At 41.5% G+C, this 228,446-nt stretch overlaps 9 protein-coding genes and 1 long non-coding RNA gene across 21 annotated transcripts in view; 5 read left to right on the top strand and 5 right to left on the bottom strand.

The window, feature by feature from the left end:
- Positions 1–1,091, bottom strand: part of LOC125745480 (inositol hexakisphosphate kinase 1-like) — a 21,846-nt gene extending 20,755 nt beyond the window's left edge. For 2 of the 4 annotated variants that reach the window (XM_049018388.1, XM_049018390.1), the window contains exons 1-2: positions 887–1,091; positions 625–799 (exon numbers count right to left, since the gene is read on the bottom strand). The gene's annotated coding sequence lies outside the window, so the exon portion shown is untranslated. Of the gene's footprint in view, positions 1–139; positions 800–886 lie in introns of all 4 variants that reach the window. The other 2 variants (XM_049018387.1, XM_049018389.1) reach the window with 2 other exon arrangements.
- A 4,246-nt stretch (positions 1,092–5,337) lies between these two features.
- On the bottom strand, positions 5,338–22,875 carry LOC125744887 (protein TASOR-like). 2 transcript variants are annotated; one of them, XM_049017172.1, is made up of 23 exons: positions 22,426–22,875; positions 19,291–19,436; positions 19,000–19,092; positions 18,643–18,715; positions 18,368–18,459; positions 17,358–17,486; positions 15,819–15,949; positions 15,692–15,723; positions 15,242–15,347; positions 13,894–13,997; positions 13,705–13,808; positions 13,344–13,416; positions 13,177–13,251; positions 12,259–12,876; positions 11,803–12,152; positions 11,362–11,485; positions 10,169–11,157; positions 9,789–9,911; positions 9,529–9,688; positions 9,059–9,167; positions 7,316–7,494; positions 6,851–6,985; positions 5,338–6,327 (listed from the first exon to the last, which is right to left on the bottom strand). In XM_049017172.1, exons 1-23 carry the CDS (start codon positions 22,706–22,708, stop codon positions 5,633–5,635), a joined length of 4,923 nt encoding a protein of 1,640 aa, XP_048873129.1. In that variant the 5' UTR covers positions 22,709–22,875; the 3' UTR covers positions 5,338–5,632. The 2 variants fall into 2 exon arrangements, with proteins under 2 accessions (XP_048873129.1, XP_048873128.1); XM_049017171.1 differs by having other exon boundaries at positions 15,242–15,350.
- A 1,376-nt stretch (positions 22,876–24,251) lies between these two features.
- Positions 24,252–67,759, bottom strand: dnah12 (dynein, axonemal, heavy chain 12). Of its 2 annotated transcripts, none has more exons than XM_049018238.1 (74): positions 67,657–67,759; positions 67,041–67,255; positions 65,541–65,628; positions 65,399–65,425; positions 65,004–65,193; positions 64,511–64,580; positions 64,211–64,369; positions 63,597–63,792; positions 63,044–63,232; positions 62,802–62,955; positions 62,511–62,602; positions 62,227–62,405; positions 62,013–62,148; positions 61,789–61,914; positions 61,067–61,201; positions 60,591–60,784; positions 60,224–60,464; positions 59,877–60,062; positions 59,047–59,247; positions 57,874–58,068; positions 56,588–56,709; positions 55,990–56,272; positions 55,385–55,504; positions 54,812–54,968; positions 53,747–53,919; positions 53,487–53,639; positions 52,558–52,797; positions 52,220–52,465; positions 52,008–52,127; positions 51,473–51,582; positions 51,189–51,372; positions 50,923–51,063; positions 50,624–50,707; positions 50,124–50,312; positions 49,920–50,039; positions 49,237–49,425; positions 48,985–49,136; positions 48,531–48,669; positions 48,287–48,453; positions 47,564–47,819; positions 47,151–47,447; positions 46,025–46,203; positions 44,401–44,593; positions 44,163–44,324; positions 43,881–44,075; positions 43,545–43,678; positions 42,985–43,147; positions 42,642–42,722; positions 42,010–42,186; positions 41,334–41,465; positions 41,042–41,131; positions 40,676–40,816; positions 39,577–39,818; positions 39,028–39,175; positions 38,593–38,738; positions 38,231–38,445; positions 37,421–37,613; positions 37,064–37,256; positions 36,799–36,971; positions 36,064–36,204; positions 35,442–35,600; positions 35,178–35,322; positions 34,107–34,257; positions 32,820–33,073; positions 32,604–32,744; positions 31,769–31,906; positions 28,885–29,118; positions 28,590–28,778; positions 27,867–27,970; positions 27,554–27,758; positions 26,740–26,877; positions 26,561–26,652; positions 26,320–26,387; positions 24,252–25,031 (listed from the first exon to the last, which is right to left on the bottom strand). In XM_049018238.1, the coding sequence occupies exons 2-74, from the start codon at positions 67,253–67,255 to the stop codon at positions 24,838–24,840; spliced, it is 11,925 nt and encodes a 3,974-aa protein (XP_048874195.1). In that variant the 5' UTR covers positions 67,657–67,759; the 3' UTR covers positions 24,252–24,837. The 2 variants fall into 2 exon arrangements, with proteins under 2 accessions (XP_048874195.1, XP_048874194.1); XM_049018237.1 differs by having other exon boundaries at positions 47,148–47,447.
- Positions 67,760–72,607: 4,848 nt separating this feature from the next.
- Positions 72,608–81,603, top strand: LOC125745518 (V-type proton ATPase subunit S1-like). Its single transcript, XM_049018468.1, has 7 exons — positions 72,608–72,823; positions 76,855–76,895; positions 77,168–77,253; positions 78,106–78,347; positions 78,947–78,997; positions 79,512–79,755; positions 80,268–81,603. Exons 1-7 carry the CDS (start codon positions 72,723–72,725, stop codon positions 80,502–80,504), a joined length of 1,002 nt encoding a protein of 333 aa, XP_048874425.1. The 5' UTR covers positions 72,608–72,722; the 3' UTR covers positions 80,505–81,603.
- Positions 81,604–92,276: 10,673 nt separating this feature from the next.
- On the top strand, positions 92,277–121,859 carry LOC125744649 (sarcolemmal membrane-associated protein-like). Of its 3 annotated transcripts, XM_049016690.1 has the most exons (23): positions 92,277–93,647; positions 97,853–98,000; positions 99,556–99,628; positions 103,294–103,330; positions 104,688–104,750; positions 104,975–105,070; positions 105,455–105,526; positions 106,618–106,758; positions 106,889–107,026; positions 107,183–107,351; positions 108,914–108,961; positions 110,465–110,527; positions 111,529–111,588; positions 113,516–113,584; positions 113,901–113,960; positions 116,568–116,681; positions 116,799–116,873; positions 117,474–117,779; positions 118,381–118,498; positions 118,843–119,014; positions 119,094–119,228; positions 120,804–120,891; positions 121,327–121,464. In XM_049016690.1, the coding sequence occupies exons 1-22, from the start codon at positions 93,450–93,452 to the stop codon at positions 120,885–120,887; spliced, it is 2,439 nt and encodes an 812-aa protein (XP_048872647.1). In that variant the 5' UTR covers positions 92,277–93,449; the 3' UTR covers positions 120,888–120,891; positions 121,327–121,464. The 3 variants fall into 3 exon arrangements, with proteins under 3 accessions (XP_048872647.1, XP_048872646.1, XP_048872648.1); XM_049016689.1 differs by lacking the exon at positions 120,804–120,891 and having other exon boundaries at positions 121,327–121,859; XM_049016691.1 differs by lacking the exons at positions 92,277–93,647; positions 97,853–98,000; positions 99,556–99,628; positions 120,804–120,891 and adding an exon at positions 100,438–100,750 and having other exon boundaries at positions 121,327–121,859.
- Positions 121,860–123,787: 1,928 nt separating this feature from the next.
- Positions 123,788–130,706, top strand: LOC125744652 (pyruvate dehydrogenase E1 component subunit beta, mitochondrial). The gene is made up of 10 exons (XM_049016692.1): positions 123,788–123,943; positions 124,033–124,092; positions 124,581–124,688; positions 124,962–125,024; positions 125,118–125,153; positions 125,354–125,639; positions 126,248–126,358; positions 126,871–126,962; positions 128,864–129,005; positions 129,842–130,706. The coding sequence occupies exons 1-10, from the start codon at positions 123,908–123,910 to the stop codon at positions 129,985–129,987; spliced, it is 1,080 nt and encodes a 359-aa protein (XP_048872649.1). The 5' UTR covers positions 123,788–123,907; the 3' UTR covers positions 129,988–130,706.
- A 121-nt stretch (positions 130,707–130,827) lies between these two features.
- Positions 130,828–134,959, top strand: LOC125744653 (BTB/POZ domain-containing protein KCTD6). 3 transcript variants are annotated; one of them, XM_049016694.1, is made up of 3 exons: positions 130,828–131,176; positions 132,093–132,187; positions 133,114–134,959. In XM_049016694.1, exons 2-3 carry the CDS (start codon positions 132,155–132,157, stop codon positions 133,798–133,800), a joined length of 720 nt encoding a protein of 239 aa, XP_048872651.1. In that variant the 5' UTR covers positions 130,828–131,176; positions 132,093–132,154; the 3' UTR covers positions 133,801–134,959. The 3 variants fall into 3 exon arrangements, with proteins under 3 accessions (XP_048872651.1, XP_048872652.1, XP_048872650.1); XM_049016695.1 differs by having other exon boundaries at positions 132,105–132,187; XM_049016693.1 differs by having other exon boundaries at positions 130,828–132,187.
- Positions 134,960–136,242: 1,283 nt separating this feature from the next.
- Positions 136,243–151,374, bottom strand: LOC125744800 (uncharacterized). The gene is made up of 2 exons (XR_007398500.1): positions 151,248–151,374; positions 136,243–136,630 (listed from the first exon to the last, which is right to left on the bottom strand). It is a non-coding gene; the product is annotated as an uncharacterized LOC125744800 (long non-coding RNA).
- LOC125744799 (coiled-coil domain-containing protein 71-like) lies at positions 141,396–158,604 on the top strand. 3 transcript variants are annotated; one of them, XM_049017028.1, is made up of 3 exons: positions 141,396–141,672; positions 142,419–142,461; positions 155,579–158,603. In XM_049017028.1, the coding sequence occupies exon 3, from the start codon at positions 155,640–155,642 to the stop codon at positions 156,729–156,731; it is 1,092 nt and encodes a 363-aa protein (XP_048872985.1). In that variant the 5' UTR covers positions 141,396–141,672; positions 142,419–142,461; positions 155,579–155,639; the 3' UTR covers positions 156,732–158,603. The 3 variants fall into 3 exon arrangements, with proteins under 3 accessions (XP_048872985.1, XP_048872984.1, XP_048872987.1); XM_049017027.1 differs by lacking the exon at positions 142,419–142,461 and having other exon boundaries at positions 155,579–158,602; XM_049017030.1 differs by lacking the exons at positions 141,396–141,672; positions 142,419–142,461 and adding an exon at positions 151,358–153,200 and having other exon boundaries at positions 155,579–158,604.
- Positions 158,605–170,664: 12,060 nt separating this feature from the next.
- Positions 170,665–223,131, bottom strand: LOC125744827 (stabilin-1-like). Its single transcript, XM_049017093.1, has 68 exons — positions 222,795–223,131; positions 221,823–221,959; positions 221,233–221,348; positions 221,051–221,136; positions 220,438–220,507; positions 220,150–220,248; positions 219,165–219,275; positions 217,414–217,607; positions 216,199–216,329; positions 215,878–216,005; positions 215,542–215,621; positions 213,222–213,344; positions 212,992–213,126; positions 212,845–212,916; positions 211,284–211,397; positions 210,987–211,040; positions 204,409–204,489; positions 204,086–204,244; positions 203,921–203,983; positions 203,629–203,724; positions 203,371–203,457; positions 203,089–203,200; positions 202,824–202,998; positions 202,012–202,105; positions 201,748–201,906; positions 199,761–199,856; positions 198,160–198,255; positions 197,509–197,556; positions 197,269–197,396; positions 197,056–197,167; positions 196,673–196,750; positions 196,487–196,588; positions 196,102–196,206; positions 195,836–195,970; positions 195,533–195,661; positions 195,394–195,450; positions 194,394–194,507; positions 193,840–194,035; positions 191,970–192,065; positions 189,882–189,927; positions 189,582–189,661; positions 188,937–189,062; positions 187,293–187,366; positions 187,136–187,207; positions 186,944–187,063; positions 186,812–186,859; positions 186,617–186,697; positions 186,243–186,386; positions 185,810–185,944; positions 185,418–185,477; positions 184,628–184,804; positions 183,856–183,942; positions 183,461–183,607; positions 182,219–182,275; positions 181,941–182,133; positions 181,323–181,472; positions 179,276–179,380; positions 178,950–179,057; positions 178,672–178,865; positions 177,386–177,530; positions 177,107–177,240; positions 176,254–176,416; positions 176,049–176,155; positions 175,774–175,887; positions 175,541–175,675; positions 175,323–175,436; positions 173,875–174,027; positions 170,665–173,113 (listed from the first exon to the last, which is right to left on the bottom strand). Exons 1-68 carry the CDS (start codon positions 222,846–222,848, stop codon positions 172,979–172,981), a joined length of 7,626 nt encoding a protein of 2,541 aa, XP_048873050.1. The 5' UTR covers positions 222,849–223,131; the 3' UTR covers positions 170,665–172,978.
- Positions 223,132–228,446: the final 5,315 nt, after the last annotated feature.

The following is a 228,446-nucleotide window of genomic DNA, read 5'->3' on the forward strand; positions in this document are numbered from 1 at the left end:
AAAGAAAGTATCGCTAGAGATTACTTTTAGTACTACACGTATGATTTAAAATGCTGTCACATCTGCAGATTAACATCGTCTTTTGGCTATCCAACTATTTGATTTCGACATGTAAGGTTGATGTAACAAATCCACTTACCCGTTACGGTAGGAGCCTCGTCATGTTCTCATAGTACCAGCCGGAGGGTGAGATCGCTTTCAAACGCCACTAAGACTCTACACTAATCAGCATATACTTTACCTGCCAACCGGAGCCTGTTGGTACTCTTAGCTGCATTGCTAAATATCTAGCTAGCCTTCTAATTCACACACACACACCAAACCCCTAACATCAGCATGGTAGCCATACTAATACTAATATTTCCAGGGCGAACTAACGAGTTCTCTGAAAAACGTGTCCGAGTAGTCTGATGTGCATTCGCCTGTAAAGGCACCATGCTAACGTCACCAATGAGGTTCGGTGTGCATCGCAAGTTCACTGACTACTGACAGGTCGAGCAGCAAAACAACAGCATAAATGCATGATCGGGGGCAGCCCGAGGTATCACTTGCGTATCCCTGCGTGCTATAATGCTGCCTAGAATGGTCGGCAATTAATGTATCAGACAGTGTCTTGTTACCTACTTTCGTGGTATACAGCTACAGCACAGTTTTTCCAGTCGCCCTTCACACTCGTTTCGTCCTACCCGGGTGCCGCCAGCGCTGCGATTGTAAGTATGAGGGTGGAGGGTTTGGCTGCTATTTTTCTCTCCCCTCTCTGTGCATCATCACATTCCCGTCTCCAGCCACCGTTTCCCCACTACAAAAAAATGCCCACCAGTCAAACGGAACAGCAATATTGTTTTTTTAAATTGTATTTTTAACTGTTTTTTAAACCGTATGTTACCTTTTTTTCTTTCTGTGTCTTGTGGCCATGTCTCAATATGTCGCGTTGAAATGTCTTAGTGTTGTTTCTTGCAATACGACCAACGAGATCGAAATTTCATGTCAGCGTATCATCATTGAATGATGCTGACGAAGGTGACAATAGCAAAACTTTAACTTGACTTTGACTAGCAGAGCAGGGACAGAAAAATCGCCTTGAATGATAGTTGACGTTTCGGTGAAAAACATGTTTTTATATATTTTTTTTTCTTCACCACTGCCAATAGCCTAAAGGTGGCGTACAGTCCCCATGTCACTGACAGAAATGAACAGCTTGTGTCATGTTTTCTTGGATTATTCTGGCAATGAAAATGTATATCTTCACAGTATATGTTCAGGTGCACGAAGTTAAGATAAAACCAAAATAGTTGCGGCTGTTCTAAAAATTTTAATGACTTCGTCTGTAACTACCGTCGACCTTTCCTGACGCTCTCACATGGTCTCTGCACTTTTTAGTATTAAGAATTCTGTACAGCATATATCTAGCTGTCAAAAAATATTGATTTATTTGGGAACAAAGTGCTAAATAAATTATCTTAAGTGAAGAGTGCCTACCTTTTTAACCAACTTAGGTTGAAGTCCAGTCCAAGAGAGTAATCCTCACATTTTAAAATCCCTTAAAAAGCACTTAGGATCTTCAAATCAACTAACAAATGAATAAATATTCAGAGAAGCGGTATATTGCCAATAAATCAATTTCCATCCCTGGCCCAAAAATATGGTCAACTCCAAGACTAACTGCTAAGTCAGGTTGCACTAAGTGAGCTAGGCATTATGGGTTCGAGTCACATCTGTGTCAGGTATAACATTGTTGGGCGGCAGTGTGTGGTGCTTCTGATCAGAAGGTCAGTGGTTTGAATCCCACAGTTTTCAGAATGATGGCACCATTGGGCCTTTGACTAGAGCCTCACTTCCAATTGTTTGTTTTCACAAAAATAAATAAATAAATAAATTTAAAAAAATATATATATAATGTGTCTGTATAAATGCAATCTGCTCAATAAATGTTTACATTTTTGTATGTAATATCTAAATACTGCTGTTTTTACCATAGATTTAAAAAACAAAATCCCATAAAGTATTAGGTAAGTGTTCACAATCTGACCAACAGACTTTCTAATCATTTCCATAGGTTTTTCAAAAACATTTTTAATATCTGCACCTTACGTACAAAATGGATGCTTTACAGCATGTACAGACTTTATCTGCACGTATCATCAGGAGGAAGACTGCATGATATGACAGTTCTAATGTTGCTGGAATCTGCCTAAGTAACAGCAGCAGTTCAGTTTTAACTCTAAGCATTAAGGTTTGCAGCCTGCATTTAACAAAATTAGCTTTATATATCACCCCTAACGGGAGATTCAGCAGAATTATATATGGTCTAATCAGAGAGCAATGGAGACGCTCTTGGCTATAAAACTGCAGCCATGAATAGTGCCTGCTACTATTTCTCTTAAATCACACCTTCTTGAATTATTCTGTTTAATTCAGTTCAATTCAAGTTGACAAGTTGTATAGTGCCTTTCACAACACAGTCACCCTATAAGGCACATGACACGAGTGTGTGGCAATCCATTACTACATCCATCCATCCATTTTCCAAACCGCTTATCCTATTTGGGTCGCGGGGGGTCTGGAGCCTATCCCGGATGCAATGGGCACGAGGCAGGGAACAACCCAGGATGGGGGGCCAGCCCATCGCAGGGCACACTCACACACCATTCACTCTCACATGCACACCTACGGGCAATTTAGTAACTCCAATTAGCCTCAGCATGTTTTTGGACTGTGGGGGGAAACCGGAGTACCCGGAGGAAACCCCACGACGACATGGGGAGAACATGCAAACTCCGCACACATGTGACCCAGGCGGAGACTCGAACCCGGGTCCCAGAGGTGTGAGGCAACAGTGCTAACCACTGCACCACCATGCCGCCCCCCATTACTACATCATTTACTGAAAATGGTGAATGAAACAGGGAACGAAGGAAAGTCAGAAGACAGGACAGGAACCAAAAACTCCCAAGTAAGTAGAAGATTGGTTGCCCACTTCCCCAACTCCCCCCCCCCACCAGGGATGCTCTGACATTATTGAATACAAGGAAAATTAGCTTGCTTTAATATTTTATTAACAAGATCTAAACTATTATTATTTTATTTAACCAGAGGTAAACCATGGCCATAGTTACAGCAGTGAACCATTCACACTATTCACATTTACTTAAAAAAACCTACATGTGGATTTTCAATGATCGAATGTTGGTGGGATAATGTAAAGCAAATACAGGGTCCATATCATCTCAGAACATCATTTCAGAACAAAGCCAGTATCCCAAATATTAACCGATTCAACAAAGGGTTAATTGCTCTCCCCTGTTTGAAACATTGGCCATCATATCATCCCTTGCATTCCATGAATTGCAGCTCAAAATACATTCATGACTCATAAGCCTTTTACCAGTGGCCCATAATAGCCTATCATAATGATTACATGCATGGTTACAGCAATGGCTGTCAAGATGTTTCTCCTGGTCTCTTTGCATAAATATCCAGGCCCTAATCAAGGTAGAGCGTGAGACCGACGTCTCTGGTGCAGCTCACGCTGCTTTCCTCCGATGCATAGTGTAGCAGCGGAAATGACTTCCTGCAAATAGTAATGATTGTAAGAAGTTTAGAGAATCATTATATTAGTATTGCTTAATGTCTCATAGATAATTGCAGGCAAATCCAGTGTGAATACACTGTCCATACGGTGTAGCCTGTGCATTGTGAGTTATGAAAAATAATCCAGTTTTCTGACCAATATCTTGTCAGATGTGCATATTATTGAAAGGTTTTTCTACATGTCCATCCTGTAAGTCTTAGCTGTTTTTCCGTCTGTCTGTCCATCTACTTCCCAACATTTTATCCAATACAGGGTTGCAGGTTACCGTTTTGTTGTGTCCTTCATATGACTGTAATTGAGTTTCCTTCACAAGAGTACTGCTGACATTATAAACACTTGTTAAAAATGAATAATTGTTTTGCAAGTAAGTTGTACTAAGGTTTTTCACCTAGGTGATCCTTAGGTTACTTAAAGATTGTGCAGCGGTGATTGTGGAAGAAAGTCATTGATGAATTATTAGTGGCCGAGGTTGATTGTGGTCTGACTAAAGAGCGGGTGTGAAACAAGCAACAACTACCTGCTTGGATGATACGCTATTATGAGGAACTCACCATAAACGTGGGATCCAGCCATAAAAGAAGTAGCGACTGTGAGGGTAGAGAAACAGCCCTAATGGACTAAATCTTCATCATTATATGTGGGTATTTTAGTACTTATACACTATATATTGTATATTTTTATTCTGTACTGTTGGTACAGTGTTTATTCTATTGTTTTTAATTTTTGCTGCTCTTATCTAGTACTGTACACTTTCTGCCATGACGGTGCAAATTTCCCACTGATGGGACTATCCATCCATCCATCCAGCCATTTTGCCAACCGCTTATCCTACTGGGTTGCGGGGGGTCCGGAGCCTATCCCGGAAGCAATGGGCACGAGGCAGGGAACAACCCAGGATGGGGGGCCAGCCCATCGCAGGGCACACTCACACACCATTCACTCACACATGCACACCTACGGGCAATTTAGTAACTCCAATTAGCCTCAGCATGTTTTTGGACTGTGGGGGGAAACCGGAGTACCCGGAGGAAACCCCACGACGACATGGGGAGAACATGCAAACTCCACACACATGTGACCCAGGCAGAGACTCGAACCTGGGTCCCAGAGGTGTGAGGCAACAGTGCTAACCACTGCACCACTGATGGGACCCAGCTAAGCCAAGCCTGAAATGGTCACACGACACCATCTTGTGGTGAAAGGTGGTGGTGGTGGTGGGGGTCAGGGGCAAGGCCGCAGAGGCATCAAGCTTGGGCAGTTGGGGACCAGGTGAATCAGGCCTTGATAAAGGACCCAAGCTTTGGGAGAACATTTTCCAACTCCTAACTACCAGAATTAGACTTGATTGAATTATTGACTGAATGAATCATGCAATATAAATGACATTAAACCAATATTATAATGATGATGTAAGACTATATATTTTAAAATAACCTTAGAACAGGTCATGACGTGACAGAATATCTGTAGTGATCAGGTGTGTTGGTAAGTTTATCCTTATGATACTTGATAAAAAATAAATATGATGAACAGATTAAACTGAATTGCATTGTTAGAAGGATACTTGAAATTGTTCAATCAAGTCTAATTAAAAATTCAAGCTAATGTAAAGCAGCAATTACAGCTGCCTATGAGGATTCCGCAGAAAATTACACTCCAAAAGAACAGCAAGCGTTCCACTTGTTCCTAGGAACTCCTAGGAATGAAAAGTATTTATGCCTGTTTTTACGGACTTCACCAAACCGTTTGTTGACAGATTTATTAAAATTGTATTTTTTTTTTTTTTACAAAAACACTCCAACAAAAGAAGCTTCAATGAAAACACTGACAAATGCAAAAACAAAAAATGTACAAAAAAAACAAAGCACTGATACTGTAGCCTGTACAAACAGTGGCGGTAGCAAGATACAAATATAGTGGTTTGAAGAAATTCAACATCTCTGTATGAACAATATAACAAGCGGCCATATTAAAAAGCAGGCTCTTCCTAAAAGCCCCCATATGGCCATGAAAGACCATTATGACCACCCCCTCGTACCCTTAGGTCGAGGAAAATCCGTTGCGATTGATCTCCAAGTATCTCTGCAGTCTAGTTCGGTCGACTGGCCGGAGGCTCCAATCATAGACAGTGACGCTTTTGCTTCTGCAATGCATGTCGTCCATTTCGGACGCAGCAGGAGGCAACCTGGCCCCCTGGATCCCGGCTCCGCCCAGCAATGCAGTTACGGTCACACTGTGGTTGGCAGGCCTGGGAAACAGGCTACCACAACCAGACCTTTCCTTTTGGTCCTGAATGTTGAGACGCCACGTGTTGGGACTTGCAGCGGTGCCACAGATCAAGCCAGAAAAGCCGTGCTGTGAAACACTACGAGGAGATATCGAGGTAGGAGTGGCCCTATCGGACCATGGCGATGCTGAGTGGACAAAGTTTTGGTAGAGCTCGGTGTCGGTGCCTAGAGGTGCGGCCATGTTGCCGTCCACTTCCTGCCGTAAACGGCTGGGTAATGCCAAGTCTCTGCGCTGACAGATGGCCTCCTTCAGAACCAGAAACCGATTAGGTGGGTCAGTTTCCGGAGCCTCCAGGTCAGGGTAGGGCAGTTGAAAATGGTCCATTTGGGATGGTGCATGTATGAGCTCGGTCTTTTCGTCAGGAATTGGGCCAGCGAGTCGTCCAGTACCCAAGGAGACCTCTTCTGATTCTAAGGGCATGCCCTCCATGACATTTCTCCCACCATCTGCAACATGTGAAGACAATGAAAATGAAATGATACTTCATTTGCCATTTGCACAAGTAGGAATATGGGAACATTAATGCTTCTTTTCACATATTCCATCTTCTCTCCTTCAAAACAAACACACATATACAGTGTGGAGTTAAGTTTCGGGTCCGAGCGCAGGGTCAGCAATCTGGCACCCCTAGAATATTTCAGGAGGTTAAGGGTCCTTGCTCAGGGGCTTAACAGCAATCTGATTATTCTGCTCAGGATGGGATTTGAACCACCGACCTTCCGATCATAGGCACAGAGGCCTAACCACACACCGCCCCCAACAGCAGATTTTGAGAAATGGCAAAAAAAAATAACCCAGAAAACATCAAATAGCCCAAAGCTGCAAATAGCTGAAATCCGACGTGAGATAATAGTTACGTTGCAGGGTAGGATGACATAAAATAATGATGATCAATGTAAACAAAAGAAAAAGCACAACACATAATTTTATTTAAAATTTATGCAAGATGGAAATCCTCCTATTACGAACCTGCGCACGGAGTTAGAGGATTGCAGTCTACACTGGAATCTATTAGCCAAGGTAAGCAGTCCATGAAGTCAGTCATGCTGGCGATCATGATGCCGTGGTCAGAATAGTGGGGAGACAGATCCAGCCGTCTTTCTGCTGAGGGAAAACACCAGAATAACTTTTAATACACATTTAAAATTAGTAGTAATGATACATCTATTTTATACTACATAGCTATATATTCACATGCAGGGAGGCCCCAACACTTTTCAGGGCCCTAAGCAAAATTTGATTAATCTAGCTGTCATCTGTCATGTTCATTCCTATTCAGTCACATGGAAGGGGCCCCCTGGTGGTGGTCACCACTTAAAAAAAAAAAAAAAAAAATACAATCTACATTAATAGGTGTCCTTAACACAGGTGAGTTCGTACTCAGTTGGTGTGCATGCTTCAGCTTAACACAGATGTACAAGGTGTGCTCGGTACCCGTGAGGAAGATGGCGTGTCGGTACTGCGTGTACTGGGCCTGCAGTCTGATCAGGCACTCGAGGTCAGGGGCATGTCGGCCCGCGGAGTCGCACTCGTGGTATGGGAGGAACTCCACCACGTGCCTCTTCTGGTAGGTGGACAGCAGGTTCAGCAGCTCCAAAGCGTTACGGTTCACCCTGATGAAAGAGCAGAGAAGAGGCCCAGAAAGCAAAACCTGTCATATCCGGTATTTCTGAAATATCAGTAAAGAAATTAAAAGTCCATAACGATGAGTTATAACACTATCAAAAATTTACAGTAAACTAAGAACAACATAAAGAAGAGCATTGTGCAATGTTAGTTCCTTCTTACGAAGCAACAGACTTAACTCACTATTTAACTCGCAATATCTTGTGTTCTGTTGAATATCAACCGTTGCAGCATTTAAAAATAACAGAAGAGTCCTCGCTTAACAACATACCCGTTTACCAGCCATGTGCACTCATGACCCGCTCTCCAACCAGTCAGTATCGTACACTGTACGAGAACTTTGGCCATGGAAACGGCAGCGCAGTGTCTCAGCATCAGGCATCTCATCTCATCTCATCTCGCATCACATCGCCCTCTTTCAGTCTGAGTCTCATTGCCGCAGTCGGTCGGTATTCACTACTCTAGCGCTTGCAATCTCCAAGACTACATAAAAGCCATGGATGGTTTCAGCGGTTTTGCAAGAGATTCAACTTGCATAACTGGTGTGTCAGCGGTGAGGCCGCAAGCGCAGACATAGACGCAGTGGAAAATGTTGTTGACTGATTTGATGAAATCAAAAAAGGTGGCTACTGTCCAAATATCTGTATTTACAGCATGCAAACCTAATGTAATTATTGGATCTTTTCTGTTTTTAATAAACATTTATAAATATACTAAAAATGTTATAAATGGTGCAAAGGTGACGTTAAACCAATAACTAAAGATGGTCGACTAATAATAGTAGACTAGTAATAATAATTCACTATTAGTATAGCATGCTTGAAATATCGATAAGGGGCGGCCTGCTTATGCAACCTGACCCACAGAGGGTTGGTGGAGGTTTCTGGGATGACCTCTCAATCAGCCAATAATAAAGCAGCGGGTCTCAACTAGATTCCTGGGGACCCACTTATTGGCTGACTGAGAGGTCATCCCAAAAACCTGCACCCACAGCGGCTCTCCATTGATCAGGTTCACCCCCCGACCTAGTAGGAATGGAACTTGGTCATTAAGTGAGGAGTGTCTGTATTATAATCATTAGCGGATAAAAGGATTAAAGTGTAAGCAATGCACTGTATTACACTGTATAATATGTCACGCTGGGGGCGGCATCATGGTGCAGTGGTTAGCACTGTTGCCTCACACCTCAGGGACACGGGTTCGAGTCTTCGCCTGGGTCACATGTGTGTGGAGTTTGCATGTTCTCCCCATGTCATCATGAGGTTTCCTCCGGGTACTCCGGTTTCCCCCCCACAGTCCAAAAACATGCTGAGGCTAATTGGAGTTGCTAAGTTGCCCGTAGGTGTGCATGTGTGAGTGAATGGTGTGTGAGTGTGCCCTGCAATGGGCTGGCCCCCCATCCTGGGTTGTTCCCTGCCTCGTGCCCATTGCTTCGGGGATAGGCTCCGGACCCCCTGCGACCCAGTAGGATAAGCGGTTTGGAAAATGGATGGATATGTCACGCCAGGCATTGCTCTGTATGTGTGCATGTACCATGTGATTCACACTGACCTGGCCAGCTCCTTCAGCTTTTTCTGGGTTTTACAGTGGATCTTCCAGCACCACTTAATGTCTGTAGAACAGTTCCCCTCCAAAAACTTCATGAAACACTCCAGCCTATCTGTACCAAGTAAAAATAGGTAAGCATATTGACTGGAGGAATGTAAGAAAAATGGCCCAGAACTCTTTGGATTCAACATATTTCTCCCTTCAGAAATATCACATTTACACAATTTTTCAGAAAAGAAAGGATTTTTCTTACTCTTTTTGACAACTTATGTCTTATTTCTTTCAAAAAACAAGTATCCACTGAAATGTAATGACTTTTCCACATGTCAACTAAATATACTGGCCAACCATTCCTCCCTCTCTCTCTCTCTCATTGAAAAATACATAAATTACATGCATATAGGCCACAGCTGAACCGCTGACCTTCAGGTAGATGTTCTTTGCATCTGCCATGTTAGTTGCATTAAACTCACTGTGGCCAATGAAGTCTGGATTGAGGACGAACTCATCCGACACGATAAAACCCCCAGAGACAAACAGCTCGTTGTAGGTACGGTTTTTCACATCTTCCAGACTGTCCACTCCACCAAAGCTCACAGAAGGAAGTTCCTTCAGAGACAACAACGCAGGGATCTAGAAAAACAGGAAGCATAAATAAATGCAGTAAGATGGAAATACAATCACTGCACATTTAACTGTTAGGGCACGACTGGGGTAATGGTGAGGATGCTACCGTGTGTATATGAGCTGCAATGTCTTTGTTCTGGATGATGATAAGCAGCTTTTCCTGCACATCCTTCCTCTCCAGAAAGTATTGAGGTTTACACTCTGCATTCCCAAGTTGGATCAAATAACTCTGCGGTGCCCAGAAACAAACCACATCATTACATCTGACTGCTCAAAGTAAAGGCCACCTTACATTTCAGCTGCTTGGCATCACTAGAGCTAACTAACTCAACATCCAACACCACAAATCAAGGCAAGCATCCAGCTTACGCCAATTCAATCAATACCCAGAAATTGCCAATGGTTTCCTCTACAATTATTCTACCCTTAAACATCCTTACCTCAGTAATCATTGACCCAGTAAAGATGGAAGTGAGGGACTGTTACCTTGATTTCACTGCACATGCTGTTCTCCTCTAAGGAATGCACGTAGAACTTCACTGTGTTCTTCTGAACGTCTCTTATGATCTCCATCAGGCTGCTGAAGAACTCAGGCCTCATCTGGCTAATCACACTATTGATGGACCTGGAACAGGGCGTGACTCCTAGGCCAGAGGCGGCAGTGGCCATTGAGGTGTGGCTTACACCACCCGTGACAGAGGGAGAACCACAAATGTTCTGCGTTACCCGGGGTTGTGGATACACTCGTTTGTCAATGGCTTGTTGAGGTAAGGCGTTATGAAGTTGGCTCTCCTGAAGAGGGCACTCTTGCCTAGATGTAAGAGTAGTATCGTGGGAGAAGACAGGCAAAGGAGTGGGGCTGCGTCTAGAAAGGATCAGGTCATGGACTGAAGATCGGGGTGGGGTAGAAATTGATGCCTTGCCTTCGAAAGCAGACAGACATATAAGATGTCGCATTCTCTCCCGTAATGTACTGACGTAGCCGTCTATGGGAACAGACTGTGTATGGTGTGTTACGTATTCAGAAAAAACAGTTGCCGATTGCCAGTGATGGTTCTGTGGATCCCAAGCTTGCATCTTAAAGCTGCAGTGTGCATGCTCTCCCCTCAAAATGTCCTGCATCTCTCCATAAAAGCTGCTAATCTCTTTACTGAGAATACAGTCTACCCCACTGGAGCTTTGGTTGAAGGCACCACCCAAATCTTCTGGCATCTCGTCCTCTATTCTCTCAAGGTTCCCACTGTCTACATCTTTCAGCTGCTCAGCAGGAATGCGGTCTTTTAGCTTGCGGTCCTCATTTCTGCTCGTGTCATCGCTCATGACCGGATGATCCGTCTCCATGTTAGAAGGGCCCTCCAGCTCAGTATCACGACTGGCCTCCAGAGGAGGTTCATGGGACATACTGAAGAAATCTGTAAAGCGCGGATCAAAGGGATCATCCTCCTCTCTGGCAGAGTATTTGCACGGCTTAATACCTACATTAGAGGGAAGAAATAGTTTTTCTGTATTAGTATCCGTTCCCAAATTGTCATAAAATTTACAACTTGCAGTGGTCTTGCATTTTGATTAAGAAAAATCTAATCTCTGTCGTCACAGACAGTCTATCTACAGACTATAAACCATGAGCTTAGCTTTCACTAGAACCCATGTATCCCCATTGTTTGTTGATCCTACAGTACCTGTGAAAGGAATGAGCCTCCAGGGCCTCACAAACTCCTCATGCTGGTCAGGGCAAGGCTGCACCTCACTGCTAGAGCAGGGGCTGAAAGCGTCGATGCTGCTCACGCTATCACAAGCTTCTTCCTGAACAGGAAACCAACAGTCCCATCACAGATGGATAAAAACAAAACACCTACAGTAAAATCTCTTTCAAAAGCACCATTTTGTCATTATGCACATGCACCGCAAAGTTCACAAAAAGTAGCGTGAGAGTTTTGAAAAAGTAATCTCATGCTCAAGTTAAACATTTAGGTGATGAACTTTAGTTAAGAAAACCATCAATGGCCAACAGACACTGGTAGCATTTTCTACATTATGGTCACATGCGCTACTAGGTTAAACAGAAGGACATTACACCCAACATGGACCTCTACACTGATCTAATCCAAGCACTGACTCACCTCTAGGCTGTTAATTCTTCCTGTATCTTCCTGGTCAGGTGCTGCAGTTCGCATTTGTGGGTCAATGTCGTAGCAATCAGGCAAGCTAATCTGTTGGACGGTACTGCATACGTCCACCTCGGCTGGCGACAGAACCTCTGTGCTGCCCTCCAGACTGGCACGGGATTCATGTTTGTGACCCTCCTGGCCTGGAACCAAAGCTTTCTGCAGGGTGCCCAGCAGCATCTCTAACAGCGTCTGGGTGCTGGTGGCAGAGCTGCTCTGGTCCTGCCGCTGCCTCAGATCTGTATCACAAATCCCCGTGAGGTTCAAGGCCGCCAGGAGAGATTCAGGATTCTCGCTCTCTGCATCTTTGATTCAAACGAGAACATGTGTCAGACACACCGAGACCTTCTTATAACCCCTCGCTCCATCTCTGCTCGTATCTGTGTCCCCGCATGTTCGGAGATCCCTCACCTCCTCTGCCTTTTCTGGATTCACCCAAGCGTAGATACTTCTTCACTAGTCCAGCAACCTCACTGTCTGCTTTCCTTTTCCGGTTGCCCATGTCCTCTCCCTGGTTTCTCCTCTGTAGCCGAATCAGCTCCAACAATTCCGCTACCTTGCCTGGGTCACTTTCCCCCAAAGAGACCTGAGCCTCTTGGCATTTCCCATCAATGGATTTGCCGTCCGCACCCTTCAGGTCTGACACAGGATTACAAGCCGCAGGGCACCACAGGGACTCAACCATTTCTTTGGCGACTGCCACGGCCAGTTGATAGACCTTGGGGCAGTAGAGGTAGGAACGCAGGTAGCCCTGAAAGTTGTGTTTCTGTTTGCGACTGGAGTTAACTTCATTCAGCTCGTCGTAGCTGTGCTTGTACTTGGGCAGCCCGTAGCGCCGATGTGTACGGTTGAAACACCCGAGCAAGTAGGCCTGAGCCTGTCGTTCTACTTCTGACCCAAGGTCCGCCTGTGGCCTGGACCGCAGACTTAGCAGGGCAAAGTGCAATGCAGGAAGGAAATTCTTCAACATAGGCATGAGGTTGTGGGATTCACACCTCACGGATTCACTGGGTGCAGGCCGCTTGGATACTGTGAGTGGTAAAAGGAGACGCACTGTTCAGAAAGAGCATAATATGCACCAGCTTCAAGTGGGCAGCCGACGTTTGCTACTCTGATTCATGCACTCGGCAGCAGCGCAGCACTGATGTGCAAGAATCCAGCTTCTTAAATGGATAAAAACAGATATCTATGCTAATTATAGCAACAAGCAATGCAACCACTAAAATCATATTGCAAGCTCGACCATTCCAGGCTGTGACAAACCTCCACTTTAGCAGGGGCTTTTTCAGGGAAAGCATTTCTTTGATGATAAATGACTGCAGCACTCACAGAGGTTCTTCACTCCTCTTGGCTCCCGGAACACGAAGAGCGCATGAAGGGACCACACCCACCCATTTCCTACATCTGGAAAACATAAGTCGACATAGGGGGGTCTCAAAAGAAGCAATGAGGAAAGGCCGGGAAATCATTAGCCAGTCACCCGTTGACCAACCTACCGAAGGAGCCGACCATCTGAGCCGACGACAGTAGGAAGAGGAAACCTTTATCGACCAACGGTTGAACCAGCACCTGTGCAGTAAGCAGTCAAGCTTCACCATGTTTCACTACAGAATTTCATGCAATACTGCCTTTGCATTATTACCGTTTATTGTTGTCTGTTATTTATTATTACAATCTATCATTATCAAAATGTCTTTTTACTTTATAAATTTAGAAAGTAAAAAGTATAAACTACTGTACACCTGCAATTTCCTTTGGGATTAATAAATATCTATCTATGTAAACAGAGAACAGACACCGAAGAGGTAAATCTAATGCTTTCCGTGAATTTCTATCAGCAAGATGCATCAGACCCACCATTCTCCCTTTTTCCAACATTGTTAGTAGGCTGGAAAATCCATTCTCCTGTTTGCTGCTGTCCTCCAACACAAACAGATTACAGTGCAGCCCATCCTGTGTATCTGCAATAAAATCACCACCCAGGTCAGGTCAAGGTTGGTCCCATTCTCATCAAAATCTGCAATATGTATTTTATAAACGACTCACATTCGCCAGTCTGCCTGTAGGCCTCCCAGGAAAACGCAGCAGCTGGGATAGTCTTCTTTACATCCTCTAGTCTCATCGATGTCCCTATTTCAAGTTTTTCTGGGCTGCAAAAAAATCCCATAACCAGCTCAGTTAATCCCAAATTAGAAAATACTAAAATTAAAATTTCCATATAACTTGCAACAGTAAGCAGGGACGATTCTATGATTTTTTTTAAGGTAGGTCATAAGAGCCACAACTCATACAAAGGGGCCAACCTTATCATTAGCCAATTAGATTTTGAATCGGTAAGTGACAGAAGAGCAGGCACACCGATGGCCAATCAGCTTTCAACTCGAGCCAGTCCCCCTGTGGGCCCACCCCGGAATAAACCCCCAAGTGCCACCCTCATCAACCCAGACAATGAGACCCTTGTTAAAGTCATTCCTTATCTCATTTCTTCTCTACTCAACCTGTCAGCTCAAATACCAAATGTTACCATACTGCGCAATATATCCTAGACCTTGACACACACCATTTTTACGAACATCAACATTATTCATTCAGAAAATATTGGTCATGTGTGGGCATTTTATATTATGCCATATATATATATATATATATGTATATATGTGTGTGTGTGTGTGTGTGTGTGTGTGTGTGTGTGTGTGTGCTGGATCACATTGAGATGTGGGGAATTTGGAGGCCATGTCAACACCTTGAACTCCTTTTCATGCTCCTCAAACCATTCCTGAACAGTTTTTGCAGTGTGACAGGGTGCATTGTCCTGCTGAAAGAGGCCACTGTCATCGGGGAATACTGTTGCCATGACTTGGTTTGCAACAATGTTTAAGTAAGTGATACACGTCAAAGTAACATCTATATAAATGCCAGGGCCCAAGGCTTCCCAGCAGAACGTTGCCTAGAGCATCACACTGCCTCCACCAACTTGTCTTCTTCCCATAGTGCATCCTGGTGCCATTTCTCTCCCAAGTAAAGCACACTCACTCACCCAACTGTCTACATGATGCAACAGAAAACGTGACTCATCAAGCCAGGAAAACTTGGGCGCCCATGACCCCCATAGCTGGTTCATCGTTTAGCATTCCTTGGACCACATTTGGTAGGCACAGACCCCACAGGACCTGTCATTTCAGAGATGCTCTGACCCAGCCATCTAGCCAACACAATCTGGCCCTTGTCAAAGTCATTCAGATCACTATGCTTGGTCATTTTTTTTTCTCTGCTTCTAACACATCTACTTCAAGAACTGACTGTTCACTTGCCTAATATATAACCCTTGACAGATGCCGTTGTAATGAGACAATCAATAAGATTCATTTCACCAGTTTATGTTGTGCCTACTCACAGCTTGAGTGGGAGGAAGAAGTGGGTGGAGGAGCGGATGGAGGCATGGTACACCACCCTTCCCTGGTTCAGTAGCTGCCCACTCCACACAGTGTAGCCTCGAATTCCTGCTATTTGCAAAAACAGACAGCATCACTGACGTATTCCAGTAAGATTCAGCAATAATATGCACAGCATATATTGGGAGTACTGCACTGAACTGGCAACTCACTCTCTATTAATGTCTAAATGTCTTTATATCATCTTAATTTAAATCCCCGTCTCACATAACTTGACCCCCGATAAGTGCAAGCGAGTGAAAAACCTGCATGTAAAAAATTTCTATCAGGATTAATGAAGTGTTGGTCTGTCTGTCTTCACATACAACTGACATTAAATTGCCTCAATATTATTATAAATAACGAATGAAAGTGTGACACACTCGTTTTATTTATATAAAATCAGGACACACCTTTACTTCCTTCAGAGCTTCCACTGTTTAACCTGAAATGAAATTCAAAATAAAAACATGAGGTCAATGGAAAGACCCTGGCGTACAGGAGGACGACGTGAAGAGCAGCCAGGAATCTGTACAATACCTGAGGGGGGGCGTAGGCTTTGGGGCTGGCAGGGCCGCGTTACCCTGGTAAATGAAGGATACTATGGCAAACGGGCACACCTGCCTGGGTCTCGTCCGGATCTCATCAAACTGGTACTCATAGAAGTATTGCTGTGGATACCAGCAAACAGAGTCACACCCAGGGAGCACAACGGAATGCCGAGTCTCCCTGCATTGCACATATTTATTATTTATTTGGTTACCTTTTCTTACACTGACTGCGGTTTGCACTGAATCACCGTTTGTCAAATCTTAAAAACACCCAACCTTGCGAGCGAAGCATAAGAATTTCAGTGTTCCTTGGAAAAACATGAGACTATAAACCTTCAAAGACAGAAGCATATTACGGCATCATTAGTGCCCCCAAGTGTTGTTATAATAAAAATTTAAAGCTGCCTTGATTATTCCATTAAACTCGATTACTAAAAAAGCATCAATTAAAATTTTCCTTCTTGATTACTGGGAAATATTGCAGAAGGGAGACTATGCATAGCGAATGAGGGTCTAAATAAAGAGCAAAACTATCACCACAGAAAGACTGCAATGCAAATACCTTTTAAAGTAAGACATGTGGGTTTGATGGATTCACTCAGTACCACCATAGATGAGAGGTTAGCCATAGATATGGGGCATTAACCTCTCGGAGAAGCCTGGTGTCTTAGTCATCATGTTCGCTTAAATTATCTAGCTTAATTTACTTTCTACAATTCCTGTCAAAATAACCACTGCTAAAACAAAAGTTAGCCCCATCACTTAGCCATAGCATCTTACATAAATATGGTACATAATAACAATATAACTATTTTTTGTATTATGTGTTTTAGGGCCGAACGATATTGTGAAAAGTGCAATATTTGAAGTTTTTGCAATATTTAAGAATTGAACTATATAGCCAAACAAAAAACAGTCTGAAACCGCTGTAACCTTTAGAGGTGCTTATATTATCTGTTTGCTTTTTTTTTTTTACAGTGGAGAGTAATGTGGTACCAGGTTGGAGGTCATCATTTTGGTGTGACAACACTACTGTAAACCAAAGTGATCCTTTGCCGTCGTGTATATGACATGTTTGTCGCTACCCGATCTATACGCTTCACTTTTTTTTCGCATTGCAGTTTTAGAGAAAAAAAGACCATCTGCACAGCACAGCCCATCCATTCCTTCCAGGTTCAGTTCATGTACAGTGTACATGTGCGCATGCACGTGCCAGTCGCGTCACCGATGTCATGTCTGTGCTCCATACTCTGACACGGTTAGCAATCACACTACATGCGTATCGTGCCCGAGTCCGACTAATGGTGCTCTGGCCTACCTCATCAAGCAGGACAGGGGACCCAGTTAAGCGTACCGCACTTAGGTACCATACAGAGCGATCACACTAGTCAAACAAACTGGACTTTAGGGGTCAAACGTGCTCGGTCACGGTATGGATTAGCTGAGTACGCTCTTTATTTCCAAGACTGCACACCATGTCTGTGCGGACCTTGAAGTCCCCAGAAAAGTTGCACATATCAGTCCGTACCTGAGTGAGCTCAAATGCTCTATAGGACAAGTAGGATGTCACTTTGCAGGAATTCTTTGACACGTGGCAGTCAAAATTGGGCGTGGGATCGCAGATATTTTTGGACACGGTGACAGTCTTCACTTTTCCCTGAGGGGGCAACAACCAGAATGTTACTGCAAGCAAGTACCGATAGTGTTCACATCTGGCATTTATTAACCATTTACATACTGATCAAAGGTAAAACAGTTGTAGTGTTTTTTTAAAAGATCTACATGAAAACACCAGTATTCTCAGACTGTATTGATCATAATGGTTAAAATGTCTGTCAACTTGGACCAAATAGTGTTGAAGTGATAAAAAAATGGCCTACTTAAAATAATAAGCATTGTAGTAGTGTTTATTTAGCAGATGCTTTTGTCCAAAGCAATACACAAGTGAGGATCAACGTGTAGAGTCAGGCAGAGTCCTTGGAGCCATTTGGGTTAAGGGCTTTACTCAAGGACAGAATGGTGACATCACACTACCAACCATAGGATTTGACCCAACAACCTTCCTATCCCACAAATGCCTGTTATATTTGAAAGTACTGCTAAATTAAAAGTAGTCCAACTAACCTCTTTTCTAGGCTTACCTCAATGGAAACACCCAAGTATAAAACACTGAACACTGGAATATTACTTCACCTACATAGCAAAGCTAGTGTAAACCACTAACACAAAATGTCGGGCAGTAACAGAGGATCCTACTCAATTCTTCTTGAAGTTGAAACAGAGAACAAGAGGAAGACAATTCATAAACTGTGCAATGCGGAACATTTTTCTCAAATGTTGTCATTGGCTATGAATGTACCAATCACAAAATACGGCTGAACATCCAGGCTGATTACAGTCTCTGGCCTGGATTGTTGTTCTTATCAAGAAGGAACAAAACCTTCACTGAGGTTTAGCAATGGACATTATACAGTAACTAAACATCTGAAACGTAAATCCTCACCCCACATTCAAGTTTCACTGTTGAAGACGGTTTACCTTGAGTACTTTAAAAATAATAATCTCCCCAGTTGCACCAACATCAAAAGGATTGATTTGCAGCAGATCTGAATATCTGGACAGGTAAACACCTGCAAAGTAAATATTGTCACTTATTTTAGGTACAACACATAAGCAACTGAGATAGAGAGATACATGTACAACAGACATTAAATACCAAACGTTAACCAACTTTGCAGCAAACCCAGTTTTCTGGATTTTAAACTACACTCACAGTGTTATATACCCTAAAACAAGCAGACAGGCGCACACACCTTTAGCTGGGTCTCCCAAGGTGATGTTCCGCGTGTGCCCCACTGACAGGCCTTTCTCACACACCTCCTGAAGCTAAACATATCAAAACACCACAGAACGGTTAGAGCTACACAAAGAACCAAGACAGCTGTGAACTGTACAGTGGTGATTTACAACCCAGTACTTCGGGACCCCTAGGCAATCCACATATTTGCTCCCTCCCAGCACTCAACACACCTGGCACCTGATTGGCTGGGAGTTGGAAGGGAGCACTGAAAAACACTAACATTAATTGCTACCTAAAAGCATCACTCCCATTTGTTAGTTAGTATTAATAACACAACTAGCACCATTCTCCCTCTCTCCAGTGGTCCCACCTTATAGCAGTCCGACAGCAGGAAGCTGTAGGATTCCAAAAGCTGACTGTCTGTCCGGCCATTCTGCTTCAACTCCTTCCTCTTTTCCACAAACTGCCATTTTGGAAAGGTCCATGATGTACCAATAAACGACAGAACAATCAGTACGAGTCATGCTAATTTGCTCTGAAAATAGCTCAGATCAAAAGCAAAGCCATGCCATTTCTCATCGTCTTAACATGCAAACATGTGCCGATTCAAGTAATAGCACAGCTTCTGCCGAATGCCGGGGGGGGGGGGGGGGCTCCTTACATTGTTTACCAGCAGATCACTGTGGACAAGCTGAGCCTTAGCATAGACAAAGGTACCAGCTGAAGAGGACTGCAGGTAAGAGCTGGAAAGAATCTTTAAGATATCCTCAAACTCCCTCGAGTCCGGGGACAGGTACTGGAACAACGCTGCAGGAAGAGGTGGAAAGGCCGTGTTAGTTATGCAGATATATTAGTGTTAGCTGAATATTATGGTTACCATTTCCTGGTTACACTGCATCTATAGTTCTGTAAACAACTAATCCTGGCTGGGAGTTATGATCACCCATGTAAAATATTAATTATTGCTCACAGTTATGTAAAACAATTGCAGTGTTTGGTGCTTTTTGACTGATTTTGTGTAGGAACCAAATTATTGAGTAACAACGACAGGCATAGTGTTTGCAACTTCTTTAAGCTATACCTTGCTTTTCAAATGTCTGCTGTATAGATGTGTGAACCACAAGGACAAAAAAAAAAAAAAAAAAAAAAAAAAAACTTATCAGAGCAGGTTGCTCCAAACCACATCCTGTGGACTAGGCCTACATTGAACACAGCACTATAGTCAACACTATAGAACACATAAAGCTATAAGAAAACATAAGGTTGTTTCTAGTGATCTTGCTAAACCACAGGCAGGAAACCAATCTGATAAAGGGGGATCACAGCTGTTAAGCTTATATGCAAACTGCACCACGAAAGTCAACCTTCTCAGCACTCCATGGGCCTGTACCACCGAGTGAAATTTGCTGGTTAGCTTGAGAACTTATCGAATGAAAGGTACCCCGATTTAAACGGACTTGCTCTTTATTCACTTACATTCGGCCCAGACTACCTTAAATCCATCAAGTTATCGTTCTAACCCAAAACTCCAGCTTTGTGATACAGGCTCCATGTCTGAACTGGGTAGTGTTCACATTGCTCAATTTGTCACCCAACAGGTATTAATTATCAAAATGAAAATGGCGATTTAATGGCCACAATCTGAAGCACGTGAAATGTTCTGTTCGCAAGCAACTGGCTACAAAGCTAAAGCAGATCCTTTGGTATGATAACAGGACCTTCTTAACTAAGACATACTTGATAAAAAAATCAGTGTTTTCGTCTTTTTTTTGAAGTCCACAATAAACTAGATAAGCAAAATGGTCATTTATATTGCCAAACATTTAAATACTTGATCCAAAAAATCCAGAATACACTCATTATTGGGCGTCATTCTAAGATAAAGTTCCGAACTGCCATCAAAACAGAGGTTAGCCAGTGACTAAATAAATTTATGCAATTTGCAACCCAAGCCAGGTCTGCTGCTTTAATGACCTTCTTTAAGAAGGTATTTTCCAAAGAGATGGGGTCCTTGTACTGTGGTGAATTTGAACACCAATCAACAATCCAGTGTCAAGTTTATTAGTGTTTTGGGGTGGTCTGAAATCAACAGCATTGGCTGGATTATGTAGTGAAACTTCTAAAAGAAAACTGATGATTGATACTTGGCTTGTACATTTTACAGATGCAAACATTTTTCAAAGCATCTCTCCCATTGCGTAAAAATCTATGGAGGTAGACCTATTGGTAGGGTTGCTAGACCCCCCGCAAAATGTATTTCTATCTACTGGTTTGGAAAAATATGTATACATGTTGATTATAGTACAAATCAACATTACACACTTCCTTCTGAAGCAGCAAAGATTCCCGTTACTCTTGTAATGCTTGTGGAATGTGCATGCAGTAGGAATGTTTGAGGCAAAATATTTGTAGGCATGACTGGCAATTTTCTGTGCTCAGCATTTAGATTAACAGAAATTTCAGCCGTGTAAATGAGTAAACTTTTAAAGTTCGTTGAGATTTTCAGACCCAAGTTTCACTGACTTTTACAACTTAACACAAGTTCATTGTGGCAAGTTAGTAGAGACATTTTCGTCTCAACTGACATGTAGTAAGTAATTCATTTTATATACATTATGACTGAGCTAAAAGGTCCTTACGTTTCAAATTGTATGCCTGTCTAAAACATCAGAAACAGCTCTTCATTCTATTGGTTCAAGTCTTTTTGTAATCATTCTGATTGTCAAATCAGACCATCTGATATCAGGCTGAATCAATACTGTGATTCACAGCATGCCATTAATAGGCTTATGACTCAATTCCAGCATCATTTTTGTATCTCTGAGTATGTTTTCATTATGTAACAGCCGTAGAAACACAGTTTCCACTTGCGTCAAGTAAAACCCCTATAGACTAACGCACAGCAGTACCACATGTGCGCGTGTGACCTGCAGTACCCCAAAAGTGGTTTCCGTCTCCACAGTTATAAGTCAGCAGCACTCCATGCAGATGACCATCACCGTGAAGACATCCTTAGCCAAGGAAAGTCCACCTTGAAAATATGATGGGGGATGTTTCATCCTCCGTGAAGGTACAGAAGTATGTACCATCAAGTTCTTATGTGGCGATCCACATAATGAAATAATTATAGACTATAACCAGCAACCCAGAAGTAGTTACTGGTTTAAGTACCCATGTGGGACCTTTCTCCCACTAGAGGTTCAAAGTCTTATTAATCTGGCATTTTTATGAATCCTGCATTCAATGCCATGTCTTTTTAAACAAGGTCCTTTGCAGTTAACATTATGTTTAACTGCATGATTTTAAATCAAAACAGAGAGCAAGCATGATCTGTGCTCCCACCATTTTCAGGCACTGTGCCTTTTTGCCTTGGAAAAATGGCAAATGTAAAATAAAGGGGGGAGGCATTGTTTCAATCATCAGTAACCTCTTTAAAAAATCTTGAGGTTTCTTTATGAAATTCATAGTTTTCATTGCATTCGAAGTCTTCATGTAGTTCAGTGAAATAAAGACGCCCAAATTGCGATCCCCATCACGTGGCTTTCTCTCTCCTTGGGTTGCCCGCCGAATCTCAGCTTATTAAAAAAACTTACCTAAAACACTCAGTTTCACTTGCACGGTGAATCATAGAATAAGACATCGGCGCTCACGTTCATAAATTACCCTCTGCTGTTGGCTCAGCCAGTTAAGAAAATGAAATGTTTAGCCAGGCAAAAAAATTTTAATCTGCCACTTGCATGCAGGAAATTATACGGGGGAAATAACAGCCCGTTTAGCAGCAGTGTGCGGTCACCACCTTTTTTTTCTTTGTTCTTCCTCGGAATGTGGAAATTTTCTTCTGCGGGATTCACAAACATCTTCTGGTGACCTCTGCTGGGATCCTGCTCCAGCTCCCCGAGTGCACGCCCTTCTGCGACAGCTGCACGGGACAACGGCGCCTCGTACGCGGTCTCCTCGCCATCTTTGTTGCGCGTAACGGCAGCGCTGGCTGCCAGCGACAGGTCTGAAATGCCGGGACTCTCCACTGAGCCGCCCACGGCAGTGGTCCTGCAGTTTCCTTCGCCGTCTATTCCGTCCATTCCAAGGTTACTGGTCGATATGTGCGCAGCCGAATAGACATCTCAGACTCGGGAGGACGACGTGAGCGTGGCCTCGCTATTCTCAAGACAGCAGTCCCCCTTCACCCTACCTCCGGCATTCAAACTCTGACGCGTTCGTCCTTCGCGCTACCACATTAGGAACAAGCGCCCCCTATATGCTATGGGATGTTAATGCAAGGTGCTTTAATACGTTTCTTTTTCCAGTGCTGGACGCAGCTTTTGGAACGTCATTAAGAGTGCAGTGGTGATCAATCATAAAAAATTACCTACAAATCATGTAATTCAAACCAATAAAACTTAATAAAATTCTAAACTATATCCGCGTTTCTTTAAACAAGTGTGTGAGTTTTTAGCGAGGCAAATGGGATATTGGGTATTGGTTACTGATATCTATCAATCAACTAGGCTATTTTTTAGACGATAACGTATATAATGTTACGCCATTGGCAGCATTAGCTACATCTCAGCATGCATCGTGAGGCAGAGGTATATCATGAGGTAAGCAGGCTTTGACAATTTAGGAAAAAACGAAGAGGCCCTATCTTTTATTCCACTGCACTGTATCAACAACGTTTTGGTCAGACCTTGCTAATCATCCATCCATTTTCCAAGCCGCTTATCCTACTGGGTCGCGGGGGGTCCGGAGCCTATCCCGGATGCAATGGGCACGAGGCAGGAAACAAACCAGGATGGGGGGCCAGCCCATCGCAGGGCACACTCACGCACCATTCACTCTCGCATGCATTCCTACGGGCAATTTAGCAAGTCCAATTAGCCTCAGCATGTTTTTGGACTGTGGGGGGAAACCGGAGTCTTGCTAATCATATTTTCTTTTTAAATAATCACTCATATACCCATAAGTTATATAAAGCATACATATTTATATTGATAATGTTACCATGTGTTTGAAGTACGTTAACTTTCGTTGTGTTTGTCTGAAGTACGTTGTTTGTTTGGTAAACATTACATCCAAAGAAAGTAATTCTATGGGCTTACTTTTTAACCTTTTGTTTTGGAAATCAGGAGATTTTGAAATCTTTAAGCTGTTTAAAAAGCCGTAAAAGTGATCTGTTGTTTCGTTTCTCTGAGATTACAGGGGAAGTTTCTTGATGTTATTCTATCACCTACATTTACTATCTGTTCTTTGCTGTAAGTTGCCCTGTATGTGTCACCCTTAGTTTAAGCAATTTGATATATCATGAGTTTTAATACCCCTTTAGCGGCTTTTCCTCTAAGTTTGAGTCGCTATCAAAAGCTTATTTAGAAAGATTCCTGCGCGATTTGACGTCTGCGCATGCGCGGGAAAGGGGAAACGGACAACAACAAAGATGTACTCTTAACATTACCACGAAAGTAATGTTAGGTGTTCTCTTAACATTATCCTTGTGATAAAACAAGGTCTAAATGACATTGCCTACTCTCTCAAACAACACACACTCTAAAAGTTATGCTGCTAAAACAACTGAATTCAAAGGTGGAAAGCGCGAGGATGAAAAAAGTTTTTTTCTGCAGCACTAACTGATTATTCGAGGTGGAATTTCGTTTTATTCAAAACACAAAACCTTAAGGCTGTTTAATAATATGCCTTTGCAGTCTGAATTTTCGTTCTAATATTCGTGCAGCCACTAGATGGCACTGTTTTCTTTGTAATGAATTTCCGGTGCTTCTCCGCTGGTCCAGGGTAGGGTCACAGTCAGCTTGGATCCCGTCCCAGAAAGCACAGCGCGCAAGGTGGGGGAAACACAGGGCATGCATGCCATGAAAACATAAATATCTGAACCTGAGCAAAAACTATAAATACCCCCTGACTTCCTATCTAATATTACATACAGCTATTCGAGCAGAAATGTTGGGGGGGCATAGGAAGGAGACATGACAGTACATGGAAACAGGGAGGATGGACACTTAGATAAATTAGCAAACAAAAACATCCAGGATCTTCTTCCTCTTTAAATAAGATAAGGAATGTTGTGCTTGCTGAAGTCAAAATAAGCAACATGATGATTGAAATTTAACAGAATTTAAAAAACGGATTAATCAGACGAGGATAGTGATTTAGTATTCATTCATGTCATAATGGGACATTTACAAGCAGTCATGGATGCCAGTTAATCGTCCAACTGGCACAGCATGGCCACCCCCCTCTTGATCCAGTGCTGTGGACTCTTGCTGGTGGGTAGCGTCATGGAGATGACAAAGTTGGTGGAATGTCCTGTGGTGGACAAGGTGCCCTTGCGCTCACTGGTTTTATATAGAGGACACACATAGAGGCTTTGCGCCTGCACACTGGACGTCTTCTCCGCTGGATAAAGAGACATGCATGATAAAGATACGTTAGACATATAAATGGAAATCAAGCCTAACTATTTATTAAATACACAGACACCACTAACAAAATGCCATTCAACCGTGACTGAGTGGAGCCTGGTATTCAAAACCTTGAGGGGAAGCCTGAAGTTAACTGCTGATTAAAAATACCGTCACATTATGATACTTTGCTAGTTTTTGACACTCATGGCCAAAATCTAACTGGATCAGTTTAGATCAGAACAGCTAATATATTTTTTGAACTCCAAAGGGTTTTGGCCTTAGCTAGGGGTGGGAAATCTTATCCACAAAAGACAGGTATGTACGCAGGTTCAAACCCAGGTGTGAGGACTCGTCAGTCAATCAGTCCTCTAATTAGTAATCTAATTCGAGCGTTGCAGTGAAAACCCACATACACAGTGACCCCTTTTGGATAAGATTGATCACCCCTGGCCTAAGCTTTCAAGTAGTGTAATTGAAGTACAGTCATTTACATGTATTTCTTTAGCAGATGCTTATTTCCAAAGTGACAGACAAGTGAGGAAAGCTTGGGGTCAGACTGCGTCCCTCAAGTGGCTGGGGTTAAAAATCTTCCTCAAGGGCCCAATGGTGATATGATTACTTTGCTGACCAAGGAATTGACCCCATGAACTTCCACATGCAGCCACTGATCCCAAACCCACAGAGCTATACACCGCACAATCCTTGTATTTTACACTGTAAAATTATACTGTGATTTATCTATCATAAGGCCATGGGTTTGCAAAACATCTCCTGGAATCAAAGTTTAGTTGATCCAGAGAGACTGCCAAGAATCAAAAGGCACAAGACGGAATACATCCCTAATATGACACTGCAAAATCCACACATACTGACATTCAATCATATGGTTAGCTACTATGCCCAGTTTAATCTGACCAGTCACCCTAACCTGTTTATTTTTACTGTGGGAGGAAACCAGAACGATTTAAACCACATAAATTCAACGAATGCAAACTCTAAACACAGACCAACATTATATACCAAACATACACCATAAAACAGTGCTTCTCAACCCAGTCCTCGAGGGACCTGTATTTTTGCTTCCTCCCAGTTGTCCGTATTTTTGCTTCCTCCTGTATCAGGTATTTGTTATTCTTAATTGCTTGATTGTTTGTTTGGTTTAGATCTAAAACCTGGCTCCAGCTTCTTAATATTTTCCCACAGCAAATAAAACATAAGCATATTTATTAATTATTCTTGGTCTCTTTCATCTAAACAGATTGATAACACATTATACTTACTTGGCTTTATCCAGATGATGGGGACTAAGTCAAAGAGTATTTTGGGGTGCTGTTCTGCCAGAACTCCACTGTGAGGAATTATGAAAACATGCTCATTGATAAACAGTTGACAGAATAATGCTTATGTTATACTGTGATAGCTTCATAAATGAAGCAATATAAATGATTGTATGTTGTACGGATAAAAGGAACCACATCATATAAAAAGTCTTATTAAAGAAAAATGTGTATTGAGACGTACCTTTCCTTGTCCCAACGTGCACCATCCAGAAAGACGCCATGGATGTATACTCCATCATCTGGGGAGATGTCTGACTTGTTAGTGGGAAGCACCTGTCATTTTGGGGACAGGTATGAGAAGGTAAGATTCTTTATATGAAAAGTTAAACACTACTGATGCTAAAATGTGATTGACAGCACCTGGAATTCATAGCCAAGGAGATCAATCGGGATGGAGTATTTTCTGGCGTAGTTCTGCATTGCTCCTGTCAGGAAAGCCTGGGTGAAGAAGAAGCCTGACAACCAGAAGACGGTGGGCTTGTCCTTATCGTACCACTCCTACAAGGACATACAAGAGGCGGCTTATTTCACTGTCAATTCATCTAGTCGATTCATCAACCTCGATTCATCTAGCCAAACATGTATCCAACAACCAATTTTCCTAGTCGGAGTCATGGGGGAGGCGTCTTGGTGGTGCAGTGGTTAGCACTGTTACCTCACATCTCTGGGGCCTCAATTTGAGTCTCCACCAGGGTTCCATGTGTGTGGAGTTTGCATGTTCAAGTTGCCACATTGCCCGAAGGTGCGCATGTGTGAGTGACTGGTGTGTGAGTGTGCCCTGTGATAGGTTGGCACCCCATCCTGGATTGTTCCCTGCCTTGTGCCCATAGACTCCAGGATATTCTCTGGACCCCCTACAACCCTGAAACGGACGAGCAGTTTCAGAAGATGGATGGATGGATGGATGGATGGATGGATGGATGGATGGATGGATGGATGTATGGGTCATAGGGTGACCTGGAGCATATTCTGGCTGGACAGGATGCCAACAAAACTGAATTATGCAGTACTAGAAAATATATTAAGTAGGACTACATATGCATCAGAACTAAAGAATCATTGTCCAAATAGGTTTAATCATTTTTGTACTGTTTCTTGTTGAATGATATTCATATATAATATTCTATAATTATTAATATAATACAATAATATAAATTTGTATTTCTTGATGAACCTGGAAGAACGTCAGCCTGGCCAGGAATTCTGTGATGTAGCTTCCTAGCGGCTTGAGGCTGGGGTAGGAGTGCTTGGCCCATTTCTCCGGAACCTTCCCCACTAGGAGGCTGCTGGCCAGAGCCTCCAGCTCCACATCCATCACAACCAAGCCCTTGATGGCCTTCTGGAGGTTTTGCAGGCTGTTGTAGATTGTGGTTCTCAGCCTGAATGGCAGAAAAATTTTTTTAATATATTTTTGTAACCCTGCACATCTAAAAGTAAGAAGAGAAACAAAGCTGTGAGAGTGAGCACCTTCATGTTTCAGCACTTACGTGTTGTATCTCTCCATCTCTTGCACCAGGACAGTGTTCATACTTTCTTCATATCGCACAGGGAATTTGACTAGGGCAGACTCAATGTCAAAGTTTCTTGGAAGCTGAATAAATAAAGAGCCATAATTAAGATCTGATGCAGTATCACAGATTGTCAGTGACAAACATATTCTAAAGTAGAAATATGACTGTTTTTTTAAGGAAAACAAATTTGGGGTGTGAAAAGAGTTATGGGGTTTCCCAACTTGAAGGAGAATTAGATGAGCATAATGAATAGCTCTAATTCTGTTCACTTGGTGTTGTTGCTAGTGTAGTTACAACTTTATACCTGCTGTTTTGTTATGCAAAACTCAGACTCGTATGCCAAAACACCCATTAGTTTTTATATTTTCTGTGTTACATTGATCTTTTCTTTGACCAATCGTCCCTTCCTGAGAAAAGAAAGACTCCTCCAGTGGCAATTGTTGTATTTTTTTTTAAGGTGGGGGGCATAAGAAGAGCCATAATTCATACGGAGTGGCCGACCTTATCATTATTATTATTATTATATGTTTTGAATTAGTGAGTGACAGGGGATGGGGCACTCTTGGGGCCAATCAGATTTCAGTGAATACACCCCTGGACCCCTCCCTTAATAAAACACTTGACTGATGTTGATCACCATTCCACCCAAAGACTAGTCTAGAACTGTGTCTCAATGTCAAAAGAAAGAGATTGCCGTACCTTGGTGAGGATGTCATTAGCAATGTCAAAAAGGGCATTATCTCCGCCCATGCTAGCAGCACCCTTTGTCCCACCTCCCTGGGTCAATAGCAAAGAATCAAACAGTAACTTAGTTTCCTGTAGGTCTTTAGAAATATCCACATTTTCATGCATTCCAAAAACCTCTGGGTGCTGGGTGAATGGCAAATTCTGTGGAATGCGAGAGCATGAAAAAGAAAAATTTCATTAGTCAGTCAATCAATCAAAATACTGATAACTCCAACAGTCCAATGACTGGCTAGACACCTAAGCTCACCCGAATGAATTCAACATATTCCTCATAGATGGATTTCGGTGGTGCATAATATTTGCCACTGGGAGAGAAGCTGAAGTGGGGATTTTCAATGATGTCTCTGTTGTAGAAGTCAGCCAGGATGGTCATAAGCAGGCGTCGGTCCCAGTCATCGGTCACCCGACCACCATAGTTGCACTCTCCTGTGAGGTAGGTAATGGCCTCAAAGGGAACTTGATCATACTCATTCACAAAAAGCTGGGGATCAAAAACAGGGCATTAGGGCTGAAAAATAAACAGTACATTACTTATTAGGTGTGTAACGGTACATTTGTAGTTAAAATTTTCAGTTCAGTACACATATGTACCGAACAAATGCCGAACCTCTGTGTCTTTGTATGTTTCCTCCAAGCAAAATTGGAACAGGCGAGATGAAGTTGCACAATGATGCATGCACATACAGTGGTGGCCAAAATTAATATAACACCTGGCAGATCTGATAATATTGTCCTTTTGATAATGTTCATGAAATATGCAGATGGTTGTGCTGAGTACAACAACTATCAGATGAAGTGAGTCCTACTGTTTTCATCCACTTTTAACTTTAATATTTGGCGTGTCCACCTTTTGCAGCAATTATAGCAGCACATCTCTCTGGTATGGTGTCAATATATTTCCTGAGAACTTCAACAATAATGTTACCCCATGCCTTCTGCAACTCAAGCCAAAGGCTTTCCCTTGAATGTACAATAGATCTGTCCAGTTTATTTTCCAACTCGCCCTAAATTTGCTCGATGGGCTTGAGGTCCAGACTCAGTCCATCGTTTTCAATGTTCCAGCAGACTCCTTGAATCACAGGTAGTTCTGGCAATAGTTAAAAGAATGTTTAGGGTCATTGTCCTCTTGGAAAATGAATCCAGGCCCAATAAGACGACTCCCAGATGGTACTCCATGCCTCACCAGAATGTTGTGGTACTTTCTTATCTATGATGCCATCAATTTTCACTAAGTCACCTGTTCCTGAGGCTGAAATGGCACCACACACCATGATACTATCCCCTCCATGTTTAACTGTTGGCAAGAGACACTCCTTTTTATATCTCTCCCCCTTCCTCCGTTGAACATACACTCTTCGCTTGTCGCTGAACTGTTCAAACTTGGACTCATCAGTCCTCAACACTTTATACCAATCTTCCTTTGTCCATTTCTTGTGTTCTTTTGCAAATTTCACTATATTGTTCTCTTAAAAATGGTTTCTTTGCTGCTATTCTGCCAACAAGTCCTCCTTCTCCCAGTCTCCGACGCACAGCTCTTGAGGACACTGATGCACCATTAGTCACTGTGGTGTTGATCTCATCACGCAGTTCTCATGAGGTCTTTCTTCTGTCGTTAAGACTGAGAATTTTCAGATGCTTCACTTGTCTGTCTGAAAGTTTCTTTTTCCTACCTCTTCCCTTTCGGTTCTGGTGTGAATCGGTGGCACCATGGCGGTCTAAGTGTACTTTACAGTGCTTGGACTGCATCTCAAGTCCTTGGCTATGCGGCGGTAACTCCACCCAGCATCAAAAAGGGCCTTTATTTAAACCCGTTGCTCACTCGTTAGCTCCTTCTTCACCTTGGCCATGTTCAAAGAAGAGCAACATGTGCTTCAAGACTCCTTCTCGAGGATTTGAATTTATACCAATTGGTGGTGCGGCCTCAGTGGCAAACCCTGATGTTACCAATCACTTAATGGGCAGGGTAGACCTTGTACATTCAAAAGAATCACTCAGCTGTGCCCTAAGACTCTTGATTCACCATCAGTGTAACCATGATCACACCTGACAGTGATTACACAAGTAATTTGGCTTCTGTGAAGGAACATGATTGTGTGACATTGACAGTCAAATAAGCCTGGCTTGTTTTTTGTAAGGAACGTGACCTAAATTTCCTTATGGTGGCTCAGTTCTATGGTTTATAGAGCATAATGATGACTTTGTAGATATTTCATTCATTCTATGGGTATTTTAATGGCAACTTCGACAAAAACAACTGAAACCTCTTGAAAATGCCATGTGTTCTAATAATTTTGACCACCACTGTATAGCTGGCAACCGTGGATAAACCAGTACTTGAAGACCCTCCCTCATCATTAGTACAGTACAGGTGTTTTTTTAAAGCTGCACCATAATGGATATTTATTTTGTTATGCTTTGTATTTTTTGAGACAATATTTCAGTTGCATAGTTTTAATATGAAGTTGAAAGTTGCTAATGTGAATACAGTACAGATCATGTACATTTCATTTTCTGAGTGTGCATCTTAGTGGATATTTATTTACTTGAGAGAATATTTATTGATGAACTTTTACGTAAATTTAGCTTTCTTATTAGTAGGTTTCAGCAGTATTGACAGAGACATTTATTTAAGAAAGACAATCTTTTTTCAGTAAACTTTGTTCAGTAAACCACTGTTTAATAAAGAAAGAAAATAAGTAATTTATCTTTTGTTTCTTTTACCCCCGCTGTACTGAAAACATACCAAACCGTGACTTCAAAACCAAGGTACATACTGAATTGTGGCATTTCTATACCGTTATACCCCAAATTAATATGTTGAAAATATCTCACGTCATATTAGCAGTGGTGTGTGGTTCAGTAGGATAGGATTCTGAGCCTCAAAATCTGCATCTGAGTCTCATGCAAAGTGAGATTATCTTGGCAAAAAGATCATTTTCCCCTGTGGATTCTACTCCATATGTGCCCTGAAACTGCCACGAATGCTTGACTTTAATGTATGTACATCTGCCCATTTTGGATGTTCCCCATAATGGGTTATATGTTTGTATATTTATCTTCTTACTCATGTCCTCACAATAACGCCATAATATGTCCTACTTGCTGTACCATAACTCTCCGCTGCCACCTACCTGCAGCTGCCGGATACTGATGCGCAAGTCAGAATCATTAAAGCCATAGGGAATGTTCCACCCCAGGGGCCCAAACTTCTTCCTTTCCTGGACCAGAGCATGGAAGAAACAGGCTCCATAAACCAGCTTTTCCCATACCTTGGGAAGAGAGCGAAACAGAAAGGATGTTACGCTGGAGGATACGCTGCTCAAAGTCCATCCCTCTCCCTGTAATACTGCATCACAAACACAAGTTTCAGTTTTACGTTTTACATGCACAAGCAAACGCTGCACATGTGAGCGAGGGAATGACTTCCCATCTGCTTCAGGAATTGTGTTTAAAAGGAAATCCGTAATCAGGGGTGGAGTAGGGGGCATGCATGCTCTGGCAGATTCGGGGGGGGGGGGGGGGGGGCAAACACTTTATAGGGGCCCTTTAATATGTAAAATCATACATGAAATTGGGTGGGGGCAAGGAAGAATTTCTAGATCTTCCCCGGTGCCTAATACAAAGAGAAACAATACTGTGAAAAGATATGAATAAAAGGCAACAAAAAAGATAAAAAATAGCAATAAAATGAGACAGCAAAATATGACAAAAATAGAGGGCAAGGGTATCTGTAGTTGTAAATGGACAATGAAAGGTGTACTGTATAAAGTGTGTGAAATTGCCGTGGTCCTCATTCAGTATAAGGATGGTCTGAGGGTAAAAATTTGTTCCCGGACTATGAATTCTGGCAGGAAAGGTTGTGGTACGTCTCTCTGGCCACAGCAGTGAGAAAGGGCCTGTGAATTTATGAATAATTCCAGAAACGTCAGATTTTAAAAGGGTCAAATAAACAGGATGCGCACTGACCAACTCTTTGCCCGGACAGCCAGCGAAGAACTGGGAATCAGAGAGTGGGTCAGACATGTAGGACTGTAGCAGGTTCAGTCTCAGGCCAGTGGGTGGCTCATTAGTCATCTTCACGCCGTTCTGGAGGATGGTCACTGGGAACTGATGACAGAGTTTTGCGTTTATGTCACATGGCTTTTGGCGTCACTTGAACACAGACGTAAGTAGGCCGAGTACCTTAGGAGAAGGGTAACTGGTGAGCCAGAGGCGGAAGTCAGGGTGGCATGTTTCTGGACTGAGCTCCTCACAGATCTTTTCCAGGGTTGGCATCCAGGAGATGGCAAGGTGGCAGTTCTGCAGACAGACCCAGGTGCCCTCCTTTGAGGCAGCGTGGATCATCTTGGCAGCGATAGGACCTTGGCCCTGACCCAGTGAGATGGACTGGAACTTCGAACCACCCATATTCTGGTTGTTAGCAAACTTCAGCAAACCTGAGAAAACCATGCAATTTGCCTCCTTTTACTTTGCAGATGCTTTTATTCAACATACTATCAAGAAAGCAGGGTTAGACAATTCATCTAGCAATTGGAGGTTAGGGGCCTTGCTCAGGGATCCAATGGTGAAATCACTCTGCTGACCTTGGGATTTGAACCAATGACCTTCTGATCACAGCCACAGCATCCTAACCTGCTGAGCCACATACTGCCCCCCCACCTGCAATTTTGGTCAGCACATCAGGAATGATTCTGTTAAAATACTCAGTTGTCGACATGTGACATTGCCATAAAAAAATAGATTTTATTGGTAGATTTTTTTGTCTAAATTTTTTGATATTATATAATTGTTATACTGAGTTTTACTTTTGCATTTATAGGGATGTATATACAGTGTGTGTGTGTGTGTGTGCGTGTGTGTGTGTGTGTATAATCACTATTATAGCCATACAGTTTTTACTTTTAAAATATCTATTATTTTTTTCTCACTTCAGTTCAGTCATCTTATAAGCGACCACTGAGCACTTAACCTTAAAGCAGAAAACGTTTTCTATCTTCTTTGTTTTTACTTTTTAGAATATTACTCTATATAAGGGCTTGTTTCACTGGCTATATGCCAATGCATACAACTTGCATACTCTATCAGTCATCTACTGTATTTACAGAACAGGACTTATTGAAAACATTATTCCAGACTGACATACACACACCATTCAGATCTAACCGGAAAGTCAGACAAGCTTTCAATGACTATTATACAGCCGTAAGCATCTGCAATATTTGAACTTCCGGCTTTGTTTACATCCGCTGCAAAGTGCTGATGACGCAAAGCAAACAAGAGTCTCAATGTAAACCGCATCTCTGGAACAGCTAGAGGAAAATATTACCACGATAATTAGTAGAGATCGAGATTTCAGCCAAGCTCTAATTGAAATGGCACTGCAGTCATGCATGAGAATAACACAGATGAACACTTTTACAAGGCTCTTAGGATTAAGCTGTAACTGGTGAATGGTGAACCAATACTCACTTGCCATGGGGTCTGCCCCAGGGGACAGCACAAAGAGTAAGGGTAGGGTGCAGTTTGAGTCAAAGTAGCTTTTACTCAGGTCAAACGGCGGAGGCTCCACAAACTTCTTGCCCAGTTTGCCAGTCACATAATTAGCAATAGCTGGTACAATCTTTCAAATGACAAAAAAAAAAATCATTAAATGAATATCAATTTATTATGACCAGAATACCGTTTCTGTTTCCAGATCTGTATGCTTTGCGCTGGAGCTGTAAGTGAGGAAAGAAAATTTGATTTGGTAGCCCGGGAGGGGAGCATATTGGAACTGTTATGTCTTGTGCCTTAGGCAAGAAGAGATTGTTTTGCATACTGTGTGTCCTCGCCTCATGATAGCTACATGCGGTTAGTTCTGCAGACGCTGAAGCGAGATCAGACCTTGGAGAGGTGGACAGTGGAGAAGGGGGGAGGGGGGAACCACCTGCAGGAAGGGATTTGAAGCTGCCCCAACTGGTGCACAAAGAGCGATATGTTATACGGTAGTACAAATGCATAAGTCCACATATTAATCATTTGTTAACCATGTATTTACAGTGAATCAATGACAGTACATCAATATGGTACGTCAATCATATTAAACCAAGGTTAACCAATTATTTACAGTCTTTCAATGTCAATTTAATCAATTTCTATATTCCTATCTCAAATAGGAGCCTAGTAGTCGAGGCATGTTTTGGTAAATTGAGCAAAATGGGTGGATTTTACCTTGCTACTAAGACGAACTAATAGAGCAGGATAATTTAGTTTGTTATACATTTGAGCTTGGTTTGTTGGTGTTTTGTGACCAATCAGGGCTTAGAAATCCTTATCCGGAATTGAGAGTTAAGGTTTATCAACTGGTTGCTCTCGGTGCTGAGGTACTTGTTACCTGGTGCCAGAGCGTGATGGGAGCGCTTTGCTGGATGGGTTGAATAAAAGAGAGAACTTTGCTCACTAACTGAGAGGTCCAGAGTTTTATTCTAAGTGGCTTAACTTAGTTATTAGAGAGGTGATTTATGATTTTTTTTACCACATAAGGTTTAGTCAAACCCTCACCTTATCAGGCCTGAGACATCGGTAGATAATCATCTTCTGAAAGTCATTGAGTTTGTTACACCATGGTTCAGGCAGGCTTGTGTTGTATGGTGTCTTGCTGTCATAAATCGGCAGGAAGTTCTCCGGATTTCCGCTGAAACTCTCCCTAAGTACAAGTACAAACAATGATCGCTATCATTATATATATGTCCCGGAGTAATAGTAGGACAATTAAGTTAATAAGTTAAAGGGTGAGACACAAATACATAGACTGTAGTCTCCTACCGCAGGCCATGGAGAGCAGGCAAGTCACTAGCCCGACAGATCTCATCCCAGCTTCGATCTTGGAGCCAACTGGGGTCTGGATTGGGAAGTTTGTTCTGGAGACCAACGCCCCCCGTCAGAAGAAACATAAACTCTGAGTAATCTATTTCTTTCTTGTCCCTGAGCAGTGGAAGGAGAGATTCAAATGAAAAAAAAAATCAGATTGACTCAAATCATCATTTTCATTCATTCATGTGATGGATTGCAGTAATGGTCCTTAGTAGCTATGATCAGTTATTGTACAAGTGACAGAGAATATACGTAGTGCTGGCCCAAGGCAGACATGAACTAACGGGCTGCTTCGGGCCCAGTAGCCACCAGGCCCCCCTCCGTCTGATCAGCCTGTCAGAATTGGAAGAAAGATGATGAATGACAACTAAGTTAATCGAATTTGGTTCTGCTGTCAGGAAAAGGGTTGAGCTGTCCCTGAATAAAAGCCATATGTAAACATGTAATATTTTAATAATTATCATTTTATTCAGTACCTCAGCAGATGCTTAAACCCAACGAAACAGACGTAGCTTACAAACACAACAACAACAAAAGCTACAGCGATCTGCAGCCATTTGTCAGCCAAACTCACAGCAGGAGGTCGCAGCACAGAAGAAAGGAGAAGAGCAGCTTGTCCTTCTCAAACAGCGAGCGGCACACATTGCAGTACAGATTGTATGTAAAGTGGTCCATCAGGTACCGTAGCCTCTTCTCCAAGATCTTCGACTTATTACTAGAAGAAGAGCAGATGTCAGAGGACATGGGAGTCTCCCTATGGGTGGGGCATTATTATTGAAAAGCTGTCCCTGTTTGTGCTTTCGATATGAAACAGGAAAAACAGCCACCTGCTAGACATTCACCTGGGGAAATTATACAGGAATATCTCCAGTCTGCTTAATCTTATGAAAAGGTGGGTGTGTGTGTGTATATATATATATATATATATATATATATATATATATATATATATATATATATATATATATATATATATAGCAAATTTTTGACTAAATGAGATTATTTTCTATTTGCACCTTCTTGTATATCTCATATCGCTCTCCTTTGAGACATGCAGGGGAAAATGAAGCTTGGGGTGTGAGCACGGAGGCAGCCATTTATCTGGTACCCCTAGAGTGTTTTTTTGGGGGGGGGAGGTGTTAAGGGTTTTGCTCAAGGGCTAAACAGTGATGTGAGCTATCTGCCGAGGATTCAAACGAGTGACCTTAAGATCAAAGGCACAGAAGTCTAGCAAATGGAGCCACAGACCACCCCCTGATTTCAACCCTTGGCTCTGTTGCATCTTATTACGCCTGTGTTCCTCTCTCACCTGTCCTGGATGGAGCTGATGTAGAGGTTAATGAACCAGCTAAGAGAGTACTGGTACATGGGGTCTATATTAGCTAGGCCAGCAATGCTGAAGAACAGGATAGAGGAGTGCTTGGCCACCGCCCTGTAGCCCTCCCTCGATTCTGCAATCTTGATCTCCGTCTTTTCAGCTACCTGACGGAAAGAGCAGAAAACTTGATCAGAGCCCCACATACTATCCCGTGTTTGGCCATCAAAATAAAACAGCTTCCTCACGAGGATCTGACCTGTTGCTTCTTATTTATCTCGTTTGACATGATTTTGGCGGAGTCCAGGATCTGAATAGCACTCTCATCCTCAAGGATATTGCCTTCTGAGGACTGCAGTGTCTCAAGGATCTTGTCCTCGATTTCCTTCAGCTGTTTCATGTTGGCTGCAGATTGCAGGATCAGAGCATTTCTGTCTTCCTCAAGCTCTGGCCTGCCAAGATGAACAGCCATGAGATAGATGTCCTTACTCTAATGGGTCATGAAGGTTTTGAAGCTGCTGTGGCCATTTTATTATGATATCCTACACTGACGTTGGTCTGGAGGGCAGGCAACTGAAAGATCGAATGCTTTGCTGGTCGTTCACGTCATCCTTACCTCTCCTTGGCTACCACGATACCCAGCAGCTGGTCCTCCAGCCCCTCGGGTGTGATCATAAAGTTGAGCAGTGACACCTTTGTTGCCAGCTCAGGCAGGTAGTGAGGGTTTCTCAGCTTGGTGGTGATGTACAGACGAAAGTCACTGGAATACTCTATCACAGCCTCCCCCAGCCGGATACAATCCATGCCTCCTACAGGGGGTACAAAGACCCTTTACATTTCTACCAGAACTACTTAACCAGTCTCTATAGTATAATCCTATACAACGCATAAATCCCTTTCATTCACTTTTGTAATTCTGATGATTAAAGGATTAAAACAGGATTCGGTGTCTGTGTGTTCATATCATTGAATTCAGGCACAGTGTTGTTGTCTGTTATACATGCACTCATCTTACAGCTGCTTATCGAGGGGGGCGGCACATCTGAAACTAAATAAAGTACATGGAAAATCCTAGATGGGATGCCAGTCTCACACAAACACATATGGGTAATTTAGAGATGCCAATTCGTCTAGCTAGAGAAAATGATATTTTTTACTGGGCTAGTCCTTGTCAATATTGTAGGTATGATAAATGGATAGGCAAATCACTGATGAATGACATGAGAGAGCACTGCTTGCAATGAGAAGATACTGAGACTGTAAGATGTCGCATGCTGACAAGTTGCAAGAAAACAGAAGCGTAGCTCTGGATTATAAATGTTTTCGTGCACAATGTCCTTTGGGGCCAGCTATACTGGGGTGGAATCTTCGGAGCTACTATACTGCTATGTCATCAACTAATTAGGAGCTTTGGACAACACTGCACCTTGCTTGAAGATCTGCTTCAGCAGTAGGGGTTCTAATGAGGGGTCCAGCTCTTCACCGACATTCTCCAGTAGGAGAGGAGTACCAAACTGCAGGCAGTTCTCCAGAGTCCGCATATAATCCGCATCAGTCAGTTTAATTATACTGAGGTTGTTGTCCTTCTCTGAGTTCTTCACCCACTTGTTAGCCTGCCCTTGAGGGTCAATCATCAATGGCCTATAAAGGGATCCAAGAGAATTTTTAGATCCTGCAGAAGCTGCTGGGTAAAACAGTTCACTTTGCAGGTCAAACGATTGCAAATCAATATCATAAAAACGTTTGACATGCGTATGAGTCTTGGCTGTGCAGGCATTAATAACTCACCATCTCCTAGAGTTGTCCACAATGACTCCATTGTCAATGGAGAAGTTGTCTGTAGGCAGGCCTGCAATGTTCCAGGCCCTAATTTTGATAGGATCTCCCAAGGACTTACTTAAAGAAAAATCATCTGAGCAGGGGATGTTCTTTGCCTGAGCAATATTTGAAAATTGCAAACAGTTACTACCAAACTCAAAAGAACAAATACTGAGGCAAAATAAAGGAAACATATCACAATATTCAAATATCAAGTATTTAATAAACAGCGGAGAACAAGAACAAGTCTTGGAACAGTGTCATACAGTAATAGCTGGGTTTAGTAAATTTTCCACTAGCACAGATTCTCTTCAGGTTTTTGGCATAATTTATTTCACCCTTTTCCTTAAAGCTTCTGAATACTTAACAGAAAGCTGTTAAGTATCGATGAATATATATATATACCTTGCAGAGCTTAGTCCACGATTTGGTGCAGTCCAGCCGGAATGCAGCTGTGAAGGCCCCCAGGTAGGCTATGACCCCAGCAGAGATCAACACGTCCCCTGTCAGGTTGTTGTAAGCATTCTGCAGATCATCCGCTGCTTTTGACCATCTATAAGCAACATCAAATAATGAACTATGGAGGGTAGATCTGGAAGGCTTTTTCTTATCACATTCCAATACTGTAGATGCTTAATTAAATTACTTATTTAGTAAGCACTTTTGTCCAAACATACTTCTGACAAAGTAGGGTCAGCCAGTCTTGGGTGAAATTGTGGGTGAGGAGGGGTGTTAATGGCCTTGGTCACGAGCCCAATAGTTAAATTACTCTGCTGAGCCTGGGATTTGAACCAGCAACCTTCCAGTCAGAGGCACAGCATCCTGAACCGCAGCCCAATCCCAATTAGCTATTGGTTTCCAGGACTGTCCTCTCACAAAACATATCTTCGTGCATCATTGACACCCTCCATCACATGAAATGACACTAAAGTTTGCAAAGAATAAATGTCAAACCTAGTTTTTTCTCCTCCAAGACCTCCAATCAGCTTCTCAGCTCTTTCCAGTTTGCGAGCACAGAGATCCACCTGAAACTCCAGTTGGGCTTTTTCTTGGCATTTCTCTTCGAAGGTGCGCTGAAGGGACCCCAGTCGGTCCTCCACCTCCTTCAGCTCGGCCCGCTTCTCTTCTAGCAGGGCCATGGTGGTAGCCAAGGATTGCTGGGCTTCAGCTAGCTTAGCCTTCTTGGGTGCAACCACCTGAGAAGACCATGCAAGAAATACATACAGTGGATTTAAAAAGTGCACACACCCCTGTTAAAAAGTCAGGTTAAAAGTCACATAAAAAAAATGAGACCACAATAAATTATTTCAAAATTTTCCCACCTTTAATGTGACCTATAACCTGTACAATCCAATTGAAAAACAAACAAATCTGTTAAGGGTGAAAACATAAAAAATAAAAACGTACAATAAGCTGGTTGCATAAGTATTCACCCCCGTAAACTAATACTTTGTTGAAGGACCTTTTGATTTAATAACAGCACTCAGTCTTTTTGGGTAGGAGTCTATCAGAATGCCACATCTCGACTTGGCAATATTTGCCCACTCTTCCTTGAAAAAGCGTTCCAAATCTGTCTGATTGTGAGGGCATCTCTTGTTCACTGCCCTCTTCAGGTCACCTCACAGACTTTCATTTGTATTTAGATCTGGGCTCTGGCTGGGCCATTTTTCCATGTCTCCTTCAACATAACAGCAATAAATAATTTTATCCAAGTAACTTGTTAACTTATCAAATAAACTTGTTAAATGTGTTTCCCTACAAAAGAACTAATTATGAATTACCATTCGACCAATTATTTAAGCTGGTTTGTAATGCATCATTTGACCTAGGGAGCCTGGAGCCTATCCTAGGTGGGGAAACACCCTTAACGGCAGGCCAGTCCATCCCAGGGCACGCAAATGCATGAACTTATACGGAATGATGGAAAAAAGAACATTCATTGTAATTCTTGTGTTACTTATCCAGGACAGGGTTACAGGGATTTTAGAACAATACAAAAACAATTAAACTTTGTCTAAAATCAAAGAAAACTGCCGACTATGAGATGTGTAACCTTGGCCACTCTGTCGTACACCTCCATGGCTGCGATCCACTTGCACAGGCCTTCTGCTGCAGAGGAGGCTTTGGCTACTTTTGCAGGGTCAAATTCGGGGTTGGTCATGTACTCGCTGCGGATTTTGTGCATGACAGGTGCCTGTTGAATACAGATCAGGAAGGATCATATTAAGAGGGAAACAATCTCACTGCAGAAATCGCAGTACACCAGGGATAACAGTGGGATTTTGTATTTCACAGAGGTAAAGCAGATCTCTGACTCATGTATGTGCCTTATACAAATCCCTTTCTTTGACGTTCACTCTGTCAGGACCTTTTTGTAGACCTACCGCTGACAACTAAACAAAAACACACGCTGACTTACAGGAATGTTGTCCTTGTCATATTCTTTCAAGTCCCGCAAGAAATTCAGGTCCCCGAGTAGTTTCTTGCTTGGACCCCAGTAGTCCAGAATCTGTAGGAAGATGGCATTTAAACAGACCATGAGTACATTTTAAAGAGCTCCATCCCTGTCTTGGCATTATGACAGTTTGCACAGTAGTTTTAAGAATTTTGACGCCATCTTCTTGAGCTGAATGTGAGGCTGACCTGCAGACAAATCGCGATCAGCCCTCCACCCTCAGCCCTGCATCCTGCACCACCTAACCCAGCCTCACCTTCGCACCAGATCCTGTGGGGTCATTGATTTTCTCTGGCTTGATGTCTTTCATGACGCAAACAGCCGCCATCACCAGCTTCACTGCAGAAGGGGGGTTCTTCATGGACCTTACTATGGTCACATCAGATGGCTGGACACGTAAAAGACAGGTTACCAAATAGTGTCAATGAAAAAAGTACAATTCCATCTCAGAATTTATATATACATAAATACATAGGCAGAGACTGCCCTAGATGGGATGTCAATAAATTATTTAAATAATGAAGATCGGGTCCGAACCTTAATGGCTTGGGTTCTTTTTATAAGAACTCCAGAGAGAGGTCACCAAAACAATACAAACTTATGACACCCAATGACGAAGGTTTAATGCCAGAACGATCACTAATTCAATGAATGCAAGCCAGTAGAGTTTGGACCCGATCTTCATTATTTTGATTGCACTGCATTGCTCTGAACCAAAGATGTCAATCTCCTGAGTAAGTAGAGTGTGGTGTTTTTTGTCTTTTTCCTGTAAAATTTTTAAACAAATCCTATTTTTTTCCTAAATTTGCTGGGGTAATACAACACCGTGTAAATTTAGGTCTGTTGCACATGTTACTAAAGAGCAGGGCATTGAGCCCATCTATGCATTGCATCCTTGAGCTGTACCCGGGTACGGGCAGCTTAGCCTGCACCTTGAGTGTGTCGAGTGCAGAGAGGGCAGCCTCCAGGGCAGGGATGGCTTCAGCCAGGTCACTCTCGCACTCGTTCTTCAGGGCCTGGGCCTCGTTCGCCTTGAGCGTGGCAGCCTCCTCATCGACACGCACGACCTTGCTCTTGGCCTCCACCTGCACGGACTCCACCTTGATCACCTGCAGGGCACCACGGTCGGGATAGCCATGTTTACTTCATCAATGTCAAACGACCCAGAAAGAATCCAACACCAGGAATGTTTGGTGTCTGCAGCATCACATGCCGTGTGCTTTTTAGTGCCTGGGTTTCTGCGCCTCCTCTTGTTATTCATATCATATAAAAATCACAAGTGCAAATGCAATCATGTGTACCCTGTGTAAATACTGTAGACCTTCAGCTGAGTATGTCCCAAAAATATTAGCTTATAAAATTATATAAATATCTTATATAAAGCTTATTATTGAAATATTTTTCATTTAATTTAAGCATAAATGATTTCTCTGTGGTTGATATAGCAAACTATCCCATTGAAAGCATCGCATTAACTGTAACTTCTCTAACTGCAACCTGTCAACGAACGGCAAAAACAAGGCAGGTGTGTCACATTCTGAAATTTCAGTTTGCCCTCCCTTACCTCCATCATGTGTGTATTCTCTACCTTGGCCGTCTCCAGTTTAGGCTGCAGGTCCACGAGCTCCTTTTTCATTTCCCCTACCTGTAAATTCCAATAAATTACCCAATCAGACAGCAGCTCAGCACCATGGTGTGACGGACAGATGGCACAGGATCTTTTACGTGAGTCTATCACAGACGTCACACAGATCTCTTCGTATTTCCACAAGGTCTTCATTTTGACAGAGAGTACCATGCACATATAATAGTTAGAATTGAATATAGTATAAGAAAAGAATTAAGCCTTTATTTAAAAAAAAAAAAAAAGATATTATCCTCTTGGTGTTATTGCGTATTGCACATACCTGAGTCTCAGCAAAAGCTAGTTGATCAAGCCCATTGGTGTATCTCTGCTTAGCTTTCAATACAGTATCTCGCTTTTGAGTGAGGAGCTGGCGGAAAGCTACAATGAGCTCCAGGTAGGATGTGGGAGTCACGTAATTGTGCCGGCCCAGCTCAGACATAAACCTGGGCGGCAGAGTAAAACAACACCAGTCAAACACTGAATGAGAAAGCCGTAATAAAATGTATGTTGACGTTGCTTCAATTCCATGTGATTCTTGCAATGGATTTCATTCAATAGAATTTTACTGCAATGGTAAAATTGCAAAACCAGAGACACCTAAATAGGCCCCTAGGCTATTTGAGTAAATGTAGAGACCCCCGACTCTTTTCTACAGTGCTGTGGTTGTCAATAGGGGGGTGGAAGGTAAAAGTAGTCAACTGGGGGAGGAGGTTTGAAAATTTTATAAAACAAGGTTAATTGAGGCTCTTTTCTAGCAGAGACCTGAGAGCCTCAGTGTGGGTCAGCCTTTGCATTATGACGCCCCTGTATACAAGCCTGCAGAAGATCTGTGTTACGTACCTGTGAGAGAGCTCAGTCGTGGATGTGTGGAAAGTCTTGCAGATTGTCATGACCTCTTTACGCTCATGGTCACTCATTTCCAGTGTCTCAAGAAACTTGTTGGCAACCTTCTCTAGTGCCTCCTCTGGCCAGGGCTGGAAATTGCAGGAAAACAACACATTGTATATAACCAATAAAATTAAATGAGATGAAAATTCAAATCTTCTCCAATAAAGAACTAAAATGCTAATGTGGTGTCTGTTTTATTAGCCACCGAAGCAGCGGAGTAGTGATACAAATTACACTTTAATTAGGGATTATTATATAGTGAAAACCTTGTCCTTATCCTTCACTCACCTGGAACCAATTAATGGTGCAGCAGTTGATGAGTGAGGGGAACTGGCGCAGGCGGTTGCGGAAGGCATCTCCGATGGGACTGAAGGCCACTACGATATGGAGGTTCTCTCGGCAGCGTGTTACAAAGTAGGCGAAGAGCGCGAGAGGGCTGAACTCGGCGTTCTTGTTCCCTGCCTGGGCGATGGGTAGCACTGCCTGAAACGGGAAAAGGCTGGGAGTCTCAAGAGACATGGATACGAGTGAAAGGGACTATTACATACAACGCAGATGAAGAAGGTTCACCTCCATGATCTCCTGTTTCTCATCCACAGCAAAAAGGTTGGGCACCTCGCCCGTGTTCAGTAAACTATCAACATCTTCCAGGAAGGCTTCCTCCTTGATCTGAGCATCGGTGAGCAGGAACACAGTCTTTTGTCCCTTCACCCCAGCACTCTTCAACAGACGCTTGACAGAAAACACCAGCAGTCAGTCATGATCAGTAATTCAGCATTTGTGATGTATTTCTGTTAGTCTCGTGTACCTTGAGGTCTTCTCTCCACTCGTTCATGCCATAGCTCTTGGAGATTTCAGGTTGAAAGAGTACCATCTTAGCCATGGAGGTGGCCAGGCGTGTGAGGGACTGCCGACCGCTACCACCTACTCCCACCAGGAGGGCATTGCCCCCAGCCTGCTTCAGAACACGACTGATCCGAGAAAGGTGCTCTAGGACGTACCTGAAAGGCAAACACAGCATAGGGCTGTCTACCTGCTGATCCTTTGTTCTAATGGTACATGTCATTTTTTGTTTCTAGATGGGCTTCGCATGTTCAGCCTCTTCAGACGTCTTTCGATCATTTCATAGTCAAAGTCGTTGTGACAGAGAGACACAATGACAGAGCCATCAAATAAAAAAAAGATAAAACGCACATCTCACACTACAGGAGTCCAGAAAGGCCATGAGCTATTATTATTTTTTCACCAAATGTCACTCTAGCTTCACACCCCCTCGTGGAATTGGAGTGCTGATGTTTCAGGGACTCCCCATGCCTCCGTTCCCGCCTGCCTCTCCCTCCTATTTATACTGCCATAGCCTTATCTTACACACTGTACTCACCTAATTGTTTTCATTACCTGTAGTTTCCTTTACTTTGGCTAATGCATCCCCCCCCCAAACCCCTCCTGGAGTGTGCTGCCTGGAGACCCAAAAATGCAAGATATCCTGCTGCCTGCAACGCTGCTACTACCTGTGACATCCTTCCGGCCTGCCTGTCCTCCAGCCTGCCCTCCTGACAGTGATTCTGCATTTATACCTGGACTTAACAAATTCGAAGGTATAACTCAGGAGGCTCAAGGACGTTGGGCGCCCCCTATGAGTCTGGTTCCTTCCAAGGTTTTTACTATGAGTTTTTCCCTGCATCTATTGCCTCTGGCATGCTCCCTGGGGGCTTCAGGCAGGCATAATGTCAAATGCTTTGAAACAATGCAATGTTGTGAAAATGCGCTATACAAATCAAATGGAAACTTTCTTCAAAAGTTGTTCCATTACTATTTTTTCTTCATTTTATAACAATAACAGATGACATCACACTGTGTGTAGCCCTGTCAGGCAGCAGATCGTCAGCTGTATGTATCATTACGCTGAATAATTAAACTTCAGCTGGAGCCACTTCCAGAATCCTAAGCTAAGTTACTGACGCGAAATTGCACTGATGAAATGGCCTTTGTTGTTTAGTCTGCATTTGTTTGCTGATCCATGCAGCACAGATGTCCAGTCAAGTCAACGAAATAGTAGGCAAAAAACTTTTAGAAGAAAAAAAATAGTAGTGAAATACTTTTGGTGGAAAAAAAACAAAATACATAATTTGTTAAAAACAAATAACAATAATGACAATGTATGACCTGGAGTTCCAAACCAGACCACACAAAGTTTAGCTTGTCTCACTGCACCATTTACAATAATGATTTTTCCATTGCAAACAGTAGTTTACATTAATTGCAAAAGGGAGCTAAGTTTAGCACTAGCATTGATAGCTATCATTATTTGTTAGGAAAACTGGCAAACAATTATTTCCGTAAACTGTACTAAAGCAGATGCAAAAATTTGGGACGTCTGGCATTACCCCTGTTCCACCTCTATGGTGGAGAATAAAGATAAATTACTTTACCCGAAGATGACCAGGTTCATGCGGTTCTTATGCGTCTGGTTGTACTCGTCCAGGCAGAGTTCCACCACCTGGCTAAAGCGCTCCATGGAGGGAACCTCGGCATAAAGCCGCTCATCACCTTCCAGCTCTGCGTTCATGTAATCTCCAAACATCAGGCTTTTCATGTCCTCCTCACATAGCTGGGCCCGAAAACACAGACAGAAAAGAGTAAGAAGGCTGTGGAATTTCAAACCATAGTACAGAAACAGCTGCAAATCCAGTGAATCTGAGATGCATAGTACTGCAGCAGAGACATGATTGCCAGTCTTTTACATTACCTCCTATTGTGTGAATAGTTAACGCAAATCACCACCACTAAGAAATACACAACACTGTGAAAATCTTAGGCAGTCAAATTAAATTATTTTTAAATGATCTTCATGTGGGTGTGAAACTGTGATACTATGTCTGTGAAAGTGTGACAGCTTAGTCATTTCAAAACCTCCAGTAACCATCCAACATACCAATTTATGTGTTGGCCTGAGCACTGTAGTGCCATGTTTGGCTAATCAATACTTAATCACGTTATTTAACTAATTAAATTAATTATTTGAGCTGGTGGTGAAATTTAAGGAATGCATGGAATGGCCTAAGGAGAGGTTTGGGAACTGATCTGGTTTTCATCTAGCCATCTAACAAAATGTCAGTAACTATTTGGAAGAAACTGTTTATTTTTATTGTTACTCCGCATTTTCAAATGCTCTAATGTTAAATTGATTTTGTTTTTGTTCTGAGCAAATATATAATTACTACCTAGATAAACAGTTTCAAACATTTTCTTTGCCTGCCTAAGACTTTTACACAGTACTGCACATAGCACAATCTTGCCAATAAGTAATATCTAAATTGACAAACATATTAAATGCGTCACGAATTACATCAGTCCAGCCCAGTAAAATGCAATCAAAGGTGGAAAGTTTAGGGTCAAAAAGTACCAATAAAGTCCAAGAATTTGTTTCAACCGACTGGTTGAGTACTCAGTGAATGTGATTCTTTATACTCAACTGGTTGGTTCAAACAATATCTTGGTCTGGACCTAAACTTTCCACAAACAAATAGGAAAATACATTATTTCAACATTTACCACCCTATTGTCATGTCTGAGGTCTTCAAACACAGAGTCAAAATTCTCCTGGAAGTGTTCCTTCACTATATTGATAATGAGCTGGTACAGCCATTCTCTATCCTTATCGTCCACCAGCCGATCATAGAAGACACGGAAAACCTCGTGCACAAAGAGGCGGATCATGGTGCGCTTGCTGTTCAGGGACTCCTTCCCGAGGAGCAGGCAGCCCTGCACCACGCGGGCAAAATCCCGTAGGTTGAAGGTGTAGTGGGACTTGGCTGGGGTGGGCAGCAGGTTTTCCGTTGCTCTCTTATACACCTGGGATATGAGAAGATTATTGCAAAACATCAAATTGCAGAATGTGTAATGACTCCAGTTATTTGAGTGATGTGTGAATGACCAACATGGTACCATGTACGCTAAATAAGACTGACCTCCATGGTAGCAGTCACAATTTGCTTGCCCACAGTGAAGTATTCGGGTGGAAAGTTATTATTGCGCATGTAAAAAGCCACAATGTTGGAGAAAATGCGGACCATGGTGTCATCACTGAAGGCATTGATGGCGCATATGTTGAAATGGCGCAAAAACCGTGGTGTGACTGCATTCCTCCCACCACCAGGGGGTCCCATTGCAGAGATTAGATACAACTCTACCAGAGCAATCTTGGTTGTATCCTTCAAGTCATACCTGCAACATTTATTTATGAATTTAACAATCTTTCAAGAGAGTAACTTACTAAGAGCAGTTTCTAAAATATCAAATAATGACTTGTGTGTGATACAGTGCTACAGTGTCACACAGTTAATCACTGTTAAAAAAAAAGTTGAGTTTCTGTACCATGAAGAGGCTGAGTTACTGTTTGGCAAAGCTTTAGAAAGTCCTGTTGCTGAAAGCACCTTGTTAAGGTGAGTAGTCAGAGGGAAATAGCAAGAGAAAGTCAACAAGAAAGAAACAAATGCAAAAATGTCGTGTCATAGACTAAACTCCACAAGGAAAGTTTCTGCCACCCTGTTGAATCCATATCTCAAACGATTCAGGCTGTTCTGTAGGATACCATCCAGTACACGATGTACCTAATAGTGGCCACTGAAAATGAATATATATTCGCAGTGACGGCATGTTATTTTTATAAGTGAAAGATGTTCAGAGTTTACCAGTTTCCATGGTCCAAGAACTGGCGCAGTAGTTCCAGAGGAGGCTGTGCCCCAAATTGTTCCAACGCCGGCATGTTCATATCATCCACAAATATAATACATTTCTTCCCCATGGGTGGTCCATATACCCCCTTCCTTCGCTTATCCAGTCTGCACATTATGATGCTCTAAGAAAGTACAAATTAATCAGATCAAAATGGGGGTCTCTGTTAGGACTCCAGTAATAATGACCTTCCTTCTTTACCTGACACTGGTTGGCACTTGTCCGGGCTGAGAAATTGATGAAGAAAGGCAAATAGGTGTCCTTGTCCAGATTGTTCATGAGTTTCTCCTTCACATATACTGACTTTCCAGTGCCAGTGGGACCCACAAACAGAAGTGGCCTTCAAAACATTAAAAAAAAAAAGATTCTGCATGTCCAGAATGCAGTGAAACTGAAAACTCTTGCAGGGCAAAGGAACTGGCTAGAGATAACTGACTGGAACACTTTAACAGGAATATAAATAGTGAGGTTGCCAGTTTGCCAAAACATTACATTTTCACAAAATAAAACTAGGCTGACTGCACTGTCGGAAACACATACAATAAACTGAATGCTATGATATGTATCACAAAAACAAACCTTCAGGATAAGATTTCAGCTCATTATCCTTGCTGCAAGCAAACCTGCCACAGTCCTTATTGTGCTACATACTTACATGCCATGCTGAATGCAGAGGTCAATCAGGTAGGTATACCGGACCGTGTCGATGGTGGGAACAATGATATCCTGCACCTTGTTGTTTGTGTCTCCAAGATTCATGTTCTTTATTTCCTCATTCCAATGAACCCAACGACCTTTACCTTTAAACTAATGGGCAGAAAGGATTTCAGGAAAGTAAAACTGGCACCCTTAGACTTGAAGCGATGTCACCACGGTTATTTCTCATGGGATTGTCTCACAGGAGTACCTCATAGGAGTAGTCGTACACCAGACCCTTGTCATCAAAGGCGCAGTCCCATCGGCCAACAGCAGCGGGGACCGGGTGCTCCTTCAGTCGCCCAGAAATGATGTCCCTCAGGAAACTATCGAACTTGAGACGACTGTCTGTATCACAGCTGCCACCCACAGACCACACCAGGGAGAAGCCAAAGGCTGCCTGTGGAAGCAGCATGGTGGGTTTATCTCTGTCCCGAAACTCAACTTCTAGATGAAGCAGGACCTATCTAATATCTTTCCCTCCAGGGGTGAAATATTTACACACAAATAACAATGACAATAGGCAGGGGCAGATCAATGCATACAGTATCCTAGGGTATAACCACGGACCCCGGCAAACATCAGGGGCCCCCGTCCAACAGAATGAATCCTGGCTGATCGATCCGCCAGCAGCCCCACCGCTCTGCAGATTTTAGGGCTAGTAGCCTAGCACCTTCCCCGATTAACCGTTGAATTATGTTACATTATTTTTAAATCACTCTCATTCTTCTTTTAGCTGAAGTGTCCATGTCAACCTAGGGCCCCTAGAGAAGTTGATTTGCCTTATAATAGGATTACAGCTTTTTTTACATTTAAGATCTGTTTTGCAGACTGTTGTAATATGTATTCTGGTGTGACACCTTTCTGTATTTGCACTGGTATTGACATTTTTACCATAATCCATGTGCTTAGGTTCTTGTTCTCAGGCTGTTCCTTCACCGGTTCCGTTAGGAGCATCATGATGTACCGGGTTAAGGAGACCACCACATTACTGTTGCTTGTGGGGGCCACCTCCTAGAGGGAACCAAAGCTGTGAGAAAGCTAGACATCTGCCGAGCTTTGTTTGTGTCGGGTTTGATTACGGAAGACGGCGCCCACCCTGCAATGTTTACGAAGCACCCTGAGGGAAGGAGGGACAAGCCAGTGGAAGAGCTCCATCAACAGGGTAGTGCTCTCAGGAGCTCGAAGACGTTCCGGCAGGGTGTTCAGCCAAGATCGCACTAACGGCACCCAGCCCAACTGAGAGGGCTCCATATAGATCATTCCGCAGCGACTCACAGTCGCTGGCTGGAAGGAGAAAATGTATTTCTGGTTATTAACAGTTTAGAGAGGTTTTTTTCTTTAATTTAAATGATTCTTGAAATAATTCTTGAAAACAAATTAGAAAAGATAAAGCAACAAAAGTAGTTCATTTTGTTAAATATTTAAATGCTTAAATATTGTCCAGAAGGTTAGTGTAGGCGTGAGTAAACTACAGCAGTAGTTTAATATGATCGGATAATTTAATCTAGTAATGCTGAAAATGTGTATTAAAAAATGTTATTTGTAGGATTATACAGTAGCTGCTGAAGGACAGTGTGAGCAATGTGGACACATACTGAGGCCTGGGATAAGTCCATGGCTTCAAAAATGAGGCTCATCTGATTGGACATCTGGATGATCTCTCCACTCATGAGACACAGCTGGCAAAGAAGGAAATATTTAGTAGAAGGGTTCAAAATTATGTGTTGGCCTGTTTCTCATACAATTTTATGAAACATTCCTGACGATTACCAATGCCAATGCAGACAGCAGGAAAAAACAAACAGGAATCTGACAGGCAATGTGCAGAACTCTTCCACCTTTTCATTCGAATTTAAATGTCTTCTGTCAATTCAGACGAGTTGCGATTCCTTGCCTTTTTGTTGTCGTCAAGCACTGTGTTCATGCTCTCGATCCACAGGGTGTCAATGGGACCGTCGAACACCACCCACTTGCGCTCTGTGTTGTCTGCGGAGGCAAATTCCCTGAAGGTGTTGGCTACAACCCCATCCATCCACTGTGAAACAGACAAAAATGACAAACTTACTTTAAACAGAAGGGAACAATGGATTTAAAAGAATGGGGGAGAGGGACAAAGAGAGGAGCACTGTAGAAGGAGAGAAAAAATATGCTGATATTCACCTCATGGGACACTGGATCAAACTGACCAAAGAGCTGGCCCATTGTGATGGATTTTGGGTTGACTGTGCGGTACTGAACCTTCACTTCTTCATTATATCCTCTCTCGTTCATCAGGGTCAGGGTGTCGGCCAGGACATGTAACACCCTGGTTTTACCCGCAAAGGGCTCTCCTACAAGCATGAACCTAAAAGCATGTTTCTCTCAGTACTGAGCATGTAAATATGTATTAAACCCCAGCTGATATTTGTCAACATGTTCCAGTGCATGACATTTATAAGACCCACCCATGTCGAACAATCATCATTTCATAAGATTGGATCATCTTGGCTAGGAAGACCTGTTCTGGCTGAAGATTACGAGTCTTGCAGCAATCGTGTGCACACTCCAGAAAGAGCTGCAAATAAACCACAAAAATATGGGAAGCGATTAAGGAGAATAGTAGGACATGTGGTATGATCAGGGGCACTTTCATGTATGGGTTTACCCAGGCTGAAGCCCAGGGGCCTCCACTAAAAAGGGACCTCAACTAAGCAATTGCAATAAAATTGAACTGAAATATACTGTAATAAATTTCTTTCCTATGGGAGGCCCCTTCTTTCTCTTATCCAATCTGTGCATTATGATATTCAGCAACTTTTACCTTCGCTGGCATGTCAACAATTACACCATAGAAGAATATAGAATAGGGGCCTTTGACAACTGAAATAGCCCTGGGGCCTCTGACTATGTTAATCTGTCCCTGGGTATGCTGTCCATTTCACAGTCTAGTACAACAGATATATCAAAATGGCAGTGCAAATTCAGTTCAATCCTAAGGACCTTATAGTCAGCGGCAGGCAAGGACGTTCCCGGGAACAGATCACTTGTGATCCCGTTAAAGAGAGGAATGTCGTGAGACAGGAACTTGGGCTCATTTACATCTTTGATGGAGCGAAGAATCTGAAAAAACAAATACAATCAGGAATCTTGGGCACCGACTGCTTATGGCAAGAAAGAAAAATCCCATCTGCCAAAAATCTTTTAATGTTCACCAGAATATCCTCGTTTTCATCTGGAAACTTCAGTTTGAGATTGCCGGCAGCCACCAGCACTGCCTTGACCGCTCGCATGCCGTAGTCGTAGTGAAATTGGGAGGACAGCTGCTCCGAGCACAAGCGGTAGGTCATCACAATCTTTACTGACAGTGGCTTCGCATTGAGGAAACCGTAGGAGTAGAGGGAGATCTCCGCTATCAGGGCATAGTTGGGAACCATCATCGCCACCGTTCTGAACAATACCTGGTGACCGGAAATGTATATATACATTTTCACAAGCAAAAAAACATAAAAGATGATGAAGGAACAGAAACGATAACCAAAGCAAAAGGCACCTTGAGGTTATCGGGGAGCTCAGATCGGCCCGCGTAGCCTGGGTTCATGGTGATGACCACAAAGCAGTTGGGGTTAAGACGCAGCTCGGTGCCTTCAAAGTCAAAGTACTCGAGCTTCATCTGGATGGCCCTCTGGATGCAGAGGATTTGCTGGGCCACCACAGACAGGACCTCCAGCTCGATGCGGTTGAATTCGTCAAAACAGGCCCAAGCACCAGAGGAGGCCAGTCCTTTGAAAAACTTGGAGAGAAAAAAAAACACGTATTATTAGAATCTGATTCTGACACTCAAGCTGAGGTTCTTCACTAAGACAGGGGGTATCGCATCACCTTTCTGCATGTCTTAATTTAACCGTACTTTGCCGTGAGATTTTTTCTGTCTGTGACTGTGGTTTATTTTATTTCCTGAAAGACTGTCACACTCGCAATGTGTTCGTACAAGTGCTTTGGGCATTTCACAATCAGAATCAGAATCTCTACGGCCACACGAATGCTGAAAGAGTGTGCTGCCGCAGCTTGCTATCGCTGGAGACACTAGACAGCTAACAATAAGGGCATAACGCAGAGAAAAGCCACAAGACGCAAGATACAAAGAGGAGTAAATGCAAGGTATGTAATACATACAGCATTCAAGTAGCATTCAAGCTATTCAGGAAGTTGACACAGGCAGATACATCTATACATAAAGTACGTAATATACAACGCAATGTGCAATTATAATGTGCAAACAGATTGTCAGGGGTCTGTGCTGATGGAAATATAAACATTTAAATGGTGCAAATGTTAAGATTAAGATTAAGACCAACGTCATTGATCCCAGGAGGAAATTGTGGAATGTTGTATGATTCCAGCAACCAGACCGCAGAAGATGAAATGTCCAGAACTGGAATTAGTACTGTTCTTTCCCATATAAATCACTTCATTAATTACCTTTCCCATGGCCAGGTAGTCCAGCCCATCTGAGCAGTTGAACACGACGCACTGTACCGCCAGCGCCTTGGCCAGGTCCTTCGACGTTTCCGTCTTACCTGTCCCAGCGGGGCCCTCAGGAGCCCCACCCAGGCTCAGATAAAGGGCCCCAATCTGCCAAGGATAGGCAGCGTGGTGTTACAGCTCTGCATCTTGCCAAACAAGCTCAGGCGGTTCTTCTCGCAGCCCGTTCCCCATTTAGCCACGCTCCCGTAGCTTACCAGCGTGCGGTAGCACCGATCCGTCAGAGGGGTGATGACGAGCCTCGGAGAATTGCCGAGGTACTCATATGCATACTTGACGTCGCAGTTGATGATGCGCACGCGCACGTTGTCCTGATCCCAGTAGTATCTGAGCTGAGCCAGCCACTGGAAGTCTGTTTCCTGGGAGACACCTTGAAGGTGTGGACAAGTCACAGGACAACACACGAATACCCATACCTGTTAGTGTGAGTTCATCCATTCACAATTGCCTAAGAATAAGCTAGTGACTTTTTTTTTACAGAGGGTACATCAGAGCAATAAAACTAATTAGAATGCATTCTGAATTGCATTTATTCTGATCTTTAAATTAGATTAGATAAATATTTATCTATCCAGGGGGAAATTCTGTTGTATAGGACAGTGAGGTACATAAAGTATAGATGACATATACATGCAGTGCAAAACAGACAAAGTGCAAGGATGGTACATGTAGTGCAGTAGACATACTGCAAACAAATTTTAACATGACCGACAGTCAAAAGTTTGGACACGCCTACCCTTAGAAAGGTCTATTTGTACTTTCAGACATCAAAACTATGGCAGCCCTTTGCAGACAACTTACTCGATGAAAAAGAGCAAGTTGAGGGAGGCGTATAGACAATTTCCCAATGGGGATCAATAAAGTATCGACTATTATTATTATTATATATATATGGAACAGTACACTGACTAAAAAAATATTAACCGAAAAAAATGATTTGTTAAGGGAGCTTCTGTGTGGGGTTGGCAGAGTGATGCCACCATTGGACCCTTAACCTCAATTGCTCCAGGTACTGGCTGTCCCTACTGTCTCCTCTATGCCAGTTTCATGAGGTGGCCTCCTGGGATGCTTTTCTAGCTGATGAAGGAGGTCCCACATATAGGCCGAGCACTCATTGGCTGCTTTTCCATCACTCTCTGGTCCAAAACCATCTCTACTGTCTTTAGGCCAGGTGTTCAGGCTTGGCGTAGGCAGCTTGGCGTGTCCAAACTTTTGACTGGTACTGTTTGTGCTCAGTAAGTAATTTTGGAAATTTTGGATACCCTTGTCGATCATCTCGGTGACCACATCCCGGGCATGCACGTCGATGGTGACCAAGGCCCCCAGCGTGATGCGAGTCTGCTTTGGCAGTGTTCCCCTGACCAGCTCCACGATGTCATTTAGTTGGTTCTGCAGCTGCTGGCAGTAGAGCTTCAGGCCCTACGGTGGAGAGCAGTTAATGATAAACTCCAGGCTCTGGGTTCTTCATGTACGGCTTTTACGTGCAGTTTAAATACCCGTCCGAGATGATCAGAAATAAGTCCAGTACAAATGTTATTAACAATCACCATTGCCACATGTGTTCTGAGGAAAACAGTCAAATTTTTTATGCTTCAGTCGCAAGGTAGGGTACAGGTGCATCGGGGGAGGGGACAGACATTGCAGTGCAGGACAAGACAGTGCAGGACAAACAGTAGTGCACTGCAAGACAGGATGAAACAGAGCAAAATAAGAATGAGTAACCAACCACTCAGTATTACTATAATCCTGATCTACTTCAAGAGTGCAGTGGCTAGACAAGGTAGGGTCCATCAGAGAATTTTCTATTACTAATAAAATTTAATTGTGAAAGCTACCTCAGGCCCATTCCTGATGGCTTCATGAACCTCAGCAGTCCAAAATATCTGTGAAGTGCAGAGGACCACCTGTCCGGGCCACTCCCTGACCCAGTTGCTGCGTTTGCTCTGAGGGTAAACCTACAGGTATAGATCAGTAATGCATTACCAGTGGTAACAACTAGGGGAGCAATAAAGGAGCAAGCATAATATCTAATATGGATAGTATGAAGGGCTATCATTTTAATGAAAGCAATTATTGTCAGAAATTTAGATATGAATGAACATAAGAGAAGTTGCAACATGTAACTTACATTGTTCTAGAGCCCACAACAATATTAGGTTAGAATTGCGTCAGTGGGATACACGCACCTAGAAACTGTAGCATTTAGCTAAACGAAAAACAGAAAACAGGGGCGATTCGAGGATTTTTCAAGGTGGAGAGCCTACCAGGGTCCATAATTCATATGGAAGAGCCAACTTTATCATTAGCCAATGACATTTCTTGCTTTGGTGAGTGACAGGGGAAGGGTCACTCGCAGAGCCAATTGGCTTTCTGCTGGGGACAGTGCCCCTGTGTCCCCACCCTTGTGGCCCCATCCTTCAGAGAAGATGATGGACCTCACCTCTCTGGAGCGGGACACCACATCTCGAACGCTACGCAGCATGACATCTTCCACCTGCACCAGCCATCTCTCCACCGCCCCCCGTGCTTCTGAGGTGGAGACGAGCTGAATGAGCCCCACGCGCTCCCCTTCGCTGCTATACATGCCCTGGATGTCCAGGTTCGGCAGGAAGTCCAGCTTGGCGATGCCCTCGAAGCACTTCTTCAAGTGTGGCTGCACACGCGTGGGGTCCTTGGTCTCTGACAAGATCTCCAGCATCTCATCATTGGATAGAAAGAAAAACCTAGAACAAAGACAAATAAGAGATAAAGAGAGCAGCCAAGACATCCGTGGCATTGAAAAGGATAGTTGGGTATTATTTGCATGTAGGGTAAATGTCTATTATACGAAAAGGTTTGTGGTGATTCCTGCTGAAACCAGTATATAAATTACTTGGCTGCTGATTGGGTAATGTATCAGGTTTTCTCGATGAGTTAGATGAATGCTTGAGTGTTAATGAAGTAATAACTGAATTATTAACTAGCAGCGTAAGTTACATAGCAATATAGAATGATAATGGTAATGAAACCATCATTAAATTTTATTATTTTGTCCCTACCTAGGAAAGAAGAGTCTTTTCTTCTCAAGGTATGCATTAAGGCCCTTCATTATCTTATCCAGAAGACTGTTAGAATCTTGCAGTTTCTCCAGCAGACCCGGGAATGCGGTGGCTGATAGGATCTACATCCAATGTGAAAATACAGATATGAAAAAATACCATGATACAACAAGTTATGAAGAACACAGCAGAATGAACATGTAGCATTTACACTGATTGGTAGGGGTGTAATGAGTAAGATCTCGCGATATTACAACATGACGACATTTCTCGTCGGAGTGGAAAGCGGTCTCGCGAAGGCCCTGCAAATCAGGTGCTGTAAGCATGTTGGTGCCATTTTCAGCACCATCATAGCTATTTACTTAAATTCACTGCACCGGTGAAGAAAACATTTAAAAAAGTTTTATGTTTGTTATTTATATTGTTTTATTAATATTCTATTTTATGTTCAATTGAGAAGTCAAATAGGAGAGAAGCCTGTCATTTGAGTTCAAAAATCGTCTTGTCTCATTCTCGTGAACCCATTATCGTGCCTTATCTTGTCTCCTGGGCTGAGTATATCGTTACATCCCTACTGATTGGTCTTCCAAACAATAAAAAGATATAATGAACGCATTAACCTGATAACATGTCAGAAGCATACAACATCCTTCCGTAATTTGAAGACAAAGAATAACATTCAGATTTAAGATATAAGATTAAGATATAAAAAATAGAAAATTCCTCAGATACATGTCATCTGTAGTGTTTTTGCAATAAGACAGAAGACAGGCAGCTTTTAACGAACATTAAAGTCATAGTTCTGATGTCCACAATACACTCCTGCAACCCAATACTTTCCTATAAGCATAATTTCCTATTCATGATATCTTTTTACCAAGCCTCCGTAGATTTGAGTGTTCAAGGATATTTAATAGCATTTTTCATACTTCCCTACAAACACAGTCCTCAAATTAGGGTAAGCTAACTGAAGATAGGGTTAGGATTAGAAAATGTATGGCTTTTTGGACATCCAAACCTGTTTTTATTTCCAACAACCTTTTGTGTCACCCTAAGTCCCTAATTCAGGGTTAGCCATCTGAAGCTAGGGTTAAGGTTAGAAAGGTTATGCTTTTTTTCCAGCATCTAAAGGTGTTTTTATGATAATTCAGGGTCCCTGTATGATGGGAAACCACAATTTAGCTTGATTTAAGATCACAGTCAGTACCCTGTGACCAGGCATTCAATGCAGGACTATTAGAAAGTAAGATGGGATTCCCCAAAGACCCTGCCGTTCATCACAGTACCTTAGGATCCTTCACACAGTGCCTCATGACATCCCTCCAGTGCTTATCCACAGTCTGAAACAAACGTCCTTCCTCAGGCATCTGCTGCATGATGTCTTCGGAGGAGAAGATTGGTTCCAGGTAGAGCCATTGTACTTGCACCTTCAGCCACTCGTCGATGGTCTCCTGGATATGAACCAGTCGCTCCTCCCATGCCTGAACCAGAACAGCCACACTTGTAGCAGAATACATTTGCCAACAAGCAAACAATTTTTTACTTGACGGGGCAAAAATACTTAGTAATAACTCAGTTACTGCTGAAGCACAAATTATCAATAAATATAGTTGCTACTTGAGATAAAAGATGCATCACAATTCAATAATGATGAACAAACATAAGATCAGTGTTTCACTTGTGTTGTTCATTACTTGTTCCTTCAGTAGTTCCTTCAGCAGTTTGCAAAGGTTTACAGAATTAACAGATATAAAACGTGTTACAATTCCATCCATCCATCCATTTTCCAAACCGCTTATCCTACTGGGTTGTGGGGAGTCCGGAGCCTATCCCGGAAGCAATGGGCACACTCACACACCATTCACTCACACATGCACTCCTATGGGCAAGTCCAATTAGCCTCAGCATATCTTTGGACTGTGGGGGGAAACCGGAGTACCCGGAGGAAACCCCCCGACGACATGGGGAGAACATGCAAACTCCACACGCATGTGACCCAGGCGGAGACTCAAACCTGGGTCCCAGAGGTGTGAGGCAACAGTGCTAACCACTGCACCACCATGCCGCCCCCGTGTTACAATTCATTAATGATTAATTAACATGAGATCAGTATGTAACTAAGACTTAGTTTGTGACTAATTAATACGTAAGTAATAGTATAATGCTATATTATTTGTGCCCCGTAAAATAAAGTGTTACTGTGTCATCTATAAATGCAGATTTTAGACCCCCAGATCTCCTTTTATCAAACACCGGTTCTAAATAACAGCTGTTTTAGGTACCTGCTGACTACTGAATTACTGTGAAAAGCTGCCTTTGTTCAGAATAATCTACACTACTTTGTCGCTGCTGTTGTGAACCAGCACTCAAGTCTTTCACTCATCTGTACTAATGACTAACTGTCCAGTGATGTGTCAAATAAAGTGGTTTGATTTGAATTATAACACAAGTCATCTTGCCTTAATCTCCTTCTCAAAGGGCTTAATGAACGGTGAGCCCCGCATAGTCTGAGTCTTGACAATCTGGTCATCGAGTGTGGTCTGTATCTCATCCACTGCTGTGAGGATGGACACACCAGACTCCCTGTATGGGTGGTGGTTGAATGAGACGGTGTCCCATGCCTCCACCATGGTATGCATAGCTTTCTCCAGGGAATACTCCTATACAACATGGGGATGGAGGAGAACAATCAGGACTTGAGGATGCTTGAGCCAACAATGGTGTTAAGCTTGACTATATGCAACTAAGCCTCTCAATTACACACTAAATTTGGCATGGATTTAAATCAGTGTTAATAGTCATGTCTGTGACCAGACAAAATACTGAATGTTGTATTAGAGAAAAGGGTTATTGGGAAAAAAACATGAAACTCATTAATATATCAATGAAAGCTACTTCAGACATCATTCAAAACATACACATGTATCCGTGGTTGTACTTTTCTACTAATCCTAAGGTCCTACAGGTATTAGCTTATGTTTGCTTTATTCTGAAACGCCTGCCAGAGACTGCAAGGCTGCAACCTGTGATGCTATGCTATGACTCACCAATTTTTAATCTACTGTAATCTGACTAAACTATTGTAGAAAACAGGGCAACAGTAAGAGGGTTGCTATGAAGGCATCATGATTTATGGTTTTTACAATGGCTTAATTCGACTGACAATTTTCAGCTTTGACCCTGCTAATTATTGACTGTGGCTATATCTGTGGCTCACTGATTGACGCCTGCAACAGTTTCCCATAATGCATGTGCATGATTGATGTGTGATCATCGTCCATATTTTTACCTTACTGGCAGCAGCGCTGATGGACTCAAATTTGTCCAAGACGGATGTGAGGCTCAGCCTCAGCACCTTTCTTAGAGTGGTTCCAGAATCAGGCTTCAGATCAAAACCAGCAATTTCTGACATCTGCTCCCAATGCCGAGCCCTGATTCCTGGGTTGCAGAGGATGGCTACTGTGGGAATATTCTCCTGTCAATAAAAAAAAGAACCAACGATGTCAGCACTTTGTTTTAGTGTAAACATAATATTAACAAATATTGAAAAACCTTATTGAAGAGATATTGATATAATTGTTATACATATCTCACAAGCTTAGGGGGAAAAAAATCTGAAATATATTCCAAGTGTACCTTGAACTCCTTGATCTGCTCTATGACAGAAGAACACAGGAGGGTGATGGGCTGATCCCGCTCGCTCTCATTAGCCTCTCCAGTCTGCTTTTTACCTCCAGTCACCTTCTCCCTTTCCTGCTCGGCTTTTTTGTACTTCTGCTGAAAGAACTTGAACATCTTGTAGATCTCCCGGAAGAAATCGTCCACTTCTGTCTCCATCGTCTCTCCATTCAAGTCTAAAAAGGACCCATCCATCCACCTGAACACACAGGAAGTACAATGCACGTGAATGATTCAGTGTGAGTCTAATATTACAGATCTATAAAAGTATTTGTGTTTAAGGTCCACAAAAGAATGACCAGGCAAAACTTCTGCACCAACACACCTTTTCTCTGTCTTCTGCCACTTCAACACTAGACTAAAGAGCTTTTGGTAAGACTCAAGGCTTTCTTTAATGTGCTCCACCTCTGGATACACTGTCTGGTCCCACTTGTAGAGTGCTTCCTCTTTATTGATAAAGACGATGAATTCCTCTGCGTCTTGGAGCCGTTTCTGCATGGTTCTCACATCATTCACGTACTGTGACAGTAGTGAAAAATTCAGGCCACTTGATTTCACACAGGAGCAAGATCCCACAAATGTGCAACTTATGCAAATGATACATGAAGGGTTAACAAATTGTCCTTACAAATGTGAAAGGAACAAGCATGACGTGACAAGGAAAACATTTGCTACCAAATTAGCTGGATTAAATGTAATCATATACTTACTTATGTATGTACACACACATACACACACATATTTCACTTATATTACATTGTTAACTAACATAGAATGGAGAGAAGGCACCCTGGGATATACCTGTTGCATCATGTCCAGCTCAGACCACTCGCTAATCTCCTCCATCCTGCGGCCGAGCTTCTCCAGGTCCAGCATGAGCTTTTCCCTCCGACCCACCAACTCCTGCTCACCCTTTCTCTTAGCCTTTTCCATGACCTGCAAAATTCATTCGTTCACTGTGCATTTGCCACTGTGCATGTAATCCAGTAACGCTTTTGAATAAGGGCACAAATCATATACTCAAGTAATGCTTAACAAATGATGACTTAATGCATGAAATAATGCAAGGTGTATCATGAATTACTGCTACGCACCATGGACTAAGGATGAGGTCACTGTGGCTTTATGTCATTACTTAACACTTACTAGGCCATCAGTTAAATAATGTTCATTCTTAGGTACTTCATGCATTAATTGATATGCCACCAAATTAGTTGAATACCATGTAATCATATACTTACTTACTTGAGTATATGACTTGTACCCTTATTATACCGGTGTGACCTGTAATTATTAGCTGATACTATGGAATTCCTTGCGATCATTTCCATGATATTCTTTGCACTGTTACTGTTTATTGTTATTGATTATTTATTGTTAATGTGTATTAATGTCTAAATGTTTTTACTGTCTAAATCTGTGTATTAAGCCATATCCATCCATCCATACATCCATCCATTTTCCAGGCCCCTATATTCAACAAATAACTATTTTTTGTGCATACAGTCATCATTATACAATACCTCATCATTGAGATCAAAAACTGGAATTATATTCTTTTGCCACATCAGTACTGTGGAGTTTAACGTGAGATCCTCAGTGTCAAATATGTAAATATCCAGTAGTGAGTTCAGTCGACGTTGTGTCTCCTGCAATAAGAAAAGAATTGATTTTTAACCTTCACTGGTCAAAACTGAGGAAAATGTTTATTACTAGTCCATCATTCTTTGCAAGTTGGTTTGCTCACACGTATTTTGCTGTTAAGCTCTCCTATCCCTTTGGTCTTGGTGTGCTCAATATAGGCAATCAACTCAATCATGTCCTCAGTTGTCTCTGGAACCTTGAGAGCTTTTTCTTTGATCGTTTCAAATTCCTTGCAAATTCTGCAGATGTGAAAAAAATTCTTTATGGAAAAATCCCTGTAAGCTGAGACCAGCGTCTGCCTGGTCAAATCTACTTACTGCTGGCTCTCCTGACGATGAATCGTAACAAGTTTCTCCAGCAAGGCCTGTGCAAAGCCTCTTGCTTTCCTAGCCAGGCCCTGCTTCAGCTCTTCACAGTCCAGGTGGACCATGGCGAAATGGGCCACCACAGGTAAGCTGACAATCTCTCGGGACAGTAGTCGGAACTCTTCCGCCAACTGAAACATACAAATACAGTATATTCTATTCTAATTTTACCCTTTTTATAATACTTGAAACCACATGTTTTAATGGGTTAATTTAAAATGGGTGCACTTTCTAACCTCAAGGTACTCCTCAAACGTATGGTTTACTTCCATGAATTTTTCCACTTTCATCTGAGCCGCCCCACTGACCAGCCAGTCATAGCTTTCTTCTATATATATATATATATATATAAAAAAAAGAAAACCAGCTTTAACTTGAATAGATTTTCAAATCTTATAGCTAAACAAAGTGTAACATCAACAGGCTTAGATACCACTATGGTAATATAGGAATGGCTTAAGCAAAGTTGCATTCAGTCATGAATGGTTTATCATAGTACATAATGAAAGGATGAAAGGGAGATTCACCATAGTTCTGGAAGTGTTTATATGGTTCTTCTAAGTTCTTCCGCACAGCACTCCTCAGAGTTGTCTCAGCCCATGTCAGAACATGATCTGCTAACCTACCATCAACAACTGAAGTATGGTTGTCCGCTAGCCAAGACTGCACAGTTTGGACTTTCTACACACAGAGAAAATTGAGATAATTTTGAAGCAAGTTGTTTAAAGTGGTATACTGCCCATCGTTAAGTTCACCAGCATTTCCTCACTTGCATGCTGCCAGTAATTCGGTTCATGATCTCCAACACGGTATCCTCAAGGTCCTGAAAACTAGGGTAGAACTCCATTTTCTCATCATCAAATGTTAGATCCATGTGGAACAGTAGCAGTTGGTGAGACCTGGATGGATGGAAGAGGCTGACATATTCCTCTACGTTCCTTTGCAACAGGATCTTCAACTGTAGAAACCAAGTAACATCTTTTACCACAGGATCAAATTATACTATATACTATACTATACTATACTACTGCCATTCACTGATCAACAAAAGCCCTTATAGCTGATTAACACTCCACAGACATGGATAACATTAAGACTCACATTAATAACAACAATTTGAACAGCAGATGAAAATTTTGAATCAACTGTTCATTGCAGACCAATATAACGTGCGACCTGAATATTTTTGCTGAATAACATCTTGCCAATGTTTTAATTACATATAGCTACAGTAATAAAGCTAAAAAATGTGTATAATGATTTGAGCAGTGAAAGACCATCACGCGAATGACAAAGCGATATTAAGGAATGAATCATCTCACCTGATTGGAGATTAATGTAGTGGCAGCATTGTAGAAAGAGTCCAGCTTTTTCATTTTGATGCCCTGCAGCTTGTCCGTACTTGTCAGTAAATGGATGACTTTTTGAAACCAGGTGTTCATGATCTTCTCCTCAGTCCGCTCACACTCCAAAATGACCTTGTTCTTCAGGCTCTTGCAGTCTACTGGTCCCGTGGACCTGCACACAACGCACAAACAACACAAGCAACTCAAAACTCTCTTTATGTTTATTTAATCTTATTTAGTCTTCTGCCTTTACAAACCATCAATTACAAAGGTACCGTCTTCTGTGGAAAGAAAAAATAATTATATTACCAGAATTTTAATATCTCTGATTATGGACTTTATAAAAATTCTTATTGTCAATAAATCTTTCATACAAAAAAATGGCAAAATTTGGTTGACTATCTTCCAGTAAGTCATATCCTTGGCATGTCCTTGAATCCAAACTACTTGGATCTCCGTACTATACTGCTACCTGTGACAAATTAGTGATCTAAACACAGATTTATCTCACGATTACTATATTCTAGTTTTATCTTGTGCCTATTTGCTCAGTAGCAGCAATAGTCCTAAAATCAAAATTCTTACTTTACCTGCAGTCAGAAAGGTCCACCAAGAGCACCTGAGAAAATGTCTTGTAGCAAGTATCTAAGATTGTCCTCATAACTGGGTGGAGGATGTGCAAATTCGCTTTAATCTCCTTGCGATGCTTCAAAAAGCTATCATGCCAAGGTGTGGAAAAATCCAGAAATCTGTAAAACATAATAAGCAAAAATATGAGGATACAAAACAAATTGCATTTTGTCTGTGTTGCACCACATGTACAGCACAGATTGCATAGGATGGTTTGTGCAGTTTGATGTTCAGCTTTTTGGTTATTGGCGAATACTGACTGCGTCGAGTTTTCCTTCTCAGAAGGTACGTCTGTCTCCTTGCTCTCTTGTTTCTGGAGGACTGTGTTCACTGGAAGGGGCATGCAGAATGAAAGCCCTGTCAGAAGCAATCTGACTACAAAGTCCCATGCAAATTAGCACGTTACTAAAAAGAGATAGATTTCATTCAAATTAATAAATGCAAGTTTTCATGCTCCAACTTGCCCCGTGTTAGAATTGAGGGGGATCTGTTTAAAAATATGCAGCTGAGGGTGGGAATCCCCTTAAAAAGACCTCCTTAAAAGACTCCGTGTCAACACCAGTGGACTACTTTTAACGTCGCTAAGACCACGCCCCCACCTCCCAAGACACAATTCAAACACTGGTTGTGCCCATACATTAACATCATACTATACAAACAATGGATGCTCCTGAACACTATAACTGACCATCTTCACAGCAAAAAGAAAGTGTAATGCGAGACAGAGTGGCTCATGGACTACTGGAGGCAGACCTGTGTGCTTGACCATGCACGTCAGATAGTCTTCGCTGACTTCCTTGCACAGCTCGTCGAGAAGCTGCACGCTTGGAGGACTCTGCCGCAGTTGTGGCGGCACGCGAGTCAGCATGGCGTCCAGCCACTGCTGCTGAATGGGCAAGTTGGGCCTGCTCTCCACACAACGCTTCAGAAACAGGAAGTTCATCTGCGGAGCAAATCAGAACCGCATAAGGGTTTGAGGAAAAATAATATCAACTTACCCAAATCAACCAGGCCTTAATTTACTAATCCATACAGTATAATGAATCTTGCTATGTAAAAGCAATGCACATTTCTTTTCATTTTTATTGTAACATCTCAAAAATGTTAATAAGCTAAAAATAGAAAACAGTGATTGGCTGCATACTCACTCTTCGTTTCCTGTTTTCACTGCACATCTAAAACATAATTAAAAAAACACATCTGTGATGTTTTTATTGGCATACCATGCTAAAGCATTTAGAAATGATCATGGCCCAGTCCAGACCATTACCAGTTAATTAATTGACTTACAGTACTAGGTAGTTCTGGCTCTGGTGTTGACTGAAGAGGGAGCGTTGAGCCTTGTGATTGCTGATAAGCTTGAATTGCATTGGACACCCTACAGGAGAAACAAACCACACTTGTGAAAAGTGTAACAACTAAAGTATATAAACCAGGGGTGGGCAATCCTATCAGCAAAGGGCCGGTGTGTATGCAGATTTTCGCTGCAACTCCATAATTAGGTTACTAATTAAAGGACCGATTGGCTGAAGAGTCCTCACACGTGGGTTTGAACAGCTGACCTAAAGGTTATCCCAAAAACCTGCATACACATTGGCCCAATGCAGATAAAACTGACCACCCCTGAGAAAAATCTATATATAAATCTTTGTATATTTGGATAGGATTACAGTACAATACAGCTGCAAGCATAATTATCTACGATTTAATAGTTGCCTATTAACATGAGTGGAAGTTAGTCCTGTAGACTAATGAGGTAAAATTTTAAAATTCTAATATTTATAATGTAATTATTCGTAAAATACAGGCAGGGCCAGTGTCAAATCCCAAAGCAGTACAAGATGCCATTTCAACAAAATAACCCAAAACGTACTTCAGAACTGTGGAAGAACTGCAGTATCAGTCAGGAGAGGAAAGTGAATATTTCAAACTAATGACCCGTCCTGGCACAAGCCCACAGATGGACCGGACAGACAAGTCGGAGCTAAGCAACCCAGAAGCTCCCTACATTTCTGGGAATTGCTGCAGACAAGCTGATAAGGCGTGTTGGGTGATTTCCTGCTAAAATCTGTTAAGGCAAATACCTCATGTATGCGATGATATTTTCAAGGCACATGGTGGCTATTTTGAGGACTCCAAAATTTAAAGTTTTCAATATTTTTATATATTATATGCCTTTCCCATTTACATAATACCTAGTTTCTAGGTTGTAGACTGGTGCTGTATATAGTATATACAATGCTCACAAAAAGTCTTGGGACGCTTGCTTAATTCATTAAAGAATATAGCATATTTATTGGTTGTATAAAAAAAATCATCACTAAATTTTTTTACAAAAATATATATCACATTATTAAAAAAACAGTAGTTATTATTATTATTATTATTATTATTATTATTATAGTTCTAAAAGAGTTATTTTGGGATTAAAAAGTTCATTGACAAGTTCACCGTTGGGTGCTTTTCATTTAGTAACGCCTTTGCAGTAACGTGAAACATTTATGTTTAGCATTCATTTGGGAGCCAATGACTACAACTGCAATTAATAGCAAAATGGAAAGAAAACTGAACGACGAGACTTGGAAATGTGTGTGCAGGTGATTTGTGCAGATGTATTAAACATTATTTGTCAATGAACTTCCGTTATGAAACCAATAAATTTGCAACATTTTTACAGAATTAAACAGGCGTTCCAACACTTTCTGTTAGCATTGTATAGTTGATATTGCAGTTGTATGGATGTTATGCTGAGATATCGTTTAATGTCGTGAAAATTGCACCGTTTCCCACATTATTCTGCGCGTCTGTTGCTGCTGCTGTCTGCTACGCCTGTGCTTCATTAGGGTTCTTTGGACATCGCTCATATAGTCCATCCCGGCATCGCCGCCAAGGGAATCCGGATGCGCTGCGGCCGCAGCTGTGACGCTTTGGATGGGGGGCAGGACGTTGTATCTCCGCTGTCCCTCCCTGATAAGAGGCTTCTGGTCCACTGTATAGGTAGGCATCTTGAATTCCAATGAAAATAAAAAGTTTTATCATATTTGGGTATTTAAACAACGTTTGAGTGGTGAGGTGAAACACCTATATATAATTCAAACTTTTCTTTCACGTTCTTTTTATGTTTAATGTCCTATCAACTATCGGCGTCTGCTATACTGGAATGAATGTAGATTCCACGAAACGCCTGTCATACTTCTTGTATCCTACAGAGAATAAAATGCCTCAATTAAATATTACATTAGCTAGCTTAGGGTTAGGCAGCTAGGAAGTAGAAGTGACAAAATGTAATAAACTAGCAAGTTCGAGACGACGCATGTTCTGTTAAGATGAAGCGGTTTCAAAGAAACGCAATAAGCTTAAGGTTTTAAATATACAGTTTCTAAGTACATCATTTCTAGGCACTTACTTCGAGTCTGCTGTCTGATTTTATTTACTACTGCCTTTCCCGTGCATTGCCAAGGCTGGTTGGCTTCACCCGGTGAAAATCAACAGTGGTGTTGCTATAACAACGACAAACAATGTTAAACCGGGGCATAGTTACAAACGCCGGCTTTTGCGCCCCCCCCCCCCCCATCTCCCCACCCGTCGTGCCTACTTATGTAAATGCGCTTGTTAACGTAGCTGTCAGTATTAACATATTAGAAATTATATTGCTGCAAAATCTACACAATAGCTTCATTAGCTTGTTTTGTGAACAGCGCGAATCTATAACTACGTGAGCATGTTAATGCGTGATAAGGTACAATCGATCCCAAATCCAAAAATATAATCCACAGCTTACTTGCTGTACGGAACCACTAGACTGTAAAAATTGTTGGAAAAGAGGGGAAAAAAATCTTCGAAATTGGAAGACGAGTTAATTGCAATTTTTATTTAGTTCTATTTACTTTTTTATACGGCACTGTCACATGTCTCTCTCCGCAAAAGGGACATATTTGGCCACATTCACATTGAGCAGCATTCCAGGAGTAACCCCAACAGAATGCTTTGACAGCGAAATTATGTAATCAAAAATAAAGATGAATGACCTAAGTGAAGCAGCAGTTTCAATAAAGAAGAAAAAAATCATGCTTTGTGTAGTAAGTGTTCGCTTGAATTTGCACAAACCATTCCACTGTATTTATCATACACCTTAAATTTACTCCTCTCTTTTGCGTGTGTATTTTATTCTCTCTGTTTGCATTATGTCCCAACTGTTAGTTGTCTGTTGTCATGGTGTCTCCAACAGTAGCAAGCTGCGCCAACTGAAATTTCGTCTGATCTTGGTTATGTGCCAATGAAAATTCTGAAATACTGATTTCGATTTAACATATGGACAAAAACTCACTGAAAAGTGAATAAATTGACAAATTACATAAATGCTAATACTGCCACCACAATCTCTCAAAATGTATCCAAAATGTTACATGATACATAAACCAACTTTGAGAGGGTTTGCTCTTTATGTTTGTCATTCAGGTACTGATCTCGAACTGTTACTTTATTACTAAAAAGGTCACCTAAAATGATTCATTTTACATATATTAAATATTAAATATACAGTCAAGATGGATGAATCTAAAATGTTAAATACTGATTTAAGAAAAACAGTTAACTGATATTCTGAAAGGAGAGCAGCATTAGCATTTTTCTATAGAAATGAATGAGCGGTCCCCACAGAGATATGATTACAGGTCTGTGTGTGCGTGTGTGTGAGTGAACATATCGTTCATGTGTTTGAATGGGTTTCTCCAAGCAGTTTGCCTATTAACATGAGTGGAAGTTAGTCCTGTAGACTAATGAGGTAAAAAAATTTAAATTGTATTATTTATAATATAAGTATTTGTAAAATACAGGCGGGGCCAGTGTCAAATCCCAGTGTAAAATAAGACCTCCCTGTCTTAGCTAAAAATTACCCATTGTGGCCCTTTCAAATCTGGCCTCCAAATCATACCCTGAATCTACTAAGTGAATTCTCTGCTGCCCCTTCACCACCTTAGCTACTGTGTTGTGAGTGTACTGGTGCAGAATGGCTGCTTTTGCATCATCCAGGTGGGGGCTACACAGTGGTGGTGGGTGAAGTGACTCCCCATTGGTTCTGTAAAGCACTTTGGCTGTCTTGAAAAGCTCTGTACCAACGTCACATTTATTCATTCATACCTCCTTTAATAAAATAAGGTAAAATTAAGTTTTAGGGTTACGTGAAACCTAGCATACAACACAGAGCATACTCAATCTACTTAGTAATGTGAGAGTAAATCAAAATGGAAAACTGGAAATAAATATGAAAATTATTATTGAAATTCTCAGATTAGATTCTGCAAGACCATGTTCCCCGTGGCCAGAAACACCCAATATTTATGCCCTGACAAAACATGGACAAGTGCTTGGATGCTGCAATCTTTGCTCTGTTTAGGTTTTTTTCTGAAACAAAATCATACTGACTGTTTGACATATTGTGTTTGCCTTTCCCTCCTGTCTCACCTACCAAGCATTAGATCTAAGCATATGACTCAATAAACTGATTCTTCTTCTCAGTATGCTTGCTGGATGTTTAAGAGCAGATCAAAAACTAAAGCAATTAAATTTAAAACTGGTCCAGGTAAGAAAATGCAGCTGAGGAAGAGAGGTGAGTGGGAAAAAAAAATCTCTTGGTCTCTTGGTTTATTCTTATAAAAATATATATCGACACCTGACTAGGGACTAATTAGGGGAAAGATGAGAAGGAACAAAGACAAGAACAAGCAAGATTGTCTCAGGGTAAGTAACTGTATCCTGCCACAGATCAAAGAAAATCTCAATGTCTTTTATTGATATTAGTCACTTCCTTGACATCTCGAGAACTAATGCCTTATGAATAGTTAAAAATATGTAATTGAAATGTTCTGGCTACCATTTTAATCTTCACATATTAAAAAAAAAGAAAATCAAACCTGTTGTGCTAGTGTTATCAAAAATGTTAAGAATTGCACCTGTTTGTGTGAACAATTGGTTTGAAACACCTTGACAACTCTACGCTCAATGACTTCAGAAGGACCGTACAGAAGTCGTAATTCTTTTATAAGTTTAAGACATGGGCTGGTGGTTAGCGTGGTCGTAATGTATAGAAGATGAATGAATGAGAATGATGACATTACAGGATGCTTAAAGTGAATGTAACTTACATACGAAAAGCAAGGCAACATTCATAGAAAAAGTTCTTGTATAAGCATGGAGCTGGTTTCAAAACACAAGCCGCCTCCACACAGTTTGAATGCCAAAGGCTGTTATTTTGTCAAACCGTTTGCCTTCGTGTGCATACAAATTTCCATCATTGTCTGTCATGTAAAATTTGCATGGGAAATTCCTAATTAATCCGCAACTCTCAAAGTTGCTCTCATGGTTGATTTATTTCAGCATTACCCAGATATCTGAGAGATCTTTGTTTACAGCAATCGTAAATTCCCTTAGCAGTTAAAATATCAAGCTAAAATACCTTTACTGTGTTTAGGTTTTTTTTGTTTAGATTTTTTTTTCTGAAACTAAATCATTCATGTCTGTTGACTTATACTGTGTGTTCATATTTTCCTCTCATCTCTCCACCCAAGCACTTCATTTCATTTTAGTTAAAATCTCTGCAGCAAGTGGCATTGGCTTTAAGGATGGATTTGTGTTAAATAAAAAAGTAGCCTCTTTGTTAAGCCAATGGGTTAGGTATTCATCCATCTGTTATAGTGCCAAATCAATGTTCTGTTTCAGAGATATAGTTAATTAGGAGGAGATAATTGGCAATGCAGAGAGTATGATATGGGGGAGAACCAAGTTATTTTTAAAGCCTAGAATGTTGTTAGGTCAGCGTATGCAAAGGTGCCGCTCTTGCTATCACGGAATCTGAATTTATTTTAAATGTATTTTCAGTCTGAATCAAGGCAAATGGCAAATTATTATTTTGAAATTATTTATTTGTTTGTGAGCCATCTGAATTGCGAAGGAAGGCTGAATAATACTGGCCAACTCTCTTTTTTATAGCCTATCACATTTGCCAATGCATATATTACCTATTCATCCCATCTCATGTATAATCGGTTAGCAATGTGTCTACCATCCTTGGAGCCACAAATATTTGTCTGCATATGAATAAATAAGCGGCACCATTGCCCCTCTTAAATTTCATTAGCCTCTTCTAGACTTTTCCTCAAGAAAAAAGCCAGTATACAAAATGACACAAGCATATATCTTGCTGACCTCATACATACGTGTCTTTTAACAAGGCAGCCACAGATCAAACGCGGGCCGCCCATGAATTGCGTCCATTCAAATTTGCCACCAGATGAACCAAACGGCAATATTTCATGCATGACTGTTCAGTCCGCTTCACCACCAGCGTAATCTGCTTGCTGCTGGTGTTATTACTGCTGTGGGAATCATTCACACTCTTTGTGTTTATGCTTAACCCATATGCCTCTGCTCGATGTACAGATAGACCCTCAAACCATTGTGAATAAAATGTCAGAAGGCACACTTTTGATTATCTTGTTCATAACATATTTATGTAAACTTGGAGCCCTCCAGGGGAAAGAAAAACATTTCACACTAATATAAATATTTGGTGAAAAGCACATCTGAGGCATCACTTATATAGGCAGCATTTACACCTTTTTTCAATAATTAAACTGACAAAGCATAATAATATGTAATTTAAATATTGTGAGGGCTGATGTTCTGAACAATGTTCAGACATGCAGTTGTATGTTGTATGAGTCATCACTACATTTATGCAGCTACATATGTTTTTATGTCTATATACTACCTTATATACCTAAAATATGTGGGTGTCTGAAACATCCACCCCTGAAATATGTGAATATATATGTGAAATTTTCGATGTAATCTCGGGAATTGCTCAGGTCAGCGTTAAAGGCCAAAAACAAATAATTCCTTTGCCATGTCTTTTTCTACATAGGTATTTAGCTCCATTAAACATTAGCTGAGGGGCTTTTCTCAAGATAACAGGCATTTCTCTTGTGAATGGATTTCAATTATTGAGGCAACAGAGTATGGAACTGGGTCATGTTATCGGGGTTTGTGTTCTCTGACTTTGAATGGCGAACGTCTTCATTGTGCTGACCTTGAATATTGCTGATGTTTATCTGCATGTTTAGTGGGTTGCTTCTGATAAAAGTAGGCTCCTGGGAGAGAGGATAAAACCGGGCGAGCGTCTGTAAGCTGTGCCAGCAGCTGTGGTTCCATGTGTGTGTATGTGCGCGTGTGTTTGTGCGTGTGCGAGAGCAAGGAGAGGAGAGAGAGCGGGGAGGGGGCGGGGGGGGGGGGGGGGAGAGCGGGAGACAGAGATAGAGAGAGAGAGAGTGGGTGTGACCATGACACACGATTATCTTCCTTCTTTGTGTCTATTGGCTGCAGTTTCTGCCAGTCATTAAGCTCAGGTTTAGGCTGTTTTATCAAACCACATTACAAAGCAGACTTCTTCCCCGGCGAGCTGCTCTGACTGCTCCCATGGCCAAGCACAAGTCGTTTCTGCTTTTCACACTGTTCTCCATCTTCCTGCTGCAGCTGTCACTGCCTGATGATCAAGTGCCCGGCGTCTTGGGGATGAGGTAAGCCTGGCCATCGCAACTCCGAGTGTGGGACTCTGGGGCAGGGGATGCCGCGCAGACAATGTGCGGTGTGACTCCATCGCTGTGGCTCAGACATCGGGAGGCAAGCAGGATGCAAGAAAAAAGAGAAAACAAAGTCTTGCTGAAAAGGCATTTTTTTTAGTTGGGAAGCGCTCACATGTGGCCGCGTTAGGAATCTCGCGTCGCGGTCGCGCCTTTCACGCTGCCGACGGCTGCGAGCTCTTGCCTCCTCTGAGTTTTCGCGTAACTGTGATGAATTGGAATGAGGCTTCATCAGAGACTCTCTCGGGGGGCGGGGGGGGGGGGGGGGGGGGGGAGAAGGTCCACCCACTGTGGTGAGTGGGAATCAGTTTACAGGGCACATTAATGTATGAGGAGGCAAGGCTGGGGAAAAATAGGCAGGTGCTGAACAATATCAGAGGTTTTCCTGGTCGTCCCCACAGTGATTGTGCTGCCAGGTAGCCTGGAAGCACAGCATGGAAGTGGAAAAGCTGCGTGTTTTTCATTCCAAAGGGTAAAGTCAAGCTAAAACCTGGCACCAAAGAAGTGTTACTTTTCACTTGCCTGAAGAGGATGCAATATTATTGTTTAATAGCACTTAGATTTTGGGTCCCGTCGATTACCTGCAGGATATGCTTTTATTTTTTATTCTATGATAATTGTATGACGATTTGCGTCTCCCTATTCTAACTGTAAGAATATGTTTCTGGAATTTTTAAAAAATGTAAATGTAAACATCGTAGATGAATAGTGTTAATGATCCACCATGCTAGCAATATTTTGAATGCAATACAATGAATAAAATGTTCAGCATTGGTTACACAGCTGAAATGACCTAAAGTATTTGGTTGGCACTACGCTGATTACCGTCTCATTACCAAAATGATGGAAAGTTCAATTTTCTTGGCAGGGTATTTTCCTGGTGTGAACATTATTATACAGAAGGTTACAGGGCTCCAGAGGAAGGGTTAAATTTTGTCACGTTGAAGATTTTACAGGTTAGTGAACCTGAGAAGTCAGCTTGTTATATCAGCCCTGAAATAGGCTTTCCCACCCACAATGTCGATTGCTGTCCCTGGCACGGCGAGCTGTGCGTATCCAGACACGAGGAAGCACTTCTCCATTTATGTAATTCAGTATCAAACCATGAGGTATAATGCGCTATTTATTGTTCACTTTAAAATGTTAATTTCTGTACTGTATTTATTTTGTTGCTTTTTGCCGCTGTATTCAGTTGAATACAACCATAGCATACTTGACAGTAGCTTTGTGCGTTCTCTTAATGCAGAGATCAAAGCAATTCGAAAATATATGTTTTCTATTCATCTTTGCAGCTCACCTAAAAAATACAGTTGCAACATTTGATTTTCTTCAGAAACAATTCAGAAGGCAGCACAAGATGGCAGGTTGCTATTCCACTAGCAGCCAATAGTTGGGGATATAAAGCTGAAAAAATATTGTACATAGGATATTCTGAGCGGAAAAATTAATCTACCAAAAATGCTTTTAATTGTATGCCTTTGAATGGCCTTTGTTGTAAAATATGTGAATACTGATTCTTTCTGACTTGCTTGAGATCTTGGTCAGGGTCAGATATTATTGAGAAAAAATGTGCTGCTGTTAAGAAAATCAGCTGCATGAAAAATGGTTTCCTGAAAAGTGTGTTACATTTGACATTGATACATGTATGCTTTTCAACAATGACATGATAGACAGTCATATTAACTAGTGCATTTGGCTGTGGACATCAAAGCACATGGCTTTCTTTGCAAGATAGTGAATTCTGAGACCCAGAAGTAGCCACATCCCCAACTTACCCAGAGAACCACACTGGATTAGGACAGTGTGATTTTTATATCCACTGTACCACCATCCATTAATAATGGACTATTGTCTACAACACCATAAGTCACAACAACTTGCCAGCAATCACACTTATACCCCAACTTGGTAACTTTTCTTACATTACCATTTTTGGAACAAACCACACACCAGCAGTCCGTCTGTTAGTTCCCAGTCAGTATTGGCAAGATGTTCAGCTATAGGGGGCCCAGATTTCATCAGCACAAAACAGTTTGGCAAATTCAGTGTAGGGTATTGTAAGGAGGACTATGTGGAACAGTGATGTGTGGAGCGGTAGGTTGAGACATTTTCATCACATTGTGCCTAATATCATTTTATACTGTTTAAATCTGTAGGATAGCTGTTCCACTGTCTGAGAACATGCATTTTTTCATAGCATTCATAGCTTGGGTTATTACCTGCATTGACCATTTATTAACCAAAATATTGTTAGAACCAACTCTGTCGACTATTTATAAATGTTGTTGCTATTAATATTATTATTATTATTGTTCTTCTTCTTCTTGTGGTTGTTTGTTGTTGTTATCTTGAATACAATGAAAAGGGAATCAGAAAAACAGGAAGCTAAATCAGTTCGTCCGATGGCCTGGTGACAATGTTTTTTATATGCAATGCAGATTTAATTGTACTTCTAATAATTGTAATAGTATGCAGACCCAAAGAATCAGATCAGCTAAATTACACTTGTCTTCATATTTAAAAATAGTCATCTTCGCATATTAAAGCATTTTAGTGAGGCACATTGTTTTCATTCAGTTTAAATGATGATAAGAGCAATATACAGTGTGTGCTTTACATAATATAAGTGTTATACACTGTCATTTTGTGTTAGCAGTATTGCAATGGTGATATATAGACAGTAACAAGGTACTCCAAAATCTGCAGGTAGATTTTCAGATTCTGTGTAGCACCTAATGGGAGGTGAGTCACAGTGGTGGTCTGCAGATGGCTGTAGTTACAAAGCTGCTGCCAAAACCAGTGGAGCTTCCACATCCAGCACTAACCAATAACAGCGCCACAGTGTGGAGGCTGACCTCTGGCCGGTGACCTTAACGAGCCAGCTGAATGACAGATATGCCGGCTATCGTTCATGGAGTTCTACCTACTACGCTGGGGATTCATTGACAGTGAAGTCACACTCATTCCCGTTGTAGTAGGCAATAGACCTCTCAAGGGTGTCGTCAGGCCGCCTTCCTGTGTGACGACATCATACGTGTTCAGAAATTAGCAGGGCTGGGCATGTGGCAGTAGCGCAGGGTAATGGTTCGGCAGCCCGAGCTGGAAAATGGAGCTATTCATTACAGGCGTGACAGCGCTACTCAAAACAGTAGCTATGGATTCCCTAAAGGAACCAGGTATAGATCATAAACAGATGGTATAAAATCTGTTAGACCTGTTATCAGTTTATCAATTCTTTGGATACGATGTATCATTTCTGAGTAAAACTTAGAAAAGGGACGTGGCGGCCTTTGGTTTCTCTTGTTGTCAGTCCTGTTTGATGAGGCCTTGCCTGGACATAGATCGCCCACGGGCAGCATCTAACCTCTGTCTTCTCAGAGCAGCAGTGCAAATTTTCAGGTACCTTTGGCCTTGGTTCCGTGCCCCAGGGGGATGCCTGGAATCGTGCAGCAAGCCCTTCCTCCGACTCTTAAAATTCCTGGGCTTAGCTCTTACATATTTTCACGCCACTGCTGGTTCGCTATTTTAAATGCCGCCTCTGTTTGATGACTTGCTTGTTGTCATAAAACATTCAACGCAAACTGCTGTGTGAAGCAGTTTAATAGCCACATTAATGAAAATGTCATCTATGTGTGACCCTGTCCTGTCAATAAACTCATAGTATTGCATTTAATGTTAGCAGATCTGAGTCACAATGTATCATTTTTATTCTGTGCGAAAATAATAGTATGTTGGAAAACTCTTAGTGACCTTGTTATTTTAGCCAGACTGGTATCGCAGATGTCATAATGTCATGACCAATTGTAATACGTCCTGAATTTTTCTGGTCCGGTTTTTTGTTACTGGTGCTGCGTTATTTTATCACTCATTGTATTCTTAATTTATGCAAAATCTAGCTTGTGGCTTTTTCAGCCTCTGACTCATTTTGTAATCATTACTAGCTTATTATTTCTTATTCAATTTTGCAGCTCTGAAGTCACTCCGTATCAGGGAGTCAGGATTGGGGCAGGTAATTACTCTTCATACTTGTAAGCAGCATCATAGTTGATAAAGATATTATGATAGCTACGTCCTAGTAAACCACAAAACCAAATGTACAAATGTGTATTCACAAATTACATTGGCTGTTTATTGTGATTTGTTGTGTTGTCTGATCTTATATTATGTATGAGCTGAATCTAAGATGAGTTTCTGTCACTTTATAACGGACAATAAAGTTTTATTGAATCTTCATATATTTGACCATAATAGTTAGTATGATGATCCATTGTGTCTCAACAGATGCAGTGAGCTTTCACAGTCACAGCGGCTCTCCCGAGGAGAGTTACTTACCCACGCCAGAAACACCAATAAGAGGGGTCCTGCGGGTATGGGGTTTGCGAATTACTTAATGCACACACGTTTGAGATATGTGATGTATTTATCAAAATCTGACATGTCAATCAATGCGTGGTTCTCATACTAAAACCTTGCTGTGTGGTACTTTTATAGAAGGATGATTTCCAAACTCATTTGCACATCTAAAATCATCCTTGTATATCCATTCTGTCTATCTTTCTTGTGGGCTCGATATTTTTTGCATCCCGCCTCTGCTCTGCCTGTGTGGGAACACGAGTTTCCTCCCACAGCCCAAAGACACGAGGTTAGGCATCTCTGAATTGCAGCATCATATTTGAAGGCCGTTTTCCTATATGTGCCCTGGCATGGACCGGCATCCTGTTGAAGGTGCACCCAGTGTTGCATGGGACAGGGTCAAGGCCCCCCCTGACCTTGACCAGGATAAGTGGTCGGAAGATGGATGGATTTATGCACGTTGTATAAATGCTTTAGGAATATTTTTGCTATTAATTATCGCGTTTATGTGTCGACGCACCAGCTGCAATGAAGCAAATATTATGCTGCGTGATCAGGTTATGAAAGAACTTGACAACTCTGTCCCCCCCTCGCCCCAGTATGATTTATTCTAAGATTGCCCTTAGGCACACCAAAATCTCCCCTTACTTCAATTCCCCATCAGTCAAAATATATAATCCTTTAATAATCTGTTGTTGCTAAAAGCTTATCAGTGAGGAGGAGTAATTTGCGAATTCAGGGTCATTCCCCATAATGTGTTGTCTTTGTGGATGGATACCTATCCTGACCCGATAAGGGGAATGGGAAGTGGCAGCGCATTAGTGGCTGTGCTAATGCTGTTATCTCCCTCTCTCCCTGGGCTCCAGCCTTATGGATGGCATCAAGCTGCCCCACATCGATACAAAAGAAGGCTGCTCCAGTCCGCTAACTCCACCCCCTACTCCCCTCTTAATGTGGCGCACAACGGCAAGATATGCATTCTGTTCAGAGCTAAGAAACTGGCAATCAGGTACAAGAACCACACCATCGTTGACCTCACGGAGAGAGCATTCGGTCCCGGTGCCCTGGTGGACACCAGGGGCTCCGTATGCAGCAAGGACAAAGCCACGTATGTCTACCCGCCATCCTCCTGCATTTCTTTAAAGTTTCCCCATCCTTCCCGGTTTAGATGCTGCCGATCTGATGACAACACTTCTCTGATTGCCTCGATGACCATTTCCACACGCAGGGCTGACCCATCCTTTTTCGGGGCCTTACACAAAATATGACTGTCCTAGTTGTCATTTGTCGTCTTCCTCCCAATTCTGACAGGCTGATCAGATGGAGGGCGCCCCCTGGTGGCTGCTGGGCCCTAAGCCGTATGCCGTAGGCCAGCCCTGCATACATCCCAGAAAACACCGAGCAAGGCTGGCACACAAGCTGTCACTCTTCTTATTTTATCACACATTTAGCATCACATCATAGTGTGAGAACCTGCAGGCTTCTGCTAGACCCTAGTTCAAAGTCAGTTATCTGAAATACCTTTGCTAACTTAATCTCCCAACACCTACATAATTACAGTGAGGTGTCAGTAAGGTCTTCCATCTCAAGGTCATGTGTCCTTATATATTTCTAGTGCTTGTGTACAGAGCATGAAGTGGTACATTGACCCATATATGCTGATACTGCTATATTGTTAAAATCTCTCATTTATATATTTTCTAACAGGCTGTCTCTACGGTTTGGCGATGTAGAGGATCTCAGAGGACTAGTCATTAGGTAGGGGCCTGTCACATGTTATTTTAGTTGGATTTCATTTGGAGAGCTACATTGTGGTCATATTTGCATCATTCATTGTTTTAAATGGAAAAGCCTTTTCAGAGGATGGCAGTAGTATAATTTTAATTACAATTTTATTAAAATTGCCTTCAGGAAACCCATGAACTGTCCTCCTACTTAGGCGTTACAGATTTCTACCTGGCTACGCATCTTACTTGTCTTGTAGTTTGTTGTCTGTGTTTCTCTTGCATTGTACCGCATGCCCACAAGGTTGCATACATGCTCTGTGTGAAGCCATAACTGTCAGAAGTACCACGGTTTTATTTTGAGCAGCACCAAATGTACAAAGGCTGCTACTAGGTAAATAAAGTCAACTTTAGTACCAAACTTTGACCAGAAACTTGCTAGGCAGGTCCAGACAGGGCAGCTAACAGTCCATCTCCTCCTTTTGCCGTTCTTTTTGAGAACTTCTTTAAAAAAACACCTCTCTGTCCCCCCCCCCCCCACTGGACAGACTCCAGATGTCCAACACGTTCTATGAGTCAGCTGGTCAGAACTGGTTTACACTGGACAGCGTTCACATCCACTATAATTGGACCCACGAAGCCATCTTCAACGCCACCGAGGTGTACGCCCCTGCCACCTACTCCTACCACTGCCAGCACGTCAGCAGTCTGCAGAAGTACGACACCCTGCTGGTTCCCAGCTCGCACAGCGACAGCGCAGCCCACTGGCACATCACTTTCACGGATTTCCAGGTAGGAGGCCGGCGATCGCTGCAGCCTTCCCATACGCTGCACACACATCGCCATATCTTACTGGCTCTCCTGTTGTTTGTGTCGCATCTGATCATTTTCTGGAGCTGTTTATGAATTCTGACATATATCAGGATCCGTATCCGTATTTGTTGTTTACCTGTTTACAATTCGGTCTTAAATATGCATAGTTCATTCATTCAGGAGGGGTTCCAGTGATCTGTGATATCAAGGAGTAACTGACATTTATTTGGCTATTTCCTCAGGCTCTTAAATCATATATCCTGTTAAGTTTCACAGAAAGACATTCAAAGCTACCTAAAACCTAAAAAATCCTCTTAGCTAAACCATGACTAAGCCTGGTCTAACTTCTACAAACCTAGCTCAATCTCTGGCTCTTAATCCTTACGCAGACCATCAAATCATCAGCAATCTTTTTGAAACAAGCCCCATGAAACCCGTATCTGCTGCTGATATTTCTTCTCCCTTTTTAACGTCCCCCTACCTACTTGCAGATCCAGGCATTTAACGTGCAGTCGGGTCGTTTCGCCTCAGCCAGCGACTGCGCTAGCTTCTTCACGCCGGCCATCCTTATGGGTCTGGTGACTTCCATGATCTTGTTGCTAGTGCTGGCCTACGCCGTGCACATGGTGGTGCACCTCAAGCACATCGACCGTTGCGAGGAGAACAAGGCCACCGTCTACTTCCCCCGTAGCACCGAGGCAGAATGCACAGATAAGAACAACCTGTGAGAGGCAGCGGAGAAGCCATTTGCCCCTCCCCCCCCCAGCACAGGGGCATATCGGACAGTCTTGTGGACCAAAGAGACTCAATCTGTTGGGCTGTTTTGCCCTTTCCCACCTCCCCAAACCAAACTCCTGGAAATAATTCTGGTACCACCCACTCTGGCTGTTGCACCTTCAAGTATGAAGAAAGACGAAAGGAACTAAGCTCCATGGGTCAGACTATCCAGCTGCTCTGGGATCATGATTGGCCAAACGGAGTTATTTCTTTTTCGGTGCAACAGCCAGTAGATCTGGAGAGGAGCTGGGCCGCGGGACGCCGGCGTGCCGGTGACACAGCGGCACGCCGGAAACCCTGGCGGAGCGGTGCAGTCAGGCACAACACATCGCTGCTGGGAAGGGTGAAGGAGAGAGTCGCAAATTAAATTTATCACACAAACATGTACCTGCAGTACTGGGGCTATCTGCCGAGGGGAGACTTTGTACAGCGATCCAATGAATGCGGATAGTGACCACCGTAAGAATTTCATTTTGACCTTCGCAGTCTAAAAATGTCCATCTGTCTTCGATTTTCATCTGGACGTGTGATATCCTCAATCTGCTGGAGTGTTATGACGTTTTGTGGAAATAATGCTGTAGTCAGACTGTTTTTCTCTGAACTTTTGTTATGTTTGGCTGGTCCATCAATGGATTCTGACTAAGGTACTCATTAGATCAAAATGTTTCATCTGGCCTGATCATTATCAAATAACAATGGTATTACAATAAGTCCAAATGACTGTCAACTCTACCCTGATCTGTACGTTTTGTTTTGGAGTCGGCTGAAAACTATTTTTTGTATGAATAATTAGATCCGTATTGAAATCTGTCTTTTCATTTCCTGGTTCAAGATACCATGGTAACGGCAGTGTTAACATCACATAGCATTCAAACATGAAGCATGCAAGTGGCTAGAAACCACCGTCTTCAAACGGCAGAAGCTCGTTTGGCTAACGTTGTGTGAGTTGTGTGCAATGTGTACAATAGTCATAAAAGTACCAAACAAACAGACATTTTTTAAACGATCAACTGGTGTAACTGAAACAATAAATAATGGCCAATAATGAAATTAATGTTTGTCTGTGGAATATTTTGTTGGGATTTCAGAAACAATATTGTAATGAATAATAAGTAAAAATGTGCATCGTTTGGTGTTGTTTAGACTTGTTACAGTGATTTTTCCAGAATTCCTTTGTTCGTGGCTCCAGTAGTGGAACAGAAGTGAATAGGATGAGTGATGAATTGGCTGTAGTACTTTGACTACGCTCCTCAGGGACCTGTCAGGTTGCAGGTTGCAAGATTTTCGGGATGAGAGATGTCCTGCTCCTTCAAAGGTGTGTAGATTGAATGCTCTGCTCCAGTCAAATTAGATCAATGTGTGAATTTGACTGTTGCTCCAGTTCATCGGTAATATTTAAGCAATTGGGATACAGAGAAAAAGCTTTCATCGTTATTTGTCAAACTCTACGGTATGTGTACATGGTATATTGTTGTGAAGTAGCAAGCTGAGAGTAGTGGATAAACCTCCTATCCAAAGCATCCAAATGGCACCAATATTTGCTCCATGATATGTTCTGGTCTGGAGTATATATCAGCGTTACTGATATCCACTCCAGATTGCGTCCAAATGTTTACATTGTTTTCAAAAATATATCCCAGAAATACTATGTGAATTATATCTATGTTTTAATTTAGTGGCTGTGTGCAATTTGCATATATGAAAACATTGAAATATATGCTAATGTGACATTTTGAAACAACAATGCTTGTCTGTTCCTAGGACTTTGTTATCCATATATCTGTTTTCTATAACCACTTATCCAGTAGCGGGCTGCTCTGAGCCTCTAGCCTATCCCAGTAAGCACAGGACACTATTCTGGGTGGGATGCCAGTCCATATAGGACTTTATTATTTACAGTGAAGTGCAGTTCTTTTATTCTGTCATGTATAATAGCAAACTGCTCTGAATAAAAATATGCCTATTGCCTATCGCAAACCTCATAAAAAGGTTTGGCCTGCTTTTCACTGGAAATATCACAGTACCTTTGATTAAAGTAAACTATCGAAAGTTTCTTCTTTCCTAACAGTGAAGAACTGTCTTTACGATGAATGCGTAGGAGGGCTCTTAACCCAAGATTGGAAGGTTACTGGTCTGAATCCCATGGCTGGGATGACAAGTTAGTCATCGCTTTTGGACCATTGAGCCAAGGGCCTGAAAACGTTGAACTGTTCCAGGGGCTCTGGATAAATGGCTGTTCCATAGGAGAGCAAGAAGGAATATGCAAAAAGTAAAGAATTCCTGTGTATCTGTACTTGTTGAAATGGCAAATAAAAGGTATCATCATCAAAAATATATAAATAGAGCAATATTTTGACATTGTTTAAGGCATTTTCTACTGCCTTTGTGTCACTTTGATGAAGAACTAGTTTCTTATTACTTTTTGTTATTGAAGAAATCATTAGATATCTTAAGTAGAAAAATGCAACTAAAGAAATTTTTCTGTTTAAAAACTGTATGCAGTTCCATTTCAGAAGGTCCTGAAACAAGGAGGGGCATGTTGTTTCAAGCTAAATCACTGACACTGCTGTTGGTATTTGACACCCACTGTTACAGAAGTACAGTAGTAAGCCACGTGCATTACGTGTGATCTTGCTGCTGAGGACTATGAGATCACCAGTAAAAAGTTTGCCGTTGAGGCTATGGATAGTGCATCCAGTTTTGGAGAACACATTTAGTCTCAGGATCCAGCAACTGGCCTTTCTAGATGGCAGTCTTCTGCCTTAGCATCAGCAACACTGCTGCAGCCAGTGAGAGTTTGTTTATCACACCAGCCAAATGAATGCACGCTATTTTGGGGTGGCATGTGCGTCACTGGACCCCCTGTGGGAGCTCCCGGCTAGAAATGGTACAGTCCATTGTCTTCTTGTCATCCAGTAGAGTAATGCTCTGACAAACACTGGTGTGTTTAATTACATCCCACTGAGTCACCACACAGGGCAGGATGTCGGGGCAAGAGACCCTAAATTTACTGAGCCTCCCATTTCAAAGAGGCATTTTGTCATGCCTGCCCATGTGACCATGTTAACAGCCTATAGTTATGCATAATTTTCTAACCAAGGAATTTGTCTTCAGGGAAACGTCCAAAACTGGCAACTCACTGTGATGCGGTTGATTTCATAGGTAGTTCCTGAAGAAAAAAAAAAACCAAATAGATCGGGCTCAGATGCAGAGTGTGTCATGCACTCTTCTAAAAAGATTTCAGGCTTTCGACAGGCGACCAGACCTAACCCGATTTGTCACAAGATATCATTATTAACCTGAACTGATACACCCAAAATAACATCTTTCTCCTACAAAAGAGAAAGTGACATTAAAATCGATTGAGGCCATTACTGTGTCCTGTCTTCCATGATTAAAGTTAATTAATGCATTCAGTGGTAAGTGAAATAATATTTTTCTATTATGAGTGTGAAACATGGAGAGAGTGTGAATGTTTTGGGGGAGATGCAAGGTCAGGTTAAGACTCTACACCTGTGAGTCACTGAATTTCTTATAAATTAATTTCTTCCTCTGTTTGTTAGGGAGAAGAGGGTCCCTGTAAGTAATAGCCTACCATTTATTTGTTGATTGTTAAAAAAGCAAAGTGATTATTCAAATGTGACTTGAATCGCCTGTCCTCCTCATCCTCAGTCTGCTAATAAACTCAGTCTGTCCCTTCCTCCCATCCTCATATGTTGTGGTTATGATCACCATTGAGTAGAGCCAGGTTTTTAACAAAGGACACTGCTAATAGAAGCAAATCACATAACATGCAGGTTAACAACAGGTAAACACTAGGGCCATTCCTGGCTGGGTAATATCCATTCATGACATCCCATTGACTTTGTTTTGGCACACTATGAGAATACTTCTTTGCAGGGTTTTTTTCTTCATTCAGAATCGATCAGTTTGAGTTCGTTTTGTAGCCAGAAGCCCCACAAGCACATCTAGAAGTTTCAGCTCATTGAGGAAACCACTAACCACAACATTTAGCCTACACCGTCACAGAAGTTCTGTTATCTGCTAATTAACATTAAAAGTACTGTAATGACCTGCACACTGAGGCATTGTGGGAGAAGATGGCAAATGACGAGAGGCTTGTTTAGAGATTTTATTACAGTCCTTAACAAGACTAACTTGGATATTCAAACAAGCACCAAACTGAATATGACAGGGAAAAACAGGGAGGTTAGACACCGGACTGTAAAGCACACATACGGCGAGTAATTTACACAATGCTAAAGGATCGGGCAGGGTTCACATAAAATACGGAAAACATACACGCCACCATTAGGCAATACAACTATTAACAGCAACAGTACAACAAGGGGCTATTTACAGTTGCTAGTTCCTGCCAGCATTAAAGTACTAATTTCATTTAATTCACCATATCAATATTCAATACAAATCTGTAACTGTAACTATAACGACAAGCAAAATGCATACTTCAATCATGTTTAAAGTGGCCTGTATGACACTATAAAGTAAATCAAGAGAATCAGGTCCTGACCTATATTACCTTTGGATGGGTGTTCTATACAACAAGCAAATGTAAACAAGTGCGTTCCACATGGCTTGGCAACATCCAGCGATCGGCGGAGGAACATGTCCCCCGTTGGAGATGTCTTGTCTGATTTACAGTGGCACTCAGGAAAACAGAACCTGCACACCAATCACGTAGTCGGTAGCTGGAGGAGAACCTCCTGCTGTCCCAACCTCTCCCTGACCCGCAGCTCCTTACAGAGACAGCAGAATCCATTTGAAGTCATGAGGTTAAATCTGTAACTCAACACCTTGCCAATAATAACAAATAGCTTAGTCTGGAGAGTGGGCCCCAAATGCAAGTCTCCCTTAACCTTCACAACCTATTTAGATCCAGCCACCGTTTAATGAATTATTTCTGGAAGCTCCGTAAAAAAACCATCATTCTGCAGAATTCAAATTGATCATCGAATTGATCACAAGGAATATACACAACTGTGAGAGTTGTTTAAATATAATTTAAAACCATACTTTATTCTCCTTCAATTAACAATGTAATTTGTATTAGAATTCTGAAAGGTAAATTAATAATGTAATTTCATGCATACATATAAATGAACAGAATTAAATTCTTCCTGTTCCTTTTAGGTAAGGAAAGCATTCATGCCTCAAAAAAATATTAACTTACTTCCTATAGTAAAATCCCTTCTGATCAACATAATTTCTTAATCAAGATATGTAAGAAACTCCTAATCCTATTTTATCACATCGTTTGTCTAAAATCAATCATTATATGATTATAAGAAACATTACTATCATATAATCCTATAATGTTTTTAATTTGCATAAAAAAAAAATTCGCATGGTGGCGCAGTGGTTAGCACTGTTGCCTCACACCTCTGGGTCCCGGGTTCGAGTCTCCGCCTGGGTCACATGTGTGTGGAGTTTGCATGTTCTCCCCATGTCATCGTGGGGTTTCCTCTGGGTACTCCGGTTTCCCCCCACAGTCCAAAGACATGCTGAGGCTAATTGGACTTGCTAAATTGCCCATAGGAATGCATGTGAGAGTGAATGGCAAGTGAGTGTACCCTGCGATGGGCTGGCCCCCCATCCTGGGTTGTTCCCTGCCTCGTGCCCATTGCTTCTGGGATAGGCTCCAGACCCCCCGCGACCCAGTAGGATAAGCGGTTTGGAAAATGGATGGATGGATGGATGGATACAAAAAATATAATACATGCCTTCGTCTACAGAAAAAATCTGAAGCTATTGCAGGGCTTTACCTTCACCAAGCATGCAAACACACACTTTCTGCCCTACAACGCGTTCAGAATGCTGTACCAATGAATGTAAGCAGAACTCAGTCAGCCAGCCCATTGCAGGCCTGGAACATTGACCCATCACATAGATGTACAGTAGCTTTTGCACATTCTGCCCATCTGAGCATAACTGCCTGCACTAAAGGGCCAACATTTCACCATAGTTCCAAGTGAAGTCATCCATTTATTTCTAACATTTTAAGATTATCGGGTACAAGGCGTTTGAGCAACCAGATAGTCTGAATCCCGCAATATTTGTTTCTCCTTTAATTAATCCTACCAGATTTTGTCCTCTTCTCTCTTCTTTTCCCAAATTTCTGACTTTTAACGCTACCGAAGATTTATTGCTATTATATCCATTCAGTTTGCTGCTCTTGATGCTAAATCTTTCTTTAATGCTTCAGGGCAAAACTGGGAAAATGGAAAAAAAATTCAGCTGAATTAAACTGAAATGCCACTTTTCTGCTCCAAGTGTAGAATTATTCACACATTCTAATGTAAGACAAGCTCCACAATTTAGACAATTTGTGAAATGTATGCGTGATCTGTAAAATTATTTTATTTAAGAAGCACCTAAATTGGGTAGAAACAAGCTTATAAAGTTAAATAACTTGTCTTTACATTTCCTGAAGTAGATGTAAGTCATGCTACTTCTGGAACAGGGGCCTGTCAGTGATATTTGATACCATCTTTTTTCTTGCCTGGCTGACCGCTGGTTCTGTCCATCATGTAGTTACATTCTGGGAAGCTCCCCTGGCTAGATGACAGCTTAACTAGGGTCATTACTGCTGTCTGCCACGCTGCTCAAACCCAATGTCCATTAAGGCTTCTCTTTGGATGATGCATGTTTGTACAGTAGAGGTTAAGATTCCCTAAGGATTTTCTCTTATTTAAATAGCCACGAGACATACATTATCCATATGTATAAACATGTACATTATACAAATAATGGCTAATCAGGCCTATTGAAATGCATTTTTTGCACAATTTGGTGGATCACTCCTATTGCGTATACTGTACAGTATATTTATCATTACCTGGCAATACTGAATAATAGTCAGGATATGAACTAATCAGACCTGCCCTATTAATGAACACGTAGCTGCTGTTTGTTTAAAGAGTGCATTAATCCGATAGTTTGTTAATAGGATGTGTGTGATGTATTGAAATACTGTGCAGATTTTCCTAGTGTTTGGGGAAGGTCTACAAAACTATTGATTAAGGAGGGTTTTTTTCATTAAACTTTTATTTTTCATTAAAAATAATAATAATGTCCTGAATGCTTTAGTACTGTGCTTTAGAAAGGAGGGAAGAAAGGAGTTGCTATGGTCAGTTACATGAGGAAAAAAAAAACACCAAGCAGGGCAAAGTCATATGGTCAGATGAGTCATTTTTGTCACCTTGCAGATGAGTACATGCATGCTGTATGCCAAAGGTGCCTGAGTCCTATGGGGAAGGATTCTGGCTGCTTAGTTATAGCGATAGGGCTCATTATCTCTATATCCATATGGATTAGGACCACTCAGCCCCTTAGAGGGGAAGGTAAAGTCACATGGATACGGAGTCATTTTGAGTGATCACATCGATCAGAGCCAGAATCACTTTTTCTCCTGTCAACTGAAGATGGTGGGAAGGCATTCGAACCCCAGTATTGGACATCGAAACTTGACGAACATGTTATTCAGGATGTCTTGGGGTATATAAATAAACAAATAAATAATCAGAAGGTGAACTTGAGGGAGCATCTGGCAAAGTATACATTTATTTGACAGAAGTTTTTGTCCAAAGTGACTTACTAGTGAGGCACATAATTATGTAATTATGTAGATAGGAGTTTGTAAAACTAATAATTTTTTTTTCAATAAACAAGGATGGTGCAGAAATACAACAAACAAAAATAAAACTCCACACATTGATCGTTTCTCTGGGCACCATTGTTCACCAAACAGTGAAACATTCCCACCAGCGTGTGAGTCGAACGTTCCAGGACGACAATGTCCCACATCCACTGAACACAAGGGGTCACTGAATGCTTTTATGACATAAACCAAACACTATAAACCAGTGTTTCTCAGCACAATCCTCACACACCCCCCAGACAGTCCACATTTTTGCTCCCTCCTCCCAAATGTCATGGTTGCCAACTAAGCTGAAGGTGACTTTCCACTACTATCAACAGAACACCAAATGGTGTAATTTCTTGTAGAATAGTATTAAATCCCTGCAGTACATTTCAGGATGCTAGATTACAATGACCCAATTTTTTCTGTATTTTCTACGCTACCATTGTGTATATACTATACACCTATATATATATATATATATATATATATATATATATATATATAAAGCAGGGCTTTATGCAATCTAATATCAAGAACCCGTCACATACTTATCATAAGCTCTTTGCTTCACTGCCATCTGGTAAGAGGTGCTGCAGTCTCAAAGCCAGAAGAGTAAGACTTAAAAACAGCTTTTTCCCTCAGACTATCCAACTGCTGAACAGTCTGGCCCCTCCCAGCCTCAGACTGGATCTGTAAGAGGTCTGATAACTCCTGGCTCACAACGCTGAATCTAAATCTATTAACTTTTTTGTACGTTCTGCTTCAGTGCCAAAGTCCCTTGCTAAATATCTACAATCCACCAATCAGGTGGTTAAGTTTTCCAGTGTTTCTTTCTTTCCCTGTGTCATTGTGGGGTTTCCTCTGGGTTACTGTGGTTTCCCCCCACAGTCCAAAAACAGGCTGAAGTTAATTGGACTCCCCAAATTGCCCGTAGGTGTGACTGTGTGGTTGATTGGTTGGTGTGTGAGTGTGCCCTGTGATGGGTTGGCGCCCCATCCTGGGTTGTTTCCTGCCTTGTGCCTATAGCCTCCAGGATAGGCTCCAGTCCTCCTGGCAAACCTGAATAGGATAAGTGGTTACAGAAATTGGATGGATGTTACTCATCTGCACCTACAAGAACAATATTTCCTCTGCGTTTTGACGTCACATATTCTTATATCTGAAGTTGACGATATACTTTGAAGAATGATTATCATGTTCAAAACTAGTTTCTTGTGGGGTGTCTGTGCTCCAAAAGGGGGCCTGTCATCCACCTCTGGGTGCTGCACGCTAGGATGACGGCAGATAGCAGGATCTCTGCAGAAGCAGTATCTGCCTGGCCCCCGGGAATGCAAAGCAGGTGTAGTGGCTGACAACTCACTTTTGCCAGCAAAAACACCAAGTGTGAGTAATCCAAGGTAATGGCTCCGCATTCTGCCTCATACAAACGTCATCTCTTAGGTATGAATCTTATGGCTGAAATAACATTCATGACACAGCATGACTACCTCGGAGCAGTCTATTAAATTAAACAACACATAAATAAAAACCACAGGTGATATTCGGAAATGTCATACTGCCCCTAGAGCCGGCGTATATTTGAAAAACAAAAACACAAAAATATATCCCAGGAGGTTTCATGCTGTTTTACCCTTCAGGACAATATTTAATTTTAACTGTTCCAGTAAAATATCCAGCTGTTCAAATGGGTAAAATCTGCAAGTCATTTCATCTCAAAGCATCTGCTAAACAAATATATAGAGTAATCAGTAAATGATGGTAATTTAATAATGATGCAAGTAGTCCGGCTTCCGAGTGAAGAAAAGTTCAGATCTGTTAGAAGGATCAAATGGGATACTTAAATGGCCAGTCCATCACTGGGCAGGCAGGCACAATCACACATGAGGTACAATTTAGACATGCCAATTTGCTTTTAAAGGATGCTGTAGGGTCAGGGGAGGAGATCAAAGTACCTGGAGAAAATCCACATGCCTGTGGACAGAACAAGAAAATTCCACACAAATAAAATTGTCCCTCTCTTCATATGAAGTGGCTCCTGCTCACGGGAATCATCCCTAAGTCTTCGCCTGTCCTCTATGCTCACAACATCTGTCATCTCCTCTCATGGTTTCTCTTACCACCGCTGCGCCGATGACACACGGCTCCTCCTCTCCTCCCGCCTCCGAGCAGACGGTCACGTCGCCGCCTGTACTGACGTGTGCCTTCCTGGCGTTTCTGGTGGAGGGCAGGTGACCTCCGCTACCCCAGGCACACAAAGCTGCTAGGGGCACAGGGTAATATTCATGGAACAGGATTTAGCATTTACGTGACTCTTAAATCACCATGGACAAAGTGGAGAGATTCAAGCCATGTGACAGTGTAGGCGGCAGATCAGTTTACTGGGAGTGAGAGAGCAAAAAAAACAAACAAGGAATAATAGAATAGTAATGTTTTATATATACACAAGACCAAGTTTGAGAGACAGCCTGCATCGAACATGGGGTTAAGGGCCTTGCTTAACAGACTCGTGGTGATGTGATTACTTTGCTGACTACAGGATTTGAACCCACAGCCTTCTGGAAATGGGCACAGATCCCTAACCCACTGAGTTCCACACCATCCAATGAACTGATAAAATTCTTCCAGTCGCTTGATGCTGTCCCTCTTTAAATGGCTACTGGATAATAGACAATATTGGGACAGGCCACATCAACAAGGCTAAAATCCAACGTGGACACTCAGCGATGCTGCCTGTCAGCACCTTCACCTCAGTGGCACCATTGCCAAGTTACTGAAGGAGAGACAGCTTAAGAATGCGGACAGTGAATGGGTGGCAGATTATTCCTGGCTGACGCTTATGTGTCCAGTTTGATCAGTATGATATCATGTTTAGCATGTTGCCAACCAGAGAACACAGGTCTGTCTTAACCCTTACATGTAAATCATTTGGGTCAACATACAATATAAAACAGTTATGCATAGAATACAATGAAATTCTGTGTGGCAGAACTGATGCAGAAAAGCAGCGATCTGAGCAGGAACACTGCACAGCAGAGGTAATGCGCAAAGAGGCACCTTGGGTGGGAATATAAATAAAATGAATGAAACGTTAACAAATAATGCTGAGCAGAATTATTAAAATAATGAGAATTATGGCTGAAATGGGTAGCAGCAATGGGTAGAATAATTTGGAATCTGTCAGTGCTGTTTCTAAGGTGCTCAGTAAATCTTGGCAACAGGGGCAGCTCCGCGGGGGTCAGGGGGTTGGTGGGGGGGAGAAAAATCATTTATAAAAAGCACATAAATCCTTTAAATAAATCCATCTGTCAGGTGAAAACAGCCCTTTGCAAGAATTAGGAATCTTACCATGACACAGCATTTTATTTGGAAACTATGATTGTACCTATAGAATGAAGGGCATAACATTGGCTTGGGGGGGGGGGGGGGGGGGGGGGGGCTTGAGGTCTCCAACCATTTAAGGGGGTCCAGTGGGTTGTTTTGACTGGTTTGGGGTTTACAATAAAATAATTTACTCCCATGTATAGACTAAAGAAGGTGATTTATGTACAATGAATCATATCTTTTTGTGAACATTTAAAAAGTACCAGTGAAATTATGAATAAAATACTATTCTGCTCATCATAAGTGCCACAGGGAATGATCGGCTTGAAAGCTGCCTACTTTCTGACTTTTGTCATTGATTTGTTCACACCAGAACGGCTTATTATTTGATTTCACTTTCCCTACAACCCAGAATTGTATAATTAGCCCCTTTTTGAAAAATCCACTTTTAAATAACATGCAATTTGCATATGCACTATTGAATTTTTAAAGATCATGTTTTCATACATAAGTATTCTGTACTATATAATTGCTATAAAAAAATTAAATATTTAAAGGGTGACGAGGCAACGTTATCATTTAAAAAAGCCTTACGCATTTAAATAAGAAGACTTCTTTATTTCTCTTTTGACCATGAAGAAATAATTGCCGAGATGTCAGATGATCCCTGTCTCTAATCACCTTATTCGTGTCCGAATATACATCCAGAGCTGTAGGTGGCAGCAACGCGCCGATCCGACGTCAAACTATCAAGTGTGGACCGTTAGCAGAGGAAGAAGGATCGCTCTGTATCTGTTGCAGTGCAGTCATTTCAGCATAGTTATTTAACAATATTAGTTACGGCCGAACCTTATGCATCTAATCATGTGTTAGCTGTTTGGCAAGGTTAAAGCTACGATTGGGAAAGTTAAGTCTGACCACTGGCTTACCCGGGAAATATACTTTGAAGATGGAGATTTAAGGAAGCAGCTTAGATGGCTGGTAATTTTTATTTTGATATGCAGGAGTTAACAGGACTTCCAGTCAGAACAGCTCGCGGTCAGTTCGTATTGCTAGTGACTAGGTAGCCGGGTGATTAAACTGTTGGACGACTGGTTAGTAACCGGGATAGAGTGCGGATTTTGTTTAATACGGGTGTGCTGATAGTGGTGAAGTACTTGGGCGGTTAACCCGAGAGCAAACGGAATCGTAGCCTGGGATGGAGATGCGGCAGGCTAGCTACCCGAAATAGCCGGAGGCGGTGTTCTAGCCGTCACAGAATCTCCGGAGAAGCGGGCGTGTGTTTCTGGTTATCCGGCGTGCGAATGAACGTTGTCAGTGGGAATATTTGAACAGTGAGTGCGGTTTAAGTGGTAAAAGATAACTGTCCGAGCTCAGCTAAAATCGGTGTCCGAAACCCCACAGTCACACCCCGTAGTTGGCTAAGGAAGGCTAGGTAAATGGAGTACTTAACCTAGGCGGAAGAATAATGTCCGGTAGTTTAGGAAAAAAAAAAATATGTTTAATTCATTCATTAGCCTGTTTTAAAAGAAAATTCGGTAGTTATTCTCATTTCACGCTTAAGTGGTCGGACCGTGACAGTCCTAGCTAACCAGTGAGATTTTTAGACAGGTAAATGGTACCTTGTTGTTGCCGAGTTTCGGTTTACTTGAGGGGGATGCGTTTTTATGGAAGAAGTTTTTGGTAAATGTGTTTGTGCTTCGGAAACATGGGATGGACAGAATTGTGAGGTGGAACGCATGTGGTGTTAGGAGGAGGTCGTGGACCGTGATGTAGGTCTGTTTCATTGCTGTACATCCAGATATAACTATTTCGACTGACTCTGAAGGGAACTTAATTGCATGTCGGATCAAGAGCTGCTGCTTTCCGTCAGTTCTGGAGTGAGAGCCCTTCCAAGCCATCACCTTCATCAATGCCGTCGGCACTGGCGGTGTTCACCTGCCGCCCAAATTCGCACGCCTTCCAGGAGCGCCATGTGTACCTGGACGAACCGGTCAAGATCGGCCGCTCGGTGGCCCGGTGTCGGCCGGGGCCCAACAACGCCACCTTCGACTGCAAGGTCCTGTCGCGGAATCATGCGCTGGTGTGGTTCGACCACAAGCTGGGCAAGGTCGGTGCGATATCAGCCAGCTTTCATGCGATAAGCCTCCGGTCAAGTTCCTGACACTGTTTTTAGGTCTAGTTCCTGGAAAATGCGGGATCATGCTCTTAAGTCATCTCTCTGGGAATTGTATTATTAATAATAATAATGATGATAATAATAATAATATTATCATTATTATTATCAAGAAGCTCTGAAACCTTGCAAAAGTTTCGTGCGCTTTTACTATCTGAACATTCTTCAATTATTTAATGTGTCCAAGTCGTTACATTTAATTGATACTTTTATTGATCCCAGTGGGGAAAATTCTATTGTTTTTAAATGTATAACACCTTAAGTACTGCAGTACACGTTTTGCCAAGAGATTAAATAAATTGTGGCTTTTTAGAGGGAAAATATATGTTGCTTCGTCTATTTAAAACTGCTAAGGTGTTTGTGTTCTGAATATAGTCTTATTAGAGATTATTATCTCAAAGATTTTTTTTTTAATGAAAGAAGCTTGGATGCTTCAGCATTATTCAAGATTGATAGAAAATCAACATTCTGTTGATTTCATTTAATTATGCACTGCAGTGTAAAAAATCTGTTATATTGACAATAGTAGCTCTGGTGGTGCCTACTCTGCCGTGATGTCTGTAAAATTTCTATGGTGACCTCCTGACTCTTTAACGATCCCCGTAAGAAAAAGGTTCTGTGTTTTCTTCATCCAGTTTGTTTTCAGAGAGTGTATGAATGTGCATTCAGGTATTGGTGAGAGAGTGCGATTTTTTTCACTGTTGCAGTGTGGGCTGTTGCCAGGCCGCCAACAGGTGCAGGCTAATTTTGAGCCAAGGAGCTGGCCTTCAGTAGCCATTGGCTAGCTAGTCCCTTAAAAAAAGATACAAGTTGCTTCAGGGGGTGTCGTGATCTGAGTAAGATCTGGAATTTTTGTTACGTTCATATTTGATTACCTGCTTTATTTTTTTTCAAAGCATCAGTTAGCTGTGGAGCTTATTAAAGTGTCTGCTGGATTGGGATAGAGCCAGCTAACCCTGTTACAAATGCTTATTTCTTGTATTTCATATGGGCAATTAAATGGTATTTATGAATATGAATACACAGCGAGTAACATTCATAAAATGTCACATTTTGCTTCTTAAGGTATTTAAAGATTTGTCCCACAGACCTTGTCCCAGTAATTTTGTGCTGGCATAAATGAAGCCACTTATCTCAAGAAGGTAGAATGGCTACGTGCTTAGAAACAAAAAAATAAATCTGCTTTGCAGTTCATTCATAGTATTAAAATGGTTTGTATAAAAATAAATCCAGCTGCTGGAGGGGGATGGGATCACATAATGATTAATGAACATTTTCAAATGTGTGTTTCTGAGGTTCTCAACAAGAGTGTTTCATTTATGTCCACCCTGCATTAACTGCCAAACACAAGTAGACAAACCCTTTATCTCCTCATCGTTTTCTCAATATGTCATTATTTCATTCAAAATTCTGAATGGTCAGCATCATTGGATGTAAAATTTTGCAGCTCTGAACAGGATTAAAATGAGAACACTGAGCACCCCTATAAGAGCTGACTGGGCTAGATTGTCTACTGTGTAAAATACTTGTTTTTAAGCCTTTTTCTGTCATAAGTTTGTCTTTGGGTGTGTCAGGATGGTGAGATAAGCTTGTCTCTTCTTATACAGCTGTATTAAGACTTGACAGTGAATTGTTTACTAGGCTTGGGTGGTATCTCATCTTTCATATCATCTTACCATTCAAACGTTATACCATGGTAGTCCTTCATGGAGGTCAACCGTAAAAGAATTTACCATGATAAAATACCACAGTATACCTAAAATACCGCGGTATACCATGATTTACCGTATTACCACCCATTTCTGTTGTTTAGCTTCATAAACAAAATGACTGTGAGTGGCCTAGAAGACCATAGGTGCTAGTTAATGACTTTGAAGAGGCAGTGGAGGTCAAAGGTCATAGACCCCCCCAGATGGGTTTGGTGAGGACTGTGGATTTTTACATGCTTAGTGTAAATATAAGCTCTGGCCACCAACAAAAGAAAAATAGTTACCAATCACCATATGTTACCTTCTGTGGGTATATTAGCTCATCGCTAAGATTTCACAGTTTAGCTTTTCAACTCTGTCCTGTCCCCATCTGTATTAAGAAATACAGAAAAATTACTGCTGAGTACATCAGCTCTATTTGGCTGTTTATAACTGCTGTACCTCTTAACTCAGCATTTTTAACTGCCTGTAACTGTGTAAACAGATGCTTAATAAAAGTGGAATAGGGATAACTGATCTTTCGCCCCGGCAGATATACTGAGATATATACAGGGATTTCATGCGATCTGATTTGTTGTTGCAGAATAGCTAAATGGTCTGTGTCTACAGGGCCATAGACGTTCACTGGGGACAGTGATTCGGGGAATTTCTGTGGGCAGTATTGTAATTAAGGAATGCCTCTGCTGTGATGTCCTCAAACATGGAATCTGACCTCAAGTGCATTAGTAAACATCTAGCTGCAAAAGTGTCAGTTGCTTAATTCATTCTTAATATGGCCTGTTAAAATACTAGATGTTACTGTAAAAGCTGTATAGATGCAGTCTTTTTAGAAGAGTTCTGTAAATTTTAAATAACGGGCAGCTCTGTGTAATTCTTATCTTAGAAAAAATCTTGAAGAATCTCATTTCTCTGTTTTCAGGAAAATTTCAAAAGCAAAATTAATAAGTTAGTGAAGCTGGTAAAATCTCCAAATAATTGGCTGTAGGTTCTTTAGAGATATATGTATCCATGCTCTGTGTAGTACATCATTTTTGGCTTTTGCTATTTTAGCTGTCAGTTTTTCATCATATTTTGAAAACGCGAAGTCTGGATGCATAACCATAAGTGTTCCATTGTCATGCAATTTTTTGTTATGTTCTTCCAATGTTTTGATAGGGAGTGTACTGCATCAGCTCCAATGGTAACTCACACTTGTTACTGGTAGAAGCTTTGCCTCACAGCATTTGTGTCTTAGTTGTCAAGGAGACAGCTGTGTACTTATTTGCCTCCCTTGTACCACACTTTGGGCAAAAGCATCTGCCTCACATATATTTGTCACGTAATGGGGACATTCTGTTGCATTCATATTTTATTAAAAATGTATTTTACTCAGATCAGGCCGAAGCAGTTAGAGAAGTTGTGTGAATGATTTTTCTGTCATTCCGCATGTTTTCTCTTCCTGTGTGGTCCCTGGTTTTTCTCAGGCTTAGTTGTGCCTGGAACCCAGCCAGTTTTATTTGGCTGGTGGGGAGTTTCTCTTCACGTTTGGCAGATGACACAAGTTCGGGTGAAACCGCAGACGGCCTGCAGCAACTCTGTTCGTGCTCTGTCTTTGCTGCCTGCCCCGGGGGTAGGGGCTTCCTTGCTGCGTTTGACACAAGGTGTTCAGTACAGCTAGGGGAGGCTCGGTATCTCCCAATAGTCGATGCTTGCTGATGGATTTTGGTGCTGCTGAGAAGAAAAGGCTTTGCATACATGCATCTTCATTAGGTTTCTGTTTAGAGTCATAGTCCTGTAGAATCTATGGCAGGGGTATCCAATCTTAACCGCAAAGGGCCGGTGTGTATGCAGGTTTTTGGGGTAATCTGTAGGTTAGGTGTTCAAATCCAGGTGTGAGGACTCTTCAGCCAATCTGACCTCTAATTATTAATCTAATTAGGGAGTTGTAGCGAAAACCCGCATACACACCGGCCCTTTGCGAATACGATTTGACACCCTTATCTATGGGATGGTTCTTGGTCCTGTCCTTTATTTATATAAGAATAAAGGTCTTTGGATGGAACTGTGGTTCAGCAGGTAGCACTGTGGCTGGAGATTCAAATCCCACCTACTCCCTACTCACATGGACTTCTTCCGGAGACTGCTTTCCTCCTGCAGCCCAGAGACATGCAGTTAGGTGAACTAGTGTCTGGCATCCCATCCAGGGTCTTCCCCTGCCTTGTGGCCTGTGGTTCCTGGGATAGGCTCCAAGCCTCCCTGTTGGATAAGCAGTTGGAAGACTGGTGCGTGGGTTAAGGTCATGGGGATGAGCGCTAGGTGCAGGCCTTATTCTTCTCCACCTGCCCCATCCTCTTACTGGGTTAGCATCTTGTCACCTATGGAATACGGGCAGAGCTTTGCATTGCACTCCCTTAGTTCATAGTTCACTGATGCCGTGTCCTCTGCCTGCAGTTCTACCTCCAGGACACTAAGAGCAGCAATGGTACCTTTGTGAACAGCCAGCGCCTAAGTCGGGGCTCAGAAGAGAGCCCCCCCTGTGAGGTCCTCTCCGGTGATGTCGTCCAGTTTGGGGTGGATGTAACTGAGAACACCCGAAAAGGTACCAGAGTGTTTTCATATCTATCTCTCTATCTCTCTCTCTCTCTCTCTCTCTCTGTGTGTGTGTGTGCTTTTTCACTGCCACCAAGATTATCTGAAGGAAAAAAACAGTCTATATATTACTCGATATTATTGCACATCGTGTAGTATTGATGTATACCCGATAACTCGGAACTTGACAATTTCCAAACTCCTACTTTAAAAAAAAGTACTATTGAACAGCTGAACAAATGTTAATTCCTCTAGTGTTTAATACTTGCATAACATGGCTTGTGAACAGTAAATAAGCATCTCTTGCTTGCCTCTTCGGTTTTAAGTCTCTGCCTCTCTCCAAACCCGGCAACGCCTATATTGAGCCAACCCTTCTACAGTAGAAATTGCAGGCTGGCTGGAACCGTCCTGTAACTAGTTTCTCCAGTGGAAAAGCTCCATCTCCATCTCCATTACACAAAAAGTACATCTGAAAGCTAAAAATTGATGCAAACCTTTCCTCCTTGCATTGGATTTTATGTAATTTCATTAATTAAAATCTTACAGCACATCTACTTTGTTATATATTTTCCTGCTAGTAATTCCCAATGTCAAGTCTCTTAATGGTATTTATAATGGTAGGTAGTCACTTTGTTAAATAGCTTTACTGAGAAACCAATTTGTGGAGCATATTGTGTGTAAATATTATTGGATTAAGTTCTGGATGCTGCTACGGCTCATTGGGGGAGATCAGGGTTAGCGGTTTGGTTCCCACAGTGGGCTCTGTGTGTATGAATTTTACATGTTTTTACTGTGTGTTTGTGTGGGTTCCATTCAGGTACTCCACATTCCTCCCGCAGTTTTGTAAATTGCCCTTAGTGTGTGCCCTGTGACGGATTGGCATCGCTTCCGGGATGTTCCCTGTGTTTTCTGGGATAGGCTCCAGGCTCACTGCAACACTAGATGAGGTGTATAGAAGTTGGATGTACTCATTTGTGCCATCTACTGGCTGGCTTGTTTTATGCATTTCTAGACTGCTGATGTGAACAGGACTGAGTACCTAAATAGGGAAACTTCATTAACCTCTAGCCAGATCTAAAATCGCATACCAAGAATTTTATGTTTTGAAGGTAAATGCATTCTTAATTATTGTGGTAGGTATTGCATCATGTGTTATATTGGAACTTGTTTGTTAAATTAAAAACGATGAAATGCCTTGGGCCTTGTTACCATGGTGACAAAAATGCCTCTCGCAGCTGAAAGTCACGGTGAAAGCTGCTCTTCAGTTGCGATTTTGATTAGATTCAACTTGGTCATTGTATTGTCATTGTACAAAGTAGAAAGACAACAAAAGTTTGGCATCTAATTCAGTAAGTGCAAGTTAATGCAAAATTGAACAAACAAGCCTTCCATAGTACTTTTTGCGCATCATTAATAAAGGTCTTGAATCTTGAAAATTCCTAGAAATAACTGTACAGCATATATAGGACTTACTGTGAGTGCTGGATGTTTGGCTGTTTGTCGCACTGTCTCTCTCACTGCTATGGGGGCGAGGTCATCTTCTTTCCTTTCTTCTTATGCTTCAGTCACCCACGGATGCATCGTGTCCCTCATCAAGCTGTTCCTTCCTGACGGCCTGGAAGCCCACAGACGATCCGAGTGAGTTTTTGGGTTACGGGAGGGTCTTGGTTCCCCAGTTGACCTTCACGCAGCATGCAGTTTCTACAGTCATTGTGAACTGTCATTCTTTCTGTGTATTTTATTGCTGGGCTTAGTCAAATTTTCCAGATCATTGTGTAATGAAGGCTTTGTGTATAAATGGTGGCAACAGACCTGCCGTTTCCTCGGAACAGTGTCTGCATGTGAGAAAACGGTGGAACATGCAGGTACTTGCCACAAACTATCGGCGCTGTTCTGTCTGTGGAGCCGGCCTGCATTCATCGGGCATCCCTGCCAGCAGGCTTGGGCTGGCAAGCAGACCTCTTCAGCCATTTCTGGCGCCGACTTGTTCTAGCCCATTTACTGCGATAAACCGTGCAACCGCTTAAATGTTTTGTCCCGTGAGGGAGTGTCTGAATGAAGGAGAACTTAGTGAGCAACAAATGTTTTTAGCATTGTGGCTGAAATATGGAAACGTAATTCTTCCTTGAGCCCTATGAAGTATTCCGGCCTGCTTAGATAAGTGAACGATGTTCAGAAGTTGTGGGGTTTTTTTTTTTTCTTTCTTTTTTTTTTTCAAGCAGGTCTGTGATGGGGGTGTGTGCTTCAGTTGTCATCGGATGGAGCGAATGAATGGGGCAGGTGACTCTAGCTTATGAAACCTCGGTATGAGGAAGTAGGTCAGTGAGAGGCAAGCGCCCAATTTCTGGTTCGTAACCGTGTTGGGGCAGAAGTGGAGGCGGGCAGGCCGAGCAGAGACAAAGGCGGCGCTTCCGGGGGGGGCGTAGCGTAGGCAGGATCCCAGCCAGGGGGCCCTGAGTTGTGCTGAAGGCGGGAGGTTTACAGTAGGGATTATTTCTGCACATCCTCTTTAGGCATCCAAATCTGCAAGGTTAGTTGGAGGGTAGGGCCGCAGCACCTGCTCAGAGGCAGGCAAAGGCGCAGCAGCCGGTCGCCATGGTGGTGAGAGACTCGCAAAGCCATCTCGATAGTGTCTCATCTGCTCAATTTGAAAGACCTCCTCTTTGGGGAAGCTGGGCACTGATTCGCAGAGCCCTGAACCTGGAATATCTCACATGTGATTCTGCTGGAGCTGCTGGAAGAGCCTCCTAGAAGTGCCTGGTAAGGAAAGCTGTGCTTGTTTATAGGTTTGGTGCTCCTGTCCTGTCTCTTTGGGGCATGGCGACCCGGTTGAACGGATGTCAGATGTCATTCACAGATTATTTCTGCTCTAAATGAGACGGTTTCAGTGGAAGTAATGAATGGAATTAATCTGAAATAAAGAATGTATTTCAATACTGATTCACTTGCAGATGTGCGAGCACAGTCAGTGCGATCACCTCTCGCGATGTTACGAAAGCGGTCACAGCAGCATAAGCAGGTGATGGGCGCAACACGGTTTGACAGAAAGCAGATAAAGGGCAGCCATGAAGCGGGTGGTTTGTTAATCTGGATATTTGTGGGGGGTGGAGTTCTGGTTAGCCTCAGCATAGTTGCTGGAACCAGGGAATGAAGCATAAATGGCATTTTCAACTCCAATCAAGTCTAGCAGGTTTTAATTTTGGCTTGCAGGTGAGTAAAAGTGTGATTAATGGAGAGTAGCACTTTTATCGCTGATGTTAGTTAAGCAGCATTTTGATTTTATAGGTGTTACCACCAAAGAAAGGACACAAGGCACGTTGCAAAGTATAGAGCATATTAAATGAAAGGACAGCGCATAATGATAAACCAAGGAAATTCTGCAGGTGGCAGCCATCTTTTTTGCTGAACAGTTGGAAAGAACAGAATGAGAGAGGAGCACAGACCCAAACAAGGCGAACAAGGACGTAATGGTTTTACCTGCTGGTGGAACAAAAACAGCAGATGGCAAGGTTTAGGCTCTGACAGGAAAAAAAACAGCCAAGAATATAAACGTAAATAGAGTGGATCTTCCCCTGTGAAGTGTTGAGGTGCTAATCGTTATGTTAGCCCATGCCCTTTTGCCAAATGGAAGATCATCTGGTCTGTGTGAAGCACTGGATTGTCAGATGTTTGAGGAATGATCACCCTTCACTGTTAAGCAGACGTGTAGCCCTTCACCCTCCCTTGAAAATCTAAGGCAGATGTACAGGGAGCAGAATAAGAAGACAAAACTAACATTTGTTCTTGAAATCCAAGACCAGCCCCTCCTTATTTTCAGTACAGACTGGATACTTCATGTTTTATGTGACTTTTTTCTTATACATTTAATTTGAATTTTTAATCTGTTTTAGATAGCAGTGTGTGTGAAAGATATGACACCCGTGGTTTTCATTAGAGAGTCTGTAGGTCCGGTTAGCCCAATAGATGCCTTCATTTAGCAAACCATTAATTTAAAGGCTATTCTGTGAATCATCTGTAGGACACTTTTTATTATGAAATCTGGTCCACGTTTTTAAATGCAAAATTCCCCCTTGGGTAGCTCGCCAGATTAATTTTTTTTTTTTTAAAAAAAAAACCTTGTTCTTTTGCCTCGCAGTATCATTTAAATCGTGAAAAATGGACCGCGTAGAAAATTGGGAATCGCTCTGCTGTATAAGTACAACGCAGCTGTATTTGATCATTCATCAAACAAATGCTTCTCCTGTAGTGAGAGAGAGCACAGAAATACAAGACAAGGGCTAAAAACGATAGTTGAGTAGTGATAAAGTGTAAATGAATTAAATGTATATGGGTAACAATTAAATAAGCCAAATGTATGTATAACAATCAGTGTGAATGTGCCAGATTTAAAACCCGTTTAAACCCGTTGCATTTATAAAAGTTTAGGTAAAGGGTTTCTTAGAGTCTAAGTGCGAAGTCTTTAAGGGTTTATGGCTGGACTGATAAATGCATTATCTCACATGACTTTAATGATCAGTAGCTCTTTGGCGAATGGAGTTCAATGGCAAGAAGGCTTTTTTAAAAATTAACAGAACTAGTGCTATTTCCAAGCTCCAGAACTGGAAGTGACCGGCTTGTCATCAATTTTGTGTCATTCTGGCGATTTAGGCAGCAATATGAGTAGAAGGGTGTTTTATTATTTGTTTGTTTTTTTTGTTTTTTTTGTGACTTAGCAATAGTGACGCTTTTGATTAGCTGACTCTAATTAAAGCATTTAATGGATCCTATATCACAATACTCTTCTACTTAGGGAAATAAAAGTGCATCGTTATTCAGAATTTTAAAAATGTAGTCTGTGGGGAAGTATTGAATCTCACTTCAAGGCTGGAGAGAAGAAACTTTATCTGCGATAATAGGACATTTCAGCGAAGTAGACGCCTTGATAAAGAATACCCGGAAGCACGTCTCTCTTTCGCTCTTTCAACTGTAAAATGCTTTCTTAATTATACTTCCCTGTGAGTTGAGTTTCTTTTAAGTGGACCAGACTTTGAAAATGTTTGTTTGAGATCTTCTGCAGAATGACAGCTGTGTTACAGTTTTTTCCAAACTGCCTTCTTTTCTGACTGCCAGGTTCAATGTGGCTGCCTGAGGGCAGCTTGTGTAAATGTTTAACCCAGACATGACGATGGTGCGTCAAAAATGCAATTACACGTGACTGCAGTGCGTTCCAGTTTACTCGTTACGTTTCCTCTTCAATTAAAGCACAACTGTATCACTTTCAGACTGTAGATGACTTGTGCGTTTCTTGGTCCTCTGTGTTGCAGTGTGACTCCAGTACCCTCACCCCTTCCTGTGGACAAGGTGAGTGTGTGGTCGGCTCTCTCTCTCTCTCTCTCTCTCTCTCTCCCTCACACGCACAGACCTTGTATTGGTGTGGCTGTTCCCTCTTTGTCCTTGCGGTACACAATTTTGAGAAAAGGTTTGTGAATCTGTTGCAATTACCAGGATTTCTGAATGAATGGCTCCCAAAATTTGATTAGATCTTTGTCATAATAATAAATATAGACCTCAAATTCCAAATCGTATTAGGAAATACTAGAACAGATTATCAGAGTGCCTCTGACTTAAAACTAGAAGTTATGTTTTCTGACCTCTGTCTGGATGAAATGCCCTGCTGTAATCTGAAGCAACAGATAAATGGACATTTTTTACAAGCTATTAATGCAGAAGTCTGGATAATTCCAAAGGATTCAAACTTTTTCTCACAACAGGAATTTTCCCAGTTTGGCTTGGGCTTCGCTCATGTAAAACATTGGACGTTTACATACTATTTGTGATGAGCACCACCCCGCATTGTTTATAGTGTCTGTCTTGCTCTATCCACATGCTTCCTTCAGGGCTGGAATCAGTAATGCTTAATAATTCACCCCGCTCTCCTACCTTTCGGCCAATCAAGAGCATGTGTAACTCGCTGCCAGTCATTCCATGAGTTTTATCTTCTTGCGTACTATTGGTAGTTGGTGACATCTTTTCATTTTCTCCAGGTACTTTAGCGTTAATATGTCGTGTGCGTAAAGCTCGTTAAATCAATGGCTGCACTGCAGCAGTCGCCTCCGCCAAAATGTACCGAAAGCACAAGTGCCATTGACTTTATTAGCTGGGGAATTTAGTCTCCAGGTCTGTGAGCTAAGCATACCTGTCTGGGGAATGGAGGGTGAGATCTCTGGGTAGGGCATATAGTTGAAATGTATATGTGACTTGCATAATATTGACAGCTGTTTGCATATTCATGTTTTTCTCGGGTGCATTGACGTGTACGTATGCGTAAACACTAGCGTGACTGCAGGAAAGCCTTGTCTCATCTTAATATCTGCCATCTCAACCCAGAATGCCTCACGACTGTCTGTCAGTCATGCACACAGCTGTTTGACATGCATATGCAGCTAGGGAATTAAGGGAATGCTAATTGTTTTTTTTACCCCAAAACTATGACTTGAAGCTACCCTTGTATTACACACAGCTTGTATAAATGACTGACACAGGAACACTGACGTCCTGCTCTAGCTCCCTAATTAATTCCGTAACAAAGCGATGCCCGGTGAAATGATTCGGCACTGATAAGAGAAGCATGGCTAGCTGTGTTTTTCTTTTTGGTGGTAGATGTGATTTGCTGGGAAAAAAAACTGTCTATAACTCTGGCATTTCTTCCTACCACCAGGTCACTGCCAATACCCCCAGCATGTGCTCTCAGGAGCTGTTCCAGCTTTCGCAGTACCTTCAGGTATGGCTCAACAGTGCCCTCTGCAGATTTTTTTTTACTGACAGCTTTAGTGGGGACCGTGGCAGTAGCATCTGGTTACTTGACTTCTCTAGTTGCTGTGTTCGCCTTTAGGTTTGGCGAAACATCAAAGCTCTAACTTGGGCAAATGTACTGAATCCTGAGGTGAATGTGTAGGTTAAGAGTACAGCGTAACATTGGTCCTCATGGTCACTCGCCCTACCCAGGAGGCCTTACACAGGGAGCAGATGCTGGAGCAGAAGCTGTCTACGCTGCAGCGACTCCTCTCCAGAACTCAGGAGGCTTCCAAGGGCAGTTGGCAGGTAACGTTCATCCAGATCCTACTGATTCTGCTTGTCTTGTTTTTTGAGGCTCATCAGAACCTATTGGCCACTTTAATCATCCTGTCATTACTGTTCACACAATCGTTCTATTATCCACGATATGTTTTACGAAACGGAATCCATCTGTACGCATTCTGTGCTTGCCTACTTGCAATCCTCTAAGGTCTTCTGGTGCAAATAGTTGGTTGACCAGGAATCAAATGAGGAGAAATCGAGCTTAATACAGACCAATCAAAGCTCAGATTTTATGTCCCTTCGCCTCCTGAATTGAACTGTTCGATTTGGCTGTGTTGATCAATGGAAAGTCTTTTTGCTGTGGCCTTGCTGTGCTGAGAAGGATGACCCATCTGCCCTGTCACCCAGGCACTGATCAGTGAAGACAGGCTGCTGTCTCGGCTGGAGATGATGAGCAGCCAGCTGCAGGTGTACTCCAAGGTACGCGCCACCCCCACTCCCCAGGAACGTAAAACTGAAGCGCCAAAGCAGGCTTCAGTCTCGCCCAGTCGTGACTATGGTTGGGTATCATTGGGCTTTTTTCCGATACTGGTGCTAATACTGGTGCTTTGAAAAAGGTGCCTAAACGGTGCCTGAGGCAGTACAACAAATTAAGCACAAAACGGAGGTCAACGACACAAAAAACAGCTTTAACTTTTACTTCTAAGGCAAATTTGAACTTCTTATTGAACAAGATATTAACACTATGTATATAAATACGGGGTGGCCTCATACCTCTGGGACCAGGGTTCGAGTCTCCCCCAGGGTAGTGTGTGTGTGAGACAGTGTGGAGTTTGCATGTTCTCCCTGTGTTTCCCTAAAGTTAATTGCCAAATTGTGTGTGTGTGTGTGTGTGTGTGTGTGTGTGTGTGTGTGTGTGTGTGTGTGTGTGTCTGTGCGTGCGTGTGTGTGTGTGTGTGTGCGCGCGCGCGCGCGCACCCTGCGATGGGTTGGCACCCTACCCTGGGTTGTTCCCTGCCTTGTGCCAGTAGCCTCCGGAATAGCCCCCCCCCCCCCCCCACAACAATGAATAAGACAGTTGAGAAAATGGATGGAGAAATAAATACAAAATACTTAACAAATTTACAGAACATGAGGTCACGCGTCCCTCTGCCTTCAGGTGTATCCCCTGTGATGCCAGATGCTTCATTAAATTTGATGTCCACAGTTGTTTAAAAACATTTGTTGCATGTCCTGGTGTCAAAATCCTTTTAAAGGAAATAAAGCCACATTTTGGACTCTTTAGCTTTAGGCCTTTTCACCATGTTTAATGTATCTGCCAACTAAGGATAGGAGTCTGCTGACAGCAAGGCGAGTGTAATGTTACCAGGCGATGACGTGAGCTGCAGTGATGCTTCTGTTGCCTGAGCACCAGAGGGCAAATATTTCAATTGGCAGTTGAGGCATTTAAGTGTCCCCAAAACAAGGCGCCGTAATACGCTGTCTGGTACGTACCGATTATATAGGAGCATGGTTCCCGATTTCGGTACCCAGCCCTAGTCGTAGCACAAAGCTGTCTGCTTGTCTTGCAGAATCAAACCGAGGATAGCCTCCGGAGGGAGCTAGAGGCCTTACAGGAGGACAAACACAAGTATGAGACCACGGCGAAGGAGTCCCTAATGCGGGTTCTTCAGGAGAAAATGGAAGTGGTCCGTAAACTCTCAGAAGTGGAGGTGAGAGGCCCTGGCTGCCGGGGAGATCTGCAGCTTGAGCTCGCCTCGTGGGATGAAGACCTGCAGTCTCTTATTTACAGCTCTGCGGGGTATTTTTTTTTTGCCTGTTAACACCACGTGCGTCTTTTAGAGAAGCCTCAGCAATACGGAAGATGAGTGCACGCACCTGAGGGAGATGAGCAAAGCTGCACGCAAGGACCTGGGAGAGCTGGCCAGCAAGTACAACGGCGCCCTGAAGGAGGCCAAGGACCTGGCGGAGAAGCTGAAGGCACGTTGTGTGATGAGCAGACCCGGGCAGTGTAGCCGATTTGGCCCTCACTGCTTCTGGACTAAAAGCGTGTGTGTATAGCCAAGGCAGCTGTTTGGTCTGTCCTGGGTCTGTGGGGGTAACAGGTCAGGTATGTGTGTGTGTGCGTGTGCGCAGCTCGCGGAGGAGTGTCAGGAGGAGCTGACTCTGAAGGCCCAGCGTGAGAAGGCAGCGTTGCAGCTCCGCATCGCCGCTCTGGAGGAGCGAGAGCAGAGCCTGCAGGCCCGCATTGAAGCCCTGCAGGCTGACAACGACTTTACCAACGAGCGCCTGGCCGCCCTGCAGGGTAAGCTTACATCCTCACAGCTCCGTGGGGAGTTCGGGAGCTGGGATCTTTGGGAGAGGAACCACATCCAGCTGAACTGTAGGGAACAGAAATATCAGGTTGATAAACTTTATTGATCCCCGGGGGAAATTCTGGTGCATGCAGCAGAAAATACAGACAAACATACATATATATGTACATGTACATATAATGCAAAATAGTAGGCATGTGACAATGAATCGCGAATCGGTTAGCTACATAACCTAGTAGAAGTACTTCACGGTACTACACTTAACAGAAAAACGGGTGTAATATTACATTCGATTTGACGACGTCTGATGTCACTGCGTATTCACGTCAGTCGCACGTTAGTTTTTGGTTTTGACCAAACGCAAGATGGCGAGGGAATTTGAACCTGAGGACACACCCCCCCGATCTTAAATTGGCGGTGTGGCAGCATTTCAGCTCTCCGGTAACCACAAACGAAAATGGCGAGAAAAAGGACAGACAAGACAAACACTGCATGCAAACATTGTAAAAGACTGATAACATACAGAAATAGCACAACGAACATGCCTCAGCATGTCCACCGGCACCACAGTTGGCTCAACTCGCCACCGCCAGAGCGAAGGTTACTAAAAGGGCAAATCACGCTGAAAAGCTGCACATGCAAGCCTTAGTTTATTTGGTTATATTAAAGTGCAGCTGCATAATGCATTCATTATGCATTCATAGAACATTCAGTGCACTTTTATAATGCATTCATAGAACATTCATAGGCAGCATGCAAGTACATTTTAACATCCTAACATCCCTTAACAGCTTTAATATACATTAATAACAAACATTACATGATTATACAATTGTAATATTTGTTATTTTGATATAATGTCTGTTATTAATGTATATTACAGCTGTTAAGTGATGTTGGATACATGTTTATGAATGTTTATGAATACGTAATGAATACATTATGAAGGTGCACTGAACGTTTTATGAATGCAGTATAAAAGCATTATGAAGGTGCAGTTAATGTAAAGTTTTATTTGAAGATTTTTTTTCATTTATTTTGATTTGGGTTTTTTTTTTATCTTATTAAATTTCAGTTGCACTATTAAGAAGTGGACACGTTTTGCACAGTTTAGGAAGATTAATAAAGGCATGTTTTTTAATAAATTTGTCTGCAGCTCATTCTGTTAAAAAATCGTGAGAAAATTGTATCGTGAACCCAGAATTGTATCGATTTGTATCGAATCGTGAGTTGAATGTTACATCCCTACAAAATAAAGTGCAAAGAGAGTACCCTTACAGAAAACAAGTAAACGTGGTGCAAACGATTGTAAAAGTACTCCATACACCAGTACAATTTTCTAAAAAACATATTGGTATATTAATATTAATTAAAATTTATTTAAATTATTTTTTAATACTTCTACTACTATTAATAATAATAATATTGTTGGATATTCCCATTGGTAAGCATTTTTCATACCCATTACCTTATATGGTCATTTGTTTTCCTACTTGGAAGGGCTGTAAAGACTGTTGCTGGTTACTCACCCTCATATTTTGCATTCTTCCAGTGAGGTTAGAGCAGCTTCAGGAAAAGAGCATCCAGGAGAACATCCTAGGTGAGTGGGCAGCCTCTTGTGTCATCCGGATGATCACTGTAGCTTGGTGTTTCTCAGTCCGGTTCTTGAGGACCCTCAGACAGCCCATGTTTTTGCTGTCGGGAACTGGGAGGGGAAGAAACGCGGATCATCTGTAGGTCCACAAGGATCGGGTTGGGAAGCACTACAGTAGCTTGATAGCTTGTTCCCTTCATGCAGGGAGCATTGGAAAACGCCCAGTCTCTTTCGGGGCATCGTGCCTCACTGCTTGGAAATAATAATGATCACTGACCCCAGCTGGCACCTCACCTATATCCAGGCTTATTTTGCAATAAAATGCAGCCCGGTGACCTTGCAGGACGTTCTGCTGGGTCTCACTTTCCACAGTCATCACACTGGGTAAAAATGTGCCCGGATGATTGGTGCATCTTTCTACCCCCAAAACACATTTTGCAGCGTAGCAGTTGTCTGAAGTTTTTTTTTTTCTATAAATGGGGAAACCTGACAGAGTCTTTGTTGAAGTCTCCTTCCACTGGTGTCCTGTGTCTCAGAGGGACAGAGAGGGAAAGTATTCGCAGTGTACTAGCACAATTGGTGACAGGTTTTGAAAGATACCGTTTGCTGCTCTCAGCACTGTGCTATTTGCGTATATGAGCTTTAAAGTGTCCTTGTTTGGCAAGTGCATAGCAGAGAAGTACCGCACTGTACGGTACACCTGCGCATAACCTCCCCATAGCATTTTAACTGCTGTCTACATGCTGACCTACACAGTAGCTTTCATTGTCCAGGCTACCTGTTCATGGACAGCATCACCAGCATGTTTCTTTCTTTGCTTTTAAAGCATCTCGATGGGACAGACAGTCGAGTGCCGCAACAAATATTTCAGATGTTCAAATGTAGGAAAGAATCGGGAAGTAAAATCCACTTTCGAATGCAGTGCTAATAACAGATTCATGTGTAGTTCATATTCTAACCACAGTGTGGTGCTAGTACAACTGTTCTTACTAGTCACACAGGCATAACACATGAGTTAGCAAGCAGAAAAGATAGCTGGTCAAGATAGTCTTCCTAGCACTGCTCATGAAGGTCCAAGAAGATCCGATGTAAAAGGGTATTAAAAAAATGTTGGTAGTGGTAATATGCAAAGACCAAATATTTGCGGGAAAAATGCAGCCAAATATTTGATAGTTGCAGCTCTACTTCAGTCTTGCAAAGTTTTCAGATGGAAGACTGATGTCAGTATTGGGTTGTAGAGGGGTTGCGCTCTCCTCCACACAGCGCAGGGCAGCATAGATAATCACTGTGTTGGGGTGCAGTTTTGTTGATTATTTTGGGTCTACGTTATCATGCCTTGTATGTGTCCATCCATCCACCATCTATTGATATTTAACCACCAGTCACATACTTAAGGTTGCAATCCATAGACGTGTACAAATACGAACATGGACATGTATAAGCAGCTTAGACATCAATGCTTCATGACTTCCCGGATGATCTTTTTTTTTCTCCATTCTTGTTTGTTAGATCACTTGCTTAATAAGAGCGGGGGCGACTGTGCATTCATCCAGCAGCTCATTGAGTACCAGCGTGAGTACAGTGCCTCTCTACCTCACATAGCCAGGCTGATTGATGGGGGAGCTGGGCCAGGCTATTCCCCGGGGGGGGCCACAGTTTGATTTTAATGATACAGGTCTGCACCAAATTGAATATTGTAATTAATCTTTAAATAGAGTTCCATGGCGACTGTAAGTGTCATTTGTATTTTCTTCCCTGTTGCGCCTACTGTGAATGACGTGTGTTTTTGCTTTTTTTCCCTTCTCTCAGCTCTTGGGTTTCACAGCAGGCTTTTGGGTTTCACAGCAGGCATTGTCTGTCCATCCCGCAGTATCACTTCAATTGCGCTTCCTTAAATTGTCTGAAAACTCAGCAAAAAGCTGGCTCATTGTACAGCTGGGTTGTTTTAAGTAATACCCAAGGCCAATTCTAGGATTTTTCTAAAATGAGGGGTGGTAATTTATACAGAGGGGGCAGCCTTATTAGCCAATGACATGTTTTAAATTAGTGAGTGACAGGGGAGTGGTTAGTATGGAGACCAATCAGCATTTAGCTGGAAGCAGTGTCCCTTTAACTCCGCCCTTGATTATGATGGACCCAGGCAAGACCAGTGGTGCATAGAGCTTTCGTAGAACACAGGTTGTTGCCTACTGGGCAAGGCAGCTGGTGTTTTTCCTTACATGAAATCCCTCTGCCGACATACATACATATAATTGACACTTCATGATACTGAGGTACGCACTGCCCCTGTCCAGTTTTATCCATGGAATTTTTCTTAGGTTTGGAGCCCAGGCGAAGCATCATAGCTGTAGTTTATTTAAAAACTCAATGGTTATAGATAATTGTCTTGTAGTTGTATTACCCAGTGTTACTGTATCAGGTTCCGACTGTATATGGCCTGCTTCTGCATCCACATATTCTGTTGGAACAGAACCAATACACTGCTGGTTGAGTACCAGGGGTGGTTGCAGGTCACATTCTGAGGAGTAGAGATGTGCAGTTATTTCAATCTTTTTTTTTTTTTTTTTTAACAGCTGTGAAGCAGTTTAAAGAGGCGGTGGATTCGCCGTTGAGTAAGATCTCCAACAATAATGGTAAGATGAGCTTCTCTTCCTTGGGCAAGGGTAGGTTGTGTGGGGGGGGGGGGAGGGGGTGGCTCAGGGCGAACGCAGGGTTACCACTGTGAGGACCAGGCGTGATCTTCAGCCTGATTTGTGTATGGGAAGTGTCCCCAGTCTTCCAGTGGGTGGTAACATCCCCAGGCTGGGTGTAACATAATGCAGTTGACATGCTAGAAGAAAACGGAAAGTTACCATATGATCACTTATGTTCGTGTTTATGGTATGAGGCACTCTGGGGAGGAGCGTCGACCTGCCATCAGCATGACTGAAATGAACCGTAGACGCAGTGAAATAAAGCAAAGGCACGACGACGAACTGCTTTGCGACACTGCACGGATCCAAACTTTTTGCTCCCCTCCGACATAGGATCTGTTTTATGTCTAATTTATTTTTAGCCTCATTGCTTCTATGCTCTGAGCTGGATTCTCTCTTGATATAATTTTTCCAAAAAAACCCGTCCCCACTGCTTTCCCGGCTAATTGAATTGACCTTATTGAAGCTACCAAGGGGAAGTACAATTATAACACTTCTTTTTTTCCTAAGGTGTCAATCTGAACCTGGGGTTCATGTTGGCACATTCACTCAAGATTGAATAAATAAACCTTAAATCAGGTGTGCTTAGACTTCAGGGCCCTCCCCCACCTTACTTGGGAGAACGTTTTGAAACCGGAGTCTGCCTGTTATGAATAAAACAGGACTATAGACACCAGACACCATCTGCAGAATCTTAGTTGTGAATTTCATTAGTGAAAGACACATACCTGTGTTTTCATCTCCTGCAACACTGAGATTGCATGGGGAGTCTGTTTAATTGGTTGCTTGACTCCCCTATTAGTTGCCGTTGTTCAAACGGCTGGGTGGCTCTGGTTGTTCTGGATGGGCCTGAGAGATCACTGCGCGCCCTGAAATGGGTCCCTTATTTTATTATGGAACTAGACTTGCTGTCATGGGCCTGGATTCCTCAAGGGTCGCGCTTGTGCTAGTTTTAATTTGAGCTCATCCCTGTGGCTTCCTTGGTCCCATTAATAGCAAAAATCTTTTGCTCATTCATTTCATTGGCTGAATGTACTGGTGCAGGAATATTAGAGCTTTTCAAGCACGATTTATCAGATTTTTTTTTCCTCCCAAATTCCAAATTAATATCAGTAATTATTGGTTGTAGAAATACCTGCATACGCACAGCTCTCACAGAAATGAGTCCAAGCCATTTAGCCTAATGGTGGAGTCATTGGCATCTCACGCTCTGGTTCCAGGGTCAGATCTGATATTGGGCCGTACCAACCAGAAGTGTAGGGGAAACACTGTGTCCTGTAACCTTAATCACTCACAGCAGTTCACTGACACTCCTCAGCTGGACAGGTGTTACATGGGAGCAGCTCTGGGCTCTTTATCTTTCCTTCTCCTTTGGAGGTGTCACTGATGAGGGGCTGGGGGGGGGGGTCAAGCAATTGTGTTATCGATTCATCACGTGATGCTGGGAGAAAAAGGTGTCTTGAGATTTTATCCCCCTACCCTCCACTTCTGCCCCTGTTCTGCCATGTGATTGGCCAACGGCTTTAAAAGGCTCACGGACCGACAAAAACAAATCTAGCTTTTAAAAAAAAAAAAAAAAAATATTGCACGTATCTGCTAGTCAAAAATAAGCCCATTTAAAGCAAAGGGTAGTCAGAAATCTGAAGAAAACTTTTCAGCTTAAGCAGATGGCCGCCCGGTCTCAGTTGGGTAATCTAGGGTTAAAAATACCTTCTTCGAATGTTGCAGCTGCAGTTACCACTCCCCCCCCCCCTTATGTGGAAGAGTTAGTGGGTTAGCTGGCCAATGTTCAGATTGTTTTACGTTTTTTTTGGTCCCCACCATCCTAAAAATGGTATCTCCCATCTCTTCTTCGACAACCGGGTAGATGCTAAACCGTCGGCTATGTCAGACACACTCAGTCGGAGCAAGGATAAAAGCAGCGAAGACACTACAGGTAAAAAAGGAAAAGAGAACTTAACTCTTCACTCCTGCATTCTTTACTGCTTTGTGTGTCTTGCTGTTTCGTTTCTTGCTATAAGAGAACAGAGTGAATTTAGCAAACTGATTTCCTTTTTGTGAGTCTGATCTTCCGCGGTAGTGTACTACATACACTCACATTACGAATCTTTTTCAATACTTCTTTCCTAAAAGTAGTAAGATGAGATATGAGATGCGTGTATAGTGATTATTTATTATTATTATTATTATCATCATCATTATTACTAGGTTCGTAGTTTCTTGTATATCTTCCTTCCCTTTTCTTCTTACAGACGACCAAATGGAAAACCAAGAGCTGAATGAATCTCTGAGTCAGGTCACTCTTGTTAAAGGTAACACCCATTTTCCTTGGTTTAAATAATATACAAAAGACGTGAGGGCATGTGAGGGCATCTGGCCAGCGCTAATGGGGACAGCTGGACCTTCACCCAGCATGCTGCGAGCCGGGCTTCAGTGCTGGGTCTGAAGAGGCTATATATGGCTGGGGCAGCCTCTTGGTGGAACTCGGGTCAAAAATAAATAAATCGAGAACCGAGCCGGAAAGTGCCGGCACACTTTTATATGCTTAATTTGATAGGCACTGGCCAGCATCACGCAGGGATTACATTCTGGCGTGAATAGCAGCATGTTGACTGTGATGCTGCATTATTTTTTTCATAGTGATTAGTTGTTGGTGCATTTGCACATTAGTTGGATGTACACACCTGACCGGTTGGCTCCAGTATTATTTCTGAGTGTGGTAGAATCAAAGGCTGAAATCGTGCAGGGAGAATGGGCCTTATTGGGAGAACTTTGTGAAACTCAACCTAAGGGAACTGAACTGAGCCCCTGTGTGTGTGTGGGACGCCGCAGCTGGTATAAGCGTATGGGGTTCCTATCAGCGTGTGCTTAAAGTAAACTGTCATTCTGGTATGTGATCGGTGGCATGTGCTGTAAGCCTGCTGGCTTCCTCAGCTTTTACTTGTAAATGCCTGGAAGGAATCACTGGGCTACTCATCAGAAGATTACAGGCAGCCCATTTTGATGGCGTGCTTTGCACAGTTTCAGAATATATACATCGTCTCATTTTAAAGGACCACTTTGTCAGCCTGCCCTCAATTCATCTCTTCCTTTGTCCTCATGGAAAGACAGAAGTTAGAAATGAAGGACAAAATTCCTGACTTTACTGTTGAAAGTTGACCTGATGATTAACTGCGTCCATTCTGTATTTATCCATCTGTTAAATAAAGGTGATGAGGTCATTTTTCGAACAACTTTAATAGCTAAAACTACTAGCTAGAACAACCCAAAATAATGAAATTTTAGAGTTCCCTCCTCAGGAAATGTCTTGTAAGTTTTGTATTGGCTGCTGTTTGCTAGTCTGATTTCCATAACATTTAATGGACTTAAGTTTGCTGTTTTAGCAATGTTTCCAGGACTTGGTGACATCACAATGGAGAGATTTTTGTCTGGTAATGCTAGCGCCAGTTCCCTCCTGTGCCGCCGCATTTTCTCGACTGGCTCCAGCTGTCTGGTGGTCATTGCCAGAGGCCAGTGCTGACTGTTGAGGTCATTTTCTTTTTCTATCGATAGATAACGTTTGAACTGAGAACTTAGGGGAAAAGGTGGGGCAACAACCTCTGCTGTCAGTCATCAGACAGGCCCACAGAGGGTGAGGTCATGGGTCCTCCTGTGTTTTTCCACACGTGGTTTTTCCTCTGGCTAGATCGCTTCTCTCGGCAAAGGCTCCACCTCTAAGATGAAAGCTCCGACCCAGATTTTGAAAATAGCAATTTTCCCATGGTTTCAGATTCTTATGTGACATTCCAGAATTTTAAAGTGAAAAGGACTAAGATTTAATATATTAAAAAAAAACACCGTCTGTCTTTAAAACACTGGTCTGAATGAAAATAAATTCACTAAATGCTCAAATGTGGTGTTGTATTCGTGACAGGGGTTCATTTGCTGTAGAAACTTGGATCTGCTGACTGAGCACAGTAACGCCCATAGCTGATGGCGTTTGGATATTCCTCACATTGGGTTCTTTGAAAGAGTCTGTGTCACGTTAGCTAGCTGGCCCTTCTGCGTAGCAGTTTTTTGCAGAGTAACTTGGCAACGTGAGCCAGCTGGGTTTCAGTTTTTCCAGCAGTGTCACCTGGAGCCACATCTCCAAAGCCAGGGCTGCCCATAGAGGGGAGGAAAGGGCACAATTTTCAGGGGCCCAGACACTAGAGGGAGCCCATGAGAAATGCTGCGGTCAACGATTTTTAGTTTCTAAATGAATTGATATCATTGCAATAAACCAGTAAAATGTTTTTAAACAAGCGGGGGGGCTTTCATTCGGTAGAATTATCCAGGGGCCCAGCCATGTCGTTGTGTGGCCCCCTGTGTGGCAGCAGAGCAGGACCGGCCCGGTGTGGTGTCAGGGTCACTTTCAGCTCTCCTATTAGCTGCCGTTTGGTCACGGATCAGTGTTGTCAGTTAAAGGGGAAATGCAGGATCATGGCAAGAAGCTGAATTTACGTCTGGGGGGAAAAAACAAGGAATGTGTCTTCAAAAAGTTTTTTTTTTTTTTTTTTTTTTTTTTTTTTTTTGAACTTTGAGAAAAATTTCTAGATTGTTTCTACTTTGAGATCTTAATTGAATAGGTTTCATCTCCGGGGAAATTACCTTTTCCCATTTTAATTAAATTTGGTTTATTGGGAGAATCTGGGACAAAGAGACTACATAAATCAGTTTCAAGATGTCTAGCATTATTTAGTTAGAAATGGTAAGTGGACATATAGCACCCAGCTGACTTGGTCCCTATCTGCCTGTGTGCTTCCTATATGGGCTTTGTATAATTAAATTAAGGAGCACTCGTCTGAGGGTTACTGGTACTTTTGTAGTTTTATTAGTCGGTATCTACCCCTTGGACTACAACAAGGTCCGCCAGTTACAGATTTGTCATGCGTTTGCAGACACTGAACAGGAGCCCACCAACGCAGCGGAGGTCATCCATAATCTGCAGGGGGAGCTGTTGGTGGCCCAGGAGCTCGCTAACACCAGCCAGCAGAAATGCATGGAACTGCAAGGTAGAATCCTGTCACGGCTGTTACCCTATTTCAGACGTGGGAGCCTATGGAGTGTGTGGCTTCTGACCGGGCTGGTTATTCGCAGAAGCCGCCTTGACAGAGTATGTTGTGTTACAGCCGCGCTGGAGCAGGAGAGAAAGACCAGCCGACAGCAGATGGACGATTCTGCTAAGCAGATACAGTATCTGCAGGGTGAGTGATACAGACAGAAGCACTTCAAACATGAGCATCTGCTAATCAAACAAAACACTGAAGATCCTAGTAGCACGACTGCATGTGCAGTGCGGTCCTTCACCGCAATCTGCAGCCTACAGCCAACCTTTGAGTCCTTGCTAGCTTTCCTGCTAACATTTTAAGCCTGGGGTGCAGACACAGAGTGACAATTTTGGGGGTTGTGGGTATGCCATAGGATGTACTGTGAACTTTTTTAGTTGGACATTTTCTTTGGGTTGGATAAAGTGGTGCGATTTGAATATCACTTTACATTATAATGAAAAACTATATTTGTGAGGTAATTGGTGTTACCAAAAACCATTCAGAATAAGATGTTCCATTGTCATTTATGCCATGCAAATGAAGAGATGCTTTGAGAGGACAGCATACTGTCGATTACTTAACTATTGTCATTGTATTGGACTACATGCAAAATTAAAGGTGCACGACTGAGCACAACTGAATGATTGTTAGGCTATAGGTTAATAATAATAATAATAATAATAATAATAATAATATATTCAGGACCAGGCAAATTGCAGGCCACAAAATGAAGCCTCTCTGCTGTGTGCGCAACAGCTCAGCTGCAGAAGCTGCAGACAGCGATGGAGGATCTGCAGGAGCAGAAGGAGAGTGCCATCTCGGATGCCCGGGAGGAGCTGTGCGCTGCCCAGGAGGAGGCGCTGACGCTGCGGCGGGCTGTGCAGACTGCCGCCGCCGAGCGTGACCGCGAGATTGGCGCCATACAGGGTAACCTGGGCGCTGTCACCGCTGAGCTGGACAAGTGGCGGCAGGCGGCGGCCACATACGAAATGGAGATCGGCTCCCTGCAGACCAGCCTGCAGCGGCAGAGCCGGCAGTGTGAGAGGGCCGTCGAGCTGCAAGGTAACACCCCCCCCAGCACACTGCGGGGCGTTTGCCGGAGGTCCTACCCATCGTACATGTGTCTTTCTATATAGGCCAATCAAACTAGATTTTACAGCACGAGACGGATATTATTGGGGAGTGGTGTGTGACTCAGTGGGTTAGAGTCCTGTGGCTGTGCTGGGGAGGTTGCTGGTTTAAATCCTGGGGTCAGCAGAATAATCACATTACTGGGCCCTTGATCAAGGCCCTTAACCTCCCATAATGCTCTAGGGCCATTGGATGAATAGCTGACCCAACACTACTGTACAAATGCAAAAACCAGCATAAACCAGCAAGAAATTAATTTAAGGCTGAAAATGGGGTCTTGTATATGGTATATCTCAAAGGAGACCAACGTAGAATACTCAAAAGCCTACAGAATTGCTGTATGCATGCAAATGTAAAATAGGGCATCAGTAAATTGAATATATTTCATTAAACAAATTAATGTCATTAAACTATGACTTGCTAACTGTGCTGTGTTAATCTGTGGGGTGGACTGTTACACATCTCTTGAAGCATGAAACAGGATTTGACAGTGGCTGTGAGTGTTAACTTCTTTCTGCGGTGCCCCCTGCAGGTGAGCTGGAGAAATTGCAGGCAGAATGCAGAAACCTGAAGCGGGAGTGCATGGAACTGCGCTCTGAGAAGGAGATTCTCCTGAAGAGGCTGCAGGACCTGGAGAAGGAGCTGGCCAGGTGAGTCTTCAAATTCTGGACGAATGAGCAGCCCCCCCCCCAGCTCTGTGCAGTACAAACTGAGAAATGGGGGGGCCAACCTTATTAGCTGATTATACTTTGAATCGGTGAGTGACAGGGGAGGGAGCATTTGGGGGCCAATCAGCTATCAGCTGGGACCAGTGCCCCAGTTGCTCCACCCCTGTATACGCCCTTGCCGAGGAAGCCAGTTTATAATGCAGTACAGTTTAACACCTCTTGCAATTATGTGAAGTAAATGTATGGGCTTTTCATAGACGTATGTAATGCCTCTTCACTACTTTGCTTGAAACACATTTATTGCTTCTGACATCGCTGACCCCCAGATCTCAGGAGAAGACCGCCACCCTGAGCAGCAGCCTGGAGGACCTAGAGAAGAGCCGAGGGGAGCTGGAGAGCTCCCTGGGCTCGCTGGAGGAGCAGCATCAAAACAGCACAGCCAAACTGCAGGCACAGCTGGCCCAGGCGCAGAGCAGAACTAAGGACCTGCAGAAGGAGGTGCGTCTCTGTGCCACATGCCTGTGCTGCATTCCTGCATGACGTGCAGCCTGACCTCGCTCCGTTCTGTCTCCCGCAGTACGAGGAGATCCAGGCGCAGCTTTCAGGCCTGCAAGAGCGCTTCGACCAGACGGAGCTGGAAAAGCAGTCAATCAGTGACGAGCTGCAGCAGTGCAAGGTCGACCTGAAGCTGCAGCAGGAGAAGGGCAGCAGTGTAAGTGGCCTGTAGAGACCCACAACAGCACCTGCTCCTATTGTGTCATACTGTGCGGCTCTGCAGAGATCGAATTCACTATCAAGACCCGCGACTGCATTCAGTCCTGTCCCCCATGTAGTGTCTCACTCCTTGGAGTCTGTTCTCAAACAGTCCAGTTTCAGTAATTTCTTTTAAAGCTTTATTAGAATGTTACCATTGCAATTGAACATCGTAAATTCCTGAGCTTTAATGAGAGCAACAGCAGAACTTTATCAAGTACTAATAAGACAAGTGTGGTTTCTCTGTTAGTAAATTGTATATTGGAGCTTTCAGTGACAGGTAAGGGCTAGCAAATAGTTTTGTTCCTTTTAATAAATATATGCCCTTATGTACATCTTGGTTACAAATGTAATGGTGGCTGAGCAATGCTTTGCAATATTTTTTGTCATCTATAGGATTTTCTTTACAGCCAGTGCTCTTAAGATATTTATATGACCTTAATTTTACATCGTTCTTAAAAAAAAAAAAAAAAAAAAAACATTCGGGGGAAAAAATATTCTTGAGTTTTTGACACATCATGACCAATTTCCCTTGAATGCTCTAAAACAACCCATTCCTTGACACTCACAGTCCACATTCTTGCCTCGTCCCAGCACCCAGCCAATCAAGGACCCCAAATACCTGTACAGGTGTGTTGGGAGCCGGGAGGGAGCAAAAATGTAGATTGTCTGGAGGCCCCCTGAGGACTGGGTGGAGAAACGCTGCCCATTAAACCCCAAAAGACAATAACAACCAAGAAGCACATCTACACTAAAAGTGGAGAATGATTGTTGATGTATGAGTGTGCTAGGAGGACTACATTCAATTGTACTCAATGTGTTGGCCAAGCTTCTGTAAGCGCTGTGTAACTCTCTGATCTCTGTGCAAATTTCTCTGGTCACCCTGTCCTGGCTTCCATGCCACCATGTCTGCAGTCTTCCCACTAACCATTCCTCCCACTAGCATGTCAAGAAGGCAGCCCCATCTCCCTTTTGATGATGGTACCACAGCTAAAATGAAGACCTTATTATAAATATCGTACAGAACTCATGCGTAGTGCAAGGTAACAAGCTGTAAAAAATCCTCCACTCATCATGTCTCCTTTATATGTAGCTTCTCTGTGTTGCGTGTTGCTGCAGTGTCCAGTGATTTTTATTTTGTACATGTTGTGAATATCTGATGAACTGATCACATGCCCCCATGGCTCGTAGGAGTTTTACTTGCGCAAAAATGTTCTGAGGGGAGAATAAAAAAATAATTGGTTCAGAGAGAAAATCAGATTGTAGAGGAAGTGGGTCCAAGCAACTAGAGGCAGTCAACCAATCATAAGTCTTGGCCCCGCCTCCTCTGGTTACCTAGACCCGCCTCCTCTGTACTCTGGTTATCTCTCTGAACCAATCATTTTTCATTCTGCCCTTAGAACATTTTTGTGTAAGTAAAACTCCCATGAGCTCCCCCATGCCGATCCCCCATGGTTCTCTCCTCTTGTTTAAATCTAGGCCACATTGACGAGCTCATTAGAATGATTCTTGTGATGTCCCTTCCCTCCTGTAGCCTCCCCTATTGCAGCCTGCCCAAGCCATAGTCACCGGCCTTATCCTGGCTTTGCTGTATTGGTGCTTCGGCCCATTGTGGTAGAAAGGTACATGCCCTCCTCTCCACTCCATGTCCTCCTGCCACCTCGTCCTCCTCTCTTAAGACCAGTGCACGGCAGACATAAAAATCCTTTGCTATGCCTAAAATGCATTTTTTTTTGTAGCTGATCACAACTGGTATGACTATTTTTTTTTTCTTCTACTGACCATCTTACATTTGTCTGTCTTGCTTGAATCATGAATGTCTAATTCCTGATTCTGGGGTGGGAAGGGTTTTTATTCTTTCTTTTATTACACCCGTTTCTTCCCTTCCCAGAAGTGATTGTGGTCTTCTGCTCATTTGATGGTTGGTCTGTAGGTCCTCAGTTTTCTTTATCCCGAATGGGTCCCTTTCCTTGGTTAAAGTCCATACTTTCCCATATTGTGCTACTTTGCCCTTGTGTTGTTGTGACCTTCTGTCTGGGTCCTTTTTGTCTTTTCAGAGAAGCTGGGTGCCCTGGATGTCAGTGGTGGTTCTGATGGTCGCCGTGACTGTGGGAGTGCTCTACCCCAGCCTGGCCAAAAGTTCTGCCTGAGATTGCTACTGTTGCCTCATGTGCTGCCACATCACACTTTCCATCTGATCATGGCCCTTATTCCTGGGTCCCCTGGGTCCAACCCTACCCCCCCACCCCACCCCACCCCCATTGCCTCTTGTTCTGAACTTGCCATTGTTTGAGAATAGAATTGCAAGCTAATTTCTTTATTTATTGCAGGGAAGAGAAAGAAATTAAGAAATTAAAAATTGTGACTAGTATAGTGAAAATACTTTATCAGCAGTTGATTCGATTTATTTTTATATTGACATGGTAGCCTAAACTAGGCTTTCTTTGAGAAGTACCAAACATATCCTTTGTTTGGAAGGTTTTAGATGGAGTCTGGATAAAGTGATTGTAAAGAATTTGATTTTAGGATTCTTTTTTCCCTGGCAGAGTTCCTGTAAATAAATAAACTATGAAGTAAAGATGCAAAACAAGCCTGATCTTTTTTTAAGTATGTTAACAATTGTCTTTTTAAATGGGAAAATCCTATCCAATTTAGGTCATTACAGATGAGCTATTGTTTTATCAGTATTTGAGAAAATGCTAAATCCATGAGGTTAGTGTTAATTTGAGGTGAACATTTTTTAATGCTTGAAGCTCCACTTCTTATTTGTGAATGTGTATGTCTTGTTAAAACTACATGCCAAGGCCAAACAAATTTAACCTTTAATAATCAAATAAATGAAGTATTTATTTGGTACATGTACCATTCATTTAGGAAGAGGATGTCATGCACTTGGTCACACACACTGGATTAGTCTTGAATCAGTTTTTCTGATTGTCAGAAGGTTCATGGAGTGAAATGACAAGTGACCCAGGATGGTTTTTCAAAAGGCTAGGAGACCATTTTAAGGAAACCGCAATCTAATATAACTTTATCGGTGTATTAAAGCTTTGGTTAGATATTTGGCTTCGTTTTCAGAGGTTTGACCTTAACTGTGTTTTATGATATACCCTGTTACTTAATGTTTTTTATGTTTTGCGGGATTATAATGAACACAGCATATTTAGCCTTTCAGCCTTAACCATGTTAAATGATTCATAATTTTATTGCATTTGCATTTCCTATTACACTGAACATGACAAATGGGACATTTATAATACCGAAGTTGGTTTTTCTATTTATTTTAAAGGGAATAGAGTTGGGGTGATAGCTTGTCACGTTAGGACTTGTAACCAGTGCCTCTGCGTTGTTGTCTTAATAAATGATGGCCTGATGGAGCCGCAGAACGGTACAACATTATTCTGTCAAAATTAAAATGATAAACGGACCCTCCTGGACTCTCAGGAGTGAGAGGTACTTAAATGGTATACAATTAACTTTAACCAAAAATTAAATTAAATTAATTCTAAATCTTGGTATTTGCTGAATGGTTAACATTAGCAGGCTATTCCTATGCAACAGTCCACAGAGAACGAAATTTCAGTAAAACTAAAAGCTTGGCAAATCGAAACCTTAAATCTGACATGCCCGACATCACTAGCTTGATAGACTGTGTCCATTGGCCAAGCAGCCGTGGACAAGCCTAATATTGCCTAATAATGCAAACCGTCAACTTGACTTTTGTAAAGCACGTTGACATTGCACAGTAGAGCAGTGGAAAAACATTTCGGGGTGATGAACTAACGTTCATATACATACTTAATTTGATGTCTCTGTAGATATAAACTTGTATGTCGTGAATGTATTTCAACCCAGAAATGAGCTCCCTCATATAATAATGAACTTTGGGTTTGGTAAGAGTCCCTTGAGCTATTAAAATGTCCTCAACTGTCTGGGCAGGGAAAATAACAGGACAGCCTGAGTCAACACAGAGTCTTAGCCTTAGATTGCCTGCAAAGACCAGATACAACTGGACTCGCCTGCCTATGAACATTATGTACAGTACTGTGCAAAAGCCTTAGGCAGCCAAAAAAAAATTATGCTTAAATAACTGTCATGTTGGTGTGATCCTATGCTGTTACGCCTGGCAAAGTGTGTCAGCTTAGCCATTTCAAAACCTCTGCTAAAATCACCCTATTATTTCCAGCAACCATACAATACACCTGTGTATTTTTTGACCTGACCACTAGCCCACCTCATATCATCTATTCAATATCTCGTTCACTTTTTTTTAACTAACTAATTAATTAATTAAGAAAGCTGGCAGTGTGTAGTTGGCCAAAGTTGGCCACGCTGCACAGGACACCCAGAGCTAAAACGAAACAGCGAAACACATTAGCAATATGTAAATGTTTGTTGTTGGTGTTTCTTTATTTTGTTTATTAATTATTACACTTAGGAAGTTATTTATTCATGTTCGTTCTTGCACAGCCTTCAAATACGATTTAATTCCCATTTGCAATTCCCACTTATTCTTCCGTCACGCAAAAACGAAATCATTAAAGTACCGGTTTGTTCTGCCCTTAAAACAGTTCCTGGTACGTCCCACATGCAGCGACTGTGATAGGGAACAGCCCCCTGACGTGGTTAAAGGCCAAAATGGCGTTGCTTAGATGTGCTCTGCGATCAGGAAAGGTATGTCGAGATGTAAAAGTACACTAAATGTATGGTGTGTTATTTTTAAAGTATTTGGTCTCTGCATAAACTAAAAGACATTCTTTCAGAATGCAGTTGGTGCTATCTTACGGAGAGAGTTCCACAAGACATCGGCTGCCTCACTACAAGTAAGATAAGATAAGATGATTGTATTGTGATGATCATGTTTTAATTTCTGAAGCAATGAGACAAGCAGTGAGACTCAAACTTTTGCAGCACGCTTTGGATCGAAGTTATATTGTCTGTCCGTCACTGCAGATACTTCGTCAACCAATTTCTCCTTAAAAAAAACAAAACAACCAAATAACATCTTGTCTAGTTCACACCCTAACAACTCGAGTGTCCGGTCCAACCTGACTTTTAAAATGATAAAGATTCTAGTGTGTTGCAACAGGCTTCTTCAACAGTCTTACTGTCGTTGGCGATAAGTCATAAAAACTGCTCATGCAAACTGAATAAGGCGTTCAGTATTTTCTATGTAAGTTAATGCAGTATAACCAGCTTTTAAGACTGTAACTAATGCAACTGCAAGTTATCTGAGCCACTGTGTACACTTCAGTTTGGATGGTATTGCATTTTCCATTAAGAAGCCTTACATTTCTTCCCTTTGGTGTAGATGACAGTGCGAGATGCCCTAAACCAAGCCATGGACGAGGAGCTGGAACGAGATGAGCGAGTATTCCTCCTTGGTGAGGAGGTTGCTCAGTATGATGGGGCGTACAAAGTAAGTCTGGTTAACTCACTGTGCATTAAATACAAGGGTTGTCAACTCTTTCCATGCTCACACAAGAAATCTTATGGCAAATATATATTATTCCATTATAAACCTAAAATTAGCTACATCAAAAGCATTGGGGTAGTTTGCAAACCCTGCAGACTATTTACAAGGTAATAAAACTGCTACATACATTAAATGTGTGTGCAAACTTCATTCCAGTCGGCTGATTAAAGTTGGCACCGCTGCATTGGTGCTTGATGGGCGTTTAATTTTCATCAGGTTAGCAGGGGTCTGTGGAAGAAATATGGAGACAAGCGCATCATTGACACTCCTATCACTGAGGTGAGGGAAGCATTTTAAAAGAGATTTAATATGTTTATGAACTTCATATTCATCAAATCTGCAACTACGTATTTAATTGAATTTCTTCTACAGATGGGATTTGCAGGGATTGCTGTGGGTGCAGCTATGGTAAGGAAAATCACTGTTGCATAAATCAAATTTCAAAAGATGTTTTATCTTGGGAACAGCGTGTAATAATTTGTGAACTCCACCATAATAGTGGCCAGGTCTTTCCATAGATTTTTAAAACGCAAGAGTAGCTCGAGCAGAATCCTTCTCTGTCAGAAATGTCTGGTTATCATTTTCTGTACACTATTCTTGTATTTTAGGCTGGTCTGAGGCCCATCTGTGAATTCATGACCTTTAACTTCTCTATGCAAGCCATCGACCAAGTCATCAACTCTGCGGCCAAGACGTACTACATGTCCGCAGGACTGCAGCCCGTGCCAGTCGTGTTCCGGGGGCCCAATGGGGCCTCGGCGGGGGTGGCGGCCCAGCACTCGCAGTGCTTTGCGGCCTGGTATGGACACTGCCCTGGCCTCAAAGTCATCAGTCCGTGGAACTCGGAGGACGCTAAAGGGCTTCTGAAGTCGGCTATCCGTGATGACAATCCCGGTGAGGTCATACCTATATTACTCAGAAAATATGTCTAATGCATGAATATACGCTTACGCACACCCCTCCAAGCACACACAGGAATTTGTTTGTATATCTGTTTTCATTATTCTTTATTTTTGTTTCTGTTTATGTATTTATCCATTTTTGCATATTTTCAGGTGCTGTTGACTTTCCTTTCTCCTTTACAGGTGCAACAATTGGCACCTTATTATGCGCTACCTACTTTACTCCTGTCTTTCTTAGCTTATCTCTCTCACTTTCTCCTCCTTTTTTTCCCTCTTTTTTTTCCCTTCATCTGTCACTCCTCTTCGTTCAGCTCAGCCACTGCTTCCAATGTGCTAAAAATAAAATAAATAAATAGAATTTATTATGAAATTGATCAACATGAGGGGCCTCTGCAGAGTTTATAGATCTCCTCGTGGTTAAGCAAACCTGCTGTCTGGCACAGCAGTGCATTCAGACCATGATTCTGCTGGCTAAAGCTGCCGGACAAGACAAAAAAAAGAGAAAATATGTTTACCCTAAATTATTAGATGATGTTCACAATTTTAAGTATTGTATTTTGTGTTATGTGACCAGGTATGTGTATCTTGTCTGTCATCTAGTGGTATTCCTGGAGAATGAGTTGATGTATGGTGTCCCGTTTGAGATGCCAGAAGAGGCACAATCGAAGGATTTCATCATTCCCATTGGAAAAGCAAAAGTGGAGAGAGCAGGTTAGAGTAAAACTTGGATCCCAATCTGTTCCTTTAGCACAATATTTTAAAACGAATAGATATTCATTGCTCTCAAAGGGAGCTAGATAAGCCAGCATGATAGTTCCCCACCCCCCAAAGAAATGAATGAAGAACAAGATTACGTATAGTTAAGGTTGGGAAGTATAAGTGCGGTAGAAACATAAACATGGAGGGTGCATAATTTAGTGCGGGTGGAAGAATAAAGTGTTCTCCAGCCTGGTTGAAGTCAGACGAACGAATTGCAGTAGGTACGAAGAAGGCCTTCAAGCACTGAGTTCTTCTCAGGTAGATGCTGTTCGACTATACTACCTCTTGCTTGAGAGGACAGGCCTCATAATTCATACCAGAGTACAATTTTGACACCATTCTACCATCTACCACTGCTTCTAATGTTTACAGACCAGAGCTAGCTTTTCTCAAAAACCTTTCTTCACCTTCTTCAACCTCAAAAAGATTTCTTCACCTTGATTCTCATGCTTGCATTCCCCCAGGTGATCACATTACACTGGTATCACATTCCCGATATGTGGGGCACTGTCTGGAGGCGGCAGCCATCTTGGCAAAAGAAGGTATTGAATGTGAGGTGAGAGGTGCTTTCTAATGGTGCATCGAGGCCTTTGTGAGAGATGCATAAAACAACAACAACAACAAAAAGAATCCCAAAAGCCAAGCCTTTCAGAAAATGCCACATTTTATTAGGCTACATACAGATGTATCCAAAAGTTTGGGCCCTCCTGGCCAAATTACATATTTAGTTCATTATGTAAGTGAAAAGTAGCAAACACTTTAAAAAAAACTACATATTTGCAAATGTTAATGCAGAGTTACTTTTTATTTCTTGAATGTCAAAATATAGGCACAAAGAAAATAGTAATTGTCGCATGTGCAAAAGTTTGGACACCAACTTGTCCAGTGATGCTGATTTATCTATTTATTTATTTATTTTAGGTAGGTCCCTGACCCATTAGGCCTTAATTGCCATTAGGAGTTGTCATGTGTTGACAAGTGCAGAGCTTAATAACACAATATGCATTATTATATAGATCACAAATTGATTCTTTTCCCCAGTAGAAGGGGTACAATGATTTCGTTCCATCACCTTTTGAAATTATTTTGAGCATTAATGTAAATTAAAATTGCTAACCATTTAATCTCAGTTCCAGCTATTTAAAACTATGAAAAAAATCAAGGGACCTGCATTATCTTTTCCTTTTTATGCAAAATTTTCTAATTGTTTTATTTTGGGAGGCTGCATGGTGGTTAGCACTGTTGCCTCACACCTCTGGGACCCGGGTTCAAGTCTCCGCCTGGGTTACATGTGTGCGGAGTTTGCATGTTCTCCCCATGTCAAACCCAGTAGGATAAGCGGTTTGGAAAATGGATGGATGGATGGATGGATGTTTTATTTTGGAAATTCCACTAATAAAAGATCTTTGGGAAAAGTTCTGCATTAAAACTGACAGCTTTTTCAAACTGGTTTCTCGGGATTATAGTAGTGATTTTCCAGTAAGGAAGATTCCTGCCCGATAACGATGGCTGATTATTTCGAAAGCTGACACCGATACCTTTGAATTTGCCAAAATTCAAAAATAAATAAATTACATTCCAAAAATTTGAAGAAGTATTTATTTTTGGTAAGAAAACACCAACTGTCATACAACAGTTCCAGAGCACTATATTTTATAACTGTATACATCTTATATATTTCTAAGATTTACAACATAGAAGGGCTGATCATCGAGTATGATAAACTCCATAATTTCTTCTGATTTTGCACTTTCTGTAATGAATTTTCTTTTGCTATCAAATGCTTGCATTACTGATGGCAGTACCGTATGATTTATTTTTTAGAAACTCTTCATACTCTTCACTGTCTCACCTGAAGTTGAGCAATTAAATTTGAAATGTTTTAGATCCTCCTCCTGAATTTGTAGCAGAGCAATGTTTGCAAAATGCATTTCTAACATTGTTTTCGCTGACATTACAATAATCCCACTCTGCAAACAGTTTTCTAACTGGTTAGTCACGGGTGTGCAAAGCAGTACGGCTCACTATTTTAAAGGCAGTTATTGGGGGTAAATACCAGCTAATGTTTAAGCATCGTGAATGGCTGTTTGTTGCTATATCAGCCAATACCGATCATTGGCTTATACAATATGCATGTCTTGTTCATAGGCTAGACCACTGTATAGACTAACAGAGAGGTCCATAAGCTCAATTAGAAATGATTTTCTTTAGCTAGATTAGGAAAAACATGCATGGAATTCTCCACCAATGTATTCATTAAGGATGGTTTCCATTTATATTGCACCATGAAAACTCATGAGCCTTTATTGGGAGATAATACTGGGGGGGTCAGTTCATATTCCAGGCCTATGGATCTGCTGGTTTTTCATGTCCAACTCAAAAATTTGTTTAGGATTATGCTGCCAGATTAGCTACTTCCATATTCAATTGGTGTTGTCCTCTCTCCCCCCATCTCAGGTAATTAACCTTCGTACCATTCGGCCTATGGATGTGGAAACTATAGAGACAAGTGTATTGAAAACAAACCACCTGGTGACAGTGGAGGGCGGATGGCCACAGTTTGGTGTTGGAGCAGAGATCTGTGCCTTGATCATGGAGGGTAAAACTGCATATTTTTCCTAAAAGAAATATTCTGTCACATGAATTAGCTTGGGTAGATATCTTCAATAAAAATGAAATTTTAAATTTGAACAGAAAGAAATGGTACTGCATCCATATGTCTGGTTTTAGCAGCACAAGATCCTTTTATGAAGCCAGAGTTTGAAAGTTTCAAAGATTTAATTCTATTAATTACTTTACTGTATTGAGTGATCAGTTTCATCCAGCCGTGTACCTTACCTGACAACACTTCTGCCTACAAAGCAGATGTTGGCTGTTGTGAAAGCCCTTTGAAACTTTTAATGTCAACTAGACATCCAGCCCTTGCGAGAGACATGCTGAGCTGGTTTTTCCCTCAGCTTTGGCTATTAATTGTTATTTAAATAATTATTTGGATAGAAAGTCACTTCATCAAGGGTAACCAACTGTAATTAATTTTCAATACGGTAAGACCGCAGCTCTTATGTGCTTCTCAGTCCATACTGTAGATGCACAAGAGGCTGTTTAGAGAATGTTGACTGGTTAGTGGCAAAATTCACGGAGTAGTACTTCAGGTTCTCAAGCAGTGGCTCCTTAGGATGGTGTCAAAAATTTAGTTTCAACAGTTGTGTATAGAGTTTTAATAGTGTTAAGATGATGATACACAAGGCAACTTGACAGATCTTCAACATCTGATGTAATCTTTGTTGAAAAATGTCTAAATCTAATTCAGAGAACTCTTTTGCTAGATCTAAGTAAAACTTTTTCAGCCTTAGTCTGTTTTTTTTTAAGAATAGAGAGGCTGCATTTATGACTTGTAATAATCTTTATTTATATCTTGTGCCTCTTTACTTTCAGGGCCGGCTTTCAATTATTTGGATGCACCGGCTGTGCGTGTGACTGGTGTGGACATCCCCATGCCTTACGCAAAGATTTTGGAGGACAACAGTGTACCTCAGATCAAAGACATCATTTTTTCTGTGAAAAAGACACTGAATGTCTAGTTGGTTATCAAGTTCCTCGCCCTGCCTCCCCTCCCTCTGGTATAATCATAGGCTCTTTATCATCATGACAATGAAACTACATTAATGCTCCATTTGCTAAATGCATGAAACATTTTTTTTTTCCATCTCAGTATAAGACCAGTGTACAGAAAGCTCTGATCTTGCATGCTTCCTCTTCCTCAGCGCTTATTTATAATGCAGAGTTAAACGCACAATTTCCATTTGCTAAGTGCTTTTGTCCAAAGTGACTTGTTGTTTAAGAGCACAGAGTGTATCAGAATAAAATAAGAGGTTATAAATCCACAAACGGGGACAATGTAAATACAACCTATTAGATGTTGACTTGCTTCCTACACTTTATGGAGAGGTAATCGTAAAATAAGGTATGTAGGTGCATATTTAGACATTTGTATTGCTAAATAATATACAGTTATACAAATTAGTCAGTATGAATGACCACAGATTGCAAACAGGTAGTTTAACTGTTAAGTAAATGGGTAGCCATTGGGAAAATGCTGCACTCGAAAAAGTAGTATTTATTGCGTAGGGGCCTTGTGCTTTTATTGTGCAGTATCAGCAGGCTTTACACATTCACTGATGAATGTAACATGCTAATGGATGGGAATATTTTCACCGTTTTTGTCCTGTTACCTTCAATATCTCTTGCTGAAACTTTGTCTGTGTATTTTTGGAAAAAATAAGGTTCATTTTTTAGCATATATGTGCTCATTTGTGTGTTTAAAATCTTTGGCAAGTGACATATGTCAAAATGAGGAAATTACTAGACAGATGTGTACTGGCCTTGCTTTAATTGCCAACTGTTTTTAATTAATATGGATGCTTGGGCCTCAACAAAAGGCTTTCGATATATTACAGCCGCAGGAAAACTACAACCGGAAGTACCTTTCTGGTGCAACACCGAAGAACTCGGTCAGTCTGCATCCCGCCACATAGTCGTTCCACTTGCCCCGTAAATAGTGTAACTCCGGGTTAGTAGTTTGTTGTCCTCATACTGCTATGACCCGAGAGGCGGGCGGAGTTCTTTATTCAGCCTTTCGGCCGACTTGCTGATCGCTGAATGTATCCAAACCCCATAGACTTGAATGGTCCGACTGCCATGCCATATGGACCAAAGTGCAGTATTGTTTCCAAAGGGTGACTAATGCAGCTGCATAATCCGGCTGAGAAGGTAAGTGTGTAAACTATGATTAAGCTCTTTTTCGTCATTGCTCGGGTACTTATATATGCACTCGGTTGCCGAGAGCTATAGCTTGCTTTGTATCCTCGGTAGGTAGGTTAGCTACTAAGTTAATTCTGGTAAATATACACACTATGGCTGCATCATCCGGCTGGCCAGTTACACTGATGCATTGCATTGTCTCTAAAGTCTGAAAGCCGCTGCTGCGCGTTTGCGGTTTTAAAATCGAGGCATGCAAACGTGGTTAATCCTGTTTTATGTAACGTATTACCAATAGAGTGTAACTGCAATCAGTTGACTGGGAAAGCCAATATTTGTCGCAGTAATAGCAAAGCCAACTAGAGGTCAGAGTACCCAGAAATGTCACATAATTTTTGCAGTTCATCATTCTCCTTAAACTGACCAGCAGTTTATAACCAGATTGTCAGAAATGTATCTCAAATATCTGAAACATTAAAAAGCCACATCATTTGGATTGAGTTTATTTGAAGTGAAGTTTTCGATTTCAGATCGCTGCTCCTGAAATATTACTGTTTCACTGTTTCGTCAATTGCAGCTCCCGTTTGTCGAATTAGGTGATCAGTCTCTTAGCAGTTAATATTTTTGTATTGAAAGAAAGGTCTTTAACCTCGCTGAGTTGGCAGTACACATCTGTCGGCATTACGAGTGCGGGTGACCTCTGTTGTGTCTTTGATAATATTATTATAGAACTACGAAAAATTTATATGTTCTTCATATTATTTATTTTATTTATATTATAAATTATATTTATATTCTTAAAGTAATTATGCAATTAATACGTAATTTTTATGTGTCAAAATATGCTTGTTTAACTACAAAGTATGTAAGGAAGGCTTATATATGTGATACTTTTTAGTGGCTGAATTTATTCTTCTGTTTATGCAAGTGATATTCTCAGCTGTGAACAGGCCTTCCCCAACCTGTGACGGCCCAGTGAAGCCAGCAGTGATGCATATGGATAATGGAGACTGGGGATGCATGGTTAGTGCAAGAGGGGAGGCTCGCACGTACTGGAAAGCATTATCGTAATCTCTTTTGATTGTCTGTGAACTCGTTTTACTTCTTTAATGTATATGTGATATACATTATTTGATTTTACTGTGTATATTCTGAGCATTTTCAATATTTAAACCATGGAAAGGTCCTTATGCTTTCAGTCCACAAAAATACTGGTTCTGTTTTCAGTTTCATCATAACTTTTCAGTGATAATGGTAGTTATCCTGTGATGAATAATATTACCCTAGCATGAATAGGCACCAAACTTAGTTGTCTGGTGGTCATAAAACATAAAGTACCTTCTCAGGAAAGTATGTATTGGGTCTTTATGCTTGCATTCTTATTGCTTGTTTAGTTCATAGCTTATAAACCACCCCCAGCCCATTTGTGTATATAGTGTTTACATCTTGTACTAATTTTGGTAACATTTGGAACCACAAATATTTCATTCCTGTCCTTTTTGATATTCTGGCACTTCTGAGATCCAGAATGAAAATAATTAGTTGATCCATTTGTGTTTCTTACTTCTACTTACTCTGGTCGGGGTTGTAGAAGGCCTGGAGCCTTTCCCAGGCAGCACAGGGCAGAGATGCACCCTGGGCAGGGTGCCAGTCCATCACAGGGTGCACATTTACTCACACAATGGGGAAAATTGGAAGTGCCAGTTAACTTAACTGCATGTATTTGGATTGTGGGAGTAAACAGACAAAACCCGCACAGCACAAGGAAAATGGCCGGCCTCTACATAGAACAGAGGCTGGATTCACTCCCCCCCATCCGTAGAGGTGTGAGCCAAGCCACTGAGTCTCCCCATGGAGTTTTTCCGTATTCCAGTTCCAGAGTTTACTGACAGCTGGAGTTCAGCTCTGTAATGGTTAAGGTGTTTATATGGCCTTCTTTCCTTTTACAGATGACTGATCCAGTTACTCTGAACGTTGGTGGTCACCTGTACACCACCTCACTGTCCACTCTGCAGCGGTACCCCGACTCAATGCTGGGGGCCATGTTCCGCGGAGATTTCCCTTCTGCCCGAGATGCCCACGGCAACTACTTCATTGACCGTGACGGACCTCTCTTTCGCTACGTCCTGAACTTTCTGCGTACGTCTGAGCTCACTCTCCCAGTGGACTTCAAAGAGACGGACCTCCTTCGCAAAGAGGCTGATTTCTACCAGATTGAGCCTCTCATCCAGTGTCTAAATGATCCCAAACCCCTTCACCCACTGGACACATTTGAGCAGGTAGTGGAGCTGTCCAGTACACGTAAACTGTCAAAGTACTCCAACCCAGTAGCAGTCATCATTACCCAGCTGACCATTACCACCAAAGTACATTCCCTTCTGGAGGGTATTGCCAACAACTTCACCAAGTGGAATAAGCATATGATGGACACCAGGGACTGCCAAGTGTCTTTCACTTTCGGACCATGTGACTACCACCAGGAAATATCTCTTAGAGTCCATCTCATGGACTTCATTACTAAGCAAGGTTTTGTCATACGGAATACTAGGGTGCATCACATGAGTGAGCGGGCCAATGAGAATACAGTGGAACATCACTGGACATTCTGCAGACTTGCCCGCAAGGTTGAGGATTAAAGGACTAGGCTGACAATAAAATAGTACAAATGTCTGTTCTACTCTATTTACTGACTTTGTTAAAAATGCAATACGGTTTTACATTCGGTACGACGACACACATGGAAACCATTTTAGAAATCATCATACAAGTTCTTGTTTTTTTTTTTTTTTTTTTTTAAGACCCCACGAACACTTCAGTAGAACTTAAATGTTACAGTAAATGTTAAGTACTGAAATGGAATTAACAGCAATAACTTTTGTATGGTTATCGAAAAACTTTTTAAAATAAAGCGGTTTTCCGTTCAGTATGGCTTTTATAGGCTTTTTTTTAAGTCTAAATTTTGATTGTGGTAATGTTTTGTATTAAATGTATTAGTACTTGTGGCCTTGCCATATACTGTGTTATTGTGATAAGTCAATTTAAAAAATGACCGTGGTAAGGAATATAACAGATATATTCCGGTACGAAGTCAGAAGTGTTTTCCTCGGAATCACCTTTTGTGCTATATTTGTTAGAATATGAGTTATGATATGCAGAATTACCTTGAAGTATGTAGGAATTGCAATTTAGTTCTAGTCAGGATTGTAAAAGTGACTTTTCATCGATGGCAGTGGCTGTAACTTTCTGTCCCCTGTATAGTGCAACAAGAAACTGTCACATTCTTATGAACTGATTGCTCCCATATGTTCATAATTTCTTATTTAGAAAGGTACCAATAAAGGAACATTTTATATATAAATATAGTTGAATTTGCAATTGGATTGTGCAAAATCACATGGCTGGATCTAAAAATAAACGTGTAGATCAATGCAGACTTATTGGTTCTCGTATTATGAACAGTATCAAAAGTAACACCTGGAATATAAAGGCTATTTTGCCTATGAAACAGTATTTTATAGGTATCTTAAGCTATAGTAAGTGGCACGTGTCTCGTGAAATCTGCGATTTGTCTGTGTTAAGTATGTCAATAAAAAACATTTTATGGGTATATAATCGAAGATACTGATGTAATATTTCATATTTGCAAAAATAGATAAATTGTGTGATGTGACTATGTTTAACAGAACTCAGAATTATCAAAGTATATTTTAATATTCACAGTTTTTTTTCACTGAATATGAACATACTAGTTTGCATATTTAATGCAGTATCAATAAAAAAAATTGATGGGCAAAATCTACTTTTTATACTGTGAATTATTGCAGCAAATAACTAGTTACATGACAAAGTTGTAGTTACTATGAATGCTAATAGACATTCAGTTTGGAACGTCACACAATATATTGACAATGAGCATACACTATATGGAACAATATATTAGGACACCTTGGCATTACAGCCACAGGAACTTCTATGACATTGCATTCAAAATCTATAAGCATCCATATGGAGCTGGTCCCCCCTTTTCAGCTATAACAGCTGCCACTCTTCTGGGGAGGCTTCCCGCGAGATTGTGGCGTGTGTCTGTGGGAATTTTTGCCCATTCATCCAGAAGAGCATTTGTGAGGTCATGCACTTATGCTGGACGTGAAGGCCTGACTCACCATCTCTGTTCTATTTCATTCTAAAGGTATTTGATGGGGTTGAGGTCAGTGTGGAATTTTTCAAAATGTCTTGGTGTACTGAAGCATGACGAGTTCTGTTCAATGAAACTAAAGGGCCTGTCTCTCCTCCACCAAACTGCACAGGTGGCACAATGCAGCCATGCAGGTTCCATTCTCCTGACATTTGCCAAACCCAGACTCATCCATCATCAAACTGCCACACAAAGAATCATGATTTGTCACTCAACGGACCACATTTCCACCGCTCCGGAGTCCAGTGGCAGCATGCTTTACACCACTCCATCTGATGCTTGGCATTGATTTTCGTGATGTGAGGCTTACATGCGGCTACTCGGGCATGGAAGCCCATTCCATGACGCTCCCCACTAACAGTTTCTGTGCTGTGGTAAATGCTACAGGAATTTTGGAATTCTGCAGTTATTGAGTCAAGAGAGCATTAACAACTTTTACTCACTATGTGCCACAGAGCAACCCTACTCTGTTACTTTACCTGGTTTCTGTTGTTCCTAAACACTTCCACTTTGCAGTAATACCACATACAGTTGACAATGGAATATCTAGCAGGGAAGAAATTTCATGAACTGACTTATTGCAGTGGTGGCATCCATTGACAGTACTATGCTTGAATTCACAGTTGTGCTCTGGCAAAGGGTTTGAACGAAAGACCTAAGAGGTTAAGAGATTCAGATACTAAGAGGACAGACAATACACAATGTGCAAGCCATATGGAGATTAAACACAAGACTAGTGATATACATAAAGTGCCAATAGTAACAATGATCATTACGTATGGAAATGAGATACAATATTTGTAGATGTGAGGTAGGGTGTAAAGACAAGAGTAGCTGCAGCCCAGCACATAATACTGGTCAGCAATTTATGAGGCTGATGGCATGAGGAAAGAAGAACCTTTTATTTTTGTACACAGGGTTCTGTTACATCTGCTGAAGGGGACAAGCTGAAAAAGACTGAGGAAACTACAACGATTTTCCCTGCTTGTATCCTGGTTCTTAAAGAGTACAAGTCCTGGAAGGTGGGCGGATGAACACCAATGATTTTTTTCTCTGCTGTCCTTACTGTTCGCTGCAGTCTGTTCATGTCCCGTTCAGTGGCTCCTCCAAACCAGACTGTGATGGATGTACACAGGACAATTGTCCTTTTCTGCAGATAGCACATCCTCTGCTGGGCCTTTTTGAGGACGGAGTTGATGCTGGTCTCCCACTTCAGGTCTTTGGAAATGGTGATTCGTAGAAGCCTGAAGGTCTCCACAGGTGACTCGGGGCTGTGGGATATTGTGAGGAGGGACAGTGCTGAGGAGTATTTCCTAAAATCCACTACATGAATATCTCTCTTCGAAGATAAAGTTCACTGCCTGGTCAAAAAAAAAGTAACCATTTGAATTTGAATCAGCAAGTACTTAAGAGCCAATGACTGGATCATTATTACAGCTCAGCAACGTTATGCAGCAATAAAGTGAAATCAGCTGCGTACTGGAAACTACTGAAAGACCAGGTTATCCCATCAATTGAACGGCACGGGCATATTCCAGGATGAGAATGCCAAGATTCATTGGGCTCAACTTGTGAAAGAGTGGTTCAAGGAGCATGAAGAATCATTTTCACACATGAATTGGCCACCACAGAGTGTTGAACTTATCCCGGTTGAAAGTCATTGAGATGTGATGAAGAAGATTTTGCATGGTTCAACGCACCTATCATCAACACAAGATCTCGATGAGAAATTAATGCAAATCTAGATGAAAAAAAAAATGTGGAGATGTTGCATAAGCCCATGGAAACAATGCCATGAGGAATGTGCGTCATAATCAAAGCTAAAAGCAGTCCAACGAAATATTAAAATGTGCAACATTTTTTTTTTGGTCAGGCAGAGTATTAAAAGCAGCACAAAGTAACACCTGAACTGAAATACAATTTAATTCAAGGAATTCTGAAATCAAAAACTATTATTTTCTGTTTAAATTGTTTTCCTAACCCAGAGTTAACTTTGCTTAACCATGGATAACACAACCTACAAAAAACATCATGAATAAATGCTTCTAATCATGTCTGTCATTAAAGGGCTGCTTCATAATTCCTGAAAACAATCTGCTATCAAAGTCACCCTGAATAAATAAAAAGCAATAATTCTATCCATCTTCCTTCTAGAGCTTATCCAAGGCACCAAAGACCATGGTGTATCCTGGATGGAGAGAGGGGGGTAAGGAACATGCACTGATACAGTGCATTGCCACTCCCATCACATGATATACCACCTCAGGGGTGAGACCCTGAGCACAGCCAATACCTCGGCACCACACCAGTCCAAATAGACTAGTCCCCCCGCCCCGCCCCAGTGGCAGGAGTGCCAATTCTGCTACCAACCCCTAAGTTCTTCCCTGTAAGTTGGAGGACCTCCTTATAGAACTGGTTGTAGATTAACATCAGACCCAGGGCAAAGCAATTGCAAGTTAAAGGCCTTGCTTAAGGGCCCAATGGAGTAAAATTACTCTGGGCATTCATGGGATTTGAACCAATAACCTTCCAAATGCTAGCATAGATCCCTATTCTTAGAGCCACCACTCCAGCCTCGATCTGTCCAGCCTAGATCTGTCCATCCTGGATAGGATGGTAAACAAAAAATGAAATGCTGAAGCAGTGCCCAATCTCTTCCCATTGCTTCAAAAATCTGTGAAATTGATTTTGAGTTATTGTTCTAATGAGATGTGTCTGCAACGTGATTTTAAAGAGGTCTTGAGATTCAGCATACGACATTAGATTTTGTTTTTGAATTGCTAAAACAATTACCACAGAATTTTAGATCATGGCATGTATTTGTTTATTTTTAGTTTACAATAAAGAATTTGAAAATTACATGCAGCAAAAACATTTTTAATGATTTTGTCTCAACCGGAAGGACAGGAGAGAGGGACCATCTGCAAACAGATTGATGCTTTTGGAAGTTAGAGCTCAATTAGACTCAAAACAGTTAATAAAAGAAAAACCAAAGGGACTAAGAGTCGTCAATCCAAAAGAGGGGTGTGATCCAGAAAGGCGTGGAACACAGAGATAACCTAGGACTGGGTACTGAGAAGGCTGAAGTCAACAGCTGGCTACATGGACAACAGGTGCAATGAGAGAAGACAAGACAAGAAGGAGACAAGGACAGGAACCTATGTACATATATCACAATTGACAAACCAAAGACAGTAAATAAGAGTTGACACATTAGGTGTGGAAAAATCACAGGATTATGGGATGGCCAGAACCCCCTGCTGGTCGAATTGGAACATGATGGAGGTCATGACGGTTTCTGATATTCTTCCCAGTTTGACTTTTTTTTGTCACTATTATTTGAATATTGGGAAATAAAATTTCTGATCTTTGCATCAACCTTCAGGTATGGTTTAATATCAGTATCCACAAAACAGAGGACATCACAGATATTTATAGCATTCTGTGTAAAATGCACATTTTTTGTACACTCCAACCTGGCTCTTCTCTGTTTCTCATTGATAAAGGGCTTCTTTCTTGCTTTATGGGACTTCAGTCCTGCCTCTAGGCGCCTGTTACGCGATTGTCCTAGCTGTGCACTTCACCCCACTTAATGTTTCCCATTCTTTTTGAAGGTCACTTGATGTCACCCTCTGATTCATGAGGGAGTGTTGAATAAGTTGATGGTCTGGCATTAGAGCATCATTGCTGCCCTTCTACCTGGCTAGTTTATGGTCATTCCCAGTATCTCCTGCTTCACATCGTTCTTCACATTGGAGGGCAGCATGTAGCTCAGTGGGCTAAGCCTGTGTGCCTATAGTCAGACAGTCACCGGTTCAAAGCCAGCTTCCCTGTATGTTTGCACTTTCTTCTAGAGCTGTATATAGTGTAGGGGGTTGTGTGGCTTTGTGTGTTGTGAATCTGTACCTGTGTCTGAAAGGTTCCCAGTCTGAATCCCATTGCCAGCAGTGTAATAATATCACTGTTAGAGGCTTAACCTGGAAAACTGATCCCGGGGTGCTAGAAAAATCTAACCCTAAACTCTGACCCCAAGCTTTGCTCTCATAGGACAACAAGACAGGATATGCAAAAGCTAAAGGATTCATATGTAATTGTTCTTGTGCAGTGTTGAAGTATCATCATACAGTATACACTCACTGAGCACTTGATTAGGAGCATTATTCTAATACTGGGTAGGAGCTTTCTTTGCTCTCAGATCTTCATGGCATGGATTCCAGAAGATGATGGAAGAATTTGTTTGAGATTCTGGTTCGTGCTGATAGGATTGCATCATGCAATTTCTGCGGATTTGTCTACCACCGCCCAAGGGCACTCTATTAGATTCAGATCTAGTGACTGGGAAGACTACTGAAGAACAGCATTTGTTTTGTGACATGGTGAATTCTCATGCTGGAAGCAGGCCTTAGAAGATGGGCAAATTGTAGCCATGAAGCATACGGCTAGCAACAATACTACAAAAGCCCGTTGTATTCAATCGATGATCAATTGGTGTTAACGCACCTAAAGTGTGCCAAGATCCATGGATTCCTGCTGTTGATGCTAAATACTGGCCATACCTTCTGTGTGCCTCAAAAAAAAAATCAAAATTCATCAAACCGGACTATGTTTCTCCAGTCTTCACCTGTCCAGTTCTGGTGAGCCTGTGCTCACTGCAGTTTCAGCTTTCTGTTTTTGTCTGACAGGAGTGAACCCCAACATGGTCTTCTGTGTTGTAGCCCATCCAGCTCAAGATTCGACATGTCATACATTCTGAGATGCTTTTCTGATCACCACAGTAGTGCAGAGTGGTTATCTGAGTTACTGTAGCCATTCTGTCAGCTCGAACCAGCCTGGCCATTTTTCTCTGACCTCTTTCATCAACAAGCCGTTTCTGTGTGTAGAACTGCTGCTCACTGGATGTCTTTTATTTTTCACACTCGAGAGGCCGTTGTGTGTGCAAATCCTAGGTGATCAACAGTTACATAAATACTCAAACCAGCCCGTCAGGTGAAGATCACATTTCTTCCCCATTGTGGTGTTTAATGTGAACATTAACCGAAGCTTCTGACCTGTATTAGTACGATTTTTCACTATGCGTTGGTCCACAGGTATTCCTAATGAAATACTGCTGTGGGTATTCCGAATGAAGTGCTCAGTAAGTGCATGATCGGGGTCGCACAAAAACATGGCTGGGCTTCCCATCTCCAAACCAAAACTACCATTTGTTTTCCATGAACAGGCACTCATGGGCCCACCTGGTGTCTGGGTCCCTGAAAGTCTTGATCAGTTTACGGGAAATTAAATTAAACGTAATATCATTTTAATTACATTTTATTAACAGAAACATTTTTAAAGGAGATTACATTAACAAATCAAAGACCGAACATTAATAATTTTTTTAAGTTAAAGAACTAAATCGATCAAACTAAATAAGAATAAAACTGAACAAAAAAAGGAATAAATGGTTACTGAAAAGAATCACGATTTATATCGCTAGTACAACTGCCATATGCCCTACGGCATCTACGGACCCTGTCTAAACTGAATATATTGTGCCAGAAATATTATAACCATTTTTAAAATGATGAATACACGATTTTTTAAATTAACAAGAGAAGTAAAAGTTACCTAGAATTTATAGCTGTTTATAACCTTATAACCTAACGATTGTTTTATTGTTGTCTTAACGTATGCATTTTTTTATTTTGTAGTTTTTCGCAATATTTCTAGGAGATTTCTTATCTTCGATCACAGATGCAAGGACCCACCCAGTTAAACTCCGACCACAACCCCCCTCCCCGACCGCATCCAGCTGTTGTCATACCTGCCAATCTCGCTTATAGACTATCCCACTTATTATCATTACCCTATCGAAATCAAAAAGGCTCTCCACGAGTCACGTTTAACAATTGCCGAACCTTGCACTTCCGGCTTCTGATGGGAAAAAAAAGAAATAAACAGTCCAATGAGCGTCAACTCCGCTGGTGTAAGTCACGCCCCTTTCATTTTATAGTTATAAAATATCGTTTCGTGCCTGTTTCGAACGAGCTATTCTCTTCTTGCGATTTTTCAGCCTACGAATCCCCGCCTTCTTTCTCTGTCTGTTTCCTGTCTGTATCTGCAGCTCCCCCCACTGTACGAAGTGGTAGCCATCTTAATTTGTTCTGTCTTTCTGCTCAGTCCGTAATAAAACACCTAACCTGGGCAGATAGAGGCGAGGAGGTCGTATCTTTTTTCCGCGTTTGTACTTTGTCGCCGGAGAACTTCTTTAAAATTATGCATGCTTATGCATCAAAGAATTGGCATTGAGGTCTTCTGCACGGGCGACTACAAGGTAAAGCGACGGCATACGCCGGCAATCCAATAGCTGACGTCTAGCAACCTTAATAGAAGAAAAATTTAATAATTTCAACGTGTAGAGTGTTTTATTCAAGCGATTTGTTTTGGCAGTACCGCTGACGTGATTTTTTTTGTGGCAGTAGCAAAAAATGTCTTGGCTCTTTTTGAACACTTCTGTTGATCGGTGTGTGTAGCACACTGTACTCAGCGAGTTAATTGGGTTGGTGTTAAGGTTGAGGTGCATCTTGCTATTTTGTGAATTGCGGTTGAGTTTTGCTTCACATTTGCGAGGCAGACTGTAGCGATGCAAGTACAAAGTTTATCTAAGAGGCTGCTGGTACTGGTTACCAGTTAAGCGGTTCATTGTGTATCCAGTTGAAATACTTATTTAACTGTTCAAACCATGATCCGTAGTACAGCAGTTGTATTCGTGGTCTGTCTTAATAGCTGGTGTGAGTCGAGTGTCAATTACGAAGACGTCTTACAAAATCTAAGTTTTTGCAGTATTAACGGGAGACTGATTATTCCTGGCTGTATCTGTACAGCTAGTTATATGTATCTAGCAAGCCACGTTGGTGTATGCATGGTTTACTTTTTACTGCAGTTGTTGTGTATGAATACGTCATTTCTCGGTTCTCTTCTCATCTGAGTAGTTAATTCGTTTATCGACTTTTCTTATGGTTTAATGGATTAGAAATGCATATATCTGTGTTTGTTTACGAGGGGCTCTATCCGCTGCAGGAGGCTTGGTGATGTTTGCTCTCCCCATCGTATCGAAGTGCAGGTAATGCTCTAATTGTACTAATTAACTTTACATGGACTTCTCAATTGAGATTAATTGGAAGTCATGTCAGGAATTTGAAATGTATGATTCCATAGAAACAATGTGTAACAGATGCTGGTTAGCATCCCTCACTCTCAGAAAAACGAATAAAAATTTGTACCTTTGCTTGTTATTAGCACTGTACCCTCAAGGATCGGCTAATTGTACCGTTAGCTGTAGGTAATTGTACCTTTTAGGGGACAGAAATGCAACCTTTCTGTACCACTTATGGTACATGAATGCCGTTCATACCTTTGAGATGTTCCTCAGAGTCAATTTCTTTCCCTTAAAAGGTACAATTACAAGGGTCCAGCCCTAGTGACAAGCGAAAGTACCAATTTTTACCATTTTTTCTGATACTGCAGTCTTAACCACAAAAACCAGTTTAATCCATCAAGTTACCAAAACATTGTGTGTTTGCAATTCTGTTTGGCTGTATTTTTCTGCTAATGTTCTGATTTCAAGGAGCCTCTTGCATTTATTTTAGAAATTCAGAAAAGCCGTAATATGATCGCAACCTTGTCTTGAGTCAGTGATTATTGGTGATGAGTAGGGTTTCTGCAAGAGACAAGAAAATCTGAATTATTGATTGGTCAGAGATTTTGGTTTCAGTGTTTTTTTTATTGCAAAAAATTAAAAGGCACGTGGTAATGACTCCCTTGTTTTTTGAACTGAGGGTTTTATTTAGTAGAAGAAATCCAACTAGACTGAGAAATAAGGAGAGGGATGTACTAAGAAGTAAAGTGGAGCCTATTTGGATTATTACTCTTTGTACAAGCAATATAAAGTTTATAATGCTGAAAGGACCAGATGTCTTAATATATTTTCATAAAAAATAACTTTATTAAAAAATAACAAAGTTATTGTGGATTTTATTATGAGTTGATTTAAGTAGTTCCTGAAATTGTTTGGGCAGTCAGGCATTTGGACGCCCGGTTTATGAAAACAGGATAGAGCTTCATGTGCAAGTATATCACTTTAAAAAGAGAAATCTGCACCTCTTAGTAGGTACTGGCAGATAAGTGCATTGACTGGGGGAAAGTGGGGATAAATTGGCCTGAGATTCGACTTGTGACACTTTGGGACAGAGAAAATATATTTTCTCAATAATAGGATATTATTACCATTTTTTCATTCTATACCTTATTTCTGAAAATCCGCACTGGAACTAAAATCAAGATTTCATCAGTTCAACCAGAAATATTGGTCAGTTTCCCCCTCAGTTTTTTCCATAGAAGCCCATGAAAACCTACACTATACTAAGTAACACAAAAAGCTTAAAGTGAAGTTTTTCAGCTGATTCTTGACAAAATCCCACAACCAATGGTGGAAACCCACCATGGAAATGAAAGTGATATCCCCACTCTAGTGAGAGATGACCTCAATAGTCATATCCCACTGATTTTTTAAAAATATATATTATTTATTTTTTTGCTTTATTTGGTAATCAAAATAACAGTCTGATCTGACAATCTGGCCTGGGCCAATTTTCAATTTTTACCTGCCAGTACCTACTCTTCATGGCTAAGGATATTGTGTTGTAAGCTGAATGCTGCTTTTTCATGTCCCTAAACACAAGCTTGAACTGAATTGCTCCATTAAATGTACCATGTTGAAATGGATGAAACAGTAAACATCCTGTCATGACATGAAGGACAAAGGACTCGAGGGCAGACGTTGGTCAAAACAAAAGGGATTTTTGTTGAACTAAACTTAACAAAAGGAACAGGAAGTAAATAGAACAGTGAGGGATCAAAACGAGAATGATAGAATGGCTACGGCCTAACAGAAGGCATGCCTTCAGTGGCTGGACTGGGGAGTACAGGACTGGGAAGCACATATACCAGACTAATGAGGGAGCTAATGAGAAGCAGCTGGGAGTGTTTAACACAAGGGTCGGAATGAGAGGTAAGACAAACGAGTAAACAGGTGTGGCTTATTTGACCCACGCTAGGGAGGGGATTGGAGGGTCAGGTGGATATGGCAGGCAGGACGTGACACCCCCCTATAGGTAAAAAAATTATGGAATGACCCAAATCAAATCACCCAGGTCCCAGATCACCCTTCCAGATTCCCCTGGAAAAAAAAATTACAGGTGCTCTTACACCGAACTTATGGAGAAATCCTAAATATTATATCTATATATCTAATCGTTTTGAAACTACGAATACTTATAATTTTTAATTAATTTTATGCAGTTTGCTGAATGACCCCTTTGGTCCAAGATTCCCACATTCATATCTCCTTTGATGTGGCATGTTCCGCATTGAAATTTCGCATTTTGAGTTAACTCTTTCTTTACAATTCAAAAGTGCAATCAGATCTTAAGTACATTTCCTCTTACAAGGCTCTGAAAATGGCTGAAAATTCAAAATGTGACAAAACAGTGCTCCCTTTCAGAGCTTCTCACTCAAACAATATGCTAGGTAAAGCACTCGGGTAACCCTAACCCTCATTTGACCATGTGGGCAATGAACCATCATTTTCATATTTTTACCATGTATTCCCATATATCTAAAGATAAGCCGACAAAAATTTGGTGTTTTTGCTCAGCTTTTTTCTGACGATATATTATTTTATTTTTTTTTAAAGAATGAGCTGTCATACTTTTGTACAAATTCAACTAAAACACAAATATTACATACAAGTCAGTGCTGCTACAATGCGACTAATGTGATTCTGAAGAACCTTGCACTCACTAAAATTTTGTACTAAAATACACATCCATTGGGGAAAAATAAGGTTAGGGCAGGGGTCTTAAACTGAAATTACCTGGGGGCCAATGGCTATGTGGTGATACCCCAAGCAGGACATGTGATAAATCACACACAAAGGAAAAGAGAAGTGTTTTTCAACTGAAAGTTTAAATATATACAGTCATTCTGGTGATCGGATCAGTATTGGTTTATAACTTAATACCAGAAACACGGCAATGCTCCTGGACAAGCCCTTAAGACTTTAGACAGCCTGGGTCTGCATTTTGATTTGTTGAAGTTCATAGTGGGGAAAAGTTTCTCGCAAATAACCGTGCTTCTAAAGAGACATTACCTAGTTGAACTGTTTGGACAACGCTAGCAAAAAATCAGTGTAACTTGTTCAATCGTGTAATTGTGCAATCATTTCTGTGTTTCTGTTTGTATCTCTAAAATTTGCTTTGAGGTCTGTGCTGCACTGTAAGTCTGTAAAACTCGTCTGAAGGTTTATCAGTATTATTGTGGTACGATAAAAATTTCACAGACTTTTATATTAAAAACCACAAATTTTAGCAGCACTCTGCATGTTTTGTTTCCATGAAAAATACTATTAGCAACTTACCTGGCATTCGCTATGAAGTAGTGGGTGGTGGTCATGAAGATCAAAAATGAAAATCCAACCACACCAGACTTAATCCTTTTTAAATGGCTGAAAAATCTCCAGAGTGCTGTAACTGCTTCTACTATGTTTTTACCTACTTAAAACAAACCCACGCTGCTTCCTGCACCTGCGGAATGGTTGAGCCTGGAGATTTTTTTTTCAAAGCACCAGTTTTAATAATAATTAAAATTTAAAACGGTAATACAAAGTGTCACGAAGTGTAGCCTTGGCCATCATTGGTCAGGAGTAGTAAGCCACAGCCACCATGCGGTCGGACATGCACATAGCACAAAAACAATGGATTACGGTATGCGGACACTGAAAAGAACCGCTTCCAAAGAATTATTTGTTCACGATTTGGACATCACTGTTATTCACTTGGATAGCTGTTTTTGTGAACAAATAGTGTTTCTTGCTAGGACCATATCACATTGTGCTTTTCTCTCCACCTGAAAATCATGCAAATACAAATGTGATTCCGTGTTGTATTAGACTTGGGTACTAATATCAATTTTGTTAGAACAGACTCTTGGTGTGATATACATTGTAGCAGGACTAACTGTAGTTCTATTTCAGAATTGCCACATAGACTTATTTCAATAAGTAATAATAATTTCATGCTACCCCTTCATGAATTAATTCAAAATGGTGAAAATAAACAACAGTTTTTGGTAACACTTTACTTGAAACTCTCATCTAAAATGCATTATTGATGCCTTCAAAAAGCATCCCGTCACATCCTTATTATTACGGTCGGTATAAGAGTGAGGGATGCTTTGTAATGTATTATGAAGGTATTTGTAATGTATTATAGATGAGAACTTTTCTGGAGCTTATGAAGTATTATCAACCCTGTAATGCCTTATGACCATCAATAAAAAAATCTGTAATGTTTTATTCATTCTTATACTGACCATTGTAATGCATTATGGAAGCCCTCATCTTTAATGCTTTATACATACCTTCGTAGTGCATTAAGAAGCATCCTTAATTGATTTTTGCTGTTTAAAATTGAACCCCCTAAGTGATACACACCTAGTTATGCTACACACATTGATAGTCCTCCTTTCTTTTTAGACAGCTGTTAAAAATTGTTGCTTTTGATTTTTCTGTAGTTGTATTTGTGACCATTTTAACCTTAATAGTGCAAAACTGCATTATGACTCATGAATGCTGTGGTCTTTTTTTCCCCTATCTTCTTATACTATCAGTAGACTTGTGATTCTGCAAAATTATTGAAAATCTTCATTCTCACTGTCATTCAGATTTCATCCAGTCTTTTTAGATTTTTGGTGGAGTATCGACAACTAACCAAAATAGGTTTATGTAGTTTGGCATTGTAAATAAGACAACCTTCTGAATTGACAGCTACAGAAATGCATTAACTTTTAATCTGAAAAACATTATAATTTACCTATCCACTTATGGCTGCACAATTAGTCAAATTTTAATCCCGATTACGATTTTGGCTGCTACAATTAAATTAAGATGATCATTGGCAATATTAACATTTGAATAGCGGGCTCTGGTGCATATCAAATCAGGCATTTTCTCAACCAAAAGTCAGCCAACCACCAGGGAGCTGTATGAGCGGCAACCTCAAATCGTGACAGAGTGAGAAGTAATGTCGGGAGCAGAATGTCATATGTTTTTGTGCTTATTAATTTAAGTATTTCCAAAGATTAATATTAATCGCATAACAGTGATGAAATACAAGCCTTGCTTTAACATAAATACTAAAAGAATAGATCGCTTTAATTGCTATGGCAGTTGGGTGTGGGTTTTACTTAGAAGAGATACAAAAAGAGACGCATATAATGTTTATTCATTCGTTTTGGATTTGTCCAAGTAACAAAGCAAAGGAATAAGCCGCTTCAGTCGAAAGCTGCATTTGATTCTCATTTCAAATAAAATGCAGGTTTGGCAACTTTGGTCAGCTGCATGGAGTGAGATTTTCTGTTCTCTGTTCTGCACTTACATTTACATGTATGTAAGTTTTATTACCTTGTAAGTAGTCTGTAGGGTTTGCAAACTGCCGTAACGTTTTTATGCAGCTAATTTTAAGTTCATAATGGAATATAGATTCATTATAGATTCATGCATTGTCATTAAACGGATTCATCGCTCACACCGCTACACCCTTATTCGGGTGGTGCTTTTCTACAAAATTTTGAATATACGAGTGAGGCATGCCGACTGGGACCAAGCATGGGAGACGTTTGCCCACGATCCCACAGCGAGAGAGAGACAGAGAAGAACCATCAGCTTAGTTGTGATTACTTGACACTAGGCAGACAAAGTGTATACGTTATACTCGTATCGCAAGACCTCATTCGTTTATCAAGTTTAAATTTATAAAATTTTGCTCGTCTTGCAAAACACTCCAAGTTACTCTCAATCCAAGGATTTACTGTATTTGTTTGTGAATTTCACCTACTGTCAACTTTACTTTGACGGATCCAATGAAACTGGGTCTACTAAGTAAAGTTTCCTTGGGTAATTAGTTCTGACTCTGAGTCACTCCTGTTAATAGTGGATTTAGAATCCAGCCGAGTACCTGAGGTTTGGAAAAAAAGAATTAAACTTTAAAAAAAACCTCCAACTAATGTCTTGTCCTTTAATTCATTCAGTGGTAGTCCACCATTACATTAATGATACTGTTGCCACCAGAACAAAAAATTAAAAGAAAATTTTATATTTTGTCATGCAGGCAACCTTTGACGAGTGGTGGGAAGTGGTGAGGATTGATCACATGAATAAATCGTGCCCCGTATTGGTTCAAAACAGGACAAAGCATTTATTTTCACAATACAGAACAATCCTGTACAATACCAACTCTACTCTGAAGAGGTCTCAAAGTTCCAGCCTTTGATACGGTTTTATACGGCTTGCGGCATGTTTAAAATTTGTTAAATCTACCCCACAGATAAATCTTTACTTTTCCACAGAATAAAAAAAATGAATTTTATTCCACTAATCTGCCCTGGGAAGTTCATTGGTATTGATGATATTAGACAAAAATATATCGGTTATCGGTACTGGTCAAAATTTCCATATCGTCGCACCACTAATACTACCATTTATTTTGGTGCCACAAAGAAGGCCTCGTGCATTGCATTTCCTCACACACACTATCCATTGTGTCAATAGCCACACAGCTACCATGGAAACGCGAAAATAACCTGAAAGCCGTTAAGGAAATAATGGATCTGCATGATGATTAATTCAGTAACGATCTCTTCACCCTCTTCACGTGACTTGCACACACAGCAATATAAAAGCTGTACTGTATATTGGGTGTATAGAAAACTATTGATGCATCATGATGAACTGACTTTATTAAGAGGATGATTCTACTGTTTCAAAAAAGAAGCACTACCTTAATTATCTCGCTACAAAGCTATTGGAAAACTCATCTCTGTTTTGTAGAGCAGAACACACTCTCTAATGTATAAGATATCTATTGGTTGATATTCATTAAAAATCAGTATTGTTTGTCAGTCTTTGCTGCTGTTGCCAGCTGATATTTAAACTTTCAGTGTTCTAAGTTAGCAGCACCAGAGCCACAGACACTAAAATCTACTAAATTAATGGAGGTTAGTCTGGATGATCAGTCATGTAGTGGAGGATGAGGGATTTTGTCACCTCATTCACCACTCACTAGATGTTTCTAAGTACCTGCAGCATGTTTATAATTCATTTTTTAATCTGACCCACAAATTTTTGTTTCGCTTTCCACAGAATAAAAATGATGTAATTCTCATAATCTGTGATTTTTTTTTCTGTATAGTAGTTGATGTTTTGACAATATCTTTGTATTACATTAATAGTGTGTAATTAAATTCCTGAGGTAATGTTTGTGATTTTTTTTTTGTGAATTAAAAAAATATTTGAATTTAGGTTGTCAAAATAATCCAATAATTGATTAATCTATGATATAAATGAAAAATTTCCAGTTAGGACTGGGCTGAAAAACATCTTGATATTTTAGGTTACTGTATCGATGATCAATTTATATCGATATTATTAAATTTTTTCAAAAATTATTTTAAAACTGTCAAGACTTACTTACTCATCTTTAAAAAAAGTCATAATGAATTACGGTTTTAGTCACATCCATGTTTCCCAACTGGAAAACATGAAAAGTGCATTTCTGCTGAACAATGCAATATCATATAAGATGTTAAAATGTGCAAAAATTATGTAAATAAATATTTCAAGTATGTAACACCTAGATTCTTCAGGTAAATGCTTATATTCAAATAAGATATTGTATAACACTTTTTTTCAGTGCTGTTGTGTTCCTCTACTGAACTCTTCCACATGAACCAAAGAAAAAGACACAACAAATAAAGAATTACAAATTAAGTAAATATGTACAAAGCCCCAGAAGGGACCCGGAGAGGAGACAAATTGATTATTGGAAAAACTGAAATTAAAAAATTTTTTTGAAATTTGAAATTCTCAACAACTAGGTTGTTCAAAAGTTAACTGTATGGAGTCAAGTTGCAGGTACATAATGCTGCAAACAAATGTGTGTACCGTAAACAAAAACACATATACTGCAAACATAATCAATGTATTAAGATTTCTTTCTTTGCCAGATTTTTTGAATATATATTTTTTTGTAGTAGTTCTTTTTTCTTTACGTCACACTTTTTTTTGGCAGACATTTCTTTTTTTTATTGTATGTGTGCTGACCTTTGCAATATTTTTTCCCTTTGTGCTACAGTTTTCTTTGCATTTCACTATTTTGCCGCTTTTTGACAAGGTGTGGGTGGGCGGGGCTTTGTGGGAGGTGTCTGTTACTATCTGATCAACAATCCACAGCACATGCCAGATTTGTACCTCACATGTATGCATTATTGAGCATGCGTATATCACGTTTCTTTTTCTGCCCCTGACTGATCTATTCGTTGTGCCATTTTATAATAAACCATATTGTCTACAATAAAATCAATATAACGATACATCATGAAGCCATTTTGTATGTAAAAATGTATTGAGTATAATAGACAAATTTGATACCTCGTTCAGCTCTATTTCCAATGCAAAGAATTGCTTCTATCGTAATTAACTTACTACAGCTAGATGATGAAATACATTAATTTGTTTTGACAGTAGCGTGTCTTCTGCATAACACAGTTGACCTAATTAGTGAATAAAGATTAAAGCAGTAATTCATGGTGCATTTTTTGTAGCAAATTAACAACATCCTGAAAAATATTACCAGTTTGGTTAATCATTCTGCACTGTTTTGAACCTTCCCTATGCTGCCATATAATCAGAGCAAAGTTATGAGTAGAGATCACCAGAGTCCTGTGTTGTCAATTCATTAATTACAGATAGAGGAACTGGTAACAAGATGATCACCTGGCAGTTCAGGTACTCACCTTGTCAATTATTGAGATGGGAAAGCCCCGGATATTTTCATTTGAAAACAAAAGTGTTTTCAAGCAGGACACAAACTGTGCTGTTCGCTACTGCTACCGAACGCACCATGTCCCTTCTGTGTTTACCCATCCATTCCCATAATCATTAGCTAAGTCTGAGGAATACCAAGGGAAACAACTGAACATACTGGTCCAGTTGTTGTTTTTTTAAAAAAAAAAAAAGTCTGGTGTTTACTGATGTCTTGAGCATAGTGCAACACTATATAAATGAACCCCGATTTAAGCCTGTGTTTCTCTGTACATATTGTGCATGAGTATTAAAGATAGTAATTACTGCAACAGATACCAAAACAGTTTTTTTTTCGTATCATTATTAATCCTCTTGCTAAGATATTTCATGCCTGCGCTTACCCGTGCTCCATTTTGTATTGGGGGTAAAATGGCTGCCAGACAGAACAAACCATGTGACTGCAGCTGTGCTTTGTGCTGGAGAGGCCGAATAACCTGTAATTGTGAAAAGCCTTCATTAGTACATGAATGTTTATGTAATGGTTATACAGACTGTTCGGGAATAAGTGGCAAGGATTATAATTGTCTACAGAAGATGATTAAATGGTCTGGTCCTCTAAGATTGCCGGTCCAAGGCTATAAAAGGAAAATGGGCTTGAATCATTTGAATTGATGGCTCTTCTGTTATCATTGCAATAAGTGCAAGAATGTTGGCCTTGATCAAGTGGTCTTCAAGTTAGACATCATGTTTGCTGTGTTTTTGTTACCTCTATTTCTGCTCCTAAATTGTACTGGTCTCTCATCAACTGCTGTCTACTAAGATGGTACTATTGTGTGCATGTCTGTGCGTGGGTGGAAATGAGAGCATCACATCTTTTATGGAAAGTAACCCTAGTGCTTTAATACTCCTTCCTGACATATCTTCATATAGAGTAAGCTAAAGCCTTTATGTGCTTTAACATATGGATCATTTTCAAAAATTAATGGACATAAAGGAATCTTCATTTTCTGGTTTAACTCTTGGTTGAATAACAAATAAGGCTTTACCAACTGAAAAACGTTAGGTGGTGCAACCAAATATTTATACTTTACTATTATTTTATTCCAAATGAAAGCCTTCATAAATGAACCATTTAAGTTTCTGTAATGCATCAGACATTGTTAATTGCTATTTGTTATTTGAATTTATGATTAGTAGTAATATTAATTGTGGTTGTACCATCTGCATTTTAAGTCATTTCAAATGAAACAGACGTATGTTTGAACACCTGCACAAACGTTTGTTCTTGATATCTAGTGTATACATACAACTTTAAAAACCGATAGTTTTGTCATATTGCAGAATTTTAATGTTTTTTTTTTCCATTGGTTGTACCACCTGACATAAACCGTGCAAGAATAACAGTTGAAAATGGACTTTTTTCTTAGTATTTGAGTTAGATCTAGCTTTCACTGTCCACGGGTTATTTGCATAACCAATTGACAAAGAAAGTGTTTCAAGTCCCACACCAAAGTACTGAAGTACCCCAACTGGTTTGGTACTTTTGGTACAGGAACTTTTAGTACTGGTACTCAACTGGAAGTCAATGGAAAAAGGGAAAGTGCCAAAAGTACGGTACTTGGTGTTGTGGAAATGCGCCCTTTGAGAGTGAAGGAAACTAATTAAGGAATTAATTCAGTTTTAAGTATTAACTGTAATTCATGTCTTTGTACGTTACTCCCATTTTGAAATATTGCTTAGAAGCTTTTTAGAATAAAAGAAAAATTAATTGTGTGGTTATCATGCTGCAGACACACTGGATATACTAGGGGGGCATTTTGCATATTTATTCCCAAATTGCCATTTTTTTATTTTTGCAAACTCTTTCAGATGTAGAGTTGAGAGTCTGTGGGATTTTCTGGATTTCTCTGTGAATGCCTCCTAAAATGTGATCTGATGTTCAGGTAAGTAAGCTAATAAATAGATGAACTAATCATACCACAACAGTGCCATATCTTCATTGAACAGTCAAGGTCATTGATGAGCATCTATGAACTTCTAGGATAATGATCTCTTGAAAAGTAATTGGAACCCGATGTTGCAGTCAGCTGAGATATGGTTTCCACCTGCCCCGCCGCACAGCCACCTGAATTTGGTTACTTGCTCTTCACAACAGACTTGTGTTCAAGTATAATATGGGCCAGTCCAAAGGAATTCCAGAGGAGTGCAGAAGAAAAGCTGTTGAAGCTCATGAAACTAGAAAAGTTTTCACATACATTTCTAATAATCCTCTGTCCTGCAGTTTATGAATGGATTTAATTCTGCAGCATTGCTCGGTATCCTGCCAAGCTTAGTGCAAAGGCTTGCTGTTGAATGCTCGAAGTGACAAAGAACCTTAAGTTGACAGCTAAGCATTTGCAGGCATATCTTACATGAGTCTTCTATAATAAAAAAAAACACTGGGGAAAAATGTGATATTCATGCCAAGTTGCTTTGTAAGTAATGCTGCCATGATTAGTCGATTTAGTCAATGATGACAGTATTGACTTTTTTTTTTTTCTTTTTGATTTGTAGAATGCTGCAATTCATTATAAGCAGGGTTTGTACAAGTGTTTTTTTTTGTTTTTTTTGTAGTATTGCACGGGATACCGGTACTGAAAAGGTACCATATTTTTTAAAGCTGTTCAGTATTACATTTCTTTAGTACCAATACTATTTATGCTATTACCGACATATCTAATGCTGAACCAATGGATCCGAACCATGGACTCAATACATCCAAACCTCTGGTGGAACTCAATTATTCCTTATTTCAAAATTACTTGCATCATGTTATATATATATATATATATGCATCATGTTCCATCCCAAAAAATAACGTATCAGCGGAATCTAATACAGAGGAATTGGCTGAAATATTGAACTGCCATTTGGGTGCCGTTTATCGCCAGTGTCCACTAATTAGTTAATATAAGGGTCCACATACTATATTTGTTCTATAAAGATATAAAGATATGGTAACAAAATGTTGTGTGTTTTTTAATGTTTATTATAATATTGTAATGGCTTTGACTGGAAGAAAATTGGATCACGTTAATGGAGCCATTCATGCAGACACCCTCATAATATCAAAGGGTTCACAAACTTTTTCTCACAACTGTATCAAACTCTACTGGTTTAGATTGATAGAGCTGATGTATTATTGCCCTGGGCAAACATCTGACATAATTAAAGGGCTGGCAAAAATATGGATTATTTCCTTTGTTTACTTGCTGGTCAGGTCAGTACCCCAGAAGGATGGGATGTACAGTTAAGGAAACTGTCCTTGATTAATTTTGGAATAATTAAATATGTCAGTTCACCCACAGTCTCTCACTCTCCATCTGCCCAGTTTTTGTGCATTTGATCTGATAACAGCGGGCAAAGCATCCACAGAAAACAAGCAAATTAATAAGCAAGACAAAAACTGGCAGGGAAGTAGAGGTTTTACAGGCACAAGAAAAAACTGATAACAGTGCATGCAATCTGTGTTAGCAACATAGGGTACAGGAGAGCTAATTCACTTCTAGAATCTTATGCAGCAAAACAGTTATTCTATTCAATCCCTTGATGCAACAAATGAATAAATAACAAGCGTCACATAACCACCCGTGTTTGATTGTGGATTGAGTTGTTTGTTATGCAGCCCATATAATGGCAGCCAGTTCTTCAGCATGGCCTAGCTAAGCAGTCTGACAAGCTGCCATTTTCTGTAACGAATTGGATGAGCATACACTTGCCTTCTGCTTGTAAAAACCAAATTAGATCGTATAAAATGAATAACATTGAGATGGTGTTTTGCCTTCACCCTAGCATTAACCGAGTGGGGAGTTATCTCTGGAGCACAGTTAAGATCTGGACTGCTCTGTTTCTGACCGTAAATACGGTTTGTCTGATAGAGGAAGGGTTGATGGTAAATCTGCAGGGATTCTGCTGTCTTCTTTGTCAAGTCTATCAGGCAAATTAGACCTTTTTCCTTTTGCAGTAGTTTGAGGTGCATAATACAAGAAGTCTATCCTCTAACATGGAGCCAGCTTGTAGGAAGAAAAGAGGCCGGAGCAGGCAGGGATGAGGATCTGTGGATTAGCTGCCTGCTGGCCACCCAAGCTCACTAGAATGTGAGAACAGTACATTTGAATGATGGGACAAAAAGAACCTTGAAGTCTCTTCTGTATCGGTAGAAAAGTAAACCTAGAGGTTACTTGTTATGTTTTTGAGATTAACCTTTTGTGCTCTGTTGCTGATGCCCAAGCATATACTTGAGTATCATACAAACTAATTTCCATGCTTCTTCCATTTTCAGGGAACGTCTTCTCCATTAATTTGAGTGATTCATGCAGTTTCACTGTTGACATACAGTTGGCATGAATTGTGAAGTCGAGGTTACAGAGAAGGCAGTGCACTCCTGGTCCAGGTTCACCTCGGCTGGAAAGACTGCACTTTTGGAAGCCTTGAGGGTTTTTAGTCCCATGTCAAAGGATCTTCTGGACACTGAGATACAGCTGGTATCCTTTCTTCAGGGCCTCAAAGAAGAAGGTCACAAGCCCACTGTGCTGAAGAGCAAGGATGTCTACGGCTACAATTCCTGCACAGCAGAACCTCTTCCGCAAGCAAAGTTATCAAAAATACAGGAACCTTTTAACAAGGTTCCTAAGTTACAGAAATCTGGTAAGCGACGCAGAAGGAAACCTGGTACCAAGAAGAAAGAAATTAATTATACGCTCTTGAGTGCAGCAGCTAAACTCATTTTGAAGAATCAACCTAAAATTCTATTGACAAACCTCTCAAGAGAGACTTTAAAACGGACAGTCCATTCCAAGCCACCAGTTATAAACATCAGGCCTGTCCAGATGCCATGTCTTAAACTGACTAATATCAAAGGGCCCTCTAGGGGCCATACAGCAAAGCTGCAGATTCATACAGGATTAGGGTCTCGATCAGTTGCTTTGTCCAACTCCCACAGGTTACCTGGACTGTCAGAGATACCTGTGCAACCACTGGAACATTCAGCAAAAACTGCTAAAGTAGTAGCTTTGGAGAAAAGAATGGTTTCCTGCCCAATAAAGTTGGGGGTGATGCTGAAACGAGAGACTGTTCCAGCGGTACATGAGAACGGTAGGGTCTTGAAGGAAAGCAACAACTACAAACCAGTGCCCATAAAACGTCGCAGATCCATTGTGGCTAACAAAAAGCTGGGCTTGAGGGATAAGGGTGCAGCTCGGGTGCGGAAGCGAAAAAGGCATGAGGAAGCCGAGGACAAGATGCTGAGGAAGACGGGCAAAAACGGAGTCTGGGTTGTGAAAGGTCAAGAGGATTCCGGGCTTCTTAGGTTTAAGGTGATCAAGGTGGATGATTCCATCACAGATGAAGAGGTACGAAGAAAAGCCCAGAAGATTTTGCAAGTTAATTTGTCGCCCGTTATTGAAATTCAACCGCTCATCACTTACCCTGTGTAAATCATAGTCATGCTACAAAAGCTCTGCATGATCCCTGCAACTAGCTTTTATTTTTACTTTTCTACCAATGCCTTGTTGAGCCTGAACTCAACGTCGAAGCATTTTTATAATGGGAAAAAAGACATTTAGGGTAGGATTTACCCTTCATCCAGCAAGGACGATGTGTGTGATGTCTGTGTTTCACCTTTCCTGCATTGAAGGGACAGTGCACAGTGTAGGAGCGCAGTTGCTACATAGTGGAACAATAATTACCATCGTTCATGTGTCTTTTTCTTTCGAAAAGGGTGCAGGTTTAAATTGTGACGGTTTTATATGATACGGTGCACTGTGAAATGACATTTCATCTGTTTTGTTAAGATAAAGGAAGCCATGTTGTCATATTACTATGCAGTATCTATAAAGCTGTTTTTTCAAATGGCGACACAGATTAGCGTGCTCTATTGTAGGCTTTTATTTTGGTATTCGGCCATACCCTAGTATTCCATAATTTTTGGGAAGATTTCTTTGTTCACCTGAACATGTTTTATTTTCATTTAAAATCATTCACTTTAAGGGCATCTAGTGGCTTTTTCCAACTCCTCTGGGGAAGTTGGGATTCTGTTTTTGGTTTTGGTTGAGACTTAAATAATGCATCAGAATGCGCTCTTCAGACTGTTTGGAAATGTGTGCGCTGAATTTCATCACTTTGTATTGCAATCATTTTAATTCAGGGCACGATTAAATGGCCGTGTTTTGTATAAAACATCGCATCCATGAGTAGATGTTTATATTGCGGCCCGGTTAGATAGAGCACATTTCATTTCAACTTTCCTCATGCAAGGTAAAACAAATTTCCATTTGGAAATCCCTGACATGGTAACTGATCAGTGGGCTGCTCCTGGACTGAATATTTTCTCACCTTACAAAATACTCTAGCTTCCGTAATTGCTCCATTTTATTTAAAAAACATTCAGTCTAATTATTTACAAATGTATTTCATACTTGGTATTACTTTTACATCTCTAGAGTACAGCTATTTAAACAAATGTTGGGTTTTCATAATTGCCATTGACGTTCAGTATGTGCTGCTTTGCCTTTAATGTAACTTAGGTTTGAAAATAAAGGTCTCCATTACCCTGTACTGGGTAGGCATCCGGAAGATGAATGGATGTGTGAAATAAAAGCAAAACAAACCCTTCTAATGAACAGTTGGTATTGACAGTTGTTCTTGTGCCAAACAGGTCCATTTGGTGCCTTTCTGTTGCTTAGATTTTCTCCAGTATTTCAAAATGATCTGTAGAATAACTTGGATTGAGTTCTACCTTAAATTGCTTCCAGTGTTTTACTTTTTTTTTATCTAGTTCCTCAAAGGCTTCTTTGCATATTGACTTAGCTTTTCGGTTCCTGAAATACTTCCTTCTTATACAGAGTATGGTCTTTTCCCATGCTTGCTTCAGGGTTTTGACTTGACACTGGACAAAGGCAACAATACCAAAACAAATGATAGATGTGGGTTTGAATGGAGGTTGTGTTCTGTAGAACCGGAAGATGCACTTTCTGTATAGACACGGTAACTTCCCCCTGTGACATTTTCCAATTTCTGTATGTGTAACTTGAATTTAAATGTTTGAGACTGGCAATTTTCATACATGATTGTTTTTTGTAAAAAATTACATCATTTTCCCCAGCCAGAGTGGTCTTGTGAACAATGCTAATTAAATAATTAAATTCTGTGCAGTCAACATTGTATATTTGGTATAACTGTTCAGAAATTGTGAAATAAAAATTGCTTTAAAAAAACCGCTCATTCTCATGCCCTAATGCAAAGACCATGATACTGGTTTTGGAAGCTCCTGAGCTTGTTACCCGAATCCCACACCACTTACAACTTGTTTTAATTAAACATATATACAATTAGCATGCCAACAATAGTTATGCAAGCCAAAGACACAAATATGCTCAGAGGCCCCTGGACTTCAGCCGAGGTCAGGCTGTGCATTAAAGCGTCCTTCAGTCACAGAACATGCAGTGCATGTTTGCTGTTACATCCTTTTTAAATGATATTTCTTCCATAAAGCTAACTGGAATAGCAAATGTGGGGAAAATCTGAAAGCTAGGAGTACCATTACCATCAGGTGCAATCATGTCTAAAAAAAACTGCCATCAACTATTGTAAGTCAGTCGGGGCTTTCTTGTGAAATAATGTTTAAAAAATGTGCTGACAGAATATGAGTACTTCTCGTATGTCAGCATTTCCCAAACCCAGACAGGCCGTAGATGTCTGCCATCGGTGCTGAGTTTCGATTTAGTTGAAGTAACTAATTAATTTTATTTGATTAATTTAATGAACCTTTCAAGTCTGAAATGTGTTGGATCCAGATTAAAATGACATTAAGGTATATTAAGTATGAAGTATTCAGATACTGCTGTTAAAATGCTGGTACCTTTCCTTGGGTGTGTGCTCCCTTCAACGGACTGGCATCATGTCCAGGTTGTATTCCGCCCTTGTGCCCTATGCTTTCTGGGATTGGTTCCAGGTCTCCCGTGACCTTGATAAGGATAAGCGGTTGGAAGATGGATGGAAGACTTGGTTGTGCTACACCAACCTGATGTTCACAGTAAAGGTGAAAAATATATCATATACAGTGTAATAAATTATGTATTTGCTTTTTTTTATCATGAATTAATCACTTAATATCTCAAAACAAGCCCAGCTAATTTGAAGTAGATCTGGACTGTAACACAATGATCACATTTAGTAAATATTGTGCATTTTGTTTTAGGTAGAGAAGAAAATCTTGATTCTGTCAGGTCATTACCAGACAAAATCAAATGATATGTAACGGTTGCTGGTAAGTGTCATTTCAACCTTGATGACGCATAAACGTTAGGAACGAAACGAGATAGAATTTCCCCCACAGAACTGTGAGTTGATGTTTTTTTTTAAACCCTAACCCTAGTTGGCTTAACCATAATTTGAGAACCAAGGGTGACACAGCAGGCTGTTGGAAAGTATGACATGTGCTATTAAATTGAGCTAATGTGTGTTTTGCCATTATACGAGAACCCTAAAGTATCATAAAAGCACCTTATAATGCCTGAAAAAGCCATACATTCTTTAACCCCAATTATAGCTTCAGTTGGCTCCCCTAATTTGGGGAAATATGGTTACATGACAGGTCATTGAAAAATATGAAACATTTACATTTATGGTATTTGGCAGACTCCCTTGGTGCTTAGAAGCGCTTCATCAGGTAATACATTCTGATACTTGTTCAATAATACCCGGCTAAGAATACTATCACTGTAAGAAACTCTGTTGGCAAGTTTTTTGTTTTTTGTTTTTTTCAAAGAAGAGTATAATCCTGGAAGTGCTAATTCAAGTACTTCTGAAAGAGGTAGGTTTTTAGTCATTTGAATGACTCACCTGTTCGGAAATCTAGGGGAAGTTCATTCCACCCCATAAATGCTAACACAGAGACGAGTCTAGATGCATGTCTTCATTATGCTTTGAGAGATGGTGGGACCAGTTGAGCAGTTAAGGAGGATCAGAGAGTGGGAGGTGCAGTGCAGGGTGAGATAAGTTCTTTTAGGTAGGAGGGTGTTGGTCCATTTTTGGCTTTGAAATGTCTTGAATATGATGCGTACAGCTACAGGAAACCAGTAGAGGAAGCATAGCAATGGTGTTATTTGGGAGAACTTGCGAAGGTTGAAAATGAGTCAGGCAGCTGCATTCTGGATCAGTTGAAGAGGACGCAAGGTGCTCAGAGGCAGACCTACTAGGATTGACCTGCAGTAGTCTAGTCTCGAGATAACAAGGGATTGAAAACCTGTGTGGCCTGTGTGGAATGAAATGAACAAGCCCTTCTGATGTTGAACAGGAGGAATCGACATGAGCGGGAAAGATTAACAATGTGAGAAGAAAAGGACAGGTGATTGTCCATGGTTACCCCGAGGCTGTAGAGTAAGTTGATTGCCATCTGCATAGCAGTGATATGAGAACCCATGTCAGGGTATGAGTATGACTTCATCAAGAGATTGAGTATAGAGGGAGAACAGAAGAGGACCAAGAATTGAGCCCTGAGGGACACCAGTGGAGACTTTGTGTGGAGTAGATGTGGATCTCTTCCATGTCACTTTATATGACCAACCTTCTAGGAAGGAAGCAAACCATTGGCATGCTGAGCTACAAATTCTAAGACTCATAAGGATGGACTAGAGAGTGGTTGACTGTGTCAAATGCTTAAGAAAGGTGAAGATGATAGATGACCGTTTGGCCACTCTGACAGCGTGTAGCTTCTCAGTGATAGCAAAAAGGGTAGTCTCTGTGGAATGTACCGCTTCGAAACAGATTGGTTAGGCTCATGGAGGTTATTCTATGAGAGATAGACAGTTGATTGTAAACTGAGCATTCAAGGATTTTTCAAAGAAAAGATTACCAGTTGGTAATCAAGTCAAGTCAAGTAGGTTTAATTGTCATTTCAGCCATCTACACAGTATACAGTGAAACAAAACATTATTTCCTCAGGACCAAGGTGCACAAAAAACTAAAAGACAGAAATAACACAGGACTACACAGTCCAATTTACAGGATGCGACAACACACAGTGCAGTCGACAGTAGTAACAGTAGTTATCGTGCTGGTTTGAGTGGATATTGAACAAATAGTATTATTGCCGATACAGTATTATAACCTATACTGTATTTTAGCAGCAAGACAGCAATAAATAGTAATAAAAGTGTGGAAGTGCAAGCAGTATTAGTAGTACATGAGTGTGCAGTATATAATAAATGGCATATGAAATACAATTTATTATTTATTTCTGGTTCAGAAGTCTGATGGCCTGAGGGAAAAAACTTTCTCATCCTGGCAGTGAAGGCCTGTATGCTATGGAACCCTTTGCCAGATGGAAGGAGGGAGAAGAGGATGTGGGAGGGGTGTGTGGGATCATCCACAATGCTGGTGGATTTGCGAATGTGTAAATTCGACAGAGGGGAGGGAGACCCTGATGGTCTTTTCCACTGTCCTACCTATCTCTTGTAGGGTCTTGAAGTCCGAAGTAGAGTGATTCCCATACCAAGCTGTGATGCAGCTACATAGGGTACTCTCTATAGTCCCTCTGTAGAATGTAGCGAGAACTGGGGGGGGGATGATTCTGCTCAGTCTCTGCAGGAAATAGAGATGGTGCTGGGCTTTCTTGCTGATGGAGCTGGTGTTGAAAGTCCACGTGAGGTTCTCTGTGATGTGACAGTCTCCACTGGGGATCCAATGATGTTCAGCAGAGAGTGGTCACAGCACGCCTACCACAGTTATATCAGCAGTGAACCTGATGATGTGGTTTTAGCTGTGCATTGCTGCACAGTCATGGGTCAGCAGCATGAACAGCAGAAGGTTGAGCTCACAGCCCTGGGGGGCCCTTTGCTCAGCGTGGTTGTACTCTAGACATTCCTGCTCATCCTGACTGACTGAGGGTAACTTGAGACAAGCACAGCATTCCTACACCATTCCTGTGTTGATGTAGACACTTAAGCCACCTCCTCGGGTCTTACTGGACAGAGCTTCGATTATATCCAAACAGAACGCTAGCAAGCTGGATAGCTGTATTCCATTATCCGGGATGCAATCACTGAACCATGTTTTCATATAAACAAAAACACCGCAGACTCTCAACTCATGCTAGGTAGGCCACTGGATCGGATATAGTCCAGTTTATTATCCAGAGAGTTAACACTAGTGCATAAAATGAACAGGATAGCTGGCCGGGTAGCGTTGGCCTTTAGCTTAGCATGGACCCTTGCCCACTTCCTCGCGCACTGCTTGCGATGTCCCCTCCTCCAATCAACGCCATCAGGAGATGCTGCTGTCTGAGGGCCTAGTCCCCGTAGTAAGTCGAGGTTACGTAGCTTGTCCAACAGTCCATCCTCAAGGTTATTATTTTGTCCGTTTTTTAGTTTTAGCAGGGTCTGGCAGTGATAGACATGTGCACCTGTTGTTCCGGTACCCATGTCTGTGTATGTTCGGTGTGAAAGTCGACTAGAACCACACTTTAGCATCAAAGTTTTGGTCCTAGAGAGGCCTCTGCAACTTAACAAACCACTATCTTCGAAAGATAATGTCTGAGGGATTCAGAGTGGGTTTTTTCAGGGTGGGAATAACCCTGGCTTTTTTGAAGGCCTTTGGTACATGACCAATAATAGTGATAAAGAAGGGGAGAAGGTCTGGAGAATCACGGAATGGATTGGATCCAGTGGACAGGTGGTAGGCTTACACGACAAGATGACTTGGAGGATCTCTTCTGATGCTAGATTGGAAAATTGGGCCAGTGAAGGGGAAGAAGAATCCTTAATGTGTAGTGTAATAGTTTGGGTGGGAGACAATGTCTGATAGACTTGATCAATCCTCTTATCAAAGAAGTTGGCAAAGTCTTTGGCAGTGTCCTACTCAATATCCTACTCAATTGAACTTAACTGTGGTGTCCAGTTATGTGGGGGCCTAGAACTGTCTTGATAAATTCTGAAAAAGCCATGTATTTTCTAACTATAACCATAGCTCTAGTTGGCTAACTCTAATTTGGGAACTTAGGGTGACACAATAGGCTCTTTAAAAATATGAAGTATCCTACTATATTTAACTAAACTGTAGTTTCCCATTATAAGGGGGCCCAGAACTATCATAAAAACACCTTTTGATTCATGTAAATTCCAAAACCTTTCTATAACAGGGACCTATCCATTCAAATATAAACTCAATTTCCACATTTCCTTCACAGAATAAAGCCAAGGTCAAGAAATGCTGTCTGCGAAAGCCCAAAAAACTGGTTCATCACTTTTAATACCTTCTGGCTGTAATATTGTAGCATCTGGCTGCATCCAAAAAGTGTCTTCAGCCAATTTAGAATGAACCTTCAAGAGTTACTGGGACTAACACATGTTAACATCAAACTTCTGTACAAACCACCATCACCTCTATTTTACAGTAGATTATAAAACGGTACTTCTCACTTTTTTAAACCTTCAATCTATGGGTTTGCTTCTTCCATGTAAGCCAGGGTATTTTTTCTCATACAGAGCTCACGTTTTATGGAATAATTGCCCTCTTTGAGATTTAAACACGCTCTACTGTTAGGTCTACCCTGCTTTTTTAATCCTTCCTTTGGTTCAATCTCCTGAATGCCTGGAGTCATCCTACTCCATTGGGCCCTTGAGCAAGGCCCTCAACCTGCAATTGCTTTGCTCTGGGTATGACATTAATCTACATCCAGCTCTCTAAGGAGGTCATCCAACTTACAGGAACTTCAGCTACTGGAAAAAACTTACACGGGTCCATTTGGACTGGTGCAGTGCTGAGATGTCACCCACTGCATGGATGCACTCAGGTTCTCATCCCTGAGGTGGTTTGTCGTGTGTTGGGTACGCCAACACGCTGTAATCAAAGTGTGATCTTTGCCTCCTTCTCCTTTAGTTCAAGTGGAGGAATGGCTCCGGCCAACTTATCTGTTGTTGTCATTACTCTAACATTGCGCACGTTCAACCCAATAAATTCCTCCAGTCAAGTCTCTATTGTCAATACTTCCGTATATACAGGACACACCGATCATCGCAACTATGTTACTCTCAGATCCCACAGTGAGCGCATTCACAACAACAAGCAAGATAGACACGCAAGACAGACAAGCAAGACACATACAAGTATTCAAGCATATACATGTATGCAAAAATAAAACTAAATTAAATACTTTGTGCAATAGACATAGAGCAGAGCAAATATGGTGGATTCATAGTGCAAATGTAGACAGCAGCCATTTTTTATTTTCCAGACTTTGTTGTAGGTAAGTATGCAAAGTAAAGTGGATAGTGCTGGATGTGGGTGGGTGAGGGTTATGCCTTCATTTGAAGTTGACTGTCTCCATTTCTTCTGCTTCCCCTTCTGTCTCACACTTGGGGCCATCTGGCTCTGAGCTTAAAAATTATCAACTGGACTCACACAGCTAAGTGTGTAGCACTATCTGGAGAATATTGGCATGATCCGGGGTACAGCTGTCCACTTCGGCCTCCTCTTGGTCCCCTGCCTTCATCCGCTAGATCACTGGAGCATAGTTACTTTGGCATAGTTCACATTTCCCATTGTCAACACATTTTTCTTTATGTATAGAATTATATGTATACGATCAAATGTGTTTTGCACAAAGCATAAATAGCACTTGCTTGTAAAAATTATAAAAATACACAAAAAGGCAATTTTAAAATACAAATACAATGGCTGTTGAAAGGCAGTTTTCTAATACAATTTAATTGGCGCATTGATAATGTTGTTTTCCAAACATAAAGTATGACTGCTAACATTTTGTTTGTATATATATAATATTCAATCATATTTTCATATTATAATTCTGCTCTAAATATTAAAGATCAGAACCAATTTTTTTTTCATTGTGGGCTTTTTAGTGCTAAGTACTGTAATCAATCAATTTATCCATCCATCCATTCATCCTATAATATATCCTTACGCCATCATACACTCACTGGCTACGTTATTAGGCACACCTTGCCAGTACTGTCTTAGTCCCCCTTTTGCCTTCAGAACTATCTTAGTTCTTCATGGCATAGATACAACAGGGTGCTCAGAGATCATTGATCGACGTTGACATGATAGCATCAGGCAGTTGATGTAGATCTGTCAGCTGCACGTTCATGAGGTGAATCTCCCGTTCCACCACATCCCATAAGTGCTTTATTGGATTGAGATCTGGTGACTGGGGAGGCTATTTGAGTATAGTGAGCTCATTGTCAAGATCGAAAACAACAAAACAAACACTCTTTATTTGCCATTTGCACAAGTTCATTGGAATTATACTCTTTCCAATGATTCTTGCTCTCCATAGCTTGGGGGTTACAGTCCAGGGTCAGCTAGGGGTCAGCACCCCTAGAGCTGGCCAGGCAACCCGTTTCCAATCTTCCTGTGAGCCTGTGCCCATTGTACCCTCAATTTTCTGCTATTAGCTGGCAGGACTGGAACCTGGTGTGGTCTTCTGCTGCTGTAGCCCAGCTGCTTCAAGATTTGACGCGTTGTGCATTCAGAGATGCTCTTCTGCATACCTTGGTTATAATAAGTGGTTATTTGAGTTACTGTTGCCTTTCTATCAACTTGAACCATTCTGGCCATTCTTCTCTGACCTCTGCCTTTAACAAGGCATTGTCACCCCGAAAATCGGTGCTCATTGGATGCTTTTCCCTTTTTGGCCTGTTCTCTGTAAACCCTAGAGATGGTTGTGCGTGAAAATCCCAGTAGATCAGCAGATTCTGAAATACTCATACCAGGCCATCTGGCTCTAAGAACCGTGCCACATTCAAAGTCACTTAAATCACCTTTCTGCCCCATGCTGGTGTTTGATGTAAAAACCAACTGAAGCTCCTGGCCTGTATCTGCATGATTTTATACACGGTGCTGCTGACACAATTGGCTGATTAGATATTTGCTTGAACGAGCAAATTAGGTTGTACCTAATAAAGTGGCCAGTGAGTGTATATTTTAACTTTAGCTATTAAAAGGATGCTTTTAATATTAACCCAAAAGCAGGGCCACACCTGGCTCCCCCTGCCGTTTCCTTTTTAATTGGCCTTAAGGGACTGGGTCTAGATGGCTTTAATCATGTGACCATGTCATTGATATTTTCTGTTTGGCATATTGCTTGGGATATTTTGGCAAAACTCTGTAATAATGAACACGACATAAAAAGACTAATTTCTGACATTACTTGTTTATATAGTTTATATACATTATATACAGCTTGCAAAGGCTCCTAAAAGAAATAAAGGCATCTCACAGCTTTCAATAATTCATTTTATTGTGTATTTAGCTCATAAACAATTCAGTCTTTCTCCTGTTTTCCAGCTCACGGTGACGGACACTGAAATAACTTACCATCAGTTGCTTTGTGGTTTAACGGTCTGCTAAGATTCATGAATTATTTATTTAAAGAATCAGTCTGAGAACAGTGCAGGATTTTCACAATCGACTGCCGCATATGTCCAGTGCCGATTGTTCCAAATTAATAATGTCCAACTGGCTTTTGTTGAACTAATGGACCAATCTTGCAGATAAAAAGCCAGCTGGCCAGAGATTAAAATGCTGAAATGCTGAAGAGGTGAGAGAGCTGTTGTGATGTGGTGCTTTCATAGGTGCTAGTGCTTTGCAAATACATTGTCTTATTTCCATAAGTGATAAATGGCTGGTGTTGATAACCATACTGGCCACCATCCTTAATAAATCACAATGCTCATTTGTATGCCTATAATTGAAGAGCAGATTTCCAAAACTCACTCCATTTTTTGTTGTGTTTTGACATGAGACTGCCTAACCTCAGGCTTCCTCATCATATATTACTGTATTGGGAACCAAAACCCAATCAGTCCTCATGTAATCTAGCTAAGACCTTTTTCTAAGTTTGTAAAGCTCATTAAGGTGACAGAAATTTTCTAGAAAATGTATGTCATGGACCGAGTAAAGTTTGGAAATTTGTTGTTCAGTTAAATTCATTACCATGTATGGTGCACTCACAGAAGGTGTAATGCCAGGGGCGGAATTTGGGGGTACCGGAGGGGAGAACAACCCCAGGCCCCGCACTCTAGGGGGCGCCCTGCTGATCTTGAGTTTTTTTATTATTATTATTATTATTATTATTATTATTATTATTATTATTTTAGTAACAAAACACATAGGTGAAATGTCCACTCCAAACCATTTATATAACAATTTTGGCTAAAATATTATAATATATAGTAAATCTAAAATTTGGTCGATTGATCCTCCGACATGATACCCCTCTCCCCCCGATAAGTGGATTTTACCATCAGCACTCCTGCCCCCACCCTGATCGGTAAGTGTTACCACTGTCATCCCACACTTTGATTAGCATATTATTGATGTTCCATCATTTCTAATTCCATCTCATTTCTCTTTCGAATCCAAAAAAATGCATCAAATGGTGCACTTAGGGGGCCCCCTACCCATGTACGACTAGGGCCCCCAGAGAAGTTAGTCCACCTCGCTATGAAAACTAATGACAGAAATTAATGTTCATTTTCTCTCATGATAGTATAAGGCTGCTTGCTCAGATCCTGAATTCCCCTGGTTCTGTATTGCTTTTCACCCTCACGTTGGCTCCAACAAGACTGGGCTCACACATTTCACTCCTTCATACCTGTTGGGTTGTCACGACCCCCACAGAGTGAGGAGTGGGTGACAAGAACATTCCTGCATACATTCTGCTCATAAACCCATCCTTTCTTTCTTACTCTCTTCTCTTGCCCATTTGTGTCATGACCCAGATCTTATAATTTCACACAGGCTACTTTTATGCAATAAACATTGTTTAATGTCAACGCAAGTGCTCTCCATGTTCATGTTTGGTCTCATTCGATTGATCTCAATGCCATTGTCATTACAATGTTATAGAAGGACAGGAAAACTCTAGATTTGTGGGAGTGCTTGGTCCTCTTGATGTAAAAAGGAACTCTCTAATGTTAAAATTCCAGTTGACCAGCAGTCTTTTCTTTTGGCTGTTTGTTGATCCTTGTGTTTATTGCTTATTGATTACCCCGCATTGTGGAAATAACAGCTTGTATATCTGAACATTGATTGTTTTATTTCTACCCAGTTCAATGGCAACATCTTTCACTTTGTCTGATATCTACGGAAGGGTCACTCTGCAGTAAAAGCACCTGCACGGTTACTGACATCTGGCTCTTTGTATCATTTCACATACATCTGCATTATGTAGCTAAGTGGCCATTTTAGATTGATCACTGTACTATAATTTGTTTTGTAATGGATGTGTAATATTCTCACTGAGTGAATTGTTTTGATTAATTCTTGTGTGTCTGAAATTGCTATTTCTGGTAAATTATTAGGTAGTGATCTTCCTTACAATCCCTGGCTCCCTGAACCAAAATCAAACCGTATCAGCTCATTGAATATTGCTTAGGTTTACTAGAAGTGAATCCTGTGCAATGCCTGATTCCAGAATGAGTCAAATAAGTGTAGTCTAGGAATAATCTGAATACGTTAGAACAGTTCATAAATTAAAACAAGGTGGAGTCATATTTAATGTGGTACAGATTGGATTGTGGAAAATTCTAGAAATTCAATGTGAGTACCGTTCTTCAGAAGCACGAGGAAAGACCCATATGCAGGCTGTGTGTTCAGCTACACACTCAGATTCCATCATTGAGCATTGAAATGATGTTTCTACTATACTACACATATTAAACAGCCCCCCCCCCCAAAAAAAAAAAAAAAAACAGAAAACTGGTAAACTGCCTTCATAGTTCACCATTGCTGCATCAGGGTTTAATGATGTATGTCGGGCAGGCTGCAGACAGATTGGAGTCTTGCAGTCAGATATCCAAGGGCCAGAGGGAGAGGTAGACACCAGCTGTCTCTATGTAGCTCCCTCGAGTCCATGATTGTCCTCATGGTCTGTTCTTCCTTTACCCTCCTAGTGATCATGTCTTACGTTAAAGCCGCATCACATTAAACAAATAAACACATGCGGCAAACGAGTGACAGGCGCCTGCCTTTGGCTGCAATGGACATATGTTTTATTTTCCATCGTGGTATAAAGCTGAAGCACAACAGGCCCAGTGTGCTTACACAGAGAATAGGGTCATCTGCATCTGTGTAAGTGCAATTTTAGCCTCTGTATCCTGCTCAGAACACTTTTTTTGGGAGCAGCACACAGTCATACCACTATCCTAATCCACTACCATAGTCTCCAAACTAGTCTTTTTCCCCCACTAATCATAGGGCTTTATCACATGGCGCCGTTTAATTATACATTTTGATTTTCAGCGTTCATTGTTTCCCCTCGATATGGCGACTGTTCAGTAGTTTATGGCAATCACGGGTGTAAGATTATAACACCAGTGAGCTTCATGGAAGAAGTCAAATTCAAAACATGCTGCCAGGACATCAATGGCTGTATGTTTATGAACGATGTAGTATTCCCATGTTTGCCTGGACTTTTATATTCAAGTTCCCAAAGTATCCTCATTGGTGTTAATCAAGGTTTATCTCCACGGGGTTACCCAGCCTGGAGTGGTCTGATTACCATTGTGGCTAATTAGCAGTGTCCCTAGCCTCATTAGGTGGTCTTTTTTATATATATCCTTGTTTTTGGGGCTGATTCAACTAATGTGATCAAACAGGAGGCAGAGGTCAGAATATGCAATGTCATGTTTCCATGGTGATTTGATCACCAGACATATGCCAGTAGGAACTTTAAGTAATCAAGCTGAGCTAGCTCTGAAAGGACCAATTACCTTGCAAGGGTTAAGTAGGGCCAGCTGGGTGGGTAACAGGGTAATAATTTCCAGTCATCTATGGGTGAGTTGGGGCTCGTATCATGAAGCTGGGGCCTGTATCATGACGCCGGTTCAACAAAGTCAGGCTTCGAAGTACGTTCGAACTTGACTAAGCCAAACAAATGCGATCTGAGATAATCGGTATCACTATGCTGACTATCAAAAATCAATGTCAAGCCAGGTTTTCTTAGTGAAACCAAGATTTCTTCCTGAGCGCATACACATAAAACCATAAATTCACATAAATGATCACTGAATCGCAACAGGGCTACGCATGTCAATGCAGCAGAACAAAGAATTAGTGTGGTAAAATATGAAGAATTCAAAGGTACAGTAATGGTGAAGAGCAACACTGCGGCTACTACCAAAGGTAGAAAGGCATTCTGGTAGTGGACACTGACAGCATAAATGCATACATATAGTTTGACTGTCATTAGAAAAATGTCAGTAATTATCTTAATTTCCAGACGTGCTTTGTGGTTTTTATAATATTCTTAGTCTTTTTATTCACATTCATAATCCCTTTTTTATTATCTAGCATTAAATTAACTTGTTACACTTCAAAACCCATTCAATATTCATTTATCCATCACACACACACACATACAAAGCATGGGTATGTGGCCAGTGAAGACAACAAAAGTTTTTAGAGACAACCATGTACACAATGTACACAAGTGAAAAGGTATAAAATAAATGGACTAATAACCATACAACTAACTGACACAAACATATTCATGTTCAATAAAGTATGGTTTAAGCAATGGACTATGGGGGATAATGCACGCCACATGATTTTCAGATTATGTATTTCTATACATCTTTATTAATAATTGCACTACACCCATTCACCACCAGCTATGTGAACATTAAAATATTTATTTAAATTTGCCCATAAATTAATCAGGAGCACCAAGGGATGTGTAAGAATTGCTATCAATTCAAAATGCTGAATCAATTTTTCATTATAGCAGAGATCACCACTCGTAAATATTGATAAGATTAAGCACGCATAGTGAAAGGGTTCGAGATGCAAACACTTGCATCAAACACTTTTGAGATGAACTTGAATGGAGATTATGATCCAGGCCTTCACATGCAGCATTAGTGCCTGACCTCACAAATGCTATTCTGGATGAACGGGCAAAAATTCCCAGAGACACACTCCACAATCTTGTGGAAAGCCTTCCCAGACAAGTGGCAGCTGTTATAGCTGCAAAGGGAGACCAACTGCATATTGATGCCTATGGATTTAGAATGGGATGTCATTAAAATTCCTGTAGATGTAATAGCCAATACATTTGTCCATATAGCATATTTGTTAGTAGTTATGGATCACATAAAAGCCTGTCATTTTTATCTTCTTAATTTTCCTTGACATAGTGTTTGAAAACCATTTAACTTTCCTTCCATATAACACAAAAAATGGTTTGGTCTGTCATGCGCGTAAACTCAAAAGCATAACATTTAGCCCCCTCACTTCAGTCAACTGTCAAAATTGCAAGTTGTCAAAAGTCAGCTGCTCATAAAAGGAGAGAAAAATGAAAAAGAGAAAATGATAGGAGATTTAATAGCCAGGTCTTTGATAGAAAACAAATGCAGGGTATGTATGTTTGACAAATAATTCCAGCAGATTATTTAAAGGTTAGAGGGCCCCCCTTGACCCAGAGCCGGGGACAACTGACCCTGGGAAATATGGAGACACACACACATTGTCCAATAAGAGTTCAGGTAAGGAGCATTCCAATTGGACAATCACGACGTCTAACTTAAATTAACAGAGCTAAATGAGGAATCCGACTTCGTGGAAAGCCCCCTGCTCCGAACAGACTTGAGCTTGTGGACTGATCGCTGTGACAATCAAGCCAACAAGAGTTTCGAAGAATTGAGAAATCTGGGATTTTGTCAAATCGTCAACAGTTAAATCCAAAGAACTCGTTAATCCATGTACAAAGAACAATGCAGGCCCCAGGATTCCTTGCTTAGCCACATATCTTGTTGAGTTTAAGGGAGTTTAAATGTAAATGAATGAAGATGAAGTCAATTTAAAATGGGTAACCTTAAATCTGCAAAGTTACCCGTTGTAATCAAGAAATCCTGCTTTGTGTTACAGGTCCTTGGAATGATGTTTGGAATCGGATGTCTTCTGCAATACTCATGGGGGTTTGGGCCCGTGGGTTGGGTTGAGCCGTGGTAGTGAAGTGTGTGTCTGTGTTTTACTGAATCATGGTGATCATGGGGGAGTGTGTACCATATGGTGTTTCTTTTCCCATTTATATTTTAAGAAGCCCTGGCTGCATTTAGACTACATAGTATCCAGGCTCTGTATGTATTGGGCTTTGCAGGACTATCTGTATCAAGCACCACTTCACTTGGCATTATCTTTGCAACACAGTTTCCTTGTTTCTTTTTACAAATTTGCAGGGTGGTTTAATTGTGTCACATCTGTGCACATGCCAGCTTGACAAAATGCATAATTATCAGAAAAAAATGTAACTCTTGTATGGTTCTACAACTGACCTTTCAGTTCTGTTATTCCACACTATCCATTTCATCACTGCCTGTCATGTAGCTTATAATCATACAAAGAACACCATTTTGATGTTATGTTCACTGGCCAGTGCCACCACACCGCTCTGCTTGTTTTAATGCCATTTTCATTCATTTATGTGCAATTTTGTTTGTTTTATAGCAGAACATTTTGTTCCTCATACAATCAATCATCAGTTATGTAATTATGAAAAATGAAATTTCAGCATTTCATTATTTGAATAGTTACATGTCAACCAATTGTAAACAATACTAAGAATAATAAATGTTATTACAGGATGTGTAAAAGCTCTTTTCACATTTTACAAGTATTTATTCAGAGCAGAAGCTAACTGAGGTATTGGGAATAAAATGCTTTAATGAAACTCTGTATCCTCGCTGACATCAAAGGGTTCGATGAACGCATTTTGGCCACTGTACAGCGGGTTAGGAATCGACATCAGGGTTGGGCTGCATTCACATCCGGCTGCTGTATCCTCCTCTGCATAGTCCTGGTCAAAAAAAGAACAACATTCTTGGTGTTAAAGGAAAGGTACAGCATACCTTACAGAACTTTTCTCAACTTGTGGGTCATGGCCCCAATTTTTTGTAAGGTCAGAGTTTTTGGGGTTTTTTCTTATAGTGCATGAAGGCATTGTGCACTATTTTCTATTTACTATGACAGCAATATTTTTTTTGCAAAAGTAAATTATGTAAAAATAAATAAATAAATTTGGGTTGTGACCAAGAAAAAATGTGAATCCTGAGGCTAAACAAGTTGAGAACCACTGCCCTACTGGATGCAGGTTTCAGGAGACAATAAATGACCCAGAACCGTCTTAACAAGACGCAGCTGTTGCCCATTAGCACGTTTTCCACAGCCCTTAAAATTCTACTGAACAGAACAGCAGGCAGTCGTCGCTGCGGATGGAGATAGAACCATTCACACTCCCTGCTGCCATAGCTACAGTCTGTGAAGCTGGTGTGATTTCGGGTGGAGGGTGGCCGTGTTGAGTTGAGCCTGCGGCAGCACTTTGTGTTTTGATCCCCCGTTCTTTTTTTAATATTTCGTTACGCAATCCTCCAGATAACCCGCTTGCGTTACTTGATCTTAACCCAGAGAAAGATTTTTTTTTTTCTGCTGATCTATTGTCTTTTCCCAGTATTTCTTGATTTGTGTTTCTGCAGCCTGGTTAGCTGTGTATTTTTGCACCACTGAACAGCCAGTTATAAATGCTAAGGCCAGTACAGAGGAGGGGGGGGTTTCTCTTACCTTAAAGTACTGAAAGCGGAATGGGTCATTCTTCTGTCTGAAGATGTAGTAACCCAATCCGGCAGCCAGGACCACAAGGCATATCGCGAAGACAGACGCTAATATTGCCTTCTTTGACGTGTAGTGGGAGGCAAGAGGAAGGTGGGGCAACACCTGTATCACAGATTAGTAAGTCTGTTTATTTTTTATTTTCACCATTCAATCTATACATGAAATCCACCCATGTTTTCAGAGTTTCAATATTTTGTTTGCTTTACTTTGTGTCTGTTCCTAAAATGTCGGGAAGGTACAGTACTGTGCAAAAAGTCATAGGCAGTTGAAAATGTTTTAAGCTATCTAGGTAGTTACAGTATATTTACTCTGAAAAAACAACAACAATAAAACAAGCGAATAAACAAAAAAAATTAAATTCACAAGAATTTATTGACTACAGAAGCCAAGAATGGCTTTCAAAAAATTTTTTAATACTGTTATCTCACGATAATGAGAGAATTATCTCATCTCAAAATAAAGTGTGTGTATATATATATATATATATACTTATATAAGTATACAAATATACTTTAGTATCTTGGATTTGAACTGATAGTGAAATAACTAGGTTAAACTAGTGTTTAATTGCCCTGGTAAACACTAAACACTTGTATACCAAAGGAGAAAAGATAATGATATTGCATTTGTGTATATTGCATACAATAGTTTTAATTAGAGCTTCATTATACATGTTTTCATTTTAACACATGAGAATATGGTATTTTGATAATTAGACCCAATTTATACTCACTTTTAATGCCGTACAGTAATTACCAATTAATAAAATGTTTTATATGTCTTGCCAAAAAAATCAATGAGGCAAAATAAAGCTATTTCCCATGCTTTGCAAGAAAATGTGCTTTGTTATCTCAAGATAACAAGATGCATTAACTCATTATCACAAACCTCACCACAGCAGCAACCCAGCCTTTCTGTGTAGTAGTTAAATTCCACCACCAGCTCACTTATTTAATAAATTTAATTGGTTGGAAGCATATAATTGTCCAAACGAGTATCGATTAGCCAAATAATGTATGATAGTGGTTGAGTCAAAAAGAACATGGGTATTCTAGATGAAGGATGCAAATACTCCGGTGACTTTAGGAAAGTTGTTGAAATGGGTAAAATAACACACTCTAACAGACATATCATCATAGTTTAGTATCAACGTGAAGATCATTTAAACATCATTTTCTTTGTCTAAGACTTTTGCATGATATGATACAATGTCTTGCTCCAGCACACACTCCAATCCAAGCCAATAAAAATTCATGAAGTAATTTAAACTAGAGTGATACAAACATAATTGTGGAATAAATAGCCTGTTGCTGACTTTCTTGGGATAATATTATCTTATTAAAGCTACTGACCTATGACATGAAGATATGAGGCAAGCTGGATCTACTGATACTTACTGGGGGAGGTGGAGCTTTTAAGGGTCCATCGAGGACATGGATGATTCCATTGATCGCTAGGATATCCCAGTCCACTATCAGCCTCTCGTTTACCAGTTTGGTGTCTTGGGATGCCTGGGCGAAAAGAAGAGCATTATTAATATATACAATTCATTCCTCATTCCACTGAGTATGATGGTCGCTGAGTATGAACTCAGCACACAGATGGGGTAATTTACCGTGAAAGAAGACACCACTACTGTGAGATTGTAGCCCAGTCGAGAAGCGATAATGTCATTGTGCTTCAGCTCATTGTACAAGTGAATGCTGTCGTTTGCAGAGATATGATACTCCAAATCTCTCAATGACAAAGTCTGAAATGAGGTTAGATTATTACGTCAAACATTCCACCAACAGCATTTATCATGGAACGCCTTGATGTTCTACTAACGCACTGCACAAAGTCCATCACCTCATTATAAAATCCTGAATTGTGTGGCACAAACAGTGTTACAAGCGTTCCGTTGCCTGACAGCAGAGTCAAGAGGTCCTGTCCCTCCGCAGAATTTGAGTAGTTCAGCAATATCTAACATCAAGAGACATCAATAACCACAATGTTAATTCAATAAATAACTACAAATATCTTCTACAAATCTCACAGATATTAATAACATCCATGAGTATATGCAGTATGAAATACAGATTGTAATATACATTATATATACTTTATCTGCATAGTGTACTCACAGAATAGAACGTAGAGAAATTCGCATTTGTGGCCACAACGCTTGCCAGGTCTCCATTACAACTGTACCCATCTCCTATGTATTGTGAGCCACACTCGCAGGACACATCTAAAAAGAGAGTTTGCCATGTCAAGCCCAACCTTCATTATGGAAACACAGGGGTCCTATTAATGGAATGTGGCTAGGCCTCTAGAACTCCACTTTACCTTTCATCCGGTAGCAGTATGCATCATATTTGCTGGTCGCAGTCGGATTGCTGTACAGGACAATGCCCACGTGATTGTCACCACATTTAGGGGAAGGGGACGTGATGGGGTAGCCGAGCTGAGTGCCATTCATCCATCCGGCCACACACAAGTGCATCCCGAGCTGGAAATAACCAGTCCCACCATTCACTCGCATTGCAGTGCATCTCATATGCGCAGACACTAAGTATATAGATCTGTGTTTCTCAACCCAGTCCACAGGGACCCCGAGACAGTCCACATTTTTGCTCCCTCCCAGAGAGTCCACATTTTTGCTCCCTCCCAGCACACCTGAACCAAACAATCAATAACAATAATTAATATGTTATCGATCCCCATTGGGAAATTCTCTTTTTGCCTCCCCCAACTTGCTCTCTATAGGGGAGAACAAGCTGGCTGCAAAGCTGGCATCACAGGCCCCCCATGGGAACTAGGGGATAAGGGTCTTGCTCAAGGACCCGCAGATGTGCCGAGGCCAGGCTCCAACCGGCGATCTTTTGATCAAAGAGGCTTAGCCCACTGAGCCACATGCTGTGCCTTTATCAAGAATCAAGAATATCTAATACCTGATACCGGTGTGCTGGGAGCTGGGAGGGAGCAAAAATGTGGACTCTCTGGGAGGGAGCAAAAATGTGGACTGTCTGGGAGGGAGCAAAAATGTGGACTGTCTCAGGGTCCCTGAGGATCGGGTTGAGAAACACTGCACTAAGTACACAGATTAATGAGAGGTTTTATTTGCTTGTATTTTAGGTAGTTTGCAAATGGGTTTTGGACACGCGAGGCAAACTTAATATACATCACAAAGGGGAGGTACCTGTTGAGCAGCCGACAGCTGGGAGAGGGTGGCCAAGGCGGCTCCCTCATCTTCACACGCCGCTTTGGCGTCTGTGTAGTTCATCTTGTACTTTCCCGCAGGTGATCTCAGATGAAACACCCCCGCAGTGTTTTCTGGGTCACATACATCGGTACAGAGAGAGAGGGAGAGATCGCACAGAGTAAGCCGGAGCATCCGCCAAACAGCCCGGCACGTGTGCACTCCAGCTGCTCTTCACTGACGTGAAGCGGCGCGTCGGCGCATTCGAGGTCATCTTACCGTGGAAGTGCAAGTCCGTGCAGTCTGCTTTTGGGTCACAGCCCCCATTGTCTTCCAGGCAGCGGTCAATAGGGGGCACCATCTGCTCCAAGCACTGGATGCCATTTCCGACGAAGCCAGGAAGACACTCACAATTCCTTTCATTCTGAATAAAAAAAAATATATATATATATATGATTATATGTATAGGAATACATATACCATGACGCTCTTATTGCATCGGTGTTTCCTGGCGGTCAGTGAAGCCATGATCTCAAAGTGTAACAAGTGTGCATAAATGTAAGACAGGAGTCTCCAACTTTATTTAAAGTGAGAGCTACTTATACAAAGAAAACAACGTATAAAGCAAGATATTTTTTATGGGGGGGGGGGGGGTGTCAAAGATGTTTGGGAGGGACATTGAATCATATTTTTTTTCTTATATGGGGTCCCAGGACCCCCCGTATCCCACTCACCACAAACACTGGCTACAGTTACACATACTAGGTCATTCAGTGCTTTTGGCCCGCAAACTGCAGAATTTTCTACCACCGCGTTTCTCAACCCAGTCCTCAGGAACCTCTAGACAGTCCTCGCTTTTGCTCCCCCCCCCTGCTCACAGCACACCTGTCTGGGAGATCCCCAAGGGCTGGGTTAAGAAACACTGCACTACCACAATCTCTCCATGAACGTTCTTGCATCTCATCTTCCATTTTTCCATTTTCTGCACCCGCTTGTCCTACTTGGGGCCGCAAGGGGTCCAGAGCCCATTCCGGAAGCTACAGGCACGAGGCAGGGAATGACCCGGGATGGGGTGCTATTAGCAGCACACACACACCGTTCATAAAATTTAAAATTCTAAACATGAAATGGGGGTGGGTAGCACCTACAGGATACTCCAATTAACCTCAGCATGTTGCTGGTCTGTGGAGGGAAACCAGAGTACCTAAGGGAAACCCCACAACAACACAGGGGTTTCACACAGGAAGAATATGCAAACTCCACACACAGGGAGCCATGGAGGATTGAATCCTGGTCCCAAAGGAATGAGGCAACAGTGCAAACCACTGCACCACCATGCAAACTACCAGTTCAGCTTTTAAACCTTTATTCAAAATGTTTCTTTTCACTCAACCCTTCTCTTTCTATCCATTGTTTGTCTCAGTTTTAAAGCAACCATGGATTTGTGACACAATGTTGGAGTCCTTTGGGATATAAGCAATAAAACAATGCTATATTAATCATGCCAGAAATACTAATTTTCTTATTATTTCCAAGATGAAGGACTTTTAAAATGACTGACTCACTGGACCAGTAAATATGCACGTGGCGAATTCACTGCAGCCACCGTTTTCCTCCACGAGACATCTGTTGATGGCGGAGCAGAAGACCCCATCACCGGTGTAGCCAGACCGGCATGAGCAGCTGACATTGACGCCGGTCTGGGTGCAGTTTGCATACATGTGACAGCCGCCGTTATGGTCACTGCACAGATCAAGGGCTGTCCACATAAAGGAACACCAAAAACAGGGTCAGCGAGACTGCTCGTCATCCATCCCTGCTAGGCATGAGAAATGACACATACCAGTGCAGTTCCAGCCATCCCCTTCGTACAATAAGTCACACTGGCATGTATTTTGGGGTCGACACACTGCATTGGGGTGACATTCTGGCGTGCAAACAGGTTTCATTTCTATAAAACAAAAAAAAAGGCAAATTAAATATTCCTTCTGTAGCCCAAAGCCCATTCCATAATATTCAATAGGCTATGCTATGGTACAGAAAGGGGAAATGAATTCTTTTACCCCCGGATGTATAAAGGGGCTGTTCCATATCATTGGCTAATTGAGTTATAGCCCCTCTTATTACCCCCCCCTTAAAAAAAAATCAGAGAATCGCCCCTGTTTTTACCCATCTCAACCTCACAGTGCGCCCCAGTCCAGCCTTGGTGGCAGAAGCAGCTCCCACTTCCCTGCATGCCATCCCGACATTCGCCGTGAACCGTACAGGCGCACTCTGCAAGATAAACACCAAATCACCGCCACATTCTGCGCCTCATTAGGGGTAGAGCACTCAGACCTGAGCACACATGCATGTGCAAATTAACTGAAACAAGTTGTTGCATCTACATGCAGACAGACTGACCACAGTTAAGACTGACATCACCGTCACAATGATTCATACTTATCACCTCGGGTCCAGATTTTGGATCTGGTGGTTTGATTTAAATTGTATGGGAATAACCCAAGATGGGCAGTCAATCTATCGCAGGGCTCACACACCATTCACACCTATAGGGAATTTGGCAACTCCAATTAACCTTAGCATGTCTTTTGGACTGTGAGGGGAAACCAGAGAACCTGGAGGAAACACCATGACAACACTGGGAGGTGTCCGACCCCCCAGAGCATTCAATGGAAACATACATGGATGACTGCAGCACAGTCATACCCAGCTCTAACCCCACCCGAGCAGGCCTGCCAGACTATGGGTATAGTGCCTCCTCTGTCCGTCCACTCAGCTCTAAGCCCAGCCAAGCAGGCCTGCCAGTCTGTGGGCACAGTGCCTCCTCTCTCCATCCACTCAGCTCTAACCCCACCCAAGCAGGCCTGCCAGACTATGGGTATAGTGCCTCCTCTGTCCATCCACTTAGCTCTAACCCCACCCAAGCAGGTCTGCCAGTCTGTGGGCACAGTGCCTCCTCTCTCCATCCACTCAGCTCTAACCCCGCCCAAGCAGGCCTGCCGGTCTGTGGGCACAGTGCCTCCTCTCTCCATCCACTCAGCTCTAACCCCACCCAAGCAGGCCTGCCAGTCTGTGGGCACAGTGCCACCTCTGTCCATCCACTCAGCTCTAACCCCACCCAAACAGGCCTGCCAGTCTGTGGGCACAGCGCCACCTCTGTCCATCCACTGAGCTCTAACCCCACCCAAGCAGGCTTGCCAGTCTGTGGGCACAGTGCCTCCTCTGTCCATCCACTTAGCTCTAACCCCACCCGAGCAGGCCTGCCAGTCTGTAGGCACAGTGTCTCCTCTGTCCATCCACTCAGCTCTAACCCCACCCAAGCAGGCCTGCCAGTCTGTAGGCACAGTGTCTCCTCTCTCCATCCACTCAGCTCTAACCCCACCCAAGCAGGCCTGCCAGTCTGTGGGCACAGTGTCACCTCTGTCCATCCACTCAGCTCTAACCCCACCCAAGCAGGCCTGCCAGTCTGTGGGCACAGTGCATCCTCTCTCCATCCACTCAGCTCTAAGCCCACCCAAGCAAGCCTGTCAGTCTGTGGGCACAGTGTCTCCTCTCTCCATCCACTCAGCTCTAACACCACCCGAGCAGGCCTGCCAGTCTGTGGGCACAGTGCCTCTATCCACTCAGCAAACTCTCTGCCCTGTTGGCTGTGCAAACTGGCAGGTCCCAGGCCACTGAATGCATGTCTGTGTGACAACTTGTTTCAGTTAATTTGCACAATGGTGTATAACTCTGGAACTACACTTGTTTGTTTACTGCACATTCTGCTACCATGCTCATTTGCACAATCCCTCTCAACCAATTAGGCAGTTACCTGTATTTTTTGTCCATGTCTTAAAATTACTGTTTAAAATGTCTCAATATTTATATCACATTTATAATATTCTCTTCTGCACTCTGACCTATGAGAATGATACCTCATTTTATGGCTTCATGCATCATAAATGTGAAGCTGACCATAAAAGATACTTTGATTTTGACTTTGATCAGTTTCTATTTCAGAGCCGAAATGGATGCCGCTCAGTCTAAGATGGCGGGTTCAAAGAATTTAATATTTCATATTGCAGGTGAAATAAAAGATTGGTCAGGTTGATTAACTCCTGAAGATGACGGGGCTTGGGGGAAAATATGTAATCACACTCTTGGAGCAGAGAAAGCACCATGTGTGATAAGCTGAGGCATAAGGAGGCTGGAGAGGTGAGAGGTCACGCACCTCTGCAGTCGGGACCATAGTGGTTTGGTACACACAGCTCACAGGCAGTGCCACTAAAGCCAGCATCGCAGGTGCAGTTCCCAGTGCCCTGCCAGCCATCATCACAGGCTCCATGGTTCCCACAGGGAGCCTCCAACCCCCCAGGACACACTGAAATGTGAAGGTAAAGTGAGCTCCTCCCTAACAGTCACACCTTAGGGCACTGTTTCCCAATCCGGTCCTCGGGGACCCACAGTCAGTCCATGTTTTTGCTCCCTCTGAAAGCTGGGAGGGAACAAAAACGATGACTGCCAATGGGTCACCAAGGACCAGATTGGGAACCAGTGCCATCACATGGCACACTCACACACCATTCATTCACTCACACACTCCCAGCTATGGAGAATCTAGTAACTACAATTCACCTTAGCATGTTTTTGGACCGTGGGAGAAACTGGAGAACTAACGGAGGAATCCCCACAAGGACATGAGGATGCACAGATGTACAAAAGGCAAATAGGGAATCTTGTTCTAGAGTATATTCTTTATATAATCACACAACATAACAACAACAGACTTTTCCACTGCAGTTCTTTATTTACAACTAAAGTAAGTGGTGAATCGACGTCTCTTTCTTACCTTGACAGTTTCTTCCATAGTGGTTTTTGCAACACTGGGGAGCCCAGTCTGACTTCCCACATTCCCTGTTGCAGCCCAGCTGCTTTCTAATATTAAGCCCATGGTATAGATCATAGCTGGGCCTGCCGTAACGATATCTGGAATACATCGGCAGCCTCGAGAACCTGTCATACAGGCACATCTTCGTGTTGCTCTGGAAAATCAGGCACATTAGGTTGAGTGTTTAGGGCGGAAATTCCGCGTGGCGTATGTAGATGTGCCGCCAAGTAAATACTTACAAGGAATGTGAATCCGTATGGACAGGAAGGTATTAACGAACAGCTCCCGCACCTACCCTGGGAGGGAACCAATCAAAAGTCTTATAATACACAGAAAATTGATAATTTCATTTAATACCTATATAGTAACACTGTCCCTGCGATGGGCTGGCCCCCCATCCTGGGTTGTTCCCTGCCTCGTGCCCATTGCTTCCGGGATAGGCTCCGGACCCCCCGCGACCCAGTAAGATAAGCGGTTTGGAAAATGGATGGATGGATGGATAGTAACACTGTCCTGTGTTTTGCACTGTAAATATTGGGAACCCTGCCCCCACCATGCCCCCACCAACATTTGGTGTTCTATCTAACTTTCAGGCTGATGTATAATCTGATGCATATCTATATACAGTGGTGCCTGCAGTTGACGAGCGCTGTGGTCTACGAATAATTTGGTTCGCGACCAAAAGTTTCGTGAAAAAAATGCATTGGTTCACGTATAAAATTCGGACGAACAGATTCCTTGACCAGATTCCTTTTTTTATACTAGTGTAGCACTGGCGGGGCGCATGTCCCAGCATGCCCCAGCATGTCCCAGCATGTCCTGCATGTCCCAGCATGCCTTGCATGTCCCAGCATGCCCCAGCATGTCCTGCATGTCCCAGCATGCCCTGCATGTCCCAGCATGCTCCGCGTGCAATTGTAAATAGAAGGACCACAACAGGCAACCAACAAGCACTGAACTCAAACACACAGATGGGAAACACAAGGTTGTCAGACATCGAACAGCAAGATGCACACACACTGGAAGATTTACATACGCTAAATACATGCGAGGATCGGACCGGGTACACACAAGACAAGGGCAAACACAACCATTAACAATAACAGCAACAACAATACAAGGGTTAAGGACTGTTAATAAAGAGCATGATTTTCCCGGCAAGCAAATCTCCATGTCTCTCTCTGCTCCCGCGATGCCTCGGTCCGCCCGTCGTCACACTATATTGTGTTTTTCTTTACAGTTTTTATGATAAAAACCAGAAAATTAATTAACAAAAATCATTATTTGGTAGGCTTGTGAAGGAATTAATTGAATTTCAATGCTTTCTTATAGGAAAAATTGCTTTGGTTGGCGTACAAATTAGTTCACGACCACTTTCCTGGAATGGATTGTGTTCATAAACTGCAGGCACGACTGTAGATGTATATCTTCGTTATTTAATAGTGTTAAATGTTTCATGAGAAGGTGAGGGCTCCACTCACCATGACCTTTGTCTCTTTGAAGGTGTCACAGCGTGCTCCCACATCGGGAGGCTCAAGGAGCTCGTCGATGCCATGGGCGATTCCCACATCAAATTCCAGGTTCCGACTGATTATTTTGGCATTTCCATTGTCAACCACAATGCCTCCCTAGAAGAAGAAAAGAAAAAACTCCACTACATGACTTCACAAAATGACCATTCATTTTGAAATAGGCCAGGGATGTTTAGAAAGAATTGCATGTTTTTAATAATACAATAACAATAATTCATCCATCCATCCATCCATCCATCCATTCATCCATCCATCCATCCACCCATCCATTCATCCATCCATCCATCCAGCTCATCCTTCTGGGTCACGGGACAATAATTCATATTAATATATTTATTACTTACAATTAACTGTCTGTCACAGCTGAAAGTAATAGTTGAACCATACATGGTCCTGACACTGTCATCACTGGGGAGATTCACTGCTTTGAGCTGAAATGAAATAACAAAGGAGTTCATCTTTCAATAGCTAATCTCACATTTTTCAGCCGGGAGGGAAATAACTTCAATATCTTGGTATCTCGTTACTGCGAAGACAAACCACAATGAAAGTAAAGGAGTGGCCACAATATCCACCGGGCATCCTCATGCAGATGCATAAACAGATGCTTCTGTTTAGTGAGATCTTCTTGTGCATTTGCGGTTGGCCTGGTGGGTCGGGCTGCCAAGATGGTGGGCTCAAATCCAGCCTCCAAGAAAATGCAAACAGGCTAACTGATGTATCTAAATTGGCCGTAGATTATGTTTACGTGTGTATGTGCCCAGTGGTGGACTGGCACCCTGTCCAGGATGAACCCCAACTTGTACCCTACTGTATGTTGCTGGCATGGGCCCCAGACCTTCTCACAACTCTGTCAGGATAAATGGTGAGAAGATGGATTCTCGTTTGGGCAATATACTCAATAAGTCACTTACCTACCACTTACATTACCGGCCATGCAGGTTCACTGAAAGGCTTGTAGCAATGTATTATGTATTATGTAACATTGTGTGATAACTCAATTATTATTACTATCAACCAACTCAACAAATATTATTATCATCATTCAATGTGTTACATTCTGTCAAGTTATTACATAATGCTTTGTTGCAAGTATTTGCAGTAAGAACGACTCACTTTGGTGCCACGGATGATATGAGCTTTCAGGTAAGCGGTTAGTTTGTCCTTATGGTCGGCACTGTACAGCCATAATTTCCGTTCTTCAGGAAAGGAATTGAAGACTTCGTCAGATGGCCAGAGCATCGTGAATGGGTGGTGTATTCGATTCTCGATCATGCTCATCAAACCAGCATCCTGTTGATATGCACAGGGATATATATTTGATTTTCTTAGTTATCTCAAAATAACTGCTGTATAATGTAAACTTGATTTCTATTTTATTATAAAACATACAAATACAGACAGATGAAGACACATTTGCAAATTTACAATTATTTATGGAGAACAGCTACTAATCCAGGTAAAACTCATTTATTCACATAGATTAAATAATTAAACCATATGTTGTTTTAAATACTGAGTATCAACTGACCCCCCCTTTTCCCCCAGTTTTTTTTTATTATTTTCTACCTGTTTTCTTATTCACATTGCAAATTACATCGAACATGAGATCTAAGTGCTGTTTGGACCAACAACACAGTCCCCACTGCCGACAACAAGAACCTTAAAGTCGTCGTGCACATCAGTGAAGGATGACTGAGCAGTACACAGTTTGGACACCATGCCGGTAATACGTGAATATTATTTATTATTCCACAGTATAAATTCCAGTGACAATCTCCAAATGAAGAAAGGAGCAAGCTGCAGTTGTGTGACATATTTAAGACGCCCACTGGTGACATTTCAGCCATGTGACCTTGTATTGGCTGCTGGGAACTGCACAGTTCTTGGATAGAGGTTGTTGTACCTGGAGCAGTTTACTGAAGATGTGATACCCATAGGCCTCTGCTGCAGCTGTGAAGTTCAACTGCGGTTGGAGAGACACAGAATTACAGCATTTAGACAGTTTTATGTAATTAGCATTATTATTGGAGCACTGTAACAGTTATTGGGTTTTATATACTTGCCAATAATCGCAGAATGGTTTTGCCAACACGCATGCTCACATTTTGGTTACTGTTTCTCCACCGTCAAAATTTGCAATGTTCAGAATAAACCACCACAAATTTTATTATATTTCAGTATTACATTGCACTGGTATTATGAAGTTGCATTAAAGATATTTTCTGCCTAGCAATCCTTAATCCACCAAATTTCTCATTAACGTACTAATTAAAGTTATGCACGAGGATGACTTACAGACGAAGATGGCAAAGCGCTTTTGTTCTGAAGGTCATAAGGGATCAGGACATTGTCAATGAAATGTATGACGCCGTTAGCGGTGACGTAGTCGCTGGTGATGATTTTTGTTTTGTTGTTGATGTAAACAGCATCCTGCCAGGAAAAAGAAAGTAATCAAAACTTTTTTTTTTTGTATTTTGAGTATTGGTACCTTGGAATTACAGACAAGTAGTACAGAGAGTAGGTGTGCATGTGAGAATGAATGGTGTGTGAGTGTGCCCTGCGATGGGCTGGCCCCCCATCCTGGGTTGTTCCCTGCCTCGTGCCCATTGTTTCCGGAATAGGCTCCGGAACCTCAGTGACCCAGTAGGATAAGCGGTTTGGAAAATGGATGGATGGATGGATGGATAGTACAGAGAGCACATAAACCATTCCAGTTATTAAGAAGTACCTCTCGGACATTGAAAGTCAGCTCGTGTCCAGAAACAGCGACCACCTTGTCGATCGACTTGAGACTGGACACATCCAGTTGCTCACAGCTCACGATGTGGTACCTCAGCAGGTCTGCAATTCGACTGGCATTGTCCCAAGCTGCCTGCTGACACAAAGAGGCATCAGAGGTCCCACTGGTATATCGAGAGACAAGGCCCGGAACACAATGCTCTCAAGGTTGTTCGGTTCATACATGAAAAATAAAGATTAACTTCACTCTTTGAAATGTCATCAGTTATTCCATGGAATATGTTTTGCTAACAACTCTGGTCTAGAGGTTCACATGCGTAACCAATTTAACAAATGATGAATGAGGAGAACAGGAAGCCGTACCGTAAAATTGTCACTGAAATATCCAGATGGGACAAACACTGTGAAAGGTCCACTTCCTGATAATTCATTGATCTTAGAAAACTACAAAAACAGACAATGGTATGCAAAATTAAAACAATGTCTTAATGACATAACATTTTAGCATATTTTAAACAAACAATACAGTTCTCATGGCATTCCTGATCTTCCACTTACCATCAGTTTCCTGTTGAACCAGGATGCAGCTGGGTGATGCATGATTTCCTACAATATTAAACGAAAAGACGTCACTAACAACCAGTCATAGTATCTTTAATGAGAGCAAACTCGCGAAATGACCAAACTCACGTAAAAGACGCTCCCTTTGCAGGTTAAACCATCTCCTATAAAGTTGATTCGACACTTGCAGTTCCTCTCCCCAGGGCCTGAGTACTCGCACCAGGCATTCCTATCACAGCCCCCATTTCCCTGGAAGCAGGAGCCAGATCAGGCGGTGTGCAGCGCAGAGAAATGGTCACGTGTGCGGCGACACCAGCTTACCAGTCTGCAGGGATTCACTGGGAAGCAGTAACGCCCATTTCCACTGTAGCCCGCTTTGCAAATGCATGCTGCCTGAGAATAAGAATCACTGTCACTCCTGTCAAACTTCTCACTTTAGTCAAAGTGTGAGCAAGGCATCGGTGAAAAGATGTCTTACTTGGCCAGGGCCAGTTTTAACGCAGTCAGCTTTTTCGGTGCACCCTCCATTGTTTTCTGAGCATGGGTCAACTTCTATAACCGAGAAACAGCAGAAGGGCACATCAGATAGTCAATAACCCAATAACCACTTTGCAGAAGCTGTTGAGCTCAATACATATGACACATTCTGCTACAGTTACCGAATACGTATTACTTCTATGTTCAATCATTGTTAAGATAATATACCAGTATGATTTGCATTTGTAGAACATAATTGAGTAGGGTCCAACGTCAAGGTAATAAGGTCATTTGTTTCTGAATCATCACTATGGAATAAGAACATAAGAAATTTACAAACGAGACGTGACCATTCGGCCCATGAAGCTCGTTTGCGGAGAACTTAACTAATAGCTCAGACGTGTTAAAATCTTATCTAGCTCTGATTTAAAGGAACTCAGGGTTTTAGTTTGCGCTACACTAGCAGGACGACTATTCAATACCCTAACTACACACTGTGTAAAGAAGTGATATCTCAAATTTATTTTTAAATGTTCTCCCACTAATTTCCACTTATGGCCACAAGTTCCAGTATTTAAACTAATATTGAAGTAGCCATTTGGTTGAACAGCATCCAGACCTGTTAGAATCTTATATATCTGGATCATGTCCCCTTTTATTCTCTTTTGCTCGAGGCTAAACAGATTCAGCTCAGCTAACCTCTCCTCAAGACATTCCTCTAAGACCAGGAATCATTCTCGTAGCCCTATGTTGCACCTTTCCCAAGGCAGCAATGTCCTTCTTAAGGTATGGTGACCAAACCTGCATACAATATTCTAGGTGGGGTCTTATCAAGGAATTATATAATCGTAGCATCACCTCCCTTGACATAAATTCCACACACCTAGAGATGTAACCCAACATTCTATTGGCTTTTTTAATTTGAATTGCTTCCCCATACTGGCAAGCGTGGGACATAGAAGCATCAAACATAAACACCGAGGTGTTTCTCATAATCAGCTACCTTTACTTCCATGAAACCCATAAAATATCTGTACTTTATATTTCTACACCCTGCATGGATTAATTTACATTTATCTATGTTACATTTCATCTGCCAGGTATCAGCCCAGTCGTTAACTAAATCAAGATCCCGTTGTAGCCTCTGTGCTGCTAGATCAGTATCTGCTACACCACCCACCTTGGTGTCGTCTGCAAATTTAACCTTTTTAATGTATGTATTGGTGTCAATATTATTCATATAAATTAGGAACAACAGTGGTCTTAAAATTGAACCCTGCGGTACCCCACTGTGACATTGTGCCTCTAATAGCTACTCACTGCTTCCTGTCTGTTAACAAGTTTTCGATCCAAACTGCTACCAAACTGTTCCTAAAATCCCTGCAGCAGGGACTGATCTATCTATCTATCTATCTATCTATCTATCTATCTATCTATCTATCTATCTATCTATCTATCTATCTATCACCAGTATGCAATGTTTTATGGTATACGATGAGTATGGTTTTATATGACAAAATTACATTCTTCTCTGCAGGATAGTATACTTTATCCTTGCTCCAATACACATGTGAAGCTAATCTCGACTTTAAATATACAACATCAGGCATTGATTTTTGGTTGTGGTGTAGAAACGACCACATACCCAGGCACACAAGGCCATCTCCTGTGTAGCCTGCCTGGCACATGCAGACCCTTTCCCCTGGAGATGTCTTGGTGCAGTTCGCAAATTCTGAGCAGCCGCCATTGTTGCTGTCGCACGGATTGATCTCTGTCCAGAAAAACACAACCACATTGCAGAGTTTTCCCAACACATTCTGGGGTGTGTTAGCTTTTCTGATTCTGCTCAGCATCAGATACACTAATTTAAACCATGCTGGTAGCCTACTGGAGAAACTCTGTCATTTTAAGAAGGTTGTCCTACATATACCAACCCACATTAACCATATCACCCTAAAACCAACACTACACTAACCATGTTATACTTTTTCTCGATTGCTTTGGTACATTTCATGAAACATGCTTAACATTCGGAAGACTATAAGAGCAATTCTCAAAACAGTTTACGCATATAGCATAACACTATGGTTTGGCCACAAAAGCTTTAAACTTACCATAGACAATTAACTCATGTGTCAAAAGCAAATAATTCCCCCAATGAATTAGTCAGTGCCACCACAATTAAATATCATCATGATGCATTACCATTGAGTTTGTTTCAATCGATAACAATGACCAATTTAGCTGTGCAGATCTCGAACATGCAAAATCAAGCGAAAAAGCTTCTCACCTTTGCAAGATGTTCCGTTACCTTGGTAACCAGCGATACAGGAGCAAGTAGGAGCTGTTCCTGGTACTCCCGTGATACAGCTTAAAATCACATTGATAAAGAAAAATGCTGGCTTGAGGCAACGTACTTCATCCTAAATGAAAACATTCTCAAGAAGCGCAAAGTGATGTGTGTCCTGGTTCACTTAATTGTTACAAGCCTGTTGACAGTCAAGCCAGGCCTGAGTTTAGCAGCAACAATTAGTCCAATTGTTGATCCTGATTACCTACGACGATGCTGAAGCACAACCTTCCAACTTACTTTGCAAACTGATCACAGGTGCCACCACATTCATCATTCTTGATTTCTGTGAAAAATGGATCTGGTTATGATGATCATATAAACAGTAATTACAGATTTAAAAATGGGTAAAGTGTTTTATTATGTCAATAACTGCAAAATAAAAAAACACTCATGATTTCTCTATTGTTGGGTGCTAACAGTGGGGAGAACTGTTCCATAGTCCAAAGACATGCAATTAGAGTACCAGTTGAAGAAAGAGTTTCCAGAACTCAGTCACTTCACAGGATACATTTTCAAAAATACATTCTGTGGACTTTTAGTTCCCAATACAGTAACATATGATGAGGAAGCCTGACTTTAGCTCATTGGCAGTCTCATCTCAAAAACAACAAAAAATGCACTGAGTAAGTTTTGGACATTTGCTCTTCATACGGAATCTCTAAATTTCCTGCATGTTATAGACTGGCATCCCAACCAGGATGCATCTCAGTCTTGTGTCCTATGTTGACTGGAATAGGCTCCAGAAGCCAAAGTGAACATGACCAGGATAAGCTGGATAGATGGATGGCTTAGAAGGTGGATAGATGAATAGATCACAGTTAAATTCAAGCTGCAAGATCTGTCTAAAAATATAAATATTTGATATAACTGCTGTACATTTTTTTCTGTTTGTAAAAGTGCAGATGCAACTGAATGAAAAATAGGGGCAGTCGAGGGGTTTCAATGTATCAGACAGAGGTAACTGAAAACACTCATTCATATTCATACTCCGAGAAGAGACAGAACCTCTTATACATTGACAATGAAATTGAACATGACATCATTTGATTACGATTCGAATGTGAAATCACTGATGTTAGTACAGAAATACATTATATTGCCAAAAGTATTGGGACTCCTGCCTTTACACACAATATATAGGCTTTAATATGGAGTTGGCCCACCCTTTGCAGCTATAACAGCTTCAATTCTTACAGGAAGGCTGTCCACAAGGTTTATGAGTGTGTTTATGGGAATTTTTGGCCATTCTTCCAGGAGAGCATTTGTGAGGTCAGGCATTGATGTTGGTTAAGAAGGCCTGGCTCATAGTCTCCGGTCTACTTCATCCCAAAGGTGTTCTGTCGGGTTGAGGTCAGGCTAGTCAAGTTCCTCTACACCAGACTTGCTCATCCATGTCCTTATGACCCATTCTTGCACAAATGTTTGTAGAAGCAGTCTGCATGCCTAGGTGCTTGATTTTATACACCCGTGGTGAAGCGATTGGAACACCTGAATTCAATGATTTGGAGGGCTGTCCCAATACCTTTGGAAATATAGTGTACATTTCCAATCAGTTGCTCTTGGGAGATTTCGTTGATCGAGGTGAGGGTCCCCTCGATAGATTTCACCGATCAGGTTGAGGATCCCCTCAATAGATTTCACCGATCAGGGTGAGGCTTTCCTCGATAGATTTCATCGATCAGGGTGACGGTTCTCCTAGATAGGTTTCGCTAATCGAGGTGAGGGTCCCCTCGATAGATTTCACCGATCGAGGTGACGGTTCTCCTCGATAGGTTTCGCTAATCGGGGTGAGGGTCCCCCCGATAGATTTCACCGATCGGGGTGAGGGTCCCCTCAATATATTTAATCGATCAGGGTGACGGTCCCTTCGATAGATTTAATCGATCAGGGTGACAGTCCCCTCAATAGATTTCACCGATCGGGGTGAGGGTCCCCTCGATAGATTTCATCAATCAGGGTGACGGTCCCCTCGATATATTTCGCTAATCGGGGTGACGGTGCCCTTGATAGATTTTGCTAATCGAGATGAGGGTCCTCTCGATAGATTTCGCCGATTGGACTGAGGGTCCCCTCGATAGATTTCGTTAATCGGGGTGACGGTCCCCTCGATAGATTTTGCTAATCGAGATGAGGGTCCCCCTCATTTGATTTATCACAATAGACCAGTTGCAGTTATAGTTACAATGGAAGTTCTTCAACATTTATTAACATATTCATCTCATGACCCCCTCCCTGCCAGTGCCTGCCCCACTTTGGGATCCCCTAGTTTAGTGGACAGAAGAGATTAAATACGAATAGCATTGGAGAACATTAAACCCCACTTACCTACAGAACATGAGGGCCCTTTCCAACCTTTATGGCACAAACAACGCCCATCCCCACTGATGCCGTCCTGACACCGGCCATGATCACACTGACATACTAGAGAGGATACAACAGTTAGAGCACCTCTAAACTGGAATACACCATAAGGGCCATATAATGACCTATAACATTTCTTCTCGAACCTGTATGGAAAAAATTTCAAGAAGTAGTTAAATCACTGTTCAAAATCATCATCATTTTTGGTAGGAAATACTGTGAGATAGGGCCTCCTTTAGGGGGCGCTATAACATATGCATCTGATGTGGTTGTGGGAAACATGCTTTGGAGGTTTTGAAATCAAGCTTCAGGCACATTTCACTCAACAAGCCCGGTCTTTTACCTATTACAAGTTCGACAAGGTTTCCACAAAATTGGGTAACCTGGACAAAAGGGCTTTTTGTGTTTTTTTTTTATTTCATTATTCACTTGAACAGGGGTTACATAGCTCCCTGTTGTTTTCATGTAACTCTCATATGGAAGCTAATGTCATCCTTGCCACTGTACTACGGTTTTTCCATCACAACCCTTGTTTTGTGCACTTCTGATTTCTCTTTTTTGTTAAAACAAACATATATATATATATACACTGAACAAAAATATAAACGCAACACTTTTGTTTTTGCTCCCATTTTTCATGAGATGGACTTAAAGATCTACAATTCATTCCAGATACACAATATTACCATTTCTCTCAAACATTTCTCACAAATCAGTCTAAATGTGTGATAGTGAGCACTTCTGCTTTGCTGAGATAATCCATCCCACCTCACAGGTGTGCCACATCAAGATGCTGATCTGACATCATGGGTAGTGCACAGGTGTACCTTATACTGCCCACAATAAAAGGCCACCCTGGAATGTGCAGTTTTGTCTCACAGCAAAATGCCACAGATGCCACAAGCATTGAGGGAGCGTGCAATTGGCATGCGGACAGCAGGAATGTCAACCAGATCTGTTGCTCGTGCATTGAATGTTCATTTCTCAACCATAAGCCGTCTCCAAAGGCGTTTCAGAGAATATGGCAGTACATCCAACCGGCCTCACAACCGCAGACCACGTGTAACCACACCAGCCCAGGACCTCCACATCCAGCAGGTTCACCTCCAAGATCGTCTGAGACCAGCCACTCAGACAGATAATGCACGGCCCCATGTTGCAAGGATCTGTACACAGTTCTTGGAAGCTGAAAATGTCCCAGTTCTTGCATGGCCAGCATACTCACCGGACATGTCACCCGTTGAGCATGTTTGGGATGTGCTTGACCGGCGTATACGACAGCGTGTACCAGTTCCCACTAATATCCAACAACTTCGCACAGCCATTGAAGAGGAGTGGACCAACATTCCACAGGCCACAATTGACAATCTGATAAACTCTATGCGAAGAAGATGTGTTGCATTGCATGAGGCAAATGGTGGTCACACCAGATACTGACCGGTTCTGAGTCCCCAGACCCCCAATAAAGCAAAAAACTGCACATTCCAGGGTGGCCTTTTATTGTGGGCAGTATAAGGTACACCTGTGCACTACCCATGATGTCAGATCAGCATCTTGATGTGGCACACCTGTGAGGTGGGATGGATTATCTCAGCAAAGCAGAAGTGCTCACTATCACACATTTAGACTGATTTGTGAGAAATGTTTGAGAGAAATGGTAATATTGTGTATCTGGAATGAATTGTAGATCTTTAAGTCCATCTCATGAAAAATGGGAGCAGAAACAAGAGTGTTGCGTTTATATTTTTGTTCAGTGTATATATATATATATATATATATATATATATATATATATATATATATATATATATATATATAAGGTAGCAACATTTACCTGATCTGCAGTCTGAGCCATATCTCTCTGGCTTGCATGTCTCGCAGGCGGTGCCGTTAAACCCCTCATCACACTCGCACTTGCCACTGCCATAGAGCCCATCTAGGCATTTGCCCTGGTTAGAACACCACTTCTCCACCTTTCCTGGGCATTTCAGGCACGTGGGACCAAAGTACCCAGAACAGCAAGAATGATCCTGAAGATAAAGGATACAGCAAAGATGGAATGAATATATGTATTATTATTCGTGTTGTGCATCAGGAAACACAACCATTTTCGCCTGTGCCATACAGCATTTAATATTTGTTCATAAGTCCACCAGTCCCTTGATTGATTGGGGCAGTGTGTGACTCTGTGGGTTAAAGCTCTGTACCCATGAGCAGTAGGTTGCTGGTTCAAATCTCATGGTCAATACCGCCCATAACCCCAATTGCTCCAGGGCCTGACTGATTCTGCTTTCTCAGTTGTACGCTGCTTTGGATAAAGGCGTCCGCTAAATGAATAAACACAGATTACAAGGGAACACTCAAAGGAAGACAAAACTGAAAACTCACCACAGTTGTCTTCAGGCAGTCCATGATACAGCCTGCAACGGATATTCTCTTGAATGGGCCTCGGGGCGTGTATTTGCAGTTGGGTTTCATGTTGGAAGGAAACTTTGTATTCAGCTAGAGACAATGGACAGCAGTTACTAAATTTAAACACCATGCAGCATTTTTTACAGCAATTCAATGTGAGTTATGTTCAGATAAACAAACAGAAATATGGAACAAACAAAACAAATATAGTCCCCGACCCTGTACAGGATGGGCAGGTGGGAAATCAAACTGACAACACTTTTATTATCCTGGAGGAAATTACTATAGTTATACTATAGTCTATACTATAGTTTATTACTATAGTCTATAGTTACAGACTGCACAGTACCCAGAAACAGACAAAAATAGACAATAAACAATGCTACATACAAATTCTATATAAAAATTAATAAGTAAACATATGAAGATGGTAATAAATTAAGTGGGTGAGTATAAAAACACATACAGTACTGGGGGTAGCAAATACAACGTTGCCTGTAATTATGAGATTTTGTAATTAAAAGATAAACAGATAGTAATGTATAGAATTGGGTAATATTGCACATGTGCCCAGTGTGATTCTGATGGCTGTTGGAAGCAATGACTTCCTGAGGTGCTCAGTGGAGCAATTTATGTTGAGGAGCCTATGGGTAAACGTAGTCTTCTGTCCAACCACAACACTATACTGCTAAGAGGGTCGTCCTTGATTGACCCAAGTCTGGACAACATCCTCATCTCTGCAACAGTGCGAATTGTTTCCGATTCTTCCCCCAGAACCGACCCAGCCCTCCTGATCAGCTTGTGTAGTCTGTTGGCATCCATCACCTTCACACTGTTAACCCAGCACACAACAGTGTAGAAGGTGGCACTGGCTACCACAGAGGTGGATGGATAGATGGATGGATGGATGGATGGATGGATGAATGAATGGTAAAACTGCAAGCTTTAAATCTAAAAGTAAAATTAAAAATCTCACCGGTTTGTCTTTGAAGAATGCACACTTGGGTTTCTCATCACAAGCGCCACACTTTCCCTGATGAACATAAGCAGGGAAAATATTTCATTTTAATCAAATTATATTTAAATACATCAAGACGAAGATATGAAATGCTCACCTTGGTTTTTATGGAAACCTCCTTGTTACAGTAGTTTTTGTGAATTTCTAAAACGTGAGGAATGCCCGTGACAATTCCATCTTTGGTTGCATTGAAGCTTCCATTGAGAAGAACGTCATTTGCGAAAATCTGCAAAGAAAATGAATCAAAATGTGAACATAGCCCCCCCCCCTTTTGATTTGCATAGCCAATAGGGAGGCACGTTTTATCAGTCAGTAGCAATTAATGCATGAATGTACTGAGAAAAATTAGGGATTCATAAGTGAGATGTGGAAAGTGTCCCATTAGTTTGTTGTTCTGTACCTCGCCTTGATCATTAGCGTGAAACATCATTTGATAGGTGGAGCCCAGCAGCGTAGATTTCATGAGGCCATTTTTCAGATCCTTCGGTGTAAGTACAGCATCGACAATAACATGGTATTTAACCAAGTCTAAATCCTGAATGAAGATGAAACATTGTTTTAAAAACACCACCACCTTCCTTTGCTTTGTATTTTTTCCCATCAGTTACAGATCATGTTTGGATCATTTTCACAAGACAACTGATTTTCTTAACCATGAAAACATACCATTTGCGTGACATTTGTACTGTTGAAATACTGTTTGATGGCTTCATTTGTTGGTATGAGGATGGTGTATTTTTTCTCATGAATTACATTTATCAGGTTGTGAAACTGGGGAGAAAAAAAGGTAACATCATTACAGATTGGCAATTAATTCTATTAGTAAATTATCATAATTATATAAAGTCATAACAATCACCCTGAGAGACTGATAATTCTGCAGCATACTGCATAATATCTTTATATTAGTTTTAATAAATGGAATGCTCAAACTGAACTGCAGACAAGCGGGGCTGCTTATCAAATTAAAATCAAATCTAGTATGAATCTAGCATATTGCAGCTTCCCTGCCTCAAGAATCAGTGTGTTAATGATAATCTTGATATCATACCACAATTGCTTGTTGGAAGAGGCTAAATTCTGGGGTACTGTTAAAAAACTCCATCAAGCCGGGGGGGTTCGGTGGGATGTCTGACAGGGGGGGTCTTAATACCTGGAACCATACACAACATGCCCCTTAGGAATCATCTGTTCAAGAACAAGTGAGCTTTAGTATAGTGTGGAAGACTTTCGTTACCATATCAATGATGTGAATAAATCCATTCGTGGCTTTTATGTCTGGTGCGACAATAGTGGCATTCTCCACCATGATCTCCTAAAAAGTTCACAATTACAAAATATTAATAACAAAAACTGATGAAGAAAAAATGCAACCTATATGTTACATTGCCAAAGCACTGACATTTCAACCAGTATGTGGTATTTAGTATACTGTCGGTTTTTGTGCATGTATTTTGTATATATAGCTCTTCTTGTTTATGATAAATTTTAATCTTACAGTTTATTATAAGACGCCAAGATTCGCTTGTTTGTGTTTGTTTTATTTCGTTTTATTTTTTTATTCCTAAATGAAATGTTGACGACCTTGATATGTAAACAAGAAGCAAATTTTTTTTTTACCCCGCTTTTATTCTTTATTTCCCATTTAGTTTTTTCGTTAAGTGTTGATAATTTCGTGTTGACTCTCTGCTCCATGTCCTCAAGGGTAAATACACCGTCTAAAAAGTGCACCCTGGAACCACAAAAAAAATTCAAGTCAGCCAAGTAGGACCCACTGTGCAAATGCCACCTAGGTGAAAGCAATCTTAGACCTCTGAACTGCCTTTTACTCACTTAAGAAAGAATGGAAGTCTGAATGGGTCAAGCCAAAAGTCTGCCTCTGCTTTGCTTAAACTCCGAAAAGCCCTGTATGAAGGCACCAGTGCCGTTACGTTTTCCAGGGTATCAAAAGCAGTGGATTTCTGGATGAGGGCACAGACATTGGGTATGAGAACGAGTTTATACTGTTGATATTTATTAACATTCTCCCTTTAGTACCGCAAATTCATTTAAAAAATAAACTTGGGAATGTACCTGTATCAAGTTGTAAAAATGAACAAATTCTGTCCTCCAAACGAATTCCTGAACAATACACATAAACAAACTTCATTAGATTGTTAAATAGTAATAAAAAGGAACTTGTGACATGTTTACACAATGGTTAATCTTCCCTTAAAGTGTGTCGTTTCATCACTTGCAACCGGATTTATACAGGGATAGGTACACAATAACACTAGCCCCAGCTGAAAGCTGACTGGCTCCTGGAATTGCACCATCCCCTGTCATTCACTGATTCAAAAGATATCATTGGCTAATGATAAGGTTGGTTTGCCCCCTCTGTATGCTGCCTGTCACTACAGTATCCGAGTCAACTGTGGATTTGAGTCATGCACGTGCTGCCAATCTAAGTCATCCGTATTAAAGTATCAAACTATTCAAGTACTGGGCTTTAAACCATCTGCCAAACTTGCATCCTTATCAGTTATAGAAACTTAAGGTCCATCTCATGTATTTGCATAAATTTTCATAAAAATGGCCGATCACCTTGAATTCTCTGGACTGACACTTGAGTTCAGTTGCTTTTGTATTTGGCTCTCAATGCTGCAGCATGCACGACACATCCAGGGTTTACATAGATCCGCATTCCCGACATTAACACGTTCTGGAGTCACCTCAGTCACTCACCATAAATAAGTCACCATAGCACACTTTTCCATTCCCAGAGAAGCCAGGAGGACAGGAACACACGGCTGTCCCATTCGACTGCAGTTTGCAGGTGGCCTAGGCAGGGACAAGACGGCAGGTCTGACCCGAAGTGAACATCTGCTGATGCAAGATATTACTAAAGACGGCACCGATCCGATGCCATCTATCGGTATTGGGCTATTGATGACAAAAAATGCTGGGTCAGATATCGAGGAGACATGGATTAACGGGTTATCCGGATGTAATTGTTGATGATTTGACAACATCCTGGATGTTTTGGTTCTTATTTGACAATGATGGTTTATTTGCCAGCCATAAACAATTTAATGGTAATATTCTTGGACCTTGCCGATGGATGGCAGAAACCTACAGACGAGTACGCCGAAAACAATGCCGAAAATGATTTGGATGACATAAATCATATATTATATGAATATTAGTGATACATAATATTTGCTAGTGTAAGTGCACACTATATCTTTATTAAAAGTATGGCTACTGCATGCATCTTGGTCTCTTTTACCAGCCTCGCTCACGTGTTTGCTGTCTTCGTAACTATGCAATCTTGCAGTTTTTGCAGCATATAAAATTTCTTCAGTGCCATTAAGTTTGCAATTTTAACAATGAGTCCAAAACGCAGTGCTCCCAGTGCTTACATTAGTAACTTTGTATGTACAAGAGTATAATTTATATGTTTGCATATTATATAAAAACGGTCTTAATTAAGAATTAATGTAACTTGACATGCAAAGTATACAGCACAATGCTGTTTGTTTAGAAATTGGTAATAACTAGACTTTTATGTTATCATTCAGGCTAGCAGACTTTTTGGTTAAGGTTGGAGGGGCAAGCATTAGTATTTTCACATTGGGGGCATCTCCCACCCCTAACCCTTGCAAATGCGAAGGGGGTGTACTTTATGCTGAAGGAAGAAAAAAAGCTAAGCTGTGAAAGTGCATGTCTTGTCAGAAGTGCATGTCTTGTTAAATGTTGCTATTTATACTACGGGGCTGTTGAATTCTCGAATCTGATTGGTCAGAAGGGTGCTGATTCATTTTCTATAGCCAGCCACGTAGTGCTAGTAAGGCAAATCAAAGTAGTAAATCAATGCGATATTATAATGCTTAATTTTAACTAGCGTGACTGAAAATCGTAGAAATAGAACACAATTTAAAATGAATGAAAATTAAACCAAAATGAGTACAAACGTATGAGCCAAATGTGTAGTGGCCGTGGTATAAGCAGGTTAACACAATGTAGGTTGTGAATTATATATTTAATTGCACAGCTGCAGAGGCAAGCAACCACTTCAGTCTTAACTCTGTATATATTGCCTGCATTTTCCACCCTTTTGCTAATTTTTATCTAGAATTGCATCTCACTGCACAAAAGGTATTTATTTCTATTGGCTTTCCTATGTATCACACGTGTGTATGTGGGCCTCACTGTCAGCAATATTGGGTTTATGTTGAATAGAACTAAATGCTAAAGTCCTTCAATAGACAGAGCTGATTCTCAAGTTTAATCTGTTCAGCAGTATTTATTCTGGTGAGGTAAAATGGTGGACATCTTATACGAACCAGGTTATGGCAGCCTCCATTGTTCGTGCGGCAGGGGTTGATCAAGTCACATTTGCGCCCATCTCCCATATAGCCAGACTTACATGTGCACTTGTTCTGAAAAATTCAAAGAATGTGGAGGGGAATGTCACATACACTTATTGTACAACATATCCTACATGATACATAATAGTCAGAATGTCAGAATATTCAATACACAATAACATTACATTTGAAGGACTGTAATTGATATTATAAATTGTAATTTATTTTTTTTTGTTCATACAACCATACATCGTCCACCCACTGTAGGGGGTCTGGAGCCGATCTCTAGCAGAGATACAGCATTAATGGGATGCCAGTTCGTCACAAGACACAAACACACACAAGCAATCTTGCCCTATAGGCAATTTAGAGACACCAGTTAGTCTAGCGCCATGCCAAAGGACTGTGGGAGGGAGCCAGCGGACCTGAAGAAACCTGCATGACACAAAAAGAAAACCCATACCCCCTAGCATGTGGGGTGGGAGGTACCTCAGCACCTGAATAATTCGAATGTAATGGAACAGTGGAAAGTTCCAGCACCCAAATTTTCCCTGGAAGTTGGAGGACCTGCTTGCAGGGCTGGATGTAGATGAACGTTACATCCAGGACAAAACGTGCATGAGCAGGGTTAGAAAGTCTGGCCCTCCCTGACAAAATATCATCTTGAGCCTGTCAACTAGCTGACATTGTGTGGTCAGATAGGCCTACTGTGACCTCCTCTAACAATTCTATTACAGGGTCTGCAAAGTTCCAACAATGCAGAAGAACTGGACCCTCGTTTTCGCCATTTTAGATAGCGAATCACAAATTGGTGGATCATGGTTTCAAGTGGTGATAAATATAGTCAGTGTCCATGGGAGCAAGCAATTATCTTGGATCATTTAATCCAGCATGGCTAATCCAATTCTCCCGTGGCTTTGAAGAACCAAAATAACCATATCTACATTTAGACAGTCCTCTGATCTTGGATGTTTTAAACCAAGAATTAAGAGTACCTCACCGGGGATTCCTAAAATGGGGGAGAGAATTTTCAGATAATGTTTGTAAAATGTACAAAAATTTTAACTATGACTGCAAGCATTCGATTGCGATAAATTGGTGAAATCTACATAGGGGAACCCCCTCCAATCAGTGAACTCTACTGAGGGGAACCCCCTCCCATCAGTGAACTCTATCGAGGGGGACCCCCTCCCATCAGTGAACTCTACTGAGGGGAACCCCCTCCCATCAGTGAACTCTAACGAGGGGGACCCCCTCCAATCAGTGAACTCTACTGAGGGGGACCCCCTCCCATCAGTGAACTCTACCGAGGGGGACCCCCTCCAATCAGTGAACTCTACTGAGGGGGACCCCCTCCCATCAGTGAACTCTACCGAGGGGGACCCCCTCCCATCAGTGAACACTACCGAGGGGGACCCCCTCCAATCAGTGAACTCCACCGAGGGGGACCCCCTCCAATCAGTGAACACTACCGAGGGGGACCCCCTCCCATCAGTGAACTCTACCGAGGGGGACCCCCTCCCATCAGTGAACTCCACCGAGGGGGACCCCCTCCCGTCAGTGAACTCTACCGAGGTGGACCCCCTCCAATCAGTGAACTCTACCGAGGGGGACCCCCTCCCATCAGTGAACTCTACCGAAGGGCACCACCTTTGATCAGTGATATCTACTGAGGGGAACCCCCCCCCCTTCCAATCAGTGAAAACTACTACTAACCCTTAAATTTAAAAAAATCCACTGAGGGGTACCACTTCCGATCTGAGAAATCTATCGAGTGGGATGACCCCATCCGGTCAGCAAAACTGGGGGCTGACTATGGCTGGCGCTGTTATTTTGGGGGTCGTGGGAACAGTAATGTAAATGTACTGCATAACAGATTTTTTGGAAGTGGAGGGGTGAAGGTTTTGCGATGGGTGGTGACACGAAAAGGAGCAAAATGAACCTGGTCCCTGAAGATGCGTACCTGACCGGGGCCGGTGGGCTTGCAGTCCGCCTGGGGAGAGCAGCCCCCTCTGCCGTCCAGGAGGCAATTGTTTATTTCAGCGCAGACCAGCCCGTCGCCCGTCCAGCCTTTATTGCAAATACAGGAGGTGTTCCCTGGGCCAACATGTACACACTGGGCCTGGTGGGGGGGAGGTACACAGATGCAGCCTGATTGGTGCAAATAAAAAGGAACAACAGCAGCAGGTGCTATTTTGTAATATCATGTCCGGCTATATGGATTTACATTTAGATTACAGCCGCCCCTCTCAGGTTTGAGGCAAGGGTTGCTAGGGAGGCAGGAGTATCCATCGCCGTCAAACCCTGGTTCACAGACGCAACTGCATTTCACAAAATGTGGAAATGGCATTAGAGAATCATAATACAGAGGGACTTAAGAATAGTAAACCACAGCCATTCCGATTCGGGACGAATGTTGTCTAGTCACTGTGTAAATGTGAAGTACAGTACTGCGCAAAAGTCTTAGGCAGTCAAAGAAATTGTCTAAAACCTACAGTATTTATCTGGATAGTATGTGTACATTTGCTCAGACAAAAGCACAATTTAACATTAGAGCACATGCAAATGAACAGAAATGCAATAAAAGCCAACAAGAATTTCTTCTGGTGTTGGATGGGTAGATAAACACCGCTTCAGTTTCCAACCTCTCCCGCGGGCACCTCAGCCGTTCCATATTTGTTAAATTTCACCACCAGCTCTCTTATTTTATTACCTTAATTAGTTAAATAACTCAGCATACTTATTAGCTAAACAATGTGTCAGGTCAAAAACTACGTGGATATACTGGATGGTTCCTGCAAATACTACAGTGCTTTTAGGAGAGGTTTTGAAATGGCTAAGCTGCCGCACTTTGATAGACAAAATATCATAGTTGCACAACAACTCAACATTATTTTCTTTGCTTAAGACTTTTGCACAGTACAGTAAATTGTAAAATGTAGTAGCATTGGGCTCAGGTAGGTGATATGCCATCCCGGATGTACACATTTATTTTGATGACCTGACAATAAAGATCTCTTGGTCTTGACGTGAACTTGCCTTGATGTCCCATTCTTGAAACGATTGCAATAACCATTGGGGTGACATGTGGCAGAGCATTGCGTGAGCTCCTTCTCACAGAAGTCACCGTGGTAACCCTCCTGGCAGGACCCTGCCCGACACACCCCATTGCTGCTCGGCCTGTTGTCACAATCTCCATGCGCGCATCGGCAGTCTGTGAACAGATGACACACGTACTCAGCGGCAGTCAAACCATGCGGTATTCTTGGTGGTGACCTAATGCAGCAACATCTATCTCACACACCTTCATTACAGTTCTCTCCATGTTTTCCCGGGTCAGAGCAGAGGTGGCAAGCAATTCCTGTGAAGCCGGGGATGCATTTGCAGGAGCCATCGCCATTAATGCCATCGTCGCACTTTGGGAAAACAAGCCGGAGTTTCCAGACGGACAAACCAGACAAAGTTACCACCACAACACAGACTAGTGAGCCTAGATACAGCTATACTTGCTCTTGCCACAGAATTCAAATAGGCAGAAACTCTCTGCTCAGTAGCTTTTCCCAAATAGGGTCGTAGTATTACTTACCTTGCCTTTGTCGTAACAAGGGGTTTCAAAACCACCGATGCAAGGTTTACAGTCAGGTCCGTAGAACCCCGGGCAGCACTCTGGTTGCTATGAAAACACAAGATGGGCCAAACCTGTCACTAGAAATCAGTGCTGCAAAAAACCCCAATGTTGGTCAGAATCTACCACACAGAAGTGTCATGCGGTATTTATCCTGATCAATAAGGTCACGCAAATGCAAGTCAGGCAATGAGGTTAAAGCACAAACAGAGGACCTACCACTCGAGTCATATTGCAGTATTTAGCACAACCGCCACTGCTGAGGACGGTGAAGTCAGAAGAGGTTGAGTATTCACAGTCCCTTCGATAAGTCGTCTGCAGAGGCAACAGTAGGATGATGGTCCATGGTATAAGTATTATTGACATATCACACACATGAAATGAGAATCAGACATTTACAACAAATAACCACTGACAATAAATACTGGAGGGGTAAATTAAATAATAAAGACAACAGTAAACAACAACAACAATGAATCACTGCACAAAGTCCAACTGTATTTGTTATTACCAGTTCAGTGCTTCCAGATGGGCAGTGAGTCTCATGCAGGTGACTGCATCTTGTACAGATTCCCTAAAAAACAAAGTATGGGAAAGTACTTCTATGAAGGCAAAAGCTATTTAACACTCTGAACGTTCACATGTGGCATCACAGACCACAGCCAACACAACCTACCTCAAGTATTTGACTCTCATTCTTATCACACCTGTGTGGTAAAATAGGGACGATGGACGGAGGGATGAAGACTCCGTCAATGACATGGATGATTCCATTTGATGCTACAATTTCCCTGTAATCTAAATTGATCTCCTTTTCAGTCAGCAAGATTCTTGCCTGTTGGAAAATAAATGCAAGAGATGATATAAACCTCATGCACTGCATTTCAGCTTCAGTTGGGCACCTATAAAAATGCCTCCTCTGACCACTGGGAAATGAAGAGTGAGGATCTCTGTAATGTCCGTGATTGGTGTGATCAGATTTATGGGTCATTAACTTACATCCCTGGCAATGTTAACTGTGATGGTCTCATGGGCCATGGTCTGGAATTCTGTCATGGAAGCCAGCTGTTCCACTGTAACCTGAAAAGAGAGGAAATTGGCTCGATATTAATAGTGATTTTGCATTCTTTTATTATATAAAACGCCAATCATTTTCATCGACATTTTATAGCATCAAAAGTTAGAATAGCATTTTCCATGCCTTTCCATTCAATGTATGAAATATATCCAATATAATTAAGTGTTATGTAGTTTTGCCTGAAACGCAAAAATAAAACAAAGCAATTAGAGCCAACCAGTTGCTGAAATGCTGCTGTAATGATTGAAGAAATTTCGTCGGAAGTGGGATTCGCACCCACGCCTTACTTCGGAGAACAGAATACCCTTTACTTTGGATGGCCGTTTATGTTGAGTCGGGCGAATGAGACCACTCGGCCATGGGACGGTTTACAGTTACACCCTAAGGAGTAGGTTAAGTCCAGCCTTGGCTTCCAAGCTGACGTTTTTCTACATAGTAGCATATGATGCTCTGCTGCCTTCAGTGAAAGTCCTGACATAATGTCTTTTAACATTTGCTTTCATGGCGCTGTTCTACATTAAACATTTTGAAACGAAGCAGCCGAACTCGTGCCAGCGGTACGAAACGCGTCGGACCGACTGTAGGGGGCGTGGCCAGAGACAGCCTGGCCACTGTTCCAAATCATGGGTGCATGTTACAAGTCCGGAACATATTTTAACTTAGTACTAACTTAGCATCATATTTGATCTGATTCGAGTGAATATTCCAGGTTTCCATCTCTCATGCATCTGGTGTGACGTGTTTTCAGACTCTCAGGCTGGCGCAAAGAAATCTTACGACAAGTCTATTTTACACTAGTATAAACGTAAAATCAGCGACACCAAAGGCGTTGGAGTAGTTTGCAAAACCTACAGACTATTTAAAAGGTAACACAACTGTTACATACGTTTTATATCCGTGTGTCTGGGTGTGCAGACTTGTGGCGAATTGAACGTCTCACTCCGGTCAGCTGACCAAAGTTGGTAACCTTGGTATTGTGTGTAAGAGATTCGGTATAACTATAATTTCGTTCTCCATTTACATGCCCGAAGTGTCTTTAAGTGTTATGTAGTTTTGCCTGAAACGCAAAAATAAAACAAAGCAATTAGAGCCAACCAGTTGCTGAAATGCTGCTGTAGTGATTGAAGAACTTTCGTCGGAAGTGGGATTTGAACCCACGCCTTACTTCGGAGAACAGAATACCCTTTACTTTGGATGGCCGTTTACGTTGAGTCGGGCGAATAAGACCACTCGGCCATGGGACGGTTTACAGTTACACCCTAAGGAGTAGGTTAAGTCCAGCCTTGGCTTCCAAGCTGACGTTTTTCTACATAGTAGCATATGATGCTCTGCTGCCTTCAGTGAAAGTCCTGACATAATGTCTTTTAACATTTGCTTTCATGGCGCTGTTCTACATTAAACATTTTGAAGCGAAGCAGCCGAACTCGTGCCAGCGGTACGAAACGCGTCGAAGTTTCCCGACTCGACGCTGGAAAAGCCAGGGGCCGGACCGACTGTAGGGGGCGTGGCCAGAGACAGCCTGGCCACTGTTCCAAATCATGGGTGCATGTTACAAGTCCGGAACATATTTTAACTTAGTACTAACTTAGCATCATATTTGATCTGATTCGAGTGAATATTCCAGGTTTCCATCTCTCATGCATCTGGTGTGACGTGTTTTCAGACTCTCAGGCTGGCGCAAAGAAATCTTACGGCAAGTCTATTTTACACTAGTATAAACGTAAAATCAGCGACACCAAAGGCGTTGGAGTAGTTTGCAAAACCTACAGACTATTTAAAAGGTAACACAACTGTTACATACGTTTTATATCCGTGTGTCTGGGTGTGCAGACTTGTGGCGAATTGAACGTCTCACTCCGGTCAGCTGACCAAAGTTGGTAACCTTGGTATTGTGTGTAAGAGATTCGGTATAACTATAATTTCGTTCTCCATTTACATGCCCGAAGTGTCTTTAAGTGTTATGTAGTTTTGCCTGAAACGCAAAAATAAAACAAAGCAATTAGAGCCAACCAGTTGCTGAAATGCTGCTGTAGTGATTGAAGAACTTTCGTCGGAAGTGGGATTCGAACCCACGCCTTACTTCGGAGAACAGAATACCCTTTACTTTGGATGGCCGTTTACGTTGAGTCGGGCGAATAAGACCACTCGGCCATGGGACGGTTTACAATTACACCCTAAGGAGTAGGTTAAGTCCAGCCTTGGCTTCCAAGCTGACGTTTTTCTACATAGTAGCATATGATGCTCTGCTGCCTTCAGTGAAAGTCCTGACATAATGTCTTTTAACATTTGCTTTCATGGCGCTGTTCTACATTAAACATTTTGAAGCGAAGCAGCCGAACTCGTGCCAGCGGTACGAAACGCGTCGAAGTTTCCCGACTCGACGCTGGAAAAGCCAGGGGCCGGACCGACTGTAGGGGGCGTGGCCAGAGACAGCCTGGCCACTGTTCCAAATCATGGGTGCATGTTACAAGTCCGGAACATATTTTAACTTAGTACTAACTTAGCATCATATTTGATCTGATTCGAGTGAATATTCCAGGTTTCCATCTCTCATGCATCTGGTGTGACGTGTTTTCAGACTCTCAGGCTGGCGCAAAGAAATCTTACGGCAAGTCTATTTTACACTAGTATAAACGTAAAATCAGCGACACCAAAGGCGTTGGAGTAGTTTGCAAAACCTACAGACTATTTAAAAGGTAACACAACTGTTACATACGTTTTATATCCGTGTGTCTGGGTGTGCAGACTTGTGGCGAATTGAACGTCTCACTCCGGTCAGCTGACCAAAGTTGGTAACCTTGGTATTGTGTGTAAGAGATTCGGTATAACTATAATTTCGTTCTCCATTTACATGCCCGAAGCGTCTTTAAGTGTTATGTAGTTTTGCCTGAAACGCAAAAATAAAACAAAGCAATTAGAGCCAACCAGTTGCTGAAATGCTGCTGTAGTGATTGAAGAACTTTCGTCGGAAGTGGGATTCGAACCCACGCCTTACTTCGGAGAACAGAATACCCTTTACTTTGGATGGCCGTTTACGTTGAGTCGGGCGAATAAGACCACTCGGCCATGGGACGGTTTACAGTTACACCCTAAGGAGTAGGTTAAGTCCAGCCTTGGCTTCCAAGCTGACGTTTTTCTACATAGTAGCATATGATGCTCTGCTGCCTTCAGTGAAAGTCCTGACATAATGTCTTTTAACATTTGCTTTCATGGCGCTGTTCTACATTAAACATTTTGAAGCGAAGCAGCCGAACTCGTGCCAGCGGTACGAAACGCGTCGAAGTTTCCCGACTCGACGCTGGAAAAGCCAGGGGCCGGACCGACTGTAGGGGGCGTGGCCAGAGACAGCCTGGCCACTGTTCCAAATCATGGGTGCATGTTACAAGTCCGGAACATATTTTAACTTAGTACTAACTTAGCATCATATTTGATCTGATTCGAGTGAATATTCCAGGTTTCCATCTCTCATGCATCTGGTGTGACGTGTTTTCAGACTCTCAGGCTGGCGCAAAGAAATCTTACGGCAAGTCTATTTTACACTAGTATAAACGTAAAATCAGCGACACCAAAGGCGTTGGAGTAGTTTGCAAAACCTACAGACTATTTAAAAGGTAACACAACTGTTACATACGTTTTATATCCGTGTGTCTGGGTGTGCAGACTTGTGGCGAATTGAACGTCTCACTCCGGTCAGCTGACCAAAGTTGGTAACCTTGGTATTGTGTGTAGGAGATTCGGTATAACTATAATTTCGTTCTCCATTTACATGCCCGAAGTGTCTTTAAGTGTTATGTAGTTTTGCCTGAAACGCAAAAATAAAACAAAGCAATTAGAGCCAACCAGTTGCTGAAATGCTGCTGTAGTGATTGAAGAACTTTCGTCGGAAGTGGGATTCGAACCCACGCCTTACTTCGGAGAACAGAATACCCTTTACTTTGGATGGCCGTTTACGTTGAGTCGGGCGAATAAGACCACTCGGCCATGGGACGGTTTACAGTTACACCCTTAGGAGTAGGTTAAGTCCAGCCTTGGCTTCCAAGCTGACGTTTTTCTACATAGTAGCATATGATGCTCTGCTGCCTTCAGTGAAAGTCCTGACATAATGTCTTTTAACATTTGCTTTCATGGCGCTGTTCTACATTAAACATTTTGAAGCGAAGCAGCCGAACTCGTGCCAGCGGTACGAAACGCGTCGAAATTTCCCGACTCGACGCTGGAAAAGCCAGGGGCCGGACCGACTGTAGGGGGCGTGGCCAGAGACAGCCTGGCCACTGTTCCAAATCATGGGTGCATGTTACAAGTCCGGAACATATTTTAACTTAGTACTAACTTAGCATCATATTTGATCTGATTCGAGTGAATATTCCAGGTTTCCATCTCTCATGCATCTGGTGTGACGTGTTTTCAGACTCTCAGGCTGGCGCAAAGAAATCTTACGGCAAGTCTATTTTACACTAGTATAAACGTAAAATCAGCGACACCAAAGGCGTTGGAGTAGTTTGCAAAACCTACAGACTATTTAAAAGGTAACACAACTGTTACATACGTTTTATATCCGTGTGTCTGGGTGTGCAGACTTGTGGCGAATTGAACGTCTCACTTCGGTCAGCTGACCAAAGTTGGTAACCTTGGTATTGTGTGTAAGAGATTCGGTATAACTATAATTTCGTTCTCCATTTACATGCCCGAAGTGTCTTTAAGTGTTATGTAGTTTTGCCTGAAACGCAAAAATAAAACAAAGCAATTAGAGCCAACCAGTTGCTGAAATGCTGCTGTAGTGATTGAAGAACTTTCGTCGGAAGTGGGATTCGAACCCACGCCTTACTTCGGAGAACAGAATACCCTTTACTTTGGATGGCCGTTTACGTTGAGTCGGGCGAATAAGACCACTCGGCCATGGGACGGTTTACAGTTACACCCTAAGGAGTAGGTTAAGTCCAGCCTTGGCTTCCAAGCTGACGTTTTTCTACATAGTAGCATATGATGCTCTGCTGCCTTCAGTGAAAGTCCTGACATAATGTCTTTTAACATTTGCTTTCATGGCGCTGTTCTACATTAAACATTTTGAAACGAAGCAGCCGAACTCGTGCCAGCGGTACGAAACGCGTCGAAGTTTCCCGACTCGACGCTGGAAAAGCCAGGGGCCGGACCGACTGTAGGGGGCGTGGCCAGAGACAGCCTGGCCACTGTTCCAAATCATGGGTGCATGTTACAAGTCCGGAACATATTTTAACTTAGTACTAACTTAGCATCATATTTGATCTGATTCGAGTGAATACTCCAGGTTTCCATCTCTCATGCATCTGGTGTGACGTGTTTTCAGACTCTCAGGCTGGCGCAAAGAAATCTTACGGCAAGTCTATTTTACACTAGTATAAACGTAAAATCAGCGACACCAAAGGCGTTGGAGTAGTTTGCAAAACCTACAGACTATTTAAAAGGTAACACAACTGTTACATACGTTTTATATCCGTGTGTCTGGGTGTGCAGACTTGTGGCGAATTGAACGTCTCACTCCGGTCAGCTGACCAAAGTTGGTAACCTTGGTTTTGTGTGTAGGAGATTCGGTATAACTATAATTTCGTTCTCCATTTACATGCCCGAAGTGTCTTTAATGACCATTATATATCACACAGCAGTTGATTTTCTTTTAATGCATTATCATGCATTATGTGTCATGCATTCTTTTTGCTGAATATGCTCATTTCCTAATTGGTTTGTCACCGCTGATAGGAATGAATAAATTAATACTGATCTCCAAGATAACTTACACTAGCTGCATTCAAAGCCGTTGTTCAAGAAGCCTAATATGGATTTAGCAGCCTGTCTTGCTATAGGCTGATTACAATTTTTCCATTTTTATGACGACTCTGAAAGAAATTTTTCTAGTCTTGAGCTCTGTGCTTTGCTGTCGTCCAGTAATGTGTCTCATCTTGTCAAAGATCTGACCGCAGAGCTGCTTCTCAGCACCATCACACTATCATTCACAGCCGGGCTAAGATTAGCTATTCAGTATGTCATTCAGTATTATCTATATAGTCTTACTCAAACCTACTGAAATAGCTTCTTTATTTTTTATGCCTACCTTTCATGCTAATACACCTACCCAATTCCTGTCAAAGAAAACCCCCCTGTGCCCAATAAACGGAGGTGTATACAGGAGCAGGCCACAGGGGCAATAGCCCCAGCTGAAAGCTGATTGGCCGCAGGAGTGCCCACTTCCCTGTAACTAACCATTCGAAAACGTACCATTGGTTATTGATAAGGTTGGCTCCCCTGTTGGCTCCCCCCCCCCCCCACCTTAAAAAAAATCCTAGCATCACACCTGCCAACACACCCTTCTATCATGGTCAAATCCTGTATCATAGTTCTTCGTCTTGTTGCTGCCCTTTTCTAAACTTGGTATATGGTATTTCAGTTGGAACACAGTTTTTTAAATGTTTATCGCACTTAGTCAGCGGGTGGCCAATTAAAATGTGGTCAAAGCTGGAATATTTACCGCTGCCATGGAGAAGATGTGATGCTTCAAAAGCTTCTGAAGCTTGTCTTTGGCCTGCAGCAAGAGAACCAACATTATTGGAGGCAAGTCCAGGTCACAAGTATCATTTGAAATCAGATAAGTACTGATTTTTGATTCCTTAATCAAGATTAGGCGCATATCTGGTTTGCAGAAGCACCCAAGGCAGGCAGAAGGTCAGAAGGAACGTGTATTACAGATTACCATCCATCATACCTGATTGTGGCAAGTACCGGTTTGTGAAGGTCAAATAGCTCCGATGACCCCTGACCTTCTCACCTGTGACAGCATGTATGTGAAACTCCCATCCCTGGCACGGTCCACAGCCTCATTTGTGGGGACAAACACGGTGAGCGGCCCAGGACCCTTTAATGACATATCTGTGCCACAGTTCTGCAGCACCAGTGACACATGAGTTTCAATTAATTGGCTTTAAATCATATGAACACATATGACCATTGTATGAACACAGCCACTACTAAACAAGGAACAGTGCAGTCTATAAGTAGACTTTAAGTTCATAAGTATATTCTTTTGGTAACACTTTACTTAAAGCAGTCATCATAATGCATTATAGATACCATCATAATGCATTATAATGCATTCAAAAAGTATTATAAACACAGCTATAACGATTTATAAAAAGGCATAACACATTATAGCCCTGTGTATTATGCATTATGACTATTTTGCCATCTGAATCATTCACGTATAATGTACTATAGATACCTACATAATGCATTATAATGTTCAGCATAAGAATTAATAATGTTGTGTACTGCATTATGAAGGTTCTTGAATGAATAAGGAACATCAAATAGCTGTAATTCCTGCACACATCCTATCCATAGTATTAAATTATAACTGACACACTGCACATTACAGTGAATATAAAAATTGTACACACCCCTGTTAAAATGCTTTTTGTGATGTAAAAAATGAGACCACAATAAATCATTTCAAAACTTTTCCCACCTTTAGTGTGACATATAACCTGTACAATTCAATTGAAAAACAAACAAATCTGTTAGGGGGGAAATATAAAAAATAAAAAAACTATAATAAGCTGGTTGCATAAGTGTGCACACCCATAAATATATACTTCGTTGAAGCATCTTTCGATTTAATTACAGAATTCAGTCTTGTTGAGTATACACCTACCATTAAGTAAAGTGACTCTGATTAACACCAAATAAAGTTCAGCTGTCCTAGTAGGATATACTCAGCTGCATCCTACAGCAAAAGCAATGGTTTGCAGAGAGCTTACAAAGCATCAAAGGGATCTTATTGTTGAAAGGTATTAGTCAGGAGAAGGGTACACATTTTTTTTCACTGCATTTGATAAACCATGGATCACAGTAATGACAGTCATCAAGAAATATATTCCCCCCGCCCCCCCCCCCCCCCAACAGATTTTTTGTTCTGCAATTGAATTGTACAGTTTATAGATCACATTAAAGATGGGAAAAGTTCCAAAATTATTTATCATGGTCTCATTTTTTTTACATCACAAAAAGCATTTTGACAGGGGTGTGTACACTTTTTATATCCACTGTATATAATATTGTTTCACTTCAAATCCATTTTGAAGTGCCATTATTTTTGCCAAAATAATAAGTGTCACTGTCCAAAAACTCAAGGACTGCACTGGATATTATTAAACTTATTATGCGCTGTGTTTGAAAACATCATTTATGCAAAACAAAAGAGAAAATGTGTGAAATAATTTCTACACGTATTTAATACACAGCTCAGCATCTTTAGTAATGCGGTGTAAGACTGTGCAGTCTGGAAACGATGCCATGCCCCTCTACTTAATTTCCAGATAAGAGATACTTACATCTACTAATGACTGAAAACGATTGAAATCATTTTCTGAAGCAAGAATACTCCCGATGTTCATCTTAGCATACTGAAAAAGAAGGCATTCATAGAATTAACACTAGGCATGAAAACAGAGTCAATGAATTCAGATTAAAAACCATACCTTCTCATCAATATTCCTGTTTGGGTATGATTTGATGATTGGCTTGTCAATGATATGGATAATCCCATTGGCTGCCGGTATGTCACTTTGCACAACACTGAAATCTTGGAATGAAGCCTGCGCGATGGTGAATTTCTGTTAAACAGAAGGACAAAATAATTATCTCGGAGTATTCTGCACACATATTTCGTATCTTCAAAATTGCCAGCTTGTTTACTGTCTCGGAGTACCTTGTTGTCCTGGAAATGAATAGATTTTCCGGAAAGCAGCCAGTAGTCCTTGCTTTGCAATTCACTCATGAGATACTGCCCAAGAATTACGTGGTTCTTGCAGAAGACAGCATCTGGGACATCCTTGAGGCACGAAAGAGAAGAGCAGGATTCACAAAAGTAAGTCATGAACAGGGGAAGTGAAGTTAAACACTGATGGAGAAATAGTATTAAATAGAAGCTGATGGTGATTGTTTCATTATACGAGTTGATGCTAAATTGCTACATGTGCAATGTAAAGCAAATTAGAAATGTTACCCTATAACAACCATAATACTATATGATACAGTGTCACTCAAAGGTGAGTGAACTCCTATGTCCACTGTAGAGGAAGCAGTTTAAAAATGTGGGTGGAATTGAAACCATGGTAAGTCTACCTAAATGTGGATGTCTTTCAAAATTATCCCTCAGAATATAAGAAATGCAGATTTCTGCAGGCCTCCCTGGCTGCCGCTGACATGCAAGTTTATATCTCACCAATACAACACATCACCACGGCAATGCACCAGAAAATCAGCATGGGAGATGAATATGGGGCCATGCAACGTAAACTGAATAATAATGGCATAAAAGAACTGACTAGGTAGCATCTTCACTTTCGGAAAATAACATTGTAGAAAATAAGCATCTAAATGATCTTGTAGAGATCTTGTAGATTTCAGAAAAAAATCTCTGGACAGTTGAGTTAATCCTCTTGACCACAGCTGATAATGTTAGTTTTGATCAAAACATAACTCCAAAAATAACTCTAAAGTTATCATAATTATCATAGGAGGTGTTAGGACTTGACAATGAGTTATATACTGGTACTCTGAAGTATTACGTCAAGCTCTAAGTTGATGTTTGGCTAAAATGGTTCTGCCAGAGAGACAAATATCCTAAATATTCTACTACATCTAAAAAATAATGAAGGACAAAGAAAAGACTATAATAAAGTCTTTAAGTAGCCCTCAACCCAACAGGAACGCTAAAGTAGGGTATTAAGAAGGTTTTTCATTGGTCATTCATGCAAGTCAACCTACATATTTGAAGCAGGTGAAGCAGATCTTCAAACAAGAAACTGCTTATATAATTTACTATATATAATTTACTTATATAATATTTTACTATAGTAATAACCACTAAAGGATGTGAAACCATATAGTTTCCAGATACCTTCATCAAACACTGGAAATCAGAAATACGATTATTTGTCCTAGTCAAATAGAACATGAAGGATTCACATTCTTTCAAACATCTGAGTCTTTTTTAAGTCGAGAAATAGTTCTATGAAGAACACAAAAATTGTCATCTAAGTAGTGAACCTTCCACATAATATTTGATAACTGGTACATAAACTGCACCTTCAAAATGCCTTTATAATGCATTCCAAGAACATTCAGTGCCCCTTCATAATGCATTCATAAAGCATTCACAGAACATTCATAAGCAGCATGTACATATACCTTAATATCCTATTATGCCTAACAGCTTGAATATACATTAATAACAAATGCTATATAATTATACGATTATAATGTTTGTTATTATCATATAATATCTGTTATTAAGGTATACATATGAATGTTCTATGAATGATTTATGAATATTTTATGAAGGTTACCTAGTATTTCCAACCAGTTTTGTATACAATTATTGTAAAGCTTTTTGTTCATCCTGGTTTTTGGTGTCATTGTTTTTTTTTTATATTATTTTTGAACTATACTAAAAACTTCTTAAAAATGCGTTTTTGATTAGCAATTGAAAAACTAAGCGTGATAATGAAGGGATGATTCCTGGAGACCTACAGCCTTCCAAAAAAAAAAACAACACAATGATACACAAAGGCTGGGGAGTCGGAGAGCCCCCACCTATCCCAAAAAATAAAATCATTTAAAACATATTGCTTATCTTTTATGAATTCATACTGAGGTAAATATACTGCGCCTGCAGACCGCGAGAACGAAACATATACCAAAGATTGTAGTACTGTATCAGACAACACAAATTGTATCATATTATTCAGTTTTTTTTTTTGTTATGGCTAATTGTGAAACTGTCCCCTAAAAAAAGCGTTAGCCTTATTTTGTTCATTTGTTATTGTATGATGGAATCTTTATTATTCTAAAATGATTTTTTAATTATTCTTACAAGGCATCCTTTCACAATGTAACTATTGCATGTGTGGCCATTGTGATGTCGCAATAAACATCACATCCCCCACCACGCCGGTCCTTCCATATCCACTCCACAAAGGCACTTGACGGCAATGAATGGCACCAGCTGGAATATCGATCCTTACCTGTGTAGGTGATGAGCTGAGAAGTGGAATGAAGGCAGTGAATGGTCCATGTTTCGTCAGTATGAGCTGGCATCCATTCTCTACGACCACCAAACACTGCGTTAGTGATATCAGACTCATCTCAGAACACATATAAAGGCTACGACCCTTAAACTGGATGCAGATTGAGAATGGACATTGACCCCATGCAAAATGTGATTGTGTTTTCACTGCAGGTTGCAAACAAACACAGAAGGACAAAGGCACACTGATGTCCTCGACAAGACAGTCAAGGTACCAAGAAAATGTGGAATCAACATGAGGGGATTAGTATTGCTTCAAGGGCTTAGTTGCTACCGAATGTGGCGACGGAGGCAGAGAGTTTTCCTTTCAGGGTTTCGCCTCTGTCCAGCTCCAAGATCCTCTCCATGACGTTGCCATAGCAACGACTGCCATCGCCAATTTGCTCCTTAGCACAAGAGCATCTGAAAGAGAACTTACGTGAGATCTCCAGTGAGCACAGGCTAAAAGCTATACTGGGCAGATTATCAGCAACAAAGAGGCGAATACACAAAGAGTGCAGGCTAATGGCAGAAAACTGTAACCTTGCAGTTGAAGACAGTAGAAAGAGAGACAAGACATTGAGAGTCTGCTTGATGGGAGAAAATGTCTACGCACATGGGGATAGCATCTGGACCGATCTGGCACTTGGCAGTACTGTGACATGTGCTGCCTTCGCAGACTTTCTTTGGCCTGCAGCCCTGCGAGGGAGAGGAGCCCTCCATTCCGCTTTTACATTCACATCGAGACTTCAGAGGACATGCAAGAAGAGGAAGTGATAACATATCAGGAAAGACTGCCACAGTCATGTGTCATACACTGCTGATCAAACTGTCACCTCCCTACAGAGCGGATGTCAAACTACGGCTACAGAATTCTCAGCCGGGAGAGTGATGCAGTTACATGGACTATTCTTTTGTCAAGGCAAAACTGAGCTTTCAGAGGATAAGTCAAATGCACTTGTCAGTCTCCAAAATCTCATTCAAATGAAGGCAAGGTGTATGCCAGTGTAAAAAGCAGGTATGTATTTGTCAGTTAAGTATGGGTGATATATGGTACATATGAAAATTACAGGGGAGGGTGGGGTAGCTGTAATAATCAAATAATCAATAATCAACAATCACCCTAATAATCAAAGCCAACCAATATAATCCCCCAATAATCATGTCTCCTCCTAAATGGGTGGAGACCTGAAATTCCCCCAATGATCAAACCAAAATTACGCCTGTCAAACTCTGGACAAGGGGGCGGCATGGTGGTGCAGTAGTTAGCACTGTTGCCTCACACCTCTGGGACCCGGGTTCGAGTCTCCGCCTGGGTCACATGTGTGTGGAATTTGCATGTTCTCCCCATGCCGTCGTGGGGTACTCCGGTTTCCCCCCACAGTCCAAAAACATGCTGAGGCTAATTGGATTTGCTAAATTGCCCGTAGGTGTGCATCTGTGAGTGAATGGTGTGTGAGTGTGCCCATCCAGGGTTGTTCCCTGCCACGTGGCCATTACTTCCGGGATAGGCTCCGGACCCCCGTGACCCAGTAGGATAAGCGGTTTGGAAAATGGATGGATGGATGGAAACTCTGGACAATGTCCTTTGTAAAGCTGTTATTACTCATCACTGCATAGGCAGAGTCTGAAGTTTGCATTTGGGGGGAAGGGGCAAAAAACCCACATCCCACTATCTTTATGTGTAGTTTATGTGTTACGGGGAGGTGCCCCCCCAAATACTGCCCATGTAACAGTGATATACATCAGTCTTTACTGGCTCAGCCTTCAAAGTCAATGCCTATTGTTATTAGAGGGTGAATTGTATGCATTTGTTCTGAGTGTGTCTTACCTTTGCAGGGCTGACATAGACACAGTTGGTGGAATTGGTAGGGCAGCCTCCATTGTTCATGTCACATGGATTGATAGGGGTACAAAGCTTTCCATCTCCTTGGTAACCATCTTTACATGTACACTGGTAATTCTTCCCTTCCAGGTTTGTACACTCAGCATTAGGGTGACACACATCAGTAGAGCACACATCCCCTGGTAAAAACAATTATACGAGTTATTTAGAAATGCACGTTTGATATATACTCTCGGTGGCCAATTTCTTAGGTACACCTAGCTAAAGCAGGCCGTATACATCTCACGAAATCAATGTCATTTTGTCAACGCAGCATCGTATGACGCAAAAACACTGCGGTGATCACTGTTTCAGTGCATCGTCCATGGCAAAAACACTGCGGTGATCACTGCTTTAGTGCATCATCCATGGCAAAAACACTGCGGTGATCACTGCTTCAGTGCATCGTCCGTGCAGTTTCCCTAAGGCAAACATTTGCTATTGTTCTGATGTGACGTTGTGGGGTTGGTCAACAGGACTAATTATGTTTGTGTTTTTCATTGCACCGCATGTATCTTTAAATTGTGTAAATTAATATGTGTTTTCGTGTATTTATGTTGATAATACATGTTGTAACTGTTTAATACTTGCCATAGAATGAGCGTTTCGTCAGTGTTTAACCATGGATGTTGTTTAAATTGTCTTCCGTGTCTGTCCTGCTGCTAGTATTAAATTAATACTGGCTGTTAATAAAGACAGCATTTTCAATTTCAAAATGCTGTCATTTCCTTTATTAAAATAACTCATGCATGGGCTACAATGCATTTATTTGCGCTTCCTATGTGAATTTGCTGCATCGGAAACATTCTGTCGTCTAGGATTTTTTGGTGACATAGAATGAAGAAGGTAGCAGCATATTTTCAAGTATATATTACTGCAACCAGGAGCCGAGTGTCAAGTGAGGGGGGCCAATGTCGAGTAGGAGGGGTTTATCATGAGGGGTAGAAGGGGTGTATGGTTAGGGTTAGGGTATCAGTTAATAACAGTTATAAACCACTCCCACATTGCCCCTCCTACTTGACATTGCCCCTCCTACTTGACATTGCCCCTCCTACTCGACATTGCCCCTCCTACTTCACACTCGGCTCCTGGCTGCAATGATATGCCTCTCCATATTATAAAGTACGCCAAAGATGGTTCTCACTGAGCTGATCGATTTGTCAGTACATCGTGTGAAATATACAGCCACATTAACACTGGATATGACCCATTTTTACCACCAGAACTAATTCAAGAGTAGAAAAGTTGTATATTCAGAGAATATTTCCTGCACACCACTTCTGTACTGAGCTGTTATTTTATCACTTGTGATCTTTCTGTTAGCTTTAACGGGTCTGGCCATTCTCCTCTCATTAACAAGTTTTTTTTCCCCCCAACAGAATTGCCTCTGACTGGAATTTTGTTCTTCATCACACCATGTAAACTCTAGACACTGTAGTGTGTGAAAATGCCAGGAACGTGGCTATTCCTGAGGTACTGGATCCATCGCACCTTGCACCAGCAATCACAGCACATTCTAAATTCCTTAGATCATACATGATGGCAATTGTAATGCGAATCCAACCAGCAGCGTCGAGGAAGTTACTCAAAAAAGTCATCCATTACAAACAGAGGTGGAAAGCTCAGGTCCAGAAAGTACAAATCCAGACCAGGGTTTTGTTTCAACCAATCAGTTGAGCATAAAGAGTCACTGTTACCTGAACAGGTGGTGCCAGTCCTCTTAAACCCAGGGAGGCATTCGCACGTTGCACTTGCACCATTGCCTTTGCAGTAAGAGTAAGCTGTACAGTTTGTGCAGGATTGGCTCACTAGATAGTAGACAAAAAGGGGGGGGGGAGGGAATCCTCTGACAAAATTGATAGGAATCCAACAGCAATTCCTATACGAGGAATCTCAGTGAGTTGTAATGTGTCATGTGACACTGAGCATAAACATGGGCAGAAGGAAGTTAGCAGGAATTGCCATTCTACTGTCATTATAACTACCACAATGCATGCTTGCAGGAGTCTAAAGTGCAGCCAGGAAGTGTGTCTGGCCTGGCAGCCAGAAAGCTCTGTGTCTGGGCGCCTTTCTGAACAAATGTGATATATTCTTATCGCTGAGTCTTTGTGTTGCCGTAAATGATCCATTAAATTTTGATGCACGCATAAATTTTTATATAAAAATTGTATAAGTTTAATCTCTATTTAATGGTGTTCTTTTAACGTTCATTTAAACATTGCTAGATCTGTTAAATCATTTGGATATACACAAATCACAGGTAGCTGAATACTTATATGCTAATAAAGCAGGGCTGCTCATTCCTGCTCCGGGGGACCTACCACCCTGCCGAGCTCAGGTGCAGCCTTACTTGTAAACATAGCTGGTTCTAATACTGAGATGCCGCTGAAGTACCTGATTATCTGTATCCTGTGTGTTAAATTAGGGCTGCACCTAAGCTCTGTGGGGGGGGGTTAACCTCCAGGAACAGGAATGAGGAGCCCTAATGTAGAGCCTATATCTGGATGCTCTTCATATGTGTGCTGTGTTTCTTTATTGCACTCCTTGTTTGTTATCACAGCTGACTGCTATATATCTCCCATAAAAAAAACAGCTTATTTCAACCAGGACATGTTATCCTGTTCATTCTCATTGGCATGTACACCATCAAAACACACAGTGGCTAATGGGGGAAGCATTCACCTTCCTGACATTTAGGTCCAGTGTATGGAGGCTGGCAGTAACACTGTCCATCTCCATTGGGACCGGAGTTGCATTGCCCTTTATTGGAACAGGTGCACTCTACAGTGGAAGTAGATGGAAACAAAACAACACAATCACAAAAAATATTACTAGTAATTAATAACAGCCCTGGGTTATTGTATGACAGTATGCATGCAATTCAAAGTTGATGTACTATCTGCCTTGCTTGTATGTCGCTTTGCAGAAGAGTGTCTGCCACACAAATGTGAAATGCAAATGCAAATTTACCAGAGGCACACTGGGAACCATAGACATCTTTCTTCTTACAGTGTTCGCATGCGAAGCCAGTTACTCCTTCCTGAAAGGTCATAACCATTAAAGTAAATGAAAACTAAGACAACTTTGCTTTACACAGCACTCTGGATTATGGTGAACAATATTTCAATCACCTCATTTCCCATCACCTAAATTATCCGGGCTCTTTTGTTGTGATCCACCAAAATTTACCCTAATATACTACCATGCAAAGGCAAAACACAGTAGCCACAGTGATAGTCACACTGAGAAAAGAGGCCTCAAATTTTTTGGCTGTCCACCCGTATATTTAGTAATTATTAAATATATATTTATGAAGTAGCTTAGATATTTTGTCATGAGATAAATCAGAGTACTGCGATGGGCTGCCCCCCCATCCTGGGTTGTTCCCTGCCTCGTGCCCATTGCTTCCAGGATAGGCTCTGGACCCCCGCAACCCAGTAGGATAAGCGGTTTGGAAAATGGATGGATGGATGGATAAATCAGAGTATGGGTTTTGTAAAATATGCAGTTTTTTATTTTATAAGGTGTTTTATACGGCAGTATAGCAATGTACTATCTATCCTTTTGAGTAAAGATCACTTACATTACAAACGCAGGTTCCATTTCCTGTGATCCCATCCATGCATGAGCCAAACCAGTTACACATCCTACCGGAAATGCTAGGACATGCTGGGGAAAAAAAAAACAGGATGCACATTAGCCCTGGCTGATAAAGTTACAGTTCAAATGAGGATGATCAAATCAGAGAAACGTAGCGGCGCTCACGAAGACAGAGAGGACCCCAAAAGTTGGAACAGCATCTGCGGTCCGTGACCTTGCTCTCGCAGGAGTGTCGGCAACCAGACAGGAAAACCATCCGATTGCCAATTTGAACACCATAACTGAAAAGACCCCAAACGGAAAAGGGCAGGTTAGTAGCAAAGTAAAAACTGGACATAAACTATTAATCTATGTCTTTACACTGAAACATACTGCATTTGTGAAAAAGTGATGATCAGAGAACAGGATCAGAAAGTTTCCTTTGAGTGACTGAGGTTAAGGGCCTTGCTCAAGGCCCTAGCAGTGACATCACTCTGCAAGCCATAGGATCTGAACCAACCATCTTCCGATCACACATCCAGATTCATAACCCACAGAGCCGCATGACACCCAAATCACACACATGGCACGCACAGTGATGCTTGGTCATCAAGTTAATATCTTGTGGCAAATAATTCTGTCACGGAAAATGCTACACTGTGAAAAAAGAAATAGTTCTACCAAAAGCCCAATTAATGTCAGTAAATATTACTATTACATCAGGGCTCAGTCAGACAGACATAGCCTTCCCGAGGTGGATATTTCTTACGATGTACCTGCAATCTTTGATTCCCATGTCCATGGTGATCTTTCTGGAGCCACTAGGGCAAAGCATGCTGGGAGATGCAGCACATGAAGTGCACTGTGTATAAAAATGCTCAGTGCTCAGCTCATCACAGCGGTTGGCAACCGTCTGGAAGAAAGAGTGAGAGAGAAGTGTTGGGTTACGACATTGACTTTCACGTCCATTGTGGGTAGAACTGGTTTCGCTACACTTCTTAGCACTGAAAGATTGTTATTGCAAGTGACACACTGCAGCTTTTATGTCCTGTTTTTATATTATTAGTTTTTGAATAGATAGATAGATAGATAGATAGATAGATAGATAGATAGATAGATAGATAGATAGATAGACTTTGTTAATCCCTGATGAGTAATTATGATATAAAATAATAGAAAATATTAAGAATATATACTTTACAATATTACAATAAGGATTTATGTAATGAAATAGCATGATTTGATGCTCATTCCGTATTGTACACTAAGTTGTCTTAAGACAAAATGACCAAAAGAAAAATGGAAGAAACAATATTTCCTTTGTTTTTCTGCAAAACGCGGCGATTTTCGATCCTTTAATCAAACCATAATTAAAAGGGAGAGAAAATCAGACACAATCAGAAGTCAATATTTTTAATATTAATACAGCTGTGAAGCACACCATTTAAATGGTAATCTTTAAAAAGATTATCTATCCATCCATCCACCCATCCATCCATCCGTCATGCACAGGGTTGCAGGGCACTGTACCCCATTCTACACAGAATTTACATTTTATCTCATATTCTCATACTTCAGTTGCATATTGCCACTGTGAACGTTACCTCCTGCGTTGATGTGAATTAAGGAACCAGCTGATTCTCTTGATTCTCTTCATGAAGAAGGATTTGAAGTGATTACAACATTATACTATCAAAAATGCATGATTCGGTATTTGTCTCAAATCACAGAATTTTCTTTCCACTTACCTCCTGGAGCTGAGCAGAATGGGTCACCATCAAACCCAGAATGATGAAGAACATTTCTTTCTTATCTAGTCAGCATGCAGTTTGTCTTCCGTACAGTTTGGGCAACAGACAGAGTGTGGAGAAGTGGAACCACCCCCCAAAACAACCTCTAGGCGAGAGTCAGAGACCTTATAGTCCAAAATATCGAAACATGTCTTTTCAGTCTAACTGTGCATTGCTTATATTATCCGGTGTTACGTCTGGTAGATGAGTCGTACTATACAAAAGATGACTTTCTGTGAATTTGCAGGAGGAGATTTATGGGAATACGTTGCAGGTTTCCTCTTCTGTAACATCTCTGTGACAGACCGGATATCCTTCCAAGTCAAATAGTTGGAACAACTTGGCACAGGGTAACAACAGGACATACGAGATGTCAGCTATTTGTTACCCAGAAATAAAACTTCATTTTCTTTGCACAGTAGGTCAAGGTTTTCACTTTGTATTCTAATTCTTCCATTTCCCTTGTGTTTTCTTATATATCTAAGTAGTTATACCCTCTAGACAATTATTTAAGTGAATGAAAATAATGGCTCTACCACAAAGTGTAGTAACCGGTATGGTTATTTCCATAGTTTCTATTATATTTAAAGTGTTTATATAATTTATGTAATGTTGTATTTATCTATACAGATTTAGTGTCAAAGGGGAAAGTGATATAAATTTGCTCTTCATTAGTATCAATGTTCTCTATTCATATTTGACAAAATTATTTAACATAAGGTTTAATGTAATATCATTTACATTTGCTTTTATTCATTCAAGCTAATGAATTAAAAACACTAACAAACACGGCTGTGTCAGCCTTCACTGCGTCTCAGACTGCAAAACTGCTCCATCATCAGTCCTGAGGTTTCCATAGCCAAAGTTCACTTCCTCATGTTTATCTTACCAGCTCAATGTATTATTTGGATGATTAAGGAAGCGACCTAAGCTCTTAATGTCAGTGGACCAATTCCGATGGCTGAGCTTGCATTGCGGTAATTAGGTGTTAAATACAGGCCTCCTGTAACGGTGAAATGGGTCATTGTTTCCACCTTTATACACTGCTAATGCTACATGTGATTCCTCGATTCAAGACAATAAAGGTGACAGATTTTGTGTCAAACAGCATTTAAATTAAAAAGGAGTAATTCAAATGTAACTGAGAGAAAAAATAGTTTAAGTATTATGTCAACTAATTTGCATGAATGTCCCCTAAAATGGAATCACATATTCAAGTCATAACAATGACTAGGAGTGGAATATCAGTGAATGCCATAGAATCCTGAAACACGTGAGAAGGACCCCTAGGGTGACAGTAAAGGAACTTTAGTCGTTTCTTGAAATATCCGATAACATCTGAATTCACGTGTCAACCATAAGAAAAACATTGAACAAGACCAGTGTGCTAACTTACCGTAGAGGAAACCACCGTTCTCCCAAATAACGTTGCTACCCTTCTTGTGTTTGCCAAAAGTCAGCAGGATGCTCCATATCGTAGCTGGACCAACGTTCCGTGGACAGGTGAGAGTTTTTTTTTTGTTTTATTTTTTTGGAGAAAACAAAACGTTGCACATCATGACTCAGACCACATTGCACCCAGGAAGCATCGTGATATAGGACTGATGGATTCTACAGAAGAAGGTCTGTGATATAAAATTCTAAATAAGTTGTGCCATGCAACATGATCCCAAATGCAGAAGTAAACACCAGGTTTCTGTTCTTCAAACAGATGAAATTCCATGTTATAGACCAGCCAAGTCACAGTCTGGAGTTCCATCCCATTCAAATGTTATGGTGTGATCTGAAGCAAGCCAACGGCAGCACATACTAAACACATACATTAAGTGAAACTATTTTATATAGAGTAATGGGCCAAAATACCTCTTAACTTCTGTGTAAGTTTGATCAACATATGCAGAAAATGGTTGGTTGAGGTTATTGCCAATAAATAAGGTTCCAGTAGTATAAGGGCTCAAATATTTTTTCATTACTATTTGAAAAAATGACGGATCAATTTGTTCAGTAAAACACTGTGAAATGTTTTTTCACAGTGACTGTCCTTTTTACGGAGATTTTCATGTAAGCCATTCATGAAGAAATCTGGACTGTTCCCAAAGGTTCACAGTGTATTTCTTCGGCTGTATAAAACCATAGTACTAATCAATTCAATTCAATTCAATACAATACAATACAATGCAATTTTTATAAGTCATTCAGGCAGAACTTCAGGAAGACCTTGCATCAGCAGGTACTGTTGTTTCAAAGAAAACTATAAGCAATGCTCTGAACCACCATGGCATCCATGCACGCTCACCACGCAAGACTCCACTGCAGAACAAAAAGCTCGGTTAAAGTTTGCAAAAGAGCATTTGGAGAAGCCTGTGGATTACTGGGAGACTATAGTATGGTCAGATGAAAGCAAAATTGAACTTTTTTGCTGTCATTCTACACAGCATGTTTGGAGAAGAAATGGCGTTGCCCACCACCCCAAGAACACCATACCAACAGTTGAGTTTGGGGGTGGAAACATCATGGTTTGGGGCTGCTTTTCAGCAAGGGGTACTGGCAGACTTCATATTACTGAAGGCAGGATGAATGGAGAAATGTACCGGGACATTCTGGATACAAATCTGCAGCCACCTACCAGAAAGCTGAGAATGAAAAGAGGGTGGACATTTCAGCAAGACAATGATCCCAAACACAAGGCCAAGGAAACAATGAGTTGGTTTCAAAGAAAGAAAATCTAGTTTCTTGAATGGCCCAGTCAATCACCTGACCTAAATCCCATAGAAAATCTATGGCGAGAACTGAAGATCAAAGTTCATAAAAGAGGCCCAAGGAACCTTCAAGATTGAAGAGATTGAAAGACCGTTTGTGTGGAAGAATGGGCTAGAATCACTCCTGAGCGATGCAGACGACTGGTCTCTCCATACAAGAGGCGTCAAGAGTCTACAAGCTGTAATCACCAACAAAAGCTTTTTTACAAAGTATTAAATAAAGTGTGTTCAGTACTTATTCCCTGTGTCATTACACTTTAAGTATTTTGACTCAGCTTGTATACTTAAATGTTCTGATTCCTTTGTATGAATTCAATATTTGGCTTGATGGCAACATCTGTTGGAAATTTTGTGTCAATAACCCACTTACTGATAATATCCCCTTACTGATAAAAATGCTGATGTGTCAAATACTTATTTTCCTCGATGTATATGTGAGTAGGGTATAAATTTCCACAAGTCCTTGTGGTGAATTGAGAGCCATGGTATCCAGGGTAATGTCGGCGTACCACCAGGATGGAAGGAGCACATCCAACAAGGAGTAGCTGTGAACGCAAGAGGAAGCCGTCTGAAAGGGATGTCCAGGCACTAACCCGGATTGTATCCAAAAAAACATAAAACCAAGGCTGCCCAACTCACTGCAGAATTAAATGTGCACCTCGTTACACCAAAACTGTTCCTTGGGAGCTGCACAAGGTCAGTGTTCATGATCTTGTCAGTGCCAAATGTCAGTTTCAATGGTGCCAGCAGCACAAATATTGAGCTGTGGACAATGAGAAACATGTATTGTTTTCTGATGAGTCCATTTTTGTTGTCTTTTCCATATCCAGGAGTGTTACAGTACAGAGAAGCCCCACAGAGGTTTAAAACCTGGACCAAGAGTGCAGCATGGGGATGAATAAGTGATGGTTTGACTGCAATATCATGGCAGGCCCACTACTTGTTCTAGATGGGCAGATCAGTCAGTACGTTTTATGGTTATAGATCGACTATGTTATTTAATCAAACTACTATCCTTGTCCTGGTATACATGCGCAGGAGGTGAATCGATTTATTGACTGAAGATTGCCCAACTCCACTGTGATAGGTGATGACATGAATTCTTTCAGCTTGTTATTATTGGACTTTTTCAAATTGACCTATTACGACACAATAAACAATAAAATTATTAATAATGCATGGACAAATGAAGTGATACAAGCTTTAATTGTGATCTGGTTGGTAGAACAGGTACAAAAACATCAGTTTGTAACTTAAAATGTTCGTAAGTCGTTTATTCAACATCATTTTAAGGGTATATGCAAGTACAAAGAACTAGGATGCTGGGAGTACGCACGCTAGGCTGCTGCGTGGCGGGAGTAGCGGCCAGAAGTCATACTAGGTGGAACTGGCGGGAAAAAATGTGTGTTGCGGACAGGAATCGGGAGCCCAATGAACATAATTTGGACTTACAGTCCTCTCTTCATTTGTATGTCTGAAAGTTCATAAGTTGAATGTTCGTAAGTAGAGGAGCGACTGTACTCAATAATCCTGAAAAGGAATAATCACTGAAAGTTTTTTTCAAGTGAGAGAGTAAAAATGTTTTAGCGAAATTTAAACTTTCTGCTGTACAATATCCATAGCAAATTGAAGGTAAGAATAGCAATGTAAGAACTGGAAGTGCATAATGTGTAATAATATCACACGTCGTCCAGTCCTACTACAGACATTTTTCTAATTCAGTACAAAATACCTCGCCTCGCTTTGTGATTGGTGCTGGTACCAGTTTCAACACCAGTGGAAAACCTACATCTTGAAGTACCATACTTTTGGTACCTTCTCAAAGTACCAAGATTATGGTACCAGGTGCGGTGGTAAACCGGCCTTTAGTTGAGTGGTGAATTGGATGGCGTACATTTCACAAGTGCTATACATTGTATTCTCTTTTTTTTCCTTTACAAACGAGACATGCTATTCCTTGATGGTAATGCACCAGTACACACAGCAAGACTGGTGACAAAGTGATCTGACGAACATGAAAGTGAAGCTGAACATCTCCCATAACCTGAGTACTATTGAGCCACTTTGGAGTGTTTTGGAGGAATTTGCAGGAAACGTTTTCCTCCACCAGCATCACATACTGACCTACCAACGTTATGCAAGAACGGCTCAAAATCCCTCTGTGTAAGATTTGCAAGAATACAAGAATTTGTAAGAATACAAATTGATGTTGCTTTGGCCACAAAAGGAAGCCCAGTGCCACGCTAAGAAAATGTTGTATCTAAAACTAAGTGCTTCAATTTCACTGTATAGCCCTTCTATTTCTGTGTACACAGGCAGATAAGACAAAAGAAGATAAGACAAGATACCGAACAATACTAATAGTCAGCATCCCTGGCTGTAAAACTTTCCCCACACATATTTAACACTGCTGGCCTTACTGGAGATCACCCATTTACTGAGACAAAAAAACAATAGACAAAAAAAAACAGTGCTAGTACACCCAAACGCTTTCCTAACTTAAATGTTGCAATGAAAAACAAAGAGTTTAACAGCATTAGTCCTGCTAACAAGAGAGCAATAGCGTATCACGCAACACATCCAGTAACAGTAGAGGGGCATTTACATTGCTTAATCTTTGTCCGTTTTGCATAACTCAGCAATTTCTACAATAATTTATAATAATCAGCTCTGACCAGGCATCTGTTCTTAGCAAAACAACTCATTTCCTGAACAGTGCAAAAAAAAATGCAATAATTTTCCAAAATCAGCACATTCTTAACAATTTGTCCAAGCATATTTCTCATACACTTTGAAAGAACCGATGAAATCAGTGGCAAGTCCCCAGCATGGGGAAAGGCAGAGAAAAAAC

Source organism: Brienomyrus brachyistius, chromosome 6 (genome assembly GCF_023856365.1).
Source record: "Brienomyrus brachyistius isolate T26 chromosome 6, BBRACH_0.4, whole genome shotgun sequence".
NCBI lineage: Eukaryota > Metazoa > Chordata > Actinopteri > Osteoglossiformes > Mormyridae > Brienomyrus > Brienomyrus brachyistius.

What these genes read in the sequence shown, in the direction of transcription:
- LOC125744887 (XM_049017171.1), bottom strand. Translation starts at nt 22,708, where the DNA reads ATGGACGGAATAGACGGCGAAGGAAACTGCAGGACCACTGCCGTGGGC. An exon ending in AAGCCTACGCCCCCCCTCAG is followed by an intron (nt 15,724 to 15,818) that starts GTATTGTACAGA and finishes ATTTCATTTCAG; the next exon opens with GTTAAACAGTGGAAGCTCTG. An exon ending in TCAGATGGTCGGCTCCTTCG is followed by an intron (nt 13,252 to 13,343) that starts GTAGGTTGGTCA and finishes TATGTTTTCCAG; the next exon opens with ATGTAGGAAATGGGTGGGTG.
- dnah12 (XM_049018237.1), bottom strand. Translation starts at nt 67,255, where the DNA reads ATGCCTACCTATACAGTGGACCAGAAGCCTCTTATCAGGGAGGGACAG. An exon ending in ATGAACCTGGTCATCTTCGG is followed by an intron (nt 44,594 to 46,024) that starts GTAAAGTAATTT and finishes TTTGCCTTTCAG; the next exon opens with GTACGTCCTAGAGCACCTTT. An exon ending in AATATGTTGAATTCATTCGG is followed by an intron (nt 28,779 to 28,884) that starts GTGAGCTTAGGT and finishes CGCATTCCACAG; the next exon opens with AATTTGCCATTCACCCAGCA.
- LOC125745518 (XM_049018468.1), top strand. Translation starts at nt 72,723, where the DNA reads ATGGCCAAGCACAAGTCGTTTCTGCTTTTCACACTGTTCTCCATCTTC. An exon ending in CAATAAGAGGGGTCCTGCGG is followed by an intron (nt 77,254 to 78,105) that starts GTATGGGGTTTG and finishes CCTGGGCTCCAG; the next exon opens with CCTTATGGATGGCATCAAGC. An exon ending in TCACTTTCACGGATTTCCAG is followed by an intron (nt 79,756 to 80,267) that starts GTAGGAGGCCGG and finishes ACCTACTTGCAG; the next exon opens with ATCCAGGCATTTAACGTGCA.
- LOC125744649 (XM_049016689.1), top strand. Translation starts at nt 93,450, where the DNA reads ATGCCGTCGGCACTGGCGGTGTTCACCTGCCGCCCAAATTCGCACGCC. An exon ending in CACCCCTTCCTGTGGACAAG is followed by an intron (nt 103,331 to 104,687) that starts GTGAGTGTGTGG and finishes TCCTACCACCAG; the next exon opens with GTCACTGCCAATACCCCCAG. An exon ending in GAGGGCCGTCGAGCTGCAAG is followed by an intron (nt 117,780 to 118,380) that starts GTAACACCCCCC and finishes TGCCCCCTGCAG; the next exon opens with GTGAGCTGGAGAAATTGCAG.
- LOC125744652 (XM_049016692.1), top strand. Translation starts at nt 123,908, where the DNA reads ATGGCGTTGCTTAGATGTGCTCTGCGATCAGGAAAG. An exon ending in AAGAAGGTATTGAATGTGAG is followed by an intron (nt 126,963 to 128,863) that starts GTGAGAGGTGCT and finishes CCCCCATCTCAG; the next exon opens with GTAATTAACCTTCGTACCAT. An exon ending in CTGTGCCTTGATCATGGAGG is followed by an intron (nt 129,006 to 129,841) that starts GTAAAACTGCAT and finishes CTTTACTTTCAG; the next exon opens with GGCCGGCTTTCAATTATTTG.
- LOC125744653 (XM_049016693.1), top strand. Translation starts at nt 132,086, where the DNA reads ATGCAAGTGATATTCTCAGCTGTGAACAGGCCTTCCCCAACCTGTGAC. An exon ending in ATGGAGACTGGGGATGCATG is followed by an intron (nt 132,188 to 133,113) that starts GTTAGTGCAAGA and finishes TTCCTTTTACAG; the next exon opens with ATGACTGATCCAGTTACTCT.
- LOC125744799 (XM_049017028.1), top strand. Translation starts at nt 155,640, where the DNA reads ATGAATTGTGAAGTCGAGGTTACAGAGAAGGCAGTGCACTCCTGGTCC.
- LOC125744827 (XM_049017093.1), bottom strand. Translation starts at nt 222,848, where the DNA reads ATGTTCTTCATCATTCTGGGTTTGATGGTGACCCATTCTGCTCAGCTC. An exon ending in ATGAGAGTCAAATACTTGAG is followed by an intron (nt 203,984 to 204,085) that starts GTAGGTTGTGTT and finishes TTTGTTTTTTAG; the next exon opens with GGAATCTGTACAAGATGCAG. An exon ending in ATATCATCCGTGGCACCAAA is followed by an intron (nt 183,943 to 184,627) that starts GTGAGTCGTTCT and finishes ATTTCATTTCAG; the next exon opens with CTCAAAGCAGTGAATCTCCC.